This window comes from Pyrus communis, chromosome 4, assembly GCF_963583255.1.
Source record: "Pyrus communis chromosome 4, drPyrComm1.1, whole genome shotgun sequence".
Lineage (NCBI taxonomy): Eukaryota > Viridiplantae > Streptophyta > Magnoliopsida > Rosales > Rosaceae > Pyrus > Pyrus communis.
In genome coordinates, this window is record NC_084806.1 from 3,253,578 (window position 1) to 3,465,645 (window position 212,068).

Sequence of the window (212,068 nt, forward strand, 5' to 3'; positions counted from 1 at the left end):
ATCACAAAAGACAAACCACGAAACCGCGCATCCACGCCGCAGCAAAACAACAAACCCCCGGAAACTACGACCCGTGAGCTATAAATTGTGGTGGCGGTTCGTCTGTGACGCTCCATACCTCACGGTTGGTGTAACTTAACAAAACGTTTTAATTTATTTATTATCTAGTTTTTTTTTAAATTTTTTTTTTTCGCCGTTTTCGCCGTTTTCGACTTTTGGTGAATTGGTTTTCGCTCGTCCTTTTCGTGCCAAAACATTTTTGGTTTCAATTTTCAAAACCCTCTCCAAATATTTGACATCGGCAATCCTCCTTGAAAATCTTCCTCTGGAAGCTCTCTCTCTTCACTTCGTTGCCTGCTGTCGTCGTCTTCGTCTACGAAGAGCTAGGGTTTCCCCCTTTTCTTTTCCTTGAAAGGTAAGGTAACTAAGGTTTGATCTTCTGCGTATTTCTGAAATTTTCATTTCTCTATGATTATTACTTCAATTCATCTGTTTTGGTTGCGTTTACTGGTGGATTGATCGATTTCTGCTGATGGGTTTTATTCGATTGGCATCCGAGTGTTTTTAATTCAAGTTAGGGTTCAATCGGTATGCAATTCTCTTCGTCTGTCGTTAAATTGTTGAAATTTGATTTCTTTAGTTCACGTATTTGCTGGAATTTGATATTGCTGTTGTTTTTTTGATTGGGTTTTACGAGAATTCATTGAGTTTGACTGAAAACGAACAGGTTTTTAGGTGCAGGATTTGTGTATTTAGAAACCACGAGTTTAGCATGTGTGGGGTTTAAAGATGAATTCTATGTTTTTGTGACCGGATTCCGTTATAATTATGGGCACAAACACGAACTCACACTAGAAGAAGTTTGTTTCATGAGAATTGGTAATGGCAAAGTGGTCATCGGAGGCTGGTTGTATGTTGTTTGTCTTTAGCTAATTTTTGTTTTCCAACTAAATAAGGTGTAGGGTATGCCAATGATGATATCTAGATACTCTAAAGTAATATTGACATGCGAACGTCTACTCGGGTTATGCTTTTACAGTTCAAGTTCTGTTACAGACATGTATAAGCTGATATATATCTGTGATGACAACTCAACTCTCTGTTATTTTTTGCTCATGTATGCATTCATTTGATGCAGAAGTAGATGAGAAGGAGAGGGCCATCAAGAGAATTTTCTGAACTCAGAAGTTGTTCTGGGAAGAAAACTGTAGAAAGTTGCAGGAATAAAAGGGACGCTGATAAATTTGTGTTCATTGATCTCGAGTGTGAAGATGTCATCGACATCGATTATCTCGAGTCTTTACAGGCGAAGTCACGAGGTTCCAGTACATTGACAAAAGATAGAAAATTTAAGTCAAGTAGTTTCATAAATATAGATGACGATGACGATGGTGATAATGATGAAGATAATTGTGCAAGTCCTGTAATCACCGTTGAGGATGTTGGGGACCTCGATAGTGATGCGACCTCAAGCAAATGTTCTTTTCCTGCTTCTAGCAAGAATTCTGTAACCTCAGATGGTGGTGACTGTCAGGGTGTCCGGGAAAAGGGTTATACGGTAAAAGGGTCAAAGTGCAAGCAAACCCACTCTGGTGAAGCTCCTAGCAGGAATTGTTATGGTTTCGGTTTTGAGTCTGAGAGTTGTTCATCTGATAGTGATTATTCTGATTGCGAGCTAATAGAAGGTTCTTATGGGAAGCTTCACCAATATTGGGAAAAAGTTTCCCAGAAGAGAAAACATGTTGTTCATAATGGCCAGTCTGGTTCAGAAGGTCAAGTAAGTGGTTCTGGATCTCATAGTGATACCCATGCTAATGCTGAAGTAGCAAATAGGACAGCACATGGAGATGTCCCTGTTTGTTCAAGTTCTAAAAATGGAAATTATGAAAAGGAAAACCTTCCAGACTTTACAGGTACTCGTGATGGCCACACTGAGGACAGTTCTTTGGATCCCCAAATGGATGGTTCTTTTGTTGAATCCAATCAGAACGTCACTAAAGAAGATCCTCTTATTTATGAGTGGCAGAGTTTCCAAACTAATGGCATGGCTGGTTTGTGGAATGAAGGAGAACAAAGTCCTGAAGAGCATCCCCTGTGGTCAGAACTAGGCGGTAGACAGTCTAAACATCCAGGGACTTGTTTTATGGATAATGGGCAAAATTTCAGGGATGAAACTAACAACGATCAAAGAAAAGCTACCGTTTTGAAAAAGGACGAATATTTCTGCAAGAATCAACATTCTGGTGAAGGGCCTAGTAACCGTGATAGAGTTGAACTAAGGTGTAAGGATGATGAGTTTCATGATGATCCATCTAGTTCCGAAGAAAAAGACAAAGCAGTTTCTGGTCAACCATTTGACGAAACACAGATGGAAAGTGGGTTTGCTCCTCCTGAAGACAAACTTGGCGCTGTTCATGAAAAAACTTTCTCCCAGGAAAAAGCGAGTGCAACCTTTGAGGAAGTGGCTTTGGGCAACACCTCATGTCATGAAACAAGTAGTAATCAGGGGGGATTTCATTCAGCAAGAGAGAAAGAATTATGTGATCTGAGGGATCAGTTACCTGCTGAAGATGGCTATGTGAGTCCAGTTCGAAGAGATATAGCCATTGTTGAAAGTGATATAATCATTGATCGAGAAAAGCACAAGGAGACTACTGAATACAAGCGAGCAATAGAAGAAGAAATGGCATCCAGGCAGCGAGTCTTACAAATTCAGGTTCTGAACATACCTACATTACCTTTTTTTGTTTTACATTTTTAACAAACTAAATGCTATATCCATTATTTATTTGTTTATTGTGGTCTACGGGAGGCATATTGGGACTATAGGCTACACAACAAGAGTCATCATTATCCCTTCTTCACCACCTGGCTTTTGTGCTATTTTTCTTTTATTTTGTATTTATTGTAGATCATAGTATGATTTGTTACAGGGGTTTTTGAGAAGTTCTGGTAAAAAAATTATATATCTGCCATAATGCAGTATATTTCTACATGTTCATTAATCTCAGTTTGGTGCCCTCCCTTTTATTTGTTTATACCCTTTCTTTCTGAAATTCATATATCTTTATTTCTAGTCCATACACTCTGAAACTTCGAGTCTTTTGTGCATTTCAGTAACTTGGTGTCAGTAGATATTGAACTTGAAAGGTGTTCTGTAGCTTATAGATGGCCACTTGACATGAAATTAGGTATACTTTAATTTTTGCCAGGCAGAAGAAGCACAAAGATTACGCAAGAGGAGAAAGGCGGAAAACATGCGTTTTTTGGATATGCAGAGAAGGCAAAAGCAACGTGTGGAAGAAGTAAGAGAGTCGCAAAAGAAGGTCCGGATTTCGAATATTGAATATTTATCACATTTTATTTTTTACTCCGCATGTTTCTTCTCTTCGTCTTTCGACTCCCCTTTCAAGTTTAAAGGAAACTCTGTCTGGTTTTAAGATCAAGTACAATTGATTGTATATCACTGACTTGTTAATTGTGTCATATACAGGATGAAGAAAATATAAATTTGAAAGACCAACTTCGTGCTGAAGTAAGGAAGGAGCTTAAAAGATTGGAATTGACATGCATAGATATGGCTTCTTTGCTTCGCGGCTTAGGAATACAAGTGGGCGCTGGTTTCCGTCCTTTGCCCAATGAGGTAAGTTAAAATAAGTTACTGAAGATGGTTTAGGATCTTTTGTAGTTTATGGTTTGATGGGTTTCTAATTTGATGCAACAATAACTAATGGAAATGGAAATGGAAATTTCAGGTGCACGCAGCGTATAAACGGGCATTGCTGAAATTTCACCCAGACCGGGCATCAAGAAGTGACATACGCCAGCAAGTTGAAGCCGAGGAAAAGTTTAAGCTTGTATCTCGCATGAAGGAAAAACTTCTACTGACTTCATGTTATTGAATACACAGATAAAAAATTTCATCAAAATTGATCAATTTTCCAATGGCAACAGATGAAGGTTTTTCTTTTGTTTGTTGATGCCTCCACAAAGCTTTCGATTCCTTATTTTGTATCCGTCGTCAATTTTTTCAACTGGATTTTAGTTGGTAACGAAGTTTTATGTTGTAAACCAGTTGTTTTTTAGTAGAAGGTGGCCAGAGAAATTATTGTTTCGAATGTGCAAATGATAACTTGCTTATTCTTCTTGCTCTTGTAATGCCATTTGGTCCTGAATTTTTTCCTTTCTTTGCCCAACCTACGTGAATGGTGAGAAGACGGTTGATTTTCACCTTTTTAATCAAATCGAAATAACAGATATGATTAGACATGAACATGTTGAAAGAGAAAAATAGCGTGTTTATCATTTTCCTACCGATAACTTTTTGAAGGGGCCAACGCCCCGTGGTGATGCGTATAAGCAATCTCTTTCCCATACAAGTCCACCTGGACCTTTTCCTTCCTAAGAATTCTTGGGAAATTGGCAAAACACGATATCATCAAATATCAAGTGTTACAATGATCAGTTTTGCGATATCTTGTTGATATTTGATTGTTATAATTGATGATATTTAGTTGGCGTGTACGATTTTTATTTTAAACTGTTCAATAATTGAAATTTGATTTCTAATCATTTTAGTCAATTATCATCTTCTCGATCCATACCACTTAACAGATTGCTGACTACACATCTCCCTATCACCATGCTCATCTTTCTTCCATCAAAGAATGCTACACGAGAAGCAACATGTGATGTGATATTGTGATTGTGAGATATGAGCAGAATTTTGGAAGGACACGGCTTTCTTTTGTTATTATTGGTGAAACAATGCGGGCTTTCTTAGGTCCCGGTTGGTATCCTTCTTAGATTCAATTTTTTGTTTTTTAAAGTCAACTACTAAGCAATTTTTAGTTAGGTAAGTTACATTTATTATTCATGTACAAATCATTTTCCTCCTTTTTTCTGAAGAAATATCAGCGGTATGAGGAGATTTTTATTAAAGCAAGAAAAGGAAAATTATACTTAGTCCTGACTCAGGGATTTAAATGGGAAATTTAGAAAAATAACCAAATTTTGGACCTTCTATTAAATTATGATCACATTTTTAAGTTTATAATAATTATGACCAATAGTTAATATGAAGTAACTCTTAAAATGAGGTTTTCTAAATAAACAAAAAACCAAAAACAAAATTAAAAGTCACCCGTGAAAATTAAACAAAAGAAAATTCAATATGTTTGGATGAAGTAAATTGACAGAATTTAAATTCACTTCAATTAAAATTCCATCAATTGCAAATTCCATTGTTTGGACATATGTACGTGAGATTATGTATAATATATGATCCAAAAGTAGGTGAAACGAAATAGAAATATGCAAAGCAAGTGGCCCTTAACCACAGTAGTGGAAATATGTTGAGTCTTTGCATGGGGCATGGGACATGGGTTCAAATCCCGTCAATAGCTAATTTAACATCCAATCTAACAAAATCTATCGTTTGACAAAAAAAAATGCAGAAAACTGATTATTTTTTTATTTTTTATTTTTTTTGAACGCCAACGAAAAGCATTACTAGAAGCCTACAGAGAGGCAAACACCAAGAGAACATACAAGTAGTGAAAAGGGTTAGGCCACAAAGACCCCTCCACCAAGTAGAAGTGTCACCCCAAACACCACCACACCCAACTTAATGTGGACATGGCAGACCATCATTATTCAAAACAAAGACCAACGAAGATGGGGGCCGATCGACCCAAACAACATCACTCATCTCCGAAAAACCAACCGACGCAATTTCATGCGCCGCACCATTAGCTGATCTGGGCACCCAAGACCAGCGGCAGAAAACTGATTAATTAAGTTGGACTTCTCATCATCAAGAAAAAAAAGCACTCACTCATTGCAAAGGAGAAGAATAATTGCAGAAAACCCAACAACCCTAACCCAGCTGCTCTTCTCTCTATTTCTCAGCCATGATTCTCCCCATCCATAGTACCCACAACCCCCACCCTGCAGCCCTGAATCTAAAAGCTAGAGGAGCTAAGATGTTGTAGAACATTGCCCCTAGGACCTCTCTAGTCATCAATTTGATTCTCAACTGTTACCATAATTTATTTCGGGTATATTAGTACTTTTCATATCAATTTTTTGTTATAATTGTCAATAATTTAAAATGGTAATTATAATTCTATTTAGCTCCAAAATTTGGTTATTTTTCTAATTTTCCGATATAAACCTTACCGCTCTTAATACAGAAAAGATAAAATACAGAAAATAAGATGGTCTTGAGTATTGAAACTGGGCTTCAAATTATTTTCAGATTGGAATACATAACAATTACAACTAGTCTTAAGTATTAATACTGAGCTTGAAATTAAGCATATTGAATTTTGGAATTTCACATGTTTATTCTTCCGTCTTTGCGCAATCTAAATTCTAAAACACACAATATTACAAGATCAAAGTGAGTGTAGTATAACTTGAACTCCATGCTGTGGGCTAACGGTTAGGCTGTTTATGGGTGAGTGCACATAGCCCGGGGAAAGAGTGAAGGAGTAGCGTTGTAGAATCATAGACAGAGCAATCTTTGCTTCGATGATTGCGAAGTTCATGCCCACACAAGTTCGAGGTCCCATTCCAAAGGGTATGAATGCGACCATGTTATTGTTAGTAGCCTTAGCGACACCTTCTGAGAATCTCTCTGGTTTGAAAAGTTGCGCGTCTTGTCCCCAGAATTCAGGCTCATGGTGAAATGCTAGATTTGGCACCCGCAATTGAACATTAGCGGGAACATTGAGCTGTCCCAGTCTAACTTCCTTTTCCGTTTCCCGTACGAGGTGAATGACAGGAGGATATAACCTTAAAGACTCATTGACGATCATACCCATCTGCAATCATCAAAATGAAGATAAAAATTAAGAAAACTAAAGAAAAAAACTTGAAAACTTTGCGTTTCACCGATAAGGACAAAATGAAGGGTAAAGTGAATAGTACCAGGTTTGATTTTTTAGTGTAAAAATGTGGTTTTTTGTTAAAGTAAATAGTACCGCAGACTTTTCGTTAAAATTTCCTAAAAATTAATCGAGAACAATATTTCTGCTCTACTTTTTTGATAAGTTAGCAATTAACTGTTTGACTTTCTTACTGTTTTAAGCTTGGCAATGCCGTCAGGATTTGGAGTTTGTTTGCCAAACAATTGTAAGACTTCCTTCCTTGCTTCCTCCTGCCAATCTGTATGAAGTGCCAGAAGAAACACAGTCCAAGAAAGCATACCGGTTGCGGTTTCTTGTCCAGCAAAGTAAAAAGTCTTGCACTCGTCAACCAATTCATCCATCGAGATCCTCTCGTTTCCGATGGCATTGTGGTGGGCTTTTAAAAGTAGTCCAAGATAATCACTCCCAAAGCCGTCTCCTTCTCCGGTCATTGCTTTCTTTTCTCTTTTGCTAACCATCCCTGCTATGGAGTCGCGTATTCCTTTCTCAAGCTTATCCGATTTGATCTCATCGCTGGATTTATAAAACTTACTGCAAGTTTGAATGATAGACTAGTCATGAGAAGTGACACATTCATTCCATAATCCTCCATGATTACTGTTAGATGAAGCTAGAGTTCACCCACTCTTTGGGATGTTTTAGTTAGAGGAAGCTACCTGATGCCAGGAAGCCGGAATGTATAAGTATTTTTGAATAATAAGGTCAACTCCGTCAACATTTCAAAAATGTTCTTCCCTTCCAAGTAGCTGCTGCCAAATGCTGTCCTAGAAATCACTTCTGAGGTTAACAACTTAAATTCTTTATTCACCTCAATCTCCTCGCCTTCATGATTTTTCCACCTTTCTAGCATTACCTCAGTGCTGGTTATCATTTCAGGAATCATACTCTACAGTAACACAACATCAGTATGCAAATAGCAAATTTACATTTAATTAAACTAATTTTTCTTATGAACAATCAACACAGCTCCGCTATTATATTAGCATACATTGCAGGAATTATATATAATTAGCTGTAAGAACATAATCATTACTTTTAAGCTCTCTCCATTGAAGGCATGGGTGGCAAGCTTTCTTAATTTTACCCATTTTTCACCTTCTGCCATCGAAACGCCGTCTCCTAACAGTTTTTTCACAAAGTACGGGGGTTTTGGTTTTCGACAAATTCTATCCTTGTTGCTTAGTATTGCTTTGCACGACTCGGGTTCCCCGATGGTCAAGTGAGGTTGAGGACCATACCACTGAAGAAAACTCTTCCCTGTTGCAACAAAATGTTACCAAACTTTTGAACTAATAATTAAGATACTCATATAAATCACCATAGTTTTTTATTTTCCTTACCATAGATGTTAGTCCACAAATGATCATGAGGAAGAACATAAGAAGATATGTCATGAGATGAAGTACTCATGGGCCTGCTCATAGTTTCCTTCGTCATGCTGATAATCTCTTTGCCGTTTCCGTAGATGAGTTTGTACGAAGGACCTTTGATTCCCTGCGAAGCCATCCGCTTCTGTATGCGAGTTGGAGTCCACCATAGTTTGTCAAAGTACTTTACGAGAGCCAAGAGAATTAGAAAGAGCAGAGACAGAAAGCTTGAAACAATGGTTACTCCTACCATACTTTGCCAATTGAGATTACTTACAGACTATCAACTCTTCTACTAAATAACTCAACTGGATAGCACACATCTCTTTATGTAGTCAATTTACAACACCTCCAGTCGTTTCTGAATGCCATTGACAAGAGGCTAGGTTATAATTATAATGCACGAAGCATAACTTATAATGCACGCAGCTCGCATGTTTTGAATAAGGTGTCAACGTATCATATCATTTTTTTCAAGGTTTCAATGTAGCATATCTTTCAAGTCCCAACGATTAATAAAAGGCCTAATTGGATTATTAGTCCTGGTGGTGATAGGGTAGTTGGAAGATAGCCCATACGATAAAAAATAAAATAAAAAAAAAAAAAATTGAAGCCCTTGCGGTGAAGTCTGTTAGAATTTACGCCCAAAATTGAAAATTTCGTTAACTCTCCATTAATTATTAGCATGTGAGCCACACATATTAGGCTAAAACGGAACTCTCCGTTAATTGTTATCACATGGGGCTACATGTGAGGCTAACTTTATCTTTTTAGTCTCACATGTATTTATATGCGAACAATTAACGGAGAGTTGACAAATTTTTTTACCATAAGGGTTATCTTCCAACTACCCTATCACCACAGGGATTAATGATCCAATTAAGTCTAAGTAAAATAAAGGGATTTTACCACTAAAGGTCCCTGAATTTGACCAATCCCATCAAGATGATATCTGAAATTGAAAATCGATCAATATAGTCCTTAAAAACGGGTATCGCAAATTAATGTGATCCTTCCATAACAATTATGTCAAAATTTCCATTACGTGCTGACGTGGCACATAACTGGTTACACAAGTCTAATTATATATTTTAACGAAAAGCTTCGTCGCGAGAAGAATAAAGGTACAAATTTCGTCGCAATATAAAGATTGGGATGAGAAGTCAGTGTTTGAAAAAAAAAAAAAAAACTACTGTGTTGGTGGTGCTTCTCCATAACAGGCCACATCATACTGTCTGTAATGCCTCTTGAATATATCATCCACAAAACTCATCAAATTCGGCTCTGTTTCATCAATAATATACCACTCCTTTTATGCAAAAAAATAATTCAAAATTAAACATTTTAATATATTATATAACAAAAATAATTACTAATGTATTAACACCCACTTACCGCTAAGTCATCCAACATAGACTTATTCAGATCCTTCGGCACCTTCTTCCAAGACGCCCACTTGGCCGTGGGACAGTTGTTCCGCAATACATTCCAAATCTCATGCGCAAGTTTGGCAGGCGACTCCTTCTTCGATCCCCTGAAACTATTCATGTTGATTCACTTGCGCCCGTCATTATTTCCTCTTCTGTCACATATATGTGTAATCTTTACCTTCTTTTACCTAGATCCTTCTTCCTCACACTGAAAAAAGTTGAGGTTCCACCATAAAACCAATTGGTAATATGGGGAGTAGCCCAACCTCTATTATAAGCCATTGCAAGGTTTCTCCTTTCACTAATGTGAGACTCTTTTACCTTCACACTCTTACACGTCCCCTCACGTGTGGTGAATTTTCAAGCCAAACACGTGGACAACACGAATTGGGTGACGTAGAGCACGTGTAGCTGTTGGCCTTCACACGTAGGCCAACTTGCTCTGATACCATGAAGAAAGTTAAGGTTCCATCATAAAACCAATTGGCAATATGGGGAGTAGCCAAACATCTAATAAGCCCTTGCGAGGTTTCTCCTTTCACCAATGTGGGACTTTTACCTTCACATTCTCACACACACCCCTTACTCAGGCCATCAGTGGAATCGGTCATCATACGAACTGGGATATGAGGAGTTTGGGGCAAAAGAAAACGAGGGGAAATAAAGGATTTTGGGAAAAACAATGTGAGTAAAAGGGAGAGAGAACTTGTCAATTTATACAACCATGTGACATTTGCGCGATAAGTATTTCGTTGCGCAAAGGCCACAGTAATTACATTGGTTGAAACGTTCAATTTTTCTTTTCAAAGCACTTTGTGCAATGAAAGGTTCGTTGTGCAAGTTGTCGGCGTCAAAAATTCTTCTTACTCGCCCTTTTCCTTCCCCTTTGCGCAACGTAGGGTTTGTTTCGTCAAGAAAAATTATCTTGCGAGACACAAAATCCTTTGTCACATAAAGTTTTCATCATTTGCACGACGGATTCCTAGTTTTGTTGCGACAGATTCATACTCTCTACACAAACTGATGGCATGGCCGGTTTTTTGAATGAGAACAAAATCCTGAAGATCATCCCTTGTGGTCAGAACTAGGCGGTAAACAGTCTAAACATCCAGAGCCTTGTTTTATGGATAACGGGCAAAATGTCAGGGATGAAACTAACAATGATCAAAGAAAAGCTACTGTTCCGAATAAGGAAGAATCTTTCTGCAAGAACCAACATTCTGGTGAAATGCCTAGTGACCACGATAAAGTTGAACTAAAGGACCAAGATGATGAGTGTCATGATGTGTTGAATCCCACATCAGCTAGAGGGCTAAAAGAAGAAGAGTTTAAATAGAATTATCCCACTGTAACTAACTTTGAAGCGTATTGTGATAGAACTCCACACCTGATAGATTAGGCCGATGGTAATGATTAAGTTGGAGACAGTATAAGTGTTGTTGGAGTGGGACCCTCAGACCGTCAACCTGAAAAATTCATCATGATGATCCGTCAAGTTCTGAGGAAAAAAAGACAAAGCTAGTCAACCATTTGATGAAACATAGATGGATAGCATAGGTGTTTTCCTTCTGAAGAGAAACTTGGCGCTGTTCATGAATAAACTTGCTCCCAGGAAAAAGCAAGTGCAAACTTGGAGGAAGTATCTTTGCGCAACACCTCATGTACATGTGATGGAACGAGTAGTAATCAGGGGGGATTCCATTCAGCAAGAGAGATAATTATGTGATCTGAGGGATTTACCTTCTTAAGATGGCTAAGTGAGTCATGTTCGAAGAGATACAACCATTGTTGAAAATGATATAACCACTAATGGAGAAAAGCACAGGGAAACTGCTGAATACAAGCGAGGAATAGAAGATGGGAAAATTAGAATGCCCTATATCTTTTCTATAATTGTTAGATCAAATATTCATTCTTTTTAAAGATTTGATTAACGTGCTTTGATCAATTGTCACCTCAATAATTTTCTATTTATTTAATTTCCATGTCATTAATTTAAATGCGTTTATATAGAGACATAAGGTAACTTAGCAACTAATTGACACACCCCGACCGAGATCAGGGCGTGCTGGCCGCCACGCGGAGGTGACGTAACCATGTGCACGTGCGGAAGCTAATAAAAAAGTAATATAAAAAGTACGAATAATTAAAAACTAGCATACAAAGTAGTAAAAACAAGTGCTAGCGTAAGTGAGACACAAGTTCAGAGCATAAGCCTACAACAGTCCAAAATAAAGTGATACGACAACAGTACACCCGAAGGTGACCCTACGCTGGTGAGCGTCTGTCAGAAATGCAGGGAAAGCCCTCTGGGAAACCACCAAACCTGCTAGACGACTAGAACCTGGAGGGGCGCAAAACAAAAGCGTGAGTGGGCAAAAACAAAGCTTTTCGAAAACCATTTAGTAAATACATTCTAACCCCTCGCCGTAAAACCTGTATACTTCCCAGAAAGTAAACATATATACGTATGTATAGATATGTCAAACATGCTCAAGAATATGCCATGTCGGAACCTCAGAATGAAATGCAAGTGCTCAGGTATAAATCATAACAATAACATATAACCTGGCAGCCGGAGTCACCTAACGTGACTTGTACGGCTGCATGTAGAGCTCAAATCTCAAACTCAATAACTAAACCTGCCCACGAGTCGGAACCACCTAAAGTGGTCTGTACGACAGGCCTGGGTGTAACATATATATATACGCTCTAGTGCTACGATCACGTGAAGGCTGTGCGAATAATCGCGGGTCACCTACGAGTCGGAACCACCTAATGTGGTCTGTACGACAGGACTGTGCACCTAACTTGGATCCAAGCTGAGCGTGTGGTGCGGGAGGTGAACATCACGTGAAGGACTGTGCCCTACTCTGGGCGGGAGCACTAACACCGGGGGTGCAGGTTATGAGCTCTCTAAGCATCTCAAACCACTACTGAATATAAACATGAATAACACTTACCTGGCACTTACCTGTGCGTCCACAGCACCCAATATGCATATGTATATATAACCAATTGATAATGCAACTAACGATGCATAAACAATGATATTGTAATGCATGGCATATAACTAATAAACATTTAAATCAGTTTTTGGGAAAAATATAGTATATAGGTATATACGGAAAACCAAAAGCCCACTCACTGGTATGTGGAATGGTCGTAGCCCCCCTGCCTCGAGTGACCACGCTCGTCCTCGGGATACGTATCACCTATATGCGAAACAACTACAAAAACGTTAATTTTAAAGCACATAACCAACTTCTCGTAAAAACTTCTCATACATTGCTCAAATTGGACAAATGAATATACCAACGTGCTCTACACAACCTCAGGAACACACCCAAATTTTTAGAAAAATTTTCCACCGCCGCACGCGCCGGCCACGCGCAGGCACGTGCCTGGCACGCTGACGGCGTCAACTGACGCCGTAGGGAATATTCTGTCAGTTCTAATGGATTCCGTCAACGGCGTCAGGAATATTCCGTCTCCTTCCCCGGCGAACCTCCGGCACCGTCGTCGGCGTCGGAAAATCGCGAAAACTTTAAACTTCGATATCTCGTCCGTTTTTCATCCAAATTTCATAATTTTGGCACCAAAATGAAGCCTAGGACTAGGGGAACACAACCAAACAACTTTTAAGGGTTAAAAACCATGGAATCTCACCTGCAAAATCGATCCAACTCCGGCCAACTTCGAACCCAACGATCCCGACGTCCAATTCCTTTAAACGAACTACTCCGAGTCTCCTTGGGACCCCACCAAGCTACCTACAAGCTTCATTTTCCTTAAAACGTGAGAAATCACGTTTGCATGAATAGTACCCAAATCGGACATCGTCGAATCGACGTGAAAACGATGGAGTTCTCACCTGAAAATGGTACGACTGGACTCCCACGAGCTTCACGAGTTCGAATGTGTACTCAGTTCCTTCGATCTGTGGAGATTTAGTGTGCTTGTGTGTGTGTCCGTACGTTTTCGAAGAAAAAGGGAAGGAATGGGGCTCGGGACAATCACAGGGAAAGAGACAGAGGGTTAGGGAGAGTGAAAGTGTGAGTGTGTTGCCCAACACATGCCAACACCACACAAAACAACCAATAAACGTAAAAGAAGCAAACTAGGGGCAAAGTAGTCTTTTCACACGTACGTTTTTGATATTTTCGGGACGGACTGTCACACTAATTGCCTACAACATAGGAATTTAATTTCGTCAATCCCCTTCTACACATTAAATGACATTTTTTTTAATAAAATAAAATAAAAAAATTAATTAACTAATTCCTCATTACCTTATTATCAGTATTTAAAAAAAAAAAAAATCTCTTTCTGTTAAAAATGTCTCAATAAAAAGTCTTCAATACATATTTTTTCACGTATAAATATATAAAAAATATACTTAAAACTTATGGTACATTTGAGAACAAAAGTATTGACTCTTGGTACGTTTAGATTTCAAATGTACCGAGAAACCAAATGTACCAAAAATTCAAATGTACCATAAAATCAAATGTACTCATTGTTATGTAACCCTTTTGGTACGTTTAGATTTCAAATGTACAGATAAACCAAATGTGCCCATTGTCAGGTAACCCTTTTGGTACGTTTAAATTCCAAATGTACCAAAAGACCAAATGAACAAAAAATCACAAATGTACCACAAAACCAAATATCTCTTTCTGATAACCATTTTGGTACATTTACATTCCAAATGTACCGAGAAATACAAAAAATCAAATCCACTATAAAACTAAATCTGTCCATATTATAGGTAACTAGATGTAGCTATATAATCAAACAAATCTTTATTATGTGTTGGGTCTTCTAAATAATAAAATCTGACAATTTTTTATTTATTTATAAATATTCTACTATATTCACAAAAAAAAAAGAAGTAAAATTATAACAAACAATAAAAAAAGAGTGCTGATATTCTCACTCCGGTGTCTTATTTTCCCACCCACCATTTAATGAAAATGTTAATAACATATTTATCCTTTTAAAAGAAGACTCTCAAACCCCTATTTAATTAAGTACTAAAATTTTGAAAAAACAAAAATAATTTAAAATAATAAATAAATAATGGTGGGTGGGGTGTGATATCTTTGGTGGAAAGAGGTTGGGAAAGATTTGGGTTAGAATCGACGCAAAGGTTGGAGGAAGGAATGGGCGTCTGCTAGATGAAGGCGAGAAACTTCAATGGAGGAAAAAGAGACTTAGGTATGAGATCTGCGGTTTTGACAAAAAATGAGGAAGAAGAGTAGTTTAGGGATTCGAGGTCTCTACAGGGCGGCGATAGGTGTGAAGGAGATGATGAATGTCCAAGTCTTAGGTCTTGCATTTTCTTTTATTTCTTTCTATTTTTATTTATTTATAATATTATTTAAAGATATATTAGAGTTATTTAAAAAAATATATTAGGGTTATTTTGGAAATAATGGTGGGTGGAAAAATAACATTTTACTATTTTAATTTTTTTATGGTGGGTGGGATTATCATGTGGGTGGGAAAATAAGACATTGGGGTGGATCTAGTAGCACTCTAAAAAAATGCATAGAGATGGATAATAAATGCATAAATATAGGGATAAGAGGAAAAGAAAAAGAAAAAGAAAACGAAATGTCTAGGAAAAATAGTGAAAAACTAAAATTCTAAACAAAATAAACTTATGTGAAAAACTGAAATTAATAACCAAAATTTTAAGAAAATGCTTGATCAAATTTTCAAAAGGAGTGTATTTTTAATCTAAAAAATTAAAAAATAAGGCACCTATATCAAAACGTCCCATAGAAGAACTGGCATCTAGGCAGCGAGTCTCACAAAGTAAATGCCCTTCTTCACCACTTGGCTTCTGTGCAACTTTTATTTTTTATTTTATGCAGTTCATAGTATGATTTGTTACATGGTTTTTGACAAGTTCTGATCAATAATTAAATATCTGTCATATGCAGTATAATTATATACATGTTCATTAATCTCAGTTTGGTGCCCTACCTTTTATTTGTTTACGCCCTTTCTGTCTAAAATTCATATATCTTTATTTATATTCCACACACTTCTGTAACTTCTAGTCTTTGTTCATTTCAGTAACTTGCTGTTAGTAGAAATTGAACTTGAAAGGTGTTCTGCAGCTTACAGGTGACCACCTGACCGGACATTAGGTATATTTTAATTTTTTTTTCCACGCAGAAGAGGCACAAAGATTAAGCAAGAGGAGAAAGGCGGAAAGCATGCGTTTATTGGACATGCAGAGAAGGCAAAAGCAACGTGTGGAAGAAGTAAGAAAGTCACAAAAGAAGGTACGGATTTCAAATATTCAATAATTGTTCCATTTTATTTTTACTCTGAATGTTGCCTTTCCTCGTCTCTTGACTCCCCTATCAAGTTTAAAGGGCATTCTGTCTGGTTTTAGATCAAGTACAATTGATTGCATATCACTGACTTGTTAAGTGTGTCATATTCAGGATGAAGAAAATATAAATTTGAAAGACCAACTTCGTGCTGAAGTTTGGAAGGAGCTTAGGAGATTGGAATTGACATGCATAGATACGGATCTTTGCTTCGTGTCTTAGGAATATAAATGGGGGCTGGTTTCCCTCCTCTGCCCAATGAGGTAAGCTACAATAAGTTCTTGAAGATGATTTAGGGTCTTTTGTAGTCTATGGTTTGATGGGTTTCTAATTTGATGCAACGCTATCTAATGGAAGTGGAACTGGAAATTTCAGGTGCGCGCAGCATATAAACGGGCATTGCTGAAATTTCACCCAGACCGGGCATCAAGAAGTGACATACGCCAACAAGTTGAAGCCAAGGAAAAGTTTAAGCTTATATCTCGCATAAAGGAAAAACTTCACTTCATGTTACTGATATTAACAGTTGAAGGATTAAGTAAGCTTGAGGAAGATTGAGCTCAAAGAATGGCATAAAGAATGAGATATGAGCTGAGGAGAACGAAGAAAGAAATGAGAGTGTAACTATTGAGATTCAATAGATGGTTTACAGAGTCATTACAATCTGCTATATATAGCAGCATATGTTTTCTTAATGGATAATTGTTGACCCTAAAAATTACAAAGCTTACGTGGTGCACAGGCCGAGTAACTAATGAGCTAACTACATCCTTTAATTGTATGAGGGGTGTGCCAACTCGTCGGCCGAGCTCGACCAAGAAGTAAAATTTGTTGATGTTGTGTTGAGCGCGTTGCTGACTTCTTGATCTTGCGACTACTGCTGAGGAAGAAACATGTCTCGGCCTTCGAGCTCTAGAGCCTGAAGACAAGGCTGCTAGTTCTGAGAAGTTTAATATCAAATTCGGCTTTCAATGTGCCGAATGTAGTAACTTGTAACACCTCACTTTTGCTGAGAAGGCTAATGAGATGACTTCTGCCAATAAGGATTCGAAAATCCTTCTCGATCGAGACTTGGATAGGTAACCAGTTGGCCTCGATGCAGTGCTGTTTATCCAAACTGAAGGTGCTCCTCGGTCGGCTGATTCCACGGCAACAGTGCTGTTTATCCAAACTGAAGATGTTCGCTGGTTGCCTTCACAGTGCTGTTTATCCAAACTGAAGGTGTGTTGGCAGAAACAGAAAACCAAAAATCTCAAGATGTTTGAGAGGTTTGCGCAGGACAGTTATGTGTTGAATTGGAGGTCCCTTGAATGATGCACTCCCTTCTCTGTTTATAAGAGTGACTTCTCAAGCGCGAAAACATTCACCATCCTGATGCAACATCATAACTCATATGAATCACTACGGAATGATTATCACACACTTTCATGATAAACATTCCCCACCCTTAGCCAAGTAATTTTCCACGTGCTATTCGTATAAGAAACTCAATTAGCATCAGTCTAAAATATTTGGCTAGAGATAAGCCAAATGGGAATATTCCAACAACCTATGCAACCACTTTGAAGTCCACGTGTGAGAAACCTCACTGATGCATAGCAAACTAACTTCAAATAGAACTCTCCCACTAGTCACACAGAAGATAAACTTTCCGTTCCTCCTTCGCTAATTACCAAGTGCATGCATTATCTCTATTCCTAAATCCTGATAATTACCCATTTTTTGCATTGATCAAGCCGCAAACAAACCAAGTTGCACAACACGTAACCACAGAGTCCTTATTGCAATGTAACCTCCTTTATTTGTTTGACTCTCAAGATGTAACCGTAAGATAAATTACTATATTAAAATTACTAATAAAATAGTAACATTTAATATAGTTTCCTTCATCCCACGGCTTTAAATATACGGGCCGAATGCGTGCAAAATCACGGCCTCTTAATGTTCGGAGTCATCCAACGGCCTAGAATCTTGCTCATTCAACAGTCTTCATTGCCCAGGCCGATATTGTAAAATTGGGTCCAAACACTAATACCATTTTCAAAGGAGATGTAAAATCTTAAGTGGAATTCTGTGCAATCAATTTTGAAGTTAGAAGCAAACTCCAACCGATATGTCAATCTGATGTGGATTGACATATGAAAAAATGTGATGTCAAATAATTTTTAATTATTTTATTGTGTGGGTACATTAATGCAATAATTATAGATATTGAAAATTTATTTTAATTGAATTCTTTTTAAAATGGGTTCTACATATCACTTATAACAAAATAACATATTGGTTTAAAAAAGAGAAAATCTGACACTGCCACATCAGCCATCAAATTAACATTTGACGTTTAACATTTGATATCTTCTTTAGAGATGCTGTAAGTAGTCGTTACAACAGCTTTTAACAAATTGATATCGATCAAGCCTAACTGCTCTAGGATGACATGGATCTTCACCAGTATAATTCTGCCACTTGTACAACTATATTCCTTCACTTATCAACTGAATATACAGACAAAAAATTCATCAAAATTGATCAATTTTCCAGTGCAACAGATTAGGCTTTTTTTTTTTTTTCGGTTAATGACTCCACAACGCTTCCGATTCCTCATTTTGTATCCGTACGTTGTCATTTTTTTCATCCGGATTTTAGCCGGTAACAAAGATCTATATTGTAAATCAGTTGTAGGTTTTTGTAGTAGGTGGCCGGGAAAATTATTGTTTCAAATGTGCAAATAATAACTTGCTTATTCTGCGCTCTTGTAATGCCATTTGGTCCTGGAGGTTTTTCTGGCACGAAATTGAAGTACCTACCACACAATAATGCTACCCGAGAAGCTGGAGTCTTCTAGGCAATTAAGTTCAATACAATGGAATATTAAAGCAACATGTGATGTGAACTACGAGCAGAATTTTTAAACGTTGGCGGCTTTTTTATATTTTTTATTATTAGTTGAACAATGCGGGCTTTCTTTTTCCATATACTTCTTGGGTCCAATTTTTCGTTTATGAAAACAGTAAGTACTATATAATTTTTAGTTACTTTTCATCCATCCTTTTGTTAGGGAAATCTCCGTGGTACGAGGGAAGTTTTTATAATAAATCATATTGTCTACATTTTAGTACATCTTTTGTAGATCATCTTTGAAAATAATCACTTAAAATGAAAACTATTAAGATAGCCAATTGTAATGAAGAAAATAGACAAATGCGATTTTTAAAGAACCACTAATATGACTACTAATCCAACAGTAAAATAATTTCAAATTTGGGTGATTTTATGATCTTGGAGGAAGAACTAAAAGATAGATTGTTGGTTCGTTGAAATATGATATGAAGTAGGTCCTATAGAGGATCCCTCAAATAAGCTTATTTGAGAAATCCCTCAATGCAAGGTGACTAATACATATATGTATATCAGTATATGTATATATAATAACGAAATTATGAGTCTTGATTATTGAAACCGAGCTTGAAATTTATGTATATTAAATTCTGATATTTAACATTTTTTTTCTTTCGTCTTTGCAAAATGCTAAAACAAACCATTCTCTACCTACGTGTTTATTAACTGACTCTAAACTGTCACCCCATTTTACATCTTGTGCAACATTTATTGGCAATTTCTGGTCTTCAGAATTCAAACTGAGTGTAGTATCACTTGAACACCATGTTGCGGGCGAACTGTCAGAAACTGAATGGGGGAGTGCACGTAACCCGGGGAAAGAGTGAAACTGTAGCGTTGCAGAATCATTGAAAGAGCAATCTTTGCTTCGATGATTGCAAAGTTCATGCCCACACAGGTTCGAGGTCCCATTCCAAAGGGCATGAATGCGACCGCATTGTTGTTAGTAGCTTTAGCAACCCCTTCTGAGAATCTCTCTGGTTTGAAAAGTTGCACGTCTTTTCCCCAATATTTAGGGTCATGGTGAAGTGCCAGATTTGCGACGTGCAATTCAACATTAGCGGGAACAACTATCTGTCCCAGTCTAACTTCCTTGAGAGATTCCCTAGTAAGGGAAACAACAGGAGGATATAACCTTAGAGCCTCATTGATGATCATACCCATCTGCATGCATCAAAATAAAAATGGAGGTCAGACAACACATCGAGAAGCAAGCCTTCAGTAATTTCACGTGCTTTTTCAAGCAACGCTTACACAAGCCATTAGGATTGATTTTCTTACCGTTTTTAATTTGTTGAGGCCATCAGTATTTGGATTTTCTTTACCAAACAATTCTAGGACCTCCTTTCTAGCTTCCTCTTGCCAATCTGTGTGAAGAGCCAGAAGAAAGACGGTCCAAGCAAGCAAAGAGTTAGTGGTTTCTTGTCCAGCAAAGTAAAACGTCTTGCACTCATCAACTAAATCGTCCACCGAAATCCGCTGCTTCTCATTCGCATCATGATGAGCCTTTAAAAGTATTCCAAGATAATCACTTCCAAAACCGCCTGCCTCTCCAGTCATTGCTGTCTTTTCTCTTTTCCTAACAATCTCTGTGATGATGTCGCGAATGCCTTTCTCGAGCTTCTCTGATTTTATCTCATCACTGGTTCTATAAAACATACTGCAAATTTGAATCGTGGAATATTAGACATGTGAAGACAATGACACACCTAATTACGTACATAGAGTCAATTATAAATGTAAGACGTACAACATGAATGTTACATAATTATTTCTGAGTTTGAAAGTACCTGATGCCAGGAAACCTGAGTTTGAAAGTATTTCTAAATATTAAGGAGGTTAACTCCCTCAACATTTCAAAAATGTTCTTTCCTTCTAAGAAGCTGCTGCCAAATGCTGTCCTAGAAATCACTTCTGAGGTGAAAAACCTAAACTCTTCATTCACCTCAATCTCCTTGCCTTCATAAGTTTTCCATCTTTGTACCATCGTCTCAGAACTCTTTATCATTTCAGGAATCATATTCTACAGTAACACACAATACCAGCATGCAATTAACAAATTTCCGTTAAATATTTCTCATAAACAGTTGAAATCCATTGCAAGAATTATGTATAAGGAATTGCCAGGCGTTAGGTACTTTTAAGTTCTCTCCATGGAAGGCATGGTGCGCCAGCTTTCTTAGTTTCACCCACTTTTCACCTTCTGCCATTGAAATGCTGTCTCCTAATAGCTTCTTGACATAGCCTTGGGACCTTTGTTTCCGATAGTTTCTATCTTTGTTGTTTAGTACCTCTTTGCACAGCTCAGGTTCCGTAATGATCATCTGTGGTTGAACACCATACCACTGAAGAAAATTCTTCCCTGTTGCAACAGAATGACCAAACTTAATTATATATTTGAACTAAGATACACATACACACACACACACACATATTACATATGCGCATGCATAGTTAATGAAAAGTTTGTCACCAAATATCTTGCTCCATGCGTGAATATGAGGCTGCACTGCAGAAAATATGTCATGGGTTAAACTTCTAGGCCTTCCCATTGTTTCCCTTTTCATGCTCAATATTTCTTTGGTGCTTCCATGGATAAATTTGTAAGAAGGACCATGGACTCCTTGCGCAGCCATCTGATTCCGTATGTGGTTTGGAGTCCACCATAGTTTCTGAAAGTTCTTGATCAGCAGAGCTAAAAGAATCACTAGCAACAGACACAGAAAGCTTGAAGTAGTAAGTACTGGCATTTCGAACAAGAACCAACTCATTTTTCTGGTTCTCTTTTTCCCTTTTGGTATTCAGTTTACCCCTCTCAACCACTCTCTCGAAGAATAGTGAAGAAGTGAAGTAAGGAATGATGTAAAACGTACAATAAGATGCCTTTATATAGGGATAGTACTCACAAGTCACAACAAAACAGTCTTCATGGTATGTTAGTTTTCATGCATGTTACGTAGGAAGAAAATCAAACAAGGCCGCTGGACAAATCAAGCATACCAGCTGCTGCCATTTGAAAATTATAATTTAAATGGTTTTATAACATTTTAGACCCTCCAAGTTGAAATGTCAGGTCTGATTATATGTATTTGTTTTAGTCCGTTACAGTGTTGCGAGTTGTTCTCGTCTAAATTCAAGGTATTTTGAAGTTAGTCCTTTGTTTATGTAATCTCTACATATATTGAAAGAGCGAGTTTATGTATACCCAGAATACGAGCTGGTACACCTTGAGTCATAATATAAGTGGAGTGGAACTGAAAATTTTATCTTCTCTCCATTTAGTTTACGATGCGTGGTATACTAATTTTTTTATTTTTTTATTTAGGAGAACCTCGGTGGTTCTAGGTGAATTTTATTGAACAGAAAAAAGAAAGTTACTCCTAGTCAGGGGAGACATAAACGTATCCCTCTTAATAGTTAAAATGGAGAAGATGAAAAGACAAAGAATATAAATAAAAGGAGAAACGTAAACTTGACCCCTCTTAAACACAAAATTAAGGAAAGATTACAAGAAAATTAGGGGGACAAAAAACCTAAGCCCTCTAAAACAAAGCCTACAATACAAAAACCTGCTGAACAAGCTTTGAACCACCAAAACACATAATGTTAAAGAAAAAGTAAAATCACACATTATGAATAAATCTCTTCTTCAATCTATTGAAGAACAATACATATTAGAGATCCCGAATACCTTGTTAGCACACAGTTCATCAGTTTCATTGTTAAATGAAGCTGTGGAAAAAAAAAAAATTGTTAAACCTATTCACATTGTTATAATTTCGGACACTACATGATGATTGCACATTTGTCTAGGTTTTTTTTTTGGGTACTAAAAAAATCTGTTGTTATATATCATGGTTTTAAAAAAATAAAAAATAAAAATCAAGACTGTAACAATAAAAAATGCATACACAAAACACGACAATGTCGAACACGTCGATATTTTGGAGGAGTTTTATGGAAACGTGCTATATATTTTGTTTGAGTTAAAAAGTGTCTTTGGCTTAATTAAATTGTGGAGTAATGTTGAATCAAAAAAGTAAAAAATGATGGGAGCAGTGGCCGGATGCCCAAGTGTTTTGAAAAATAAATTGTCTGTTGAAAATAATAGTGGGTAATGAATGCTCACATAGAAACGGAAGATATTGGGTAGATTTTCAATGTTCTTAAAAATTAATCTTGACTTGGGAGATGAAGGAAGATCATATTATCAAAGATGTGTGCTTGGAGTTGCTCTATAAATAGAGCATTCCGTATGCTTTCAATAGAGAGAAAAAAAAAGAAAGAAATGAGAGAATACATAGAGTTATCTTTGTACTCCTATTATTCCAAATTATAATGAAAGCACTACTGCTGCCCGAGGACGTACTCCAGTCACACTAACTGTAGAGGAACCTCGTAAATTTTGTGTCTTATTTTATTTATTCCACTGCACACACACCATCGATTTTACAACACGTTATCAGCACGAGAAGCTCTCATGTCAGTGGAAAGCACAATGCCATAAATCTGGTGAAGCACTATTTACCTCTCACCTCTGTCATCTAAAATCTCACAGAATAAAAAGTATGTCCATTTTTTCGTCTCTCCCACTACGCCAGAAGCGTCACACCGAATTCCGGTGAGAATTGAAATTTACGACCTGAAGTCGTCACGAGATGAGAAAACTCGTACCTGACAACTGGCTTCCAGAGATCCAGAAGAATCTCATCAGACTTGGAAACCCAGATCACGTTGTTTTCGACGGATCTTGAGAACTCCCATGAATACTTGGTTGTTTGAGATGGTGATGGCAAAAATGAATCCACACAAGCCTCTCTCTCTTGTGCCTCCATCAACCCCACTGTCATCTATGTCTCTGTAAGGAGTTTCTTGCTTAAGGATGTCATGTTCCCTGGGTCATGCAAGAACAACGCCAGTCTCTAGTAGCCTTTTTGGATTGAATTGAATTTTGGCAACCTCCACAACTACCCAACTGGCCCTGCGTTTCGAGACTAGCAGAGACAGAGAAGGAAGAAAAATAATAGAAAATAGGGATTGATGGAATGGTAAGGCACATGTGAAGAAGAAAAAAAAAAGGTGTTGACTGCACCCTAAGAAAAAAAATATATAAAGGGATTTGAATGGTGAACGACACCATTTGGTCAAAATATATAAATGGTTTCTGTTAGTGCATGGCACCATGCTGCAGAAATAAGAAAAGTAACAATAATAAGGTTTGAATAAGTGCTGACAAAAAAAAGAAAAATAATAAATAAAAGGAGGTATGATACTTCTTGTTATTTATGTGAATTGGTGTTGGTTTAAAACCCTTTCACAAGTTCTATTTACTTTAAATCAATTTATTTATCATGGACGGTTTACCGCCTACTGCTTTAAGTTTTGATTTATGTGAATGGTGTTGAATTAAAGCCCTTGTCACAAGCTTTATTTACTTAAATGCAATTTATTCATTATGGTTGGAATTACCACCTATTGCTTTAATTTATTTATTGTACTTATCTTTTGTTACGATGAGTATATACAGGACCTGAATTTCTTTGATCAGATCAAAACCTGCAGTTTCTTGATCCTCATCATATAAAAATGATTGGACCTGAAGTTCCATCATGCAAAAAGATTGGGCATGAAGTCCCTAGATCCTCAAGATCAGGACATGAAGTTCCTTGATGAGTACCTTAAATTTGAAGAGCCAAAGTGCCATAACTTAATTGCAATAAAAGCCATAAGAGTCTCAGTCTACAGACTATTAAATAAGGATCAGAAGTTCCTCATGTCCATACTCAAAATGGTTTAGCAGAAGTATTTATTAAGTGGATGAAATTGATTACCCACGCTCTGCTGATGAAAATGAAATTGCCAAGTTTCTACATGGGGACATGTCATTTTACATGATGCATTATTGATTTGGTTGAGACCTATTGATAACCATCAATACTTCTCAGTGCAACTCATGTTTGGGCATTAACCAAACATTACACATTTATGAGTTTTTGGTTGTGTTATCTATGTGCTTATTACACTGACACAATATATTAAAATGAGACATCAACACAAATTGAAAATTTATGTTGTATTTGATTCATCATCTATCATTCAATGTTTAGAACCCTTGACTGGGGATTGCAGACTATGATTTTGATAAGATAGTTTTCTAGCCGTTAAGGAGAGAAAATAACATCGGTCCAGAAGAATGATGAGAAAATATCATTCCAGAAGAATGATAGAAAAAAAAAGAAAAAAAAAAAAAACCCCGTTCCAGAAGAACGAAGAGAATTTGTCTTATTTTGATTTATGAAGCAATCATATACAAACGAAGTGAGAATAATTGAATGATGTAACGATATGCAAATCAAATGCTAGATGCATTTAATGATGCAACGAAAGTGATGAAATCACATATACTTGCTGCAAATGTGCCTACAAGAATTAATGTCCCTGTTGGACAATATAATGAGGTAGCAAATGATTTATCTGTTGCACGCTTGAAGCGTGGCAGACCCTCAAATTCAAAAGGTTCAGTCTTTCAAAAGAAGAAGAATATGACATTACTAAAACTATTGCATTCCCGAAGCATATCGCATGCCAGACGCATGACAGTTGCCGCAAGGATACTTGTCCCGGAAAGGTCAATCCGCGGACATAGGAATGTTGATGTCTCATGCATGAAGCATGATAGACATATAGGTTCCAATGACTCAACTCCCGAAGTGAAGATTAAAATCCAAGCTCTATAATGCTCAAGAGGAGGTTATGATCCGCATTCTCTAAACTATGACTATCCTGGAAGAGATAGTGTAATGCCCTTGATGAGGCAATGGATATCCAAAGAAATGAAGTTTTTATGCATGCGCATGCACATGAGAATATGGGATCACAGATTGATGATAACGAATGGTAATTTTGGTTTTTACAAATAGCTACTAAATTCATCAATGAGCTGTGTTGATATTGAGTCCCGCTCTTTTTCCATCAACAAAATTATTGGCCAAAATGGAGAAAGGCAATTCCATTACAATTTTGTAAGAACGTGAAAAAATAGACCTATATACTTGAATACAATACAAATAGCCAAAAGATGTTGAACCTAGAAGGTTACATATGGGCATTTGTAATATTGTGAAATACACTCACATAATATGACACTAGAGTTCATATAAATGGAGAATTATATATGAAGGGTTATGAGTCGCCCACATCATATCTTCATAAGTAAATCCCTCAAATATACATGGAAACAAATTGTATCATTTTAAAGGATTACCTGTGTGGCTTTGATAACTATAAGAATCAATTGGATATGCCGGAGGATGTGTAAATAATCATGTTTAAATAACATACATTGCTGAATTTAATATGTCAAGGAAATGTATCGTGAGTGGATATGATCTATACTGAAAGACAATGCATATACACTGATTTGAAAGACCAACTTCAATTGAATAAGGAAGGAGCAATATGGCTTATTTGCTACAGGAAGTATTGGTAAGAGTTTGCAGCCTTTGCGATTTTGCCCCCATATTTAGATATGTTAATTTAATTGGCCGTAGAATCCAAACTCAGTGAATTATTTTGCTGATAATTCTATGTTATTACATGTAACAAATAAGAGGTCTTACATTCAATTCTCGTAAAATGCGAACTTGAACTATATTATTATGACAAAATTCATTGTAAGGCGTAGTCCACTCCCCTACTCAGTTAGTATAAATACCATCGTTTGTTCATAAAAAATAAAAAATAAAAGTCATACCATCTGATATGACATTCTAATTATATATTACTCATATACAAATCGATATATTTATCTCCAATCATATAATTTTCTAATTAAGTTCCCTAGAGTTTTGGTACGTATATCTTATTCATCGCGGATTTGAATCTGCTACCAGATTTCTTAGGAACCAAACACGAGTTAGAGGGAGATCATGAAGGCCGAAAGGGGGAAGGGGGGATTAAAGTATCTGGATCCCCATTAAAAAATGTTCTTTAGAATTTTCAAGAACAGGTTTATAAACAATAATAATGATTCAATACAAGTTGTTTACTTGAATCGGAACGAAAATTAATATAATTACTAAAATATTCTTGTTCTAATACAGTACTTATTTTATATATATATATATATGCGCTAATAACTTGAAATTTTAGAAATATCACCTCTCCAAAGTATCCAATTCCTTCAAAATAAAGAGTCGAATTCTTTATTTTTGTGAGCCCACTTCTATTTTAATTCCTCCATAATTAGTAAAAAGAAGAATATTCTGTGATTGAAATCCAATTATCTCAATTTCCATCACAGATACAGAAGTCAAATGTGATGAGGGGTCAAGTGTGCCAAATCTTTGACCGCCGCTTTTTTAACTATTAGGATTAAGAGTCTGGCGTTCTCTGATATTGAGAAAGTCTTGGTAGAGGAGTTTGGCTCTGCTGCCACTATTTAACCATTGATTGTCATATTTAAAACTTAGAAAAGTTGTCAAATAATTCCTCTTTAGTAGTGGCGTCATCTCACTCAATTTTGACCATCGTAGTCGGCCCGGAATTACCATGATTTGATTTTGTTTAAACTAATGCATGGTCATTCCTTCCGGCTTGCTTTGTTCACCTTGGTTTGGCTATATATACGCAGAATATCTGTTTCTGTTGGCTTTTTGATGACGAAAGAGTTTATTACTGTTATTGGTTAGAGTGGAAGGGGCTCTAGTCGCTTAAGCAAGTGGTCTCGATTTCGAGCTCTTGTGGATGCAGAAAACTTCCTTGGAAGAGGTTCTTGCATATGCGCCCGACCGTACCTCAAATGATTAGTCTTGGGCTTTGCCTGGGGACACCTTGGGAAACCTAAAAAAATTTAGAAAAAAACAAAATGGAAAATGATAGTAGAATTGGTAGTATTATGAGGAATTCGAGTCGAAGATCGTTATATAAACACTTAAAAAATGAGTTGTTACTGGGAACTAGGAAGAACTCACGTAACAGTGATAATTGAAAGGAAAACAAAAATTGACTTGGCACCATTAGACTACCTACGGAAAAAGAGAGTTGCATATATTTCACATTGGGGTGTGCAGAAAACTGCATGGGCACACCAAAAATTTTAAAAAGATTTCAAAGGGGTCCGAAATGTTGATTTTGTAAGGTGTCATATTATACTATATATTTTATCCTCATTTTAGTATTAATTTATTGGTTATTTTGTGTGAACTTTGATACTTTATTATGTATTTTCAATGTAGGACATTCGACTTCCTCTGAAGCAAAACGTGATCAAACGGACGAATTTTGGAGTGATTCAAATTGGAGGACATTCATGTGTCTCTCAACTTGACGTTATGAGTCTGATGAGCGGTTTATTTATGACGATGAAATAAAGAAGTAGCGCACAGTGCTGTCAAAATGACGTTTTGAGTTTATTTGGGCTTTTTGGCGTCCAAGATGATGTCTTTTGGGTTCAAGGCCTTCTGCAGTTATGTTCGGGACATCTCAAGCTTTAAATCAAGACATTTTGGATGTGTTTTGGAGCCTGGAAGTCCAAAAACGTGGCTGATTTGTGGCTGGGCAGATTTTCCAAAGTTAGAATAGGAATGTATTTCCTAGTTATTTTATTCTATTATGTTTTCTAATTTTTAAAAGATATTTTCTAGTAAGGATTTTAATTATGTAGTAGTATAAATAAGGTTTTTTAGCCATTAGGGTTTTTTAGGACAAAAAGAAAGGAGAATAACACATAATATTTTGGAGAACTTTGCTAGGCTCTGACGATTTTTATTTTAAGGTGTTTTCTATCCTTGTTTTTAATAATATTTTGTTTTATGATTGTTAGTAACTAATTTCCATTTGCTAAGGCGAGGCCACGAGCCTTAATAATAAGAATATGTAGTTTTTTCAATTTACTTATGATATTTTGCATGCAGGTTTGAATTATTAATCACCGGTTTAAACTATCTAATTGTCTTAATGCTTAGCTACTATTAAGATATTTAGAAAAGTAAATTGATGCAATATTGGTCGGAGGTCAGTTCCTAAAATTGACGAAGGCTTCTTGTGGTTAATATGTGCAAGTTCACTTAGGATGAATACCATGCCTTCAGGGTTGTATGGTTTTTCAAAAGGTTTCACAAAGCTTAATGAGTCATGCATGTTTAGATTTGATATGAATACCACAGACGGATTGCATGTTTGATATACGTTCTATGTTGGGGGTCCAAGTAGGCATACTTTAGGAAAACCTAACCTTCAAAATATGCATGTGTAATTCATAAGTAATTGGAAGAACTACATGAGATTGTTAATTAAGGTGACGGCGGAACCCTAGGCTTTTACATTTTAATTTTCAAAAACTGTTTTTTTTTAGTTTATTTTATTTTGTCACTTTATTTAATTATTTTCTATTAAATTCGTTTTTATTATTTGAAATCCAAAAAATTAATTTTTTCCAAAACTTTGTTTTAAGTAATTAATTAAGATTTGGTTTGATACAAATTATTCATTCAATCCCTATGGAGAATAACCTTATTAGAGTCATGTTATTTTCTCACACTTTATTTATTTTTATTTTTTTATAAAATAATAATAAATATGTTGATTTAAAAATATTATTCTTATAAAAATATAAAGCCTCGTTGTATTTTTGTCCCACATGCCCCCACACAGTTCGTTTTATGTGAGAACCCAGTCCAACTAATTATCTTCTCCACCGCTTTGGTGCCCTAAAATTGTACTTTCAAAAGGCAGTCCAAGTCACCAATGATTATCCGCTAATGTTTTAGATTCTTAGAGCAACTCGATATAGAGAAACTAGAGAGAGGAGGAGATAGAGGAAGAGAAAGGAAAAGCGAGTCTGATTTTCATTACAAAAATGATTAACTTACATGGTATTTATAGGAGTTGAGATCTTTTTCGTAACTCATTGTTCAAAGTTCCAAATTAAAAAATCCATCTTCCAAGGGAGAGAAAAATTCAAGCAGTTGTTTTGTGTGAGATTGATCAACGAAATGGGTTAATAAAGATGACATGATTCAATTGAGTGATCTGAATTTTTTAATTCTTGAATCTTGACAATGAGGTTTAGAAAAAATCTTAACTTGTATTTATTGGTACAAATATAAAAAATCAACAGAAAGAATAGTAACTTTCCTAACTAACTTTTGGGTGTTTACATTTACTAGTACCACTTGTTGCATCTGCAATAAAATTACTCTCATTACTCTAAAGAGTAATTCTAGGAAGACTCAATTTTTAAACCTAATGATGGGTCACCCCTACTCTAAAAGTACCTAAAATTGAAGACTTTATGTTAAACGGCCTAAATTTGAGGCGTGCATGATATTTTTTTTTTATACAATAATATATGGATGAAAGAAATAATTAACTTGATATCGAACTAGTTATTTACGAGCTTTAATTTAAGAATTTTCATTTATAAATAATAATAAAAAATCAGTAACCCATATATATATATTATATTATATATATTAATGTTTTGATAAGGTGATCAACATTTAACAGGTGTTATTTTTTTCAATTATGTATTATAAAATACATTTACGAACATATCTTTCAAAGAAAATTTATCTTCCGACAACAATTTGTTTTTTTTTTAATTTGTGATTAGAAACAGTCAAATACGTTTGATAATTATTTTACCGTAACATGAGTAAAGCTTATTAGTAGAATAATCAAATGTATATTTTGGTCGATAATCTACTTCTATTACAATTCAACAATATTTGCCTATGGAATTTTTTTGTTTGTAATCTATCTCTTTGAGAAATAGTTGTATTCGTTTTTATTTTAAATATATTTATTTTGGAACATTTTGTATCTGACCATGTCACATCCGAATCTAGCGTTGGTAGAAAATCCCTTAAAAAATTGGAAAGTGTCGAAGAATGATATGAATGTTTTGTGTTTGTTTTCTTTTTTTATCCTCTTCGTAACTGATCAGTCATCGAGAATAAAAAAGAAAATTATGGGACTGATCTGAGTGATCTCCCCAAGCCTCTGCCGCCCCTGCCGCCCCACCTCTTCAATTCTGAGGTTCTACGGCAGCTTCCCATGTGTCAAGTAAGAAGAGAACAGCTTATATCTTGTGGCAGCTTGCATGTGTTCCACGTGCTCTGTAAATAAGACGTCTCCCTTCTTCCCTACTATAAAAATTGAATAATGTCAGGAAGAATAAATTTTGTAAACAAAGTTTCGAAAACTAAAAGACATGAAAGTTAATAATTGGTTTATTACTTACACGTTGATAAACGTGCTTATTCTTATTAATAACACATAATTTAATTTACAAATTTAATCTTCCTAACCTTAGCCATAAAAATTTCATCCTCGAAATTAATCATGGATTCACGAAGAGGTCCCGGGTAAGATGATGACAATAACATCCCGTGTTTTTTTACACTTAATCAAGTGTTGGTTTCACTTGTCCAAAAAGAAAAACAAACATCAAGTCTTGGTTTCAAACCACCGTGGATAGATTCAATTTCATGTTCGTGAGTAATCAACGGCCATGGCAGCCGCCTCGGATTAAGGTTCCTGAGAACACCCCACCGGTGCTTTAATCAACGGTCACGATAACCGCCTCGAATTAAGGGCACGGAGTACACCTCACTGTTTATGAGCTTTAATCAACGGTCACAGCCACCGCCTCGGATTAAGGGCCCGAGTTCGCCCTCCCCACACATGCAGATTTCGTTTGGGGTCTTTCACCCTAGGGAGACACAATCCCTTCTTAATGTATCCTTCCGAACCTAGCTAACCATTGGATTTTTTTTCTTCATCGTAAATTATGGCGAATTTGTAAGCTCATCTCCTGGAAACACTCAAAAGTTAAATTCATTAGATAATACAAGTTCTATGTAATTCATTAAATAAAAGTAAGTGTCCCAATCAGGTTTGATCAAATGCCAAGTCCATTTTATTTATACTCTTATTTACTAAATTAGAATTTAAATACAAAATTCAATCGCTCAAATCTTTTATATATTTTTTTATTTTCTAAAACATTAAAGAGAATCCTTAGCATACAATTATATTTGCAGCAAGACTCGGAATTGTTGTCGAAATTACAAGATTCCTAAAACCATCAATTCACATTTGCATGATATGACTATGCAAATGAATCCTTCTTTCCGTGTAACAGAAAACAAAAAATATACGATATAAACAAATGAATTCGGTCCCTGCATATATTCAAGGCAAATCTTCAGTTATTAGAGCACTTTGCACCAACACATATTCCATTCCAATTTCCAAATTTTTGTTTTCGAATTTCAAAAGTAAATTCTACTCACCTTGGCCTACACTCTGATATCATTTTATCACATCCCAAAGTTAGGGTTGGTAGAAAATCCCTTAAAAAAAATTGGAAAGTATCGATCGAAGAGCGGTATGAATGTTTTATGTTTGTTCGTTTGTATTTTTTTCTCCTCTTCGTAACTGATCAGTCTGTTGAATAAGAAGAGTATCCAAGATAACTCTAATGATCCCAAGAAGAAGAAAATAGAGCACACTATTAAAGAAAGCTCACAAAACAAACTAATTAGCAAAGCTTTTCTTATTTAGCTCTAGGCTTTGTTTTTCCTTGGATGATCTACAATGCTTGGGGACTTGGGTATTTATAGCAAACCAAATGAAAGCTACACCACACACTTACTTCACCTACAACATCCACCTACTTCACCTACAACATCCACCTACTTCACCTACCTCACACACTTACTTCACCTACAACATTGCCTAACTTTCCACTCAACCATACCTAATTTTGACATTGATTCTTAACACTCCCCCTCAATGTCAGCTCTCATTCTTTGCACTGTGCTGAGCAGACAGCGAAAATTTTCGAGCTTGCCTGTACTCAAACTTTTTGTGAACAAGTCCGCAACTTGATCATTCGTCTTGACCTGTCTCATCTCAATCTCTTCTTGCAGAGCCTTTTGACAAAATGGCACGCGTTTTCTGAAAAGCCGGGAGCTTTCGGCTTTGTCTCCCACGCTTGTCGGCAAAAGTGTGCAGCTGATTTCTCGCCTTCCACGCGTCTTCTGAAAAGCTGGGAGCTTTTGACAAAGTTACACACGCTTTCTGAAAAGCCGGGATTGCGTCTGACGAGATGGCGATCTTTACGCCGGAAATTCCGGTTTTGAAGAGTGGTGTCTCTTCATTTCTGAATCGGTGAACGCCTCTCCTTTAATAGAGGTGATCGATCACCTCTAGCATGCACACTTGAAAATTGCCCAGAAATCGTCTCCGGCCCGTCGAGATTTCACTCCATCCAACCCTTCTCTTTTAACTTCTTGAAAAATGGCTAGCTCATCTAACCCATCGAACATTTGCTTAGATTTGAGTCTAAGCAATGATCCTGTTGCGCCGCGTCAGGATAAGGTATGGTGCCCGTCTTTCTTATCTTCTCATGGCCCTCTTACAGATGAGGACTCTGTGATGACGGATGCAACAACGGCTACGATAGTAGCTCGGAACCTCCTCACTCCCAAAGATAGTCAGCTGCTTTCAGGACGGTCCGATGAGTTGGCCGTTCAAGAGTCCCTGGCTCTCAGTGTTCAGTGCGCTGGCTCTGTGTCAAACATGGGCCAACGCCTACTTGCTCGCTCCCGTCAGGTTGAATCATTGATGGCGGAGGTGGAGAGTCTTAAGCAAGAGATCAAACAGCTTAAGTACGAGAACCGAAGTTTGCACTTGCTTGCCAACAATTATTCGACAGGCATGAAGAGGAAGCTTGATGAGCTTGATGACCGTCAAAGGTTTGCAGCTTTCTTCCAGAGGCACCTCTTTCCTGGATCATCTAGCGTTCCACCAAGGATTGGGGCCTTGAATGATCTATCTTCGGTGCCTCCCGTTCCTATGCCTCTTGCTCCGATGCCTTCTGCTCCGATGCCTCCTGCTCCGATGCCTCCTGCTCCGAGAGTGATGCCACGTAGTGGGGCCTCACGTACACAACCCTTGTGAAGGCTCCACCTTTCTCTTTCTTTGTTAGATACATTTGTAATTTCTCGAAAATTAATGAACAAGCTTTGTTTTATTCAGTGCATTGGGTTGCCTCCCAAGTAGCGCTTTCTTTTACGTCTTGCAGCCGGACGAAGCCTTCTTAGGCTCAATTAGAACCCACGGCATGGAATTTATCTTTGAATGGGGGTTGGATAGTATGCTCCCCCATTTTCTGTTGCAGCTTTTCTCCAAATTCTCTAAACTCTTCATCACCGGTTATGATTAAGTCATCCACATACACTAGCACAATAGCTAGCTTTCCTTCATTGGCTTTGACAAACAAGCTGGAATCTGCAGGTGTTACTGAATAACCACTTTGTGTTAGAAATTCAGCAATCTTACCATACCACGCCCTTGGTGCTTGTTTTAGACCGTAGAGTGCTTTCCTCAACTTGCACACGTACTCGGGATGAACTTTACTTTCAAAGCCCATTGGCTGCATCATGTAGATCTCCCGATCTAACTCTCCATGCAAGAAAGCATTCTTCACATCCATTTGGTATAGATTCCAATTTTTGTTAGCTGCAAGTGCAAGTAGGACTCGTACGGTTGTAAGCTTTGCTACTGGACTAAACGTTTCATCATAGTCTAGTCCGTATTGCTGAGAGAAGCCTCGAGCCACCAACCGAGCCTTGTACCTTTTAACTGAACCATCAGGACGACGTTTTATCTTGTACACCCATTTGCAGGATATGGGTTTCATATCCCTTGGCTTTGGCACCAAATCCCGAGTCTGATTTTGCTTAAGCGCAGTGATTTCTTCTTCCATAGCTCTTATCCATTCAGAACTCTGTGATGCTTCTTCAAACACCTCAGGTTCTTTTGGTGCTCCATCAGTTATGGCAGCATTGGCATATTTAGGATTTGGCTTTCGTACTCTTGTTGACCTTCTTAGTTGTGCTTGTGGAGTTGATACTTCCACTTCACTAGGTCTAACTTCTTGTGGTTGTTGGTACACACCTGTTTGCCAAGGACTCTTAGGTACTTCTTGCTCGACATCGTCTCCAGCAAGCAAATCTTCAGGCTCATCTGGACTTGATTGGATTTGGGCAGCTCGGTCTCCCAGTTTCCCTTGCAATGTATCTTCTAAATCTTTTGGGTCGGGCAACGCCTCATTTTCTGAGCACCACCAAGAAGATGCTTCAGCATCCCATTCTTCATCCATAGCTAGATATGCTACGGCGTCCCAATCATCTTCACTTTTCTTCTCTAAGTTGGCGACGTTACTCTCTGCAGGCCTTTTGAACCAGCAATCCTTCGCCATATGACCATTCTTTCCACAATTGTAACATTTTCCCTCAAATCTTTTATTATTCTGGGACTGACCACGGTTGCCGTGATACTTCGGAGCTCCCTCTCGCCAAGAACTCCCTCCTCCTTGATGACCTTTTTCCTTGTCACCATTTCTTTTAGATCCACCACCAGCACGCTGCTTAAAGATGCCTTTACTTTTGGTGTAGAGCGCTTCCTCCTCACCTTTTAACGAAACCCCTCCCATTTGCTTTGCCAAAGCTTCTTGATCGGCAAGCAAATTCTCAAACTCAACAAGCGATGGTTGTGTCGGCCATCCTTGTATAGCGGCAATGAACCCTCGATATTCGGGTCTCAAACCATGGATAATTATTCTCTTCATCCTGGTTTCCCCAATAGGAGCTGTTGGATCTAATTCTGAAATTTCGCGGCATATCGACTTCACCTTGTGAAAGTACTGGGCAATCGTCATGTTGCGTTGTACCATCGATAGCAGCTCATTCTCGAGAAGTTGCAATTTTGTATCGTTCCTCTTCGAAAAGAGTGTAACAAAAGTGTCCCATGCTTCCTTTGGCGTTTTAGCATCCCGAATGTGCTCCAACATTTCTTCTTCTATTGTGGTCTTTAAGGCAAACATTGATTTGCCTGCTTTAATTTTCCACTTCCGCAAGACGCCGTTTGCATCTTCCGCTGCCGGTTGTGTAACTTCACTACCACCGACAACCTCCCACAAGTCTTGACCTTGAAGGTAAGACTCTATACACGTTGCCCACGTGTTATAGTTTTGGTTGTTGAGCTTCTTGATTCCTCCAACAATTTGAAGATCACCCATCGTATCGGCAAGACTTTGACTACACCGAACAAGCTTGAGTGACTACCGTGCAGAGTAATACACTACTCTCGACACAAAGAAGCTCCCTCTCAAGGTTTGTGATAACCCCAGCAATAATCTCAAGAAATTTTTTCTGATGTGGAAGATCAGTCAAAATTGCAACCACAGAGCATACTCGGAATTTCAAGAGACTTTACAACCAATGCTCTACCAAGAACGATCCCTGACCGACTTGGCTCTGATACCAATTGTTGAATAAGAAGAGTATCCAAGATAACTCTAATGATCCCAAGAAGAAGAAAATAGAGCACACTATTAAAGAAAGCTCACAAAACAAACTAATTAGCAAAGCTTTTCTTATTTAGCTCTAGGCTTTGTTTTTCCTTGGATGATCTACAATGCTTGGGGACTTGGGTATTTATAGCAAACCAAATGAAAGCTACACCACACACTTACTTCACCTACAACATCCACCTACTTCACCTACAACATCCACCTACTTCACCTACCTCACACACTTACTTCACCTACAACATTGCCTAACTTTCCACTCAACCATACCTAATTTTGACATTGATTCTTAACACAGTCCTCCTCACGAAAAGAAGAAAATCATGGGACTAATCTCCCCAAGCCTTTGCCGCCCCACGTCTTCAATTCTGAGGTTTTATGGCAGCTTGACATGTGCCAAGTAAGAAGAGAACTTCTTTTCTCTTGTGGCAGCTTGATGTTAACCATAGTGCAGAAGGCTTCAACATAGTACAGAAGAAAGGAAGTTTTAGACAGAAGAAGAAAGAGATACTTAGAGAGGAAGAAAGCATGAGGTTGGAGCAATGAGTACTGAAAGGAAGAGAACTGAGTCCTTTGTTGAGTATATCAGCAAACTTCTCAAAGGAAGACACAAATTGAACGAACAATTTCTTGCTAGCCACTCTTTCTCGAACAAAGTGATATATACTAGACAATGATGTATAATAAAAGCAAATCCTAGGAAAATTTGAAATTGAAAGGCAACTTCGATGGTCCTCAAATAAGGAAGTCCATACTCCATAGTACATTGGGAATTTCATTGCATGATACGAGTTGTTTGCCATAGCCCGCAGGATGTACATTGGTAAGATGTTGCATCCTTTAACACATCCCCCACCCCACACACACACACACACACACACTTAGAAGCTACTAATTGCTAGGTAGAGTCTCAAATCCATTCTACTTTGTATACACCCATTTAGAAGCTACTACTTGAACTATTCTCAAATCAGTTCTACTCTGTACATGCACAGATTTTATAAGTCATACATTCTCTGATACGACACTAACATATTATTCAGTACTCCTGTCCTGCATGTACATTCTCTTTGGTAGCATAATTTTCATTATTTCATATAGTTTTTTTAAGGGTAATACTTGTATATCTAAATATATCAAATAATTCAACCGCAAGTATTAGTAAATTTTTATTCCTGGCCGTGGAATTGGCGCTGCTAATGATTGTCGTATTACAAAATTTTAAAGTCCAAGAAAAGTCGATCGTCTTGCTCATCGTAGTCGGCCCAGAGATGAACAATATATTGACTTTGTTTAAAGTATTGGTCTTTACCGTTAGCCTTCTGTTTAGTTTGGGTATAATATTATTTATAGGGAGAATTATCTGTTTCTGTTGGCTGGTTTTGATGATGAAAGAGTTTACTAATGGTAATAATTTAGAAGAACAAAATGGAAAATTATAGTAAACCAGCTGGTAGTTTTTTTTTTTTGGTCAAATGGTTGATTTTGTTAAATTAGTCACCGATGGAATTCAAACTCATGCCGTGATGCAAGAGCTCAACTTCTTTCCACTACTGTGATAAATGGCCAATTGCAGCTAGTAGTCGTATGAGGACTGACTGAATGAGAGTTGAACAGGAATTCGAAGTTGGAAAAACGTTATATAAAAACTCCAACACAAATAATTATTAATTAGTAGGAAATTGACTCTCGTTAACAGTAATTAATTGAAAGGAAAAAATATATATCGAGAGAAAGAGTTGCATATTTGACACTCCAAATCGAACCAGTCGTATTGTGTTGGCAAAGGTAGCAGCTAATACTGGTCATATTGCAGCCATATATCTATTATTTTACAGTTACTCACACTAACTTTTTGGCCGAATGGAGAGGTTTTCTTTGTGCTTACATCCAATGATTGATTATGAACAAACTCATAGACCAATTTTATCGATTTCAAATCTCAGGAATCAAAATAAAGAGGTATGCAAATCTTAGAGACCATTTTTGCTAAAAAACCAATTTTTTTTTTTTTTGAAACAAACAATATTATCTACACTAAATGGGAGGGGATAAGCTTAGCCTCATAATAGGCTAGCAATAATGTGGTTCAAATTTGCCTTTGGTGAGATTGGCATTTCGGTTGGAGCTTTTCTCTATCTTTAAATTTTGGAAACTTTAACGAAAAGCTCTGGTACTGTTCACTTTAACGAAAAACCACATTTTTACACTAAAAAGTCAACCCTGTACTATTTATTTTACCGTTTATTTTGTCTTTATCGTTAAAACTCAAAATTTTTAAACCATTTTCATTAGTTTTCTTTTAAATTTTATTACGTGACATTCTTTTTAGGATTTGACATCTCATTTAGAAGGTCAATAAACAATAAATGAAAGAATATGCAGATCACATGGCTTTTTAAAATTTTCTTAGCAATTTTCAAACTTAAGACATTTCAGATTAAGTGACAACCAATAAGAATGTTAGCTATTTTCTTTAGTAAAAGAAACTAGTTTTAGAGAGGTACAATTCTGGTTTAATAGGTTGACCCTTTGCCTCTTATGGTTATAATAATTTGTACTTTCCTATAGGCCTGAGCTCGAAGTCATAAGTCGATGTTTGGTACAATTAAAAATATAGATAAGTAACCCCCATAATGGTTGACCAGAGATAAAATTACCACTTACGGTCTGTAGATTGAGCCAATTTTGGGTCATTACCAATAGATTAGGGTACTTCAGACCAATTTCGATACGATAATTTCTTTTTATACAATAACATTGGAGGGTGGGGTTCAAGCTAATTCTCGCCATTACCAATAGAATAGGGTATTTCGGATCAATTTCGATACAACTTCTTTTTATACAATAACATTGGAGGGTGGGGTTCAAGTTAAATCTCGCAATCAAATAGCAAAAATTGTATACCAAACTTGTCATTTATGCAAATCAATTTAAAATTTCTCACGTATAATAAAAATAAATATTATAAATTGTAGTATTAATATTATCCTTTTTTTATTGTTTAAACATACATTTTTTTACAGACACGAGTTTAGCGAAGTTGACGAGATATGAGTTTAACAAAAGTTTGGTCCGAACCCAAATTTTGGGTTGTGTGGTGGTGAAGAGGAGGAGAAGAGATTTGGTTTCTTCTGCCGATTTCATCCCTAAAATATAATAATTAAGCTGCAAACTATATAGTATAAAATTCTCTTATTTGTATGTTAACGTATAATAAATTTTGTTGGTCACTCGAAATGGCTGTTATATTTTATTAAACGTGCACTGCATATAGCAAGAAAAGAACTAAAACTAGACGAATTCAAATAAAGTAATTAAGCAAGAAAAAAACAAAAACAAAAAAATAAAAAAAATAAAAAACAAAGGGAAAAAAAAAGAAACAAAAAAAAAATTAAAAAAAAGTTAAAAACTAAAGTAGGTGAGGATCGGTATGAATTCTAATCCCCAAATTCATTCCTTGTAATCATGTAAGTTTTGTCGACGGTTTATCCGATGGAGTCGGCAACCGTTGTTTTGTGTTATTTATTTATTTATTTTTCTTTTTTTAAGAAATATAAAATGCATAGCAATTAAACAAAACCATGAACAAGCCAAATGTCTAAATTCATAAACCAAAACTATGAAGCAAGCCAGGTAAACGTATCAAATAGCGAAATCCTACAACCCAATAAATCAAAAAATTGCGGGAAAATGAAGAAATTAACTCTAGATTTCCAATTTACAAACATGAGATTTCTTTTTTAAAGGGGATTAGTTGGTTGTTTTGTCGCGACAATCCACTATTCATGTGATTCACACGTGCCAGAAGTCGAAATCAGAACGTGTTGTGTGATAAATAAAATCACTTATGATCACATAAAGGAGCTTTGTTGTCTATTAGCACTTATGTCCGGTGAGTCGGCCCCCATTGTTTTATAATTTTTCTTTAGTTGCAATTGACAGTATATCCGATGAGTGATTTTCTCTTCCCCTGTTGGGCAATTTTTCATGTCATATTTGGGCATATCTTGGTTGTAGTCCGTGGCCTCTACGATAACTATTCCTTCGCAATTTGGTCTTACAATGCAATTTGGTCTTACAATGCATATTTGGTCTTACAAGGCATATCATGTTTTAAACAATATATTATGAGTAATACTAAGTCGACCAAATTTTTTAGAGCAATGCTAGGGAGATTAAATTTTTAAACCAAATTTGCAAACTAAATGATGTGATTATAGATGTTTGGATTATTAATTAATTATCGATTAACGTGCTTGTTTCTTACTGGTGACACATCATTTGATTTAAAAAAAAAATTGATTTCATTAACATTACCCGTATGTTATAAGCTCACATTGGACACTGGGGAAGCGGACCTCCAACTTCAGAAATCGCAGAACATATTTTTCTTGAACTTCCTATTGAACTGATGTATAATCTGATCCGCAAACTATATATACCGATGCGAACTTTCGTCACACAAAACAAAGTGGTAGGTGTTCTCCATGACATCCAAAACGTTTTAATATGTACAACTGGTAACCATATACTACTATACAGCAAGCGCAAGATTAAGGACAGGCGATTTTAATCTTTGCGGTTAAGTCGGTGTAGAATTACTTTAACTCCATGTTGTGGCCTAACTGTAAGAAAATGAAAGGGCGAGTGGACGTAGGTAGGGGAAAGTGTGATGGAGTAGCGCTGTAGAATCATCGAGAGAGCAATCTTTACCTCAATAGTCGCAAAGTTGAATCCGACACACGTCCTAGGTCCCATTCCGAAGGGTAAGAATGCGACAATGTTGTCCCTTGTAGCTTTAGCAACCCCTTCTGAGAATCTCTCCGGTTTGAAAATGTCCACGTCTTGTCCCCAATACTGAGCATCATGATGAAACGCTAGATTTGGGATTTGCAGTTCGACATTAGCAGGAACAATGAGCCTTCCCAGTCTAACTTCCCTCTCGGCTCTCCTTTCGAAAGAAAGAACCGGAGGATATAGCCTCAGAGACTCATTGATGATCATACTCATCTGCATGCAACAAATTCAATACTTAAAACGTGTTTGATATCTGTTCACGTCAGTAGAAAGTACTCGAAAAACATTTCCCTCACTCAGCAACTGTTAATGTCGTGCAATAATAATAAGGTGCGACAACGGTTGGGTCCAAAGATTTTTTTCTTCTTTAAAATGGTGCTTTTAAGTGGTTTTACTCTGAAAGGAAGTTGTAAAGGGATTATATTCACAGGATTTCAGAATTAAAACAAAGAAATTAATTTATTGACTTTCTTACTGTTTTAAGTTTGGCGATGCCATCGGGATTTGGAGTTTGTTTACCAAATAATTGCAGGACCTCCTGTCTTGCTTCATCTTGCCAATCTGTATGAAGAGCCAGAAGAAAAACAGTCCAAGCAAGCAAACTATTTGTGGTTTCTTGTCCAGCAAAGTAAAACGTCTTGCACTCGTCGACCAAATCGTCCACTGAGATCCTCTGTTTCTCATTGGTATCATGATGTGCCTTCAAAAGTAGTCCAAGAAAATCGCTCCCGAACCCGTCTTCTTCTCCATTCACTGCTTTCTGTTCTCGTTTCTTAATAACTTTCACTATGTTGTCGCGAATTCCTTTCTCGAGCTTTGCTGATTCAACCTCATCTCTTGTTTTAATGAACTTACTGAAGTGTTTAATGAAAGAATAAACATGAGAAGTCCAAGAATATTGTGGATAGTTATGATCATCACAAAGTTACCTGATACCAGGAAACCTGGGTTTGAGAGCATTTTTGAATGTTAAAAATGATAACTTCATCAACATCTCGAAAATGTTCTTCCCTTCCAAGTAGCTGCTGCCAAACGCGGTTCTGGAAATCACTTCCGAGGTGAAAAACCGAAATTCGTCATACACTTCAATCTCTTTGCCTTCATGATTTTTCAACCGTTGCATCATCGTCTCACCGCTTGCTATCATTGCTGGAATCATGCCCTGATCAAACAATACAAATCATACAACTGAAAGATTTTACTTTTACTGCTTGGAAGAAATTATCAAAAAATAGTAAGAACTAGTACTTACTTTTAAGCTCTCCCCATGGAAGGCATGGTTGGCCAGCTTCCGCAATTTTGCCCATTTTTCACCTGAGGATCTCGTGAGCCCGTTTCCTAAAAGCCTTTTAACATAACCTCGAGTCTCCGTTTTTTGAAAAGCTCCGTCTTTGTTAGTCAGTATCTCTCTGCACAACTCAGCTTCCGTAATAACCAACTGCGCTTTTGAACCATGCCATTGAAGATAATTCTTACCTGTTTCCATATATTACCAAAATTTATTGTCCAACTCTATCCCGAATTAAAAACCATATATAATGAAGAAGAGTTTCGTAAATACCATATATCTTTGTCCACGATTGAATATGGGGTTGAACATGAGAAAATATATCATGTGACAAACTCTTCGGCCTGGTCATAGCTTCCATTTTCATTTCCGAGATTTGTTTCGTGTTTCCGTGGACAAGTCTGTAGGACGGGCCTTTGATCCCCTGCGTAGCCATCAACTTCTGTATGCGTGTCGGCGTCCACCATAGTTTGTGCATAACTTTGATCACAGCTACGAAAGCGAACAGAATCAGCTGCAAACACAGATATCTTGGTAAAGCGATTACCGAGTCTCCGAACCAACTCGTCATTTTTTTCGTGCTGTTCTTGATCTCTCTCTCCTTGGCTCTAGCTCTTAGCCGACTCTATGTTTTACAAGTTTTCTGCTCGTTGATGTCGATAAATACGAATTTGGATACATGTTGCCACCGTTGACAAGACATCTCTTTGCTTCTAGTTGTTCACGTTCAATGTTTCTGCTACAGTGAAAGGGACTATTATATATATAACGTATATATTTCTGCAAATGCCGTCACTGCCCACGGTGAATTTATTAAAAACTTAAGCAGGCATTGTCTATAAACTAATAAAACCCAGAAAAGACCTATAAACTAATAAAAAGCCCAGAAAAGACAAAATCGTCAAGTATCTGTAAACTAATAAAAATTTAGAAAAATTAACAAAAAAATATTTGAAAACTTTGAATTTTAAAGATAAAAATAAAATAAAAAGTAAAATAAATAGTATCATGATTAATTTTTTTAGTATAAAATATAAATTTTTACCGAAAACTTTTTCTTAAAAATTTTGAACAAAAAGTTCTAGGGTACTGAGAAGATGACAGTATCAGAAAATTTTGAGATTTTTTTTTCTGTCTGACGGTACCTTTTCAGTTATCGAGGCCCACTGTTTCGAAGTCACAGAATTTTTTAATAAAAAATAAAGCGGACCACATGTCAGTCTATTATTAGCTCGGTATTCCAGGTCAGCTGGGTACGGTCCTCTGAAAATTTTCCCGTGTGCATGCAATGTATTCACAAAAGTATAACCAATCATAAAGTTTGGGACGGGAGGGCAGCCGTGACAGCTAAGTTATGTGTTGGCTAGGTTAATTAAATAAAGATTAATCCCCTATCGGAGAACATATTTGTTCTCTTACTTTATGCTTCACCGTGTTTTTATTGTATTTGCATAAAAGATAATAATAGGAGGACTCAAATTTGAAATCAAATTTTCAACCAAATGATATGTCATCAACATAAAATAAGCACATTAATTAACATTTAAGTAATAATCCAATCATCAACATCCACATCATTCTGTTTACAAAATTTGGTCTATAAATTTGATCTCCTTAGCGTAACCATGCAGAAAATCATTTGTTTTGGATATCGTTTAGTCATTTATGCGTGTCAAATCAATCAATGGTTTTGATAACAAGTAAAATCATCATGATGAACTGTATATTTGTTTGATGCATATGAATAGTTAAACGATCTTTAAATTGAATTATTTTTTATGCATATATAATTTTTAAATAATGATAAAGAAAATAAATGGTTCCAATTAAAATGTTCACATTGTAAAAATATGTTAATTACAAGAGGAAAACAAGTAGGTTTCCCCATATAAGGACCACAAGAAATATTTTAGGTAAACTTTCCTTTAATTATTGCATATTTTAGGGAATCCAGTGACCACACCACACAAGAAATGGAAGATGTATGATTGAGAGCAAGACTTAATGGGAGTCAATTTTAATTTGAATGTACACATGCTACGCATGCTAAGTCTCTATCATATCAATAATATTCGTTGAGATTGACAAAAGCTTTTCCTAAACAATATGCAATTTTTTGATTTCGGGAGATTGACCTTTTCTTTTACAAATGTATTACCGGAATTGAATCCCCTCCGCACCTTAGTGTCTAGAGCCCAAGAATCAAATCATCTGGACCGTTAATTGGTATGTAAAAAAAATCAGAGTCATTGTTTTTGTATGATGGGCCAGAAAAATGAGTTAATGGAGACCGTTGGATTAAGTTTGTGCGACTCAGATGAATTGATTCCTAGATTCCGAACACTAAGATCCGGAGCAGATCTAATTCCTGTATTACCCACCATTCTGTATATTTTTATCTATGATTTGATCGTCAATTTATGCGAGCTTGATAAGATATGTTGTATTTGAAGAAATTTATTTAAGGTCCAGCAAGGTAAAACGTCTTGCACTCGTCGACCAAATCGTCCACGGAATCCTCTGTTTCTCATTGTTATCATGACGTGCCTTCAAAAGTGGAACGAGGATCGTTTCCGGATCTTCTTTGTAAAGATTTTGGAGGTCAAGAATTTTGTAATCATATTCATTCATCGTATATTGTGCAGTTAGTTTTCGTCAAGTAATATTTGTATTCAATTTTAAATAAAAAAATTAAAATAATTTATAACCACATAATGTAAGATGAACGAACACGATTAAAGAATTTTCGGGATCCCTATAGAAAAGATCCGAAAAGAACCCTTATAGAGAGGATCTGGAAAGGATCCTATTGGTCAAAAGTGGTCCAAGAAAATCACTCTTGAACTCGTCTTCTTCTCCATTCACTACTTTCTGTTCTGTTTCTTAATAACTTTCATTACTTTAGAACCTGCAACATAAGCTACAAAATAAAAAAATCCAAAAGAATTACGTATAAAAAAAAAATCACACATCAAGAAGGGGTAATAAACATGTAGATCGCCTTTCTCAAGAAATCTGAATACAGAAAAGGAATAATCTTTCTAGAAGGAGCGGCATGCCAAATTGTTAACTACATTGTGAAAGATGAAAGATTGATACATTCTACAGAAGAAGAAGATGATAGAGAGAGAAACAAGAGAGATTGTAGAGGAAAATGAAAGCTATTGAATTGATTAAACTTTCTGATACAATAGTTCTAGCTATATATACGCACACTTAACAACCTAACAAACTTCTAACAAAGCTAACAACTCAATACATCAAATGATGTCATTTGTCCATTGCATCCAACATATCGGATTAGACACATGTCACTTAATATAAATAAGTGAAGACGAGATAAATCCTAATTTGACAATAACTGCATTCCCTTTTCGAAATGCATGCTAGCAACAGAAAACCAAGAGCTGCAACCAGGAAATATAGTTTTTCCAACTAATCTAGAGTGATCAAGTAGGAGAAAAAGAATCAAAAATAAAATAAGATATCATACTAAAAATGTCACTTTCAAACCATCAAATTTGTCAACTCAGCCAACTCGACAGTAAAGATGATTGCTCTTAAACTTTCTCTTTGCTTCTAATTGTTCACGTGCAATGTGTCTGCTACAATGAAAGGGACTATTATATTATAATCTATATATTTATGCATATGCTGTCACGAGAGGATTCTCGTCGGATTTTTTTTGTAAGGATCCTAAGAATCTTCTAATTATATCTATTCATTATACATCGTGCGATCAATTGTGTTAAATATTATTTGTATTTAACTTTAAATAAATAAATTTATAATGATTTCTGACCGCACAATATACGATAAACGAATGTGGTTAAATCTTCACTCGGCCGTCACTGCCCATGAGGACTTACTAAAACCTTTTGTCTGCTTTTAACAGTATGACGTTTATATACCCATTTCTATATGTATAGCTATACTATATATAAGTATATATGTACGTACATATCCATTGGTAAAGGGGTTCGATTCCAGTTTATAACTACATATATATGGACCACTAAATAGATCCGAATCATAAAGTTTGGGACGGGACGGCGGCCCTGAAAGCTAAGTTCTGTGTTGGCAAGGTGAATTAAATCAAGAATAATGCTTGTGTTCTCTTTACCAGGGAAGATACTTGTTCTTCTACTTTATGATTAACGTGACCATACAAATGTTATAATTGAAATCGTTTATTTTTTTATTTATTATTATCTAAAGATTATATTTGCAAAAAATTATTAATTTTATTTGGAGATCATTTAGATCCATGCGTGTTAAACCTATCGACGGTTTTGGTAACAAGTAACATGCTCATGATGAACCATTCATTTATTTGATACATATGAATGGCTAAAAGTTCTTCAAATTGAATGATTTTTTGCTCATATATGATTTTTAGATGATAAAGAGAATGAATGACTTTAATTATAATGTTCATATGATGAAATGTTTATCATAAGTGAAGAAATAAGTAGGTTTCTATAAGAATAACACAAGAAATATTTTAGGTAAACTTTCATTTAATTATTCCATAGTTTATAGATAACCAAGTAACTACACAACACAAGAAATGGAAGATGTATGATTGACAGCAACAATCAATATAGTCAATTTTAATTTGAATGTACACATGCTAAGTCTCTATCATGTCAATAGTGTTCGTTGATATTGACAGATGCATTTCTTCAAACATATGCATCTTTTTTTTTTTTTTTTTGGGATTGACTCTTTCTTATACAAATTTTATTACCTACCATTCTCTGACATTTTCATCCACGATTTGACGGTCACATATTTATGTGCGCCCTCAATAAGATATGCCACATTTGAAGAAATTTATTTCTGGGGAAATCTTTTCTGCGCACCAAGTGCGAACATTGTCGATAATCCTGGTGTTTACAGTTCACAATGAGTGAAGAATTACTTCAACTCCGTGTTGTGGACGAACTGTAATATACTGCACGGGTGAGTGGACATAACCCGGGGAAAGGGTGAAGGAGTAGCGCTGTAGAATCATCGACAAAGCAATCTTTGCTTCTGTGGTTGCGTAGTCCATTCCCACACAATTTCGAAGTCCCAATCCGAAGGGTAAGAATGCAGCTATGTTGTTCTTAGTGGCCTTGGCAATCCCTTCAGAGAACCGCTCCGGTTTGAAAAGGTGCGAGTCGTGTCCCCAGAGTTGAGGCTCATGGTGAATTGCTACTTGGGATGAACAGTTCAACATTGGCCGGAACAATGAGATTTCCGAGTCTAACTTCCCTTCCAACTTTCCTTGCAATCGAAACAATAGGAGGATATAACCTTAGAGACTCATTGATGATCATACTCATCTGCATGCATCAAAATGGAAACGGAAAGTTAGTCAACAAATTAAATCAATACTCCAAGCTGAAGTAAGTTGAGGTTTCACCATAAAACCAATTAGTAATATGAAAAGTAGTCTAATTACATTCACACTCTCAACACGCCCCCTCACTTGTAACGGATTTTTAAACCTAATGTGGGCAACACAAATCGGGTGATGTGGAACACGTGTAGCCGCTGGGCTTTACACATGAGACAACCTGCTTTGGTACCATGAAGAAAGTTGAGGTTTCACCATAAAACCAATTAACATTATGATGAGTAGCTTAAATTACTTATAAACGCATGAAAAGTCACTTCTTTTCTTGATGTAAGATTCATACTCCCAAAACAAACTTAACTGAACATTTTTGTCACTTGGACAAGCAATAAATTGTGTGACTTCTTACTGTTTTCAGTTTGGCAAATCCATCGGCATTTGGAGTTTGTTTGCCAAATACTCGCAGAACCTCCTTTTGTGCTTCAAACTGCCAATCCGTATGGAAAGCCAGAAGAAAGACGGTCCAAGCCAGCAAAGTATTAGTGGTTTCTTGTCCAGCAAAATAAAATGTCTTGCATTCATCAACCAAATCGTCAACCGAAATCCTTTGCTTGTCATTGGCATCATGGCGAGCCTTTACAAGTAATCCAAGAAAATCACTCCCAAAGCCGTCTTCTCCTCCACTCGTTGCCTTCTTCTCTCTTTTCTTAACAATTTCTAATATGCTATCTCGTATTCCTTTCTCGATCTTCTTTGATTCGACCTCATCGCTGGTTTTAAAAACCTTGCTGCAGTATAAAATGAAACATTAAACTCGAGAAGGATACATAATCTTCCTATATGCTGAATTTAGTTAAAAGGAAAATACCTGATGCAAGGAAACCTGAGTTTGAAATTATGTTTAAATATAAGAAAAATAACTTCATCAACATCTCGAAAACATTCTTCCCTTCTAAGTAGCTGCTACCAAATGCTGTCCTCGAAACAACTTCTGAAGTCAACAACCTAAATTCCTCAAACACTTCGATTTCTTTTCCTTCATGATCTTTCCACCTTTCTAGCATTGTCTCAACACTAGTTGTCATCGTTGGAATCATACTCTAGTAAAAACAACACCATATTGCAAAATTATATAATTCGCTTTGAATTTATGCTTTTTCCTAGTACTGTTTGCAAGAATTACCAAGTCTGCATAACTTACTCTTAAGCTATCTCCATGGAAGGCATGGTTGGCGAGCTTTCGCAGTTTCCCCCATTTTTCACCTTCAGTTGATGCAAGGCCATCTCCCAATAATTTCTTTACATAAGGTGGAGGCTCCCTTTTCGGATAAGCTCGCTCTTTGTTATTTAGTATCTCTTTGCACAACTCAGGTTCCCCAATAACTAGTTGAGCTTGGGTAACATACCACTGCAGAAAGTTCCTCCCCGTCGTAGAAAACAGAAATTGCCAAATTATTTCTTTCAAACTACGGTTAATTATAAACTAAACTAGGCAAGAGTTTATTACCATATATCTTGGTCCAGGAGTGAATATGAGGTTGAACTGTGGACAGTATGTCATGAGATAAATTCAAGGGCCTTCCCATTGCTTCGTTTTTCATGCTCGCGATTTCTTTGGTGCTTCCGTGGACAAGCCTGTAAGAAGGGCCTTTGATTCCCTGCAAAGCGAGCGAATTTTGAATGCGATTTGGAGTCCACCATAGTTTGTGAAAGATCTTGATGAGAGCTAAGAGAATGAACAAACACGGAAAGCTCGAAAGAGTGATCACCGGATCTCCAAACCAAATCATTTCCTTACTGTTTTTCTCTTTTGCTATGCCTCTGAACCTAATGATCGTTCCCTCCCCAAGTGAAATTTCCCTGCTCCTTATTTATAATTTGATTAATTGGATACTTTTGGTAAACGATTGTGACACATTCAAGATGCAACTTCCGTTTCTAGCTGTCTTCTGACCCTAAAAATTATTATTTGGTGGGGAAGAAAGGAGATCGGCTAATTTGTTAAATATAAATACTCCATGATTGTTCACGTCTGCAATTTTGGTTGGTCAGCAGAATAAAATTGATAACACACAAAAGACAAATGATAGTGTACAAACAAGGCGCCAAAGTAACAGGCAATCAAGATCAGAGAGAGCTTCACCTAAGCCAGCATGGCTACCAACCAAATGCCTTATCATTTATGGGCTCATTTGAAAAGTGCTTTTAAAATGACTAATTCATCCATCAACGAGGTTGAGAGAGGCGTTAATGTCGAAGACATGATATGGTATCTTTGGTCTTTTCAACAATTGAATATAGATTGAAGTCCCCAACGAAAGTTCCAGTTCACCAACAAACACAATAAGAGTTCCAAGAAAACAGAACACACAACATCGTCCTTATAATCTCAAGAAATCAAGAAAAACAATCAAAATTCAATCCCAGCAACATTACTCTTACAATCTCAAGGTCCCTAATTGGAACTTCTCTTTATATCTATTTCACTCAAGACGAATGCAAAAATGGCATTTAACACTCAACCAATCTGCATGTCAGTTTCTCATATCAAATTTCTGTACAATCAGTAATTTAACTAGAGATTCTCTCCTGCAACCAAAACATAGAATTAGTGACATCACTCGTCCAATAAATGCTTGTCATATAGTGTCTTTTGTTACACGAGAGTTTTTCTCCAACTTACACGACTCTTTGGACGTTCAATATGACAAAATATTATGATGCTAATATACAAACCAACCCCAACTCTCACTCATATTTTTGATTCTTTACTATCAACTTGACCTATAATTTCTCTATATACTTAGAGAGTAGTATTATCTTGGTCCAGACAGCTCCATTGCTTGTGCAAGCAATGAAGAGTCATCGGTAAGATCAGAGTACCGTTCCGAGGAGGAAAACTCATTGGTTCTGCACCTATTCGATTCAGCTCTCTGAGAAGCCTCCCATTTCTCCGCGAGTCCATCTCCTTCAAGCATTCGAACCACTTCAGACATCTTTGGTCTCTGGCTAGGAAGATTTTGGGTGCACAAGAGAGCTACTTGAATCATTTCTTCGACCTCTATTGGATCATAGTCATTTTTCAGTTCCTTGCCAACCAGCACATCAAACTTCTTTTCCTGTTGGATTTTCTTCACCTGGAGGAAAAATTTTGAGTTAGGTGACATATGGAATCATTTATTTTGGTGAAAAAATGCAGGGAAAACATCTTTGCTTGGCTCACCCAGTCAAGTATTGCCCCTTTCTGGTTTGCTGCTTTTCCAAACTCAAGAGCTCTTTGTCCAGATATTAGTTCAAGTATGAGGATACCAAACCCGAAAACATCAGTCTTCTCAGAGGACTGGCCTGTTGAGAGGTACTCCGGGGCAATGTGCCCCACGGTGCCCCTAACAGCGGTTGTAATGTGTGAATCATGGTGATCCAACAGCTTTGCCAACCCAAAATCTCCAACAACAGCCTCGCAGTAATCATCTAGCAGAATATTCGCAGCCTTCACATCGCGGTGAATGATCTTGGGGTCACACTGCTCATGCAAGTACAATAGTCCCCTTCCAGCTCCCAATGCAATCCTTTTCCTTGTACTCCAATCCAGGGGTGGCTTGGCTGCGATGTTGGAAGTAAATTATGAATGTTAATCTTAATTTAAACTCAATCAGGTATGACAGCGTAATAATTTCAGAATGGAGGAAAGGTTTGTTACCTTTGAGACGCGAAGCAACACTTCCGTTAGCCATGTAAGGATAAACCAAAAGCCTCTCTTTGGCTGTCATGCAAAAACCATAAAGCCGCAGGAGGTTCCTGTGCACAGCGAGGCTGATCATCTCAAGTTCGGTCTGAAATTGGATTTCCCCACCTATGGTATTCGTGTCCTTGAGCCTTTTGACTGCTATTACTGTACCATCACGGAGATATCCTTTGTAGACATTCCCGAAACCACCCTTACCAACCAAGTTTTTGCTGCTGAAGTTGTGAGTTGCTGCTTGAAGTTCTCTGAAGTGAAACGACCGCAAGTTTCCAAGGCAAACTTCTTCGTGATGTTGTTCTGAAATTTATAATTCGTGTCAGTAAAGACAGCTTGTTTCACTTTATTTGATTAAATCAGTTACTTTTATATACTAACCGGTAACATCTAAGAATATTTGCTTGTTGTGTTTCTGCCTCCACCAAAGAAGGAAACCAAAACCAAGAATTAGAAGGCAGATGCAGCCAAGGCTCGAGGCAAATGCTAAGGCGATTTTGTGGCTCCTAGGTCTCCCGGCGGCTTGAGAATCTAGACACGTTAAGAAAAACAAATTATGGTTTCTACAGAAAGTTTTTGAATCACGAAGATAAGAGAAGAACATGAAAAAAAGTAGATTTTGAAATTCAAAAATTTTATTTTATTTGGTCAAAAAAGTCATTGGCACGAAGTTGTTGAATCATGAGGATAATAATTTGCAGGAGAACAACATGAACAAAGCAGATTTTGAAATTCAAAAACATTAATATTGGCACCTCACAAATTGTTGAATGCACCCCGTATAAAAAATTAGTATTAAATAACAGCTAAGAACTTCTGAGGAAATGTTCATGATAAACCATTTCACATCCAAAAACTAAAACGCCAACTAAACTGACAGAAACAAGCAGTAAGTATGATTACTTGTTGAATTATTCAAGGGCAAAGATAGCGGCGGTCGTATCGTGCCGGAGCAGTCTTGCTCCTTTCCTGTGGCACATATCAGAGGGTTTGCCACAACGCTGTCAATTCAGAAACTAATTACATGAGTTTTAGCTTTATATCTTCTGTTTTCAACTTTTCAGAAACCAAAAACTTGGAAGGAGGAAGAAAAGCAACATTGAAATAACTCACTTGAATGTTTTAGCGGGAAACCTTGGGACCGGACCACTCAAATTATTATAAGACATGTCCCTAAACGATTACAGAAAATCCAAAGAAACCTTATTCAGATCATATTTCAACAGGATTAATAGAAAATATCAAAAGTATGAAGTTGGGAGAGAATTACAGAAATGCCAGCTGGGTCATATCAGCAAATGATGAAGGAATTGCCCCAGAGAGAGTGTTATTGTTTAGCCGCCTGCTTGCAACACAAATTCCAAACTATGTGACTAATGTTTTGTTTTTTGAGACACGTTTGATAACTATTTCGTGACAATAATTTGAATTTTGGAAAAATAAGAAATTCTGAGGTCCACTCACAGGTATTGTAGGCTTTTCAGGTGTGATAGAGTGCTGGGAATTTCTCCATTGAACAAGTTGCTGGAGAGATCAAGTGTTTGAAGCTTTTGGAGCCTCCCGAGCTCGGCGGGGATCGATCCTGTTATATGATTATCCTGAAATGTACTGCAAAACACCTCATTTAATTAGTAAAACATGATTACCATTTTGTATTACTTCAATAATTATTGGTCACTCAATACTCACACAAGCTGGAGATTTGTCAAGTTTCCAATGCTTGGTGACAAAGTGCCTGATAAATTCTGGCTTGGAGTTCCCCTGTACAAAAACAATTTCTACAGCTTAAAATTTTATTCTTTTTTTATTAAAAAAATATTGCATGGTGCATTTTTCAAATTTCCCTATTCAATTAGTATTTTTGGTGGTTTTTGAGCAATACTACTTACAGGCCAATGACTAAGCCATCAGGAGAACAAGTAACCATGTTCCAGATGCAGGGATCAACAGAAGTTCCATCCCAATTTCGAAGAACGCCGCGAGGATCCTTGAGAGCTTCTCTAATGCTCACCAATGCTTGCACTGCAAAAAATTGTTTGAAAATAGTAAGAGACTACTCTGTGTCATGGTTTCTCAATATGGCTGAAGCAAACATAATTAAAACTATGACATCATAGACTAAAGTAGTTTAAAATATCGTTATGTCTTTGGTTACCTTCATAGTTAACACCCTTTGGAGAAAGCAAACCAGTTGCAGAAGTCCAAAAGCAGAAAAACGCCACAAAGCACAAGGCTTTACCTTCCGTCCTAATTTCCATTGATTTGAATCTCCAAAAACAACCAAAACCCAATAGGAAGAAGCAAAAATGGAGCTGGAAAAGGCAGTGTGAAAACTTGCACAAAACCAAAATCTCGAAGTTGGGTTTTTAGCTTTCTATCCAAAAAACTTGAAAGTTTCAAGCTTTTGTTTTGTTTGCAAGGTGTATGATGATTTTGTCTCAGAGGAAAAACCAGAGAATTGCACTCACTCACTTACTCAGAGCGTACTGACAGGCCCAAGAGCCAAGAAAGAAGCAGGGTTTTGTTTGGCTTGAAAAAGCACTTAAAGGAGAAGAAGCATGCCTGGCCTGCTGCCACTGGCTCAGTAAAGAAAAAAAGTAAAGGGCAGAGAGAGAGGAGTGAGAGAAGGAGTATATAAAATGTAAAAGCAACTCACTCACTAGATAATTGCAAAAGATGATTGCAAAAGAAAATTCCTTCAACCATGTATTGGGTTAAAGAACAGCTACATGCATTTTTATATATTTATTAGTTATTCCTTGATTATAATATGTAAAGCAAGTGAATTATTACCTGTTAAGCACTGTAAAAGTTATAATTAAGACACCTTAATCAAAAAATAACACTCACTATGGTCAGCTTTGAGAGAGAGAGAGAGAGAGGGGGGGAGAGAGCGAGAGAGAAAGAGGGAAAATCTGTATAGCACTTGGCTCTGATGATCTGCTGAGCTTCCAAAGTGGCTGCCTGGGAATCAAACATTCCATTAAGTTGGCCATTTATTGATTCTCAAATTCGATCTCATATTTTTCCAATGAATTATACTAGAAGAAATTCGAGCGTGTAGTGAAGAAATTCCAAACTTCTACATTTAGTGGATATCATTTTTCAACTGATTGTTTTTAGTTTTTAAGTTTTCAATTTTACCAAAATGAAACCAAATTGTTTATTGTGAAAAAGACTAACATCAAATCAAATTTTGACTTTTTAGTTTTTATCAATAAACGATCAAATTTGTAAGTTATATGTGACAAATCCAAACCAATAAAAATTCTATAAAAATCATATTTAATAGGTTTTTATGATGCCAAACTTCATTTTGAAAATATGAATCCGTTAATCAACCAGTTATCAAATTATTCACAATATTAAAATCGATTGCTCACACATGTCAACTGATATTAACGGATGCATATAAAACTTCCGTCAATAAATTAGAAATGTAAAATTCTTCTAACAAGAAAATCTCACTCCTCACAAAGTTTTGATTGTGCAAAGATCATATAGATGAGATCGGTCGATACTTACCACGCTGGGCTCTGTCTCCTCATTCAACAGATATCCCTCCAAATAAACAATCAAAAGCACCAACTTTTAAAAGCAAAAGCTGCTTTTTCTTTTTCTCTCTACTAAAAATAAAAACTATGCAATATTTATGGGTCCGCATATCTGCTGAGATAATGCCAACTGATGAAGAATCAACGGTCCTGGTCGGGTTACCAAACACTGGTTTACCTGTGCCTGCACTGCACCAGAATGGCCACTGCTACAGCATATCTTACACGATGTTCATGGCTGCACGTGCAATGTGGACCCCCGGATTGCACGTTGACTTGATGTTCAAATGTTTCTTTGGACTAAATGCCTGTTGCTTTCATGATTATCAATCTTGAGATTCTCTAGTAAGACCGATCCAACGGTTATCATTTGCGTTCAAACATAAAAGATTATTAAGATTGGAATAGCACCTAATAATGGTGTATACAACTTGACAAAGCAATTAACTAAACATCAAGAGGTTTCTTTTCTAGAGTGCTGAAAACACAATCTAATACATCATGTGTTATAATATAAGTGATTAAATTTTTTTTCCAAGTATCTAATCACTTGTATTATGACACTTTGGTGGACACACTAATAATTCTATCCTCAACATCGTTAGACTAGTACATTAATCTTTTCGAGTTATGGGTTATTTTTTCATAATAGTACGTTACGAAAGAAAGCTTCACTATGGTACATTATCACTTCAAGCATAGCACTACCATTGTTTACATTTTATCCCTACGAGGACTCTAAAGCACTGATGAGTACTCAATTTTTACTTAAATCATATCTTAATAATAATTAAGATAGTAAGCATTACGATCATTTGATGATGGTGAACAAAAATACGTCATATTTATAGATAATAAAGAAGTAGATCTCAAACAATTATAACTCTGCAGTCTAAGTTTTGTGCTCGAATTCATCGTTCTAACCGTTAATATGCAGTGCATGGCTCTTGAATTTCTCTAATGAAAAAATAAAGGAAATATATTGCATGGCAATGATGAATGATAAAATGGAAATGTTTCTATCAAGTAGGGATCCTAATACGACCTGTCGTCCGTGGCCCCTTCATGTCCACTGACAGGCGCGCACTTATCTCCCTCGTGATTGGAACATGCCGACCAGTACGCTACAACAAGCTTCACTGATGAATTACGATCACACAACTACTTGCTTGCACCTTAGACACAGAGGCATGGTATCTATATATGTTCCTGTTAGTTAGGTGATCTCCTATATTATATATCTTTCTTTGGCTCCATACCCAGTTCATGTTTGTCGTTGATCTGAAATTGTCGAACTCACTTTATCAATGGTTGATAATTACACATGAACGTACGATTGTAAACTTAACACAACTTGAATTTTTAATCACTTCGTTTCCACCATTTTCCAACTATAATTTAGTCACTTTCATCAATGGTTGACAGACGCACATAAACGATTGTCCCTAACACAACTATAAGTTTTCAATCACCTCACTCCAAACCCTTTCCCACCATTTACTCCACCTTCCCTGATTAGCAGAATCATGTCGAATTAACAAATGAAGGAGAGCTTCCCATCAAGGTCATGGTCCTCTCTGGAGCCAAAAAGGGAGTCAAACAAATGAGTTTAAAGAGATCGTTGACCACAAACCCTAATCAAGACATGCAGCACTACTAAAAGAAGCTCTCTCTCCCCAAATCAGTAAGAAATTATTGTTCTTTTTTACCACTTGACTAAGCTGGCTTGGGTTGTTCAAGTGCATGGCCACTGTTTTTTGAAAAATTTATACCAAAAGCCACATGCATTTGATTATGTTCTCGGTTCTATATCTCAAAAAAAGGACAATTATGAACTGGTAGAGAAGACTCCCTAACCCTACATTGTGTCATCTACCCCACTCCCTCTCTTCCATCTCTCTATAAAACCATAGTTTAAGAAAATAGCACTTTGCTTGTTTCTGAATGTATTCCCCACCCACTAGGGTATTGTACCTAATTTAAAGAAATCTGTATATGATGTTACTGTCCATCTTGTTCCACCACCATGTATATGATTCTCTCACGAGGGGCCAATCTTCCTTTTCATCTATGTAGGTACCTTCATCTATTATCTAAAAGTCATTTATGGGGAAGATTCGAATTCGGTACAAGAAAAAAGCACACTATCTTAGCCAACTGGTTTAATTAACCAATCTGCAATGTAAAATAAGTTTTACCTGAACTGATTAATAGTATTTACCTTTATACTCGATGTATTGTATTCGAATATTCTTCTTAATATCGCTTGTATAAGGAAAAAATGAATGAAAATTATAATTTTGTGGATTTTAAGTGCTTCAAAATGGATGCCACAGATTGATTGCCAATTTCAATCTTTTGTTGAATCCCACTTTTTCTTCTTTTTTTTTTGGGAAACTGGAATAACATTTCCAGGGCAAAGATGCCACAACAGTACAAGGAAGCCTACACCGAAGCAAGCAACAGCAGACCAACAAAAAAATAAAGCAACAAAGGGGGTTAAAGAGTGAAGATGCTAGAACCGAGTTTGAGCATCGCCCCCTCCCCTGCCATAAAAGATTAAGGGGGACAAGGTAATCCATTCTTATTTAAAACAAAAACCAATGAAGATGGAGGTCAATTGACCCAAGTGACATTACACATCTCCGTATTACTACGCGATACTAACCTGTTCGCTGCCAATTTGACCGATCTTGGGACCCAAGACCAACAACAGCCCTGGAAAGAGTTCCCTAGCCTCAAAACTTTTGCCAAGGTAGGAAATGCTTCCCATTGGTGATGGCAAACATGGAATAAGCTCCTTTACAAATGGTGCCATCTAAAGCTTAGGATATCCCATACACGCCATAAACCAGCTCTTCTTTCCTTTAGTACTGCAGAGAAGACCAAATAAATCTCTCTACATTCTTTATACCACCCAAAAAAAGGGTGGTAAAAATTGAAAGTTTCTTTGTATATTTTGAAAGGATTATGGTACTGCTATTTATATAGTCCACTTTTTTATTTCTTTTTAATTAATTTCACACAAAATTTGTTTGAACTAATTAATTGGACTTCGACCTATATATTTTTGAGACGATCGTTACTGACATATGGGCTACTGTCGCTAACAAAACCTAACACCTTACTTAACGTAGTCCAAACAATTAACAATACTATAAAGATATTACTATTCGATTCAATCAGTGACTAGCTGAAGAAACGAATGCAGTATGTGATTTGCACAAGTAGATCGAATCTTGGCCTCTCAAAATAAGATGACAAAGTAGAGGCTCCCTCTTTGCCAGCCATCCAATCTGTCTGGTTCACAAAGTAGAGGATCTCAAAATAAAGATAATGCTGTGCGTATGATCCACTTATTCTCAATAATTTGGTTTTGATGTAACACGTTTTAGGACTAATTAAATTAAAAATAAAAATTAGACAATACTGTAGCTACTAAAAACAAACCCAACAAAGATTTAACCTTAAGAAAACGTTAAAATTAACTAAAGGTTAAATCACTTTTTTGCGAAGGGATAAAATGCATCAACCTTGCTTAGCTGGCCTCCATAACTCACAAACAAGCCAAAAGCCAACAACGTATCTATATATTTGACAAAAACAAACAATTATCCATTTATGCAAAACAAAACAACGTCGTCGTCTTTGGATGTGTTGTTTCAGAAATGGCTGACTACCAGTACATAATAACCAATCAGGTATATATAGTAGAGTAGGAGAGATCTTTCAGTTTGTCTGGCGCATGGTCCGGTAAGTTATGTGTAATAATACAATTGATAAAAAATGTCAAAAAGAAAAATTATAACTAGTTGTATTAGGATAGTTAGTGTACTCGATGGTATTCCCGACATGCTAAAAGATTTCTCGAAGAGTAGGAGTATATATGGTATTAGTACTACCAGCAGCAGCTTTGATTTGTAAAATTGGGTTGGAAGCAACCCAAATTATGTTGTCTTTAAGAATAGCTGCGACCGAGGAGGTGAGTTCATTGTCACACACATCAGTCCCACGAACATTTACATCTCTCAAAACTAAAAATAGTATGTAAATGTGATTTTTTATAAATTAAAATAATATAAAGATTGGGATTTATTCCAGACTAGCTAGTTGGTTCTAGAATTAGTCATTAACCAAGTTCCCAACTAGGTTCTACAACAGCTAAACAAACTTTAGATTGAGAAAGTTTTTTAGTTTGACAATCACACAATTAAGTGATGTTAGTAATTTATATGTTATAATATTAGTGGATAACATAGTTAACATACCATAAATATAAAATATAGTATTAGTATAAATAAATTCAAATATTACAATATAAAATAATTGATCAAACTACGTGGCGGTGTGGTGTAATAGTAACTAAAAAAAACCTTAGCTCTTAAGAGCAACTCCACTCTTGAAAAATGAGCTGGCCTAAAATCCATTTAATCCACCCAAATAAATAGTAATTGGCCAAATACATTTTCACCACTAAAACTAAATAGCCTAGTCCATTTTATTAAAATATTTTTTTATTTTATTATAAAATAATAAAAAAATTACTATTTTATTTTTAATTTCTGACATTTTCTTTATTTATAAACAAAAATATCATTAATTTATGACATTTTATCTATTTTATTGAAGTTTTTTTGCCGAAAAATCTGGATCGTTGATATGAAAATCGAACAGTCCAAATTGTGACATGTCACTAGCCGTTGGGTTTGAATTTCAAATTTGTTTTACCGTTGGAAATCCAACAGTCGAAGACAAGTCACATGGCCATATCCCGCGCCCCTTTAGTGCGCACGAGGCCCGCCGTCTGTATCATTGTCAGGAACGCGCGCCTGACGCAAAAAAAAAAAAATAATAATAATTTGTGGCCTTTGCTGACGTCATGACGACTTTAGCATGATGCCAGATAGGCTGGTTTCTCCCTCAGTTAATTTACAATGAATATTGAACGGATGAAAATAGTTAAGAATAAGTGACTTATGATTATGTCACATGTCCATGTCTATCAAAAATCTTATTTAGATTTTTGAGTAGATTTTGGTTGCTCTCTTCATGTCAATGGGTAACGGCAACCCAATGCTCACACAAGAAAACTTCTTCGGCGGTCGATCATGCGGTTCCAGCTTTGATTCTACCCTTCAACAGGAGATGTCAATTTTTTAAAGCACAAACAAAATAGGAAATAAGAAAGTAGAAAATGAAACATTGTATAGAGTTTTGGTGTGGGAAAGGGAAAATGAATTAGTATTTATAGAAAAAGTTTACAAACCGTGGAAATTTTCTTTTATTTGATTTTTTTTTCTTATTTTTCTGATTTTTTTCTTAAATTTTTAGATTTTCAAAAGTACTTGTTACGAAAAATAATAAGAACCGTTGACTTAAAGAAGAATCTAAAATGGATGTATGAGGTTTGGCCATGTGCTAAGCAACCGCTGTGGTGGGCCCTAGACAACATAATTGATCACGCCACTCTTTTAGTTGGTCGTGTGTAGAGCACGCGCCTAATGCAAAAAATGATTAAAAGGACTTACTGATGTTAGTCTAACATCAGTGCCAAGGATTTGGGCTTTGGTCTCAAAATCGACATGGCACCAGCCATAGCTAATGAGCCTCGGCGACCCAAAAATGAAAGGAGGTGTGTTTTTGGTTGGATTTGAGATCTAATCATATCAATTTTTACCATGGACAGAATTCATAGACGTGCTCTTAAGGATCCTTAATAGATCCAATGGGAAGCTTTCACAGAAATCTTAGAATGGTTCAAATGTCCCTTTGGGTCTAGGGCCTCCGGTCTACTATTCACAAAATTTAAAAATAAAGTCAGGCATTCAACAGGGCAACTAGAACCCTAAACCATTGGTTGAGCGTGGCGCCTCTACTAAACCTTAAAACCCTAAGCTCTAAATTATGATTAATTACAAGTTACTGCTATCCCCATACAGCTCATACTAACTGAACTAATAAAACCGGAAAAGACTTCACATACGCCCCCCATGGAGGATGCTAGAAACTTTCTTTAGCGAGGCAACCTTAATCTCTAGTTACGAATATTTTTTTTGTGATAGTAAAATATCTTCTTTAATTTCATTGCATTTTTTTCTTCACATTTCATGAAGTCAAATTGAAGGCATTTTTTTCATAATGATCGCTTATTACTATATGTATTATTTGAAAATTTCAACTGATCAATAGAAGGAGCATGAATCATATGGCAAATATGTTCTCGGGCCCTTTGGTAAGCATCGTGATTTTTACTTTGCACAAATCTTAAGTGGAGGCAGCTACTCTCAGTGAGCCTTAGCTACATCAGTCCTTGTACGTCCTTGCAAGGGATACTACCGTAACATCCCGGACCAATGATACAAAGTCTGGAAAACTGCCAAAACCCTAGACTCCAACATTCAAGCAGGCTTCAATGTTGAGGAAGATAAAAAAAGGCAACAGAAAAACTAACGTCTGTAAATAAATTGTAATAAACATCAGGTCTGATCCACAGAATCAATCTAAGAATGCAAAGACAACAACAAATTAAGCATCCTGAATACAATAGGCATAGCGAACCTAGGCTTTTGTGTGCTGCATCACGAGAAACGACACTCGAACATGAACCGAAACACTAATCCAAGACAAATTTCAGACATTCTACGGTTACCATTATCAGGCCGTCGCTGACAGGTAATTTATTCATAAATCAGAAAAATGACGACCGTCCTAAGCTTCACGATGGCATTCAATAATCTTCTTCCTCTTCTTCCTCTCTCCAGCAGCCCTTGAGAGTTGATCGAGGAGAACTGCAGCGCTCCGTCTTCAGGAACCTATGGTAGACAATGGCTCCACCCAGTCCAAGCTCTTCGTGGCTGCTCTCTTCGCGACAGTATCCCTTCAAATCCACGGAACAATGTTGCTGGAGTGACTTGCTAGCAACATTGGAGTGCACAGCTAGGGAGAACTCTTTCGGTTGGAAACAAACCAATACCCTCTCAACCAACTGGTTCAGGTTTACATCTTTCAGATCATATCCAGCGGTTTCAAAACTCGCATAACTGAAGCCATCTTCTGGTGTGACGTGAATGGTCGAAATTGCAGCTCCTTCGATGGAGTTCATGGAATACCCACAGGGGTCAAACTCGAAATCGCAAATGTCCGAATCTGGAAGGATCTTTCGGATACCAGATTCGGTTGTCATCGCTGTGGCTGAGCTCGATTGGGTTTTGTAGAATACAGAAGCCTTTCCCCTGTCCAAACCAGTCATGCACATTTCGAGTGTGTACACAGGTTCGACCAAGCTTGCTGATTCGGCAGTCGCCGAATATACATGCCATTTCTGAGGTCCGTCTGACCTGCCCATCACGTACGCCCTGCTTCCTGACCCAAGCTTCCCGAAGTAGCTGTCAAGGACCGAAACTTCTTCTGAGAAGCTACGATGAGGGTATGTCTGTGCTCCTGGAAAAATGAAACTCCCACGAGTGTACTTCACAGATCTCACAGCAAGGGAAATGGTTTCAGCCAACTGAAGGACAGTCGGGATCACACGGAGCAACTTGGTTGTGCCACAAGTTTTGATGATCATCTTGTATGGATGAATAAAGAGGCTCGACTCAGAAAGAACATACGAGTCAACATCGTCATTCGACAATGACGAGACGATAGTGCACTCAGCTTGGTCAAGAAATTCATCTATCTGAGCTTTGGACAGAGACCGAAGACCCCTTCCTTCAGGGTCGAGAAAGATACTCGGCTCGAAAAATGTTATTTCTAGCCTCTTTTCATAACCTTCAAATCCAATAGCAGAACCCTCCATGGCCATACTGACTAACACGAGCGCTTACAGTTGCAAGAAGATCACAGAATCCAAAGCAGATTGCAGTTGCAAAGAGATGACAGTCGCAAAAGAGAGAAGAGAGGAAGATGTCGATTGAAGAAAACGGAAATAAACACCTAGGAAAGCAATAAAACTGATGAACCACGCCTCGTGGTTAAAAATCCAATTTAGGAATATCAGGATGGTTTGCGAGCGCACTGCACAAACATAGAAGCAGAAAGTTAGCATTTTTCATGTACAATTTAACCAGCTAGAAGGAATTCATACCCCAACTCTACAGCACAATAGCATACATAACAATACTAGTGAACCAACACTCACGTTGGAGTAGGCAGCCGATCTGAACTTCTTGATTCCACCGTTGGGTCGGATGTCTTCGATGCTGTAGCCGAGAGGTGCTTCGTAGAATAAGGATGATTTACTAATACTACTACTACTACTAGACTTTTTACCACCTTTGGACTCCATTAAATCATTCAGTTCTTCCTGTTCATATCAAACCAATAAAGATATCAGTAACCAGAAACAAAAGCACAGAAATTTCTTAACGTCAAAGCACGCAGAGCATGAAATCTATATCTTAAAGCTCAGAATCGAATTATTCTTGCAATAAACATACCACATTAGCCAAAAATTATAAAATTTATACTTTTAGCAATTATAAACTATAAATTAGACAGCAAAAAAGGGGCAAAATCTGGTAAAATTATTGTTTTCTTTACAAAATCATCATCATCATGAACAAATTTAACCCTATAATTACAGGCTTAATTCAACATATAATTATATACATATACAGATTATCAAAGCTTCGTCATTTTCCATTCAAACAACATATTCTAATCATCAAAACATAATTTTATGTAAAAAGCAACAAATTCAGAGAAAAAACAATGATTTCACTTACAAATATCCGAAATTGTTAGGCACTCTTCAGAGGACCGGACGATAGCTACCGACCTTCACGGAAACCCTAAGATTCGGGAATCGACACCAGAATTGAACGAGCCGGCGGACGGCGAGGTAATTGAGATCTCAAATCGATTTGGTACCGGATTGGAACGAAAACCCTAGGGATTTTGATTGCTGCTTTTGCTTAATCGGCCGTTTTGTTTTTCTGAAAACCAGACAGGTGTGGGGCTTATTTATAGGTGACGTGAGAGGGCTTCGACGATATGCCCACTGCGTGATAGTGGAAAGACGATACTAGCCCTACCTTGTAGAGGCTGCTGTGATAGGCTGGCGAGGAGGTTTCGTGGAAACCGCTGGGCCTTTGAAGGAGAAAAACCGATTCACGGTCATGCGTTATACACTCTTATTTATGGCTTTTTAAACGTCATAAAACAAATAAAAAATTTCTCACTTTATTATTTTGAAGTTTCGTCAAAATTATGGTTTGATTTTTAATTGCCATTTTGATACTTTCGTTAGTTTAGTCGTCAATTTTTCTGTTAATGTGCCAGGATTGTTGCTCATTAATATGATTTTTTTAGTTTTTTCGTCTCACTTTTGTACCTAAAGTTATATTTTACTCTGAAATTCATCATTCCGTTAACCTATACGTCATAAGCTCTATTAAAGCATAACGTGATACTTAACTAAACGATGATTGTACAAAAACGTGACACTGTAAGAATAGAAAAGTGGTTTGCAAAAATAATTTCTCTTACAAAATTATAACATTGTAAGTTATATCTAGGGAAGGCTTGTGCAAAGAGTCCAATACAACAATTTCTATTAAAATTAATTTTCGGTGGCTCAAATCTGTCGTTATGTTGTTTTTTTAAGGTCGTATTAATGGTTAATTTCATCAAGGTGCATAGAATTCTACATTAAATTTGACCGTGAATACTTTTTAGTCTTTTATTATCTTGAACCGGTTAGGACCCAAAAAAAAAAGATATCTCTGAACCGGCAAAAGTTGAGGATTTTGGGAATCGAGTTTGAATAGACGAAAAAGGACAAAAGACAGAGAGAGAATCAGATTCGCGTGGGAAGGCTCAATGTCCAGTAGCCAGATTTAGATTTGTAGGGGTACTTTTGTAACGACTGGATTTGTCTGTGGTGTGGACTGATTTAAACGGAGCCTCAAACCTTCTGACACGTGTTCGATTTCTGCAGCCTGTATCTTTTTCTCCTTTTTATTTATTTATTTTCCTTTTCCTCGGATAGCTACTTTCATTTCTGTCCACTAGTATTTGTCGTGCATGCCAACTTGTCTATTATTTGTAATATTTTTTTATGCTTATTTTTCTCCAATAATTAATATTTCTTTAAAAAAATAATTACTATTTCTTTAATAATTTTTTGAGTCCCTCAGTACTACAGTTTTGTAGTATTCTTTTTCACTTGGAAGTGAGAGATCTTAGATTCGAATCTCGTATATGGTGAATTCGATACCAAATTAGGCTGCACATTTTGTGCCTTAGCCGAACTTCTTCTCCCCTTAGTATAAGAATATCGATGTACTGAAAAAAAATAACTTCTTGAAATAATAGCCACCGGATAATGGGTTTTTTCTCTGCGATTTCAACAACTTACAGAAACTAATTTTCGACAAAATTAAAAAGATGTCGCACCAAAAGTTCCTTATTAACACTTTTATAAGCGGTATGTGGTGAATTCAGTAGCGGAGCCAGCATGGGGTCATTGGTTGTCCTTGATCCCAATAACTTTAAAAACTCTATGTATATTTGGTTGTATATTGTATTTAACCCCAACAAACAACTAAGGCAACCTAAATTACGACCTCCTCATCCTACTTCTTCTATTTTCTTCTGTCATATTTGTCTTCATTTTCTCTCTTCTTGTATGAAATGTTTTAGTTGAAAAGCTTTGAAAGTCTTCAACATTACTCCACAGTATCCTACATCCACCCTCGACAAGCATTTACAAGTAATAGTAGTTGTCGGCATATGTTGACATAAAATTTTGGCATATGCTGGCAGGAATTCGTAAGTGCCTATTATGTGCTCGACAAAATAATCCCATAAAGTTTTTTGGTTGATATTATAATCCTATCATTTGAAGATCCTAACTACGCCACTGATTGTCCTATTAGATGTGACGGTATTTTCAACTTGTTGCTGTGTGGAAATAAACTTTTCTCCTCATTTGTAAAAATTAACGAGGGAGAAAATGACAAGAAAGTAAGATCGAATCGATGAGGAATTCCTGCACGTGCTTATACAAATTTGTGTGAGATGTGGATTTGTTTATTGCATCCAACGCAGAGTGAGCTCATGTGTTTTGTCTACATATATTTGACCGCGCAAATTAGTGACACTAATTGATTTCTCCATTATATTTTAATCTAATTAGGTGTTGTTATGCATACTTCATCTAAATCAAGAAAAATGATGTTCTTGTTTTTAGGACTCCGGCAGCTCTATCCTAATCAGTTAATTATATATAATTAGTTTGAATTATTAGGCTTAATTAGAGATAGGAGAGGTTTGAAGCATGGAAAAAATCCATAACTTATTGTCTTGATTTTGGCATGCATGATATGTGCTAGCAATACAGTTCAGTACAAGTAGTTGGACAAAATAATGTAAGTATCCTCAAGTGTTAAAATACAATTAGTTAGACAAAATAATGTTAAGTATCTAATTACTTATATTATGACACTTGATGTACCGAATTATATTTATGTTACACTCAAAAATTTCTCACACGACACGACTGGGAACGCATGATTTGAAGGCATATAAGATGGGGCTATGGAGCAATGCATTATTTTGAGGTTGGTTGTGGGCCTTGGCCTCTTAGTGTTCTTGCATTTGGGCCCTTCTGTTTCTGCATCTTCTTGGGCAGTGACGCTCAAGTCTGTTGGTTCATTGGGCATCGAGCTTGAAACCTGAAGTTTGAAGTTGGACCAGTGCATTCTAATCGAGTTTAAATTTCTCTCACTCAAAACTTTATGTGACTTCTGCGTGCGTTATTTACTTGAGTGACACATGTTTTTTTGACGTAATTTATCTATAGTTTTAGAATTTTTATTGAAGAGATATGTTGAAAACTTAATATTGTTAAGTGAGATTTAAATGAATGATCATGTGTCAACAAACGAGATATATCACAGAGAATTTTGGATGCAAAAAATTTGAACTCATTTTAATCTACTAATAACTGAAGGAGAATCATATTCTATAACTTTCTATGCAAGTGGAGGAGAATATTCCCAGCAAAAGTGCACAGCGGACTTCACACGCACTTCACAATCTTACTTTTTTCCATCTTCCTACTTGCCAAGCCGTGTTTAAGGAAAAAATTGTCTACTGCATACTGCATACGCGACGCGGATTCGTTGCTTTAGTACAAGTTTAATTAGTAAATTAATAAAGTTAAATTACGTGACGTGTGCTATAAGAACAAACGAAATTACACCAGCTTCGCTTTTTCTCAAAACTTGTAAGATTATTTGCCAATGACATGGTGAGATGGAGACTTGCGTCTTTTAATTAGAATTGCGAGGTGTAGACGTAACAAGTTTCAAATTAAAGTAGGTTAACCAAATGGGGCCCAAAAGGAGGAGGCAACGTACTTAGGAAGGTGCGGATCTTGGGGAGAATATGTTGACATCCTCCTATCATCAACAAGAAGATATTTTTTGGGTTTTAATTTTGTAGATAACGAATTTAATGTTAATTTATTTTCATTTTTTAGCGTGAATATATTGTTATATATAAAAATAGTGTTTATTTGATCATTGACCACATAAAAAATCCTCATTTTCTCTTTGGTTTTCTCTATTCAATGGCTTAAAAAACAATACTCAGGAGTCAAAGTGCACAAGAATAAGGGAGAAGCGTGCCATTCTATTTCAAATGTATACGTTAATATAAAAAATGAACTCATAAACTAGGTGTAGTACGCAATTTTTTTATAGTGCGTTGGAGTACAAGATTGTCCGATTTTCGATCGAAAGCATAAAAATCAAGATTTAACAAATAAAAAGTTTCAAGGTGTTCTGTATTTTGAAACACCATAGAATTTTTAAAAACAATGTTACATGTGATGTTAGTGACGTGATATCCGCATAATTTGGGTTACAAGAGAGATTTGTCATTGTGCCGAAAACATAGCTTAATATATTAAATGTCATAACACAAGTGATTGTAGACTTAAAAAGCAAAAAATTCAATTATTTGTATCATGACATTTGATATACGAAATGTACTTCTCGCACACTGAAAAATTTATCCCGTTGCAGAGAGCTTTTTTTAAAGTGATTTTTGAGCTATGAGAATCTTGACTAGAACCCCACGTCTTAGGTTCCCACATCTCCCAAAAGTATTGAAGAAATAAACGGGGTGAGGAGAAACAGCTCATCACTGACACGACCCGACCACACCTCCACGCTCAGACCACGGTTGGCGTTGGAGCCACTCGGTCACTGCCGACGATCACAGATTCGCACCGCCTTATGATCCTTCCTATAAAAATTTGATTAAAAAAAGGTCACTTTACCCAGAAAAAATCTACATTTTCCCCTTTTCTCTTTTGTTTCCGGCCAGCCGCTCATTTGCAGAACAACTCCCTTTCTCTGTTGAACCAACGATCTCAAGTTTCAAACAGGTAAACATTTTTTTTTTAAATTTAAATTTAGATTTTGTTTGTTCTTCTCGCGTTTCTCTGATCTGCTTCATTTGTCTGATTTGCAATTGATTTTGTGAATTTAGATCCGTGCATCATATATATCTACCATCCCATCCTCCCATTTTTTTGGGTACTTAATTTTATTCACAAAGTTTAGAGCTTTGAATGTTTTCTTTCTGTTTTGGAGAAAATATCTACTGGGTTGTATTCTTTCATTGTTTCTGCATTCTGGGCATTACCTAGGTGAGATGATTAATGTGTTGAATCACAAAAATTTGAATTTGGATTTTCATGTTGATCCAATTATCTTGGGGGCAAGTTTACAAGCATGTATGATTGTATTCAGTGATGGGTTTGTTCAGATGCGTGGATTGAGTTATTTCAGTTTGTTTTGATAGCAGGTTGGTTGTACTGAGGCTTATTTGGATTTTGTTTCGAAGCGAAAAATCGAAGCTTTATTTGGAAGAGATGGGGTATATTGGGGCACATGGTGTGGCTGCTTTGCATAAATACAAGTACAGTGGCGTGGATCACTCTTACACTGCCAAATATGTCTTGCAACCCTTTTGGAGTAGCTTCGTTAAAATCTTTCCTCTTTGGATGCCGTAAGTTTCTTAATCTTCTTCTATGATTTTATTGATTACTGAGTGTTATGATTGACTGAAGTTAAATTTATATACTCTTCTCTTTGGCTTTAATTGGTGGGTAAGGTCATGAGTTTTCTGGTGTTATAAGCGCTTATGTTTTGTTCTCGAATTTAGGTGCATAAGTTTTCTGTTTTAGTAGTTTCTGCTGAGTTTATCTTGGATTTATGTTATTCACTAGTCTACGTTTGATACATTTATTTTAAGAAAACTTCCAAATAGACAAGGCTGACAAGCAAACATTTGTAGTTTGCACGTCGAGTTCGAGATCTTTAGCTGACTTACTTCATGTAAATTTACAAACCCAGCGATATGCAGCTCTATTTTGCTTAGAAGATGTATACTTCCTTTAGTTGATATTGCGGACTTACAAGAATGAAAATTCATAGCATTTATTTTTCTGAGACTAGATAATCTCTCCTTAACTGATTATGATTTTTAACATCACCTGTTTGTGATTTTTGCTGATGTTTGCTAACGTTTTTCCTTTTTTCCTTGGTTTCTTCCCACGCTTCCGTTTCTGACTTTTTCTTCAGGCCCAACATGGTAGAGTGACCTTTACTCCAAACTATGCTTAATCATTTTTTGAAACTGTTGCCTTTTCATTGATGATTATGCTTTATTTTTTGCCAGATAACTTTAACAGGATTCATGTTCTTGCTCACATCCGCTCTGCTTGGCTATGTGAGTGGTTTTTTCTTATCATCTTTTAATTTTCTGCTGTTAGGTTTTCCTGTTTATAATGCTAATCTTTTAACTCAAGCTTCACATTTAGTTTTAAAAATGTTCACATTTATCTTTTACTCGGGTTACGGTGTGCATGATGCTTAAAATGGGAATGTTATTACTTAGTAAGCTTCCCATGAATTTGTGTTATGTGTTTTTCCCAGATATATTCACCACGACTGGATTCAGCTCCTCCTAGATGGGTTAATTTCACTCATGGATTGCTACTTTTCTTATACCAGGTTTGCTTAAATACATCCAAGCAGAGTTGCCTTTGATTTTTCTGCGGTGTCCTCTTTATTGTTACACATTGCTATTCTATTTCTATCTTCATTGTCTCATTTTCTATCACTTTCCTGTTTGACCTTTTTCACAAAAATCTTAGACCTTTGATGCCGTTGATGGGAAACAAGCAAGACGGACAAATTCGTCAAGTCCACTGGGGGAACTTTTTGACCATGGTAATGCACTGCTATCATGTTTTTTTTTTTTTTTTTTTTTAATTCCTTCTTCTATTGCCTTTGTACATTCACAATTGAATATTGATGATTTATATTCTGGCGGATCTCAATGAATTGCAGGTTGTGATGCCCTTGCCTGTGCGGTATGTGTCTTCGTCTTTTCTGGTCATTTGGTACCCTGGAATTCAAGTTTCTCTTTCATGTTTTATATGTGTTTGTTTAGTTCGAAGCATTGGCCTTTGGAAGTACTGCGATGTGTGGAAGATCTACTTTCTGGTTCTGGGTGATTTCAGCTGTTCCATTTTACTTTGCTACTTGGGAGTCGTAAGTTGTCCAGCTGAGTTTGATTTTGTTATTAGTCATTCGGGAATATACCAACTTTTTTTTTTCTTGGGGAAAGGAGTGGGGGAGTGGGTTGATTCGATATGCTAGCATATAAGTTTGTTCACTCCATGACCCTGCAAAGAATATTTCATATGCAAAAATAGAATGTGTTCTGATTTATGACTTTGTTGATCCAGTTACTTTACCAATACCCTAATCCTTCCTGCTGTTAATGGACCCACGGAGGGTCTAATGCTGATATATTTTGCCCATTTTTTCACAGCTATCGTTGGTAAACTCCTAATTTCATTCTGCTACTCAACTTGTATGTACAGCTTGAAGATAACTTCTAAACCAATATCTAAAAACTCTTCTTTTCTCTAAGTACATTTATTTCTTTACATTTTCAGGTTCTGAGTGGTGGGCTCTACAATTTGGAAAGTCTTTGCCTTTTCTGAGTTGGGTCCCCGTTCTTAGTGGTAAGGCTGAGCCTAATTTAATTGATACCATACAAGTGATATTTGGCATCAAACACTACATTTTGCGAGACTTCACTGCATGCTATATTTCCATATTTAATTTGCAGTACCTATCTATATAGAGCTCAATGTCTCTTTGAAATGTATGCGGTTTGATTACCTTTTTTATATTTGTTGTGGATGACTATTTCTTTGGCTGCTTCACAACATATACTACTTCCATTGCAGTTGGTCTGAAATTTAATTCCTTTTTTTTTACTTCAGAAATCCCAACATACAAAGCTGTGTTGTATCTAATGATAGCTTTTGCTGTCATCCCAACGCTCACATTCAAGTATGTAATTTTCTGTTCCCTAATTTTTTGAAATTTGAGTCTAACTTTCTCATGTGTAATAATTCTTTCTGTTTTTTCTATTATAACTTAATCCTGAGCTCTTAATACATGTATCATGACTTTTTCAAAGTTTACCACTTCCCCAAACTATTCATGTGTCAGAGGCTCGGAGATCACGTATAAACTTAAGAATAGTCCTTTGAAGGCCATTAGACACTTGGACCTTATGTTGGATTATGCTTGTGTGCAGTGTGTCCAATGTTCATAAGGTTGTTCAAGCAAGGAAAGCAAGTATGCTATTGGCACTGGCAATGGTATTGCTTTTTTCTTTTGGATTTTATGTTAGCTCTAGACACTTGATTGGCCTAATAATGGGTGTTTCATGTTGTTTCCTCTCAGATTTACCCTTTTGTAGTCCTTTTGGTAGGAGTTTTGGCATGGTATGTCTTTATACTTTGCATCCACCCCCGTTTTTTTCCCTTAAAATTCTTGCTATTGTTTTATTTCTTTTAAAAAATGGTTGCAAAGTAGTAATAATTTATTTGCAGGGGTTACTTGTCACCAGCTGACATTATGGGGAACTATCCACATTTAGTCGTTCTGGGAAGTGGGCTTGCTTTTGGGTACCTTGTGGTAAGATATCCGTGTTTGTTTTTAACTGTATCTTTTGAAAGTGTGGTTTGTCCATCTCGAATGTAATTGCTTACTATCGGTGCTGTGAGTGTGCTAGATTTCCAATGTCGTTCTAAGGGGTTTTGTAGACAACCAAATTGTTTATTCTACCATTGTTGTTGAAAGGAAAGCTCTGTTTTGGCAGGGAAGATTGATTCTTGCGCACTTGTGTGATGAGCCAAAGGGTTTGAAAACTGGAATGTGCATGGTATGTAACAATCCCAAAACTGCTGGAAATTTACGGTCTGTTGAGTGTGTTATTCTGGAAACGCTGAAATAGCAGCATCATATTTCTCAGAATTGGTTAATATCGACAACTTCTGCATGGTTTTTTTTTATAATTCAAGACCAGATTATATTACCAACTTCAATATTTATTATTCTGTGCAGTCATTGTTGTATCTTCCATTTGCCATTGCAAATGCACTCACAGCTAAACTGAACGATGGGTATGTTGTATTTGATATAATGTCGTGAGCTCTTTAAGTAAAAACGTGATTCTTCTGTTCTTGATAGTCTAGATGTTTCTGATTTCTTGAACTTCTGTGTACCTTTTTGTTGCAGAGTTCCTTTGGTTGATGAGAGCTTGGTTCTTCTTGGTTACTGTGCATTTACAGGTATGGCAATTTGTTATGAAGGTCCGCGTATTGGAAATACATGACACACTACCATTTTTATGGATGTAGTACGTACTTACGAATTTCATTACATGGCACCATGCCTCATGGCTGAATTTCACTTTTTTTTCTGAATGCAGCGACGCTCTATCTTCACTTTGCAACGTCAGTCGTTCACGAGATCACAACAGCCTTGGGAATCTATTGCTTTAGGTGAGAATGTGTGTTTCATTCAAAATCGAAGCATGTTACTCACCAAGTCCAAATAATTTTTTGACCAATACAGCCTGAAATTTGATTGAGCAGTGTTCTGTGCTCATTCTTTCACCTAGACGACAGTTTGCTTCTGTTCACCGAGTTTTGTTCCTTTTCTTTGGAGTGCCAATTGATACCGTACTTTTGATCCTAACTTGCGGTTTCTTGTTGAATTACAGGATAACTAGGAAGGAAGCTTGAGTGATGCTGGTGTCAACTTTAGGGTACCTTTTATTCTCGGTTCATGTATTGTTACGATAAATATAACATTAGAAATACTGACATTGCATCCATTTTCTCCTTTCTCGACGTCTTTTTCAATTTTTGTTTCAGCCCTGCGGGCTAAGTCGAGAATGATGCAGCTCGAGCGAGGTTTCTCGTCGGTATAATTTTGCTAAGATGAGCGCATAGAGTGATTAAAATCCATTTCAATTCATTCTTGCTGTTGTATAAGATTACGTTTTGTTTCTTTCCGAATAGAGTTACCGATTTAGGCATATTTTCTCTTCGCTTTGATGCATCATTTGAAATTTATGCAAGTACCAAGTTTGAGCATCCGATGGTGTCCGCTTTTTCTTCTCTTTCACCTCCGTCTATTCGATGATAACAAAGGGAAAAAAGTCGCAAAATGCGAGCAGTGGCTATCGACGTTTGCCTGTTTTCGATACAAAACGTAGTTTTATGTTTACATGACAGGAATGTAATCAAACAATGACGACTAATGTGACGATACGTGATACTGAATCTTCGCCACGGTCTCACTTACAGAAACGAAACCAAAGTTGCGGTTTTTTTTCCGACCTATAACATATGGGAAGTCAAATTATATAGCCTTCTCCAGCCATCTTGGCAATCGTAACGATGCTTTCATCCCGAGCCTCGTAAGGAACACGGAATACAATAGGTGGAGCAAGAACATGAAGGATCCGCTATTAATAAACACCTGTTACAAATATAAAGCCTTAATACTTCAGGATATAAAGAGCGTGCGTGTGCGAGAGAGAGAGAGAGAGAGAGAGATACCAGAGTACCAAATAAGGCATAAATCGCTTCCATTGACGGGACTGAATAGATGCCCGATGCAGTAAATATGAATGTTAGGGAAGCATGAATGTTTATAGTGATCTGCAAGCAAACCAAATCACAAACAAAAAACATATCAAATCTCGGTACTGCATAAAACGAATATCAAACAAAGGATAATTAATTACCAAAGCAAGTATGTTTTCACTTATCAAGAATGACAATATCAAGACATACCCTACAGCACCCAGTGATCGAACCTGCACACATAATAAAACTGTTACCATCAACTAAAGCGCTTTAACTGGTTAAGAGACAACCACTGCTTCGAACAGATTCAATGAACTTTGGGGGATAAGGGAGAAAACATTACAATTGTGCACAAGAAAATTGAAAGACACCAGTTTGCTCCTAACCTGAGAAATTGAAACATAACAGTTAAAACTGAAGTAGACTCACTGTAAAACCGTGATGTCAAAAAAGTAATCCGTAGCCACTGCGTAAACTAATTTGAATCACTTCATACCTCCATAAACTTCCCATTGTAAAACCAACCAAACCGTGCTTTAGCTGCACAAGATAATTAATTAGCATGTTAAGTGCAAATCATACGGTTCTCACCAAAATTTTTAAGAAAAAAAAGTTCAAAGTAAAAGCGACAGTGGCTAGAACAACAATGAACTAGCCAGTCCACCTTGGTCAATCGGTATGGATCACTAATCTGGAATGGTTTGAGAACTATGAAATTATCTCAGCTATTCTATGAGAGGAGAGATTCCCAAGTATTAAGAAGCAACTTTTTTGAACACGAAGAATCAGAAAATTGTCATACATACTAATTCACAATAATGAGAACAACAACAGGACAGATAGCACGCTCACCAAATAGGTTAAAGCTTTCACCGGACCAGACAAGACTAGCAATAGCATAGTTGTTGCAACCTAACACGATCAGAAAACAATGGCAATTATGTAATGAAAACACCACATCAATCTCTAAGTTTAAACATGGTGGGTCATTGATGATCACAAACCATAGTTTTTCTTCCAGTAGCGATGCCCCACCTCATTGAGGTGATCACTATCGGCAGCGAGAAGAAGCAGCCAAAGTAATCCTGCACGAAAACCAAACCTTTTTAAGATAACCTATACTAGAATGCATAACCTCTCGTTAGCCCTATGCCTCTTAGGCTCTTATCATTACGTCTTCCACCACTAGCAGGCGTTTTCCGAAAACATCACAGATAATCACAGCGAAGTTCTTGCATAACCCAACATGAGTACACTAGTTACACACTCAAATTCATACCAAAAACAAAAGAAATTGAAAAATTAACTTATGAGGATTTAAACGTTAGAACCAAATAGCTATCATACAGTTCAAAACTTGTTTTTGTATATCTCTGCAACCAATCAAAGATTGAAACAATGTAGCCTAATACCAACTGAAGAACTACAAATATGAAAAGGCTGCTCCTTTATAACGCAAGAACAGTAACAAAAACACCATAGATTACAAAATCTACAAAATTAAAACTGTTAATTTGGGTTTTTCTCTAAATTATCAGAAAGCCAAATTTCAGTCCAACCCAACGAACCTCAATTGCGAGAGAATTGCTGAGGAAGTACACCAGGCCAGTGAGAGCAGCAAACATGGAGCACTCCACCAACGCTAACGTCTTCTTATAAACGACGCCGTCCGGCGACAAGTCTTCGAGCTCGGTCGAAATTTCAGTGCTTTCTTCCTCATTTCTACAAAGCGACGACGTTTGGATTCCTGCTGCCCTGAGAAATTTGCAGGGGGGGTTGGATAGCAAAATTGGGGAAGACGAAAAGGGGTTCGGCTTGGGGGAAAATTTGACAGTTTGAGAGGTGGGAGAGAGAGAGTGGAGAGGGGTAGTTTGGGAAATGAGGAAAGGTGGGGGGAGGTGGTGGACTTGCAGAGGAATCATGGAGATGGAGGTCACAGAGAGAGAAGCTCGAGAGCGGGAGAGAAGCTTTAGATTGGGCTTAATGGGCCGTCAAAATTTTGGGCTGGTTTAGTCCGGTTTGGGTGTGAATCTTTTATATTTATTTTAAGGGTTCTATGAGCGTTGTGCACCCCATAATTTGATCAATGCACTCATTACCTTATTGCACTGATTTAATAATTTAAAAAATCTTGTAACAAAAAAATAATTTACAGAAATCAAAGAGATTAAATAATAGAAGGAGCAATATAATTTTTTGGACATTGTATGATTTGTATCTCAATCATTGGATTCTTGATGAATTAGATATTGTAGTTTTACACAGTAACATTAGCTGAAAATGTGGTATGAATAATATTATTCATTTCACACGAGCTGAAAATTCTTTTCAAACAAAACATTAAAAAAAATTGTTCAAATTGAATGTTAAAAAATTATTAAATCTTTGCTTTGTTGGATGTGGGGCGCACAGGAAAGGATATAATTAATAACGAGGATTTTTCGAGGTAAGTCGGAGTGGTTTTGAATGAAGATAAAATGAGAGATAATAGGTTAAGGCTTTTGGGCATGTGAACTGAAGACCTACAAATGATTTGATTAGAAAATACGACTATGAGACGAAGTCTCTGGACAAACAGGGTAGACGAAGATATAGGAAGACTTGGAAATAGACTTTAAGAAAAGGTATGAGCACTTGGAACTAATGGAAGACTTGACGTAAAATCGAGCGTAATGTTGTTCTAGAATTTATATAATCGACGTCAATTAGTAAGATAAGACTTGATTATTGTTGTTGTTGTAGACTCTTTTTCCTTTTTATGAAAAATGAAAATTTATAAAAAGGAAATTTGGGTACAACGTTCAAGCTAAGCATTGAATAATTAGGAAAAGCTTGGGCAAAAGCACATGGGAAAGAAAGTGCATGTCAGACAAGAAGCATGTTTCTATAAAATCTGCAGGTAAAATTTGTACCTAATCATAGGCGTATTCAAAACAAAAGCAATCTTATGATCCCAAAACATCATTAATTTGCAGCACAACAAAATAATTATTCGAGGCAGCAGAGCAATGGAAAACATCATGATTACCACAATTCCAACATTCTCTTGTTTTTTGTTAAATTAAATTAAAGAAAACATTCTTTTGGTATATAATTGTTTGTGTCCCAATCCTTGCAAGGGGATCTGCATGCCTTGGGCGTGCGACCTTTGCTATTATTTCCACCTCCATTTTTCTTTCTGCTATTGGTTTTGTTAGAGAGAGGAGAAATAACATTGGAACGGGATGTGAGTGTGACAGTATCTAAAATCAATTATGTGATATATATGGCTAAAATTTATCATGTGTCGTCAAGTGTTTTATTTTACTTATATAACATCGAGTGATTGTTTTAGAATATTGCTCCTTTTTTGTAACATAACATTTAGGTGGAGGAGAAGCTACCCCATCCTGGGGCTAGGACGTAACACAAGCCTTTTTTAGGACTTAGAGAGGGGGTCTTGGCCCCTTTTTTTATTTTTACAGATCGCCAACTAAGATGGATTGTCAGCAAAGTGACTCGAACCTAGGTTTTGGTCTACCGAAGAAAATGATCCTTACCAACTCAATCATCCCTTGTTGGTTAACATTGCTCTATTTTTTAACATTCTAGTTGCATGTAAAATTTTCTCCAACTCAAGTGTAGGATTAAGTTCAACAAAAGTAAGACACGCAATTTGACTTAATGAAGTTGTTTTCTCCGTCTTCCATTTGTTGTTTTCTTTCTGTTTTCTTGTGTGCTTCAAATTTAGGTAGGACTAAAAGGGATTTGTACCTAACTCATATTCCAATTCCATGTCAAATCATTTTCTAACAGTTAATCAGATGGAGATTGAAGCTTAACCAACTTTATTGGACTTCTCCATAATTAGACTCAAATTCCAGGTTTGAAATGCAACATAAATTATAAAAAATTTCGTGCTTGTGACAATATGTCCCGCAAGAGGCACTAATTAAGTGAAATTTATTTTCACTAATTAAGTGCAACATAAATTATTTTCACTAATTAAGTGAAAATAAGCTTCTTTATTTATTTTTTATTTTTTATTTTTATGAAAATTGAGTGTCGCTAGACTAAATTATCATAATTATTATTTGTAGGATAAAATTTTGAGTAAAGTTCTAGACCATGTTATCCGTAGATCAAATCTTACAAAAGTGTAATACTTATATTTACTAGGTTTAGCGCTTATACTAAAAGTTTATCACCACATAAACACAAACAGACGATGAAGATCGATCCAAGGAGGAACACGACAAATTCTGATCACATACGATGATGCCACATGTAAAAGGTTGTGATGATGAAATAGTATGAATGTGAGTTTACACACAAAAAAGGGTCCCGCGATTATGTTCATGAGTTGTGAAGAGACGTGAATGTGAATCTCAGCTACTCCAACCCTCCACGGCACGTCAAACCCCATTTCATTTGCTTCTGTTTTTCATTGTTTGTTTGATGCATACACAAACCGGAATCACAAAAAATAACTTGTGAAAAACGAATTTACTGTCATATAATATTTTAGTTTAGTAAACAAGAAGTCAAAATGACCATAAATCGGTTTTATAGAATTCATCTTATAACACTCGGGTGTGAATCCATCTTGAGGCAAAGTTGATCAACTGACCCACACAAGCTGAGAAATCTTACATGAAAAGGTGGGTGTTGCCCTTTGAACCTTGAAGGTTATCTTCCAACTGCTCTACGAATTGCCTCTATGAGCTTGGAGAGAGCACTGCTAGTCTCATGCTTCTATGTGTGTTGCTATGTGCATTTGTTGATATACTCACTCGGCATATGTTGATATTTGTTGGTATGCTTGCTTAAAAGCTATTGACATTAGTCGACGTACCCATTCTAAAGTTTTTATCATCTATCGATAAGCGTGCAATATGACTTGACAAATAACTTCAGCTTTCCAAAGCTCGATGCAATATTAATTTGCATGCTATTTCGTCAAAATTTTTGATGCGGCTTTCTTACTAACCCCCAATAATATTTCCTGATTCCGCCGCCCATTACAATCAAACGTGACTGATGCAACCATTATAGTCGGCATTCAACGTATGGCTTTGCGACTTTGAAGCCTAACCAGGTTTTAGAGCGTAGCATGCTTCGCATCAGCATGGATGCTAATGCAGCCTAACGTATCATTGTCGTTTATTTTTGTAGTAAATGGTGTCAACGACATAGGTAGAGTTGTCGGTGGTACACGTGGGCAACATCCACAAGAAAAAGACATGGGAGGAGATTGTGTCTTGATGAATGATTGTAGAATGTCAAAAGCATGCGGACAAATGAGTATGCGTGCTTCACTCATGTTCCACTCTCACTTCTCTTATGGAATAAACAAATTTACCATCAATTTAATTAGTATGGCACTATGATTTATACAATTGAGTAATATTACGACCAGTCGTTAATTAGTGTCACATCTCACATCAACACTCAATAGATAAGATTGATTCACACGCGAGAATATTATCTTAATATAATTTATAATGGAGTTTCTAGTTGCACTCACACATAAATAATTTTTTACTGTCAAATGCATGTGAAATCCATAATGCATCAAACACGAATAAACGTAAGTACGTGACACAATCCTCCAGTATAATTTACCAGTTAATTGAAAAACAGGTAAATCTTGCACCAATAAAGGAGAGGGGGGGGTATGAAAACCTTGAGGGAAAAAAAGAAGTTGACGAAACAGATTGAAAAGCTTGATGGATTTATAGACCTTATGATCTATAGACTTTACTTGCAATAAGAAGCATGGCTATATATCTATAATTTTATATGTCGAGTGAAGAACGGTGGCTTTGGTGGGTCTGGTAAAGCACTGAACTGATGGTATAAACAGGATTGAAATCCTTTTCGAATTTTGCACTATGGAACTCGCGAATCAAATAATTCGGATCGTTCAATTTAAATTTTGTGGTTCCTCTTTTAAATTGTCTGTATTGCTCGAATCGTGGGCCTCTAGAGTGTGAGATCCGAAGAGAATCTTATAAGGTATTAGCAAATGCACGCAGAAACAGTAGAAATTTATGAAAAAGTAACTTCACTGATTTTACTCGAGTTTGCTGTAAAATTCACTTCCCTACACAATAATGCCTGCAGGGGGGGCTTTAGTGCTTTTCTTGCATCACTCCTTTTTCTTCCCTCCCACTGTTTTTCAGGAAAGCAAAACGTAAAGTTGACGCCTCCTACTCCCTCCCATCTATCAATTCAATCCAATTCAATTTCCCATTCAATCACTCCAAAAATCTCACAGCCATTCTTGGTTTACTTGAACTTCCCAAAAAACCCTCCTCACCATTCTTTCAAATTCAAGTCCCGCATAGCTTTTTGGAGCTGGCATTCGATCTTTCTTCAAAATCCCATCAAAATTTTATATTTTTCTCACATACCCTTTTTCTTTTGAAGCTTTATCTTCTCAGAGATCGAAGCTTTATTATTGTTCCTTGAAGTGGCGGAGAAGCCATGAAAGAGAGAGGCAAAGCTGTGGAAACAGCTCACGACAATATCGACATGGAGTACTACTCTTCGTCCGAAATGCCGTGTCGAAGACACCCAAATTCGTCTTCCGTGGGGATATGCGCATTCTGTCTAAAAGATCGTCTACTCCAGCTGGTCTGCTCCGACTGTGGCGAGCAGCGCCTCTCCTCCTGCTCCTGCTCCGCCGTCTCGTCAAACCGCAACTCCACCGTGGAGGTTGGCAGCGTCGGCAGAGTCTCGTTTCTGATCGAGAACGAAAAGCACGAGTCTTTACAAAAACCCAACAAAACCCAAGAGAAAGAAGACGTCGTGGTGCTCCGGAGAAGCAGCAGCAGCTGCGTCGAGATCAAGAAAAGTAATTTTTGGAGATTTGGGAGGTTTTTTCGGAAGAAGAGATCGGAAAAAGATGGTGGGAATACGAGTGTTGGTGGGTTTGATGAGAAAAGTGAGATGTGGCTGGTGGATCATATGGGGGTGTCGAGATCAAGGTCTCTCTGCAGTTTCAGAGGTGGGGCACTCTTAGGATCGGAGGACGGCGGGGAACATTTGATGGTTTCCGCCGCCAGGAGCTCCATTTCTGCTGCGAGAAGCTCGAGCGTTACTACTGCCGGAATGGTTCTGGATTCTGGAAGAAAGAGTGGATTTAGTGAAGGGAGAAAGAGTGGATTTAGTGAAGGTAGAAAGAGTGGGTTTAGTGAGGGGAGAAAGAGTGGATTCAGTGAAGGGAGAAGGAGCGGATTTAGTGAAGCGGAGCCGAGAAAAAGCGGTTTCGATGGTGAGAAGAAAGATGAAGTTGTAGGGTTTACCGGGGCAACGAAACGCGTTTTTTCGCTGAAGGAGAGTGATTTCGGTATGGATGAATCGGGGTTTATCGATTTGAAGCTCGATTACGCGGCGGATTCGAAGCCGGAGTTTTCTGGCATGAGGATGAGGAGCATTGCAGATGGAGAGACTGTTTTTGGGAGCATGAGAAGGAGTGAGTTTGTGGGAGGTGAATGTGATGAGGGATCATTTGGTATTTACAGGCATGGTGGTTCTTGTAGATTGACAGTGGATGAGAGGGGGATAAAGAGGGGGAGGAAAAGTTTGAAGGGATGGAGGTGGATTTTCAGGCATCATCCAAGCTGGGGAAGTAGTAGGAAGAAAGATGAAGATTTAATGTTCAAAACTTAACTGTGTCTTTCTGTGCTTTACAAAAATAATGTTTGTTCGTTTGATTTTCTTGAAGCCCTCCATTTGTAGTTAGTCACTAGTTACACATTTACTGCCAAGATTTTCCCCTTTGTATTTATGTTGATGTTGGTGAATGCTAAAAGGATGTAGCTCATACTAAATGAGACATTGCAGAAGTCGGTTAGGTCAGTCCGTCGAGACAGGTAGTCCGTCTCATCCTCATTCATTACATACCGCCTTGTCCAAAGATAAATTAGGTTTGCAGAACATAAAAACAAAGAAAGAAAGCAAAGGTCTTGTAAATTTTCAGCTTATATTGATGCTGCTTTACTGATTAAATGGTATTAATTACTTCAGATCAGAGTGTTTTGAAATATTTATGTGTAGACCGAGTAGGTTTCAGAAATGCATATATTTGCCTGGATCTTATAAAGTTGTAACCTTTGGAATTTCAGGGACACCAAAAAGAGCATGTCCCCTTTTCTTTTTCTCCATTTATCAATAAAGGATGGTTGGCCCAAGATAAAATGCATAGCCAGAGAAAGAAGAGATTGTCTTTTTTCAACTTTTTGATGGATGCAACCAGGACTTGCTGTAATCAGACAGGGACTAGTCACTGGTCCTCATGCGAAGTTGAATGTTGGGTCACACTTGCATAAGATCCATTGTTTTGCTTTGGAAGCAACAACGGAGTCTTGTAGTTGAAGAATTTGGGTTGGGCTGTTTGACCACCTAGCTTGTCGACTCTCTTACAAAAGAATGGCTCTCAAGGGTCCAGCACTTAAACGTCTAGACGAGGCGGAGGCAGGCTTAGGTTTTTTTTCTTTAAAATTATGAAATTTGTTATATAATATATAAATAAATATTTATTCATGTTTAAAAAAAAATAAAATAAAACATAATCGTATTAGGATACATAAATTACAAAATATAATACAAAATAAAAGTTATAAATTTTTTGTTTAAGTGAAAGTCGCAAGTTAGGCGGAAGCCTAGATAGATCTAGGCGCTATTTCTTAGTTTTTAAACGCTTAAGAATTTATCGTGACCGTGTTGAGCCGCCTAGCGCCTAAAGGCTTAGGTAGGAATTTTTAGACCATTCATGCAACTTTTGATGCATACAGATTAGCTGGATGGTTGAATTGCCTACTGAGAACTAGTCCGACACACCCCACAAAAGAATGACCTTACTGTATTGGGGTACTGTTCAACCTTATGCAAATACAATTTTTAACGCACACGAATTAACTGGATGATCCAATTGTCCTACTAAAGAATTTCTCATCCTGTAAACGTTGAACTTTTATTGTTTAATCTCTTCTAAGAAAATTCTTGAGTCCAACTTCCGGACCACATAACTCGTAGAACACACCTTACGAAAGATACTCGACCTCACACGTTTGTTTCTACTACCATGTAAGGGATGCCGCAAGCAAAAAGCCTTCCTCACAAAAGAACATGCCCAATTCCGGAAAAGGGTCCGGCCCACTTTCGGAAAAGAATCCTCGCCGGATCCTTTTTTAAAGAATTCAATGATCGTGATCGTTCATCGTATATCGTGCGATCAGTTTTCATTATGTACTATTTATATTTAATTTTAAATTTTAAATTTTAAAATGATTTCTGACCGCACGATATACGATAAACGATTACGATCATATGATTTCTATGATCCTTAAAAAAAAATCCGGAAAAGATTCTCTAACCCCAATTTCAACCCACAACAACACCCTTGGCTGCATGCGTTACACGCCTCATCTTATCAAGAACGGAGATTTTCTCACCTAATAATAATTGTCAACATTCAATGGATAAATAAAATATTCAAATAATAATCAAACAAACATTGACCAAGTCAAATGCTAGAAGTCGTTTACCCTCCAAGACAAACTTATAAAGCACAAGAAACCATTTCCCTTTTTTTTCAAAAACAAAGAGAAAAATCAGACTGAAATTTCTGGAAAATGTATGTGACAAGGCGTCTGTCGATGTACAAAAAGTCTCCTGCTGATCTCTCACTGCCTCCGCCGGAGGGTCCAAACTCCGGCATTCTTGTCATCAAAGACGAAGAAACGACATGCTGTTTCGGGTTATCGAATATCGATACGATTAAAGAGCTGCCTCTCCCTCAGAACAAGAGCCTTGAGCTTTACTATGCCGTTGGGTTTTATCCCAACAGAGAGCTTCAGTTCCACAGTGTTTTCTTCATCCCAGTTCTTGGTCAGCCCCTGTCTTCCAACCGCTACTATGCAGTATATCCATTTGGGAAGGATAGAGGGTAAGTTTTTTTTATTCGAGCGATATTCTAATTAATGTAATTTAAATTACTGTAAGATGAATTCGAACACGACTGGAGAAGGATAGTAGAGGATATATCATAACATTTCGTTTCTAAAAAGACACATTCTTGGTCGACACACTGCCTTTGCTAATTGACGTAATGAGGGAGAGTTATAACTTATAGCATGATTTTGTTTTGCAGGGAAGGGTACACAAGCGCAAGCGAGTATTCCATGGACATGGAAACATGCTGCTTCGACAGCTGCACCAACGATGTACTACCGCAACGTTTTGATCCCAATAACATGTATCAGCAATACAAGATTAATCTTCACAAAAAGGTTATCAATATTTCAGGTGGTTTTGTGGCCAGATCAATGGCTAAAGATGGGTTCCCTCCGGAGGCATTGTGGAGGAGAGGGTGGAAACTCACAAGCTCAACATCGCCCGGATTTGAACTAGGTGATGCACCGGGCCTAGACACCGCCCTACGTGCCCGTCTCCCGGATTTTAATTTCCCACTAAAGAATGTGGTTGTAGGGAAATGGTACTGTCCATTCATGTTTGTTAAGGAAGGGACACCGCAAACGTTGATAGACATAAGGAACAGATCAATGTACTATGAAATGACACTTGAGCAGAGGTGGGAAGAAGTATTTGTGAAGGATCATAATTTTCAGTGTGGTGAAGGCAATGCTGCGGGTGTGGATTTTGTTGTGCAAAGCGAAGTGGTTATGGTTGGAGGGAGGGAAGGCAGGTGTGATGAGAAAAATGTGGGGGATGATGGGTTGGTGTTGTATAGGAGTTTGAACAATGTTGGGCGAGAGACAAGGGTAGGGGTGAGTGTAGCAATTTATGAGAGGATGAAGTGGGAGCAAGGGAGGGTTGGGTGGGTGGGGGGAGAAGAAGGGACAGTGAGAGTTGAGAGGGTTGAGGACTATGGAGGGGTGGGTGAGTGGAAGAAGTTGGGATTTTTTGTATTGGTTGAGAGGTTTGCTTTGAAGAGAATGGATGGGAACTTGGTTTTTAGTCATGATTTCAGGCACACTCATCAGATTAGGACTAAATGGGAATGAAATTTTGTCTTTTTTTTTGTGTTCTACATATGCTATTTTTGTATCAAATTTCAGATTTTGCATCCCAAACAAATTTTCAGATGGGGTATTTGAACATTGTTCTAGCTTATGGACTTAGTATGCCTTTTGAAGTACTTTTTTGATTTATGAAAGTGTAAATTTACTTGTATATTACAAACCCATTGATCTAAGAAACGCATTTGAGGAATGTTCACATAATTTTGATCAATGTTGTTTACAATGTCCCATGTTCACACAAAGTGTACATTTACTTATGATCTAATATACAAAAGTAGATAAAAAAAATTTGTCCGACAGTTGAATCAAGTGGACTATTCTACACACTCGCACAAGTCTAAGGTCATCATATTAGAGTATGTACCTACATAGAGTTAAGTGGTACTTAAATATAGAGGATTTCACCTTGTGAGTAGATTAGACAGTTCACGTGATCCGACTATCGGAAACAAAAATTTCTCCTAAAACTGAGCCTGATTCTTAGTTCGAAGCCAGATTTGTTACATCGTCATATAGTTCAAAATCAAGAATTCATATGGAAATTTCTTATTGACTAATAATTGTAAGAAAATTCTTGAATTCCTTGCAGTCATAGACTCATATATGACTCATATGGGGCCCAAACGGGCCAACCCCACGAGCCTTGGGTGCAAGTGTTACACCTACACGCCTCAGCTTTACTATGACAACCACATATTGTCAAATCTTATCAAGAAGGGCGATTGTCTCACCTAATAATTGACAACATTCAACACATAAATAAAATATTCAAATAATAGTCAACAAGAGCAGCAAACAATTGACCAAGTCAGATTCCACAAGTCAGTTTACCCTCAAAGACAAACTTACAAGAAACCATATCCTTTTTTTTATCTCAAGAACCGAGAGAAAAATCCGAGTGAAAATTTTTCTCATTGCCACCGCCGGAGGGTGCAAATTCCGGCATCATCCCAGATGGAGTGCCAAAACAATAATTTGTTAGTGTAAAGTACTATAATTGAGAACAATGTTTGACTACTCAAATATGAGTAGGAACTTCTACTCATAATTCTTTGTGTTTGAATTACAAAATTTTGTGTCTATGATCAGAACCGTTCATATTACAAATCACTTTGAAAAGACCATCTCTGCGAAAAAAAAAAAAAAAAAAAAAACTAAGATCGTTTAATCAATCTATTGTAGAAAATATATAGACGGTTTGTAATACTTTTACCAGTTTCGTTCATTTATTTTAAAATAATTAAATAACTAAACAACCTTAATTTAAATTTATTTTTTGCATAGGCAATTATAATATGTACAATTTCGATCATATACACAATGTTTTTTAAATACGAAACAAACAATTTTAAATAGAAACTTAAAAAAAAAAAAAAAAATACAGTAGAATAGTTGCAAGTCATTATTATAATTATTTTTCTGATAGCTATAGTTTTTTTGTTTTTTGGTCCGATGGTTTAATCTTATCTTTGATTTGGTCGTGTATGGACCCAAGCAGAGAGTCAGAAATTGACAATTTGCAACAGAGATATGTTATCCACACATCTTATTTTACTTTTCTCATACATTTTGATAATTTCTGTCTGTTAATCTCTTTTAATTTATCCGATCTGATGATCGAAAATTAAAAAGATATGTGAAAAGTAAAATGAAATGTGTGAATATCACATCCCTTTACAGTAAATGCCAGTAAGGTTCGTACACTTCTCAATCACTCTAAGCTGGAAAAAGTCTTCGGCACAATGTGTGTGGGTCCTCTATCGTTTGTAGCACCTTCTTAGAAGGGTGCATTGAGCCTTTAAGTAACAGTACTTATCTATACGAGGATGACTTCCGTTACCGTGACACATGCCAACAATACAAAGGTGTGTGTAACTTTGTGTTCGTAAAGTTGACACAAAATATCATAATAATATTATAATCGTATCATATAAGTAGTTATTCTCTATATACCACTAATTTTTCAAATATTCTCAGCAGCAAACAGTTTTCTGAATTACAGTCACCTAAACCATAACTAGGAGTTTACGTGGCTAGGACTCTAGGTAAGTTCTCAGGAAGTTTCTGACTTCGTGAATTCTATAAATTAAAAGTCTGCAAGCAAGTAATTTCATCAAAGCAATTTGAAAGTGAGCCAGTCTTTCTTTCCTTAAACAGTTGTCTTCTTTAATTTGGTCACAAAAATGTATGTGACAAAGCCTCTGTCTGTGTGTAGAAGATCTCCTCCATCACTGTCTCTACCACCGGAGGGGCCAAATTCTGGTTATCTTGTACTCCATGACGACGATTCAGTTGAGATAAACTGTTGCGGATGCGAAGATGACCGCGTCAACGGCCTGCCTTTCCCTCAGAACAAGGATCTAAGAGTTAGATATAACTCAGATGGCGATGATGTTGCATTCATTCCCGTGATTAATCAGCCCTTGTCTTCCAATCGATACCATGCCATACTTCGAAGAGGGCGCCATAAAGGGTATGCATATAAATTAGATTTTGATCAGTCCTTCATGTAATTAATTTTCACATAACGGTGTTACTGTCGCGTACGAAGTTGTACATTAAACATTGATACTGAGAATTTAATTTGCAGGGAAGCATGCACAAATACGAGGGAAGAGGACACGGATATTGGCTGTTGCGGAGGTAAGAGTATTCCAGATGCTAAACCAAGGCCATTGAATCCGTCAGACATATATCAACAAATTGAGATAGTTCAAAGGGGGAGCGACCGCAGTGAGTTTTTTGCCAAGTCTGTTGATCCAGATGGTTTTCCTCCTTACTTCTTGAGGAGGAAAGGGTGGCGCGTGGGAATGAGCAAGCCGCGTCGTTACGAATTAGGTGAAGCCTCGGGACTCAACTCCTCGCTACGAGCAAGCCTTCCCGGGTTTGAGTTTCCATTATCACATGATTGCTCTGAAGTTGTGTGCGTTGGCAAGTGGTATTGTCCTTTCATGTTTGTCAAGGAAGGAGGGGTGAAGTTGAAGGACCAAATGAAATATTCTATGTACTACGAAATTAAACTTGAGCAAAGATGGGAAAAGATTTTCGACAGCGTTAATGAGGACGCTGGAAGCAAAAAAAATCCTGCTGTGTTTGTGGATGCTTTTGTTCAAAGGGAGGTGGTCTTTGTGGGTGGAAATGAGGCTGTTTGGGATGAAAGAAATGCGGATCCGGGTGCGGGTGACATGTTCATGTGGTTTAAAAGTTTTGATGGCGCGGGACGAGAAACAAGTGTGGCATTGAGCATGAAAGTCGTAGAGAGAGTGAAATGGGAGCAAGAAAGAGTTGGATGGGTTGGCGGGGATGAAAGGAAAGTGAGGGTGGAGAGAGTGGAAGAGTTTGGGGGGACGGGTGGTGGCGGGTGGAAGAGATTTAGTTGTTATGTGTTGGTAGAGAGGTTTGTACTGAAGAGAATGTCTACGACTGGAAGCGCAGCGGTACTACTCGCATATGATTTCAAGCACACTCACCAGATTAGGAGCAAATGGGAATGACAGAAATTTGTTTACTCCATGACTGGAAAGAATGGACGGGAAGTTTGCTACATGTACTGATCATCACATTTGGTATCGAAATATCCACTTTGTCCTGTTTTCGTGTACAGACTATCATCGTTTTAGGTGCGTTCGTCTCCACTGGTGAATGGAGACTTGCGTATAGTTTTAATGGATTGCAGTACTCTTCTTTTATAATGTTTCTTGACAAAATCATGAGCAGTGTATAAATAAGGAGTGTTCCCATTATAATGTCTTCAATCTCAGGTGTAGCACAAAACTACAAGGGAATACATACAATGTATAGATGTACAATGTCTCTACGTATGGATAGAGACTCATTGAAAACTACAAAGGAATACATACAATAACTACAATGGCTAGAAAAGGAATACCTACAACGGCTCGGTTGAATGGCTAGAATATGAACAATAAATATTATTTAGCACAGGGAAAGAACACAACACCTTTGCAGATCAATCTATGGCATGGACAGAGCAATCTTCGCTTCAGTTGTCTCAAAATTCAAGCCCACACAAGTTCGAGGTCCCAGTCCAAACGTTATGAATGCGCCTACGTTATTGTTAGTTGCTTTCAAAACCCCTCCTGCGAATCTGTCTGGTTTGGACAGGTGGACATCTTGCCCCCATATTTGAGGATCTTTTCTTTTTTTTTGGAGAACTGGAAATGTGTCATAACCAGGGCAAAGATGCCAAGAGTACATAATGAGGCCTACAACGAGGCAAGCAACATAAATTAAAACCGGGTAATGCAAGGGGGATGAAGGAAACAAACGCTGCAAGCAAAGCTAAACGCGTCACCCCTTCCATTACCATAACCAAATTAAGGAGGGTAGGGTAGTCCATCATTACATAAAACATGAACCAATGAAGATGGGAGCCTATCGACCCAAGTAAGGTCACACGTCTCCACACCTCTTCACGACGCCAAGTGGTGCGCCGCCATATTGGCTGATCTTGGAGTCCAAGACCAGCGACAGTCTTGAAAGGATACCCCAAGCAACTTGCACCTCGTCAGCGTTGGAAAAGCCTCCCACCTGCCATTTGAAATCTTACCCTTAAGACAAGGAATTGAATCAAGGGAGTCAGATTCAATCACCACATGTTTCATACCCAAAGTAACACCCAACTCTGGTGAAGTGCAATGGTCGAGACAACCAATTCGAGATTAGCAGGAATGATGAGCTTTCCCGGTTTAACTTCCCTTTCAGCTTTCCTTATAAGAGAAACCGGAGGGGTATATAACCTCAGAGATTCATTGATGATCATGGTCATCTGCATGGAAATGGAAAATAGATAACATAATCAAATTTTCAAACATGTTGTCACAGCGAAAAAAAACAATACCTGTTCTTGATATTCTTACGGTTCTCATTTTGGAAATGCCATCGTGATGTGGAGTTTGTTTGCCAAATAATTGTATGACCTCCTTCCTGGCTTCCTCTTGCCAACCCGCATGGAGCGCCAGAAGTAAGACAGTCCAAGCTAGTGGTTTCTTGTCCAGCAAAGTAAATCGTCATGAACCGAACCGTACGGTTTTAATAATAAATTTATGAAAACCTGCACCGAACCGAACGGTCGAAATTTTCCGATTCAGATTTCGGTTTGAGATGGAATCAGGCCGAACCGAACCCTGCTCCCCTATGTGTGCTTATAAAGAATCAGGAGTGTCCGTCGGTTTAAAACCAATGGGATACAGCGGATCCGCATCCGATCAAATGTTATGATAACTTCATACATCAATTTGGACTTTTGGATGATGCTTGTTAGAAGTTATAAAGATCAATAATAATATGGTTATGATAATTTTCATGAGCATGACAGGATTGTACGCAGAGGAAATTTTATTGATAACGAAAAAAGAAATTACACTTAGTTAGGAAGGACATAAATCTTAACTCTCATTAAACAAGACAACAAAAAAGAATATGATAAACCTTATCCCTCTAGAAACGAAAACAAGAAAGATACGAAAAAAAAAAGAAAAAAGAGAAGACATAAAACCTAACCCCTCTAAAATAAAACCTACAGGTGTTCTTCATGTTTGTACGTTGATAGCATGTTTTTCGAAGATTTTTACAATCGTGCGCTTTGGATTATGTATAAGTTGCACTAACTATAATCTACATTCAAATCCACAAGCATTAATACACCAAGCAGTACAAGAATTATGGGCAATTCTGGTCTTTGTAGTTCAAAGTGAGCGTATAGCACTAACTGAATTCCGTGTTGTGGACGAACGATAAGATACACAAAGGGCAAGTGAGGGAACTTATTGAGAATGAGTCCTATGTTAATGAGATGAGGGACTTTGCTTGGGCTTACAAGTAGTTGAGTTTCTCTCCATATTGCTAATTAGTTTTATGATGGAACCTCAAATTTATTTATGGTATTAGAGCAAGTTGTCCCACGTGTGAAGCCAAATAGCCACACTCGCTCCACGTCATCCTTTGTATTGTCCGCGTGTTAGGCTTGAAAACTCGTCACACGTGAGGGGTGTGTTGAGAGGAAAAAACTCGCCACACGTTATGGGGCGTGTTGAAAGGGAATCCTACATTGATAAGACGAATGACCTTGTATGAGCTTATAAGAGGTTGAGCTACTCTCTATAGTGGCAATTAGTTTTATGGTGGAACCCTAACTTTCTTTACATAGATTGATAAATATCATGTTGAGAGTGTGTATCCCACCTTGAAAATTAAAGGACCTTGCATGTGTTTATAAAGAATCGGGTGAGGAGTGTACGTTGGTTTAGAACCAATGGGATACGGCAGATCTGCATTTGGATTTTTTTTTGGGTAAAAGTTTGACTGTAGCAAAGCTACAGACAAACTCCCTCAACTTTTATTAAAACAAGCCCAAAATTATAAGCAAACCAAAGGTCATACTTACAACTATACACAACCAAAAAAGGGCCAAAACCAAAAGAAAACCAGAAATAGGGCCCAACAATGGTGAAGCCCAAAAAACACACAACTGTCGAGAAACTTCTATTGAAATCTCCATCACCGACAGAGATCCAGACTAGCCAGCTGAAGCGCCATCCACCACAAAGTATCGTCACCGCAGACACCACCGCCAACCCATAACAACAACCCGATCATAGCCATTAACAAGAGATAGTCAGCACCAAAGAGGGATTAGCCAACTACCAGGAAGAAGCTCGGGGAAACCCACGAGCAACACTGTCGAAAACGATAGATAGCAAGAAGAATGTGGTGGTGTTGGAAGCACCTGAGTCAAGAAAAAAAATCCCAACTCTACACACGAACTCAAGGGGAAAAGAGGTTGAAGATCGGACTGAGGGAGAGATGGGGAGAGGGATACCGACGGAAATAGAACAGGACAGGCTAGAGAGAAAATTGGGGAGAAACATCAGGAGAAGCGAAAAAAAAAAAAAGAAGAAAAGAGGAAAGTGGACACAGTAGAGAAGGGGAAAAGAGGAGAAAACAAAAGAAAGAGAAAAAGGGCAACCGACTCCAACCAAAACTAGAGTCGGCGCCAGAAATGGTGGGCAAGATGGAAACCCTCACAAAAAGGGGGGAACGACTCTCACGGAAGGAGAGATTTTGGACTTTTGGATGGTTCTTGTTCGAAGTTATGAAGATCAATAATGTAATACTATGGTTATGACAATTTCCATGAGCATGACAGGATTGTCTGCAGTTGCCGGCCACTTCCATATGTTCTACATAAACAATCATTCCTCATGATCTTTTTTTTTTGGAAAGCCTCGATACAAGAGAAATTTTATTGATGACAAATTATACTTAATTAGAGAGACATAACTTTATTCTTCATAAAATGAGACAACAAAAACAAAATACACAAAAAAGAAGGGGGGCAGAAACTTACCCCTCTAGAAATGAAAATAAGAAAAATACCAAGAAAAAAAAAAGGACATGAAACCTAACCCCTGTAAAACCATTCTAAAGGTGTTCTTCATGATCTTACTTGATAGCATGTTTTTCGAAGATGCTTACAATCATGCGCTTTGGATTATGTATAAGTTGCACTAACTATAAGCTACATTCAAATCCACAGGCATTAATACACCAAGCAGTACAAGAATTATTGGTAATTCTGGTCTTCGTAGTTCAAAGTGAGCGTAGCACTACCTGAATCCCGTGTTGTGGCCGAACGGTAAGATACACAAAGGGCATGTGAACATAACCCGGGGAAAGGGTGAATGTGTATCGTTGAAGAATCATTGACAGAGTAAGCTTTGCTTGAATGGTGGCAAAGTTCAAACCCACACAACTTCGAGGTCCCATTCCAAAGGGTAAGAATGCGCCGGCGTGGTTGTTAGTTGCATTAGCAACCCCCTCCGAGAATCGTTCTGGTTTGAAAACGTGCACATCTTGTCCCCAGATTTGAGGATCATGATGAAGTGCTAGAGGTGAGATAATCAATTCAAGATTTGCAGGTACAATAACCTCTCCCAGTCTGACTTTCCTTCCGACTTTTCTCGGAAGAGAAACAACAGGGGAATATAACCTTAGAGACTCATTGATGATCATACTCATCTGCATGAATCAAAATGAAAATTTGACAACGAATCGGGATTTCGAACTTAATCGAAGAAATATTTCTGCCACTCGGACAAGCAGGATTTAATTGCGTTTTGAGTTTCTCACCGTTTTTAGTTTTGCAATGCCATCAGGATTTGGAGTTTGCTTGCCAAACAATTGCATGACCTCCTTTCTTGCTTCCTCTTGCCAATCCGTATGGAGTGCGAGAAGAAAGACAGTCCAACCAAGCAAAGTATTAACAGTTTCCTGTCCAGCAACGTAAAACGTCTTGCACTCATCAACCAAATTGTCCACCGAAATCCTCTGTTTGTCATTGGCATCGTGATGAGCTTTTACAAGTAATCCAAGAAAATCACTCCCATAGCTGTCGTCGTCTCCAGCAATTGCCTTATCTTCTCTTTTCTTAACAATCTCTATGATGGAGTCGCGAACTTCTTTTTCCAGTTTCTCAGATTCGATCTCATCGCTAGTTTTGAATAACTTACTGCAATATTGATCGAAACACTGAACATGAGAACATAATTAAACCTCCAAAATTCTTGTTGTGAATACTTCACTGCTGTGCAACAGATGGGTGAACAATCAAAGTAGAATGAATAAACGTTAAACGCTATTTGCGATTTAGTTAAAAAGAAAGTTACCTGATGAAAGGAACCCTGACTTTGTAAGCATTTTTGTATATTAGGAAGCCCAGCTTCATCAACTTATCGAAAATGTCCTTTCCTTCTATATAGCTACTGCCAAACGCTGTTTTAGAAATCACTTCTGAAGTCAACAATCTAAACTCTTCAAACACCTCCATCTCCTTTCCTTCATAATTTTTCCACCTTTCTAGCATCGTCTCAGCACTCGCTATCATTGCTGGAGCCATACCCTAATTTAAATATAAAAAAATACCATCATGCTGTTAGCAGATTTAGCTTCGATTTGCTATTCTTCTATTTAAACAGTCGACACAGATATTACTATATAGTACTCTTCTCAATAAACTATCATAACTGTATAAACTTACTTTTAAGCTCTCTCCATTGAAGCCATGAGTGGCCAACTTTCGCAATTTTGACCATTTTTCAACTTCGATTGTTGTCACAAGGCCATCTCCTATGAACTTCCTCACAAAGCTTAAGGGATCTTGTTTCGGATAAGCTCTCTCTTTGTTATTCAGAATCTCTTTGCACAACTCGGGTTCCGTAATGACCAATTGACCCTGAGAACCGTGCCATTCAAGATAGGTCTTCCCTGTTGATAAGAAGACCAAAATTCATCTCGAAACTAAGAATACAGAGCAATAGTTAACTAATCGAGATTGCTAGTTACCGTATAACTTGGTCCAAGTGTGGATGTGCGGTTGAGCCACAGAGAGAATATCATGTGAGAAATTTTTCGGCCTGCTTGTAACTTCATTGATCATCTTGGTGACTTGTTTGGTGTTTCCATGGATAAGTTTGTACGGCGGTCCTTTGATTCCTTGTGAAGCCATCAGCTTCTGTATGCGCTTCGGAGTCCACCATAGCTTGTGGATGAGAACTAAGATAAGGAGCACACATAGAAAGCTAGAAAAAGTTACCATTAGGCCTCCCAAAGAACTCATTTTTTAGCTGTATCTCTGAACCTAATGAGGAGGTTTCAGTTCTCCCAAAAAAAAAAAAAAAAAATGAGGAGGTTTCAACACCTCTCGGTTTTAAGGTTTTCTGGCCTTTGTTGTTAGCTTTTGTTTGTTAGTTCTCATGCTAGTTTAGACCTATGATGCCATTTGTTGGAATTTTGGTTGTTAGTTGTGATAACCTTTCTAGGTTCATTATTATCCCCCATTAACATTACCGATATTGTTTTTAACTTAATTACCTATCGCTAGGTTTGAGATTTTATTTTAAAAGGTCTCGGTAAGATTATGAATTAAATTTCCCATATATAAGTTATACTGTATATTGTCATATGCTAGACGTGAGATTCTTTTTTTTAACACGCCCCCTCACGAGTGACCCTAATCTAGAGTCGTAAGGGAAACCAATACCCACATTGGAAACTTGTTAGGTCATTATACCAGCGGCTAACGTCAATTCGAGAGCACGGTCGGTCTCTCTGAACCTAATGACGAGGTTTCAACACCTTGCAATTGTAAGGTTTTCTGGCCTTTGTTGTTAGCTTTTGATTGTTAGTTGATATGCTAGTTTAGACGTAGGGTCCCATTTGTTGGAATTTTGATTGTTAGTTGTGATAACCATTTTAGGTTCTATCACGATCCACCACTAACATTATTGATATTGTTCCATGCTTAATTACCTATCGCTTGGTATGATGTTTTATCTTAAAAGAACTCGTTAATATTATGGGTGAAATTTCCTATATGTAAGTGGTGTAAACTTGCAAGTGCACAAGATAGTCGTAATATAGCGTTTTGCAAGTCCAAGTATTGTTCCCACGAGGATTCTAATTCAATCTCCAATTTGATAAACTAAACCAAATCTAATTATATTAAAGACACACAAACCCAAAAATATAAAATATAAACCCAAACAACTAGACTCGATCTTAATTAATAAATCAATCAAAGATGTGAAGAGTTTGTTGTGATGATTTTATAAACAAATAAAAACAGAACCATAAATAAAAATAAAAATAAAAATTAAAGAGAAGAAAACGTTGTGTTTTAAAGCAAGTGATGAAAAAGTCTAGGGATTCAAAATCAACCACAGGCAATCTAGTTTAGGTTTCAATGCATTCAATGGATCTTTCGATTCTTTAGATGATAATTCCCGTATCCAAGTCCTTGTCAGGCACATTAGACCATAGTTTTCCTTATGTGAATGATTCTCTTCTAGTTCAGGCAGATGTCGTATATCCTAATATGTAATCTATCCTGGTTAAGGCATAAATTCATCAAATAGGACTTTTACGCTTTAGAAAACAAGGGAACCAAGCAAACCATTATTCTTTGTCAAGCAACAATGTAATTTACCACACTTAACCACAAGAAGCTAATTGAATTATATTGCTAGTTCAGCCTCAAATTCATCTTACAATCTTACTAGATGCAAAGTCCTAAGGTGATCAATCAAAGAACATTTATTAAAGCACTTGAGTTTGATTTCCCTCTCTTATCATCGTTTGTAATGGTATAAAAGAACGAAAACGTAAGAAACGATTATTATACACAGCGAAATTAAGGATGCTTGCTTGCTTTCGTGTAATTAACGATGCTTGAAATTATGTTTCCTAGTTTACAAACGATGATAAGAGAAATTAAGGATGCTTGCTTGCTTTCGTGTAATTAACGATGTTTGAAATTATGTTTCCTAGTTTACATTAAGCATCCTTGAGAAATTAACGATGAAATTAAGTAACTTGATGTAATTTCTGTTGGCACATCACTCTGAAATTAAGGATGGTTTCTTGTGATTAAAATTCAGGATGATGTGCCAACAGAAATTACATCAAGTTACTTGTCTAATTACTCTAATGGTGATCAAGCATTAAGTAAATTAGATATTTTAAATATGATGATTAATAATTCAAAGCAAGCATGCATCCATTCATGAGCAAATTAATAAAAATCACATATTCATGCTAAGGCTCGTGGCCTCCCCCTAGCAACAGGAAATTAGTTACGTAAAATCCTATATATTATTAAGAAGAAAATGATTGAAAACAACTATAAAATAAAGTTGAATCGTCAAAAGCTCTCTAAGTCGAGTTCTCCAAAGTATTGCATGTGAACTCTAATGGCTAATTAGCCTTATTTATATTACTACTACAAGTAAAATACTTCTTAGAAAAAAAACTAGGAAACAAAATAAGTTAAAGTAAACTAGGAAACATAATCCTAATCAATTATGAGAAATATGTCCATCCATAGATGTTTTGTGCAGAATGGCCCATCGTCATAAACATCATCTTGGATGCCAAAAAGCTCAAAAAAGTCCAAAACATCACTTTGACATCTTCGCACTCTGATCCTTTATTTATTCGCTATAAAATTATAAATTAACGGCTCATCATAAAAATCTGAAACTTTGACATGAACATTTTGAAGGACTCACGAATATCCTCCAATTGGAATCACTTAATACAAATGAACAAGATGCCACTTTTGTCCCAAGCTTCTTCTTACTCGTCTGAATAGTTACTACAATCCAAAGAGAAATCATCACCAATGACATTGCAATACATGGTTGCTTTCAAAGTGTTAAAAGTGGTTTCAGATAACTAAAAGGTCGCTTCTAACAATATTTGGCATAAAAGCATAAAAGTGATTCTAGAAATAGTTGGATTTTAACAAGAAGTTTAAACTTGTTTGCAAGAAAAGCGCTTCTAGACTGCTAGCATAAGCGATTATGAATATAAGTGCTTTCTTTTACTAGCATCAAATGCATTCAATATGACTTTGTGCTTAACCACAGTCATATATGACTCCAATTTTTATGATGCAACGGAGAGAAATCGAGTAAAATATAAATCAAAAGTTACAACATTTTATGTGCACTCGCATTGGAAGATATAGCCTAACATGCATTCAAATTCAAAGTCAAATTTGAATGAACAAACGAAACAAACGCGAAATGCAATGCAATCAGTATTAATATGGCAGTTTCCGATGCTTGTATTATATTTTGCTCGACTCTTGAAATTCCTCAGGTCATTAATAAATAAAAAATAATGCACTATATATGAGAATAATAATCTGTATTAATTCTACAAATACAATTACATGCATATATACAAAAATGGGAGCGAAAGAAAGCTGGGAAAGTTCAAGCCCTAGCTCTATGAACGAGAATAAGGAGGGAAATGAGAACAATGTGGCTGGTCTTGTTGAAATAGTCGTAGTTTTGGCTCTCGCTGCGTACGGTGCATCCGATGTTATTGTTTCGTGTTTGAGCCAACGAAGACGATGAACGCTCCGGGGAGGGACTTCCGATTCTTTTGGGGATTATTGAGCGCGACCCTTCTGCTTATTTTAGGGACCTGCGCAAGTAGCAAGTGGAAATATGAATAAACATTTGTAGAAATGGTGGACAGTCCTGCTTATGTTTTGTTGATACATTGTTATGTTGTATTTTCTCTGTCTCTAATCTGAATTAAGCGTTAAATCTTGGAGATCGTTGAATCATTCAAACTCATCAAATAAATGGACAGTTCATCATGAATATATTACTTGGTACTTACACCGTTTACTGAAACATGGTTATTAATATTATAGAAAACTAGAATTTAATCCCTAAATAAGATGAAGTTTAGAAAAATGTCTTATACAAAATTAAAAATTGATTTTAGTCTCTAGAATCCATTTAATTCCAACATATGTATTCAATGTCTCTTTTTTATTGGATAATTTTATAAATTTTAATTTTAATTCTCATTATGGTAAGTATCTTATATAAGAAAATATTTTCGTAGAGATTTTTCAGTACACTTATGTTTTTGCATATTTTTTATGTGTCACTAATTCATTACAGTATATTTAGGTAGGAACATTTTGGTACACTAGGTTAGTATAATATGTTTAGATACAAACATTTCAGTACATTAGTTTAGTATAATATATTTAGGTACCGACATTTCAGTACACTAGTTTAGTATCATATAGTTAGGTATGGAATTTTCAGTACACTTATGTTTTTGCATATTTTTTATGTGCCACTAGTTCACTACAATATATTTAGATACGGATATTTCGGTACACTAATTTAGTAAAATATATTATGATACAGACGTTTAGGTACACTAATTAGAGGAAGTTAAATAAAATTAATGAATTAAAATGTGTATAATAATAAATTTAAAATTTAATGCAATGACATTAAATAAGATATCTATAAAACAAAAATATAATATGAGTTTGAATTAAGTACACATTAAGAGACTAAAATCAATATACAATCTGATACCAGATTTTTATTAAATTTTAATCGTCTTAAAAGATTAAAGTTCAAAAATACAATTCTCGACTTGCCAATCTATTTGTTTACTAACACATGGAATTGAAAAAATTTAGCTTGTTAGTTACTAGCACGTGGATCAGGAATTTGAACCAATTCGAAGGCTCGTTGTTTGCATATTCATTTGTTCTTTTCATTTTCATTCCCAGATTCTAAATTTCTCTTGTTTCAAATAAGTAAACAGTGCAAAATATTATTCTTAAAGGTGCGAACGAGATAAACCATCCATAGATGTAGGTTTTAAAGTGTAAATAAGGTGTTGAAGGAATATTGAATGAGGTTGCATGAAAGCATGTCGAAAACATTGTCAAGATACAAAATTCTGGATGAATTTCTAAACATCGAGCAACCGATATAGTTCCAACCAAAATTGGATACAAATTTTTTACTATGAATACATTTATAATAACCTAAACGTTGCACAAAATTTGCACCATAGAAACTGCCTTCATCTGTCTCCCTTAACGTCTGCGATGCAAGGCCGCCATACCTGCAATCAGTGAGCGAGCGAGTGAATTCCCGAAGCACCAACATTAGTAATCTATTACCTAAAAAACGTAACGGGAAAAAAAAATATCAGAAATGCTGCTAATATTGCCAAAATATTACCTTGACCTTGAAGGCAAAAGTCATGAGAAGGTACTACGCAACCAAAACAACCAAACTCATCGCCTTCTCTTCTTGCCTTTGCCTTTGCCTAATTGCCCAGACTTCATAGCGTGTTCTTGTTCTTGTAGGAAAAGTCGTACCTTTCCATATTTCTCAGCTTTTTCTTCTTCCATCAGCGCCTTATCCCTCGCCTTCACCTCGTACAGGAAAGAATTATCCTTACGCAGTTCACGAATAGCCCCTTTAGCTTCTTGCTTCAAAAGTTTCTTCATCTTTCTTCTCTCGGCTCGTTCCCGATCTGGATCATAGTCTCTGCCCTTAACAAAGCTGCATAACAAAATATCATTCAGCGGTTACTCCAGCAATACGTTCAAGCACTACCCAACATAATAACATTATGACAATTGGGTACGGGAGGTAAAGATAAATTACTTCTCCTCAAATTTCGGATTGAGCATTTTGATAGCCACTGGCTTTTGCTTCCGCATCTGAAGTGGTTGCCGCAGAATGTGATGTTTATCTGCTTTTGTCTTAATCAGTTCAGCAACATCTTTCAATCTGTCTGTTAATACTTGTGGCATATTCTCCTGTTCTGCCACTTCAAGCAACAAGACTGAAATTGGCAAAAATATTTCGGGAAAAGAACTGAATCCTTCGTAAATGATGACAAACTCACGTAGAGTTTCAATCACCGTAACCAGCACACTAGCCCTGAAAATTAAAAGTTCCAACTTTTAAAGTCGTAAGACCATATGCAAACTTTACAGTATTGTTATTACACAATTAGAATTACAAAAGCAATAATCTGGTGGTGGCAAATATCAAGTTGGACCAATTTTGAGGATCATTTATAAACAGCAAAACTGAACAGTCTGCATAAACCCTAAACAACATACATCATGTGGGCACTTCCACAATGTATCATTGAGTAGAGTAACCATTTCCTAACCTGAAATTGTCAGAGCTGAAAAAAGAGGAGTCCTCCGGCAGGTCCACTATTGTGAGAAAATTCAGAGGATCGACCTGACCTACGGATGCATGTATACATAAAAGAGGCCTGATTGCTTTTAATTCCATAAGATGACAAAACTGCAAGAAAACAAAGAGAGGATTGTTACTTCACCATATAACTGTAAATTAATTTCCTTCCGATGACAATAAAAACATAAGGTGCCGCCAAATATAAAAAAATTACGTTACAAGGTACAGTCATACCTGAGAATTTTGACTTGCCATTGGCTTTCTGTCTTTAGCTGCCATCAACAATGTTGTAAGAAACATGACTGCTTCAGGACAGAACTTCCGAGATTGTTTGGTGATCTACATAATACATTAATTAAAAGAAAGAACTGGGAATTGAAACTGTTGGACAGAACAGTAAATCAACCAATTCATATAACTACGAAATACATACACTGAGAAGCATAGAGCACAAGAAAGAACCAACTGCAGTATCACGACCAGACACGATAGGACAACGAGCCAGATATTCACACATCAACAGTGTTGCTGGAGTCATGACCACATGACGAAAATCAGAGCATGGAAATATCAAGGACCAAAGCCTCAGAAGAAATAATGTCTTTGAAGAAGGCCAACAACTCTTTTCTGTAAAAACAAAACAATGACAAGAAGTCATCACCTTAGCAAGAGCAAACTTGTCACTATGCTACCAAATAAACAAAAAGCTAAAGATTTCAATTTGGATTACCTGGGTTCTTAACTGTCTCACTAAATTCTGTCCGAGCCCGTAAAATTCTCTCACGAGCACAAATTGCAGCGAAGTATGGAGTCTCCATACTCATCTCAATCAATGGCTTAACCAAAAAATTTAACAACTCCATATTCAGTGGCTTTTTATTTGCTAATATGGCAAAATACTGCAGAAGTACACCATAAAATACCTGGAAAATGGCAGAAACACTCATGAGTACTTGGCAAATATAATTAAAACCGAAGATGTACATCTTCACTTGACTTTTTTCTTGAATTAGGTCAGATATTAAATCCGACAGTACAGAATTGTTTTTATTTGACACATAATTTCAAAACTCATTTCCAAACATAGAAGCAACAAACAGTTTCATACTTGCATTTTCTTCCGGTTTTCTGCTGCAAGCTTGATTGCATTGCTTTTCCGGATTCGATTGATAATCAAGACAATGTCAGCATTAGAAAGATTATCCACCAATACACCTAATTCTTCGAAGCTTTTTGGAGCTTCAATTAGGTATGGGAGGTCTGATTGAGTAGAAGGTCGTTTACCGTGCTGAGATATTTTCTTGGCATCTAAAAAATCACCCTCTTTTTTACCGGCTTCAGCAGCATCAACTTTTTTCATTTTTTTCAGCTTTCTTGGTTCCATCTCTTCTTCGTCAGCATCATCATCCTCTTCATGTGCTTCAGACCCATCTTCTTCTTCTTCCTCCTCATCCAAATCATTTCCAAGATTATCATCATCACTTTGTTCCCAGTCCTTCATAAATAGACTCTTTTCACCTAGATTAATATCTTTATCAGATCCTTCACTGTCATCCTCAGGACTTTCTGAATCCTCAGAAGCGTCGCCTTCTTCACTCTCAGAATCACTAGCATCATTTCTTTCTAGAATCTCATCAACCCAACCCTTTTTAATCCGTGGCTCTTCATCAAGTGAGAAGGAATCACCAAGATCGTCTCCAGATATGGGTCTTGGCTTCTGGTTGGATGGTTTCTCAGCATCTTCATTGTCATCGTCGCTATTGATGTCAGTGGCAAGCATCCTCTTCTGTCTCTCTTCCTGAATTGTGACCCAAATTCCAGTGAGCGTTCAATTTCATGCTAAAAAGGTACAAATGAGATACAACATTCAATTTCTGAGTTTTTTGTTCCACTAAGTAAAGGGCATGTTTACTTATCACGAATGGACATCCTAGGTATGGGTATCATTCCCAACATATCTTGTGTTTACTAACACACAAGGAGATAAAAAAAAAAGAGGGTCCCCATGTCAACCATGTATGGAATCATCAAAGAGGGTTGTTTAGATCATACCTGAACAACCAGGTATCATTCCCATTCACGACTTCTCCCAATTAAACATGCCCAAAAGGAAATGGAAAGCCTAACGTTCAAAAAGTTGAATATAATACATTTTGTTGTTACAGCACTAGAATCAAATTGTACTAGAGATGACACCAGTTAACACACACACACACACACACACACACACACACACACACACACACACACACACACACACATATATATATATATATATATATATATATATATCAAATGAAGGATATATCTTAGTGGCCAAAAGCATATACACTGCATATGCCAACACTCTACTATTATTTACTAATATGGACTGATAATATTGCAAATGACTTAAAAATTTGCACTATTCCTTGATCATGAGGAAGGAACTACAATCATGTATGTACCAGTGCTTCTAATTTGGACATAAATTGATACCAGAACATTGAACTTATTAGCAACAATATAAATCCTCAACTTAAAGCAAAGGCAGGTGCATTGGCATATCAATTAGCATGCACATGACATGCATGAATGCAAAAAAATTCATAAATTGTAACAAAATAAGATACCTCTAAATGCTCAAGCTGCTCTCTCTCCTCTTGTGCTATCTCTTCAGGTGTCTTTGTCCTGTCTGAGGGTTGAGCACGGCTAACCATGACTAGGTTGCCAAAAGTTTTGAAATACGAGCGGGATTTTTCCTGCCAAATCCAGAAAACTACATTATTTTCCAAGGCTATACTAAGTTAAACATTTAGAACTACAGCTTCACACAATATATGTACAGAAAACACACAAAATACAAAGGATTAAATTAAAAATCGAAAATTGGAAACAATATAAAGTGGGCCCATGACACACAAATTGTAAATATCAAGGAATTAAAAAAAATCTTAAATAAAAGAAAAAAATTAGGAAAAAGAAAACCAAACCGTAGAAGTTAGAAACCAATGAAGGACCTTCATGGAAATACCTGTTCAGAAAGCTCATCCTTCTTTGAATGCTCATTCGGAATCTTCATCTCTGGTTCAGCAATTTGTAACAGTTTGGAGGGCACTATAGATGTGAAAGATTTGTCCAATTCTTGCCTAAAATCTTCTAGTTCTTCCTTATCTTTTGCTCTTTCTGCCTGGAATGGATCAAAGGAAAAACAAAGGAAATCATAACTAAAAAAAAAAAGGTTTCCAGAAACGCATGTAACCATTATCATCAAACAAGTTAATGCCATAAAGAATTAGAACCCCACCCTATAATATTTGTCTTTTGCCATAACCTCCTTCATTACTTCCTTCTTGCTTTTAGGTCTCTGTAGTATGAAAGCAATGAAACAAATTAGGATCATTTATAAGGGGAGAGAGAGAGAGAGAGAGAGAGATAAAAGAATAGATTATAGAGGGAGAAACAAGAAACAGAATTACTTTAAAACTACAATGACTTTCTAAATTCTAAAGGGAATTAACTCCTCTAGTAAGTCTGAACATGGTGAAACATCATACAAAGAGCCAAGTAGCGAAGCAAAAATGGTAATTGAAGCGATCAAGAAATGTAAATTAAAATCCTGAAATACAGGTACAATACCTAAACTCTAACAAACAATTTTTTGTATGTGTATATCTAAAACAATCTTGAATTAGGATATCACACAGCAAAATTCAGATAGCAGAAAAGGCCTCACATTTTCCTCTCCTTCCATTAGATCACCGTCCATTTGATCAGTCATGGCTAATCTTTCTGCAGAGAACAAGGTAGGCACCATTAGTGCAATTAGCATAATCCTAACAATCAATCACCAAATCATAGGGAGATGCACATGTTTCCTACAACGTAAAATCACTGAAAAAACTTTGGTTAACATCAAAGTCTGCTATCATTTTGTGGGTTTTTACTTTCCTTTACTCCATATGAGCAAGAGTTCCTTCGGATACTTGTGAGACAACAATAAAGCCTAGTCCAGAAAATAATACTAAGTATGAGCCAGAATTGTCCAACTCAGCCATCAACCGCACGTACTTCTCTCCAAACATTACAGTGGAAAATCATGGACATGTCAATAGCCAAATATCAATTGCTCACTGAACCCTGACTGATGCATTCTAAATCTAACTTGCACAAATGAAACGAAAACCCTACTGGACAAACAAACAACACAGACAGAAGTATCTCTATCCATACTCTTAGTTTTAGTGGTTTCTGTGCCGTCGTCTTCATCTTCAGGCAGCCCATCATCCTCAAAATCATCCCTTTCAGATAATGCACCAAGACTTTGAAATTCAAAGTCGTCTTCTTCTCCATCTGATAAGTTATACTTGCTTTTCTTGTTCGTCTTCAACTATTTAAGAAAATGAAGAGAATAACAAAATGAGAAACGAAACACCTTAGTAACAAATTACCCATGATTCCATGAATTAAACTGAATAAAGTTCTGGAATAGAGTTTATAATTGCATATAAAGCTCGAGAAAAGTAAAGGAAATTTAGATATCATATGTTAGATATGTACATTTTAATGAGGTAAGCTTTGTACAATGAACTACAACTGTTTACTATTTCCCTATATTTCCTGGTAACCAAACAGAAAACAAAGCTGACCCCAAACAATGGCAGAAATTCAGAAAATGAACTTACTTGACGCTCGCGCTGCGCACGCCGAATGGCCTTATCGAACTCGTCCAGCTCGTCATTATGCTCCCCAATTCGCTTATCAACAAAGACCGAAGCTTTATTACTCTGCTCGTACTCCTTCAGCAGCGTATTCTTCCTCTGAGCCACCAAAACATAAATAAATCAATAAAATCACAAAATATGAATTAAATTCAGCAAGGGAGTGACGCAATTCAGTACCTTTTCAATGGCGAGAGAGCGGGAGAGGCCAACTCGGCGCTCTTCGCCTTTGCGCTTTTTGCCGAGAATGTCGAATTTCCTCCGGGACCAAATGGTTTCGAAGGGGTTAGGTTTTGGGGGGGCCTGGTGCTTCATGGCGACGGCGTTCGGACCCAACTTATTCTTCTTCTTCTTCGCCGCCGCCGCCGTCTCATGGTTGTGATTGGTGTCAGCTCTGCCGGGTTTTGGTGATTTGGCCTCAAAAGGGTTGGGTTTCGAGACGGATTTCTGGTGATGTCTCTCCTTGTGTTTCGCCATTGGGGACTGGTGTGAGCAGAGAGGAGATGGCGGTGGTTTAGGGTTTAAGCATTCGAGGAAGAAGGAGGCGGGGCTTAGGGTTTTGAGGGAAGTTTTGTTTGTCGGTTGGAATATGGGAATTTGAGACTGACGGGCCGGGTTGGGAACAAATCGAATCTGAGTCGGGTGTGGGTTGATTCGTTTGAGCCCGCCTCACTTATCTGTGGATTGTTTGTTAAACATTGCTTTTGATGAATGGTAATTAACATTTGTTTTCTCCATAAACAATTGTGGTGTAGGAGACTGGACTTAGGGTTTCTAATAAAACTACGGGATATAATATGAGTGGACGACAAAATTAATATATCATAGACCTATAAAATATAATTTTAATAAATAAATTCACGTGTTATAACATAAATAAATCGATAATATTAAAATAAGTAGTACCAAAAACATATTGACTAAGTTCACCAGATTAATATATAGATAATTTGAATTTTCTCTATATGGTGGTTTCCAATATAAAATAAGCTTGCAAGGGAAGGTATATGAATCAGAAGAGTTATTTCATGTTTCCATGTTGGAATTGTAGATGGAAGATGGAAAGTATACAGAAATCGCTCCTAAACCCTGACAAAGCTTTGAGAAGGCGCAGCAGATGAAGGGCCCTGTGTCTTAGAACTGACCTGCAGCATATATTTCAGGTCTATATCGGACTGAAATAAGTGGCATCTCTTCAAAGAAAAGATATAGGGCCTATCAGCAAGCTTCTTTAATTTATGCCCTTTTCCATTTTCTAAGCATGACCGCCTGCTCGGGCTTTACCAGAGGGCAACCATTCTTTGTCCTTCCATGCATATCATCTTTTTCTTTTTCCCATATATATATATATATATATATATATATATATGTATGTATGTATGTATGTATATATGTGCAAACTATCTGATCATAATCATACTTACACCCATATAATTTGAAGATTTGAAAACATCCATTGCAATACTATTGATTATTTCCGTCAACTTCGTCAATTTTTCTAATAAATACGAATGTAAAATAAGAAATTTCGTCGCCTTCTAGATCCCATGTATGTCACCAATCATGTCCTAACTAAGGGAATATGTCCCAAAGATGCTTTAGTGTGAGGTTAGCTAGGCCTTTAGGTCCTTTACTGATACTAGAGGTATGAAACTTAATAAAAGGAGTCGGGGGACTCCACTGTCTCTCCAAAGCAATAACAGACTATTGGCCAGAATAATTGCAGTAACACTTTTTTCATTCACAACCACCCTTTTATTTACAAACAGACGCAGAAACAATCATAATTTGCATGCAGTGAGATTAGACTATCATATATATATATGCTCTTGTCTTGGACTCTTAATGACTTAATTAGGCCAATAGCCAGAAATCTTTCTGGCGCTTTGTAGTAATCAAATACCCTCCAACCTTCCTGCTTTTCCTCCTCACAGCAACTGCCATGCAACTGGCATTTTGTATACAGTACTCCACCACACCGCCGCTGCCGCCGCCGACCCGGTTGCCGGCCCACATCATCAGCAGATGCCATGTAGTAGACTTCTTTTTCTGCCCCAGAACAAGCAGTCCCACTTCTTGTTTCTTTGCCTCTTCCAGTATTGTTGGACCTTTCTCCTTATTCCCTTCCACCACCACTGCAACCTCAATTTCTACCTCTGGTCTCTTCAACTGACACATGTTCCTCAAAGAGTGGACAAGTGCATAAGCCCTTGGAGATGGAGCTCTCTCCTTGCTGGCCTCCTCACCTTTAGCTGTAATAAAATAAGTAAGACATTATCATAAATTTTACATAATTTGTGTGTTTCTTACAAAAGTAATCTTAAATCGGGCCTTAAGTCATATATACTTTACTCAAAATATCAAATTAGAGTTCCATAAAAGGGAATTGTTATTAAAACGTCAAAATAGTCATTATGCACCTGTTTGCATTAAAAATGAAAAACAAACGAGCAAAAGACGACGAGTACAAAAATACTATTTTAGAGTACTAATTAATAACAATTCTTTATGAAAACCGACAAATTAATAAAACAAAAATAAAATGTCCAACCTTGTTTTGAGTTTGAAGATTTGGTGACATGAAGCAGCACAATTTTATCCTGGCTTTGCACAGTGTGAGAGAGAGCCCATTGGATGGCTGCTTTGGCTTCAAGGCTGGAATCAACCACAATCATGATTTTCCGAGCTATTATCAACCCAGCTTTTTTAGGGTTCTCATCACCACCACCACCAGCTGCTTTCACTTTCTCTTCTTCTCCAACATTCCCAGAATCCTCAAATTTTCCATCACTACTTTTTTTAGCGACATCTGAAACATCTGGCTTGGACTGTATCGGTGGTGAACGAACCCTCACGTGTGGCCTAATCCTGTTTAGGCAGAAATTAGGCAATTTTGTGCCTATTTTCCCCATTTTTCCTGAGATGAAACTCAATGGCTTTGAGATGCCTATAATTCTTATATATATAAAGAGGACTGAAGCTGAACAAATTTCTAGATGTTGGTCTGGGGGCCATGGTGTTAATTTTATTTCTGCTTTGCGTTTGCTTTATTAGTCTTTTTATTTTTTTTTATTTTTATTTTTTGCCGTGTAATCATGTTTGTTCGTTGTTTCTTCTTTTTTTACCCCCTTTGTGGGTGCTATTTCTGAACGTGCTTCTCATGAAGCTGTAGGGCCATGCAAGGCTATGTGGCATGTTAGGGTAATCAATTTATTTTTCAAAGCAAAATAAAAAATACTATAAAAAAATAACAATATATTGCTCACATATCGACAATTTTAGTAACAAATAATATATCATGATGAATATTTATTTCTTTAATTCATATAAATGATTAAACAACGTCTGATTTGATTGATTTTTTGTAGATGAATAAATATCACTATAGAATATTTTTTGTAGATAAATATCAAGAACTCTACTGTGTTAGGTGAGATGTTGTTTATATAATTTTTGTGGGGTTTAATTTTCATTTTTGTATTCCTAGTAGTGCTGGCATCCTCTTAGAGCAATTATTAATGTAAGATATATCGAAATTCAGATAAGAAAATTATAACTTTGTGCAGAAAGGCTTTTAGTTATGCATTATGTATCTGCATAAACAACTAGCGTGGCTCAAACGCAACCAAAATCATCATTGTGAGAGAAATCAAATTTTACACACAAATCCAATAATTTTTCACGCATTAAAAAAGGTTTATAAATCATTGAGCATGAAAGCTCAACTGCAGTTCATACTTTAGCATAAAATTTTCAGAAATTACAGTGGGATTTCTTGAGGTTGGTCTATATTTGATGCTGACTATAATTACATGCATGTATGGATAGAACTATATGACTCATGAATCATGATGATTAATAACAGGTTTTATAATTTTCGGCTAACTGTAGAAAAAATTGCACTGGTTAGAAGTTTTGGTTACAGCGAGATCATGCTCAATACGTAATGCATATCGAGCTACGACATGATAAAACAAGTTAATGGTTGTGCTTGAAAACAAATTTTGTTTGTTAAAGTGCTAAATCTTTCATTAATTAGGATGCTAAACCACTTTACAGAAAGAAAGGACGTGCCAACCTCCATTTTGACTTCCAATCTCAAAACAGCCAAACAGTACAGACTTGTGAAAGAAAAAGGGTTTTCTGCATGTCTTATCAAAGAAAAGTGGCCAAACATAATCCTGTTTAAGGCAATTAAGCGAGTAATGTTGACTTGTCACTTCACAAATTTGTTGATTCAACTTTGAGTAGGTTAAAGCTCCGATTAGTTCACATTTGTCGACATTTTTCAACAACGATAACGTGTTACGTAGTATTACAAATTTACAGTCACATAAAAGTTTCTCATCACAGGAGTTTCAGTCATCACACAAAATATGGTATTTTATGGTCACTGAACTGTTGTAAAACACGCGTCTCCTTCCTATTTCTTGACTAATTTTGTGACATTTGTCTTGGCACTTAATCGGAATTAACACTGTTAAGTTCCATTATAACATAACAGAAAAGGAAAATAATAATCTTATTAGATCCTCTATGCAAATTGACCGCACCAACGACGATTTTGATTTAGATGGTTTGTCCGCCAATTGCGAGCGCACGCCACCAAGACCGCCCACCCTGCTGATCTCTTTCAATCTCAACATGTGGGTTTGCATCACTAGCAATCTTCGCATTATTGTTAATCTCTTTCTCGAAAACTTTGGAAAGATTGGAAAACTTTGGATTCAGATCTGAAGTTGCAATTGCCTAAAATTGTAGAATTTGAGTCTCTAAGACTCTAATGATATCCATCATTTTTTAAGGTAAACAATAATAGTGAAAATTGGTGTTGTACTAGAATCAACCTGGGACCGCAGCAATGAACGGAGGAAGAAGCGTTCGCTGAAATGTATACAGAAGCCGATAGAATGATGGGATTATCATTATTTTTTATTTCAGTTATGTTTTAATGGGCTTAACAGTGTTAATTCTCTATTAAATTTCAAGACAGGTGTCACAAAATTAACGAGACATGCATGGAGAAGACATGTATTTTGGGGGAAACGCATCTTCGCCGGATCATTTTCCTAGAAATCTTAGGTATTATGTAATCGTGATCGTTCATCGTATATCGTGCGATCAGAAATTATTTCTAAATTTAAATTTTAAAATTAAATATCAATAGTACCTAACGAAAACTGACCGCATGATATACGATCAACAATCATGCTCACAAGATCCCAACAAAAAAGAATTCGACGAGAATCCTTTTCCGTATTTTGGGGACATCATCCTCTTGGTAGTTCTCTCACACACATTTTTTTTACAAGTAAACGGTTAAAATTTAATTTGGTAATTCTCTTGCACACATTTTTTTTTTTGCAAGTAAACGGTTAAAATTTAATTAGATATTTAGATAAATCTCCACCATTCATTACTGTTGAATATTGAGCAGGAGAGAATAGCTCGTTATTCTTATCATGTGCCAATTCGGCCTGCCCTCAGTTGGTTGCGCCCATATCGTAACAGGCTTCAAAGTAGGTTGCAAAAACAGTTGGGCTTCAGCCTGAACCAAAAACCAAAGAGAGACTTGCATAGGAAGATTCGATGTCAGCAACCAAAGCCCACAAGAAATCTTACCTCTTTTGTTTTCTGAGTCTGTGACCTTTTTTTTTGGAACTTTAACAAAAAACTTTTAGTACTATTCATTTTAACCGAAAATTATATTTTTACATTAAAAAGTCAATTCTGGTACTATTCACTTTACTTTTTATTTTGTCATTATGGTTTAAACTCAAAGTTTTCAAGTCATTTTCTTTATTTTATTTATTTATTTTTCTGGTAAAAGAAAACTTTGACCTTTTAAGTCCTATTTTAAGCACAACTCTTTTTACCGCTTCTTTCATTTTTGTTTTTAGAAATAATAGCGTTAGTGAGGGGAATTTATCAATAATAGCAAAAAATTCACTTTTAATTTCAAAAATATCATTTTTTATAAAAACTTTCAATTGTATTTAAAATCTCATTTAAATAGACACAAATACACTTAATTAAAGTGGATAATGATCCAGCCAGAACTGCTGCATACAATTTGCATCAAAACTACGGAAGCAATTATTTTCAACTACAAAAGCAATTTGAATAAAAACTACATAAGCAATTATGTTAAAGTTACATTAGGTAATTTACATAATAACTACATTGCATAAACACTTGAGAAAAAATAAAAATGTACCCAAATACATACAGACCCATAGCAAAGAACCACAACTCAACGACATTTAAGTCTTATCTATTTCTCTCCCAAAAATCAACGAAACCAAAGAACCAAAAAAAGATACCGACAGAAATATGGAATAAATTAAAAAATAAAAAGAAAACGTAGATGAGGGAAAATGAAAAAAAATTAACCATCTACACTTACTGTCGTTTAGGGCTACAAAAGTCTCCACTAGCCGCGATGCCTCCACCATGGCTCCACTATTTCTTAGATTTTGCCGTCAGAAATTCATCTAATAGGTTTTGATTTTTTTAGTTTATTGGATTTTAAAGTTTTAGGGTATTTGTGTCTATTTAAGTGAAATTTTGAATATATTTGAAATTTTTTATAAAAACTGGCATTTTTGAAATTAGAGACTAATATTTGGCTATATTTGATAAATACTTATATTGTTAAATGTTAAGAGAGGAACTCTTTAGAGATTGAATCACATCAAAATACATAAATATTATTGTTTTCTACCGCAACGCTTTTTTAATGTTGTTTTCTGTTTGGTTATGTGGAATTTTTTAATTGTGGACAGAGAGTGAAGCCTGTCTTATAGTCTTTAAACTCTCACTCATTCAATACTATATTCCTTTTAAATAAATTAGGTGATTTTTTTTAGAACAATTTAATCTTTCAATGGCGTTTCTTTTCTACTTTTTTTGCCTCTTAAATATTTAATATTTGATTTCCTAAGTTTTGTGGCGTTTTCTTTTCTCTACTTTTATTGTTGCAATCATCATCTTGATATGATTTTTTTTCCCTTTTTTGTAATGATCAATGCAGGCTGGGGACTGGTTAAGCTGATTCAAAAACTGAAGGCGTGGCATAGGTTCTGATTGTTCTTGCTCCAAATCAGAAGATCCTATAGAAAAAAACGTTGACAATGCCAATATAGTGATGTGGGCTTCATTCATAACTTGTACAACAAAGTTTATTACTTTCCGTAATTCGTTAATTCTATCGGCCTCCTTGCGACTTGCAACTTGTTGGCTTTATGGTATAATCAAACATTCAAAGGTCTTAATAAGTTCAATTGACATCTTAATATTTCTGAGTTTCTATGCGTCTTATGATTTATCTCGGTTGAATCCATTGAATCAAGTAATGAAATCTGATAATCATCTAATTAATATCTATTTTTAGATTGAGAAATAGAGACCACCAATCAGCAATTGGAGAAGAGATTATTCATCAATTCATCTAATTAGGTTGCAGAAGCATCTTCAATACCCAATGGGGCACCTCAGATTGCACAATCTGGCACTACTACTGTTCAAGTCCAAGTTGTCCAGCCCCCTCCACGCAAGAGGGACTAAATGAAGGGTTAATATTTAATAAATCAAAACCCTAACGAGTCCTTAAAGAAGTCATCATCTGGAAAAGAAGCCACAGGACTTACTTATATCTATGATTTCTTAGAATGTGACGACGAATGTCCCACATGCTTGGAAGATGATAATTAATTCAGTGAAATCTGGTTCCTTGTGGCAGAATATTAGTGAAATATATGTGTTTAGCCTTTTATTATCTGACTTTAGGATATAATTATCTATGCTGAGGGTTCCTCTATTTTTTGTAACGACTGCAGAATACACAACTGAGAATCTAAAGACAACCATGGAGTGTTCTCACCATTACCACCTTTCTTGTATTTCTGAATGGATGGAGAGAAGCTCAACCTGCCCAATTTGCACGTTAAGAGTAACCCTAATTCAGAAAGTGCCTAATATAGGGTAGTGGTAGAATCTCTTTGGTCCATAACTTGCCCAAGTGAAAATTATTGTCCAAAACATACCTAAAATATTTGGATTTTGAAACTTCTTCCAACTAAATTTAATCCAATCGGCAAACTTTGTGTTGCATCAGACCGTCGAAAAATTGATTTTCTAGGTGATGATATTTAGTGAAACGTCTTGAGACTCAACAGAAAAGTAGAGCCTTTTTTGGTCACCCAATCATGTAGATGCATATTGAAAGGCTGGTCACCGTTGTGTGTTAGATTCTTTTATTTATATATGCTCCTTGAACTAATCCCTTGTTCGATTCCTTTTGTGCAATTCTTTCTTCTTGAAAGAGTGAGGCTGTAAGTATTCTATAAGTTTCCGGCTTAAAGTATTTGTCCAATTGAGCAATGAGTTATTACATCAGTTACTGTTTCTCATGAATCTTGTTGTTTATTTTTCCTTTCATGTGCATACTTACATTACATGTATCTTAATCAAGCATTAAACTCCGAAACCCTAAACGAAAAAAGAAAAATCCTAAATTCTTCCGAAGTCACCTCAGTTATAGATACCAAAATCCTAATTTAATAAATGCTTTTTATCCAAAATAATTTATCAGATTGGCATAACTCCTCACTTTGGTCACTGAGATTTAAAATCGATAGAATTAGTTCCAGAGATTGTCTACCATCAATCATTTTGGTCATTCGTGACAAATTTCTATTAAATTGAAGAAACCATCCGTTCAAATGAAGGAATTGATTTGACAAAAATATCTTTAATTTAATGGAGATTTCTCAGAGAAGAGACAAATAGATAAGAGTTTAGCTCGCACATAGAGTTTGAAATCGATACAGACAGAGAGTTTAGTTCACACATTTACTCAATATTTCTCAGGTTTTTGGCATGAATATAAATAGATTTACAGAACACTTTAAAAGTTCAATTCCTCATATATTGATGGCTGCAACATACCTAAAGCAGTACGTTCAGGGTTGGTCCAAATTTACCAAGAAACCAGAAATTTAATACAGAAATAGCACACATATGTAGTTTTGTTTTCTTTCCATTTAATTCTTCCACCTTTTTCTACCGATTGATCATCAAGCAGCAAAGCATCCGAGATGGCATTCATATAATGGTTCCAGAGTCAGGTCCAGCTGGTTCCTCCTCACTTGAAGGAATTCATCTTGCTGCGTCCCCCTGCATATCATATCGTATGCATTGCATAAAAACAAGTTAATTAGGGTTGATACCAAGTTAATTAACTTTCTTAACTGATTCATCAATACTGCTTCGTAAAACATATTTTATATAACAATATTAACATACTAAGAGCATCTCCCTTATGTGTAGCATTCATACATCTCTTATTGGCTGAAAGCTCTCCAATAATTTAGTGAGGATTTAATACTCATCTTGACCTGCAGATTTAAATTACATTTTTTTTTTTACAAGATGAAATTTACATCTTCCATTTAGAGCAAAAACCACATTTCGATTTCCCAAAAATGTAAATGGAATGTAAATGTGATTTTTACATCTCAAAATTGCATCTTTCCATTGGAATTGCTCTGCTAATAAATAAATGAAAACTTTAAAAAGACAAATTAACAGGCCCCTAGAATTAAGAATTTTACGTGGGAAGAATAATCACCCATTGTTTAGACATGGAAGTGGCTGTGGAAGCAGGTCAAGGCCATGGTTCTGCTGCTCCCAGTTTTGAACCTGGGGCTGAGCTGCAGCCTTCTCCTTCTCCTTTATCTATTTCCAAAATTTATATGAATTAAAAACAGAAAAACGAAAAGAAAAATTATCACGTCAAAAACCATCCAAGTTAAAGCCAAATATAAGCCCCAGACCACACCCTAGCTGACTCAGTGATAAAATAGTACAAGCATATTATTACCTTCTTTGCTAGCAAGTTATTTTCCTCCTGTATCGCCTTTCTCTGTCACAACGCACAAGATCAAAAACATTTGAATGAGCTACCGAACATATATCATCCACAGTACCCTTTCTCTTTCTCTCGCAGTCTAAACGTATTTACAACAGAAAAAAGAAAAAAAAATGCTATAGGTGCCCTTACCTTTCTCTGAAGCTCAGAGATGGATTCATGCATGAGTTGGTTCTGAAAGAAATTAAGAGAATACTTTAGTGTCATCAAACTCAAAATTAGTCTAGTGTAAGTACAAATGCACAATTAATAGAGAGCGATTCTCATTAGTTGGCATATGTGAGTACGTACTTTTCTTAATCGAATTTGTTTAAGAGCGGTGTCAAGCTGTTGCTCCAAATTTTGGATTTCCTTGAGATTCAAGGAATCCAGGTCTTCTCCTAAATAGTGCCTATGGTTTCTTTGCAAAACCTCAACCTTAGCCTTTAGTCTGGAATATTCAAAGGTCCAGTTACCCTGCGCTTCATGAAATTTTTCGAGTAATTAGTTATAACACTATCAAAATAAGGCGTAGCAGTTAATTAGTATTCGGAGATTGATGGCATGGCATGGCAAACCTGTGACTCAAAATCTGGTTCGACTAGCTGTCTTTCGGCGTAAGAGTATCTTTCATAGCGTTCGAGGATTTGCTCCATGCTGTACATGCATGATCAGCAATATCAAACATATGAAAAGTAGTAAATAGTATCTAGATAGAAGAATGCAATCTGCTCCTCTATCAAAAAAAAAACCACATCTTAATGAATTGATTGATTAATAATTTGATTGAAGTTATGAAACACTTTGAATGGAGTATATTCATATGATTAAGAAAATTAATCATGATCATCATCACATGAAATAATGTTGATTAAATTACAATCAATGCCGGGCAGTACAAACCTTGGAGTTGCAATAGTCTTGCACTTTTTATTCTTGTTTTCGGTTTACAGTCGAGCAAGCAACTCGCATGCATGTCATCTCTAACAGGTTCCTATACTACTACAGATGTGAGTGCGTGTGCGTATGTAAATATAATCAACTTGGAGACTGTTAATAACTTAATATATAGCTATATGTACATAATTAGCAAAGATACTGTTATGTATAGGACAAGTTAACCTATGTGATGGTCGCCTAGCTTCAAATAATTTGAGCTTCTGTTGAAGACTGTATTATTTAAATAAATATCTGAGATTTACTACACCAGGATTCTTGTTTTCTGGGTTTTCCTTTCATTTCACTTCAGATATTCTATAATTAAACCACAATATTCAAACTATATTATGTACTTGGTCTGTGCCATCGCCTTCGCTTTCTCTCAGGGGTATTATATATTATATATGTTAGTGGATATTCTCCTGCAGGGATTCTACTTGCTGCTGCTTGCACTCCTCGTTTGATGTTTTTACTTTTGCTGACAAAATTTTTTCTGCTTACTCATTACCATATATTCTAGAATCCATTAATTTAATTTAATATCACTAACAAAGATCAGAATTAGTAGTGATATATTATACTATAGCAAATCGCTCCTTAATCAAGCAGGTAAGTTTAATCTCTTCACAATTATTAGGTTCAATTTAGTACGAAAAACTATCAAATAAGTACCGATCAACATGTTTCTTTTGTCAGACGCAACCATTAAATTTTAGACACGAGTAATTTTTCCAAAAAAAGAAAAGCACAAGAGAAGTACGCCTAGCTATTTTATAATTACAAAATACTTTATATCAAATCAGCACCGCTTTCATCGATCTTCTAATTACCTTGCAGGAACGACATCTCAGTTGACCAGCATCAGATTATGACAAATTAACAACTCCAGTTACTTCATCTACAGTCAAATTATAGTTAACAGAGTTCTACCTTAGCACAACTCAGGGTTAACCATGGACCAAATTATAAGATCACATGTGTATAGTACAACCCTAATTACAAGTTTGTAGTAAAAGAAAACAAAACAAAAATATGCGAAAACAGAAAACAAAACAGACTAACAAAGCAAGGTGTATGAATTTTTTTTAGCTAGGTTTAACTCGATCTCTCAAGCAACGTTTCTAAATCCTTTTACTTTCTTATAGATACAAATTTCTCGCGTACCTTCGAAATTTTCGGAAAATAAAAATTAGTTTTTTTTTCTTTGGTGGAAATTTTAGCTTGGTTTTAGTAAATAAAATTCGAGAGGAGGAGATATAATGAATTAAGAAATCGTATACCATGAATCTGTGGCGTACTCAAAGAGCTTGCCCTTGTTGGAGAAGACAATCAAAGCAACCTGAGCATCACACAAGACAGAGATCTCATGAGCCTTTTTCAGCAGCCCAGTTCTTCTTTTGGAGAAAGTCACCTGCCTGTTGATCTTGTTCTCTATGCGCTTTAGCTGAACTCTACCTCTCCCCATGATTAAATACTTATGGACTCTCAGTTGCCACTCAACTCTTTCAACTGCTTGTTCTCTGATTTTCTTTCTCAAAAAACCCAAACAACCAAAAAAGAAAGACAACCCAGAAACTGAAATACTAAGCTGTGCTATTTATATGCAAAAAGAAAGAAATACAGTTATAAATTAATGGATTTCTTCTTCTAGCCAAATATCTGAACGTGTCTGAGAAAGTGTATGTGCTAGTAGCTGTCTGTACACACATTTGATTTGATGATAGATAAAGCGGTTTTGTGAATACAAGTGGTTTTGGGAAAACCGGTGGGATTTCTAAGGAAGTGTTGTCGATTTCTGATTGGTTGAGGTACACTATGTAGTCGTTTTCTCTCTTTCCAACAGGGCTAGTAATTGGAACCACAATTTTATTTTTCTTTCACACTGGTGCAGATCGCTACTTACTGGCTTCTATTCGGACTCAAAGAGTCTCAGGCATGCATTGTACGGACGGCCTTCAGCATTACCATTGCCTTATTGCTTGACGCGTAACCAGTGAACGTACGTACGCACAGTGCCACATTTTATCCAGTGAAAATTACTGTGATTCAACCCCATTATCTAGGGCTAAATTTATTATTTAATAATCTATGGTTAAAATTTTAAACCAAAACGATTGGAGCAGAAAAACCGTTTCTAGGTTAAAACCTAAATTTAATGGGCTAAATATTTTTAGATTTTAGGTCAGGGTTGGAGATGGTCTTAGTACATGGGAGGTTGAAAAATTGTTTGTTTTTGGCCAGAGGAATTATACTGCTCGTTGGTGTCCCACATTTCAACAATGTGTTCATGATCTTTGTCCAAAAAAAAAAACAATGTGTTCATGATCAGTTTGACACGAAGACAATATTTAGTTGTTGATCTCTATCTCCTTTACGGTTTATATTATTCAAGATATTGATATACACTGTTATAGTCTCTTATGAACTGAAAATAATTAAGCTAACTCATTTTTCCTACATAAAATGAGGAGGGGATCATTTGGTTACCATATTGTTAGTAAAATATATGTATTCATGTCATGTTAACATCGTGTTATATATATATATATATGAATAATAAAGAGCTGAAGGAAGTTGAGACTATTTTTGTTATTTTTGTTAGAAGTGTTTTTATTAAAAACATGTATAATATTATTATAAAAAAAATCCTAGTGCGGAAGAATGATATGTTTTTGTCTAGAAAAAACTTTTATAACCTACAAATATTAACGTTTTCCTTCAAATGTAATAAAAAATAAATAAAAAGATACGTTTTTTATTGTCAGAAAGGACTTTTAGCCATTTTAAAAGCAATTTTAGATTCTCAATTAAGTTTTAGTTAATTATTTGTTTAGTAATCTCAAACAGATTTTAAGATGTGCCGTCTCTTTCTAAGTGATCATCACTTCGCTTTTAACATTTATCTTATCTTATTTTCTTACGTAGTTCATCTAGCATGACTATCTCGACCCACAAAAAAAAATAAAAAATAAAAAATCTAGAATAATTATATGGGGTTCAAAATTGTTTCCCTAACCAAAGCATAATAGGGAGGACGCACCAACCGGGCATCCATTAGTAGTAATAGAGTTGTAATTGAATGATTCAATTGGACCCCAACCACCCTGCAAATTGAAAAGAGTCCGCCGTTTATGGCCATGTCATAACCACCAACTATAAGTATGGCTTTACATCTTCGCCGTCCTCCACCACAATTCTGAAACCCATCACGATCTCTCATCAAATTTTAAACATCCTTTTACATCTCTTGGACACCCCAACAGTGAGTTATGCTCTTTCTTTTCATCGTCTTCATCTTTGTCCAAACACAAGATCATACATATTTAGATTTTGTTGTTTACTACTTGGAAATAACTTCTTTTTTTCTTTTTTTTTTAAGATTCAGCAATTTATTATGTGCATGATCTCATAGTAGTAGACAAGTTTATATATTTATATTATATAATATATCCCCCAATTTAGTACAATTGAGTAATTTTCACCATCCCCTTCATCCATGCCACAAATAGGCAAAGACGGCATGACACACGCCGCAGCGATGATTAGATGTTGCCATGCGTTCGCTCATTTGGTAATACAAAGGAATTTTATAGGACACAACAATCGTGATGAATTACGGTAAGTGTTCAATTGTGTGATCAGCCTCACAAAAATCACACAAGCATTTCATACCCATTGGTAATAGGTAAAGTGAAAGGGCTAAAGGAAATTTTTAGGGCACAACTTTCCTGATGAACATTAGTAGGGCACAAGTGTTCAATTGTTTGATCTGTCTCACAAACACCACACAAGCGTTTTATACTACTCATTGGTAAAAGGTAAAATACAAATGAAATTTTTAGGGCACAACAGTCGTGATGAGTTCTTGTGCGTTAGTCTCACGAATGAATGAACCCTTCTATAACATTAAACGATATGAGGTAGCAAATTATTAATAAGTGAAACAACACATGATGTTCACCACTTTACTCTTTGATTGATGCATGATTCCTCTAAATTCAGAGCATCCAACCAGGGATGAATCCCCGACGACTTTGTTCCGAGGACGTTGCTACATTCACCTCATCATTTGTTACTGCTGGAGTACTGTAGCTGTAATAGTTAATGACCACTTTAGATGACAGCTAAAAAAATTAAGGCAACTGAATTTTATTAATTAACGTTGCCGAAAAATTTATACGCTTGACAAAAATCTCTATAGACAAAAATCACTATAAGATATATGGTTACCCGATCTGCAATGTATTGTTGAATTGCAAATGCCCAGGGAATCCCTCTAATTGAGCAGCCTGGTGATTGCTATTCCATGATCGTTGAAGGCCAGCAGTACTTTCTTCCAACTGCAGAACACGAAAATTTACACCCCAAATTGACCAAATCAGTTATCTGAAAAACTTATTAAATGGAATAATTAACAAGATTCAAGAATCCGTATGAAGAAACAGTTAGATAATAACGTACAGTTATTAAAAGAAAGGCCTCGATCGTTTGCTGTTAGCGATTGGATTGGAATGAATAATTACTATATTCAAGGCACATTGAAGGAAGGAATGAAAGATAGTGTCCAACTTGAAGATGGAATATGACTCGTGAAGTAAACTTATATATTTCAATCCCCAAAATGGTAGGATTAGAAAACATATGTCATTCATATCTAATCTCCTTATTACCCCTAATATGAAAAATCATTCACCTTTACTTTCAATATCCCTTGAGTTTTATAAGTTAACCAATCCATTTCAATCCTAAGAACCAAACGAGCGCAATAGTGCTTTGCATTACTATAGTTATACAACTAAGGATAGGAAATCTATATGATGAGGACTATATTAGATTTTGCCTTGAAATGTTGTAATCAATGAATAGCTAATTAAGATGTATTATACAGCATGATGAATTTCCATTGCATGAAAAACAAAAATGAATAATGGTCAAATAGCTGAGAATGCAGCAGTAGTTTGGTATTACGTACCTTCCTTCTCAGTCCAGTGTTTGCTTCCAGCAGCATTTCTTCCTGCACAATTAATTCTTAAAAGATTTGGTAACTTATATACACACATATATTATGTGTATACATACATACATATATATATATATATATGTTGTTTGCAAAATACTTACTTTCCTCTGAAGCTCAGAAATCTGAACATGCATAAATTGGGTCTGCGAACAAATGAAATGTAAATCGAGATTCTCTGTTAAGATTTCTTTTAACTAACTCCCCATCTTTTTCACGCTTATGGAACAAATTATGAATACCTTAGTGCACCTGATTTTCTTCAATGACATATCGAGTTGATTCTCAAGCTGCTGAAGCTCCTTCATGCCTAAATGAACCAAATCTTCCCCAAGAAGATGTCTAAAAACATGCCAAGTAAAAGTTTTCATGAGCAAAATCTTTGCATTTGTCATGCGATCATTAAACATACTGTCTAATTTTATCTACAAAAGTTCTAGTGCAAATGTATCGCTATATACATATATGTGTGTGTGCAATATATATCATCGATATACGTAATACCTCTGCGTGCGTTGTAGGGCCTCTACTTTCGTTTTTAGCTTCAAGTAGTCTTGGTATCTACTCTGCTTGTGAACATGCATGGCACAAGTTCACCTAATGTCAAAAATCCGTAGGGCAGGATTTTGTGAAAGAAATTCCATTACCAATAACATAAAACTTAAACCAACCCACGAATTTGTCCCTAACAGATTGAGAATAATTGAATAATGGATAATATAGGTTGCTTTACCCAACTTATGTCATTGCAGGTAATAGATGTATCCATCTTAATTAAAGCTAATTACAAATGAGAAACTATCGGTAACCTGTTCGTCCTCAGCAGATTGACTTGCTCCCAGTTCTCCATAAGTGCATCTTTGATACCTCTCAAGCGTCTTCGCCAAGCTGAAATGAAAGCAAAGCAACAATTATAGGACAGTGATCAGAATGCAAATTCAAAAGAGAAAAGAGCGCATGCATTTTGCACTGATTCAAATGCCAGTAGAGAAAAGCCCAAAAGCATGCAACAAAATCTGGGAGCAAGACATTTTAATTAATTTTGTAGTTCCAAGTTTTTTTAATCACAATTGATATTACTACTCTAAACCACATAAATAATAGGGAAACATTTAAACCAGGGACGCAGTGAGTTGAAGAGGAAGACATTTCCACCAATTCACAACCTTGGCAATTTTGTAGTTCCAAACTTAAGAACAAATTAAAGGGATCAAACGGCCATATGATTTAGGGATCAAACGGTCATATGATTTCAAATTTGAGTGATTTTGATATAGATGATCTTTAAGGGAAAACCTAAAAGATAGACGGTTATATCATAGAAATATATTATGGAGTTGACCCTAAGAAAGGGTGCCAAAAAATGTATGTCCCCCCATCCTAACCTCTGTGTGTGTGTGTGTGGGAATGCATATAAACGATCTTCAAATGTATACATTTGGATCCAGAAATGATTTCCAATTCGAATTATTTTATGTATGGATGAGCTTCAAATGAAGCTTAAGAAACTGAATAGTTTCAATAACTAAGTTTATACAGTGGAGAAGCCCATGTAGGAATGCAAATATTGATGCAAGGTGCGGCTACACCTATATATTTATTGAGATTGTCATAACTTCTCACTTTAGTCACTGAGATTTAAAACCAATAGAATTAGTCTCTGAGATTGTCCAACGTCAATCATTTTGGTCCTTATGTGAAAAATCTCTGTTAAACTGAAGAAACCACCAGTTCAATGAGAAGGGTTGATTTGACAAAAATACCCTTAATTTAACAGAGATTTTTCATAGAATGACTAAAATAATTGACAATTTGATTTTAAATCTGAGGGATCAAAATGAGGAGTTAAGCCAATCTTAAGGACCATTTTGGATAAATAACCTTAAATATAGCTGGAAATGTGGATTGCAAAGTATTTAATGAAGGTATTTGAAATATATTACAGGATCACTACAAAGACATAAACAGTAGATTTGCAAGATAGAGATTCTCGGCCTCCCTTCCAATAAAATCAGATAAGCTCTCCCTCTAACCACAAACCCTAACTTTGCCAACCTTTAGTCACCGGTCCCTTGCTTAGGCTTGGACCGGCGGCAACCCCTCCTACCTCCTTCTAGCATCCCCCTCTTCCTCGTCTTTTCACCCCTTGCTTCCTACCCCCCCCCCATCCTCTTGCTGCGACCCACACATTTTTTTCCTTTCTTTCCGTGCCCCCGACCCATTCCTCTCACTGCTTTCTCTTTTTTCTCTGTTCCTTGGTCTGCCCAACGCCTTTTCCCCTCACTCTTCTGTGCGCAACCCGTTTTCATGGCTTTGTTGTGATCCTCTGACCCACTTCCCCAATTTTATTGCCATACAGGGCTTCTCCCTTGTTTAGGGCTTAGATCTGCAATTTTGGGTTGGTCTTTAGGTTGTTTTTGTGGGTATTTGACTTGCTTTTTTAGGTTTTTTCCTTTTCTTACTTGGTTTGTGGCGGTCATGCCTACCAGAAGTTTTATTTATTCGAGTTCGTGTAGCTTCTGTTTCTTAGGTGAGGTTGCACATGGAGCGTTCCCGGCAGCGGCTTCCTGGGCACCCGCAGTGATGATGTGCATATTTGCTAGCAAAATTTTCTCTCGGTTGTTTGGACTTCCTGAGGGCTCTGCCCTTGGAACTACATTTACCATCCATGTCGTTGCCACTATTTCTTGCCATAACTGCGACCTACACCGTTACGAGGAATTTCTGGCGGCTCTTGGTGCTATCATGTTTTATGCAGGTTTTTAGTTGTGGTGGCGTTCCGACTACTTTTGTGGCTCTGGCTGGATCCCTTCCACCCCACCCTCTGAGTTTGTCTCGTCTACAGCTGGCCTCGCACACCTTCTAACATTTCTGCACGTGCCTCTTCCTCTGTTACCCATGCCTACTGCTAAATTCCAGTTGCATCTCCATTGTGGACATGTCACCTTGTTCTTTTGTTTTTTTAGTATAGTTTTTATTATTGGTATGTGTTGCTTCAGTAAGTGGTTTGTGTCGCTTCTGTAATTTTGTAGCCTTACTGTCTCACGATGGTTTTGGTGCTTGGTATGTCACGTCTTGTCTACGGGACATATCAATCTCGGGATTCCTCGTTCTAATGGTGTGATTTGTGTGATGGCCGTATAGGGGTTTAAAATTATTTGTAATTTGTGCCTATTACCTCCAGATCAAGAAATTGATCACTGGAGCATATGTACCCATCTGGCATCTTTGTAAGTGGATGGTTATGGTAATGAAATTCTATCGTTTCTGTCCACAAAAAAAAAAAAAAAAAAAAAAAAAAACAATAGATTTGCAAATGACCGCAAGTAGCTCTCAACCACAATGGTGGAGAGGAGAGTTGCCCTTGCATCACGACGTGGGTTCAAACCCCGTTGACTTTCTGATCTAACATCTGATCTAATAAATCTATCGTTTGACAAAAAAAAAAAAAAAAAATTTGCATATGACCCCCTCCTAATCATTGTATCCACTAATTTAAAGTCCCTCCATTTAGTTTTTTATAGTGCATTTCTAGTTATATTTAGCCTAACTTCCTACTCCTCGTCCGAACATAACCTTGAGGTATTATAATTATTGCCAATTATAGTTAAGACATACATTCAAATATGATTCTACACAACCAGTAGCTCTGATTATGATGTATGATAACATAAGATGTCTGAGTATTTGGCAAGAAATGAATTCCCTTAATAAGTTGAAGAGTACTTAAAGAATTTATAACCTAGATTACTATATATTGAGGTGAACAATTTTGAAGGATTATATTTAGCAATGGACTTGCACCAGTTAAATTTTTTTTACAAAAAATAAAAAATAAAATTGATCATATCCATCCTATCATATTTTTAGTTATTTAATTACGACCTTCTAAATTAAGTACTGATTTAAAGATATGATAATACATCTAACGAATTTTAGTGCAATTTTACAACAAGCCTTCCCCTATGATTGTATGAGTGAAAGTTAAATCTCATGAAAAATGAAGAACTCATCTCAAATTCGACAATGAAAAAGAGCATAAGCAAACAATTCCTCTATTAATTCACCCTTTCCCTCCCCAAATATGCATCCAAATCCACTAAAATTTAATTTCCAAGGAATATATTTCCCACATATATATTATATTATAATATATTGTATATATTCAGAAAATAGAGATATTTACCTAGGGCCGCTGGAGAACTCAGAGAGCTTTCCACGGGTGGAGAAGACGATGAGAGCAACCTCAGCATCACAAAGAACTGAGAGCTCGTACGCCTTCTTTAGCAGCCCTTTCCTTCTTTTTGCAAATGTTACCTGTCGATTTATCTTATTCTCGATCCTCTTCAGCTCCACCTTCCCTCTTCCCATTCTTCTTTCAACTGGTAATAATATTTAAAATATATTTCAGTAATATTTTATGTTTTGTGTATATATAAAATTATAGCTAGTATGGTACTAGGTTTTCCTTTTTAATATTCGCATTCTTTAGGGTAAGCTAAGTTAGGCTTTTGAGAGAGAGAGAGAGAGAGAGAGAGAACTTTTTGAGGAACTACCTTGTTGGGTGTTCCTTTAGCTCAACAGAGGAAAGAATCAAAGAATAAGCAGGAGTGTACTATGTCCTGTTGGATGTTATATATTTTCCCTTCTCATTCACGACCGATGGAGTGTTGCTTTCTTTCTTTTTTCAGTTTTCTTTTGGAAGATGAAGTACTAAGGTCATTCATAATTTAAATGTTTATTACATAAAAATGTGACAGCAATGTCTAGCTCCATCTTAGAAATTACCAACTTTAGGAGTTTTACGTGTCGGTGAGGAGAAATTTTGGAGTCTGGCATCCGGACCACGTGTTTGTGCGACCCCAGACACAATAAAGCCAACATACCCCACGCCTTGACAGTGAGGCTCACCACTACACCATGTAAAGATCTCACACCACCCTACCTCTGAGTCCCGGACAGAATAATTTCTCATGGATGAGAGAATGGCTTGGGAACCAGTCAAACCAAAGCTAACTCAAACTTCACCAAAAAACTTATCTACATAACCATCTCTTAAAATTCAACTCAAGTCACTTAGATCAATTTTTTGGTGAAGTTTGAGTTAGCTTTGGTTTGACTGGGTCCCAAGCCATTCTCTCATCCATGAGAAATTATTTCGTCCGAGACTCAGAGGTAGGGTGGTGTGAGAGGGGAGTGAGATCATTACATGGTGTAGTGGTCCAACTAAAACTCATCGGTGATATTGGTGGTGGACCTTTATGAGCCTTAGAAGTTTATCATGGTATTATAGCAGACTATTTTTCAATACGTCCTTGGCCCGATTTATTGAGCTCTAATTTTCCCTCCTTAAGTTCGGCTTTCGAAAAATTGCGCTAGCTCTATTTTAAAGATATTGAATGACTGGACATTGAAAAATTACGTTGGCTCTAGTCCTTAAATGATGACTGGTTTCTCGAAAAGTTTGGTTAACTCCAGCATAATGACTTGACCATTTCTCGATAGGGGAATTGGTTTCTCTTGTGATCCCATGTGGGGCCACTCGTGAGGGGTGTATTGAAGAATAAGATTTCACATCGTTCATATGACAAAATAATATACAAGTAATATATGAGAGTTTCTACCTCTAATATCACCGAGACCTTTTGTGATGTAACCCAACACATAGTAATAAATGATTAAGTTGAAATAATATCGGTGATATTGGTGATGAAATTGCATGGGTCTATAAAGTTTATCAGGTGTTCCATTTGTAAGAATGCTAAAACAATAATGGTACATATATATACACAAAATACTGGTACCTCAAAGAGTTTTTGTCACCGTTAACAAAACTAACGCCTCTTTATTCAATAAAAAAATGAATAGTAAAGTGAGATACAACTGATGAGTACAGGGGTGTGCTATCCACACATTCTTTTTTACTTCTCATACACCTCTTTTTACTTACCACACACCTCATAATAATTTCTGTCATTTGATCTTCTTCAATTCATCTAATCTGACGATCAAAAATTAAAAAAGTGTGTTAAGAATGTATAAATATCACATCCCAATAGAATAAAGTGAAATTTCATATATTGTACTGCGCATAGCAAAAAATAATCCTAATTAACTTGTCGAGGTTTCCCTGTACTTCTAGAAGACTCAAAACTCCACTAAAGCACTTGTTCTCCATGATGTGATTAAGGATAGTTTGCTTCCTTCTGCATTTTATATTTACACACACACACACATACGTGTGTGGTCTAATCTTGGATTAAGATCTACCATCTCGGTCTGATTTTTTTTGGCTTGGTATTGTTACCAGAACATATGAAGTTAACAGAAGATTTGATGCAAAATCGAGCATAGTGACTTTTTATGATTTATACAACAAAACTCACTTAGTTGGATAATGCTTTGTTGTTGTTTTTTTAAGGAAAGTGTTATTCACACACCTATTTTTACCTCACCACACATCCTTATTAATTTTTTGTCATTAATCTTTTTAGTTCATTCGATAGGATAGCCGGAAATTGAAAAAAAATATGTAAGAAGTAAAAATAAATATGTAAATAATACTACCCTTTAAACTTAGCAAAATGTTATTGGCACTCCAAACTTTCTATATTTAGAAAGAAAAATACACTTTTTAGAAGTGTAAAATGAGATTTTTAATGTGTCAATAACACTTTACCATATAAACCCCTGAAAATATGATCTCGAATTTGTAATTTGGTTGAACTGTTACTTTAATCCAAAAGGCGTTGGTTTTTTATTTTCTTTGAGGGACCCACACTATTCAGATATGATCAAAATACACAATTTTGAGTCGTCGGAAAACTAACGGTGAGATCTTAAAAATAAGGATCTAATAGATATTCATAATTTTGTATAAAACTCATATCATTATAGTATATACTATTGTAGTCAAACTCCAAAATATAAGAATACTAAATTAAAAAAAAAAACTATATATGACGCGGTTGGACATCGTAAACATGTTGTCATTATAAACAAGGATGGTGCTATAACACACTCATTTTTTCTCTCACATACCTTTTTTTAATTTTTATCTTGATTTTTAGAAGTACATGAGAGATAAAATGGAATGTGTGGATAACACAACCCTAAACTAAATACATGAGGAACACTTTTTTTTTTTGAACAAATGATATTATCTAACTAAGGGGAGGAAGATAGGTTTAGCCTCACAATTAGCTAGTAATAATGTGGTTCAAATTCGCTTTTAACTCACTTAAAAGCACCCATAATATGTAAATGGGATCGGGGATTGTCATGTAAGGTCATCTTCAACCGACCCGACCAAATGGTCGTATGGTTAAAAATGGTTCTGAATGACACGAAAACCGTCTCCAACCAAAGACTAGGCCAAAGGGTTTGTGGGCCCCATCAGGCCCAAACCCTAAATCAGGCCAGCATGCTGGCCATTTCCAGCCAGCCAGCCCTCCAGCTCAACCCATTTGAATGTCAACGGCTACCTGGCATCAACATGACGCCAGCCAGCAGCGGCTAGCTAACGTCATGCTACCATCAGGTTACCGTTGGAATTTGAACTTTTTTTTTGCACAAATTAAAAAAAAAAATCTAAATTCTTTTCCTATAAATACCGACACTATTCCTACAACATTGAAAGCTGAAGATAAGAAGCGCCATGTAGATAAGAATCCTATCTAAAATATGCACAACCAATTATATCTCGACACGTGGCATTCGAAATCCTATCTGAAAAATTATTAAGATTACATAAAGATAAGAAATCTGGAGAGTTACTTTAGCGATACATGTCACTCGAAATCCTATCCGAAAAATTATTGAGATTACATAAAGATAAGAAATCAGGAGAGTTACTCATGTTAGCGACACGTGTTACTCGAAATTCTGTCCAAAAAATTATTGAGATTATATAAAGATAAAAAATACGGAAGCTTTTTGTGACATCCCACATCGCCCAGGGGAGTGATCCTTAAATGTATATTCCCGTCCCTACCTAGCACGAGGCCTTTTGGAAGCTCACTTTTGGACAGTAACAATTCAATAATTTATTTCTCTTCTTTGAACTGTTGACATCCTTTCATAGTCCTAAAGCACTCATACTTAAGTTCCTAAAGCATCTCAAATCCAATACACTTAAATCAACATATTGTATTATGTGTTCTTGCATGAACGTCTCTTTTATGAACTAAATGTTCATAAACTAAATTGAACCTGTAGTTTCAAATTTAGTGCCTTTGAAACCCGAAGTTATCATAAAACAAATACACCCATGTAAACCTAACGTTTTTCATGAAAACCATATCTTAGAACTCGAATGTTCAAACTTTGATGCTTCTATGATCGACCCAGTTTGGTCTCGATCTATTGAATTAATTAAATGTGACATGCAGTCCAAATCTGACAATTAGGAACGCTTAAATAAAGGATGATATTTGAAACGACCATGAAGCATGAGAACATTCTTCATGATGCATGAACCCCCTACATTTATATTTACCTTCCGATATATATATATATATATATATATATATATTGAAGCCCAAGGGAGTGATCCTTATATGTATATTCTCATCTCTACCTAGCACGAGACCTTTTGAGAGCTCACTGGCTTTGGGTTCCGTAGGAACTCCGAAGTTAAGCGAGAAGGGGCCTAGAGCAATTCCATGATGGGTGATCTACTGGGAAGTTGCTCGTGAGTTTCCAAAAACAAAACTGTGAGAGAATGGTAAGCCCAAAGCAGACAATATCGTGTTTCAGTGGTGGAGCGGGCCTGGGAAGTGATTCGCCCCGGGCCGAGATGTGATACTTTTCATTTGGGGACAAGTGGCACTCAAAATATGTTTAAAAATATTATTTTAATATGGTAGTTTAATTTAATTAACCATATTAATTTAATTAAAATAATAAATTATATTTGGCATATAATCCTTTGATCCTCTCATTTGAATATAGTATAAAATATAATTTAACAATATTTATTAAAATATAATTTCTTGCAGAACTATCATTTAATCTTCCTTCGATTGGAAATAACCTAAGCGATACACATCAAACGGACTCATGGACTGGAATGGACTGGCCTTATCCACCCAGAGGACCCAGACCCAATGACTAGACCACCTTAACACGTGTCAGACGCTGAATCACCAATGGTACCCAATTTTGAACAATTTGTACTACAATTATTGAAATTTGAACTGAATTGGGCCGTATAAACATAATTTTAAAGTGGTTTAAGCTCCTTTGAGCCGAACGGACCCAAATGTCTTTAGTTCATAAAAAGATGGCCCAATATCTCTAGTAGAAAAATAAATATGGGTGCAAGATGACTACTTTATATTCCTATTAACCATTTTTTTAACCACCTTTAATCAACATTTGTTTCATTAAAGTGATTTCGAAAGAGGGAGAAATCGAACTTAGAACATTAGGTGAAGAGGTGAATATTCTTAACCATTTGAACTATATGTTCTCTGAATTTTTTATCATCGAGACTTAATATTAACTTGTGCATATATGGCCAAAACGCAAAAAAAAAAAAAAAAAAAAAAAAAACTTGGAGTTTATCTACAATGCCTATATGGCCGACATCATTTTCAATTTGTACAAGAGGACACCAGGTGCTTCTCTAAGTCATGTTGCCCAAACCAAGCTAGGAGACACGAATGACGTCTTTGTTGGGAATGGTCAGCAATTTTGTTATTCAAAGTGACATATCAGAGCAATGTCTTTCCAAGCGACAAGAGGGTTGGAATTTTGATAATATAATGCATATACTTTTTAGGTGGTTGAACACTATGTGTGTAGTTACCATGACCACGTATTTGAGGGATCCCCTTCCGTGAGGGATCTTTTAAATAAGTTTATTGGACGGATTTTGTGTGAGACTCATTTCATATTGTAGTTCGACAATTTAATCATTTATTTTTTAGGTCTTTCTTCAAATGTCATTTTTACCAAAAATAAATCCTAAATCCGATACAATTTGACCGTTGGATTAAATAATGAGTCATATTGGTGTTTATTTGAATAACTGAATTCATTTATTTTCTTCACTGCAATTGAATATCTTAATAATTTTAGATTTCTCTGAACTTTTGGAAGGAAGATCTACGAATGATGTACTAAAATATTGACGGTTTAAATCATTGAAAAAAGTTACGAAATAAGCTACCAAAGTGTCTCTTAAATAAAATTATTTGCGGAATCCCTCAATGGAATGAGACTATATATATCATTCTGTGAGATATCTTGAATAATTTTGTTTGCACGATATTTTCTAGTGTATATTTCGTAATTTTTTCAATGATTCGAAAAATTTATATTTTAGTTTATCATTTGTAAATCCCTTTTGTAAAAAATTAAATAAATTCAAACCCATTACAACATTCAAATAAATGAATACGGTTTTCAAAGAAACATTAAGGGTGGGTTTGTTGCACTGGACTATCTCGGACTGGATTAGCTTCAGGGACTAAGCTAGACTGGCTTAGACTAAACTAAGTTGGACTGATTTAGTGAAGCGTTTGATGCTGTGTCAAACTAAAAAGCAGGACTCATATATTATATTACTTAATCTATATTTAAAATATTTTATTATTCATTTAATCTATATATACTAATATTTTATTATTAAATTATCTTTTTCCTTTCTAGAATCATCTTCCATCTTTTTATTCTGGTCAAACTCTTAGTTATCTTCCTTCTCATTTTTTTCCTCCGGCCACTGCATCCCTCCCCTCTCCCCTTTCTCTGCCCTTCTCTGTACCACTGTCTCTTTCCCCTTTCTCTTTTCTGTCCCGTTTCACCTCCATTCATTGACTCCTATCCATTTTTCTCCTATTGACTTCAAATTAGTCTGGCATTCTTCTTTTTCTTCAAATTATGAAACTTGGTATTTATTTTGTTTCACCTGAAACGGCTTGACACATGAGCTACGGGATAGCGGATGGATATGAAATTGTGGAGATTGTTTTCGGATTCTAAGTCCTTGAGGTCAAGATCGTTATCTTTATTTTCTAAGTCTGATTCGAGTTCAATTGACGAAAATGGAGAACCCAATTTAGCATATCGAATCAACTGTTCCTTTGTGAAGCAAATAGGGGAAATCTGGGTTGTGGGTTCGTCATGGAGCAAGTAGGGAGTTGGGTTGTGGGTTCGTCGGCGTGAAGGCAGAATTTTGGTGACTGGGTTTGCGGGACGTTGGTGACTGGGTTCCTATAGCTTAGCACGATGAGGAGAGAGGGAAAGAGTGTGGTGGTCTGGTAGTGTGATTTCGGAGTGAGGATAGAAAGCTAGCAACGCAAGCAATAGCAGAGAGAGATCTTAGCAGTCCCTTGGTTATTGGGGGGTCTTGCTAAGACCTCTTAGCGAAGGGTTTTGTCTATGCGAATCCCCTTTAGTCTCATTAATGTTAATCCCAACACGGAACAAACAAGGTATTGGACTAATAGTTAGTCGAGTCTAGTCTAGTCCCACTTAGTGAGGGCAAACAAACGTCCCTAAAATGTCTATCATTAAATCTAATAGTCATATGGTTTTATAGAGCAAGCAAACATAAAAAAATACACGCTAGATCATTGGGGTAAATTGTAGAGTAGGCCTTATAAGAACCCTCAGTTGAAGTTCTATGTGTGCTGAGTTCTTCTTGCCATATAACTGTTAGATTAAATGATAGACAACTAGTAGAAATGATCACTTTTTGACATTTGGTTCTAGAAATGATTATATGTCGTTATGTCATTATGTCGTCGTTGTATGATCAATATGTCATCGTTATTAAAAATAATCATTTATACATCTAAACGTCAAAAAATGATTATTCCTACGAATTGTCCTAAATTCGTTCATCTACAGTATTTTAAAGATTCAAGTTGTTGGGTTCATTGCACTTCCCACAATTCTTATCTTATCTAATTATCTCTTTATCTTCTCCAACAAAACTTGTAATTGGGTATAGCCCAGATTGATTTTGATTTTGAGAGGAGAATATTGCTTGCCAGCAATGAGACTTGTGGACACTATGGCCTGTAGGGTGAGAAATGGGGGACATTTTAGGGTTCTGTCCCACGCTGTCTTAGCAACTCAACACAAGGTTTTGTTTAGTGGGGACATCAATTGGGCCTTTGTTCCCCTATAATCTCAAAACTCTAAACCTTGTTAATGGGTATTTTAATTAATGTATTGGGGTGGATCATCTTAAGAAAGCCTTAATATTTGCACTAGTTTTGAACTTTGAGGTTTTTCCACCATATATTGGTGTATGGGATATGATCCGGTGTTTGAATTTTGAGGTTCTTCTATTATAGATTGTCAAAATTCTACCATGCAAATCTAACCATCCAATGCAATGGATGGCAAATTTTTTATGACTTGGACTGCAAGTCACACACCATATGCAAGTTTACTGAAAAATAATTTATCCTCATCATCTTTGTGTCGTTAGATTGTAAATCAAACATTGATAGCGTCAATTCTTGTCTAAATGTTTGCCTTGATTCACAGTATGGCATGGCAAGAAGTAAGCAAACTTGATATTCTACTGGTACCTGATATAGGTGATTCAAACTTTCAAAGTCTCTAGTGAAAGGGGCAGAAGAGAGCTGAAACATAGGGCAAGAGATAGAGATGGGACTGATGGGAAACGATGACCATGATAGGTAACTTTTAGAATGCATGGTGCACAATAAAAGAAAGCTACAAAACATGTTGAGGATGAATCTATCAGATTATGCAGGATTGGCTAAGAGGGAATGCAGACGCAGCTATTGTACGAGTCACGACAAGCATATTGTCTGCTACTTTATGACCCATTTGGCAGTACAGCATTCATGCTGATCCTAACAGTCGGCCTAACATGCCATACTTGAGTTGGCTAGACCAATCAAATTTGAGTTTCACTTGATGTAGGACAACGGACCTCAGATATGAGGCAAATAGAAGTTACAAGTCCTCCTGGAAAATGCAGAAAATTAACTTATCTAGTAGTGGAAAATGACTTTAGATTTATCATGCATGATGCAACCACGTACCATGGCGAGATAAGTGAATCCATTGATATTGTGCATATCATTTTGAAAAATGATATTCGCCCTTCTTTTTTTTTCTTATGTACATTTTGTGTTTAAATAAAAGGAAAACTAATAAAAAGGGTTTGAAAACTTTGAGTTTTAACGATAAGGACAAAATAAAGGGTAAAGTGAATATACCAATATTGACTTTTTAATGTAAAAATGTGGTTTTTCGTTAAATTTTCCTTAAATAAACCCGGCCCGTGTGAAAAAGAATTTGGGTGTGTTTAAATCATTTCTGTTATTTTTTTCAAGTAACTGGATGAGGTTTAGTTACTTTCAATATGGGACTTATGAGTTCGACTATGGTGCACAAGGATGGAGGCAGCTAATGCCTACTGGGGATTGCTGCCCTCACTGAAGTTTTGTGTAGAGAAAAAGAATCACGATGCTCACTGAACTTAAATTTATCGTATTTAAATACTTTAATTGATTAGTTGAAATTTTCAAAAAATATGAATAATAAGTTATTATTGTGAAAATATGTCCACAAGTTGATTTAATGAAATTTAAAACGAAAAAGAAGAGCAATCAAATTATTGAAGAAATTTTGGTATCATAATTTTTTTTTTTTTTTTTTGCTCAAGTATAACTGGAAGTTAAGATTGCCCCTACTAAATAACGTTTTCTAGCTCCGCCCCTGATTTGGCATCAGAAATAATGACATAGTGGCCGTCCATAGGATAAATTTTCCATTGTGAACAGAATACGAGTGGTGCACCACATGTTTTTGTATAAGTGGTGGGAAATTTTATTTTTTAAGTTATTAATTTTTTAACATACATATCTTACACGTGATGTACCATCCCTTATACCAATCTGAAAAATCTCTCCATCCGTAGAACTAAACTTTTTATTCGCTGCCAAAGATGTTTATAGTGGGACCAGATAAGAGAGAAACAATCATAAAAATAAAGAGGAGTTTGTGATCCTCAATTTTCATGATTACCCTACCGATTCTTTTGCCACCGTTAATTTTACACTTAATTTGGGCTTTTTTTTTCATGCAACCTACCTTTTTATTTTATTTTAAAAATAAGAATCTATACACTGAAATAGTTGGAAAATAAATGGAAGTGGGTGTGGCAGCTTCGTATTCCCCCTAAATTGAAATGTTTTATGTGGAAGACATTGCATCGTGCACTTCCCACGATGGCAGCTCTTTACAATCGGAAATCTGCGCCTTCACTGCTTTGCCCTTTATGTCATTCACATGAGGAGTCTGTTGAACATTTGTTTCTTCTATGTCCATGGGTGAAAGCTATTTGATTTGGGGGTGCTTTAACATATCGAGTTAATCCTCCGGAAATTACATCGTGGGGTACTTGGCTTTTGGCTGTTCTACAGAATCATGTTCTTTCCAAGAATGACTTGATGCGGGTTCTTTCTCTCATTGCATTTTCTTGTTGGCACATTTGGAAAGCATGGTGTCGTTTCCTTTACCAACATAAAGCTATCAATTCGTTTCAGGTCCTCTTTGCTATTTCCACCAGTGTGGCGGCTTTCCTTGATGCGAGGTAGGTTTCCTCTAGTTGATAGGGACGACACCTATCTCATAGCGAGGGACAAGTTAGGTGGGTGCCGCCAACTCTTCCCTATGTAAAAATAAATGTTGATGCCAGTTGGGATGTTGCTACGGGCAATAGATATGCAGGGGCAGTGGTGCGGGATTTTTTGGGGAATTTCTTGGCAACTCGTTGCACCAAACTTAGAGCAACTTGCGTGGATTCTGCGGAAGCCTTGGATGTGCAGAATGGTTGTGACTTGGGTATCTCTTTGGGTCTCACTCATGTGATTGTTGAATCGAATTCTCACAACACTATATCCTTTTTGCAGGGTTCAATTTCTGAGGGCAGGTGGGAGGCTTTTCCTATTTTAGCGAAGTGTGTGAAGCTTGGAGAAGCCTTTCATGTATGTCACTGGTCTTAAATTCCAAGATCAGCCAATTTGGCGGCTGACCATTTGGCGTCGCGAAGGTGTGTGGAGATGTGTGATGTGTCTTGGGTGGATAGGCCCCCATCTTCATTTGTGCATGTTTTAAATAAGGATGGCTTACCTTGTCCGCCTTAATTTGTGAGGGAGGTGCCAGGGGAGACACTTTGAGCCTTGCTTTTGAGTGTCAGGTAGTCTAACCCCTGTACTTCCTGGTTGTATTTGGGGATTGCTGTTGTTTGGCTTTCATTGTACTTTTGGGCATTGCCTGGTTAATCTAGCTCTGTTTGCCAAAATAAAAAAAATAAAAAAATACGTATTGAACTTGTTATTCACAAATATTCGAATTTAATCCATCACATTTATAAATGAAGAGAAATATCTCTAAACCGTACTAGTCAATGATATTGGTGGCATACTAGTCAAATTTAAGACATCACAATTAAGTAAATTGCCTAAGTCAGCTTGTCAGTCAAATTTCATATTTTTTGGGATCCCTAAGGGCTAAAACACTATTGGTGACATACTAGTCAACAACAACAATAACAAAGTTTTATCGCACTAAGTGCGGTCGGCTATATAAATTCTAAAATGCCAATGCGCTCAGTTTTGTGCCAAATTTTCCGTTAGCTCCAAGTATTTCATGTTTTTCTTAAAATCTTTTTCCAACTCTTCCTTGGTCTTCCTCTACCCCTTTTGCCCTGAGCTTTGAGTAATGTTATTCATACCATGTTTTTATACCATATTTCTATACCACCTTAGGTGGCATCTGATGTGGATAGCCACATCATTTGAAAAATTTGCAAAACCCAAGGAAAGGAATGAGAAAGACTCCTCATATACCACAATCATAATTTAATTAACTAGTTTTTCTTAATTATTAGTTTATTAAATAATGAACTAAATTTAAAAATCTGATTAATTCAAATGATGTGGTTGTCCACATCAAATGTCACCTAAGGTGGTATGAAAATGTGGTACAAAAATATGGTATGAATAACATTACTCTTGAGCTTCTGTCTTCTATTCGCTTCTTTTAATTAAACCATACTAGGAATCTCTCATATTTCTTATCAACATCCTATAATTTGGGTTGATTAATTAAACCCTAAATTGATCTTACTTAATAAATGGAACCATGAAGATCATCCTTGGAACTTGGACGCGTGAGAGCTTGAAAATCTTCTAGGTAATTGATACGTCAAAGTTAGTGTTAATCGTTAGATATTGACATCATGCAGAATGCAAACCAAGGTACGTACGTGTGTGTATTAAAGCATCTCCAAAAGAGATGTCAAAATTCTAGGTGGAATGACACTGTGTATATTTGATATTAAAAGTCTCTCCAACCGAAATGTTATTTGCTAACTGGATTTGAAAACTTAGTGATTTGATGTCAAATTTATTTTTAATTCATTTTAATAGTGGGTCTCTTATTCCACTAACATTTCAACCAATAAAAATTTTATTTCAACATTTTTTTAATAATTACAATCATTTAAAGCTCTATTTAAATAATAAAATAACATTTGACAATTCGGTTAGAGAATTACAAAATTTGAAATAAAGCTTCTGATTGCCACATCAGTCATCAATTGTAATTTCTTAGGTCCTCTCATATTTCTTATCAACATCCTATAATTTGGGTTGATTAATTAAACCCTAAATTGATTTACTTAATAAATGGAACCGTGAAGATCATCCTTGGAACTTGGAAGCATGAGAGCTTGAAAATCTTCTAGGTAATTGATACGCCAAAGTTGGTGTTAATCGTTAGATATTGACATCATGCAGAATGCAAACCAAGGTACGTACGTGTGTGTATTAGGTCCGTAAACATGCACGCGTGCTCGCACCCACACGCACACTGCCGGGATGCCCCAAACACCAAGGAATGGGAGATTGTGTGCGTTTTTCTCTTTTAATGGGCGGGCCAAATCAACTGACTAAACCGAGGGGCTCCAAAAGAGAAAAGTAAAAGATGAAAGTTGTGCTGAGTGTCTACTTCTTTAGGCATTAAAATTTAAAAGACCTCTCCCTCAATTCTTCTTTTCTCCCTGGTGGGACTTGGACAATAGATTTTTCTGATAGAGACACAAACAACTTCTTTGGATACTTCCCTTCGTTTTCCATAGAAATCCAAAGAAAAGTTTGTCTAGTCATTTTGAGTTACAGGTTTATCCACTGAGATGATATGTATCTGCCACAATTTAGACAAAGATCACATCACCCTAGTGCATTGGATTGTCGTTGTGCATGCTTTCTAAGAAGAGTAGTGGTAGCGATTATTCACGCACATGTGATTTATAAGCAAAGTATTGTAAGAATTATTCGTGCACTGACTCATGTGCGCATGCGTAATAACCGCACATACATAATATTCTTCTTATAGTGGCAAAGTTGAGACTGATCAACCAACTAATCCTTAGTTGATTATACTGACACTGTTTCGTATAGTTTCTAAACCAACTTCTATTAGGAGGCATTAGGGTTCAAATTCCAATCCTTGTAACTATTTTCTCTGAAAGTAAAACCAAGACTCCTCTAAAGAGGAGGAGGCAGACAGATATTAGAAAGCCATATAAATGAGAGGAGGCAGCAAAATATTACTGGGCCATAGAAAAATCTAAGCGCGTCAAAAATTACTTGGCCAACAATAAACTTTCGTTTTATTTTATTAAGGAGTGACTTCCAAGCTCACAAAAGTTTGGTGGCATCTACCAAATTCTCCAAACCTATGATGATATGCACAAAAAAGTCAGCAAACACTACATGCCTATAGTCCCCATAGGCCATGGCCAACACCCCACTTGAGAGCCAATTCCCCATCTCCTCATCCTAAAGATTAGAAGCCCTAGAATCCAAGGAAACACAGGTCTTCGCCCTTCCCCACCATCCCTAGCGCAAACTCCTCTGGTTTTAATTAAATCACCAAAGACTGATCATAAGGATGAATTTTAACGAAAATGTTACTCTTACTACATATTTATATCATTATTTGTACTATTTTTCTAATAAAGATAGGATCCACATATACTAGTGGACTCTACTTTTATTATTAGAGATATGATACAAATGATGGTAATATGTAATAAATGTAGCGTTGAAAACACTCAATAAAAATGACCTGTCTATACCATTAAAAACACACATGATATTTCATACTAGTAATACAATGTCATGAGTTTTAAATTTCTCACATAACATTATATTATTAATTTGGAAAAACGTCAACTTAGTGCCCTCATTTCATATAAGTCATTGTCCATTCCAAAACCTCCAAATAGAGAGTTGAAATGCATATTTATATAGACTAAAAAGCACATGAATTGTTGAATATTTTAAAGAAAAACTAATGAAAATGGCTTGAAAACTTTGAGTTTTAATGATAAAGATAAAATAAAGGGTAAAGTGAATAGTACCATGATTAACTTTTTAGTGTAAAAATATGATTTTTCGTTAAAATGAACAATACCGTGAACTTTTCGTTAAAACTCCCTTATTTTAAAGCCAGCTTCCCCACTACTATCAATCATTTCAAACCCATCAATCTCTCCACAATCTCACAAAACCCTCCTTTTATGCTAACATCTCACAACTACTTCCCTCCCCATAAATACCTTCAACACCAGTCACAAATTCAAACAAGCATTACCTGCAAACCAAAAAAACCCCATATTTTCAAATTTTCATAATACCATAAACTCAATTTCAAAATTTCACAGGTCTCAAACATGTCTATTATTAGTACAGGGGTGCTCTCGGCAGACCCTGGAGCTGATAAGATACACAAGAAATCGTTCCACCACAGGAACGACTCCGGGGAGCTCGATGTTTTCGAAGCTGCAAGGTACTTCTCAGGATACATTGAAGCTCCCAGCAGCCATAACAACAACAACAACAACAACAACAGCAACAGCAACACTTCGGCATTTTCGCAGAGGATGATGAAAGAAGACAGATCGTCATGGAGAGGAGGCAGAATCAGCCTTGATATGCCTATAAGACACATGCTCCATCATCCTCAGCAAAACCCTAATCACCGTAACCACGTGGTGGTGGAAAAGCAAAACAACATCAAAGACAAGAAATACAAGCAGCCGAGCTCTCCAGGCGGGAGACTAGCCAGCTTCTTAAATTCTCTATTCAACCAATCAGCATCCAAGAAGAAGAAGTCAAAATCCAGCGCCACGCAGTCCATGAAAGACGAGGAAGAGAGCCCAGGTGGAAGACGGAGGAGGAGGAGCAGCATTAGTCATTTTCGAAGCTCGAGCACCACGGATGCCAAGTCCCTGTATTCCTCATCGAGTTCAGGGTTTCGAACACCTCCTCCTTATAGCCATGTACAAACGGCAGCCTCCAAGAGCTACAAAGATTTGAGAAGCTATTCGGATAATCACAAGCAGCAATATCAACAGCAGCAGCAGCAAGCGGTTTCTTTATCGAAGTACAATACGAACTTCGATGAGAAAAGATCATCAAACAAAGAACTGACTTGGTTGGATCATGAGAAGTTCAAATTATCGGAGAAGTATAAGATTAGTTCCGAGCTAGATCACAAGGGTTTGCTCAAAAGGCTAAGTGAGGTTGTTGACGACGAGGAGGAAGATGAAGGTGCAGAGAGTGATTCGAGCTCTGATCTTTTCGAGCTGCAGAATTATGACCTGGGTTTTTACTCGAGCGGCTTGCCTGTGTACGAAACTACAAATGTGGACAACATCAAGATCAGATCAGGAACACCAATTTCCAATGCTTCGTCCTAAACCCTAAATTTGTGTTAGATATTATTGGATTATGCATATGTGGTTGAGAAAGGAAATTTTAATTAAATTTTAATTAAATTTCAATTAAATTTCCTACAATTTTCTTTTTAATTACTCTCATATTAAACTTCCATTGGCCTTTTTTTCTATGTATGTACAGTTGAGAATGTTTCTGCTTTTACTTTACTTTTGGCGATATATATTAAGATTTTTAGTATGCTTCGACATATCCTAGTTTTTGCTACTTTTTTACTGTTAGATTCTTATATTTCATGACTAATATCTAAGGGCTAGAAATCTATAAGATCCACTAGAATATATTTAAAAAATTTGGCATAGATCAGCATTGGTCACAAATGTTTATGTGGAGTGCTGGAAAATCAGAAGCCTCAGAAGTGCAGCAGTTTTGGTGGGGCTTGACTAGATTAGATTGTGCCATGCCGATTTCGATGATCAGAATTTTATATGAGATGTTCCACTACTAGATTCATGGAGAAACAACGCATCATAACTCACACCATGTGAAGTTCATTCCTATTACTTTTCATTATCACTTTGTACAAAGAAGCGCAATCATGTTTATTGTTAATTATTTTCGTGTGGGTTCACAGCTCTGCATGTTTGATATGTGCATGTAAATATTTTAGTTTTGATTTTAAAAATTTGGAAATATAATCGCTTAAGCAGTTTCTCAATGCTTGAATCTTCTTCAAGTGGTCAAAATTGACTAGCCTCTTCGCGCAAAGCTCGAACCACCCTCAACCCCCCTCGGGTTGTTGAAATTCTAAAACTCTGTAAAAGTTCCACATGTCCAGAGTTTGGCTGGTTTCTAAAATTCTCCATAAATATACAAAGTATATATTGTTAAGATTTGCACAAGCTGTGTATAACTATTTCTGGAATATGAGATCTAAACTTTGGATTCAATGGGAGCAAGAAAGAAGAAAGAGAGAGTGCTGCAAAATGGGCTCAATACTGCAACATTCTAACCGTTGCAGCTGACTGCTCAGATTTCGTCCCATCAGCATGTTTTACATCAATCTTCATGACCATTCAAGTCATAAGCCATGACACATGAAATTACAGGGTATATAAGCTCTGCAACATGAAAATTGATCTAAGCCTTTCGCTTGGCATATGAGAACAAGTGACTACAATCAAAATATGTTACACAAGAAGACAAATACCAATTAAGTTAACTTATTTACAATAAATTAGTAAAGCAATTTAACTCTTAACATATATTTTGTTTAGTATAAGTGTACGTTCACTATATATGTTTAAAACCATCAACTTGATACAAAAATTTATTTAGACCATGAATTATTTACACTAAAGAATAAGAAAAAAAACTGAACTTACATACACGGAGATTAAACATGAACACCCTCATGTCACATATTTCACTTTAACATACATGCGGGACATAGAATGGATAGTAAATTGATTTTGATTTCATGGAGGTATGGGAAAAAGCATTAAAGTTTAATAAGATCCTTACTGCGGGAACATTTTCTTCTATCTTTTGTCAGACTCACGCTCGAATAATTAAGATAAGATGTTGATATACATAATCAAATTCACTTCTGTCTAATCAAATAATCAACAGTAAAAGGCAATTAATTAAGCCTCACACTATTTTCTCAGCATAACGACATCTAGATTCTAGAAAAAGCCAAATTAACGCCCTTTTAAGATCAGTTGAGGACAATTATTCAACACTAATACAGCCAAAAGTACTTTTTTATATTTTTCCTTTATATTTTATTATTTTCTTGGTGCTGAGGCAGCAAGCGCATATTTTATGATCCAAATGGTTAATTTGCAATTAAGATTTAAAAGCAGCCCTAACAGGTTAAATTAAGAGTATTGTTATACTTCTCTCAATTTTTGATCGTTGGATCGAATAAATTGAAGATGATTAATAGAAAAAAATTAATACAAGGGTAGAGAATGCAAAAATGATTATGTGAACAATAATATTCTAATTTAAACCACTGAGGGCAAGTCAACTGTGACTAGCTGGGGGCAAGGTAATGTCAATTTGGAGAAGGATATGTCTCCCATCTACCCACCGAAGCAGGTGAACCGGTGTATTGGCCTTTCACTGGCTCATCCCTTGATGCGTCTAGCTAACTTAAAAGACAATTAATCAAGCCATGATTTGCCAAATTCGAAGGCTGCATCACATACTCGTAGGAGAGAAACTTTGGGACAACTCTTAAATGGGATGGTATTAAGTAAAAAAAAATACAAAGAGTTTTATATATTTGTGAGAAGTGTCCTGCACATGGCGCAGTTCGGCATCCTTACTCATGTTTTAAAAAGTATGTTCGTGTCAACAATATAATTTTTTGTTGTAGAATCTGGTTGACCCATGTTATGAGTACAATATACACAAAAAGATATATCCTTAATTATAATGCAGTTTCTCTCATACTTGTATCTGTATAAATGTGTGAACACAACGCATGTTGAAGAAAGTATTAAAATTGGAGCTTGGGATTGATCATGAATCATGGCCCTTTTGGATATAGCCTTTAAGAAAGAATGAGGACTGAAAAATGATTCATAGGCAACGAAAATGCTTATTAAAGGGCAAATGATGCATGGGGCACCAAAAGGTCCCAACCAAAGCATGTAACTGTAACTACCAGAGTGAGTGGAAGGAGGGCCCATACTTATTACTCAAATAAATCAAATGTTACACTAATGATAAACATCTTGCTTTCCCTTGTACCCAATCAATTCTCCTTTCTTTTGTAAAAGGCATCTGCAAAGTAAGAACCCAAGCTCCCCATAACCACTTCACAATAATGGCATTATCCCAGTATCAAATCCATGCTGGCTCCACTTTTTGAACCTTCCCATACACAATTAAATGCGAGAGAAACTTACGGATAACGTGTTACTTACATATTTTTCTCTCTCGATCTCTCATCACGAACGGTTAGCAGATAAGATGTTACTCAAAAGGACAGGAAGAAAGAATGTAGAGGCATGAACAGAAGACCAAGCACATGAGCCTCCAGAAAACTTAACCCAGCTAGCTAGCTAGCTACATATTCCATATATATAAAGTTTCAAGATGCATTAGAATCTTTTGATCGTTGTGTGTTTTTCCAACCACTTCTGGTAAACTAAAGCAATGACAGTCGACATTGTTAATTTATTTCCACATGTGGAAGGTTCCTCAAGGCTCCAGCCAGCTACAAATGTTTTGATATCCATAGCCAGTTACAAGCACACATGCAATATCTTGAGTGCTCAAAAGACATGCCATCTTTTGGAACTATAGGTCAGGAGAATTGAAAGAGTTTGATAGTTTGTCTAGCTATCTTATGACTGAGACATTGCAACTGCAGACATAATATCAGGTGTGAATTTAAATATGAAGACCCACTGTAATTGATTTTTGGCCTCAAACTCAAATTATGTACAACAATTTGTATTAATCGTAGCAAACAAGATAGAATGATCATTCAAAATTTGACATCACGTAATGAGCGAGACACTCATGTTATATCACATCACCGGATAAATTATTGTTGGGAAATCTGAATGCACTAACATTTATTGTATTTAGATAGTATCCAATTATTTTAATTAAAAAACTGATCGTTATCTAACCGAATAGCCCAAAAAATTTCAAAAATCAAAGAAAATAATACAACCACAACCCATTATCTGAAACTAAAGAGAAAAATTAATTAAAAATACTTCACTGACCTGGGTCCTGGCCATCACAGCCTTTGTGCATTCCAGATAGCATCAACTGCTCTCCTTTCCTGATCTTCCTCATAGCCCAAATTGCCCCACAATATACGGTCATTCCCTTCTGTTCCAAGTTCCAACACATCATACTTATCCATGAAGGTAGGGCACGGCCACCCATTAGTTCAAATGTTCAGTGACAAAATTAGGATTTTACCAAAATTAGGGTTTGATAGAAAAGAAAGGTTCGATTTTGTTTTTATCTTTTTCACAGGGGACTTATCACGGACGCCGAAGAGAGATGGATAACTGTCCCGACCTAATGTACCATATATGAAAAAAATAGGCTATGTTACCTGAGCTTTTGGGCACGCGCAAATTCTACCCACAAATTTGTGTTAATATGTCGTGGCAAGTATGCTAAAACAGAGCCGGTAACCTTAACAACTACATCCATGAGGTATCGTTTGGTATGTAGACGGGACGGGGCGCGACGGAACGGAACGGGACGGGACGGGACGGGACGGAACGGAACGGAGCGGGAGCAAAGATGCCTTCGGATGGAAACAAGGAGGAAGAAGAAGGAGACGGAGATGTTATAATTTTGTGTTCCATGGATGTGGAACGAGTCGTTTCAGGGGGGGTGAGGCGGAACGAAAATTCACCCAAAACTCATCCTGTGGAACAGCTCGTTCCACCCGTTTTAGGCGCACCAAACGTGGGACGGAACGCCTTGTCCCACTCTATTTCGTCCCGTCCCACGTACCAAACGGTACCTGAAGCTCGCATTCGTATAAGGAGTTTCAAACTTTTTTAGCTTTCCGCTACATTAATTCCTTGGGGTTAACACATTCTTTTTTTAATGGGAAAGTCTCTGTGTGTGTCGGGTAAGAAGGCACATTGGATGAAAGCATGTAAATATGCAATGGAGTTATCACTTTTTCATGCAGGCCGGATGGTTACTGGGTTTTTAGTGAAGTCCAAGTGTGTATGGATGTAAGCTTTTTAGTCACAGAAATTGGGCTGAGTAATCCTCTCTAGTCTTGGCCCGTGCGACTACGCACTCTCCCAAAACCACATGAAAATTTGCCAATTAGGCCTTTGTGACACATGTTTGGAGTCCTTGACATAATGCCATCACAATGTTCACTAGTACCTCTTTCTCCCCACAAAATCAAACCGGCCTCTCATCATATAAGAAACATCATCTTTTTGCCACAAACAAATTAGGGTTCGTGTAACAGTACTTTTAAAATGAATAAAAACGTTTTTAATAAAAATAATTTTAGAACCAATTCTTAGTAAAATGATAAGTGAATTCTGAAAAAATATTTTATTACTTCATGCAAAAAACACATAACTGATGATTCTTACAGAAAGCATTTTTAAGTGCTTTTAGATACCAAAACATTTTCAGCCATTTCAAAGTAGTTCCAAACAAACCCTTACACACTACAAACATGTTCAAATCAAATGTTCCAAATGACAATTAAGAGGGGTGTATAAAAAATAAAAATGAGCGTTTGGATAGCACTACTGTATGAGTTAATCTAACTATTTTTGTTGTTTGATTTTATTTTGTATGTGTGTGAATAGCACTACCGTATGAGTTACTCTTTCTATTTTTGTTGTTAAATTTTTATTTAAATGTACAAAATAAAATTTAACAAATAAAAAACTTGAGGCAATTATAGATCATAGGGAGCAATTCTGATTGGTCAATAAAAATATGTTTCAATGTGATTTCTTTTTTATTTTTCCTTTGTTTAGTCAATTTATCATGATAAGTGAAGAGGGATAAAGTCATCTTGTGTTGATTATTTTCTAAATGTAAATTTTCTAATTCTAAATGTGAAAAAGGAATTAATTAATTAATCAAATTTTGTAAAGCTTCATGAAGTGCTTTATACACTCTATATGCTCCAATGCGGAAGAGGATCCTTTTCGGATCTAATTTGTGGGGATTTTAAGAATTCTCATATCCTACCCATTTATCGTACATCGTACGGATAATTTCTGTTAAATACTTTTTGTATTTAATTTTAAATATAAAAAAAAATAAAATAATTTTTAATTACACGATATACAATAAATAATTAAAACATAGAAATCTTTAAGATCTCTATAAAGTAGATCCTATGAAATCCAATTCCCTCCTATGCATCGAAACATTTGTAAAAATATCAGCGTACACACCTAACACATGAAAAATAAAGGGGTGTAATATCCAAACATCTCATTTTACTTCTCACACACGTTTTTAATTTTCGACCGTCGAATCGGATGAATTGAAGAAGATCAATGGACAGAAATTATTAAGGAGTATACAAAAAATAAAATGAAATGTGTGGATAGCACAATTCAAAACAAAATATTTGTGCTTTGGTCATTTTCAAAGTTTAGTTCATATTCGTTTCGAGTCCCATGTTCCAGCTTTTCCAGACTGAAAGGGACACGCGTCACATATCCACAGCATAACACGATGGTTTTCTGTCTTATCTTTTGATTCTTATCCCGTCACCGTCTGTCAACCTCACAGTAAGCTACACGGTAAAAATGTTAGAAGAAGCTACTTTTTGTAAACAGTAAAATCTTGACATAAGCAATCATTAATTGCCTCATCTAATTTAGAAGATTAAGAGGCATTCGTAGGTGAGAAATGTAGATTTTCTCAAAACGAGATATTTTACAAATTCTTTGTCATATAATATTTTAATGTTAATTTGTGTTTTCTAATTTTTTGTTATATAATACTTTAGATTTTCTAATTTGTTGTCATATAATACTTTAGCTTTTCTACTTTTTCTTCCGACATTCAATCTATCATTGTCACTTGATGTCCTTCCGACATTCTTCACGTGACAATGACGATTGAATGTCAGAAGAAAAATTAGAAAATCTAACGTTAAGGAAGAATTCGGCTAATTAAAAGAGTTTAGGAGTGTAATTAACTAAAATTAAAGTTTAAGAGAAAAATTAACAGCACCTTAGAGGGTGGTCCCCCTTTCTCGCATAAAAGCAATCAGAATTCAAATATGCCGCGTTTTACTAGGAAGGATCAAACTCAAGAGATAAATTAATGAATATCTCCAAGATTAATTACAACCTTCAGTGAGTCATGTTAGTTTTGACTAATCAACCTTCAAAAGAAGTTGATATTTTGATTATTTGACAAATGATTAAGTGCCACACACCGTCTTTTGTTAATGATAGACTATTCATTAAAATACATCAAATATAAGTGATCGAGCATTCTTTGATTGTTAAGGGATCACGAAAATTAGTAAAAAAAATTCAAGTGATAAGGATAATATTTTTGGATTAGTTAATTTATAATGCATATACAATCTTCGATTTCCTTAATTTAATTAAAAAGTCTAATTAGAAAATATTGATTTCATGATTGAAGGAATTGATTTCATGATCGGACATGTCCAATAAATAATTTTTTAATAAAAAGACATGTCCAATAATGCTATAATATATTGTTTGTCGGTGCGAAAAAACATTATGTGTCACACCTTAAGATGTCCCATGTGAATGTGGACAAAGAGGCACCAATTGCATAGAGATAGAGAGGCATGCTTGGCAACATCAGACTGTCCCCCATCAAATGGTTCACCAATTCATAGATGAAATGGGTCACATCGCCACTTGCCAACAAATATGTTATGTATCTAAAATTATAATTCAATACCAATAGAGCCACATCCCTTAGCATTTACCAACACTTTGTATAGTTTTGTAAATGAGGTTCCTCTTCGGATTCTTTTTGTAGGAATCTTAAGTATCTTCATATTTTAATCGTTCATCGTATATCGTGTGGTTAATTTTTGTTAAGTATTATTTGTGTTTAATTTTAAATAAACAGATTAAAATGATCTCTAACTGCACGATGTACGATGAATAATTGAGATGTGAAGATCCCTAAAATCCCTACAATTTGAATCTAGATGGAATCCAAATCCAGGCAAACTAGCTATTCAATTTATATAGATACAAAGCCGATATACCTTTATTTTGACACCAAAAACCTAATTATGTTGTTGCTCACCTCTCTCATGTCTCTCTCCCATCAATTGAATTAGTACTAGTCGAAGAAATGGAAATTCTAGCATTTGGTTGATGATAAATGTGAAATGAAAAAAAAAAAAACAAGAGGGATTGTTGTTGGGAATGAAATTCAGTTATTTGGACTTATTTTCACAAAAAAATAGAGAGATGAATTGATATAAATAACCAATTCGATAATGAAGTTATCGACAATGAGATCAAATCTATGGAACTTACTACAATACTTACATATTCAATACAATCATCATTTGACGGTCATATATAATTCATATGAAAATATATGCATATATATTTGATACAATCACTATCTAACTGTTGAGATGATGATTATATTAAATATATGTAAATTGTAGACCAACACATGGCATTCGGGCACTAAAATGTAACAATTGAAGGTAAATTCCTTTTTTTATGTACAAACTATTAACAATTTGGACCATTGATTAATTGATTGGATACAAATCTCACAATGTAATAACATATAAAGTACTAGTTTGGTACTGATGTGCTTTTATAAAAAGTGGGTATAAAAAAAGCTATGCTCAAAAAGGTGTTTGGTAAACACTTAAAAACAACTTATTTTCACAGTTTTGAGTGAAAAAAGCTAAAAACGTGAAGCAACAAAAATGAGCTTATTCTCATAGCACAGCATAATCAATTTTTTTTTCAAAGCACAACAATACCAAATCAGTCAAAAGTACAATTTGATGAAAACACAAGTCAAATTCAAACCCTTTAGAGGACTAGGGATGGGCAACGGTTATAGTGGACGGGTAACCGCGGTTATTTACCTATAACCGTTTATGCTCATACCCGTATAACCGTTTACCCGTTGGGTAATTGTCTAAACGGTTATACCCATACCTATAACCGTTTATAAACGGTTAACCATACCCATAATCGTATACCCATTTTACTGTAACCGTTTAATATCCATTTACCCATTTTAACCCGTTTATCTTTTTTTTTATTTTTTAACCAATACCCCTTTTTCACCCGTCATGTTTTTTAACAACTTGAAAATTAAAAAACAAAAAATTGTTATATATATATTTTTTTTTTGACAATTAAACACCGTTATAAATACATTCATCATAAATTTCCATATTTTAATTTTTTAAGTCCTTATACCATTCCAATAATTGAAATTACAGTTTACGGACGATATTTTTAATTGTTAACAATGAAGGTAATATAATATTTGCAAAGTATTATTGGGTTACGAAAATTGTTTCGAAGACAAGTCAGTCAATTTCATGGTTACCAGTAAGGAATTTAAATTAATTTGGCGAATTTCTTGTGGATGAGAATCATCATTCCTGCAGCAGTGTTATTGAGAGAAGGACCGATGAATTCCTTGCTAATTTATTGGGTGCTAAGTATTATTGGACCGAGAACATGGTTTGTGTTAATTTTACATATATAAAATAAATGGATAAACGGTTACCCGTTTATAACCGCGGTTAATATTCATAACCACCCATTTAAATTTCACGGGTAAATGGTTATACCCATAACATTTTATTTATCTAAACAGTTACCCATAACTGTAACCGTGAAATTTAAATAGACTGGTAACCGCGTGTATTTCGTCCATCCCTCTAAAGGGACACATAATTAAATGAATTGATTACCTAAATTAACTTTAACCCCAATTGTTTGGAGGGAAAATGAACAAAGGGGAAAGCAAATCCTCCACTTTGTCCCTGTAATAACAAGGAAAAGAGATGGACAAAAATGGAATTTTACATCATTTTAATTTTCTATTCTTAAAAACTAGAAAAGACCTCGAGGCATGCTTTTGGTCAGTCGTTGAGAATTCTGTTGACTCACAATCATAGTGTATCTGCTTCGACCTCACCAAAAACCTGGAAATTATTCTCTCTCTCTCCCTCCCTCCCTCTCCCTCTCCCTCTCCCTTTCTCTCTCTCTCTCTCACCACTCGCTCGCTTCGTGCCTTGATTCTTGTTGGTTTCATTTGGTATGCAAAATCCATCCTTTTCAGATGTCTTTTTTTCCATTTTATATTCTGTTTGGTTCCCGAGAAACTGTAGGAAAACGAGCAGAAATTTTTCAACAGCCATTTTGTTTCGCATATATAATTTTTTAGTATCGAAAACCCACAGACGTGAAATGGGTTTTAAGTTGTTTCTTGAAATGGGTATTATGTATTATTTTCTCTGCTTCTTCAAAAATTGAAAAAAAATGTCATCTTTTCACTGCTTCTTCTTACTCGTAGTTTTTTGACAGAAAAATTTGAGCTTGGACATTTCATTTTCTTTGGGTGATTTCAAATGTGAAAGTCGGTGGAAGATGTAATTCTATAATCTGGGTATATTTTGGTTTGAGTTTTGAGGCTCTGTTTGGTTGCTGAGAAAATCGATGAGAGCGAAAGTATGGAATGAAGCATTAAACTTAATTATCTCATAAAAATCAAAATCAAAACTTCCCCTTTTTCTACTTTGTTCCTGTGATTGCTCTGCAGCCAAAAAAAGAAATGATTTTCTTGTTACTACTTAATTAGGGAAGCAGTGGTTTCATCTTCTTGTTTGATGGGTTTGTTTAATTTCATGCAGTATCCTGGCTGTGTTTTTTCTTGGCATCTCTAAATTTTTTATTAATTGATGTTTATTGCTTTGATTGTTGATATTATTTGCCTGCATTTCCTATTCTTGTGATTTATTTAGAAACGGAAATTAATGGACCTTTTTCTTTTGTGAATTGTGGTAGGAATTTAACATTGCTGCAGAAAACTGCTTGAATTAGATTCTGTTTCTACCTATGGAGTCCTGGAGTTTTGGTTCAGAAGAGAAAGGGTTTTTGTTTCCGGAAGAAATCGATATACCAACTGATGCATTTTCAAGGAATACTAGAAAAGCATTCCTGGACTTGGATGACAAAACTTGCTTTAATTTTGGCAAGGAATCAGTTGACAGCGTGGGGTTCATGGATTTGGGGTTCCCTGATATTAACCAAGGAGTGGAAATCTTGAATGGTGTGGTTTGTAATGATTCTAGTTATAATTCTGTAGCTTCACCGAGTTGTTTGATTAGTTCAAATTCATCTTTTGGTGAGGGAGAATCCGGGTCGAAGTTTTCAGGCCCTGTGACTGAATGCAGTAGTATGGATTCATCAATGATTGCTTTGAAGCTAGGGAGCTTGGCTGATAGCAGAGGTGGGCAGAATATTCAGCATTCGATTTCTACAGAGAGGTCAAAAAAAGCTGGCAATGGCCCGAGGAGTTTGTACCATCCCGCTCCCACCTGCCAGGTACATGGGTGTAACATGGATCTTACCTTCTCAAAGGATTACCACAAGAGGCATAGGGTTTGTGATGCTCACTCCAAGACTGCCGTAGTGATTGTTAATGGAATCGAGCAGCGGTTTTGCCAGCAGTGCAGCAGGTGGTTTTTTTTTCTTCTGAATTTTGCCTATGCATTTACTTTTACTTTGCTTGTCCTTAAATGTTTATAGAATGTTATACTGGCATATGATCATAGGAAGATTAGTGTTAATTCGTTTCCTAATTTTGTATCCGGAATAAACCTGCGAATCCCAGTTCTTATTTCTGAGGTTAAGTGCTGACTTCCTATGTTGATCATGATTTATGAGGAGTAAAAACATGTCAGTAAGTATATATGAAATGTGAAATAGAGTTGAGGAAAGTTATTTTGCAGATTCAGAATTTCACCTCATTATTGGTCATAGGATTTGGCACATAGTAGGATCTCATACGCATTGTGAGGGATCGATTCCCAGACACTCCATTTGATGATTGAAAATCGTAAGAAAAATATAATTCTTTCTCCACAAACAAAAGAGGAAATTTGTATCTTTTTTATTCAACTTCAGCTTCAGCCTCGACCTTTATATAACATTTATGAGATTCCATGCTTTTTTTTTTTTCTTTTTCAAATGCGTTAGTGATACTCAAATAAATCCTAGGACTTTGATTGGACAGTGATATGATCTTCTCCCAGTCCAAATAGGAAGCTCTCTCTAACCTCTACACGTCTAAGATTCCGTGTGATATGAACTAAATGAGTTTTTTTGAGCTTCAGAAAATTCGAGTTTTATTTGCTCCAGTGTAGGTTTTCAACTTTGACATGGTTTTAATTGACATGTGATTTTGAATATCAAAGTGCTTAATTGTTACAAGTGGTTTGAAGTATGAACAAGGGCATTTTTCTGTGATTAGGTTTCATCTTCTTGCTGAATTTGATGATGTGAAGCGCAGTTGTCGTAGGCGCCTAGCTGGCCACAACCTTCGCCGAAGGAAGCCTCTACTAGATACCCTCGATTGTAAACCGCATAAGTTGATCCGGACATGTCAAGGTATGAACATCCCCGTATATTCAATCTGCTTGTGACACGCCTCGCACTAACCCAGCTGAATTTATTATTTTCTTCTAAAATGTACTCTCTGTTCTTCTTTAAATCTGCCGCAATGCTTACCAAGCCAGAACTTTGACGGATTTTTCACCGATGGAACTTTCAGTAAGAAGGAAAAAGAAATCGAAAATGATCCATGTTACTTTTGTCACAAGAGGACTAAACAGCCTTAGCATTTTCGTAAGATCGCAAGATTCTAGAACCATGTTTGATGCATATAGTTTCATAAAAATGGTAATGGAATAACCTTGCTGTCTGAGCATGTCTGTGGTTGGAATTTAGAGATAAGAGAAGATAACTTTTATGCTATTCTTTTCTCCCACTACATGTCTTTACCTATAATATGCTATTTTGAAAGAAAAAAACCTTTTGAGCTAACAAGGTTAAAAGGGTGTGGCCACATCAGCCACCCACAGAGATTCTTTCAATTCTCTCCATCCACAGATTTTTGTGAAGTTAGTTTTGGAGCTTCTAAAAGGAATACACAGCATAAATCGGCATTAAGGATTAAAGCGTGTGCAAACAGTATCATTCTCAAAACATTCGATAAGAACATAATAAAAAGGCACTTGTTATGCAGATGAATATATATCTTCTGTCTAGGAATCCACATTCATACAGGAATCGTTTATAAAAGTATCTATCTTAAAACACTCAAGAAGTAATATGTGATCTGTAGAACTAATTGCATGATAGGATGACTTCATGAACTATGTTTTTTACGGTTGGCTTTTATATTGTATTTGCAGGAAACGGGTATATGGGAAGCTCCTTTCCGAAGGGCACACCCTCTGTTTTTTCGGATAAACTTCCAGATGGCTGCATTCTGTATCCAGAATATGAGCAAGCTAACCAATATGGAAATGTCAAATCTGAAGACGGGTCAACCTATGGTCAGTCTGTAACACCCATACCAAACAGGCAGTTTATCCCAAAATCATTCCACCATCTGCCTGGCCTTGGCAAACAGTTTGCTCCAGGAATTCCCTCGTCAGGAAATGAATACTCTATCTTTGATACAGCATCAAATACTCAGAAAGCATTTGGGGCTTCAAACTCCAGCTGTGCTCTCTCTCTTCTGTCAGCTCAACCGCATAACTTATCAAGCAATTCAGCCGGAGTTCAAGTGCCTAACCCCCTGATCAATCAAAGAGCCTATCACTGTTTTGGTCAACTTAATGAAAAGACTTCGAGGGTAAACTCCATGGAAAATTGTGGACGAAACAGGACCTACCCGTTTAGTAAGAAATCTATGGGAGCCAACCACATGGAATCAGCAAACATTTCTGATTCTAGTCATGCTGCTGACTTCCAACTTCACACAGACAGGGCTTATCATGTGTCAGATTGCTTGAGTGCCAAGTATTGTGTTTCTCCTGAATGCGGAACAACTTTTGATTTGCTTCAATTGTCATCACACCTTCAGAGAGTGGAGCATGAGAGGAACTTTCTCCAAGTAAAGCAGGAAAATGGAAAATTCTACTGTTTCCCGACAGGCATGCAAGCAACAATGTGATTATGTGAGTGTTTCCACTAATTAGAATCTCTGTCCTTGTTTCTTTTATCACACCTTGTCAAGCATTCCCAGCTTGAAAAGTTCATCCGAAATTGAGCAGCAGCATAATAGAGATAAATGTTGTATGCATTAGGGATGAAATAAGAACCATGAAATTGCTGGCTACATCTCCACGTTTATGTAACTTTATGCAGGATATTCGTGCGGATTTGATTAAAAACGGTGTTAACGAATGTGCAGGTTGCTGGAGGCAGTTTGGATCTTCAGCATCAGAATTCCAACATTTCCACAGAGAGGCTGGTAGAAACTTTAGATACCATTGGTAGCAACACTCTGTTCCGAACGGAAAATATAGCTATCTAGTTTTGATGTGGTAAAAGGCTAAAAGCTATGTAAGCTGGATTTTTGTAAGTTGCTATAGATGCCTTTATGTTAATTATCTGCAAACTTTTACGGTAATCGAGTGATTTAAGATATTATTACACTATCATTGGTCCAATTTACTGTGATGGTGTTCAAATTGCACCTGCTCTCTCTCTTTGGGCATATGGATAACTGTGGTTGATTTTGTGGAAGATATCATGCCTGATCATCGAGAAATTCTAAGCGGCAACTGCGATATAATCCCACACTAATATCACTCTGATCACAAAACATATACTTAAAAAGTGCACTATCCGTCAAATAGAGATTGCCAACTGATAAATTAGTGACATGAGTGAATCTCAAGTTAATTAGCTACATTTTTTTTTTATATAAAAGAAGGGACCAGCTGATAGCGAGGTCATGGTAGTCCAACCTTTCACGGGTCGGAAAGACTAACATAGGCATTTCAGCTTCTTCTTGAGCACCATCTTGTGATTCACAAGTATAGAAAATTGAACCCATAATCAATCGTGTAAAAACTTAAAATTTGCCCCAATCATTGAACCATCCCGTGGTAGATAATTAATTAGCTTCCTTATCGTCGGTATCTTTGTTTAATAGTTAATTATCATACAGTTGTGCTGCAGCATGATGTCCACTGTAGTTTTATACATTATCCCAAACCCTAGAATTTGTGATCACTTAACTTTAAATCACTTCCAATTAAAGCAAAAAAAGTAGAGTGGCCAAGGCTCTTATCCACCTTTCGAAGTTGAAAGCCACCAACCATTAGTGCTCACTATTCACTAATCACTCCTTTTAATTAATTATATTTATGCATTAATCTATGAGATTTGGAATGCAATCATTTGACACGTGACTAGGATCCTGCTTATTTTATATAGCACAAAAATACTCAGGAGACTCTCAAAGTAAGACTCTCTATAAATTCTTTGTCACCTCATAGTTTAACATCAATTCTCATGCTAATATTATAAAATATTGTGTCAAAAAACATGAGGTGACAGAGAAACATGAAGAGTACCACTTTTTGAGAGAATCTACTTAACATTTCTCTTATGTAACAATATGTGTGTGTGTATAAAATTTATACATACAACTCGGACATAAAGTATGAAGGGCTTCGTCTTTGCATTTGACATGATTAAATCAATAATGTTTAGACTAAGGAGGAAGATTAGTGTGCATGTTCGTGTGCATGTGTGAAAAGTACTTAAAGCCAATGTCGCGACTCATGTCAAGGTTGTAGCAATCATTTGACATCAGGAATGACGTCGTTTAAAGCCACTTCCACCTTGACGAACGCTTATTGATTAATCGAACCTGGCACTCTGAGAGATGTTTCAAGGTCAAATTTCCAAACTCGTTGATAAAAGTGGTTTTGAAACCAAAACCTCTATACTCGAAGGTTTGGGGCTTTTTAGTTAGCATAGCCTCAATGGACCAAGGGCCGAACAGGTTACCGAAAAGAAAGGCCGAGTACAAGAATCCCTGCTTGCTAACCAATCTGTAAATGGTGAGGCCTCTTTGCCAAACGATCAAAAAAAAAAAAAAAATCTCATAAAAAAAAAAGTGCTTGTACTCATTAGAAAGTGCTTTTAGCTCTCACAAAAGCACTTTCAAATAGAAACTTATGGCTTATTTTGGAGTGCTTTTAAAATGATTGAAAATGCATTTAGAGAATATTTTTAGGGTGATCCTAGAGAGACCAAATTTTTAGATCATCTTTTATAGATCACATGATGTGATGAGAAATGGTTGGACTCATTTTTAAATTATCAACAAAACAGCCCAATTATCAACTGTCACATTATGTGGTCTACAAAAAATGGTCTGAAAATTTGGTTTCCCTAGCATTTTCCATATTTTGTTTGTTCCAAATGTATTTGAAGTGTTTCATGCAAGAACCATTAGTTATTTGCTTCTTGCATGAAGCACTTCAAGTACTTTTACAAGATTCACTTGTATTTTTACTAAGGATTGCTTCCAAATATTTTTATGAAAAGCACTTTCACCATTTTAAAATCGCTTCTCAAACGAGCCCTTAGTCTCCCAATATTGCTGAAAAATAGGGTTACGTGCTCAAATTGGGTAATAGAATAATCAAAGAAAATAATTCATGGGTCTTGCACATCAAATATCTTTCCTATGATTCGGTATTAGGGTTTCACGAACATTATAGTTTTATTGGCACGTTCTTGGTCCCTAGTTTGGCAATTCAATTTCAAGTTCATATAGATATTGTTAGGTTTTTCCAGCCCATGATAAGTTGTCCTAAGTCTATAAGGAATTATAGTCTTAAGAGGATTAAATTGTTTTCCCAGTTAGAGTTGTTTTCCCAATTGGAGTTAGTTTCTCAATTGGAGTAGGATTTATAATTAGATTCCAATTAGGATTAATAATCCTTATTGAAGAAGACCTTTATTATGTCTATATAAAGGGGCTATTATACTAGTTTTGAATTTAAGGCAACAAAATAATAAATTGTATACCACTAAAGGGATTAGAGCGAGAGAATATTGTGAAGTGTGTGCCAAAGAAAAGAAAAGAAAAGAGATAATGTATTTCTTATTCTTGTTCTTTTAGGTTTTTCGTCAAGTCCTATTTCTAGAGATTTGGCAAGATTATTGGTTGTACTCATTATTGATATAGTGAAAGATTGTTGTTGTTGTCCCGTGGACGTAGGCACATATTGCTGAACCACATAAATTCTTGGTGTTATTTATCTTGGTTATTTGTTTTTCAATTTCCGAAGTTTGTTCTATTTTTCCCATTCTTTAATGCGATATTCTCAACAAGTGGTATTAGAGCCAAGTTTGGCTGATATCCGTTTAGAATGGAGGGTGCAATTATGATGAAACTCCCCCGCTTCAACTGGGTTACATGGAAATCAAGAATGGAGGACATGCTTTATTGTAAAGATCTCCATGAGCCAATTGAAGTTATTAATAGCAAGCCAGCAAATATGTCTGATGCTAATTGGACCAAGATGAATCGTAAAACTATTGGCACGATTAGACAATGGGTGGTTGAGAGCATCTATCGCCATGTGTCTAAAGAAACTGATGCGCAAGCTCTTTGAAAGAAGTTAGAATTCCTCTTTGAGAAGAAGACCGCTGCCAAGAAAGCATTCCTTATCAAAGAGCTTGTCAACATGAAGTATGTGGAAGATGTTAGTGTAACTGAGCACTTGAACAACTTTCAGAACGTGATCAGGTAGCCACTATGGGTTTGAATATTGAAGAAGAGCTACTAGCACTGTTATTGATAGGATTCTTGCCAGATAGTTGGGAAACCTTCGTCCTAACTGTAAGCAATTCGGCTTCTAATGACGTACTGTCTATGGATGCTGTTAAGGATATCATGTTTAATGAAGAAACAAGGAGAAAGTTTCAAGTGCAGGCGCTAGACACCTTTTTGTGACAAAGAAAAAAGGCAAAAATTATGGTGAGACGAGATTCATTAATGGTGGCTGCCACTATTGTGGGAAAAGGGTGACATGAAGAAGCATTGTTGTAAATGGAAAAAGGAACAAAAGGATGGGAACAATATTGTAGGTTTTGTGACTTGCGATGAAGAGCTTTTTTAATGCAGATGATTGATGGTTTCTTGCAAAGAAGTCTATATTTGCCTTTGCCAATGAAAATGAGTAGTTCGATCAGGGGGAGTCTGGTCATGAAAACTTTGATCAATGGGAGTTTGGTCAAGATGAGCAATCCTATTATTTATTTATTTTTTGTATACCTTCCTCATGGTCTGGAGGGGAAGATTGTTAGGTTTTTCCAGCCCATGATAAGTTGTCCTAAGTTTATGAGGAATTATAGTCTTAAAGGATTAAATTGTTTTCCCAATTAGAATTGTTTTCCCAATTGGAGTTGTTTACCCAATTGAAGTTAGTTTCTCAATTGCAGTAGGATTTATAACTAGATTCCAATTAGGATTAATAATCATTATTGAAGAAGACCTTTATTATGTCTATATAAAGGGGTTATTGTACTAGTTTTGAATTTAAGGGAGCAAAACAATAAATTGTATACCACTCAAGGGATTAGAGTGAGAGAATAGTATAAAGTGTGTGCGAGAGAAAAGAAAAGAGATAGTGTATTTTTTGTTCTTGTTCTTTCAGGTTTTTCGTCAAGTCCTAGTTCTAGAGATTTGGCAAGGTTATTGGTTGTACTCATTATTGATATAGTGAAAGATTGTTGTTGCTGTCCCGTAGATATAGGCACATATTGCCAAACCACATAAATTCTTGGTGTTATTTATTTTGGTTATTTGTTTTTTGATTTCCGAAGTTCGTTATATTTTTCCCATTTTTAAACGTGATATTTTCAACAGATATCAGTGTTTAAGATAAGTACTCTTGAAACATAAAAAAATCGTAACTAGAGATTTGGAAAAGGAAACTAGTCACTTGTCTCTTAAGAATGTGTCTTGAAGCCATCGCAACTTACCAGACAAACCCAAGACAAACCCCTCGGCGAAAGCAAGGAGCACAACAATATGCACAAAAAATTCAATAAAATTAGCTCAGATGTATCCTTTCTTTCAAGTTTGTCTCTATGCAAAGGTTATTAAGCCACCTATGTTATGGTTATGTAAGGTTTAGTAGTGATTGACTCTTCTAGCAATCGTATTGACAGCGCAAGGCTTCGGATGGACAAGATTCACGAAGTTAGGGTTCAACCAGAAACTATATTAACAAGAGAATTTAAGTTCATTAACCAAATTAGAATACTGATCAGTCATTCTAATTTAATACAAATTACCAAACACTAACAAAAACTACTCTTAGTACGGAAGTTAAGTTCATTATCGAAGAAACAAAAAGTACGGAGAGTCAAAGTTCTAAACACGAATTAAACGAGTACTTAATCAATTACATGCACGCTGAATTGCTAATGAATGATGACGTAGTTGCTAGGAAGCAGCTGCGGATGATTAATTAAGATCTCCATGTAGTCATGGCGTTTTAGGGTTTTGGCAGCTCGTAGTTAGGATGTTCTTGCCTGCAAAATCTGAGCCCTTGAAAGCATCAATCAGAGAGGAAAATTGAACCCAACTTTCTTCATGCCACGAAAAATAGAAAATGAAAGAAAAAATAGTGATTGAGAAACAATGTCAATATATAAATAGATAAACAAGATATTGTCTCTTACGTTGTTGTTAATAGCTCCCAGAACCTGATCCTGCAGCTGAAGATTGACCGGGAATGTACCTAGCCCACTACAATACAATAGAAATATATTGATACAGCTAGTTAGAATATCTTTCAAATTATAAACGACTTCTGGGCAAAAATCCATGTGTGTGTACCTGAAACCCTATCAGCAGGAAAAAGGAAACTTACATTTTTTGCAGCAGCACTAAAAGCTTCACGATGTGGAATCTCTGGGTTCGCTGCTTTGATTCTCTGGATCTCATCTCTATCAAAAAACAACGATGCATTTGGATATGTATGATATCGATATACATAATTTATGTAACTAAGTACTTTAGTTAGGGCTTGGTTGAAGCACCTAATCATATTTTCTTAGAGTTTTCGATTATGGTGACATGATGTTTAATTGATTCAAACTATATTTCACTTCATGCTTCTTTGATTCATGAATAAAGCCTTCCTCGTACCATCGAGGTTACTCAAAAATATATAAAATACATACAGTGATGTCAATGTCAAAGAACAACTTAAAAGAAAAGTAAATTAACAGTATAAATTAATACTAATTAATTAAGATGGCTAAGCTTGTATCTCCTTACTTCATGAATCGATTGTAGGCAGATGGAAGTCTGTGTTTCTTCTCCGGTGCTGCAAGACAACAAACATATTGACATTTATGATAAAGAAGAGTAACAAGTCCTTTAATTATATTTAAATCTAGCTATCATTAAATAAAGGGATTGACTAAATAAGCCTTATTGAAATGTGGTTGTAAACTTGTACGTACGTTTAACAACAAAGGGTGCTTTGGGGGATGGTGGGTCGCTTGATACCGGTGACGATGATGTGGAGGATTGGTCCTTCTTGAAGTCATTGCAGCAGCCCGCCTGCTTCTAATTCCAATATTGATCACTTTCCTTAGTTAGCAACATACACACAAATAGAGATAGGGTTTTCTTAATTAATTTCTTCTGTACACTGCTGGTTTCTTTTACATAGATATATATAGGTGGCTATATATCACTAGGGTTTTCTTATACTGTAGAAAAACCCTAGAGAGATATATCACTAGGAAGATATATATATATATATGAAAACTTTTACCAAACGCAGGTTTGGCGTTCACAAAGACATGTGATATATGTATACATATAGTACTGATTACATATATGTCGACGGATATGATTACCTTCTTTGTTTTTGTATATCTATGATCGAGAGAAGCTAGTTGGCAGAGTAATTAGTAATATTTACCTGAAGAGTCAAGGAGGTGGGGTGATCAGGAAGGCATTGACCTTGGAGTGGAGGTCTGGTGCTGAGAAAAGAGAGGTTACTGCAATGACCACATTTCACTGTTACTGTGTCCATGAACCGTTTGCATGGAATCCCAACCTACAGAAACATCCAATTAATTAGTTAAAAACAAGTTTCTTTTTCCTTCCAAAACTATATACATGTTTACAAATAAGAAACAGAAACTAGCAGATGAGAGAGGAGAGAAAAGTAAATGATGTTAGGGCATGATTCTGAAAGTGATACTTGTTGATAGAGAGAGAATGCGGGTTTTATTTTAAATATAGCTAGTCAACATATATATATGAAGGTAGACAGCCTGTATATGTATATGTGTGTGTGTGTGTGTGTGTGTATCATGCATATACATACACACACATATGTTTGATTACCGCAAGAACAGTGTTGCAGAAGTTGCACCGAACATAGCAAAGGTGCTCAGATGGCTGATTAATGAGGTCCATGGTAACTTTCTCTTCCATGTTCATGTTGGAAAGAAAAAGAAAAGGCTAAAGTTTGAAGATGGAGAAGAAGAAGAAGAAGAAGCAGAGGAGGTTTGTAAGATGAAAGTTTGGGGTTTGTGATGAGATGAAGGGCTGACTAGGAGGCACTTATAGATTGGGACAAGTAGCTAGGTTAGCTAGGAGGATAGCGTCAAAAGGAAATCTAACGTTACTAGTCATCATCATCGTACTACTTCTGCACTTAATTGCAATGCAGAGACCTCAGTTGCACGTACGTATACGAACTACAAACTTTGCTAAAAAGACATTGACTCAATATCTCCCCATTTTCTCGAGAAAAGATTCTATTTGTGCTCCTATTTTATTTTACCTTCTTCCCAAATAAATTTGGTTGGAAACAATTAACTAGTTAGCAAATTTTTTTTGGTAATAACTAGTTATATATAGCAATTAATTTACTTTCTTTTCAAGTTAGAGTTTCTATATGTTTCCTGTTTGTTTTCAAATTAATTAAGTCTTTAATTAGTACACTTCTTGTAACTCAAGAGAATTAAATATGTCAAGATATGGTCTTTTTGAGTTATGAAGTTGTCCTAACAAATTATAGTGTTCTTTATTTTCAGTCAATGGAAAAATAATCTGAGTTTCTAATCGCTTTTTTTTTTTCTTCTTTTTCTCGTTGTTTGATTCTTTGTACAATATAGTGGTAATGTTCAAATCTATGTGAGAGATTTTGGTCTCCCCTTTATTATCTTCATACTTCCCGTTTAAGTTCAATTACCCATCTTAGACTTAAGCTTATTCAAGTTGATTAGGACAATTTGCTACTCTGTATGCATTACTAATTTACTTATATTCAAATCTAGTAGTTTACACAAATTTAAGGAATAAGATTACCCGTCAAAATTAGTATATTTGTCTTCTTCTTCTTTTTTCTTCCTCAAGTTGTCAACTAATCATCTATTGATTTGATTGATGCCTTAGCCAAAGAAAAGGGAACAATTTCATGCATTGAGACGGACGAAGTAACCTAATAAAGATTCTCGAGACTGAATATGAATATAAAATTTTATTATATAAATCATCATGCTGTGAAAAAACATTAGTGCATGATATTAATATTTGAGATTATATGATTATATATCGTCACATTGAATGGAGAGATTTTTCAGGTGCTCGGACACGGATGGTACACTATATGTTATGCAAGTGGAGATTTTTTTTTTCTTTAAGGGTTCCTCCATTTGCATAATGACATACTACTCCATGTCCCGTATGCATTGAAAATCTCTTTATTGAATGGTAGAGATGCAATCTTATAAAGCGAATTATTAATTAAATAATTATACATTCGAAACAAAACGTTTTAATTGAAATTTTTATTCTCTCTCCTATCTCATTAATTCTATCTTAATCTTTCTTCTCCCTTATTTCCTTTCGTCCTCTGCATATCTTAGACTGTCTCTTTCTTCTCCATTTGTGATCCTCTGAAATGAGTACACTAATGCCAGAAATTATTTGCAATGTCCAGAAAATGTGATGACGTTCCTGGCGTTTACCAACAGAAAAGAAAAAAAAAACATAGAGTACATACAGAAAAAAAGTATATACGGTAAATGATTTTTTAGAGGATTGCAAAGTTCTCATCTTGCAATTTAAAATTCAAATAGTTGAGGTTTTATTATGTTGACCTATGAATGATGTGCATATATAAATTTGATTGAGTAATTTTGAACGGAATGGGCCAAAGACAAGGATTTTAAGAAAATCCCAATAAGAAAAAAAATTGTATAAGTAAATTTCTCATTGTAGTGTAGATATAAGTTGAAATAGATATTAGTGTTTTGCAGGATTTGGTTGGTACTTTGTAGTTTGTACAATGTACTTATGCGACTATCAAGATCGATCAGTGGTGGAGTCAGAGTTTTTAAATAATGAGATCATGATTTCGACTGAAAAAAAAAAAAAAAAAAAAAAAAAACTTCATTGGACCATTTCATTTAGCATATGGCAAGAACATGTCTATTCTTGCCAATATTTGTTTAAGACTTATGCTAACAATGTTAACAATTACTATGATATGTAGAGATTTGTCAAGGGTGGATCACATATTGGCTCCACCACTTATCAAGATTAGCAAAAAAAAGGAAGGAGAAACAAATAATGAGATAGCAGGGAAGAGAATGGAGAGAAAAAAGATGGAAAAAGATGCATAGGACGACAGAACTGGAGAAGAGATAGTGGAATGAGAAATTAATAATGGAGGTTGGGATTAATGAAACACAGTTCATATGATGAGAGAAAATAAAATTTTAATTAAGAATTTTCTTTTCAATAAATAATTATTTAAATTATAAAAATAAGTTATATTAATCTGATTACATCTCAACTATTAAAGTATATAGATTTAATCACCCCCATGTATATTATATATACTATTTACCCTGCAGTATCCCACAATAGAGGACATGTCCCATCCAAAAGATTGCTACACAACAAGACCACCAGAGAAACAATTTGGAAAATAACATTTAGCCATTTTTTGTGTTATACCCTACTGCCTATTGACATCTATAGGAACCTAGGACAATTCACAAAATGAAAATATTGTCGGGAAATTTTATTTTTCAATTTGAACAATGCTTGGTTACTCAACGATGAGTAATAACTCTTCTTAAAACTCTTCATGTTTGAATTACAAATGTTTGTGCTTTTGATCGAAACTGTTCATATTACAAATCACTTTGTAAATATCATTTCTGCAAAAAAATGAATTAAAACTAAAGTCGTTTAGTCAATTTATTGTAACAAATACATAGATAGTTCATCATGGTTTTGACAATTTTGTTCATCTACTTTATATAATTCGAGGACTAAACGACCTTAGTTTTAATTGATTTTTTGCAGAAGCGCTCTTTATAAAATGATTTATAATATGATCATAAATACGAAGTTATATAGATCGGCAACGAATGTTTTGAGTAGAAACTCCTACTTATTTTTTGAGTAACCAAGTATTATTCTTTCAATTTAGGGTACAACTTTGTGGGGATTCAAATTAAATTGGACATTTTTCAACAAACATAAGAAAGTATCTCAAGAGCGATAGCTATTTTTTTCCGATAAGAGAGAGATAGCTAGTTGATGAACATTAGACATAATATACATCTAAGACCAACTATTATCCGCATTGTCACATAGAATTAATATCTCCACTGTCCCAGAATCTCATGAGTTCCACATCATGTAAGAGATTAGATAAATTGAGAAAATAGCTTCGTTTATATTGTAACAAGTAAGATGCTAATGTGAACACATATAACAGATTGCATGGTAAATAAATTTGGCGAGTATTGTTCATGCATCTATAAACCCTAATCATGCAATGCGACGACAACCTATCTAGCCTGTAGTAAATATGAACTGGAATTTGGAGCCAACCAGTAACCAGGCAGCTAGAAATTTAATGAGTTGAATGAATGAAAAGTTAGAACTGAATGAAGGTGAATGAATCAATGAAATAAATCAAAGAAAAAATTGAAAAGGTAAACATAGCATAGCTATAGTAGTACTCCAGTAGTGAAGAGAAGAGGTCCTGTCATCCCTTCCTTCTTTTGTGGGTGCAATGCCAAAGTTGGAAACCTGAAAGAGACCAGTGCTGAAATCACATGTCACTTTCCTCACTCACCAGTCCACAGTGTGAATATTGAATTTAGGAGATAGCAAAAGGCAAATCGCTTGCCAGGACATGGGTTGTTTATAATTATATCTGCGTCTTTTTTATGTGATGGGACGATTCCCTCGGTTTCCCAAACAGGAAATAAAGCCATTTTTACACTTGAATCTCCAGCTTTCTTTGCTCGTGTATAAAACTATTTTCCCAAGGTCTCCTTTTCCTTTCAATTTTCTGCATGCCTGCATTTTCTACTTAATTTAGTCCTTTCCATGGGAGTAAATTGCATGCCTGCCTCTGCAGGCTGCAGCCCTCTCTCTCTTGTGCGTCTTTCTGCTTCTCCATGATAGCCCTTTGTATGTGGATTGGACGCCGCACGAGATTCCCATGTCATCTTTGAACCTTACCAAATTTCCACCACTTACCAGACCATACCCTTCTGGCTTCTGGTTGAGAGATTCTTTATTTCGTGTAACAAAGATTTAGTTATGTTATCGTTATAGTCTAATAAATACTTGGGGTGTGTTCAAAAAGTAAATTACTTGTAGTAAATTGGTGACAAATATGACATGAGATGAGAATTTCTTCTTCAGGTCGTCATGACTCATGAGTATGATCGATCTTGTTCCAATCCAACTTGTGGTTCCCTTCCTTAACATATTTGGACACAATCATTGGATGCATGGCCACCTCCAAATTCTATCTCTATCGGGAAATTCAGATTAGACCCATCTCAGCACCATATCTTTCTAGGCTCCAGCTACCTAGATGTGGTTGTCTTCATGTGTACACTTCCCTAACCTTTAGGGCGCCTTCTCTCTCATCCTAGTTGTTACGTTGATTCATTTAATAATACGCACTTATATTTATTAGTCCATTCTCTGACACTTTAAAAGTTTTTGTTAGGGTTTTGATTAACCGATCGGTATCAGAGTTGTAGCTACAGGATTACCCATGCTAGGGTTTCCGATCTTCGACCAAGAAAAAAACTAGGGTTTGTCCAATCCGCGTACCCGTGTCTTTTGCCTACAGGGTACACAGTTGGTTTTGGAGTTTTATATGATTGACAAGTTTGCATGTTAATTCTCAAACATGTTGAAGACTTATCAACACGAAAATGCCTTATCCACCCAAACTTCATATCTTCTAACTTAAAGCTTTTCCGGTGTTCAAGTTCGGCCGGCACCCTTCATCGCTCTTGGTTGTATCACAAAATCAATCATATCAATATTGTTCCCATCCGGGCTTAATGAGATTTTTAGGATTTTTGAATTGATTGATTTGGAATGAATTTTTGCAAAATACAAATTATAAATTGACAATTATAAGTTAAAGTATGATCAATTTTTGGAAGCTTCTATTTTAAGACCTCTATCTTAGTAATTTTCTGGCTTGCCATTAACCATATATGATGAAAACGAGGCCCAACAACCTACTTATAAAAGTAATCATATATCCGTGTTTATTAATTAACTATCAGTTTTTACATGTATGAGCTGATTTATGTGAGTCAATCGAAATGGTAAGGAAATCTATGTTAACTAAACTTTCCTCATACTATACACAATACAACCTAAATTAAGCATGAGTGATCAATAAATTATCCAAACTAAGCAACTCACAAAGGATTAAAGTGGCCATCAGCAATTTCTTAACCTGGCACATACCTAGTACGACGACAATGGGCAATTACTTGAGCCAAGGACAATTTGTTTTTTTCTCTTTCTTTCTTTTTTCATCGCTTTTTATCAATTGAAAAATAGTAGTATATGGCGATGAACACCTTCCTACCATGTCCAATATCTTTATCTTCATGGTCGTGGCCTTTTCTTTTTGTCAGAAGGTAGAGAATATTTATATAATAAAGTCCAAACAAACAAATTACATCGTACGTAGCCTTAGAAATGACGGACAAACTACATGTTTGTGGCCTGTTGGTGTAGAAGAGACTTGGCTCAGTATATCATGTAAAACTAAAGGATTTAGAGTAAATTTCAAAATACTTTGTGATTCTACACGAGTAATATTGACAAGAAAACAAGATACAATGCAACATTAAAAAATCAAAACAAAACACAGGAAATACCGTAAAAAACCAAAACAAAACGATTTATATGTCAAACTCGCATCCAAGCAAGTTGAGCGTTAGTCATCTCACCTATAATTAAGTAGACACAAATACTAGAGACTTTAGCATTAGTGAATTTGAGTTCGTTCACCAAAATAAGTGGTTAAGAGTGTTGGAAGTTACTAAATTTATCTACTAGATTTGGCGTTCGCAATTTGGTAGATTTGGTTTGTTTTTCATAGTTTTGATTAAGATTTCCATTATATATGTTTCTTTATTTATTATTTTTCAAATTTATTGTAGGATTCCGATCGTTTGTACTTATGGAGAGAATGGGAGCTTTTCGTTCCAATTAGATTAATTAAAAAGACGAATTATACTTTATCAACAATGTCGTTGTAGTATAGTGGTAAGTATTCCCGCCTGTCACGCGGGTGACCCGGGTTCGATCCCCGGCAACGGCGCTTCCTTTTTTATATTCGGCCTCGACTTTTATGAACTTTCTCTTACTGTCGGTCACCCAATGAAAAGTCACCCACCAATCAAATGGTTCTTCTAAACAGGCTTTTCTCGTTTTCACCCATTGGCCAATCACATTGCAGGGTCACATATCAAAATACAAATTCAGGTGGTTTAAAATTTTAATTACGGCTAACTACCCTCAAATATGTAGTGATTTTCAAAATGTGTCATATGGGCTTTAGTTATTTCACATTGCACCATAAGATTTTATTATTGTATGAATTACACTTTTTATCTATTTGATCGTTTAATTCTTAAATTAATGAGTTTTTAATTAATTTAGTACAAATATGACTTACATGCTAACCTATTTACGGATTTCACTTTCATCAGATTATCAATTTAATGAATATTCAAATAATTCCTTAGAAAAATATGAATTGATACAATATAAATTCATTACCTTTCTTCGAGGAGCAGGTTGAATAGTTAAAGAAAGGTCTGGGATATTTCCTATTTCCGAAACTTTATGGCCCAATTTGAAAAATATCTCAAACCTGGAATGTATGAAATGTAATTATCTCTTTTAATTTCTTCAATCTCCAAAAGCCCTCTCGTTTTCGTTCCCGCCACAAACACGTCCTCCTCCCTCTCTTTCTCTGAAAAATATAAATTAAATATTTTGCCGCTAATTTACTGTCGCCTTTTCGAAAGCTCAGACCTAAAAGATGACGAAGTCTCCGAAAGTCCCCGGAGAAACAAAACCCAGTGGAGCGGCGGAGAAGCCAGACGATCTCGAAATCACATCCATCGGCTCCCTCTACACCGGACCTTGGGACAAGAAGTACTGGAGCTCCTCCCGGGTTCGATTTTCGTCTTTCCCTCCTCTTAATTTCGAAAATCTAGAGTTTAGGTTAGGGTTTGTAAGATTTGATTGATTGAATTAAATTAGGATGAGTAATTAGTTTAGTGATAAAGTATTATAAGACTATTAAGTTGGTGATTATTTTCAGTATAATCCTAATTTTAACATGAATTCATGCTATCTTTGAAATTTTGTTGAATTGTGTTGAAATTTTGTAGGGGAAAGATCGGTATCCGTATCCGGTTGGGTATCAGGCGGTTCGAGCTCACAATGGGAGCACATATAAGATGGAGATTCAAGAAGGTCCTAAAGGACCTTTATTTTCGGTTTGTAGCCAAACCCCTGCAGCTTTTGATTGTTTAATGATATCTTAATGACATTCAGTTTTTCGGTTGCATATTTTGATTTTATGCTTGAATGGAAAGGTAATTTTTTAAATGTGCAGATTATTTGTGCTGATGGACAATCCTGTTCTGGGCAAACCCCAGATATGGCATGGGAGAAATTTCAGAAGACATTTTTTCCCCGGTTGAAGATTTGGCACGGGAAGAGGTTTTCATGCAAGATTGATGGTGTGGAGGTAGAATTTGATTCCTTTTTCGTTTGTAGTGTACTTCGGAATTGCTTTTATTGTAAGCAATTGGGTTTTGTTGTTACTTTGTTCTGTGGACACTCCTAGCAAGAAAGAAAAATGTCTAAGTTAATTACCATGAAAAACATAAATGTCCTTAGCAACATTAAGATTTTGGTTCATCTGAAACACATTCACTAGTGACACAGTAAACTATGCTATGTGACAACTTATTGTGTTAGTCATCTTCTACATGTTCAGTTAATTTCAACTCATGACTCAACTCTCCATAAACTAGTCCTTCTGATATAGGTTATTTTATTGTTGTACAACCTTAGTTGATCTCGTCCATTGGAATGGCGCCTTTTCGGAATCTGGTCAACCTCTATGCAGGATGATATTTATTATTTAACCATTCTGTCTGCGAGAGAAGCATAGGATTTCCTTTCTATTTTACTTCATTCTTCACATGTTTGCTGAAATAAATCAAACAGAAAATGATAGTAACTCAGAAGATTGATTTTTTTTGTGTTTTAAATGCAGTTTTTTGGCTTCAAAAATCCATTTGTCCAGAGGTTACTTCGGGAGATGGCAGCAAATGTTAATGGAACAGCAGAAAGGAGTTTGTTACCTTTGAGCTTCTGTAACAGGGCCTCTGGAACAGATGTCGATAATCATTCCCCAGAGCCATGTTCATTCGTGGCAACACCACGAATCACAGGGAAGAGAAGTAGGAGACGTGAACTTGTAAATTCGAATTCATTCAGTTCGGCTAGCATTAGAAGAAGCAGACCTGAATATCTGGCATCTGTAGCTGAGGCTTCAAAAGGGAAGAAGAGATATCATAATAATGGGAAGAATGCTGTGAATGAAGATGACATTTGTAAATATCCGAAGGTATTGCCACCATTACCTGCTCATCAAGAAGAGAGTGAGTTTTCAGCCAAAGATATTTTGCCATTAGATTTTGCTGGCGTCTCCAATCATCTCAGGAAGGATGCTGTTCATAAAGACACAAGGCTTTTTACAAGTTCTGGAAATTGTAAATCTACTGGGCTAGCTTGCAACTTGTCTGCAAATGAAGATAAACCTGTGAGCACATTTTCCGTTCTTATTCATCTTCCCCCCAAACCCCAAACGAAGCTGAAAATACTTCACTATTTTATTGGTTCCTTTTTGATTCGTATATTTTTGTAGATGCTTGAAAACACAAGTTTTCGCATATGCCCAAATATTTATTTGCTTACATCACTGCTTACTTCAAACTAGGCTTCTCTATGCTTGTTTAGAAAAGATGTCCATCGTCATCAATTTTGCTTGTGTCAGACTCACAGTTCTGTAGTGAATTTCTGTTGATTGAGACATTCTCAACTTCTTACAGCTTGATAGGTCTCAAGATGCGGATCCAATGGAACTAGAAGACAAAAATGTAGATGCTACAGTGCCAAAAGATTCCAAAGGTCTTACTGATGTTGGCCTTTATGCTCCAGATACCCTTGATTTAACACAGGGTAATCTTAACTCTCCATTTGTTTCATACTCTGTAGTTCCACTGTGATCACCGCAGCTTGTGGCTTCAAGTAATGGTAATTGATCATCATCTTTCATTTTTGTCGTCTTAATGCAGATAAGACTTCTGATTCTGCTCCAACCATCCAGGATAGAAGTGCCTTGAAGGTGGTCATTCCTGAAGGGTTGCTGACAGAATCACATCCAAAAGTCTCGCCACCATTAGTGCATTTAGTACCTGCTCATCACGAAGAGAGTGACTTTTCCGCCAAAGATAGTTTACCACTGGATTCTGTTTGCTTCTCCAATCATCTCAGGAAGGATTCTGCCCATGAAGAAGCCAGGCTTTTGGTTGGTTCTGGAAGTTGTAAATCTACTGTGTTAGCCAGCAACTTGCCTGTAGATGAAGAAAAACCTGTGAGCTCATTTCCCTTTTTATTCATCTTCCCTCAAAACCCCATAGGAAGCTGAGAACACTTCACTATTTTGTTGATTCCAGTTTGATTCACATATCCGTGGAAACCTTTTGAAAACACACATTCTCACATATCTTTAAATATTTGTTCACATCACTGTGCTTAGTCCAAACTAGGCTTCTCTAAGCTTGTTCAGAAAAGTTGTCCATTTGTCCTCAGTTTTGCTTATGTTATGGTTCTGTAGTCGGTTTTCTGTTGAATGACATACTCTACAGCATGACAGGTATCAAGATTTCGACCTGATGGCACCAGAAGAAAAAAATATGGATTCTACAATACCAAAAGATTCCGAAGCTTTTACTGATCTTTGTGCTCCTGATACCTTAGATTTTACACAAGGTAATCATTAAATATCCGCTTGTTTCATAGTATGCCATTCCATTGTGAGCACCCCAGATGGTGGCTTCAAGTATTGGTAATTGATAATCTATTCCACTATTTCGGCATTAAATGCAGATAATACTTCTGAATCTGCTTCAACTATCCAGGATAGAAGTGCCTTGAATGTGGTCATTTCTGAAGGTTTGGTGACTGAATCACACCCAGAACAAGAAACAGACGCTTCTAAACCAAATGCAAGTTCTGAAATTAATGATTTTGATTCAGTTGGACAAGAAATGGCCAAGTCAATGATGGCATTTCTTCTTCCACAAGCCATTCCTTTGCTGAAGAAGGGTTCGAGAAAGGAAAAGGGTACTGTTAGCCCTTCAGAAATTCTGCGTTGTATGGTGAAATCTCAAGAGGAAATTAATGAAACCAGTGCTCCATCCCCTGGTACTTTATTGAACGTTATTATTTTTACGCTCGGCCCTTTTATAGTTGGTTGATTATTCTTTTCTTTATACTTGTAGGTGTAATGCTTTCTGCAACTAAAGATGCTGAGGAAGAAGGGATGTATATCCTAAATAGCGATCTTGGTTCAATTGTTCCAATAAGGTCTATTGTTCCTGACAGTTTAGAGGGTGATCAATATGGTGACCGTGTAGTCAACCACATGATATGTTCCTCTGATAAGGCTGAAGCTGATGAAGATAGTTCTGATGATGCATGCCTTCTCAACAGTTATGGGCAAGTTGTTTCTGTTAATAAGCATAAAAAATCTTTAGATAATCATCTTGAGATCAATGGAAGCAAATATATCTTTCCCTATAAGGATGTATGCATGGATTCTACTGGGAGGCTTGAGGAATGTGACACATACATATCTGGGTCTATACCAGTTTGTACATCTCCTCATAACAGAGTCGTTTCTGAAGAAATCAGGGATGAATTTGCTAATAGGGATGGATGCTCACTCGGTGTTATCCAATCTAAGCAAAGCAATGAAACTTCAGTTAATCTCCCTGAAGGTAATTTTTTTACACCAATTGTTTCAGTTAAATTTTATTTTGGTTCCCAAATTCTGGGATATGTCTATCTAAAGTACTCATTTTCAGTCTAGTTGTTGAGATGAAGCGCCTTCTATTTCTACTGGCCTCGTAAGTTAGATAAAATGACATGACATTTTAGTTTCTTCGCCTTGTGAGTTGTGACAATTTGTTACAATTTCTTTACTCTGGTACTTTTTTTTTCTATTATCAGGTTATGAACAAATTAGTGATCCGAACTCCATAATTTTTTTTTCCAACTCTATGTGCACTGTTTCTTATGAAATTCTAGCTAACTCAAGTACTGATTCTGGTTATTCAACGACAGATGTAATTGATGATAACCAAAGAGGCATGTTGAATTCTTCAAAAACATCAGAGAATGAAAATGCTGATAAGAGAACTGTTGCAGAAATTGGAAATGAGTCGTTTACTAAAGTTTCAAACTTAGTATATACCAGGAGGAAAGTTCACAAAGGAAACTACAGTGCTCCGTTCTCAGAGAGTATAGTATGCAGAAATAATGGTGATATTTATGTGCCTGAATCATACCCTTCCACAGAGACTTTGCTTGCGTTGGAGACTTTGCAAATGGGTTCTTCTGATGACACTTCAAATAAGATAGATTCATTCTGTGCTGAAGCCAAGATTGGGGGACATTCCAGTTGTTTGAATGCAGAGAAACCTTCCACAATATCTAAAGGTCCCATAAACAGTAGTGTTCCTGCTGCATTACAAGATCAAGCATTATTTGTTGCCTCTGGAGAAAAAGATACTTCGTACTCACTTGATTTGCCTGTTTCACGTGTAGAAAACCATGTTGACAAGGATGTGGTTGAACACGAGAACCTCCTCAAGTTAAACAACTCTGAAACATCTCAGAAACAGGGGATGAGCATCATTCATGATCACAATAGTATTCCACATCATTCAGACTCGAAGTCTCACAGTATGGAATTTAATAACGAACTAGCGGGCAATCTTGAGTTTGTGGGATGTTATTCCCATCAAAGTCCTGTTTTGTCAGCATTGTTGAGTGCAAAGGGGACTGAAACTTACGTTTGTGTTTTATGTGGCCATCTGGTTGACAAGGACGGAAGCCTATTCATCTACAAGATACAAATTGAGGGACCACGTGTTGGATGCCCTTCTTTTGTTGGTCACACATCCGTAACATGGCCCATGCGAAAAGACTACTTTGGTAAAGTAAGTTCTTGTATTCATTTGGCTTGGTAGACTTGTTTGCTTTATTATCAATTTTTTTGACATATGTGTTTACTCTTTGCCAGATTTCTTTGGAAAGATCCAGTTTGCAATTCACTCCAGATGGGCGATGTCTTGTTTTACTTGACAGCATTAAAACACCTTACTGCAGGTTAACCATCTATGCAGATTTTTAAAAAGTAATGTCGTAAATTAGGATTAAAGTTACTAATAAGGATTCCTTTAAATATTCTTAGGCAGGGGAGTATTGATTGTTCATGCTCCACATGTACGTCAAACTGCTCAGAGGAGAATACAGTGAAGATTGTGGAAGTAAAACTCGGTTATGTTTCAGTGGTGGCAAGATTGAAAGCAGTAGACAGTTTAGAATGTATATTGGTTTGTAAACCCAACAATATTGTTGCTGTTGGAGAAAGTGGGAGACTGCATCTGTGGGTTATGAACTCAATGTGGAGGTGAGTATCTAAAACCTTTCTTTCAACAACTCTAATACAAGTGTGGGTGTCAAACTTTGTAAGTGTTATTTTCAATAGAGTGGGAGTATTGTGTCAAAAGTCCAGGTATTTGATTGCTGGTGCAGATTTTGTACTAGATTTACCTTTAATACATCAACCACTAGTTCAGTGGGGAAACGTGGCACTTGCTATAAGCCTATAACCTTACGCAATTGTCTATTTGTAAGTCGTGCCATGTGCACACTTTGTGTTCTGAGATATTTTTCCCCTTTTTTCCTAGCCAATCGATTAAATCTGATGGTGCACCACAAATTGCGTTACTGATTTTCATGTTTGCCGACAATCATTTGCTGTTTCGAGTTGTTTCCATATCTTCTGTTAAACAAATTTTAATGGGGCTTCAAATTCCTTGTTTGCAGTGCACGGATAGAGAATTATGTTCTGCCAGCCGAAGATTGCATCTCCCCTGGAATAGTGGAGTTGAAGGGAATTCCAAATTGTACTCATATAGTTGTTGGCCATAATGGTTGTGGTGAATTCAGTCTATGGTATGCCTTTCTTAAACTACTGAGGAGGCCTACCGCACATAAGAGTCTTCTTTCATAAAGTAAAATATCACTGGTTCACTGTTATGTGGAATCATATAGGCTTGATAATTGGTCCTAATTGTGTTACCTGATCTGGATTATTTAGATAAAAAGTTTCCAGCCATTAGTTCTGTTGTCTGATTCTATCAGCTTTCAGTTCGCCTGTTATATGAATTTTGTGTATAATAGGTTATATGTTTGTTATTGACCTAATTTAATATAAAAATTTTGGGCAATCAATTTCATTCTATGTAAAATTGATTAGTAGTAACATGCAACGGCATTTTCTTTCAGGGATATTTCTAAACGCATCCTCGTGTCAACGTTCTCTGCATCAAGCACTTCAGTCTGTCAATTCATTCCTATCAGTTTGTTTACTTGGCAAATACAGTGCCCTGTTTCCGGCTACTCTGATATAGAAGAACACCTCAAGCAAATGATGCCAGCCACATGTGATGGCCAATTTTCCTTGGAGGGGGAAGACCTTGCTGTCTGGCTTCTTGTCTCATCATCTTCTGATTTTGATAGTCAAGACTATATGTCCGGTGATTGTGACTTAAACCCAGTGGGAAGGTGGAGGCTTGCTCTAATGGTGAAAAATACGATGATATTCGGAAGTACATTGGATCCAAGGTGTGTTGACCATTTCGTGCACTGGAATGGAATTCTTCAACTATTTTTCGGGGCGTTGAACTTTATGAAATTGAGATCAGTTATTGCCAATAACTAATCGACTGATTTCATATTAATCTGGTATTTTCTATGCTATTTCAGTTCAGTTATTGGTCTTAGAACAAGTAGAGTAGAAATTTCTGCTTTTTTCGAGGAAAGTCTCAAGGATTAGACATTGGTAAAGATAAACTTGAAATGCCTGTCTACAGGTGTTTCTCTGATGATTAGAATGTATTGCTGATTATTGGACATTACTATTTTTAAACAATGAGAGGGTACAAACCTTTCCAGAATTGAGAATTCAGCTGTTTTAACTTTTAAACTCTCTGTACAGAGCTGCTGTTGTTGGTGCATCGGCTGGTCAAGGGATCTGTGGTACTAGTGATGGACTTGTGTATACGTGGGAGTTATCAACAGGAACTAAACTTGGCGATACGCATCATTTTAACGGTATGCATCCGCGATTACTATCTTAAAGAATAATGTCAGAAAGCAGACGTTGTCGAACTATGAACCCTACAATAATTGGTTCTAGAAACAGCCTTTCATCCACGGCAGATTTCATTAGTGAAACATGCATCAGTATATGACTTACATTTGCTGTGCTTTTGCTTCTGGTTGATTGCTTCATTCTGCCTCAGATTCCTAATATTTTATAGATGATAGTCATGGTTCAGACGAAACTGATGAATCATTTTACTTATTTTTTTGTTGAACTGATGGTTTTTACACTATGTTTTGTGATGGTATCAGGTGGCAGTGTTTCTTGTATTGCTACCGATGACTCGAGGTCGGGTGCTGTGGCCGTAGCTTGTGACAACCAATTGCTGGTTTATATGCACTCTGAAAAACAATCTGTAAACTAACAAGCAAACAAGTAAGCTTTTTGTGATCTTACACTTGATGCATGAAAGTAGTCCATATATGTATCAGCGTATCTTACACTAGTCACGGAAAAAAATTGTGGGGGGCAACAATTTCTGCATTATATCAGCCTATCTTTGTCGGGCACTCTCAAGTTTTTTCGAAACCCTAGCCGGAGCATGATCATCGTAATCCATGGGAACATTTTCGTGAAGATGATTAGCCGGAACATGATCGTTGGCGTCGGCTAATTGGCTAATTCATCAAGGGTCGGCAAAGAATGAATCAGCAAGACCACTTCAAAGCAAAAGCCACCCTATATGTAATTAAAATCCTATAAGAACAAGAAAAACATGTAAAGTCCGACTAGGAAACCTTTTAATCCAACAGAAAAAATATAATCTCTGCCTCTATCACACAGAAACCCTAGACTTCCCCTAACAGATAAATGACCATGACAGAGAACGGCAGTGCAGGCGGTGTTGAAGCTAACAACAGCAATGGCTGTGATAAGGAAGAGGAGGAGCTCTCAGTTCTCAGAGGCGGGCCAATATACGTCCCCAATCTGGTAGGTCGCCTCACCAGCGTCCTTTGTTTCAGCCTTCCATTATCTAAGAAATCCAGGATTTAGAGGCCGAAGTATCTTCACATTCGTCCCAAGTTTCCAACAAAGATATTTGGGTGGACGAGCTTAAGATCTTCACTGATAAGGAGCTGGTGGACATGGTTATCAAGGTAGCGTTTGAGGACGATGAACAAGAAGGGAGAGCACAAGATTCTGAGACATCAAGCCATACAACTTGTGAAAAGAAATCCAAGAAGAGAAAACGAGGAAAATATTATAACCAAGCTCTGGACGAAACTTATATTGCAAAGGTGGGGCGTATAAAAAGAATCAAATAGAAGCAAGACGAAGACAAAGCAGCCGTGAGACGCTGCATTCATTCAATTCAAACCCCAATTCGAATATCCATGCAGATCACGCCGCTACGTCCTCTAGGGCAGTTTATGATAAGATGAACCCTAAGATATGCAAGTTCAACTGTGAAGATAAAAATGTCAGCCAGCATTCAGGATTACTCCATGCCTGTGCACTATCCAGAAGTTGTTCTTTCAATTGGGGTTTACCATAACGTGCGAAAACGGATGAAGATCCGAGAGTTGTTGGTTCTTAGACAGCAAACTTTAACCGAACTGAGGGATAAGATCTACTGCTCAACAGACAATGCGATGCAGAAGGCCGGTCAACATGATCCTTCGGGATACTTCCTTATCGAAGACATTTTGCAACGATCTTAGGGATCCATTTGCAGTAGATTACAGCGAACCTGTACTCTGTTGGCTTAGAAACTCGAATGACGAGGCTTTCAGAAAATAGAAATGCCTTGTAACCGGAATGTCACAAAAGAAGAAGCTAAAAGCAACTGTAAATGATGTCGCGAGCTCTGAATTGCCAAGTTTCAGAACCCTTGACATGCACAAGACTTGGGTTTGTGACTTCAAATTCCGACTCGACGTTGAATATCTGTACTGTCAACAGGGAGATTGCAGACATACAATCGTAATTAGAGACATGAGATTGCTTCATCCGCAAGACATACGAAACAAGGCAGCTTAACCATTGCTCTTATTTCAGTTGAAGTCGGTTGCACGAAAATGTAATGCTTGTGAAGTATTTAGAGCGACAAGGGTGACGGCCGACGACCAGTGGGCTCGTGAGAACCCGTCTTCTGCGATGACTGCTATCACCGTGTTCACTATAAGGATGGTCATCTGTTGTATGATGACTTTTCTGTGTTTGATTATCAGCATGATTAATAGGGTTTGTTGATAATCTTAATCTTAAACAAAAACCCATTAATTGGGATCGTTGATAGGGTAATGTTATCCATACATCCATTTTTATTGCTCACACATCCCTCCCAACTTTCAGTCGTCAGATTGAATGAATTAAAGAAGATCAATGACAAAAAATTAATAAGGGCGTGTGTGAGGTAAAAAGGGTGTGTGAATAGCACGATGGTTGTCGATAATCTTGCTCTTAGACATCCTGATTACTCAATAAACACAATGGAATTGTTATTAGCACTTTAAAAATCTTGTTGTGCACACACAAATGTATTTTTCTTTTAAATATAGAAAATTTGAAGTGCATAATGAGAATTTGGAAGTGCCTAACAATTTTCTGAAACAAAAACTTGCCACAATGAAAATGAAAGACACGTGTATGAACAAAATATTGGTGATATGAAAATGAGAGATTGTCGATGCCTTCTCAAGTATGAATCAGATATCCAATTGCTTGCATTAGAAGAATATCCCAGTGAAAAATTTGTTGATAGAGTTGGTCTAGATTGGTGAGACATTTCACCCGAGAAAATTCCAACTGCTGCCTTCAGTAGGATTCTGGGCCACGTCTCAGTCCTTCTTAAACATAAATTGGATATCCAATTGCTTCGATTTAAATTATTTGAAAGATGTCTTTTTTTTTTTGGTAAAAATTTGAAAGATGTCTTTTATATATATATATATTAAATTTATCATTTTATTAAAAAAATAAAAAATAAAAAAGACAATCAAACCGATTTCTTGATTCAGTGGGCTCCCATCCAAGTAATTATGCAAGGAAGAGGATCTTCTTCAGATTCACTTTATAAGGATTCACACATCCTAGTTCATCGTACATCGTACGATAAGTTTTCGTCAGATACTATTTGTGTTTAATTTTAAATAAACAAAGATAAATAATTTCTGATTGCACGATACACGATGAATCGCTAAGAGGGATCCCCATAGAATGGATCCGGATGGGATCCAATTCCATTATGCAAGGCATGTGGAAAAAAAAATATTATTATTATTATTATTTTTACCAAAAAAAAAATTTATAAAGGAGCAAGTCCGATTAAGCATCATAGTTAAAAATAGGGAACCTTAACGAAAGCTTTTGGTACTGTTTATCTTAACGAAAAACCATATTTTTATACTAACAAGTTAACTCTGGTATTATTCAATTTATCATTTATTTTATCTTTATCGTTAAAATTTAAAATTTTCAAATCATTTTCTTTAACTTTTTTTTTTTTTTTTTTTAAATATGGATCACACTGGAAGCCCACTACAAATGGACTAGTCCAGTTCGGATTCTGCAACTTACAGAACTTATGAAATTGACCAAATTACCCTTCCACGCACAATCGACGTGACCTTTCCGTCCACCTATACCATACATAAACAGTCAAAAGAGTCAAAGACAAATCCCGCTTTCCTCGTAACATCGTAAGTCGAACCCGATTCTTTCTTACTATCTGCGTTTCTTCTGTAACAGTAGTGCCTCTCTGCTCCGCCACCAAGAGCCAGCAATGGCGGGAGGAGCTGCTTTCTCCGACGCAAAACCGACGCCGATCCTGAAAGACGAGCTCGACATTGTAATCCCGACGATTCGAAACCTGGACTTCTTGGAGATGTGGCGGCCGTACTTCGAGCCCTACCACCTGATCATCGTCCAGGACGGCGATCCGTCGCGGACCGTCAGGGTCCCTGACGGATTCGACTACGAGCTCTTCAATCGCAACGATATTAATCGAATTCTGGGTCCCAAGGCCTCCTGCATTTCCTTCAAGGACTCTGCTTGTCGCTGCTTTGGGTACTTGGTCTCGAAGAAGAAGTACATCTTTACCATTGACGACGATTGCTTTGTAAGAATTAACATCCCTCTCTCTCCCTCTCCCTCTCTAAAAAAATGAGATTTTAGATTCAACCGGATGGATCTTGAAGTTTTTTAGGAAATGGGGTTCGGGGTTTTTATGCGTTTTGTCAATTTTTGTCAAATTTTGGATTTCCGAGTGATGAAATTGCGATGGTTTTTTTAATTTTTTTAATTTTTTTTAATTGGGATTGTGGAGTTTACACCATATAACTTAAGCATTTTGGTTTTGATCTGGGTTTTTTGTGTTTTATGGAAACAAGTTTTTGATGTGTTATGTAATTTCACGTTTGTCCAATTTGTGTTTATCTGTTGGTATGAATTATACGTAACGTTGTTCGTGTTACTGCGAAAAATTTCGAAATCTCGCATTTGTTGAAATCTGTATCTTTGTATGCAGGTTGCGAAAGACCCATCTGGGAAAGAGATCAATGCACCTGAACAACATATAAAGAACCTGTTAAATCCATCAACTCCTCTATTTTTCAAGACTTTATATGATCCGTACAGAGAAGGTGCAGACTTTGTACGCGGATATCCTTTTAGTCTCCGTGAGGGTGTTCCAACCGCAGTTTCTCATGGTCTCTGGCTCAACATCCCGGACTATGATGCTCCCACCCAGCTTGCCAAGCCTCTGGAAAGAAACACTAGGTATAATGAATGATCCTAAATAACACAAAAACTGTACTAATAACCACTGGAAAGCCCTTTTTTCGTAATTGTGTGTTCATTTCTTGGTAAAATGTTTTCAGGTTTGTTGATGCAGTTCTGACAATACCCAAGGGAACTCTATTTCCTATGTGTGGTATGAACTTGGCTTTCAACCGTCAACTGATTGGACCGGCAATGTACTTCGGACTCATGGGTGATGGTCAGCCAATTGGAAGATATGATGATATGTGGGCTGGCTGGTGCATGAAGGTAATTTGAATTGCTTATTTAGTTCTGTATCTTTAACCCTCTTTATCTTTTTGTACTTACATACTTTTTCTAGGGGAATTTAGCACTTCAATCGTGACATTGAATTGGATTGTTGTTCGTAAGGTTAAACTTTCTTGTCGTTAGGATTATTAGGAAAGGGATCAGCGTCGGATTTATATGTTGTCGAGAATGAATTAAGATAACTTTGCATGAAATTCAAACATCCGTTTGATAACTTACAGACTTCGAGATGATAACCTGAGAAGTGTATTGCAATAGTTTCTCTAGCTCTTGACGAATACCTCCTACGTTTCTAGGTGCACTCTCTGTTTGAATCTATTGCTTGTCAATTTACTCTGATGTCGGAGAAGGTTTATCACATCTATATGCTTGTAGGTTATATGTGATCATTTAGGATATGGAGTCAAGACTGGTCTACCCTACATATGGCACAGCAAAGCCAGCAATCCATTTGTCAACCTCAAAAAGGAGTACAATGGTATCTTCTGGCAAGAAGAGCTGATCCCTTTCTTCCAATCTGCAGTCCTTACAAAAGAATGCACTACTGTTCAGAAATGCTACCTTGAACTCTCGAAGCAAGTCAAGGCTAAGCTTGGCAAGATCGACCCATACTTCCTCAAGCTGGCAGATGCCATGGTTACTTGGGTAGAAGCTTGGGACGAACTTAACGGATCTGGAGAAAACTCTTCGAAGCTAACCAACGACCCTGAAAAGTAGACGTTGATCAACAGTAATTTAAAGTTGTGGTGCTACCTATCCTAATATTTTGTTGTTGCATTTGGATTCAAGCATAATGAGATTGAAGTTTGGATGGAAGATGGTTAATTGTCTCACAAACAAAAAGGTTAAGCTACAAAACATGTAGCTGTGTTCCTTTTGCTTGTAATGGCATTCCCAAGTAGAAATGTGATTGAAGTTTGTTTAACACACGTGTGAGTTAGGTCAATTCATCCAGTCTCTTGCACTCGAGTTCAAACCTCATCCTTGTAAATTAGTGTAGTATGGCCCGGCTCATAGCATGGATCACGATTCATGCATCGTGCACCTCTTGGTCTACGTTATGAGCCGATTTATTGTAAAATTTTCGAAAAGGCCCTACCCGATAAGAATTCTAATAAAATCTTTACAAGAAGATGCGTTAGGTAAGAAGAATAAACATCCTATTTGATTATAAGTTGGTTTCTTTGTTAAATACAGAGAGTTTTGGCTCAGCCGAAATAGTTAGAAAGTCAAACAACCTCCTCCGCACGCAACCTATTATTGTACCGAAAACCTCTACCACCATACAAGTCCTCCCGAATAAGATTCAACCAACAGAGAGAGAATATCTGGTATAGGTTGAAGAAACGTGCAGCAACGAGAATCTCTGAAGTTGGTTGAGCGAACACAGAAAGATGCCGACGTTGACGAAGCTGTATTCAATGCAAGAAGCGTCACAGCACAAACTGCTGGGTCGTCATCGATGGCAAGGTATTTCTTGAGTTTCTTCAAAAGAAACACTTTGAATATTCCAACTTTTAGGGTTGTTTGTGTTCAGGACGATTCAGTGTGTCCTTAATCTATAGGTCATAAACAAGGTCAAAGAAAGAGACTTTGGAATACTACCTGCAAAACCCATGTTATATTTTCATCGATAGTTTACTTTTTACTGCTGTAATTCCTCTGCGTTTCTCTGTTTCTGGGTCAAGCTTCCTCCTCTTCACTCATAAATTTTTACCTATAGATAGTACAGTTTGGTTGGATTGGATTGTCATCAGGAGTGATCTGTCATGTGTGCTTTTGCTATTCATAATCTTGTTTAAATTACAGATGAGTAGTCTTGTGGTATAAGTAATTGATTGTGATTCGCGACTCTTGCTGTATTCTGTCTAAAGTGTAACTGGCTTTTGTACCCAACAATTGGCCTAAAGAACTCTCTTTCCATCAAACGAACCGGTGACTAGTTTAAGCATACGTCGTGTTTTATTCATGATGCTTGCAGCCTTTACTGTGCTTGTTGCATTTATGAATTAATATTCATGTGAGTTTTATCTGTCAAATTTGGTATGCATCTCGCCATCTTTTTTCTCCTAAATATCGGATATATTGAGTATGCAGAATGGGGACAGCCCCATCACTGCTGGAGGTTTTTCATCCTCCAAATTATGTCTTGATCTGTTTTGAAATGATCAATTTGATTGTCGATGCCATAACGAATTTAGAACTTAATTTTTCGTTGCTGGTTTGATTTCTCTGTTTTGTTTTGAATTGGAGAACTAAAATTTGACGTCAATCTGAATGATCTGATCATAGTGTATTGGTTAATCCCAGGTGTATGATGTGTCAACCTATTTGGACGACCACCCTGGTGGAGACGACGTACTCCTGGCTGCAACTGGTGCATTTCCAAGCTTCCTTTCTCAATTGTTCGAACATTTTGTTTCAGTTCAGATAATCATTTTAAACAACAATGTAGATACAAACACAAATTTGTAATCTGACGTGTTGAGATTCGATTTCATTAGGACGAGATGCCACCGAAGATTTTGAAGATGCTGGGCACAGCAAAACTGCCAGGGAGGAAATGAAAGCCTTACGTATTGGAGAACTTGACACCACTTCCTCGGATATTCCAGGGCTAGAGATTTTCTCCGAGAATCAGCCACCCGGCTATCCCAAGAAGCTTGCCAATTTGACAAAGCGATACTGGATTGTTCCAGCGGCTGTTGTTGGCATCTCCGTGGTTATTGGAGTCGTGTACTTGCGCAAGAAGTGATCATCCAATACAATTTTGCCCTTTTCATACAACTCGAAGGGAAAGTTCATCACAATTTTGAATGGGAGGCGAGACAAAGCCAACAATGCTCCTTGCTTTGTGAGAGTCAGGGAAATATCTTTTCAAAATTGTATTGAGGAATATGCATATCGTGATTGAAAAATTTTAATGTATGGATTTCAAATATGAAATTTATTATATGGAAATTGTATGTCATTGAGGTTAGGGGAAATCCATGACTTGTTTGTTTGTGAGTCTCCATTGTTTTCAGGAAAATTATAGTAAACGTCTTGATTAACCCCTTTTTAAAACCAAATTTATCCACCGCACTGTGGCGAGTCAAAAATCCTTTGAGTACACTAGGCACTAAAACACGCCGAACTCGGAATGTTATTTTTATGGCTAGCTACTGTTCACATGTTACTATTCACACGCTCATAAATCCTAAACCCTGCCTCTGTGCGCCTTGGGCGTTCCAAGGGCATGAGTATGGGTTGCAGCTAGTGCCTGAGCTCATTGGATTTAGGTTGCTGTTGCATCTACCTGTGTCTAAACCATCAATTTTATTTATTTTATGTTTTTTTTATTAAGATTTTCTTTTTTCCCTTACCATAACACCAAATTATCATCTTCATGTTCTATAAAATATGTTTTCAGTGAAAATTTTCTTATAATCCATGTCAAAGACACTCGAAAAAAAGATATAAATATAAATAAAGTAAGGTAGGAAGAAAGAAAAAATTCAATGGAAAAAGGAAAAAGCAATAAATAAAATAGAAAATTAAACAATCGGTACTTACTTACCGATTGTAAAGAGAATTTGTCGCTAATTATGTAGCGCCCCAAATTCATTGAAATTGCAAGGGTGGTAGCGATTGTTACTTGCACTGGTCGCTATCTTCATACTGATCCCTCATTTTCAAAATTTTATTTCTTTATTTCTTTATTTTTTTTAAGATTTTATCGTTAACTTTTTGTTTTGGCATGCATGGAACCAGTCTCATTTTACATGCGCAGGGCTGGCCTCGATTTGTGCCAAGTATCCCGCCTTATTTTTTGTGCACGGAGCTCACCTCGTTTTGCGTGTCAGAGGCCGACTCCATTTCCTTAAGAGAAGCCTACCTTCTTTTGCATGCCATGGGTCGTCTCATTCTGTGCGAGCTGAGTTTGCCTCCTTTTTTGTGCATCTAGCCCGCTTAACAGCCATGTTTTTTTGTACATTTTTGTTAATTTTTATTTTATTTCTTTTCCCATTACAACAAACTATCATATTCATGTGTTTCAAATTCCGTGTGTGGAACCCGACTCGTTTTCTGAGCACCTAGGAGTTCGCATTGTTCTACATGCACAAAGTTCGGCTCGTTATATGTGCTTGGGTTTGCCTCATTCTGGATGTGTGGTGTCCGCATCGTTTTGCATGATAGAAGCCCACCCCTTTTTGAGTCTATAGAGCCCACGTTGTTTCACCGTGCACGGAGCCATCCTTGTTTTTCGTGCGTGGAGCTCGCCTCGTTTTGCATGCCAGAAGCCCGCCTTGTTTTCTGTGAGCGGAGCTCGCCTTGTTTTGCGGGCCATGGTTCGCCTCGTTCTGCAGGAGCTGAGTTCGATTCGTTTTACGTGCGTTGAGCCTGCCTAACCCTTTTTTTTTATATGCAAATTTTTGATTTTCGCAAAATATTTTTCCTAAGCATTAATTTAAACTTTTTAAGGAATTTGTGAGCAGTTTTATGGTTTATTAAGCAACAAATGTAAATTTAGTTGAATATTTTAGCCGAAAACTAAAAAAATATGGTAGTGAGGCTCTACACTCAAGAATCTCAACGGAAAGTCTCACCTCAAATTTCAAAACTTTACAGTGAGGCAAAGGTGAAAATAAATAGATTGAACGGTGATTTATGTACGAATTTGCAAAACTGACTAAAAACCGTAAGTGTTAATCCATGTTTTTTGTGAAAAACGAATTTTTTTTTATTTTCTCGAAATATTTTCCGTTAGCATTAAGGAAATCTTTATAATGTATTTGGAAGCGAATTTACGATTTATTCAGCAACAAGTGTATATTTAGTAGAATATTTAAGCCGAAAAGTAAAAAAATAAGAAAAAATACATAGATGTAAAATGTATATTTAGTGTACAATAGATTTTGCACGGTAAAATATATTTTAAAGAATATGAATATGATAGTTTGTTGTAATGGTAAGAGAAATAAAAGAAAAATTAACTAAAATGTACAAAAATGGATGAAATTCTTGGGGGTGCCAAAAAGTCACATGTGCTTCAAAATATATTTTTTCCAGACGTGGAGCCCAACTCGTTTTTTGAGCACCCAAGGGTTCACCTCGTTTTGCGTGCGAGGGTCTGGCTTGTCATATGTACCTAGGTTCGCCTCATTCTGCATGTGAATACCCTACATTGTTTTTGAGTCGGAGGTGAAAATAAATTCGTACTTAAATCGTCGTTCAATCTATTATTTTCACCTTGGCTTTTCTTGAAGTTTAAAAATTAACGTATGATTTTCCGTGGGTATTCGTTAGGGTGGAACCCATTTTTGACAATGTTTTGGACAGTCTTCCTTAACGCTCATTGAAATATTTCGCAAAAAAAAAAAAAAATTTGCATTTTACACAAAAGATGTGACAGTATTTGAATGAAGTCAGAACATGCTAAACTGTTTAGCAAAGTTGCCATTTTGAACTCTTAACCCACAAGATTTAAACCTTAAACCTTTCATTTATAAGTAAATAAAAATAACACTAGACAATAAATAAAAAAAAACCACTAAACCTTTCATTTGTATACATATTTATCATACTTTTTGGACAGACAACAAAGATGAAGGGATTGTTATTATTTTTGCTCAGCTATCTCGATAGATGGAGAGAGTTTTCAATGTGCCGCAAAAATATATTGGCTATTTTCTCCCTGCCAGTTTCAATCCCAGGACAAATTGTATTCGAACATAACTCAAATCCAACAACGCACCAGGGAACTGACGACAGATATCTCCAAAATAAATATTTACTAGAATTATTGAGAATACTGACTGCATTTTTTGAAAAAAAAAAAATGAAGTTTTCATTTCTTGTTGGAATTCTCAACATAAATTGAGAATTTTGGTAAGACATTATAACCGTGCGGTTGATAAAGTCACCCCTATAAAAAGTATGAAATTATTTATATTATGATCTCAACGACTTCAAAATGGTCTCACATGATGTGGGAGCTATTCTAGCTACAACTTCATTGAAATTTCAAAAACCACACAAGATTTTGTTTCAGCGCCAGATATTGAAAAGGTCATATAACTCAAGTGGTTAAGAGCATTTCACATGAGCTTGAAGTCTTGTATTTGAATCGCCCTCTCAGTATTGCTTATATTAAAAGAATACAAAGACATGTAACTCAAGTAATAGCGATACACATCTCGTATTTTATCAACTATGAATGAAATACACTAAAATGTTCTTTATCGCATGTTTAATGTTCATTGGATGACGAGAGTATGTATTTTGAATGAAGTTAAATATGAACACGACAAAAAGTTTAAAAAAGGAAAACAAAGGTATTTTAGAACACCTCATATTTTCAATATTCAAATTCAAATTCAAATAATCATTTGTGAGGTGCCAGAGAATCATGAGAGTTTCCATAGCATTACCCACCTCCAAAACCCTATCCATCTTTGGTCTATCTGCCAGTTTCGATCCCAAGACCTATTGGATTCGAACAGTTCTCAAACCCAACAAATGTACAAGGGATCCGGCGACAAAAATCTCCAAAGAATTACACTAAACCATAACAAAAATATTGGGCCTAAAGCCCATAACAGCACATTCATATAGAGGCGGCCCACAGAAGAAACAAGAAAGAAAGGAGGGAGACTGGTGAAATCCAAAATCTCAAATCTGCAGAGTTACCCGAAAATTTTCTGAAATGCGAAGATTTGGGGAATGGCGCAGCAAGCAGTGCAGAAGAACACGATGTACGTCGGAGGACTGGCGGAGGAGGTGAACGAGTCGATACTCCACGCGGCGTTCATACCCTTTGGGGACATCAAGGACGTAAAGACGCCGCTGGATCAAGCCACCCAGAAGCACCGCTCTTTTGGGTTCGTCACGTTTTTGGAGAGAGAGGACTCCGCCGCCGCCGAGCTGTACGGCCGAGTCCTCACCGTCAATTACGCCCTACCTGAGAAAATCAAGGGCGGTCAACAGGGTTGGGCCGCCCAGCCCAGTAAGTCCTCTTCCCCTTTACTCCTTATCTCTTCCATTGTTGGTACCTGTGTGCGGATTTGACCAACTTGTGGGCGGATTTGACCGTACGCTTGATTTGTTTAGATGGGTTTGCTTGATTAATTAATTATCTGGGTTGGCTGGGATGTTTTGATCCTTGGGTTTTGGTGTGTTTTGGGTTTAGGGTTTGTAATTGATTTTTTATTTTCTTTTGTATTAATTTGCCATTTACTACTACGATATGTTAGTATTCTTATTCGCTTAGAAGTTAAAGGTTTTAAGTTTGAATCTCGTGAATGACATATTCAATATTAAATTAAGCTGTTCATTATGTGGTTTTAGCCGAACTTCCTCTCCTTCTAGTGTAAAAATATATTAATGTACTAAAAAAAAAAAATTTCCTGTTATTAAGCGGTTTGGAGGATGTTTGGAAGTTATTTTTAAAGCAAATTAATGAAAAAACTTGAAAATTTTGAGTTCTAACGATAAGAACAAAATAAAGAGTACAGTGAATACTACTAGGATTGACTTTTTAGTGTAAAAATGTGGTTTCTCATTAAAGTGAATAGTACCGAGAGTTTTTCATTAAAGTTCTTTATTTTTAAATAGTTGGAAGCCAATTTGGTGAAAATGTTTTCTGAACCAATTTTCAGTAAAAATACAATTAAATCCTTGTAAACTTGTCAAGCTCTCTTGTAAAACTTTGCTAAACGAAACGAAACTGATACTCGATTCTTAATCTCGTATAGACGGGCATGCTCCGATGTAATAGGGCTCATCTTCCTCTCCTTGAAAGTATGAAACCGAGCAGGATTAATGAATATCGATCTAGTTCGGATACTCGATTTCTGCATCTCTCGACTACACGAACTTACACTTGGTTGCTCAAGAGCGTTCTATTAGAGAAATGATATCCGTACACCCCTTAACACTTCAGCTAACTCAACGACTGAAGATTAATGCACTAGTAAACACGAAACTGATTACAATGCCAACATTAAGTTCAAGGAGAGACTCAACATAGATGAATTGAAAAGGTACGAACAACGCATAAACTAACCATGAAACAAATTATCTAGTGCAGGAGGATTTTGAAATTCATGTTCTGACGAGTAATGAAAACTACGCGATCACCTCTTGTTTCGAATTATTGCACATTAATCATCAAGCTCCTCGTCAAACTATTCACCTTGATCAAACGGAAAAAGGGACTCGAGTCAGAAACTATGGCCTCTATTCGCGGCGGACAACAGGCCGTGGAGGCAAGATTGACTCCACAAACTTTACGCTTCTAATAGTCTTTGCAGAAGGTGCCATCGAACGTAAAGAGGGATACAAGTCAACAGTTGAGGCCTCTATTTGTCGAGAACGAGGGGTGTCGAACAATAAACAATTCTTGACACTTGGGAATGGAGGCAACAAGGTCCCGAAATTTTCTGGACGAACAAAAACCTCAGCAGATGCAGCATCACCAAAACACAATCTTACTTCTTTGGAGCAGTCAAAATTTGCAAGAAAATCTCAGTCCAAGAAAGTTTGTGGATGGCGAATGGGATGAAGGGCCGGGTTCTTCATCGTCCCAAAAAAGAGCGATCATAGCCATAAATACCTGAGGAGCATTGGTAGAAATTACATGGGGCTTCAAATAACCCGAAAACAAATACCGTCGAGATTTGGAGTATCAATTGTGGCCTTCAGAATAAGTTGGTGGCCTAATCCAGATAATCTCAAGACCTTTAGGTGCTGAGTAGAGATGTTGATGTATTTCAACTTGTGGCATTTATCCATCAACAAAATCTCATGGATGGAAATGTCTGACCAACGTCACATATTCCAGATTTATAGCTTTCAGAACTTGAACCCTACGAGCCTTGCAGTGCATAAGTTGCAAAGTTTTGAGACTGGAACTTGGAACAACAATCACCCAGTTCAGCATGCTTGTGGTGGCGCTAAAAGAACACGAAGTTAATGACAAAGACTTGATGGAAGGGCAACCAGAAGACAGAGCTTTGTTTCTGGAAGATGACAGCTTCCAGAGACATAGCTTTCAAACAGGGAAAAAGGCTTTCACCTTCAAGAGCTTCAAGAAGATCCCCATTGTCCCAAGAAACGTCGTAACTCCTATTAATAATGCCACCTAGTCTCACGTACTCCAAAATGAGACTAGTTAAAAATTTGGTAACTTTAACGAAAAGCTTCTGGTACTGTTCACTTTAACGAAAAACCACATTTTTATGCTAAAAATCAATCTGAGTACTATTCACTTAACCCTTTATTTTGTCCTTATTGTTAAAACTTAAAAATTTCAAGCCATTTTCATTAGTTTTCCGTAAAAAATTTGCATTCACAAGGGTTTGGCTCGGCATGCAGTAGTAGTATCCGATTTGGTTTTCATGAATCCTCCCATGATCATCTAATTTTCTTTGAGGCCGAAGGCTGATATCCAACGCTTGAACGCTTCTCTCCACTGCGAAACTCAACCACTTGTCTGCGCTAGTGGCGCCTATAAGGTCAGGGTTGTATGATGCGATGCGAAGCCTGAATTTGTCCAGTGAGACATTGTCTCTTTGACAATGCTCATACCGTTTCAAACACCTTTCCACGAACTTGACGAACAATTTTGCACGTCGGAGATCATCTTCACACCCGGGGTTGCCTTCATCATCGACGTCAAAATCTAATACGGGGGCTTCCAATGACGAAAAGTGTGCCCACTGCATGGACACAAGGCTCAATCGGACACAAAATTTAGCGGGAACAAGCTGGAAGAATTTTTGAATGACAAGGTCGGGCAGGTAAGCCAGTAGTGAAATGCGCCCAGCCATCAGCTCATGATCCAGATTTTCGCCATCTAGTTCCTCGTTAGTGGGTGTTTTTGTTTCCGTGCCGGCTACAGGTGGCGGCGCCATGTAACTTGCCGTGGTTGATGCTGCTGCTGCTTCTCCGGAGATGCCGAAATAAAAACTCCACTGAACCTGCAAAACTGGAGGAGTCGATCAATGCTTTTTCGTGTTGATAACAAGGAATCCCTTTCCCAGAACAGATTTAGGGTTAAGGGTTTGATAAGGAGATATTAAATTTTTTAATTTTGGTGTTATTACGGGTAATTAGATTCCTAAGAGCATTCCCACCGTTGAGTTTGGCTCGGGGGATAGGCTCCAAAACAAGGGCCCAAGGGCCGGTGGGAGGGCTCCAGCGTGGGCTAGCCCGATGGAAGGGGGAGGCCCGAGCTCTGGGCCCGTGGGGGATTGCCAGCCCGAGAGCCCGGGGTGGGCGTGACGTCAGGTTGATGCTAGGGTGGCGTCATCGCAATATTTAATTTTTTTTTGTGTCAGGCGCGTGCACCCCACCCGCGCGTGGGAGCGCGTCGCCGACACAAAAATCAGAAAAAAAAAAAAAGAATCTGTCAGTTACCGTTGGGAAGCCACGTGGCTTCCCACGGTGCGTTAGATCTTAACGGTCACTTAATTTGGACCGTTCAATCTCAACGGTAAAAAAAAAAATTAAGTCAGATTTAATATCCACCTTTCGATCTGAGATCAACGGTGGATATTAAAATGCTTTATAAATTAAAAAATAAATGAAAAAATAGTTTTAAAAATCTGAAAAGTTACCGTTGTGACACGTGGCCCAATCTGGAGTGTTGGAATTCAAATTTTTTTATATCCAACGGCAAAGATTAATTAATTGAATAAAAATTTTAAAAAAATTGTAAAAAATTCAAAAAAATATCTGAAAAATCTGAAAAAATTTGTAAAAAAAATTGTTTTTACTTTTCTATAAATACCTTCTCATTATCATCTACCTTACACAACAATTTCATATTTTCTCAACTACTTTCAATCACATTCCTTTCTTTGTCTCAAAGTTTGAAAGTTTGAATCCACTTTCAATCATATACTAAGAATTACATAAACATAAACATAAAAAAATTACATAAACATAAACATAAACATACTAAGAATTACATAAATATAAACATAAAAAAATTACATAAACATACCAAATAATAAAACACACCAAATAAAATAACATAAACATACCAAATTCAAAAAAACACACTAAATGAACTTAATTATCTTCAGCTTGTTTCAATGCCCACTGGTGTTCTATCAAGTTAATTTGTCAGGCATTGTGCATGTCTGGCATTTGAAATGCAGTATATCGTTGAATGAGCCTTTCATTGTAACGTCCATCCCTTTGTAATGACTCATGTTGCATGGGCTCATCGATGGCGTCATGAGCACAATATATACGTGTTCTTGAATTGTTCATCGGGTCTGGCTCATATTCATCAACAGCTTCATAATCGTACTCATCTTCCACAATCATGTTGTGAAGAATGATGCACGTCATCATGATGGATCGAAGCGACTTTACATCAAACAATCTGGCAGCACTCCTGACGATCGCCCAGCGAGCTTGGAGGATACCGAAACAACGCTCCATATCCTTCCTGCACCCCTCTTGACAGCTTGCAAAGTGTTTTTCCTTTGCACTCCGCGGACGTGGCACTGTTTTGACAAATGTTGACCATCGCGGGTAAATGCCGTCAGCTAAGTAGTATGGCCCGTCGTACATACGTCCGTTGACCTAATACGTAACTTTTGGTGTCTTTCCTTGCAGGACATCGTTGAACACTGGGAATTGGGTAAGGACGTTGATGTCATTTTGAGCTCCCGGGACCCCGAAAAAGGCGTGCCAAATCCATGTATCAAAAGATGCCACCGCCTCCAGAATGATACTTTTTGCTCATTTTCTGTCCTCGTAAGCGCCTTGCCATGCACTTGGACAGTTTTTCCACGTCCAGTGCATACAATCAATGCTTCCAATCATCCCAGGAAAGCCACGCATCTCCGCCTTCTTCAACAGCAGCTCCAAGTCCATGTGTGTAGGTTTGCGGAGGTACTCAGCGGTGTAGATAGATTCGATTGCTCTGCAAAACCTCATCAGGGACTCAAGAATGGTTGATTTCCCCATCCTCGTTATCTCATCCACTTGATCTGCAGATACTCCATATGCAAGCATCCGCAAGGCAGCAGTAATTTTTTGCTTAGACAGTAGACCCATAGCACCAAAAACATCTTTTTTTTTGCATAAAATAAGAATCATGGTTGCAAACAGCAATCATGATTTTGTTGAACAAATGTCGTTCCATTCTAAAACGACGTCTAAAGTACGTATCAGGAAATGCACTATTAGGAACAAAATAATCATCCAAGAGTTCCATACCTCGTCGTTGCCTGCTTCTATCAAGGTTTCCGGAACGGCTGGGCCTGCAGATCTGAGCCGCAGCTTGGATGACTCGACGGGAATGTGAGGCTCTACCCTTTCTTACTTCGTCATCTCTCATTTGACGCTCCTCATCATCTTCCCTCTCATTTCTAACCCCCTGGTGATTGAACATTGCTTCTGATTCGTTAAACAATTCTTCCTCTTCCTGATTGAATTCCCACATCATCCTTGAGGAAGAAGAAGAAGACATTGAAAGAAAGAAACAGAAACTATGAATAATAATACAGATTTTTGTGAATAAGGAAGCAGAAACTATGAATAATGATAAAGATCTTGAGAATTTTGGTGTGAGATTTGTGAGGATGGATGGTGGATTATATAGAGGATTCAAATAGGATTAGGTTGTGCATAATGTCACGTGGTATGCCGTCATTTGTTACAAATCTGATGGAAATCTATCCTCAAAGATTGTGAACAGATTATGACACGTGGCATGCCGTCATTCGTTAAAAATCTGATGGAAATCTATTCTCAAAGATTGTGAACAGATTATGACACGTGGCGCGACGTGATTGGTTAATAATCTTATCAGAAATTCATCACCAATAATTGTATTATTTTGTATTATTTAATAATACTTCGGATAATGACACGTGGCGCAACGAGAACGATTAAAAATCTTATCCGATATTACAATTAAAATTATTTTGTATTATTTTATAAATAAATAAAATACTAATATTTTATTGTCTATTGCCAGGGCTATTGAAGTGTAACAGTGGAGATGCAAATTCTATTGCCAGGGCTATTTACTGTTCATTAAGGGCAGTTACTGTTCATTAGGTGGATTGAATAGTGCATTGCCAGGGGGAGGGCTCCAACGCTGGAGTTGCTCTAATGATGCATGCAAACGTTGAGTTCGAATCACAGCATTAAGAGATTGCAATGATCTGAGAAAGCACGAAGCTAACAATTATATACGATAGAAAGAGCTTTACTCGGTGGCAGGGGTGGCGGCAGTTCTACTCGTCGGTTTCGTCGAATTTGGAACCTGACAGGCGGCAGCGAGGGGCGGGTGGCAGTGCCGACGATGTTAAGATTTGTTTAGGGTTATTTATTTATGTTTCAATAAATAATGAGTTATCCTGTTCTATAGCAAGTCTGTTGAGGAAGTAGTTTAGTAAGTACATCCCTTTTCTTTAGGAGTACTCCAAAAGTCGAGATGTGTTGTGAGTCATAGAAATTAGGGGTGAGCACGGGCTGAGTCGAGTTAAGCCTAAATTTGAAAGAATTGGACCGGATTCGTTTAAAAATGCAACGGGCCGATTAATGGATTTTGATTTTGAAATCGGAACTAACCCGGCTCTTGTGAAACGGGCTTATTTGGGCTTATTCTTATGGATACACGGGTCCATTTTTTTTTCCCTTTCTCTAGGTCAGAACAGATTATCAGGTTGGTCTTCGGGCTAGAAGTGCACCGGTTCATCCGAAAGCTTTTTCCCAATGACTTTTGAACGCAGAGATTCCCTCCCCAACACTTGAATCAACACTATCACAAGTCAGCTCAGAATTTGGGTGTAAGCTCATAATCCAGATGGTATAAGGTCCAAAACAGAAATGGAATATCACACTCTTACACCAGTGACTGTAAGCTCATAATCCAGGAGGTGTTTGGACTAATAGATAAAATTACAAGTGAGTCAGGTGGCTTTAGTTTTGTCTCACCAATTTTGTGTGTGATGGATAACATTTATAATCAAAGCTCAAGATTGCTTCCAACTGAATCGAGATTCTCTTCGGATCTCTGTGTCTATAGCTGAATAATCACATATCATAACATCAGGTGATTCAGACCACTCACGTTTAATCTTGTCATCCTCATTAGGCCATTGCATTGGCTTACCTCACATAAACCAAAGTCCGGACCGGATCTCTCCTTCCCTTCAACAGCCTGAATCACATGATCTTTAGGTTCTAGACACTAGTTCCTTCCAACTATCTTATAGCATTTTCTCTTATTACGCACCAACTGAATCTTAAAACATGCAAATGCATTTTTCAATCAAAATGTGAGATTTTATTACAATACTTAACGTGTATTTATTACTATCACTATCTCAACAGTTTAAGATGGTAATTATATTTAACTTCTCCCAACTAAACACAGCCACCAGTTTTCTCTCCTCTCTAACCTTTCCTTCTCTCTGCCTTTAAGAAAAAAGAAACCCCCCAGCTGCTGATCCTTGCTTCGGCTTGGGGTTGGCGGCAACATGACTTCCCCCACTTTCTAGCCTTTCTTTCCTTTTTCTCTTCCTTCTCCACCATCTGCATCTTCCCTCTTCCCCTTCTTTCCTCCAACCTTCCCAACTTTTTCTAGCTCTTCTTCCCTCTATCCCATCCATATCCCATCTCTACATCTTCTTTTTTCCTATACTTTCCTTCTTCCTTCCTTCCTCCTTCCTTCATTCCACTCAAAAGTTTTTTATTTTCCCTTTTTTTTCTTTTGGTCTTTGTTTTGGCTTCCCTTGAGCTTCGTTCTATGAACTCTATTTCAATTCCCATGAACTGGTCTCAAATCTAGACCTTCATGGCCCTCTCCTGCCCTGGTGCAACTTTTCGTCACGCGTCCTCAACCATCGGCCTCTGCTACTCGGCCTGTGTGCTTCTTCTCAGGTGTTAGGTGGCTGTCAAAGTGCTTTTAGCACTATCTGGTAGGATTATGGGAATGCTTCTTACGCGGGTGGCTTGCTCACCCCTATTTTCTTGTGATCTATTTCTTTAGTCGGTTCGTTCTCTTGGTGGTGGTGGCGGCTTGCGATGGAGGCGCATCTCGTGGCTGCGGGTTCCGTTCCAGTCTTAGGGTTATTTTGTTGTTGTTCAACTGGTTACTTTTAGGCCTATCTTTTGTATTTTCTTTTTGGGTAAATGACAAAAAACTACCTCAACTATTGGTGTCATGACACTTTGATCTCATTTTTTAAATTGACAATATCATACCTCATCTTACGAATTTGTGATAATGTCAGACCTCCATCGGTTTTTCTGTTAATTTCTCTATTAAATGTTGACGTGGCTAGAGATGGGGTCCACTCACTAATCCAACTGGTTTAAAAAATAATTAAATATATTTTTAATAATTAAATATTAAAAAATTAAGAATAAAAAAGGGTAAAGTACAAAAAACTACCTCAACTATTGGTGTCCCGACACTTTCATACCTCATCTTTTAAAATTGACAATGTCATACCTCATCTTACAAATTTGTGCCAATGTTATACCTTCTGTTAGCTTGGCATGAATTTCTCAGTTAAATGCTAACGTGGCATGATTCAGGGCCCACTTTCTATTAAAAAAATTAATAAAATACTATTAAAAACTAAAAAAAAATTATTTAATAATTTTTAAATATTAAAATAATAAAAAAAAAGTTAAAAAAAAAAAAACCTTCATCCTCCCCCCCCCTCCCCGGCATCCTTCTTTCTTCTCCCTCATCCCCCCCACCCCCTGCTGCAACCCTGCAACCTAGAAAACAAAGGAAGAAAATAAAAAAAATAAAAAAAAACTTTATCCCTTCCCACCCTCACCACCCCCCCCCCCCCCGGCGTCCTTCTTTCTTCTCCCCCATCCTCCTCCACCCCCTCTTCTCCCCTACCCGAGCCCTTACTGCAACCCTTAAAAAAAAAAAAAAAAAAAAAAAAAATCCCAGTTCTTCTTCCCCTCACATCCACCCTCCGCACCCATCCTTACACCCACCCAACCTCGCACCCACCCCTCGCGGAATCAGCGAACGGGATCTGGGTTTTTTTTTTCTTCTTCTTCCTCCTCCTTCTTTTGCTTTCTGGTTTGGCAGGGGGTTGGATTTGTTTTTTTTGGGGGGGGGGGGATGAACTGGGCTTGTTTTTTTTGGGGGGAGGGACGAACTGGGTTGGGTTTGTTTTTTTTCTCTTCTTCTTCTTCTTCTTCTCCTCCTTCCTTCCTTCCTTTTTCTTCTTCTTCTTCTTCTTCTTCGGGGGGTTGAGGCAAAAATTTATTTATTTATTTTTGGTTGAATCATGCAGGGAAGAAGAAGATGGGGAGAGAGAAAAGGAGGAAGGGGGTGGATGGGAAGGTTTTGATTTTTTTGATTTTTTTTTTTGTTTCAACTTTTTTTTATTATTTTAATATTTAAAAATATTAAATGATTTTTTTTAATAGAAAGTGGGATCTGGATTAAGCCACGTCAGCATTTAACTGATAAATTAACGGCAGGCTAACGGAAGGTATAACATTGGCACAAATTCGTAAGATGAGGTATGACATTGTCAATTTTAAAAGATAAGGTATGAAAGTATCATGACACCAATAGTTGAGATAGTTTTTTGTACTTTACCCAATAAAAAAAACAAAAAAAATTAAAAATGGCCTATGGGTGCGAGCCTCCCCTTTCCTCTACCTGCACCAACCTTCTTCTTCTTTTCGACAACCACCAAACTCTTCCCCATCCCCCCAACCTTTCCTAATCCACCCCCATCTCCCACCTCTTCCCTTCCCCTACCTCTTCCCTTCCCCTACCTCTTCCCATCCCTTTCAAACCCAAACCCAAACCCTAATTCTCCATTTTCAAACAGAAAACCCCAACCTTCCCCACCCGATGCGAGAAGAGAGTTATCCCTGGCGAAGAGGTGGCCGGGAGGTGCCACGGGAGCGTCCATGCAACAAGCCTAGAAAACATGTTTGTAAGCACCGAAAACTTTGCCATTGAAACTGTGACATCCTACATCGCCCATGGGAGTGATCCTTAAATGTATATTCTCATCCCTATCTAGCACGAGGCCTTTTGGGAGCTCACTGGCTTCGGGTTCCGTAGGAACTCCGAAGTTAAGCGAGAAGGGGGCTAGAGCAATCCCATGATGGGTGACCCACTGGGAAGTTGCTCGTGAGTTCCCAAAAACAAAACCGTTAGGGAATGGTAAGCCCAAAGCGGACAATATCGTGCTACAGTGGTGGAGTGGGCCCGGGAAGTGATCCGCCCCGGGCTGGGATGTGACAATTGGAATCAGAGCCAATCCCTGGCCGGAAATGTGCCGACGAAGACGTTGGGCCCCTAAGGGAAGTGGATTGTGACATCCCACATCGCCCAAGGGAGTGATCCTTAAATGTATATTCCCATCCCTATCTAGCACGAGGCCTTTTGGGAGCTCACTGGCTTCGGGTTCCGTAGGAACTCCGAAGTTAAGCGAGAAGGGGGCTAGAGCAATCCCATGATGGGTGACCCACTGGGAAGTTGCTCGTGAGTTCCCAAAAACAAAACCGTGAGGGAATGGTAAGCCCAAAGCGGACAATATCATGCTACGGTGGTGGAGCGGGCCCGGGAAGTGATCCGCCCCGGGCCTGGATGTGACAGAAACTCGGTCTTGGCATTTGCCGGAGGGTTGCGCAGCAATTATTTTGGAGTATTTGGACCCATCAGAGATTTATAAATTGGCAAAGCTGAATCGGGCGTTTCGCGGCGATGATTCTGAGTTTTGTTTCTTCTTTTCTATTTGGGTGCCGAGAAAGTGTGGGAAAATTGGGAAAGTTAGATTCTTTGAATTGAATTGTATCATTGTGGTGTGGGTTTGATTGGTTTCTATGTTTTCTCATTTATCGAATTTCGTTTTCAATTTTTGTTTAGCCCAACCTTGGGAAGGAGGTGGAGATAAAGGAAGAGATGGCGGCGGTGGGGTGGTGAAGGAAGGTTGGGGGGGGATGGGTGGGAAGGGTGGGAAGAGTTTCTGGGTTTTGGGGATGCAGGTGTCCAGAGAGAAAGAAGAGAGAGATGCGAGAGAGAGTGTGAATCCTACAATTTTATATAAAAAATAAATTTATTTTTAATTTTATAATATTTAATTATTTTTTAATCCAGTTGGATTAGTGAGTGGACCCTGTTTCTAGTCACGTCAGCACTGAACAGAAAAATTAACAGAAAAACTGACGGAAGTCTGATATTGTCACAAATTCTTAAGTTGAGATATGACATTGTCATTTTTAAAAGATTAGGTATGAAAGTATCGTTTGATCCATAGTTGAGGTAATTTTGTGTAATTTTTGTTGTTGTTGGGCTTGTATTTAGGTAGTGGACTACCCTTTGGGCTCTCTTTTTCCTTGTACTTACCTTTTTTTTAATGAAAGTAAATTAGTTTGACAAAAAAAAAAAAAAAAAAAAACAGTAATTATATTTATACATGTAAGTATTGAAGTCAGTTCCAAAATGTGAACAGGGTTATCAGAATTTAAAGGACATTGAAAACATTTGCCTTGCTTGTTTAATTATTGTGTTTTTACTTTTTAGTCACTAATGTAATATTTTAAGGACATTGAGAAAAATTTTGAACCATCTTAATCTTATCCAACTATAGTGAATGATTCCCACACGCTTCAATGTCTCTATATAGAAAAAGATTGGATATGCCAGGTCGTTTTCATGTTATTAATTAGGAGTGGTTGAGCGGTAGGTGAACAAGAGTACGATATCAAAACTTTTTAGGCCTTTTTTGGTAGACCGAGTGAGATTGAGCTTTAGGACATGATTAGATTGAAAGGAACATATAAATCAAGATTTCTAACTCATGTGTTAGGACATGTTAGATAACACACTTTATTGTGGATTCATAATCCATCATATACTGTCTATCTTACATTTCAACACAACAAACAACAGACTGAATTGAAGTATATTTTAATTTTAATTGGTCACAATTTATCCCAACTAACTCAACAAACAGAGATGCGGTGTTGATGACAATGATTTTCTTAGACGCGGTGTCTAGGAGATCGAGAATGTATTTAAACTAGCTTGGTCTTTGAACGTATGAAATTGTTTAGTGTACTTAGCACACTGAACGATACACCAGGTGAGACTCATAATTTAAGTATTAAAAAACTCAGGAGGTGGTAACCCACACGTATAACCAAATTTTGCTTAGTCTCACCCACCTATATTCTCAACCCACCAATCATTACATGTTTCCACATAACCAGCCGAATTCCAGAAAAGGTTAAACTTTTTCCTTTGGAGAACTTAGTTGGTGAACTGATCTGAACGCAGATCTTGAGCTTCAATTTTTAAAGCAAGAAAACCTCCTTTGACCTTGTGCATTTCCTTTGTGTTCAAGATTAAGATGAGCTTAAGAGTAACTAAAAGCAATATAATCATTGGTGTGGGACCCTATTTTAAAGAAATTGATAATAATAAAATGCATCTTATGGTCCAATTTCATATTAAAATCACACTTCACCTTCTTACTCCGATTTCAAGTAAGGAATCGGTCAATAACCACTTCGTTTTCATTGTTTTTAAAACCGAAAACCAAAAAGCTGATATTTTTTCAAACTTTGGCTTGGTTTTAACGTTTTTTTTTAACTTAAAAACAGCTAATAAACAAGTTTTCAGTTTTCAAAAAAATGAAAAACTAAAAATTGAAACGGTTATCATCAGACCCTAAACATGTCATATTTTCTTTTGTCACAAAAGATATTGAGGGAGGACAAACAACCTCAAATGTAATGATAAACGCTTTTAACTACTAAATGGAAACCATCCATGAGAAAAACATCATCCAACGTTTGAGTCTTTCCAATTAGCAAAGTAAAACCAGAAAAATGACTTTTGAATTAAAGTCCCCAAATTTATTGACCTGTTCTTATAAAAGGATTATCACACTTCTCCAAACCCCACTAAACGAGAGAGGAAGGCAAGGCAAAACAGGGGAAATTAACCCAAAAGCTTGAACAAAAGGTGACTAATGGCGAAAGTGATCGAATCACAGGCATCGAATCCTTCCGGTAAATGCAAAACATACACTTAGACACGAAGGGATTCGATCCTATGCGGAGACTTGAGTACCGTCATCAAGTTTTGAGGCAGCTGCCTTGTCCAAAAACCACACCAACTTCCCTTTCAGTGGCTGGACAATTGCAGCCGGCACTGGAGGGAGGTCAGATCCCATGTCGTCGACTGCCATGTGCGCAGCCTCTGCTTTGCTGTCACCTGTTGCGACTATCGCCACATTGGATGCCGAGTTGATGACTGGCAGAGTGAACGTGATTCTCTCGGGTGGAGGTTTGGGGGAGTCAGTTATAAAAGTTACCCATTCATCTTTCTTCTCCAGCACCGAGTGGTTAGGGAATAGTGAGGCGACGTGCCCATCAGGACCCATTCCCAGGAGGATTAGGTCAAACTTGGGGCAGTCACTTATATCAGACACGCTGATCACACGAGATTTCACTAACTGGCGAATGACAAACTCATAGTCATCAGCAGCCTCCTCTGCTGACACTGAATCATTAATAGAATGCACATGACTGGGAATTATAGGTACCTGCAAACATGAAATAAAAATGAGCATGGGAAAACCGAATACAGATGGGCGATGAAAGCTTTCAGTTCCAATATACTAACAAATGGATATTAATGTGTTTCCGAAACTTTGGGAAAATACATGAACACAAAGTGAATGACGACATTCAATCACATTCACCGGCAACAAGATTGTCATAAGTTTGAGTGCTTCTCTAATACTAAAATGATACTACGTGCACAAACTAGCATATTTTACATTCAGTAAGAGTCCCGATAGCCATGAACGAAAAATCTATAGCTTGATTAACTAATTGCTGATTGCATATTAGAAGATCTTCATGCTGTTGTGAAGAGATGTTCATGAGATAGCCATATGTGAAGTCAACAAGTGAGTAATAGTTTGTCCAATACCAGTTGAAATAGAAAAAAATCATTACTGCCAATGGCGGAACTCATCACATCATGTAATTAAAATATGGAAAATCATGAAAAATAGAAGATCATAACTCAAAGAGGAACAAAAAAACATACATCTCAGTAAATACTTTGTTTAAAAGGAAAGTTCACTGAAGTGGCTATGAGATAGGTTCATGGTGTTTAAGATGCAATAAATGACGGAGAAACAACCAACATAATCTGCAGCAGTGATCCTCCTTTTACTAAAAGCCAACTTTATCCGCAAGAATTGTTAAAGTTGAACATGTGCACCAGAAGATGGCTGCAATATATAAGGTGGTTCCGATGATGACACAGAAACTTAGCGAAACTACAGAAATCAGCAACAGCTAGTAAATTTCTTATACAAGAAACTTGACTATTTAGGGGGTGTATTAAATTGGGAATTTGAGAGATTTTAATGGATTTTTACGGAGTTTTAGAGATTCTATGTAAAATTTTGATTCAATTCCCTCGAAATCTCATGGGAAGAGGCGAGATTTGTGGATGCTTAAAATACACTACAAAATCTGTCTAATTCCTTCTAATTCCTCAATTTTTCCAAATTCTCTAAATTCTAATTCTAATTGAATACACCTGGAATTCTATAAACTTCTTTAAAATTCTAATTGAATACATCCGGATTTCTAAGAATTTTAATAAACTATCTTAAAATCCTGATTGAATACGCATTGAATTTCAGAGAATCACTTAAATCCTAATCGAATACCCCTAGATTCATTAAAAGAATTAAAATCCCTCAAAATCTCAATTGAATACACCCCCCTTAATATGATAAGCAGTTTAGATCCAGTACACAATTGTCGCGTACTAAATCACAGTCACCTCGTCGTCATGTAAAGAGGTAAAACACAGAACGGATCAAAATAATAATGCTAATATCTATCCTTTTATTCGAAGTTCATCCTGTCATTTGGCTTTCCGAAAGAGAGAAAGACCGGAAGAAGAAAGCATCATGCTCAAAGCAAGACAAGCAATCTCTATTACATTTCTTTGACTCAATTACTTCAAGAACAAAATACAGCCTGCACAGTCTGAGAGGGTAAAAAAGACGGAAGAATATCATACAAACCTTGGACAAAAGGCGATCTTTCGCAAGCTTGTAGTTGCTATCGACATGACTTTTCGCCACAACACGCTCGTCTGCCCAAAATATATACCATTTGGCCCAATCTACAGTCTTGTTATAAGGAGCTTCACACAGTTTCCTGTTTTCCCACCATCACAAGTTACGTATTAACACAAAAGTCAAAGCACATGAAAAAGGGGATGTGGAAGGGAAAGCATGATACCCCATTAAGCCAATGAGAGAACCACCAGATAATGCAATTGCAAAGACGCCGCGCTCCTTCACGGATGCCTCTGATAGCTCAGCAATGTAGTCTGCCAAATCAGTGCTCAGCTCATCCAAACTTTCATGAATCCTCAACTCTCTATCTTTTCGAACCCCGGAAATTGCCATGCTTCCAACAAGTTCAACACCACTATTTCCACACAAAAAAAAAAAGATCAAATTTAGAAGGAAAAAAAAATATAGAGCAAACACAATATTTATTTTTTGGTCAAATAGGAATACGAGGCAAAATTGCAGCTCATGAACTTTGGATAGGGGGTTAAAAATCTGTATCACTCAAATTCTACAAATTCATAATTCCAGCGGATTTTATACAAAATCCGGACTCATCGAACATAATTACTGATTATTAATTAAAAATTAATCACTGTGCTGTTGGAGTCTCTTAATTGAGTTCAATACTGCGATAAAACCAAGGGGTATGCTGATCATAATCCAAAGATCAAAACCCAAGAAATAAAGATACTAATTTTATCATTTTTACAGTAAAAGCAAGCAAACCCAGATCATAAAACAATCAAAACTCAAATCCCATCACAGCAAACAACTCAGAAAACACAAGAAATACAGAATGCCATGCAATCTGAGATTAAGGAAACTGCAGAAAATAGCAGTGCAGAAAGAATAAAGAAAGAAGAAGCAGATGCTTACAGAGGGGGAGGAAGAAGAAGGAAGGAGGAGGGAGAGGTGGCAGAGAAGCAAGAAACTGACGAAGGTGGAAGATGGGAATCTATACCAATTTGTTTATATATAATATATTTATAGTATTTCATCACATTACTCAAAAATTAATTTTACTAATTATTTATAAACAATTAAAAAAAAAAAAAAAAAAGCTGCAGTAGAAGTTGAGAAGGAATAAGGAATTTACCTTCTGGTTTTGCACGTGCATCCAATCATCTGGACAAAACACATACACGAAATCAACTCTCTCTCTTCAAACAAAGTAAACGGATAAAATCACTGACTGAAGATAAAAGGTGAAAAATAAACTCCCTCTACAGATGAAGAGAAAATCCTCTACCCTATATTCTCTGCTAAATGGAAGGAAGAGACAAAACAAAAAAAAAAAAACAAAAAAAAAGGAAACATTAAAAACTTGAGTATAGATATCCGACCACGTTATTTAGAAGGTATCTGTAACAAAGATACATAATTTTTTTGGTAGTCTTACTGATAGTAATTTTGTCTTCAAAAGCTAATAGCCAACATAACATTTTCTCATTGTATTTAAATGAGTGGTATTATCCGCACATCTCTTTACTTTTCACACAATTTTCTTAATTTTTTGGCCATTGGACCGAATGATTGAAGAAAATCAAACAACAAAATTAACAAAAAAAAATGTGTGGAAGGTTAAAAACATGTGTGTAGATAGCACCATCGTATCCAAATATCCAATTATGGTGGTGGGATTTTATCTATGCCAACATTACCAACCTCACCATTTACTCCATGCTAGCACATCATTTTTCCTTAATATGTAATTTCCAAACTATTTTTGGCTTTAAACCCATTGCTAAAACTATTTGAAATAAGAACCATAAATTTGAAATTTCTAATATGAATTAATTTAATAATATCTTTAGAAAGGTTGGTGAAATTTAATTTCTTACTAGTTTGTTTACTAGTAATATCTCTAGTTTTATTTCTACTGTGGCCCAAAGAAAAGGGTTTTATTTCTATCTTCCCCTTCATGAATCATTTTTTTTCTTGATTCATTTTCTGTTTGCCTGCATGACTTTGAATTTCTTCTTGTTTGTCGCTGCAAAAGCAACTATTTGTATACTTTTTATAGAGTATTGAGCATGTCAATCAAATCACACTATTAGATTATCACTTAACTAATAATCCAATTGGTTGAAAACTTTATTAAAAAAAATTCAATTAATTGTATTATAACATTTGATGTATTGAGCCGTATTCCCGACACACTAAAAAAAAATTTCGTACCCATCACCTCCATGATCTTAAATAATGCATTGTGAGAATACATATACGTCCTATTTCTATGGGCACCCACGGTGAGAAAACAAATCAAATCACAGTTGTTGATCAACTATTGGAAATTTGAGAAACCCAACCTAGATCAATGAGGGGTTGTCTTTAACTTGCCGCTCCTTTTCAGAGCTTGAATTCCTTTCACTTCAAAGTGCTCGTGGAAAGCATTTTTATCTTGAAAAAAAAATTAAAGAAGACAGCCTAATCATGTATCTGATTAAGTCATTTTCACAAACACATAAAAATCTACTGTATTTTAATTATACTTAATCTCACGCTAATTTTATCATATGTAAAATATGTCCTGATCAAACAATCTGTAATCATATAAAGATAAAAGCTTTAAGTCATGTTTCATGTTGTTTATACTTTAAGTATCATCATGTTAGCCATCATTGACTCCAATTTTTACTCGGAGTAGGATTTTTTCCCTTCAAATTTCCTCTCCCTCCCTCCTCTCTTACTTTTTTCATTTTCTTTCTTTCTTTCTCTATAAAGAAAATCAACACAAGATATTAACTCATTTTAATCGTGATCATTCAAATAGAAATAGATTAAAAAAAAAAGCGAATTTTGAAACAAAGAAAATCCTACTTTTTTTTTTTTTTCCAACCTCCACCACCACATCCACATAAATTAGTGACACAAAACATACAATGGAAATGATGATACAGATCAAAGAGTGGTTTGGAATCTCTCACACTCAATCAAAAACAGAAAAACAGTGGGAAAAGAAGTTCCCCAAGTAAAATGTGTGTCCTAAAAAACAACAAATCAAAATCAAAGCCCCACCACATCATGACAAATCAAAGACTTCCTTCCTCCGTTTCGAAAGATGATCCTCTTTGTGAGAATTATATGAATTCTCAAATCGTAGTCCTCCAATGTATGATTGAACAGACATGATTTACGGATCTTTAGAATTTTTATAAAAAGAATTTGAAAATGATCATTACAAAGAAAATTCGGAAAAAATCCTCATTACTCTCCTATACCTATATGTGTATATATACCCCAGTAGACAGTAGAGTTTCAGAGAATCTTAGCATTATCAAAGCCTGACACACTGATGGGGTCCTTACAATGTTTACTCCTTTTGGGGAGAAGCAGGCAACCATGAACCATGGCCTTCATGGCTTGGGTGACATCATTCCATTCACCCTCTCTTCAGTCTCTTCCTTCCATTGATTCCCAATTTGAGCCATTTTACCCAACGGGACTCAGACGGATGGGGTACACATCACGGCAGCATCTCGGTTGAATAATATAATCCAAGAGGATCCTCGCCGGATTTAGAAGATCTTCTAATCATATTAGTTCATCGTACATCGTACGGTCTAAAATTATTATAAATTTTTTTATTTAAAATTGAATACAAACAGTACTTGATAAAAAATGACCGTACGATATACGATAAACAGATGTGATTGGAGGATCCGGTCAGATCCTCTCTCTAATATAATGTCTTCTAAAGCATAACTAATGCATAATGGTTTGTTATTGAACTGATACACTGCAATAACGGTATATCTATCTGTATAAATTAATACTTCACCTTAGCACGTATCCTTTCAATTATTAGAAAAATGAAGGCATTTTTGAAAAATTAATACTTTTATGTTTTATTAAATTGTTAATGATGCCTCCGAGTTGATCAAGTTTCATTCCTTAATGGAAAATTAATAATCCTTAATTAGAGTTAATTAGACTTCTTCCATTTTGTACTCCTCCTTGACAATTATTGAACCATTGAATAGGTGTATGACAAAATTGACCATACAACCATTAATTCATCACAAACCATCGATCCATATGTTGCAATCGATCTAAACAAATTATTATAATTTGGTGGTCCTGAAGTAAATCCTCTACATTAAGAGCAATTAGTATCCCCAAACCATTATTTTTGCGTAAATATTGTTTCTCAAAAGCCACTTAGTACTATAGTCTAATAATATTCTTATTTACTTATAACTGAGAGGTCTTTAGTTCGATTCTCGTCAAAGGTAAATTCGAACTAACATTGTGCAGTTTAACCCATTCTTTCAACCCCTTAGATAATTAGTGGTCTAAATTGATCCCACAAGTCTTTTTTAATGTAGTTCAAAATTCTCTATGTTTCTTCGTATGCTATGTTTTTGTATCATATGCCTTGGTTAAAATAGCATGTTGTACAAATTAATTGCCTCAAATATTTCAAAGGGTTTCCAAGTTCACAAGGAACTATACAGGAGAAGAGAGATCCTTTTAGATAAACGGTAAGATAATCTAAATATAGCTTTCCAAAATTGTAAATTTTATCATTTGAAATATTCAAACTTGAGTGCAGAACAAACTCGAAGAAACAAAGTATTTTAAGTGAGTTTAAAATTTTGCAATTTGTCAAAAAGCCAACAGAATACACTTAAATTGGCCGTTGAAATGGTTGATAATTATGAAGTCTATATTTTTCTGAGAAAAATTAAGATGAAGCAGTAACGTGTGGGGATGTAATTGCCTTCACCAAAATTTTGCTTTCCCACCTTTGAAAGTAATATTTCGTATTGCCAAATGGTATCCTTGATTATTATACACCATTAGTAAAATACACCCTTTACACTAATGGTTGAAGACGTGAACTGAAGACTTATAGATGCTTTGGTTGAAATATGCGACTACGAGACAGATGCTCAGGGAAAAAAGGGTAGAGAAAGACCTAGAAACACTTGAAACTTTAAGAAAAGATATGAAGGTTTTTGGAGCTAACGTAAGAAGTGGTGCAAAACCTAGTGCATGGACGTTATAGAATTCATACAGCTGACCTCATATGGTGGGATAAGATTTGGTTGTTGTTGTAGTAGTAGTAAAATACAGCTATTTAATCAGAAAACAAATTAGTAGTCTAACAAGTTGTATATATGTTATTATTATTTATATATTAATCATTGTGTGCAAAATTATTCTAACTTGGAGTTGTTCAAATTTCAACCAAATACGTAGTTAAAATGCTAAAACAATTGGGCAAGATTTAGTGTTGAGCCAAAGCAGCCTCGAACTTGAGCAAACTATACACGCAAACAAAACTATCAGGACGAGATTCAAACTCCGGCGTATAAAGGGAGCAAATTTGCTATAACGAGCATAATTAGGCCCGTGTTTGCATGTTTATGACATTAATTGTTAGATTATGCTTGACACATGTTTGGTCTTAGCTAAGAAAAGAAACCCATCAATCTGAAAATAGTTAGTTTGCCAAATCTCAGTGGTGAACTAAAAAGGGAATTGGTTTATTGTTATATTTAGAAAGACTTTTTCGTTTGAGGATTCTTTGGTTTCATTTTGTTGATTTATTTCAGTGTTTTTGGGCAATTTGTGATTAAGGATAGTTTAGTTTCTCCTACCTTGTACATGTGTTGTCTAATCTGAGATTAAGATCTACCCTCTCTCTCTCTCTCTCTCTCTCTCTCTCTCTCTCTCTCTCTCTCTCTCTACACACACATATACATATATACAGTTATGGTAAATTGGGACCAAGTGGTTTCAGAATTATTTGAAGTTTGGAAAATACACATGTGAAAGTCTTTTAAGAATCCTTCGAATGTTTGGTCTGAATCTCTTTCGTACCACCAAATGTTTGAAGTAATGCATGTTAGGCATATCTCGGCAGGTTGCGTCGAGTGTACTCGACAAGTTCTCTCAATAGCACTTATTAGATTACTTCGACATACGTTGATATGTGCGCAACATGGTTCGGTAAACGACAACAAGTCCATAAAATGTTCGACAAAATATCTCGGTAAATAAAACTTAAATCTTCAACACTAAGACTCTCGATATTCAAATGTTTGATCTGCGATATTATAATATACACGGGATCACTTATTTCCCCACAGATTGGAGGATGGTTACTTGTAGATGGGGATCAGCAGCTGGTTTCAGGTTGAATGGCCATGCTTCTTTGGGTGTTTCAATACGTTAAATTGTGCCACATGCTACGTCGAGTTAACGAACTTTGAACTTTTTCATATTTGTACGTATATAATGCATCCAATCACAACGACCCCTCCATCAATTCGAGAAAAAAATTGCATCTCACGAGTTCATATTCTCTGATTCTCTTTATCTCTTTCTCAATCACATAATAATTAAGTTATGTGAGAAAGAAGTATAAAAGATGTGAACTAATGAGTTACACGAGGAGAGAGAAAAAGTATGAGTTTGGATTTGGACAGTCAAGTTATTGTCCTTCGTCTTTTTGCTCAGTGACAAACTTACGTGATGAGAAAAATAGATATGGAAGGAATATAAATCAGGCATAGTGAAGGATTTTCTCCTTAATGAAGAGCCTCCTCATGTAACCTAACTAGGAATTTGTCAATGAGGAAATTAAAGGGAGGTCTAAATCAGATAATGTAAGGATGGGGGGAGAAAATGAATGAAGATCCTTTCCAATTTCTCTTTGTGAGAATCTCGATGATTCTTCAATCACATTTGTTTATCGTACATCATGCAGTAAAAAATTATTGTAAGTTTTTTTTTATTTAAAATTAAATATAAACAGTACTTGACGAAAACTGACCGCACGATGTACGACAAACGGACGTGAACCCGCTTATTTGCTTTGGGGTCCTCCCAAAATGGACACATGCCCTCTTTTCAATTGACGTATAAGTTTTTTGTACTATTAATATTTTTATTTTATTTTATTTTATTTGTATTTTAAGAAGAGACCAACTGGTGACTAGCTACAACAATTCACTTTTCTAAAGATTGAGAATACTCACATAGGCATTTCACCATCTCCTAACCACCATCGTGTGATTCATCAATATCAAAAATAGAATTCTAGATGTGCTGTATAGAATACGAACCTAAAATTTGTCTCAACTACTGATCATCGAGTGATGAATTATTATTATAAATATTATTAATTTAATGAAATGAGTTCATCATCCTCCGCTGCACTACGCTTCCCACTCAATTTCAATCTTCATCATTTTGAAGGCATATCCCATCTCTTTCCATCTCCAATCACCAAGACTCTCACTGTGGGATTCTAACTTTCAATTGGCTTGTTTTTCACGACGATCTTCCAAGTCGCTCAAATTGCGTTTTAACTTTTCAATATGACAACTCATGATTATTTCAAATACCATCACAATAACATTTCTGTTGCAAAGAATAAGGAGAAACTCTTGTGGTACCTAAGAGATGAAACACAAATCAATCACACTCCCAATTTGTATTTGTAGTTGGTTTAAAATACCGTTGCAATGATATCCTGATCGAATGCTTCATTGTGAACAGAGTGTTTCATTGGGAGACTTTTTCTTGTCCTAAGAATTGAACATGAAATTAAAATCCAACCAAAACCATTGAGGATAGCAACAAAAAACCGACAAGAAGCAACTCCCTCCCTCCTTCCCACAGTATCTATCAAACCTATCCCCACTCTCATTACTCTCCCACAAGTCACAGTGCCTTGTATTCAATTCATGTTGTCAATTTTAACCGTTCAATTCTCTCATTTCTTTCTTGTTTTTCTTCCATCTGCTTTGTGGAAACAGTGACCTTTTTTCTCTCTCCAAAAAGTCCCATGGATTCTTTTCATGTGAGTGCAGTTGCTCACATCACATTCTCCTTAGCCCTTTTCTCAGTGCTACCACACAAGCAATTTTTCAGTAGGACAGTCATGAATTATATCACCTATTCATATTATAAAACGTACATTATTGGCGTTATGAATGTAAATTCTTTTAGATGAATTGAGACGGTATGAGATGCTCTTGATTAAGGGCTCATTCGAAAATGTTTTTAAAATAACTGAAAACACTTTTGAGGAAAATAATTTTGGGAAGAAGCATTAGATGTGTGCTTCTTGTAAAAAACACTGCAAGTGTTATTTCAGGATCCACTTGGATTTTTACTAAGGATTAATTTAAAAAATATTTTCACCAAAAGGGATTTTAGTCACTTTAAAAGCACTTCAAAACGAACCTAACAATTTTGTATCCACCCATTTGGTGAAGTAATCAATTGACACAAAGACGAACTTCCTAGGGCGCCTTGAGAGCGTGAAATCTTAAAATAGAATGTGGGATTGGCTACCATACATGTATTTTTACTTAATGCACGCATTGTCTTAGTGTTAGATAATGAATGTGCTAAGTAGGGAATAATTATTGACATTCCAAACTTTCTATATTTATAAAGAAAAAAAATACACTTACAAGACGGGCACAATTAATTTTTTTGAGTGCCAATAGTTGGGTAAGTAAATACGTGTAC

At 36.5% G+C, this 212,068-nt stretch overlaps 22 protein-coding genes, 1 non-coding gene and 3 pseudogenes across 30 annotated transcripts; 12 read left to right on the forward strand and 14 right to left on the reverse strand.

Moving 5' to 3' along the window:
• Nucleotides 1-209: 209 nt before the first annotated feature.
• On the forward strand, nucleotides 210-4,204 carry LOC137731696 (uncharacterized). Its single transcript, XM_068470881.1, has 5 exons — nucleotides 210-415; nucleotides 1,139-2,716; nucleotides 3,213-3,326; nucleotides 3,494-3,643; nucleotides 3,756-4,204. Exons 2-5 carry the CDS (start codon nucleotides 1,145-1,147, stop codon nucleotides 3,900-3,902), a joined length of 1,983 nt encoding a protein of 660 aa, XP_068326982.1. The 5' UTR covers nucleotides 210-415; nucleotides 1,139-1,144; the 3' UTR covers nucleotides 3,903-4,204.
• A 2,194-nt stretch (nucleotides 4,205-6,398) lies between these two features.
• Nucleotides 6,399-8,552, reverse strand: LOC137730507 (cytochrome P450 CYP749A22-like). The gene is made up of 5 exons (XM_068469496.1): nucleotides 8,273-8,552; nucleotides 7,966-8,189; nucleotides 7,589-7,818; nucleotides 7,085-7,463; nucleotides 6,399-6,827 (listed from the first exon to the last, which is right to left on the reverse strand). Exons 1-5 carry the CDS (start codon nucleotides 8,550-8,552, stop codon nucleotides 6,399-6,401), a joined length of 1,542 nt encoding a protein of 513 aa, XP_068325597.1.
• Nucleotides 8,553-19,667: 11,115 nt separating this feature from the next.
• On the reverse strand, nucleotides 19,668-21,798 carry LOC137733023 (cytochrome P450 CYP749A22-like). Its single transcript, XM_068472251.1, has 5 exons — nucleotides 21,451-21,798; nucleotides 21,116-21,339; nucleotides 20,768-21,000; nucleotides 20,259-20,637; nucleotides 19,668-20,141 (listed from the first exon to the last, which is right to left on the reverse strand). Exons 1-5 carry the CDS (start codon nucleotides 21,746-21,748, stop codon nucleotides 19,713-19,715), a joined length of 1,563 nt encoding a protein of 520 aa, XP_068328352.1. The 5' UTR covers nucleotides 21,749-21,798; the 3' UTR covers nucleotides 19,668-19,712.
• An 18,981-nt stretch (nucleotides 21,799-40,779) lies between these two features.
• LOC137730719 (cytochrome P450 CYP749A22-like) lies at nucleotides 40,780-43,214 on the reverse strand. Its single transcript, XM_068469678.1, has 5 exons — nucleotides 42,722-43,214; nucleotides 42,413-42,636; nucleotides 42,090-42,322; nucleotides 41,636-42,014; nucleotides 40,780-41,373 (listed from the first exon to the last, which is right to left on the reverse strand). The coding sequence occupies exons 1-5, from the start codon at nucleotides 43,017-43,019 to the stop codon at nucleotides 40,933-40,935; spliced, it is 1,575 nt and encodes a 524-aa protein (XP_068325779.1). The 5' UTR covers nucleotides 43,020-43,214; the 3' UTR covers nucleotides 40,780-40,932.
• A 3,968-nt stretch (nucleotides 43,215-47,182) lies between these two features.
• On the reverse strand, nucleotides 47,183-49,751 carry LOC137732521 (cytochrome P450 CYP749A22-like; annotated as a pseudogene).
• A 644-nt stretch (nucleotides 49,752-50,395) lies between these two features.
• Nucleotides 50,396-58,022, reverse strand: LOC137731031 (protein NSP-INTERACTING KINASE 2-like). 2 transcript variants are annotated; one of them, XM_068470085.1, is made up of 12 exons: nucleotides 57,754-58,022; nucleotides 53,687-55,427; nucleotides 53,421-53,553; nucleotides 53,221-53,292; nucleotides 52,996-53,139; nucleotides 52,802-52,873; nucleotides 52,645-52,704; nucleotides 52,435-52,532; nucleotides 51,913-52,062; nucleotides 51,493-51,834; nucleotides 51,016-51,395; nucleotides 50,396-50,929 (listed from the first exon to the last, which is right to left on the reverse strand). In XM_068470085.1, the coding sequence occupies exons 2-12, from the start codon at nucleotides 53,787-53,789 to the stop codon at nucleotides 50,609-50,611; spliced, it is 1,875 nt and encodes a 624-aa protein (XP_068326186.1). In that variant the 5' UTR covers nucleotides 53,790-55,427; nucleotides 57,754-58,022; the 3' UTR covers nucleotides 50,396-50,608. The 2 variants fall into 2 exon arrangements, with proteins under 2 accessions (XP_068326186.1, XP_068326185.1); XM_068470084.1 differs by having other exon boundaries at nucleotides 52,802-52,876.
• A 3,496-nt stretch (nucleotides 58,023-61,518) lies between these two features.
• LOC137730743 (S-adenosylmethionine decarboxylase proenzyme-like) lies at nucleotides 61,519-64,029 on the reverse strand. The gene is made up of 3 exons (XM_068469702.1): nucleotides 63,812-64,029; nucleotides 63,226-63,390; nucleotides 61,519-63,101 (listed from the first exon to the last, which is right to left on the reverse strand). The coding sequence occupies exon 3, from the start codon at nucleotides 62,887-62,889 to the stop codon at nucleotides 61,813-61,815; it is 1,077 nt and encodes a 358-aa protein (XP_068325803.1). The 5' UTR covers nucleotides 62,890-63,101; nucleotides 63,226-63,390; nucleotides 63,812-64,029; the 3' UTR covers nucleotides 61,519-61,812.
• A 4,133-nt stretch (nucleotides 64,030-68,162) lies between these two features.
• LOC137730744 (choline/ethanolaminephosphotransferase 1-like) lies at nucleotides 68,163-73,572 on the forward strand. 2 transcript variants are annotated; one of them, XM_068469704.1, is made up of 19 exons: nucleotides 68,163-68,484; nucleotides 68,907-69,110; nucleotides 69,686-69,695; nucleotides 69,783-69,833; nucleotides 70,040-70,117; nucleotides 70,261-70,336; nucleotides 70,457-70,479; nucleotides 70,560-70,660; nucleotides 70,858-70,952; nucleotides 71,071-71,139; nucleotides 71,404-71,473; nucleotides 71,724-71,787; nucleotides 71,873-71,913; nucleotides 72,022-72,106; nucleotides 72,291-72,353; nucleotides 72,536-72,594; nucleotides 72,710-72,762; nucleotides 72,903-72,975; nucleotides 73,197-73,572. In XM_068469704.1, the coding sequence occupies exons 2-19, from the start codon at nucleotides 68,974-68,976 to the stop codon at nucleotides 73,216-73,218; spliced, it is 1,170 nt and encodes a 389-aa protein (XP_068325805.1). In that variant the 5' UTR covers nucleotides 68,163-68,484; nucleotides 68,907-68,973; the 3' UTR covers nucleotides 73,219-73,572. The 2 variants fall into 2 exon arrangements, with proteins under 2 accessions (XP_068325805.1, XP_068325804.1); XM_068469703.1 differs by lacking the exons at nucleotides 68,163-68,484; nucleotides 68,907-69,110 and having other exon boundaries at nucleotides 69,133-69,695; nucleotides 73,197-73,241; nucleotides 73,351-73,572.
• Nucleotides 73,573-73,636: 64 nt separating this feature from the next.
• Nucleotides 73,637-76,068, reverse strand: LOC137730746 (uncharacterized). Of its 3 annotated transcripts, none has more exons than XM_068469705.1 (8): nucleotides 75,639-76,068; nucleotides 75,075-75,155; nucleotides 74,923-74,982; nucleotides 74,567-74,610; nucleotides 74,414-74,456; nucleotides 74,229-74,300; nucleotides 74,041-74,142; nucleotides 73,637-73,960 (listed from the first exon to the last, which is right to left on the reverse strand). In XM_068469705.1, the coding sequence occupies exons 1-8, from the start codon at nucleotides 75,990-75,992 to the stop codon at nucleotides 73,841-73,843; spliced, it is 876 nt and encodes a 291-aa protein (XP_068325806.1). In that variant the 5' UTR covers nucleotides 75,993-76,068; the 3' UTR covers nucleotides 73,637-73,840. The 3 variants fall into 3 exon arrangements, 2 of the variants coding, with proteins under 2 accessions (XP_068325806.1, XP_068325807.1); XM_068469706.1 differs by having other exon boundaries at nucleotides 73,818-73,960; nucleotides 74,049-74,142; XR_011068210.1 differs by having other exon boundaries at nucleotides 73,928-73,960; nucleotides 74,278-74,300.
• A 4,470-nt stretch (nucleotides 76,069-80,538) lies between these two features.
• On the forward strand, nucleotides 80,539-81,726 carry LOC137731314 (uncharacterized). The gene has a single exon (XM_068470412.1). It carries the CDS (start codon nucleotides 80,539-80,541, stop codon nucleotides 81,724-81,726), a length of 1,188 nt encoding a protein of 395 aa, XP_068326513.1.
• A 1,943-nt stretch (nucleotides 81,727-83,669) lies between these two features.
• Nucleotides 83,670-85,282, forward strand: LOC137732568 (uncharacterized). The gene is made up of 2 exons (XM_068471885.1): nucleotides 83,670-84,004; nucleotides 84,209-85,282. Exons 1-2 carry the CDS (start codon nucleotides 83,691-83,693, stop codon nucleotides 85,080-85,082), a joined length of 1,188 nt encoding a protein of 395 aa, XP_068327986.1. The 5' UTR covers nucleotides 83,670-83,690; the 3' UTR covers nucleotides 85,083-85,282.
• Nucleotides 85,283-87,122: 1,840 nt separating this feature from the next.
• LOC137730721 (uncharacterized) lies at nucleotides 87,123-88,971 on the forward strand. Its single transcript, XM_068469680.1, has 2 exons — nucleotides 87,123-87,573; nucleotides 87,691-88,971. The coding sequence occupies exons 1-2, from the start codon at nucleotides 87,284-87,286 to the stop codon at nucleotides 88,592-88,594; spliced, it is 1,194 nt and encodes a 397-aa protein (XP_068325781.1). The 5' UTR covers nucleotides 87,123-87,283; the 3' UTR covers nucleotides 88,595-88,971.
• A 3,378-nt stretch (nucleotides 88,972-92,349) lies between these two features.
• On the reverse strand, nucleotides 92,350-94,841 carry LOC137730720 (cytochrome P450 CYP749A22-like). Its single transcript, XM_068469679.1, has 5 exons — nucleotides 94,464-94,841; nucleotides 94,159-94,385; nucleotides 93,788-94,020; nucleotides 93,252-93,630; nucleotides 92,350-93,140 (listed from the first exon to the last, which is right to left on the reverse strand). Exons 1-5 carry the CDS (start codon nucleotides 94,735-94,737, stop codon nucleotides 92,712-92,714), a joined length of 1,542 nt encoding a protein of 513 aa, XP_068325780.1. The 5' UTR covers nucleotides 94,738-94,841; the 3' UTR covers nucleotides 92,350-92,711.
• Nucleotides 94,842-99,350: 4,509 nt separating this feature from the next.
• Nucleotides 99,351-105,948, reverse strand: LOC137731009 (uncharacterized). Its single transcript, XM_068470046.1, has 15 exons — nucleotides 105,556-105,948; nucleotides 105,340-105,474; nucleotides 104,888-105,044; nucleotides 104,391-104,446; nucleotides 103,962-104,021; nucleotides 103,689-103,844; nucleotides 103,288-103,416; nucleotides 101,784-102,473; nucleotides 101,406-101,598; nucleotides 101,109-101,302; nucleotides 100,910-101,014; nucleotides 100,644-100,783; nucleotides 100,127-100,405; nucleotides 99,695-100,021; nucleotides 99,351-99,575 (listed from the first exon to the last, which is right to left on the reverse strand). Exons 1-14 carry the CDS (start codon nucleotides 105,850-105,852, stop codon nucleotides 99,751-99,753), a joined length of 2,862 nt encoding a protein of 953 aa, XP_068326147.1. The 5' UTR covers nucleotides 105,853-105,948; the 3' UTR covers nucleotides 99,351-99,575; nucleotides 99,695-99,750.
• A 1,147-nt stretch (nucleotides 105,949-107,095) lies between these two features.
• Nucleotides 107,096-108,298, reverse strand: LOC137732453 (uncharacterized). The gene is made up of 2 exons (XM_068471762.1): nucleotides 107,927-108,298; nucleotides 107,096-107,627 (listed from the first exon to the last, which is right to left on the reverse strand). Exons 1-2 carry the CDS (start codon nucleotides 108,285-108,287, stop codon nucleotides 107,230-107,232), a joined length of 759 nt encoding a protein of 252 aa, XP_068327863.1. The 5' UTR covers nucleotides 108,288-108,298; the 3' UTR covers nucleotides 107,096-107,229.
• A 5,871-nt stretch (nucleotides 108,299-114,169) lies between these two features.
• Nucleotides 114,170-117,907, reverse strand: LOC137732456 (agamous-like MADS-box protein AP1). Of its 2 annotated transcripts, none has more exons than XM_068471767.1 (7): nucleotides 117,505-117,907; nucleotides 115,864-115,942; nucleotides 115,598-115,762; nucleotides 115,439-115,480; nucleotides 115,259-115,300; nucleotides 114,990-115,113; nucleotides 114,170-114,552 (listed from the first exon to the last, which is right to left on the reverse strand). In XM_068471767.1, the coding sequence occupies exons 1-6, from the start codon at nucleotides 117,687-117,689 to the stop codon at nucleotides 115,003-115,005; spliced, it is 624 nt and encodes a 207-aa protein (XP_068327868.1). In that variant the 5' UTR covers nucleotides 117,690-117,907; the 3' UTR covers nucleotides 114,170-114,552; nucleotides 114,990-115,002. The 2 variants fall into 2 exon arrangements, with proteins under 2 accessions (XP_068327868.1, XP_068327867.1); XM_068471766.1 differs by having other exon boundaries at nucleotides 115,007-115,113; nucleotides 117,505-117,906.
• A 1,968-nt stretch (nucleotides 117,908-119,875) lies between these two features.
• LOC137732457 (agamous-like MADS-box protein MADS2) lies at nucleotides 119,876-125,812 on the reverse strand. The gene is made up of 8 exons (XM_068471768.1): nucleotides 125,428-125,812; nucleotides 122,051-122,129; nucleotides 121,746-121,807; nucleotides 121,484-121,583; nucleotides 121,346-121,387; nucleotides 121,197-121,238; nucleotides 120,455-120,564; nucleotides 119,876-120,316 (listed from the first exon to the last, which is right to left on the reverse strand). The coding sequence occupies exons 1-8, from the start codon at nucleotides 125,610-125,612 to the stop codon at nucleotides 120,223-120,225; spliced, it is 714 nt and encodes a 237-aa protein (XP_068327869.1). The 5' UTR covers nucleotides 125,613-125,812; the 3' UTR covers nucleotides 119,876-120,222.
• A 13,997-nt stretch (nucleotides 125,813-139,809) lies between these two features.
• On the forward strand, nucleotides 139,810-141,193 carry LOC137732221 (protein BIG GRAIN 1-like E). Its single transcript, XM_068471521.1, has one exon. It carries the CDS (start codon nucleotides 139,978-139,980, stop codon nucleotides 141,004-141,006), a length of 1,029 nt encoding a protein of 342 aa, XP_068327622.1. The 5' UTR covers nucleotides 139,810-139,977; the 3' UTR covers nucleotides 141,007-141,193.
• A 9,451-nt stretch (nucleotides 141,194-150,644) lies between these two features.
• LOC137731938 (squamosa promoter-binding-like protein 6) lies at nucleotides 150,645-155,141 on the forward strand. Its single transcript, XM_068471200.1, has 5 exons — nucleotides 150,645-150,775; nucleotides 151,525-152,198; nucleotides 152,993-153,129; nucleotides 153,936-154,706; nucleotides 154,943-155,141. The coding sequence occupies exons 2-4, from the start codon at nucleotides 151,576-151,578 to the stop codon at nucleotides 154,700-154,702; spliced, it is 1,527 nt and encodes a 508-aa protein (XP_068327301.1). The 5' UTR covers nucleotides 150,645-150,775; nucleotides 151,525-151,575; the 3' UTR covers nucleotides 154,703-154,706; nucleotides 154,943-155,141.
• Nucleotides 155,142-159,775: 4,634 nt separating this feature from the next.
• On the reverse strand, nucleotides 159,776-162,136 carry LOC137730520 (protein CRABS CLAW-like). Of its 3 annotated transcripts, none has more exons than XM_068469513.1 (7): nucleotides 161,936-162,136; nucleotides 161,505-161,642; nucleotides 161,038-161,137; nucleotides 160,850-160,898; nucleotides 160,440-160,515; nucleotides 160,249-160,315; nucleotides 159,776-160,107 (listed from the first exon to the last, which is right to left on the reverse strand). In XM_068469513.1, the coding sequence occupies exons 1-6, from the start codon at nucleotides 162,029-162,031 to the stop codon at nucleotides 160,256-160,258; spliced, it is 519 nt and encodes a 172-aa protein (XP_068325614.1). In that variant the 5' UTR covers nucleotides 162,032-162,136; the 3' UTR covers nucleotides 159,776-160,107; nucleotides 160,249-160,255. The 3 variants fall into 3 exon arrangements, with proteins under 3 accessions (XP_068325614.1, XP_068325613.1, XP_068325612.1); XM_068469512.1 differs by having other exon boundaries at nucleotides 161,038-161,140; XM_068469511.1 differs by having other exon boundaries at nucleotides 161,038-161,143.
• A 6,004-nt stretch (nucleotides 162,137-168,140) lies between these two features.
• TRNAD-GUC (transfer RNA aspartic acid (anticodon GUC)) lies at nucleotides 168,141-168,212 on the forward strand. Its single transcript has one exon. It is a non-coding gene; the product is annotated as a tRNA-Asp (tRNA).
• Nucleotides 168,213-168,849: 637 nt separating this feature from the next.
• On the forward strand, nucleotides 168,850-176,878 carry LOC137731315 (uncharacterized). Its single transcript, XM_068470413.1, has 16 exons — nucleotides 168,850-169,073; nucleotides 169,294-169,401; nucleotides 169,521-169,655; nucleotides 170,190-170,738; nucleotides 171,028-171,157; nucleotides 171,274-171,572; nucleotides 171,847-171,970; nucleotides 172,088-172,405; nucleotides 172,441-172,980; nucleotides 173,327-174,204; nucleotides 174,288-174,373; nucleotides 174,459-174,677; nucleotides 175,097-175,225; nucleotides 175,559-175,897; nucleotides 176,271-176,386; nucleotides 176,690-176,878. Exons 1-16 carry the CDS (start codon nucleotides 168,939-168,941, stop codon nucleotides 176,800-176,802), a joined length of 4,218 nt encoding a protein of 1,405 aa, XP_068326514.1. The 5' UTR covers nucleotides 168,850-168,938; the 3' UTR covers nucleotides 176,803-176,878.
• Nucleotides 176,879-176,972: 94 nt separating this feature from the next.
• On the forward strand, nucleotides 176,973-179,018 carry LOC137732187 (snRNA-activating protein complex subunit-like; annotated as a pseudogene).
• A 1,048-nt stretch (nucleotides 179,019-180,066) lies between these two features.
• On the forward strand, nucleotides 180,067-182,373 carry LOC137731411 (probable UDP-arabinopyranose mutase 1). Its single transcript, XM_068470519.1, has 4 exons — nucleotides 180,067-180,498; nucleotides 180,907-181,157; nucleotides 181,259-181,427; nucleotides 181,824-182,373. Exons 1-4 carry the CDS (start codon nucleotides 180,163-180,165, stop codon nucleotides 182,163-182,165), a joined length of 1,098 nt encoding a protein of 365 aa, XP_068326620.1. The 5' UTR covers nucleotides 180,067-180,162; the 3' UTR covers nucleotides 182,166-182,373.
• Nucleotides 182,374-182,681: 308 nt separating this feature from the next.
• LOC137731412 (cytochrome b5-like) lies at nucleotides 182,682-184,427 on the forward strand (annotated as a pseudogene).
• A 16,763-nt stretch (nucleotides 184,428-201,190) lies between these two features.
• On the reverse strand, nucleotides 201,191-204,523 carry LOC137731106 (probable 6-phosphogluconolactonase 1). The gene is made up of 4 exons (XM_068470187.1): nucleotides 204,452-204,523; nucleotides 203,739-203,930; nucleotides 203,519-203,654; nucleotides 201,191-202,009 (listed from the first exon to the last, which is right to left on the reverse strand). Exons 2-4 carry the CDS (start codon nucleotides 203,906-203,908, stop codon nucleotides 201,515-201,517), a joined length of 801 nt encoding a protein of 266 aa, XP_068326288.1. The 5' UTR covers nucleotides 203,909-203,930; nucleotides 204,452-204,523; the 3' UTR covers nucleotides 201,191-201,514.
• Nucleotides 204,524-212,068: the final 7,545 nt, after the last annotated feature.

Bases quoted from the DNA above. Each gene is read 5' to 3' on its own strand.
- LOC137730520 (XM_068469511.1), bottom strand. From the start codon at position 162,031: ATGAACATGGAAGAGAAAGTTACCATGGACCTCATTAATCAGCCATCT. The intron at 161,643-161,935 runs GTAATCAAACAT...ATGTTTCTGTAG, and splicing joins TCTGCAACACTGTTCTTGCG to GTTGGGATTCCATGCAAACG. The intron at 160,899-161,037 runs GTACGTACAAGT...GTTGTCTTGCAG, and splicing joins AGCACCCTTTGTTGTTAAAC to CACCGGAGAAGAAACACAGA.
- LOC137731009 (XM_068470046.1), bottom strand. From the start codon at position 105,852: ATGGCGAAACACAAGGAGAGACATCACCAGAAATCCGTCTCGAAACCC. The intron at 101,015-101,108 runs GTATGTATTTCG...TGTATTATGTAG, and splicing joins TGTGCTCTATGCTTCTCAGT to ATCACCAAACAATCTCGGAA. The intron at 100,784-100,909 runs GTATGACTGTAC...GTTTTCTTGCAG, and splicing joins TGGCAAGTCAAAATTCTCAG to TTTTGTCATCTTATGGAATT.
- LOC137731315 (XM_068470413.1), top strand. From the start codon at position 168,939: ATGACGAAGTCTCCGAAAGTCCCCGGAGAAACAAAACCCAGTGGAGCG. The intron at 170,739-171,027 runs GTGAGCACATTT...AACTTCTTACAG, and splicing joins CTGCAAATGAAGATAAACCT to CTTGATAGGTCTCAAGATGC. The intron at 174,205-174,287 runs GTAAGTTCTTGT...ACTCTTTGCCAG, and splicing joins GAAAAGACTACTTTGGTAAA to ATTTCTTTGGAAAGATCCAG.
- LOC137732456 (XM_068471766.1), bottom strand. From the start codon at position 117,689: ATGGGGAGAGGTAGAGTTCAGCTAAAGCGCATAGAGAACAAGATCAAC. The intron at 115,114-115,258 runs GTAATAATATGC...TTTTGGAAATAG, and splicing joins ATAACTTGCTAGCAAAGAAG to ATAAAGGAGAAGGAGAAGGC. The intron at 114,553-115,006 runs GTGATTATTCTT...TATGATATGCAG, and splicing joins CTTCCATGTCTAAACAATGG to GGGGACGCAGCAAGATGAAT.
- LOC137730507 (XM_068469496.1), bottom strand. From the start codon at position 8,552: ATGGTAGGAGTAACCATTGTTTCAAGCTTTCTGTCTCTGCTCTTTCTA. The intron at 7,819-7,965 runs GTAATGATTATG...GTGTTACTGTAG, and splicing joins TCAATGGAGAGAGCTTAAAA to AGTATGATTCCTGAAATGAT. The intron at 7,464-7,588 runs GTAGCTTCCTCT...TCAAACTTGCAG, and splicing joins TTCCGGCTTCCTGGCATCAG to TAAGTTTTATAAATCCAGCG.
- LOC137730746 (XM_068469705.1), bottom strand. From the start codon at position 75,992: ATGATTCCTCTGCAAGTCCACCACCTCCCCCCACCTTTCCTCATTTCC. The intron at 74,457-74,566 runs GTATGAAGTGAT...TCAATTTCTCAG, and splicing joins ACAATGGGAAGTTTATGGAG to GTTAGGAGCAAACTGGTGTC. The intron at 73,961-74,040 runs GTATCTCTCTCT...TATTTGTAACAG, and splicing joins ATGCCTTATTTGGTACTCTG to GTGTTTATTAATAGCGGATC.
- LOC137730719 (XM_068469678.1), bottom strand. From the start codon at position 43,019: ATGACGAGTTGGTTCGGAGACTCGGTAATCGCTTTACCAAGATATCTG. The intron at 42,637-42,721 runs GTATTTACGAAA...ATATGGAAACAG, and splicing joins ATCGTGGACAAAGATATATG to GTAAGAATTATCTTCAATGG. The intron at 42,323-42,412 runs GTAAGTACTAGT...TTGTTTGATCAG, and splicing joins TCCATGGGGAGAGCTTAAAA to GGCATGATTCCAGCAATGAT.
- LOC137732568 (XM_068471885.1), top strand. From the start codon at position 83,691: ATGTATGTGACAAGGCGTCTGTCGATGTACAAAAAGTCTCCTGCTGAT. The intron at 84,005-84,208 runs GTAAGTTTTTTT...TTTGTTTTGCAG, and splicing joins CCATTTGGGAAGGATAGAGG to GGAAGGGTACACAAGCGCAA.
- LOC137731314 (XM_068470412.1), top strand. From the start codon at position 80,539: ATGAAAGAGAGAGGCAAAGCTGTGGAAACAGCTCACGACAATATCGAC.
- LOC137730743 (XM_068469702.1), bottom strand. From the start codon at position 62,889: ATGGCCATGGAGGGTTCTGCTATTGGATTTGAAGGTTATGAAAAGAGG.
- LOC137731411 (XM_068470519.1), top strand. From the start codon at position 180,163: ATGGCGGGAGGAGCTGCTTTCTCCGACGCAAAACCGACGCCGATCCTG. The intron at 180,499-180,906 runs GTAAGAATTAAC...CTTTGTATGCAG, and splicing joins CCATTGACGACGATTGCTTT to GTTGCGAAAGACCCATCTGG. The intron at 181,428-181,823 runs GTAATTTGAATT...ATATGCTTGTAG, and splicing joins GGGCTGGCTGGTGCATGAAG to GTTATATGTGATCATTTAGG.
- LOC137731031 (XM_068470084.1), bottom strand. From the start codon at position 53,789: ATGGAAATTAGGACGGAAGGTAAAGCCTTGTGCTTTGTGGCGTTTTTC. The intron at 53,554-53,686 runs GTAACCAAAGAC...AATTTTTTGCAG, and splicing joins AAAGGGTGTTAACTATGAAG to TGCAAGCATTGGTGAGCATT. The intron at 52,705-52,801 runs GTAATTCTCTCC...GTAATCGTTTAG, and splicing joins ATGACCCAGCTGGCATTTCT to GGACATGTCTTATAATAATT.
- LOC137731938 (XM_068471200.1), top strand. From the start codon at position 151,576: ATGGAGTCCTGGAGTTTTGGTTCAGAAGAGAAAGGGTTTTTGTTTCCG. The intron at 152,199-152,992 runs GTGGTTTTTTTT...TTCTGTGATTAG, and splicing joins TTTTGCCAGCAGTGCAGCAG to GTTTCATCTTCTTGCTGAAT. The intron at 153,130-153,935 runs GTATGAACATCC...TTGTATTTGCAG, and splicing joins GTTGATCCGGACATGTCAAG to GAAACGGGTATATGGGAAGC.
- LOC137731106 (XM_068470187.1), bottom strand. From the start codon at position 203,908: ATGGCAATTTCCGGGGTTCGAAAAGATAGAGAGTTGAGGATTCATGAA. The intron at 203,655-203,738 runs GTATCATGCTTT...GTGGGAAAACAG, and splicing joins TCTCTCATTGGCTTAATGGG to GAAACTGTGTGAAGCTCCTT. The intron at 202,010-203,518 runs GTTTGTATGATA...TCATGTTTGCAG, and splicing joins AAGATCGCCTTTTGTCCAAG to GTACCTATAATTCCCAGTCA.
- LOC137731696 (XM_068470881.1), top strand. From the start codon at position 1,145: ATGAGAAGGAGAGGGCCATCAAGAGAATTTTCTGAACTCAGAAGTTGT. The intron at 2,717-3,212 runs GTTCTGAACATA...AATTTTTGCCAG, and splicing joins AGCGAGTCTTACAAATTCAG to GCAGAAGAAGCACAAAGATT. The intron at 3,644-3,755 runs GTAAGTTAAAAT...TGGAAATTTCAG, and splicing joins TCCGTCCTTTGCCCAATGAG to GTGCACGCAGCGTATAAACG.
- LOC137733023 (XM_068472251.1), bottom strand. From the start codon at position 21,748: ATGAGTTGGTTCTTGTTCGAAATGCCAGTACTTACTACTTCAAGCTTT. The intron at 20,638-20,767 runs GTACTTTCAAAC...TCAAATTTGCAG, and splicing joins CTCAGGTTTCCTGGCATCAG to TATGTTTTATAGAACCAGTG. The intron at 20,142-20,258 runs GTAAGAAAATCA...TGATGCATGCAG, and splicing joins GCCTCAACAAATTAAAAACG to ATGGGTATGATCATCAATGA.
- LOC137730720 (XM_068469679.1), bottom strand. From the start codon at position 94,737: ATGAGTTCTTTGGGAGGCCTAATGGTAACTTTTTCTAGCTTTCTATGT. The intron at 94,386-94,463 runs GTAACTAGCAAT...TCTTATCAACAG, and splicing joins CACTTGGACCAAGTTATACG to GGAAGACCTATCTTGAATGG. The intron at 94,021-94,158 runs GTAAGTTTATAC...TATTTAAATTAG, and splicing joins TCAATGGAGAGAGCTTAAAA to GGTATGGCTCCAGCAATGAT.
- LOC137730721 (XM_068469680.1), top strand. From the start codon at position 87,284: ATGTATGTGACAAAGCCTCTGTCTGTGTGTAGAAGATCTCCTCCATCA. The intron at 87,574-87,690 runs GTATGCATATAA...TTTAATTTGCAG, and splicing joins CGAAGAGGGCGCCATAAAGG to GGAAGCATGCACAAATACGA.
- LOC137732221 (XM_068471521.1), top strand. From the start codon at position 139,978: ATGTCTATTATTAGTACAGGGGTGCTCTCGGCAGACCCTGGAGCTGAT.
- LOC137730744 (XM_068469704.1), top strand. From the start codon at position 68,974: ATGGGGTATATTGGGGCACATGGTGTGGCTGCTTTGCATAAATACAAG. The intron at 69,834-70,039 runs GTGAGTGGTTTT...TGTTTTTCCCAG, and splicing joins CATCCGCTCTGCTTGGCTAT to ATATATTCACCACGACTGGA. The intron at 72,595-72,709 runs GTATGTTGTATT...TTTTTGTTGCAG, and splicing joins ACAGCTAAACTGAACGATGG to AGTTCCTTTGGTTGATGAGA.
- LOC137732453 (XM_068471762.1), bottom strand. From the start codon at position 108,287: ATGGGGAAAATAGGCACAAAATTGCCTAATTTCTGCCTAAACAGGATT. The intron at 107,628-107,926 runs GTTGGACATTTT...ATTTTATTACAG, and splicing joins ATCTTCAAACTCAAAACAAG to CTAAAGGTGAGGAGGCCAGC.
- LOC137732457 (XM_068471768.1), bottom strand. From the start codon at position 125,612: ATGGGAAGAGGGAAGGTGGAGCTGAAGAGGATCGAGAATAAGATAAAT. The intron at 122,130-125,427 runs GTAAATATCTCT...CTTTCATTTCAG, and splicing joins GAGTTCTCCAGCGGCCCTAG to CTTGGCGAAGACGCTTGAGA. The intron at 121,388-121,483 runs GTATTCATAATT...ATTTGTTCGCAG, and splicing joins AGAAAATCAGGTGCACTAAG to ACCCAATTTATGCATGTTCA.